At 36.6% G+C, this 211059-nt stretch overlaps 49 protein-coding genes, 1 non-coding gene and 2 pseudogenes across 65 annotated transcripts in view; 25 read left to right on the top strand and 27 right to left on the bottom strand.

The window, feature by feature from the left end:
- Positions 1–1459: 1459 nt before the first annotated feature.
- LOC18012173 (protein EMBRYONIC FLOWER 1) lies at positions 1460–6411 on the bottom strand. Its single transcript, XM_006394767.2, has 6 exons — positions 6173–6411; positions 5205–5353; positions 4945–5129; positions 4722–4850; positions 3428–4641; positions 1460–3071 (listed from the first exon to the last, which is right to left on the bottom strand). The coding sequence occupies exons 2-6, from the start codon at positions 5288–5290 to the stop codon at positions 1530–1532; spliced, it is 3156 nt and encodes a 1051-aa protein (XP_006394829.1). The 5' UTR covers positions 5291–5353; positions 6173–6411; the 3' UTR covers positions 1460–1529.
- A 3138-nt stretch (positions 6412–9549) lies between these two features.
- LOC18012291 (small RNA degrading nuclease 5) lies at positions 9550–13143 on the top strand. The gene is made up of 14 exons (XM_006394766.2): positions 9550–9803; positions 9919–9969; positions 10056–10121; positions 10283–10416; positions 10522–10631; positions 10833–10952; positions 11041–11111; positions 11251–11310; positions 11384–11439; positions 11561–11621; positions 11704–11971; positions 12066–12247; positions 12336–12631; positions 12800–13143. Exons 1-14 carry the CDS (start codon positions 9675–9677, stop codon positions 12921–12923), a joined length of 1728 nt encoding a protein of 575 aa, XP_006394828.1. The 5' UTR covers positions 9550–9674; the 3' UTR covers positions 12924–13143.
- Positions 13144–13595: 452 nt separating this feature from the next.
- On the top strand, positions 13596–16466 carry LOC18012382 (protein tesmin/TSO1-like CXC 7). The gene is made up of 9 exons (XM_024151227.1): positions 13596–14075; positions 14168–14275; positions 14375–14552; positions 14828–15187; positions 15322–15410; positions 15497–15591; positions 15679–16014; positions 16103–16184; positions 16266–16466. The coding sequence occupies exons 1-9, from the start codon at positions 13684–13686 to the stop codon at positions 16276–16278; spliced, it is 1653 nt and encodes a 550-aa protein (XP_024006995.1). The 5' UTR covers positions 13596–13683; the 3' UTR covers positions 16279–16466.
- Positions 16467–17920: 1454 nt separating this feature from the next.
- On the top strand, positions 17921–20565 carry LOC18012180. The gene is made up of 13 exons (XM_006394764.2): positions 17921–18087; positions 18377–18447; positions 18543–18623; positions 18717–18845; positions 18934–19020; positions 19118–19171; positions 19256–19346; positions 19425–19495; positions 19660–19729; positions 19821–19873; positions 19947–20040; positions 20126–20223; positions 20329–20565. Exons 1-13 carry the CDS (start codon positions 18009–18011, stop codon positions 20410–20412), a joined length of 1062 nt encoding a protein of 353 aa, XP_006394826.1. The 5' UTR covers positions 17921–18008; the 3' UTR covers positions 20413–20565.
- LOC18011971 (protein PEROXIN-4) lies at positions 20457–22006 on the bottom strand. 3 transcript variants are annotated; one of them, XM_024151229.1, is made up of 7 exons: positions 21919–21967; positions 21695–21813; positions 21501–21555; positions 21245–21364; positions 21019–21147; positions 20818–20947; positions 20457–20708 (listed from the first exon to the last, which is right to left on the bottom strand). In XM_024151229.1, the coding sequence occupies exons 3-7, from the start codon at positions 21504–21506 to the stop codon at positions 20620–20622; spliced, it is 474 nt and encodes a 157-aa protein (XP_024006997.1). In that variant the 5' UTR covers positions 21507–21555; positions 21695–21813; positions 21919–21967; the 3' UTR covers positions 20457–20619. The 3 variants fall into 3 exon arrangements, with proteins under 3 accessions (XP_024006997.1, XP_006394825.1, XP_024006998.1); XM_006394763.2 differs by lacking the exon at positions 21695–21813 and having other exon boundaries at positions 21919–22006; XM_024151230.1 differs by lacking the exons at positions 21695–21813; positions 21919–21967 and adding an exon at positions 21814–21837.
- A 135-nt stretch (positions 22007–22141) lies between these two features.
- On the top strand, positions 22142–24774 carry LOC18012101 (eukaryotic translation initiation factor 3 subunit L). The gene is made up of 8 exons (XM_006394760.2): positions 22142–22588; positions 22812–22970; positions 23074–23405; positions 23496–23835; positions 23916–24064; positions 24149–24242; positions 24330–24401; positions 24486–24774. The coding sequence occupies exons 1-8, from the start codon at positions 22208–22210 to the stop codon at positions 24528–24530; spliced, it is 1572 nt and encodes a 523-aa protein (XP_006394822.1). The 5' UTR covers positions 22142–22207; the 3' UTR covers positions 24531–24774.
- Positions 24775–25193: 419 nt separating this feature from the next.
- Positions 25194–27777, bottom strand: LOC18011811 (eukaryotic translation initiation factor 3 subunit L). The gene is made up of 8 exons (XM_006394759.2): positions 27321–27777; positions 26950–27108; positions 26515–26846; positions 26075–26414; positions 25845–25993; positions 25667–25760; positions 25510–25581; positions 25194–25405 (listed from the first exon to the last, which is right to left on the bottom strand). Exons 1-8 carry the CDS (start codon positions 27678–27680, stop codon positions 25361–25363), a joined length of 1551 nt encoding a protein of 516 aa, XP_006394821.1. The 5' UTR covers positions 27681–27777; the 3' UTR covers positions 25194–25360.
- A 104-nt stretch (positions 27778–27881) lies between these two features.
- On the top strand, positions 27882–29897 carry LOC18011810 (rhomboid-like protein 11, chloroplastic). Of its 2 annotated transcripts, none has more exons than XM_006394758.2 (7): positions 27882–28194; positions 28405–28532; positions 28677–28762; positions 28865–28905; positions 28994–29160; positions 29259–29321; positions 29502–29897. In XM_006394758.2, the coding sequence occupies exons 1-7, from the start codon at positions 27897–27899 to the stop codon at positions 29679–29681; spliced, it is 963 nt and encodes a 320-aa protein (XP_006394820.2). In that variant the 5' UTR covers positions 27882–27896; the 3' UTR covers positions 29682–29897. The 2 variants fall into 2 exon arrangements, with proteins under 2 accessions (XP_006394820.2, XP_006394819.2); XM_006394757.2 differs by having other exon boundaries at positions 27887–28194; positions 28408–28532.
- LOC18011930 (pentatricopeptide repeat-containing protein At5g25630) lies at positions 29876–32238 on the bottom strand. Its single transcript, XM_024151226.1, has 3 exons — positions 32027–32238; positions 30867–31748; positions 29876–30791 (listed from the first exon to the last, which is right to left on the bottom strand). Exons 1-3 carry the CDS (start codon positions 32090–32092, stop codon positions 30021–30023), a joined length of 1719 nt encoding a protein of 572 aa, XP_024006994.1. The 5' UTR covers positions 32093–32238; the 3' UTR covers positions 29876–30020.
- A 704-nt stretch (positions 32239–32942) lies between these two features.
- Positions 32943–33015, top strand: TRNAF-GAA. Its single transcript has one exon. It is a non-coding gene; the product is annotated as a tRNA-Phe (tRNA).
- An 8964-nt stretch (positions 33016–41979) lies between these two features.
- Positions 41980–45398, top strand: LOC18011929 (indole-3-pyruvate monooxygenase YUCCA6). The gene is made up of 4 exons (XM_006394755.2): positions 41980–43088; positions 44082–44330; positions 44414–44536; positions 44730–45398. The coding sequence occupies exons 1-4, from the start codon at positions 42384–42386 to the stop codon at positions 44925–44927; spliced, it is 1275 nt and encodes a 424-aa protein (XP_006394817.1). The 5' UTR covers positions 41980–42383; the 3' UTR covers positions 44928–45398.
- Positions 45399–54218: 8820 nt separating this feature from the next.
- Positions 54219–56480, top strand: LOC18011635 (BURP domain protein RD22). Its single transcript, XM_006394754.2, has 3 exons — positions 54219–54430; positions 54781–55478; positions 56010–56480. The coding sequence occupies exons 1-3, from the start codon at positions 54292–54294 to the stop codon at positions 56334–56336; spliced, it is 1164 nt and encodes a 387-aa protein (XP_006394816.2). The 5' UTR covers positions 54219–54291; the 3' UTR covers positions 56337–56480.
- Positions 56481–59092: 2612 nt separating this feature from the next.
- Positions 59093–64053, top strand: LOC18011917 (annotated as a pseudogene).
- A 558-nt stretch (positions 64054–64611) lies between these two features.
- On the top strand, positions 64612–68113 carry LOC18011980 (nitrate regulatory gene2 protein). The gene is made up of 4 exons (XM_006394751.2): positions 64612–65800; positions 66556–66731; positions 66825–67048; positions 67135–68113. The coding sequence occupies exons 1-4, from the start codon at positions 64684–64686 to the stop codon at positions 67928–67930; spliced, it is 2313 nt and encodes a 770-aa protein (XP_006394813.1). The 5' UTR covers positions 64612–64683; the 3' UTR covers positions 67931–68113.
- A 7-nt stretch (positions 68114–68120) lies between these two features.
- On the bottom strand, positions 68121–71081 carry LOC18011979 (DDT domain-containing protein DDR4). Its single transcript, XM_006394750.2, has 11 exons — positions 70802–71081; positions 70427–70537; positions 70174–70260; positions 70037–70074; positions 69855–69936; positions 69612–69718; positions 69377–69530; positions 69194–69286; positions 68970–69090; positions 68835–68877; positions 68121–68538 (listed from the first exon to the last, which is right to left on the bottom strand). The coding sequence occupies exons 1-11, from the start codon at positions 70976–70978 to the stop codon at positions 68304–68306; spliced, it is 1248 nt and encodes a 415-aa protein (XP_006394812.1). The 5' UTR covers positions 70979–71081; the 3' UTR covers positions 68121–68303.
- Positions 71082–71376: 295 nt separating this feature from the next.
- Positions 71377–73152, bottom strand: LOC18011927. Of its 2 annotated transcripts, none has more exons than XM_024151107.1 (5): positions 73100–73152; positions 72790–73011; positions 72013–72064; positions 71762–71918; positions 71377–71663 (listed from the first exon to the last, which is right to left on the bottom strand). In XM_024151107.1, the coding sequence occupies exons 2-4, from the start codon at positions 72881–72883 to the stop codon at positions 71768–71770; spliced, it is 297 nt and encodes a 98-aa protein (XP_024006875.1). In that variant the 5' UTR covers positions 72884–73011; positions 73100–73152; the 3' UTR covers positions 71377–71663; positions 71762–71767. The 2 variants fall into 2 exon arrangements, with proteins under 2 accessions (XP_024006875.1, XP_006394811.1); XM_006394749.2 differs by having other exon boundaries at positions 71421–71660; positions 73100–73150.
- Positions 73153–73416: 264 nt separating this feature from the next.
- On the bottom strand, positions 73417–77474 carry LOC18011926 (probable E3 ubiquitin-protein ligase RZFP34). Of its 2 annotated transcripts, none has more exons than XM_024151687.1 (12): positions 76139–77474; positions 75444–76030; positions 75279–75366; positions 75111–75170; positions 74989–75021; positions 74745–74822; positions 74555–74598; positions 74418–74458; positions 74226–74308; positions 74042–74133; positions 73838–73949; positions 73417–73744 (listed from the first exon to the last, which is right to left on the bottom strand). In XM_024151687.1, exons 2-12 carry the CDS (start codon positions 75626–75628, stop codon positions 73634–73636), a joined length of 927 nt encoding a protein of 308 aa, XP_024007455.1. In that variant the 5' UTR covers positions 75629–76030; positions 76139–77474; the 3' UTR covers positions 73417–73633. The 2 variants fall into 2 exon arrangements, with proteins under 2 accessions (XP_024007455.1, XP_024007456.1); XM_024151688.1 differs by having other exon boundaries at positions 75444–75689; positions 77301–77469.
- A 1097-nt stretch (positions 77475–78571) lies between these two features.
- On the bottom strand, positions 78572–80293 carry LOC18011939 (leucine-rich repeat extensin-like protein 7). Its single transcript, XM_006394745.2, has one exon. The coding sequence runs from the start codon at positions 80114–80116 to the stop codon at positions 78767–78769; it is 1350 nt and encodes a 449-aa protein (XP_006394807.1). The 5' UTR covers positions 80117–80293; the 3' UTR covers positions 78572–78766.
- A 1462-nt stretch (positions 80294–81755) lies between these two features.
- Positions 81756–83507, top strand: LOC18011938 (polyadenylate-binding protein-interacting protein 6). Its single transcript, XM_006394744.2, has 3 exons — positions 81756–81890; positions 82520–82896; positions 83099–83507. Exons 2-3 carry the CDS (start codon positions 82522–82524, stop codon positions 83261–83263), a joined length of 540 nt encoding a protein of 179 aa, XP_006394806.1. The 5' UTR covers positions 81756–81890; positions 82520–82521; the 3' UTR covers positions 83264–83507.
- An 819-nt stretch (positions 83508–84326) lies between these two features.
- LOC18011937 (dnaJ homolog subfamily B member 4) lies at positions 84327–85706 on the top strand. Of its 3 annotated transcripts, none has more exons than XM_024151645.1 (3): positions 84327–84491; positions 84782–85040; positions 85288–85706. In XM_024151645.1, exons 1-3 carry the CDS (start codon positions 84327–84329, stop codon positions 85704–85706), a joined length of 843 nt encoding a protein of 280 aa, XP_024007413.1. The 3 variants fall into 3 exon arrangements, with proteins under 3 accessions (XP_024007413.1, XP_006394805.1, XP_024007412.1); XM_006394743.1 differs by having other exon boundaries at positions 84782–85191; positions 85268–85706; XM_024151644.1 differs by having other exon boundaries at positions 84327–84501; positions 84768–85191; positions 85268–85706.
- Positions 85707–86765: 1059 nt separating this feature from the next.
- LOC18011657 (serine/threonine protein phosphatase 2A 57 kDa regulatory subunit B' kappa isoform) lies at positions 86766–89285 on the top strand. 2 transcript variants are annotated; one of them, XM_024151137.1, is made up of 3 exons: positions 86766–87110; positions 87229–88509; positions 88657–89285. In XM_024151137.1, the coding sequence occupies exons 2-3, from the start codon at positions 87364–87366 to the stop codon at positions 89011–89013; spliced, it is 1503 nt and encodes a 500-aa protein (XP_024006905.1). In that variant the 5' UTR covers positions 86766–87110; positions 87229–87363; the 3' UTR covers positions 89014–89285. The 2 variants fall into 2 exon arrangements, with proteins under 2 accessions (XP_024006905.1, XP_006394804.1); XM_006394742.2 differs by having other exon boundaries at positions 86766–88509.
- Positions 89286–89334: 49 nt separating this feature from the next.
- LOC18011656 lies at positions 89335–90970 on the bottom strand. Its single transcript, XM_006394741.2, has one exon. It carries the CDS (start codon positions 90648–90650, stop codon positions 89391–89393), a length of 1260 nt encoding a protein of 419 aa, XP_006394803.1. The 5' UTR covers positions 90651–90970; the 3' UTR covers positions 89335–89390.
- A 3544-nt stretch (positions 90971–94514) lies between these two features.
- LOC18011589 (uncharacterized RNA-binding protein C17H9.04c) lies at positions 94515–95647 on the bottom strand. The gene is made up of 4 exons (XM_006394740.2): positions 95570–95647; positions 95043–95467; positions 94741–94856; positions 94515–94578 (listed from the first exon to the last, which is right to left on the bottom strand). Exons 2-3 carry the CDS (start codon positions 95459–95461, stop codon positions 94766–94768), a joined length of 510 nt encoding a protein of 169 aa, XP_006394802.1. The 5' UTR covers positions 95462–95467; positions 95570–95647; the 3' UTR covers positions 94515–94578; positions 94741–94765.
- A 2830-nt stretch (positions 95648–98477) lies between these two features.
- Positions 98478–101271, top strand: LOC18011859 (tRNA (cytosine(38)-C(5))-methyltransferase). Its single transcript, XM_006394739.2, has 10 exons — positions 98478–98588; positions 98671–98781; positions 99101–99194; positions 99282–99400; positions 99519–99641; positions 99968–100292; positions 100409–100503; positions 100590–100655; positions 100730–100794; positions 100914–101271. Exons 1-10 carry the CDS (start codon positions 98523–98525, stop codon positions 100993–100995), a joined length of 1146 nt encoding a protein of 381 aa, XP_006394801.1. The 5' UTR covers positions 98478–98522; the 3' UTR covers positions 100996–101271.
- On the top strand, positions 101266–103528 carry LOC18011858 (B3 domain-containing protein At5g25470). 2 transcript variants are annotated; one of them, XM_006394738.2, is made up of 5 exons: positions 101266–101677; positions 101767–101904; positions 102463–102832; positions 102923–103032; positions 103181–103528. In XM_006394738.2, the coding sequence occupies exons 2-5, from the start codon at positions 101803–101805 to the stop codon at positions 103433–103435; spliced, it is 837 nt and encodes a 278-aa protein (XP_006394800.1). In that variant the 5' UTR covers positions 101266–101677; positions 101767–101802; the 3' UTR covers positions 103436–103528. The 2 variants fall into 2 exon arrangements, with proteins under 2 accessions (XP_006394800.1, XP_024007651.1); XM_024151883.1 differs by having other exon boundaries at positions 101762–101904.
- A 130-nt stretch (positions 103529–103658) lies between these two features.
- Positions 103659–105940, bottom strand: LOC18011877. Its single transcript, XM_006394737.2, has 3 exons — positions 105815–105940; positions 104624–105121; positions 103659–104461 (listed from the first exon to the last, which is right to left on the bottom strand). Exons 1-3 carry the CDS (start codon positions 105891–105893, stop codon positions 103935–103937), a joined length of 1104 nt encoding a protein of 367 aa, XP_006394799.1. The 5' UTR covers positions 105894–105940; the 3' UTR covers positions 103659–103934.
- Positions 105941–108640: 2700 nt separating this feature from the next.
- On the bottom strand, positions 108641–110305 carry LOC18011772 (cytochrome b-c1 complex subunit 7-2). The gene is made up of 4 exons (XM_006394736.2): positions 110101–110305; positions 109850–110007; positions 109181–109228; positions 108641–108975 (listed from the first exon to the last, which is right to left on the bottom strand). The coding sequence occupies exons 1-4, from the start codon at positions 110192–110194 to the stop codon at positions 108907–108909; spliced, it is 369 nt and encodes a 122-aa protein (XP_006394798.1). The 5' UTR covers positions 110195–110305; the 3' UTR covers positions 108641–108906.
- Positions 110306–110507: 202 nt separating this feature from the next.
- On the bottom strand, positions 110508–114037 carry LOC18011771 (probable boron transporter 6). Its single transcript, XM_024151351.1, has 14 exons — positions 113949–114037; positions 113630–113735; positions 113430–113512; positions 113142–113334; positions 112902–113040; positions 112659–112824; positions 112413–112579; positions 112145–112318; positions 111948–112043; positions 111733–111852; positions 111310–111629; positions 110930–111209; positions 110703–110822; positions 110508–110604 (listed from the first exon to the last, which is right to left on the bottom strand). Exons 2-14 carry the CDS (start codon positions 113731–113733, stop codon positions 110557–110559), a joined length of 2010 nt encoding a protein of 669 aa, XP_024007119.1. The 5' UTR covers positions 113734–113735; positions 113949–114037; the 3' UTR covers positions 110508–110556.
- A 5953-nt stretch (positions 114038–119990) lies between these two features.
- On the bottom strand, positions 119991–120404 carry LOC18011770. The gene has a single exon (XM_024151058.1). It carries the CDS (start codon positions 120402–120404, stop codon positions 119991–119993), a length of 414 nt encoding a protein of 137 aa, XP_024006826.1.
- Positions 120405–121073: 669 nt separating this feature from the next.
- Positions 121074–121442, bottom strand: LOC18011758. The gene has a single exon (XM_006394733.1). It carries the CDS (start codon positions 121440–121442, stop codon positions 121074–121076), a length of 369 nt encoding a protein of 122 aa, XP_006394795.1.
- Positions 121443–122331: 889 nt separating this feature from the next.
- Positions 122332–125611, top strand: LOC18011610 (putative nucleobase-ascorbate transporter 10). Its single transcript, XM_006394732.1, has 14 exons — positions 122332–122467; positions 122545–122642; positions 123057–123233; positions 123319–123419; positions 123505–123580; positions 123691–123750; positions 123909–124111; positions 124216–124312; positions 124431–124517; positions 124610–124668; positions 124778–124869; positions 124971–125048; positions 125130–125284; positions 125393–125611. The coding sequence occupies exons 1-14, from the start codon at positions 122332–122334 to the stop codon at positions 125609–125611; spliced, it is 1638 nt and encodes a 545-aa protein (XP_006394794.1).
- A 257-nt stretch (positions 125612–125868) lies between these two features.
- LOC18011682 (transcription factor HY5) lies at positions 125869–127266 on the bottom strand. Its single transcript, XM_006394731.2, has 4 exons — positions 126802–127266; positions 126434–126617; positions 126175–126331; positions 125869–126025 (listed from the first exon to the last, which is right to left on the bottom strand). The coding sequence occupies exons 1-4, from the start codon at positions 127082–127084 to the stop codon at positions 125954–125956; spliced, it is 696 nt and encodes a 231-aa protein (XP_006394793.1). The 5' UTR covers positions 127085–127266; the 3' UTR covers positions 125869–125953.
- A 745-nt stretch (positions 127267–128011) lies between these two features.
- On the bottom strand, positions 128012–129933 carry LOC18011681. The gene is made up of 7 exons (XM_024151815.1): positions 129823–129933; positions 129575–129661; positions 129280–129468; positions 129000–129161; positions 128864–128917; positions 128639–128770; positions 128012–128398 (listed from the first exon to the last, which is right to left on the bottom strand). The coding sequence occupies exons 1-7, from the start codon at positions 129931–129933 to the stop codon at positions 128012–128014; spliced, it is 1122 nt and encodes a 373-aa protein (XP_024007583.1).
- Positions 129934–134540: 4607 nt separating this feature from the next.
- Positions 134541–135915, bottom strand: LOC112083411 (annotated as a pseudogene).
- Positions 135916–139889: 3974 nt separating this feature from the next.
- LOC18011571 lies at positions 139890–141676 on the top strand. The gene is made up of 8 exons (XM_024151057.1): positions 139890–139952; positions 140046–140132; positions 140251–140439; positions 140526–140675; positions 140804–140857; positions 140950–141078; positions 141284–141602; positions 141654–141676. Exons 3-8 carry the CDS (start codon positions 140251–140253, stop codon positions 141674–141676), a joined length of 864 nt encoding a protein of 287 aa, XP_024006825.1. The 5' UTR covers positions 139890–139952; positions 140046–140132.
- Positions 141677–142638: 962 nt separating this feature from the next.
- Positions 142639–143783, bottom strand: LOC18011570 (probable sugar phosphate/phosphate translocator At5g25400). Its single transcript, XM_006394728.2, has one exon. The coding sequence runs from the start codon at positions 143781–143783 to the stop codon at positions 142731–142733; it is 1053 nt and encodes a 350-aa protein (XP_006394790.1). The 3' UTR covers positions 142639–142730.
- An 859-nt stretch (positions 143784–144642) lies between these two features.
- LOC18011790 (ethylene-responsive transcription factor SHINE 3) lies at positions 144643–146704 on the bottom strand. The gene is made up of 2 exons (XM_006394727.2): positions 146464–146704; positions 144643–145454 (listed from the first exon to the last, which is right to left on the bottom strand). Exons 1-2 carry the CDS (start codon positions 146541–146543, stop codon positions 144947–144949), a joined length of 588 nt encoding a protein of 195 aa, XP_006394789.1. The 5' UTR covers positions 146544–146704; the 3' UTR covers positions 144643–144946.
- A 2181-nt stretch (positions 146705–148885) lies between these two features.
- LOC18011789 (phospholipase D alpha 3) lies at positions 148886–152160 on the top strand. Its single transcript, XM_006394726.2, has 4 exons — positions 148886–148994; positions 149107–150316; positions 150739–151440; positions 151582–152160. Exons 1-4 carry the CDS (start codon positions 148899–148901, stop codon positions 152028–152030), a joined length of 2457 nt encoding a protein of 818 aa, XP_006394788.1. The 5' UTR covers positions 148886–148898; the 3' UTR covers positions 152031–152160.
- A 1709-nt stretch (positions 152161–153869) lies between these two features.
- Positions 153870–157431, top strand: LOC18012957 (phospholipase D alpha 3). Its single transcript, XM_024151643.1, is given in 6 exon segments — positions 153870–153965; positions 154372–155584; positions 156002–156108; positions 156110–156160; positions 156162–156711; positions 156853–157431. Coding segments are annotated over 6 exon segments (2466 nt in total). The 3' UTR covers positions 157302–157431.
- Positions 157432–158340: 909 nt separating this feature from the next.
- On the top strand, positions 158341–161597 carry LOC18012956. The gene is made up of 6 exons (XM_006394724.2): positions 158341–158612; positions 158712–158834; positions 159582–159826; positions 160336–160423; positions 161107–161173; positions 161254–161597. Exons 2-6 carry the CDS (start codon positions 158779–158781, stop codon positions 161305–161307), a joined length of 510 nt encoding a protein of 169 aa, XP_006394786.1. The 5' UTR covers positions 158341–158612; positions 158712–158778; the 3' UTR covers positions 161308–161597.
- A 1974-nt stretch (positions 161598–163571) lies between these two features.
- On the top strand, positions 163572–166557 carry LOC18012729 (EIN3-binding F-box protein 2). Its single transcript, XM_006394723.2, has 2 exons — positions 163572–163797; positions 164157–166557. The coding sequence occupies exons 1-2, from the start codon at positions 163773–163775 to the stop codon at positions 165995–165997; spliced, it is 1866 nt and encodes a 621-aa protein (XP_006394785.1). The 5' UTR covers positions 163572–163772; the 3' UTR covers positions 165998–166557.
- LOC18012728 lies at positions 166379–167988 on the bottom strand. Its single transcript, XM_006394722.2, has 5 exons — positions 167666–167988; positions 167467–167566; positions 167274–167373; positions 167080–167156; positions 166379–166897 (listed from the first exon to the last, which is right to left on the bottom strand). Exons 1-5 carry the CDS (start codon positions 167757–167759, stop codon positions 166636–166638), a joined length of 633 nt encoding a protein of 210 aa, XP_006394784.1. The 5' UTR covers positions 167760–167988; the 3' UTR covers positions 166379–166635.
- Positions 167989–168215: 227 nt separating this feature from the next.
- Positions 168216–169549, bottom strand: LOC18013047. The gene has a single exon (XM_006394720.2). The coding sequence runs from the start codon at positions 169490–169492 to the stop codon at positions 168398–168400; it is 1095 nt and encodes a 364-aa protein (XP_006394782.1). The 5' UTR covers positions 169493–169549; the 3' UTR covers positions 168216–168397.
- Positions 169550–170302: 753 nt separating this feature from the next.
- On the top strand, positions 170303–174680 carry LOC18013046 (ACT domain-containing protein ACR2). 4 transcript variants are annotated; one of them, XM_006394719.2, is made up of 9 exons: positions 170303–170528; positions 170964–171043; positions 172276–172363; positions 172496–172547; positions 172703–172817; positions 172906–172973; positions 173058–173777; positions 173856–173960; positions 174143–174680. In XM_006394719.2, exons 2-9 carry the CDS (start codon positions 171004–171006, stop codon positions 174521–174523), a joined length of 1569 nt encoding a protein of 522 aa, XP_006394781.2. In that variant the 5' UTR covers positions 170303–170528; positions 170964–171003; the 3' UTR covers positions 174524–174680. The 4 variants fall into 4 exon arrangements, with proteins under 4 accessions (XP_006394781.2, XP_024006958.1, XP_024006960.1 ...); XM_024151190.1 differs by having other exon boundaries at positions 172256–172363; XM_024151192.1 differs by having other exon boundaries at positions 172256–172363; positions 174049–174505.
- LOC18013092 (probable glycosyltransferase At5g25310) lies at positions 174673–177346 on the bottom strand. The gene is made up of 4 exons (XM_006394717.2): positions 177095–177346; positions 176650–176813; positions 175510–175858; positions 174673–175423 (listed from the first exon to the last, which is right to left on the bottom strand). Exons 1-4 carry the CDS (start codon positions 177344–177346, stop codon positions 174755–174757), a joined length of 1434 nt encoding a protein of 477 aa, XP_006394779.1. The 3' UTR covers positions 174673–174754.
- A 7634-nt stretch (positions 177347–184980) lies between these two features.
- LOC18013162 (putative protein TPRXL) lies at positions 184981–186053 on the bottom strand. Its single transcript, XM_024150987.1, has one exon. It carries the CDS (start codon positions 185940–185942, stop codon positions 185310–185312), a length of 633 nt encoding a protein of 210 aa, XP_024006755.1. The 5' UTR covers positions 185943–186053; the 3' UTR covers positions 184981–185309.
- Positions 186054–192842: 6789 nt separating this feature from the next.
- Positions 192843–197826, top strand: LOC18013161 (large proline-rich protein bag6). 3 transcript variants are annotated; one of them, XM_006394713.2, is made up of 16 exons: positions 192843–193006; positions 193595–193744; positions 194012–194129; positions 194300–194380; positions 194522–194637; positions 194729–194800; positions 194874–195002; positions 195105–195174; positions 195254–195417; positions 195570–195734; positions 195867–195932; positions 196017–196140; positions 196264–196551; positions 196774–197108; positions 197410–197484; positions 197579–197826. In XM_006394713.2, the coding sequence occupies exons 2-16, from the start codon at positions 193616–193618 to the stop codon at positions 197585–197587; spliced, it is 1941 nt and encodes a 646-aa protein (XP_006394775.1). In that variant the 5' UTR covers positions 192843–193006; positions 193595–193615; the 3' UTR covers positions 197588–197826. The 3 variants fall into 3 exon arrangements, with proteins under 3 accessions (XP_006394775.1, XP_024007206.1, XP_024007207.1); XM_024151438.1 differs by having other exon boundaries at positions 197404–197484; XM_024151439.1 differs by lacking the exon at positions 192843–193006 and adding an exon at positions 193078–193163 and having other exon boundaries at positions 197404–197484.
- Positions 197827–198323: 497 nt separating this feature from the next.
- LOC18012887 (protein TIC 20-II, chloroplastic) lies at positions 198324–199134 on the bottom strand. The gene has a single exon (XM_006394712.2). The coding sequence runs from the start codon at positions 199096–199098 to the stop codon at positions 198478–198480; it is 621 nt and encodes a 206-aa protein (XP_006394774.1). The 5' UTR covers positions 199099–199134; the 3' UTR covers positions 198324–198477.
- Positions 199135–199258: 124 nt separating this feature from the next.
- On the top strand, positions 199259–201647 carry LOC18012886 (hydroxyproline O-arabinosyltransferase 1). Its single transcript, XM_006394711.2, has 8 exons — positions 199259–199785; positions 199873–199940; positions 200034–200235; positions 200328–200425; positions 200522–200591; positions 200951–201022; positions 201206–201319; positions 201441–201647. The coding sequence occupies exons 1-8, from the start codon at positions 199354–199356 to the stop codon at positions 201498–201500; spliced, it is 1116 nt and encodes a 371-aa protein (XP_006394773.1). The 5' UTR covers positions 199259–199353; the 3' UTR covers positions 201501–201647.
- A 214-nt stretch (positions 201648–201861) lies between these two features.
- LOC18012832 (flotillin-like protein 2) lies at positions 201862–203852 on the bottom strand. Its single transcript, XM_006394710.2, has 3 exons — positions 203391–203852; positions 202635–203200; positions 201862–202549 (listed from the first exon to the last, which is right to left on the bottom strand). The coding sequence occupies exons 1-3, from the start codon at positions 203749–203751 to the stop codon at positions 202082–202084; spliced, it is 1395 nt and encodes a 464-aa protein (XP_006394772.1). The 5' UTR covers positions 203752–203852; the 3' UTR covers positions 201862–202081.
- A 3514-nt stretch (positions 203853–207366) lies between these two features.
- LOC18012755 lies at positions 207367–207981 on the top strand. The gene has a single exon (XM_006394709.2). The coding sequence runs from the start codon at positions 207431–207433 to the stop codon at positions 207806–207808; it is 378 nt and encodes a 125-aa protein (XP_006394771.1). The 5' UTR covers positions 207367–207430; the 3' UTR covers positions 207809–207981.
- A 429-nt stretch (positions 207982–208410) lies between these two features.
- LOC18012754 (homeobox protein knotted-1-like 3) overlaps positions 208411–211059 on the bottom strand; it is a 2881-nt gene continuing 232 nt past the window's right edge. Inside the window, exons 1-6 of one of the 2 annotated variants that reach the window (XM_006394708.2) lie at positions 210385–211059; positions 209716–209836; positions 209397–209581; positions 209121–209252; positions 208891–209027; positions 208411–208809 (exon numbers count right to left, since the gene is read on the bottom strand). The exon at positions 210385–211059 is cut by the window's right edge and continues 232 nt beyond it. In XM_006394708.2, coding sequence (XP_006394770.1) covers positions 208770–208809; positions 208891–209027; positions 209121–209252; positions 209397–209581; positions 209716–209836; positions 210385–211059 — 1290 coding nt within the window. In that variant the 3' untranslated portion in view covers positions 208411–208769. The remainder of the gene's footprint in view (positions 208810–208890; positions 209028–209120; positions 209253–209396; positions 209582–209715; positions 209837–210384) is intronic. The other variant, XM_006394707.2, reaches the window with a different exon arrangement.

Here is a 211059-nt window from a genome sequence, read left to right as displayed (position 1 = left end):
CATGTAGCAAACTGTGGCAAACCCAACTTTTGCATATGAAACAACTCGACATAAAATACTCTCTATTACAGAATTCAACATGTCTTAGGTAGTATTTTTGGTTTCAGTTTTCATTTTTCACACAGACCATTTGTCAAACAATCAGGCCAACTCTAAGACAGTTATACATGAAAAATCCCATATATGGGTATGTCATAAAGTCCAATTCTAAAGAAAATTAAAAAGGTAGAAAAGATCGAAATGAGTCATGGATTTTAATACATTTAACAGTCCCACGAGGAGTAGAAGTTGTCAATGACTGTTGGAAATTTTTTTGTTCAATACCAAGAAACAATTCATGCATCTTTGTTTTACATGTATTATTGCAGGGTTGGCAAACATATTATGAGAATATATAAATACGAAATGACATTGCAACGGTCGTTGGAATGTATATTGATATCATCACATCGAATAACATAAACAGATTTTTGGACTAATTCTATTGGAAATTTCCTCTAGTATGCGTCTTCCAAAATTTTGTCCAATTCGTCGACATTTCCAGTATTATGATAAAATATATATCCGGTGTAGCATATTGATGAAATCTCTAAAAGCATTCTTATGATATGTTCGTGATGAAGCTGTGAAAAATCAATTAGATCACGATACTTTTTATAAACTTTTATTATAATGTCCTTTCCAAGATCACTTTAGGCTTTCATCGTGTTAAAAAACTTTTATTTTAAAGTTCTTTCCAAGATCACTTTAATCTTTAGGCTTTCATGGTGACAACAAGCGGTTGTGAAAAAATAAAATGTATCGTTAATGCCAAAAAATAAAAGTGCGGCGAAATAAAAATTGAAACTGTGATACATAGAGAATAATAAAGATATCGTGATTACTTTTTTTTCTTTTTCTGAGATTACTTCTCTTCATTATTATCTCTCTTTAATTTTTATTCATGTTATATATTCACGTTATGTACATCGTTAATATTTATAGCTTCTAACAAGTAATAAAATAACAACGGTTTCTTAGAACCCTTTTCTGAACATGATAAGCGGATTCAAAAGTCAAAAAGCCAAAATTTTTGTCTTTTGACAAACAAAATTAACTGGATGAGTAACAATACAATAAGTGGGGCATGTAGCTGGACTGTCTAGTGAATTAAGTACAAAACTTAATGCGAACGCCCATTTTATAATGTGTCGTCGACAGCATTATATTTATACCTGTAGTGGTATAAGAAAAAGACATATATGACCCGATGCTAGCAATAAGGCGTATCAACCAAATAAACAGAAATTTTGTTTTCAAATCATAGTTATCGAAGATAAATATATCTTTTATTTTTACTTATATATGAAAAAATTAAAAACGTTATCAGTTTTTTTTGTTTTCAAAAATCTCAACATTATAAATGTGATGACCTTCCAATTACAGTATAATACATTTTTGTAAAAAAATAAGCTTTTAAGAGTTTTTTTTATTAAAATTAGGCCCTAGGCCAATGTTTGTCAATTCATAACATAAACACGGCCCAAGTTTCAGGCATTCTCTATGTTAGGAGCAATAGAGTTGTTTTGCTTTAATACATCCTGCTTATACAAGCTTGATTTTTTCTTGAAGCCCGGGTGTTTTTTCACCTTAAGATCTTCACCCTTAATCATATAAACGTTCCCAGGTGCATCAGGAATGGTGAAATCAGCTGGGTTTCTATTGACGCTGCACACGTAAGGTCCAGAGATGCTCCTTGGAGGACAAGCAGAGACGTCGTTGTTGCACTGAGCTTTCTTCGTCTTCTGTTTCTTGGCGTTATCTGTCATGTGAAACTTCAGTGGTAGCATCATGGAATCTGATGCTCCAAGAAGCTGGAATTTCCCAGGCTCGCTGCTGCTGCTGCTTGTGAAGATCGGCTTACTGTTGTTGTAAACCGGCGCAAAGTTTTTGTCTTTCCTCTTGGGTTTCTTCTCCTGGTGATGGTTCCATGAAGCTTGGGGTGTGAAGACAGCGTTACCTGCAGAAATCTTTTCACTTTGAAACGAAATTGAAGATGTCCCAACTGGTGGAATGATTGAGAAATTCTCACGACATGGCTCAGGAGTTGCTGATGTTTTGCTATAGAGATCGAAAGGCCACTGCTTTGTGGAGTAGGCTGTCTGATTACAGTCCTCTGGTCGAGGTGCTGCAAATTCCTTGGACTGGTTACAAAAAGGCCTTTTCACAAAGTTAGTGTTCCGGCTCTGATCAACGGGAACGTTAGACCTTAGCCTCGGATCCATGAGGCTCAGTAGATGCATCGCTGGTATACTGCTTTCATTAGAATAAGTGTCCAATGGTCTGCTACTGACACCTTCAAAGCCAAGTTTTTGCTTCCCGTTATCACTAAAATTCAGGCTTAGAGTATTTGGATTACCAAGCTTTATTGGCTGATCCATGAACTTCTGCATACTGAGAGAAACTGGTTTATGAGCTGGTGATGATGTTAAGGAGGATGGCCAAACAGGATGGGAAGCTTCTCTAAACTGCTGCTGTTGAACACTCTGGCAAGTGTTACACGCACGTAATACCCGATATGAAGATGGAGATGGGTTCTGTTGATTAGCCATAGTTGTTGGCACATGACCAAGCCACTGAGAATTAGGCCCTAGTACACCAGAAAACTGGACGGAGCTTGGTTGTTTATCTCGAGTAAGAGGAGGATTCCCAACTCCGAAAGACACATTATAACTTGTCGGGAAACATTCCAAAGAGCTCTGCTTTCCGGTCATAAAATGTGCAGCATCGCTGTTCCTAGCGTTCTGACCAAGTGGTTTTGGCTGCCTTACTGTGTTGTCCATGCTGTTATCGTAGGTTTCATTGAGATCAATCAACAGAGCGTTCTTGGATACGCTTGTCGTTGCTTGCGATGGCTGTTTGTCCTCTTCTCTGTCAGGAAGACACCTTTCGTATTGGTTTTTAGCCATAAGCTCGACTATTTCCATGGGAATATCATCTATATGCTCAGATGTCTTGCATTGGCTTCTGTGTGCTACGGAAAGTTCCTGAACCGCAACTTCTTTGCCCTTTCCGTGTGCCAAGGAAAAATCCTGCCAAGTAAAAGCAAAACACTTTTTTAGCCTGACCCGTTAAGCAATCACAGCTGTTTGGAACAGTCACCAAATAGGAACAAACCAACAAGTATGCATATGACATGCAGTATGTGCTTTTGTTGCATATCTCAAGCATGTTCTTTTGACAACAGGATTCTAATATGGGAAAATTAATTCCATCACCAAATACTAGAAAACAAATAGTGAGTAAAGCATAAACAAGAATGGAAGAAAACAGAGGAGAAAACAACATGATGGCAAATTAAAATAGAACGATTGATCTAAATGCAATGTGAAGAACAATTTTCAACGGATGGTCCTTCAAAAAATTAACAAATATGATAACGTTGTACCTTTTGCAGAGCACAAGAAGTATCCGCAACTTCTGTAGAAGAGGTGTGTCTTATCTTATCATTCAGCGAAGATGATATAATGGTATCTCTGTTGCTGCTAAAGTTAACATTTACGCCAGTTCTTAAGCACCCATCAGCGTTGGTGGACTTAAAGGATGAACCAAAATTTTGAAAATGGTTTGTCCCAATACCTTTCAGCATTTCACGACCACCTTCCTTGTAATGCATTTCTTCTTGTAAAGGCAGCCTATCATTAAGCTGAGGAGTATACTTATTGAAATGCCCATCTGACGCCAAAAATTTGTCAAGTGAACTGTCGAGCCATTTCGAATTAAGAAAATCTCGAGTAGATTGGGGCATTGTATTTCTTGGAAAATTATCTGGCTTTCTCAGTTTAACCACATCATCCATGTCGTTACTAAAAGTAATAACAGTACTCGTCTTGTTATCTTTCATAGCTTTCCTCTTTCTTTTTTTGGCTAAACTGAGCTCTTTCTCTGTTCTCTCTGTATGCAGAGGACAAGGAACCAGCTCTTTCCCTGCAAATGAGGATTGAACATTACTGGCATAGTGATATGGATCCTTTTGTGAAGTTTCTGGAAAACAATCTTCGACAACTTGAAACTTTCTGTTTCTCTTCTTTCCCTTAATGATCTCTCTGTCAAATCCGCTGTCAGTAGATTCGTTCTCAACAATTGGTCTTGAATCTGCGCCAGAAACAGTATTATCTTCAGAGTCACAACTCTTGGAAGCGTTTTCAGATGTTTTGCCAATTGTGCTTAGTATCCTACTAGCGTAATTACTCATCTCAGCAGCATCTCCAGAATACTTTCTTTTTCTACCTCTAACCGATTCCCTTTTAGACAGAGCTTCTTTGTTTCCATTACTCAACAACTCACTGAGGAGACGAACCTTCCGAGTTTTCCTACGATGCAACCCAAGAAGGTTTCTACTTTCTGGTGACACGTTGTCACATTCACCCCGTTCTGTTGAAACATGAGTATACCTCTTGATTGTCTTATCAGGTGTATCATCAACCACACCAGCAATCTCAGATGACCCAAAAGCTGTCACTGTTTCCATAATTTCCCTTGAAAGGTTTGTTTTTTCTCTAGATCTCTTGCTGATTTGCTCTGGACTGGCAAGTTTGCGATTCTTGCTCTTAAGGGTTGAAGCATCCTTAGCTCCGCGCCGAACTTTCTTGAGCAATGTAGCTGCAAAGCTTACGAATGTTATACATCTGAGAACAAAAATCGCAGCTTTAAACTCAGAGTTGTATTATAGCCAAAATTACCTGTCCGAACATTATTTTTCTTCTCTTTCTTGTCGGTGACAATCAGCGAGTTTGGTTTTCTTTTACTCGGGATGGCTGAAGAGAGCACATCGAGCTTTGTCTCCCTAGAGTGTGATTGCAATCGACAATCTGAGAAAGAAAGCTCCAGTTTTTAAGTTTGAGATTAGCTAATACACATAAGAACATGAAACAATACTAGCAAGTCATGTGCTTTAGATGTTACCACTATCATTGTTTATCTCTTTGGCGTGGATATCTCTGATGCAGCTCGCACAACGCCACCATCTGGACTTATGAACTGGCAAAGAGGGAAGAGAATAGCTTTGGTCGTTCACTAACTCAACAGTATCTTCTGCAAATGGCCAGCATTTTCTATGGTCTCTCTCGCGGACCTCAGCTACAAATCCACTGCATAATTAAGAATATAAAACTCACTTCACTGAATTAAAGATCAAACAGTGACACAATAGAATCGTTGCTTACCGTATGGAGAAATGTTCGCATTTCCCCGCATTAACTTCATCGGCTAGATCTATGGATATTGAATTTATCTTGATGGAGGATCCCATAATGATTTTGTCTTCAAGGAGATTTACGCCACCTGGCTTCTCTCTTTCATCAGTACCATTGTACTAAAACAACAGCAGAAAGAACAAAAGAGTTACATTATAAGAAAACTGATCAATGTCATGTATAAATGTGATCAATGATCACTCCATTTCGCTCTCCACAAAACATCAAGCTCAAATAAAGGGATTAAAAGTGATGAAAGCCATGATCTTGAAGCATACATTATATTTCATGGATAAACACATTAGATAAGATCCCTTTGTCAAAACTTGAGTCCCAATGGCAATAAGGAACCCTAGCTAACTAGGTCTCTACATAAAATAATCAAGAGCAAAACCTTCACGAGAGCCGGATTCCATGTCAATTCCTCACCGAATTTAATTGTGTGGATCATATCCACGCAACATTGATCCATTGCAGATAAACAATAGATATAACTCCGACCTAAAATTAGGGTTTTCAGAGACACGGGGACCTCCTAAAGCTGCGACCTTAATTGAATGTCACCAGCAAATATCATCTATGGACCGATTTCAATAACCTCTTCTTCCAAAATTCCCACACCACAAAAAAAAAACCCCGAAAAATAATAATTTTATATGTTTAAAGTCATTTAGGGCTAGTAATCGAAATTAGCAAGTAATAGGACCAATTAATCGCATTCGCTAAATAAAGACAACCCGTCATTAATAAAGGATAGATTTTTACCACGGCTCGCGAGACGGACAATGAACAGTAAAGCATTAGCGAAAATGCCCTCAAAATTCAAAGTCAAGTCACAAGTCAAACTAAAACCCCTTTCCGATACGATTAGCTCATTTCTTAACCTCAAACACCATGAAACGACAGTAAGATTAGAGATTCAGGTCGGAAGCACGCACCTTGACAATCGGAGACGAAGAAAACAGACCCTCGTATGAAATCCAGCTCGATTCTCCACGGCGAGGGAAGAAAACTGTATCAGCAGATAGATAAGCTCGTGGAGAAGAAGATTATCGAAGGTGTCAGGATCGATTCCCTCGGAAATGAGTATAATTTGAGTGCGAATCTTAGAGAAACCCTAAGGCTTCACGCAAGATGAGAGAGAAGAGGGCTTTTTTATATTTTATTTTGCTGGTAGAGAGAGAGAGAGTGTGTGTGTGTCTCTTCGAGGGAAAAGAGAGAGAAAATAAGCTTTTGCCTTTTTATCCTTGAAATGAGGGTTTGGTATATATAAACAGAGGAATTTTATAAATCTATTCATTTAATAAGAAGCTCATCTGTGTAAGCAGTATAAAGCCATGTATCTGTAGATGCACACGGCAAAACGCGAAATAATATTATTTTGAAAAAACGAACAAATAAAAAAATTCATCTCTCATCAATTTTGTGTTGAAAGCAACTCCAAAAAAAAATAGGAAACTCATTTTGTTTGTTATAAATAAGATTCATATTTACGACTTGTGATCTACTGTTCTGTCTGATGCGACCGGTGAACGCACACAAAACCAATTATAATTTGACACGTGACAGTAATGCGCGGATCTTATTACAACAACGAAACCATACTGTTTATGGTTGTGTCCTAAAGAGTAAAACCCTAAGGCGCGTGTAGTTCAGGCAGCTCCCTTCCGTGTGTGTACCGCCGTGTAATATAGAGTTTGCCTCACACTTCGGATCCGAGAGGCTTCTAGGCACATAGGTGGAAAGACATTGGAGCGTGTATTGCACGCGATACGAAGAAGAGTGTGAGGAAGATAAAAATAAAATAAACCCTAAGATAAATTGTAATGTCGCCCTAGGAAAGCCCATTTTGGTAAATTAATGTTTATATAACCCTAATAACCTTTTCATCTTCACAAAGAGATGATTCACATAAAAAAATAATGTTGTTTATTCGTATTTTGCAATATTTGTTTCTTTATTTCAAGTGTATTTTTTGGGGTTGTAGTGGAATCATCACATTATGCCCCACCCATTGGGGATACGGGATACCCAGTGACATATAATGCATTTAAACACTTTTTTAGCAATATTTTTATCTCTACTCTCACTTATTTTATAAAACAATTTACTACTTTCTAGATATTGGCTCTACTTAGTACTTCTACTGTATTGAAGCATCAGTTTATACTATATCCATTAAAAGCTATGAGTACAAGTTTTCTCGGATTCTATATATAGCTGGCATTGTTTTTATGGAGGGGTATATATACCCCATTGTTTCATCCATCTATCTCTCATGTATTTATTTGTCCGGATCCTTTTGCTGATATAAGATCAATTTTGTTTGTTTGATGCCATTCATGGTGAGTTTCGAAGATTGTGACAGAATGATCCATTTCACACAATATTTTGAAACCTGGATATCGTAGCTTTCATCATTTTTTCCTAAGTTGAAAACTCATAATCAAATAGTGGGCACTTATACAGTCATGACCCTATCTTCGACCAATTATAATTTTTGATACGTGACTTTAAAAGCCCAGAATTTCTACTGGTCGAGTAACAGAGTAAAGTAAATATAAAAATCACTAAAAAGAAAGAAAAAAGATTGCATATTAATAAATATTTTTGTCGATATATATATTAACAAAAATTCATGCTCCATTATGCTCTCTTTTTTGTTCACACGTGCATATTATTGAGTTATCCATATATAGATAGGGAGAGATAGGTGTTGTGAACTGGTTGTGAGAGATAATGTGAGGGGAATGGCCACCACTAATGCATCATTAAAGACTTGCATGTGACACCCATATTCTCTTCACTCTTTGATTATTTGTTCTTCCGCACATCATACCAACATACATGCATAGATAATGTATATGCATATATACAGATATATATGCCTCTAGCATGTATGTTCGTATACGTGCTAAACCTAAACGCACCAGCACACAGACCTATACAGAATTTAGCCACTCGATCTGGATCTCTGTTTAGCTCGGCATGAGCTTGACCTCTTTCACCACAACTTCTGCGGCACAGCTTCTAGTTACGACGTCTAGTTATTCATACTACCGTACGTGTACCTCATCTTGAAAAAGAGGAACAATAGACTCCATAACTAGTTGTCTTCTCCGACAGGATATCATGTTTTAAGGCATTGATCATTTGATCGACAGGTACAAAATTCTTTCCAAAAGTACCAGGAAGCTCTTCGGTAACCTATTGTCGCTTTGGCTCTACAGATATTGATTTTTCACTCCAAAAAAGATTGTTTTCACCTTTTTAATCTGTTTTTGTTTGGCAAAGAGACGAAACATCATATGGAAAGTATACACTAATTAATTACACCAATAGAATTATTATATGTGGTTACTATCCGGGAAAAATATTTAAATAGATAACTTTGTCCTTCTCTACAGCCTTTCTCAAGTGCCTTTCATCTGAGCTCCACGTGTACTACTCTACAAGACCCGTAGGCCATAATCAGTGCCTTAATTGGTCCGTATTTATTGCTTAAACAAAAATTTAGGCCATGATTCTGTTAACACTAGTAAAAAATCTTGCTCGAGGAAGAGACGAGTGAGAATTTTAACGAGAATCAAAGGTTGATGAGTGCTGGTTGGTGGACATTTTTGTGATTGATCAGTTCTAGTGGGAACAAGGAAAGGGTTATAAGAGGTGCCATTGTCATACTTTAAATTCGGTTCAAGTCAATACCAGATACATTCATACATATCTAATTACATACGAATGAGCAACATCATTACATATTTACATGTTTAGTGTCGTTTTTTGTGTGTAATTTATAGTTTTGTTTGTAATGTTTAATTCTATATAGTATTGTATTTTTTCTTGATGATCGATTGAAAATTTTCAAGATTCTAAAACAAATGATGTCATTTGAAAGATATGATCATGAGTAGTAAATTTGTAAGGATAAGACATAATGTAAAACTAATTATTATTAATTAAGATATTGGAGCATGAGGAAGAAGCCATGTAGTATAAGTTGACATACGGTCGATCCGGATAAGTTCTATGATCGAGCAAGCGAGAAAACTCTAGTTTTGATGTTTAACTGAGTTAATCTTTTTTTTTTTTTTTTGGTTAGCATAACACAGATTATGCAGCTTTGAATCAATGTAATGATATATCGATGATACTAAACAAATCAGAAAGCTACATTACATCCTACATGTTCATGTCCTGCTTGTCGGAGTCGGGTTAAAAATAATATATTTTTTTAATAATATACGAATTAAGAAAATACTGTAAATATTTTAAAAAAGAAGTTTGAGCAAAAAAAAAAAAAACATTTATTGGGATTATTGGGACGCCTAAGGTTAAAACCCCTCAAATTTGTCCGACGGCGAATAAAAAGGGCGACCACCGTGGAAGTGGTTTGTGTCAATATCTCCGTTTGCTGTCGGAAAACTTTTCTCTGTCTCAAGAATGTCGTCCTCGAAGCGGAAGCGCGACGCCGAAACCGCCGGGGAAGAGATCCTGGACGGTGGAGAAAGTGCCGACGGTAGTGACAAGAGCAATACTGAGAACAGTTTCTTCGATATATATGGACCGGAGGTAAACACCTCCTCTGAAGCTTGCTTTATGATTTGATTTGATTGTGTTATGTTCAAGCTTATGCGCTTTATTGCTCAAAATTGTGCATCTGATTTTAGATTCCTCTTCTTGGCAGGCGAAAGCAGAGCTCGTTTTCAACAGCCCGGAAACAACACTTAACTTACAAGTAGGTTTCAAATGTCGTGACTTTTCTGAATTTGAGTTTTAGGTGGTGTAAGATTTGAGGAGTAATGTTTATATGGGTTTGAACAGGATATTCAGGGACTTGTGACATGGGTTCTTGCAGAAGGCTATATGCCCTCGTGGGTATTTATCAAGGTTTGACCAATTTTTGTTTGGGAACTTGTTGGATATGTGTTTATAATTGAGCTTGGAGCTGTCTTTTCTTCATATATGTAATTACAAATAGGTTGTCTTAAGTTCTGAAATTTAGATTTTTTTTGGGAAGTCTAAACAACATTCAAGGATATGGTTTTCAGAACACGCCTCTGATTCCAAAGGTTGTCATGCTCTACCTTCCTGGATTGGATGCTGCTTTATATTTATCACAGTCTAAAACACTTGCTAGTTTGAAATCATGTTGTGGCAATCCTATGGCGCTTTTAGCTTTGAGGTTGGTGTTAATTTTGGTGCTTCTCTTTACTTATGGCTTATTGAATACGATTATTTTTGGTAGCTGTGGGTAAAACATCTTTTGCTTTTCTTCTCATTGTGTTAGCTGTGTAGTTGATGAGATGAAGACAATCGATACGATCCTTACTTGCAAGAGTAAAAGAAAGAAAACTGTTACTAGTTCAGTGGAACCACCTCTCCTTGTATCTAAGCCAGGTAGTGGGCTTCTTATAACTGGATCTGATCAGTCTGTTTAGATTTCCAAATTTGGCATGTATTGTTTTGGGGGATTTCAGCCAATGATTCTTGATCGTTTTTAATTGTGAGTTCAATATCAAAAGTCATAACAGCTATGCATGGAAAAAAATCCGTTTTAGATTTTACAGTCCCTAACTAGATAACATCTTTTGCTTGTAGAAGCATGCAATCTGTTGGGGAAATCGTTCATTGAGCTCACAAAAGATATACCGTTCCCTGTTACATACTATACTCTAAGTCGAAAGGAAATGGAACAAAATGGATACATTTTTGAGACAGGTACGTGCTTCATCTATCTAATATTGATAGCTTAATCCTGTTTAAGATTGTTATCACATCGTTTGATAAATTTGTTTTCGTTATGCAGAGTTTACCTCTACACTTCCTGCACCATCAGGATCATGTCCCCATGAAATTTTGGCTCTTGATTGTGAGATGGTAAACAACTGTGTTCTTTAGCCTTCTATGATGTGTGATTTTGTGTCAAAACATGTAAAACAGTTTATCAAATCATCTTGTAAGCTTTTTTTTTTTCTTTGTAGAGCGACATATTAATTTTCTTTATGTTTCACCCTAGTGTATTACAAAGGATGGTTTGGAGTTGACTAGAGTGACGCTGGTGGATATCGAAGGACAGGTATATTCTTCCTTACTTCCTTAAGTTCGTTAGATCTCTTCTTTTCTGTTACTAAGTTTCCATGATCCTGCAGGTTCTATTAGATAAATTAGTCATGCCAACAAATCAAATTACTGATTACAATACAAGGTAAGCTATCCTGATATGCTTGGTTTGATTTGTATCACATACAAAGTTATAATAGTTTATGTTTCTTGTTCATTTCAAAAGGCATGCCTTAAAAAAACATGGTATCGGTATCGGATTGTAGGTATAGCGGAATAACAGCTCAGATGATGGAGGGAGTTACAACAACTATTAAAGATATTCAGGTTTCACGAGATACTTTAACTTTTATTACATACGGGTTAGGATGAATGGTCTAGCATAATTAGAGCCATTTGCTATGTTCAGGAAGAGTTCTTAAAGCTGGTTTTCAAAGAGACGGTATTAGTCGGACACTCCTTGGAAAATGACCTGTTTTCTCTGAAGATCTCTCACAATCTGGTGATTGACACTGCAGTACTATACAAGCATCCACGGGGTGGATCTTATAAAACTAAACTTCGAATTCTAGCAAAAAAGTTTCTTGCTAGAGAGATACAGATGTCTGAATCCGGACATGACAGCGTTGAGGATGCAAAAGCAGCCATGGATTTAGCACTATTGAAGATAAAATATGGCAAGAGATTCCTACTCTTATCCTCACTGTTTTAAATCTTGATTTTTTCTTCTGTACCTTTTTGAAGTGATTTTCTTTTTCTGGCTTCCTCTAGGACCTGACTTTGGTTCACCACCGGAAATGATAACAAAGAAGCTCCTCGCCATTTTGAATGAGAGCGGAAAAACCACTTCTATCGTCGACAATATTAACATCGTGAAGCGATATGCTTCTGAGTCATCAAATTCCATTCCAGTATCTTCTGACGACGAAGCACTTTCAAAGGCCATGAAGGAGGTAAAAACCTCTGAATCCATCCATGCCTTTATATTTTCTTTCCATCTTCCAACAATTTTAATTACATGTGTGTTTTATATGCTTCTAGGTAAAGAACAAACGGTCACAATTCGTTTGGACACAGTTCTCAGAACTGAATAAACATTTCCAGAGCAGAGCGGATGATCCACAGAAACTAAATTCAAGACTAGCAGAGATGATCTCATTGCTTACTTGTAGCAAGGACTCAGGCCTCAAGAAACGCCGCAAAAGCAAGGTTTCACTAGAAACGAAGGAAATCTTAAAGAAAATGGATGATAGAGTACACACTCTCTACGCTGCATTACCTACAAATGCAATGTTTATAGTTTGCACCGGACACGGAGACACATCCATTGTACACAGGTATGTAGCTCTCATATGTTACCATATGATATCTGGTGAGTGGTGACTCCATAGAAACAGTGTGACCTTGAATTGTTTGTTTATGATAATTTTTGGAAAACGAATCTCCTGTGAATTTGCGATCTGATTGGAATTGTTACTGTCTGTTTCTTGCTGGTGGGTATGAAGAGTACGGAAAATGCTTAGAGATGAGAAAGAAATAGAGTTTTCCCGTGAGAAAGTGGTGAAGGTTCTTGAAGAGCTTCAAGCACAAGCAGAAGTAGCTCTCTGTTTTGTAGGTATCAAGCAATAAGCTTACACACAGCAGCCAAATTTTCCTTGTATACCTTATGAGCACACAACAGACACTCATTCGCTTCAGCTCAGTATTTTTTTATATTTTTTGAGTGATTGATTTGTAACTTCTTAGGTATTTCTATTTATGGCAATTTTCATGTAGCGATTTTCATGTATTTACATGTAGCAATCTGCAGTTCTAAAGCAATTATGTGATTATTTTTTTTTTTCGGTCGAATCAATTAATGTGATTTAAATACGCTTTATTTACTAATTACCTTGTACACAAGATAAGTTGAGATTTTAGCTGATGTTTTAAGGTGGGATTTTTAGATTTTAATGATTTGAAAATTTAAACAAAATCACGTGATAATTAAAATCCTATATAATTTTTACTTCTCGTTAATTCTCGTTAATTGGAAATCCTATATAAATTTTACAATCCAAAATACACAAACAAATGAATATCCCTTACACGTGTGAAACAACCTGCCTATATCACTCAGAGTCTTCCTTTAGCGCCAAATTCCGCTCGTATCCTCAAGGAAACCTAGATGCCTAGATGGATCTTGATCGAACGATCCAAACCGTTGATAATCCCTTTTCATCTCAGCCGTTAGATTTAGTGATCATAAATCCTCAAAATTCAATTTTTTTCTCTTCTAATTTTTCAAAAGATCCCCAAGAGACGAAGGAACAAAAAGGAGAGCTCTTCAGCTGAAGCAAGCCTAATCTCTGTGCCTCCCTTTGAATTTTCCTCTTTGTAAATTTTTTCCATGGAGAAATCCGATCAGGATTTGGGTTCTAACGGGAACCTTTTGCCGCGTCAATTGGATTTCTCCGTCCCGGCGGCGGCTGTGGTGGAGACGAAGATTGATTCTTCTTCTCATGAAAGCGAGAAGAATCAGTCGCATTCTCTTCTCGATTTACAGTCTTCACGGGAAGATCAGAGAGAAGAAGACTTGCCTTCGCAGCCTCAGCCTCCGCCGTATGGTGCCGAGGAGCAGCAGCAGCGATTTGGGGTAAAGCCACTGAACCCGCCGCCGTCGTTTCCGGTTAAATCTTCGACGGAAGTCGGTACGCATGATGTCACGCCGCCACAGAAACCGCCGCTTCATCGGTTTGGTCATCAGTTGCAGAAGAATTCATTGGGGAAGTGTCGAGTGAGGTAAAGTTTTCAAATCTGATTCGATGTTCTTGATCGAGTTTCGGTTTTTTGGGATTGTGATTTTAGCGTTTTGTTTTTGATTGTTTAAGCAGCAAGCAAGAACCTTTGACCCCACGAGGGCATCCGGAAGTTGAGTCCAAGGATGCTACTCCAATTAAACAGAGGCATTGCAACTGTAAAAACTCAAGATGCTTGAAGCTGTAAGTAATCCTTCTCTAACTTGTGGTCAGTGTCAAAGTCCGTTATAATAGAGTAAATGAATAGTGACTTGGGCCATACTTTTGTGGTAATCTGTACAGATATTGTGAATGCTTTGCGTCGGGATCTTATTGCAATGGTTGCAACTGCTTAAATTGTCACAACAATTTGGAGAAGGAGACCTCAAGACAAGAAGCCATCACGGGTATCTTAGAGCGGAATCCGGATGCGTTCAAGCCCAAGATCGCTGGTAGTCCTCATGGAATGGGAGATTTGCAGGTGTGATGCTTGTTACTTAAAAAAGACTTAATTTTTTCCTCGAAATGCTGTGACTTTATACTTGACGACAATTAGTTATGAGACGGACCCAAACAGAACGTTTATGCATTTGAAAGGGATTGAATAATGCTTTTGTGTTCCTGTCTCTGAAAAGTTGTTTCCCCTGTTACAAATGTTATTCATTGGTCTAGCGCCTTTGAGCCAGAGAAAAAAACGTATCAAGTGACGATTTTGATAAATTCATTTGCTGATAGTTTTATAACTTATCCTTGTAGGAGGATGTGCGCCAAATCCTGATTCTGGGAAAGCACAGCAAAGGATGCCACTGCAAGAAATCAGGATGCCTCAAGAAGTACTGCGAGTGTTTCCAGGCGAATGTGCTATGTTCCGAAAATTGTAGATGTCAAGATTGCAAGAACTTCGATGGAAGCGAGGAAAGGAATGCCCTTCTTCATGGACCTCAGGTCTCAGAAACCTACATACAACAGACGACCAATGCGGCTGTGAACCGTGCCATCGACATGTCTGGTTATCTGAACCCTCTTGAATCAAGAAAGAGAAAGAGCAAGGAGGGTTCGCATTCTGTAGGAGCTAGAGGTTCATCTGCCTTTCCACACGTTGTTCAAAACCAGGCGGTAATTTCCCTAATAATTCAATCCTTTGTGTTTGATGTCATTGTGATGGTTACTTGTTGATCTCATGCTCTTTAGCTTCACTTCTTGCATTGAAAGCATAATTCTTTGGTGTTTTTTGTTGTTGTTCCAACTAGGTAAATCACGTTATAAGGAATGGTGACACTTCTCTGTTTTCACTACCTAACAACAAACCGGTTTCCGGATCTACCACATGTACTTACAGGTTGGCGATATCAAATCCTTCCTTTGTATGCTATGCTCGTTCGAAACTACCATCTTGAGGATTCATCTGACTGTTTACTTCTATAGGTCTTCTCTAGCAAATACTATCCAGCCGCATCATGTTAAAGAGCTGTGTTCGCTTTTGGTCTCAAAATCGGTGGACGTAGCAAATAAATTGTCAGGTACATATCATGCAGTTAGATATATAGAGGAAGTGTTCCTCATATAATAAGATCTCTGTTAAGAGAATGCCTAATATGGGGTTTCAGGCGCCAAATGTGAAACAAACAAAAGGAAGAAATACGACACAGACCCTTCACTCGATCCAGCCCAGAGAGATGCTAATGAGATCAATGACTCTCCAGATTCTGTCCTTGATGCTGGTAGAATGGATGAGAAACCTTTATCTCCAGCGACACGTGCATTGATGTGTGATGATGAACATGTGATCAGTGCAGAGAAAGAAACATCGGCCCGAGTGAAAACAAGCCAAGAGAAAGAAGACGCAGACACAAGCTCGGAGATTTACGTAGAACAAGAAAGACAGATCTTGTCAAGCTTCAGGGACTATCTCATTCAGCTCTCGAACCGTGGGAGCATAAATGGTAAGGTGATTTTAGGTTGAGAGACCGTATCCTAGTTTCAGAAATTTAAAGCTCGCAGATGTGCTAATTTAAGACATTGATTAAGCAGGAACAAATATCAAAACCAACAGGAATCCAAATAGAAGGAAACCAGAAGATGAAGAGCTAAGCCATCGAGACTCAAGTTTGGGGTAAGGCTTAGGGAACTTCTCTGACCAAACTTTAGCATCTAACTCTTTTTTAACATATGACCATGTTACAATTTCTTATAGGAAGATGAGATAGTTTAACTATTTTTCGCGTTCGTCACTATAAGTCTTCTTTTAACTGCTACATTAGTGCTAACTTCCAGCAACTGGATTGCATAAATTGGTGTGAAGATTTTGAGTATCTATGAATAAATATTGTCACCTCATTTGCAAGTTGCAAGTTCAACCTGTAACGTCAAAAGAACAAACATATCCCAACGAGATTGGAAAATCCATGATGATGATTTGGACTGCGCACATTCTTGAAGATTTGAAGTAACCTATGTATGTTGTTTGTGCAGTTTTGTATTGTGTCAATACAAAAAAACAAATGTTCAAAAAAAAATATATACAATAAAACATCAAAATCTTTCAAATAGCCAGCAAGAAACACGTTAACATTTGGGGTGTGAAATGGTAAGATAATTCAAAGTAAATTAGAGGAAATGGAAGAAAGATATATGGAGCCAATTAAAGTAAATCAGGATAAGTTAATGTTTATTTTGTTACTTCCATTTACTCTTCATTTTTGAAAAGGTAGAGAAAAAAAGTAACCAAACTTCTCCAGCGTAAAAATGAGTAAAACTTTTTTACTTGATTGAAGGGATTCAGCGTAATTTCTTTTACTCTATTATTTGTTACTCTAAACTATACCAAATCATTTACACATTTACACCTTTAATTTTTATGTGGTTTGTGAAGGTTTTACGAAAACTCTTTTATGTTCGATCGTCTGACACTGTAGCAGAAAAACACTATAATAGCGTTGGATTTGCCGTTCGATTGGAGATGGAGTTGCACCAATTAGTTTGATATTACCACCTACAATAGTCGCAAAAATTTGATTTGTCATTTCAAAAAAGTAACAAAGGACATGTAACACTAACGACTCTTACCAATATTTTCATCCTTTAAAAAGCAGACAAAAATGATTTAGTATATATATATACAAAAGAATTAGATGTGATAGAAAACAAACATGTATAGAAAATCCTCATATCGACAATTTTAATACCAACTACATCATAGTTTACAAAATAATATAAAATTTTATCGGCAAAAAAATACGGACTATAATTTTAATTAATTTTATTTAGGTACTATCTAGTATCTACCTTATGCTACGACAAAACAAAGTGGCCTTTTATCCAAAAAGGTATTTTAAGTTAACCAAAAATACGTCATTAAGAGATAGATAACCACAACCAGCTACAAGTGAAGCAGGTGGCGAAAGTGTGCTGCACGTGCGTGCATGCCATTGTCATAAATTCCGTATAGAAAACGTAAACAAATGACTCTGTTTCTATTAGAATATATTAAAAATTTATGGACTTTCAACTATAAAGTATAAACTAATTGACTGATTAATTTTTGACTAGACCGGCCAAACTGATTTTGGATGGATCAGATCGATTTCTATTCAAATTGATAGCACACGTTCGGACTTTGATACTATATTAAATTTTTTTTTTCTGAATTTCCAATCTAAAACTAATTAACAATGAGTAGTGGATTAACTTAAATCCCTCAAATACATTGTTCTTACCAACTTTCAATATGAGATATTAGATAATTAGAACCGGTTTCACTAACCATGTTGTTAGTCTTGGTTAGATTGATGTAAACCGGATTCAACTCCCTCCCTATATATCACGATAGTAAATTTGATTGTTCTCATTAAGATAACAGAATCTTTCTCAATTTCTTCTTCTTCTTGTCGTTCGATCTAGCTCGAATCCTACTAGTTTCTCAGCGATCACCGGAGTGATGGAAACGCCGACTCACGAAGCCGATGAGTTTAGATCGGAGTTTCTCCTTCTTCTTCGTAGTCGACGATCAGCCCAAGGTTTTTAATTAAATTTTATTAATTTCTGCTTTTTGATCTAACAGTACTTCTGTCTAATTACTTCTCTCTGTTTCGCCAAAAAATAAACTAAAACAAATAAAATAAAGTTATAATACATGTGGTTCTTCTAATATCCAAGTCTCGTAAGAATCACACATTTTAACTGATTATCCACCTTAACTGTTAATTTATCTTGAATTAAATCGGGTACGGTTTGCTTTTAAAGTAGTCGCTTTTATTTATCTTAATTATATGAGTTTGCATATGTAATGTTTGGGAACATTTCCAGTTCCATTGGTAGTGGATAGTTCGAAGCCAGTGGAAAATCCTATATTTCAATCTCCTGTTCCATCTTCAGAAGTGAGATATTACTGAAACTTTTTTCTTTCTACGTTATTTCCTTTTTTCTTTCTTTCTTTCTTTCTGATTTGATATGTTTTTCATTACCAAACCAGGCTTTAGAGTCTTGTCCAAGGGAACACATTGATAACTTAAATGACAAGCTTAAAGAGGAAAACCTTCATTTGCACACTGAGGTGATTAATTACTACACTTCTCTTTTTAAACAAAATTTAGTGATCTTTTTTTTTTTTTATGTCTTAAAATGTTGTTCTATGTAATGGAACAAGGCTGCAGAGCAAGGTAGATTGCCACTGCTTATTTTAAGCTTGAAGGAGAGCAGTAACCAAAGAAGGCCAGCGATTGTGTTTATGCATGGCACAAACGCAAACAAAGAATGGTTAAGGCCATGGCTTGAAGTAAAAACTTATTATACTTCTGATTTCTCCTAAATGCAATAAATCATCCACTATCTTCTCTGTTAATTATACCTTCATTCTTCTTAAGGCATATGCTTCACGGGGATATGTAGCCATCGGTTTAGACTCTCGCTACCACGGCGAACGTGCTGACTCCAAAACTGCCTATCAAGATGTAAAATCATTGTTACAAATCAGTGAATATATAACCTGTTGATTTTTCTGGTCTTCTTAGTTCTGATATGTTTGTTTTGGTGAAAATCTCAATGCAGGCTCTTATATCATCTTGGAGAAATGGAGACACATTGCCTTTTATCTTTGATACTGTAAAAACATTGCCTCCATTTGTCTGGATTCACTTTAGAGTGTAAGAATTTGTAATCACATCAATCTGATGTTTCTGGTTTCAGGTCTGGGACTTGATCAAACTAGCTGATTATCTTACTCAGAGGGAAGATATAGACCCAAAAAGGATAGGAATCACCGGTATTTCACTAGGAGGTCAGTCATAGAACAAATCAACTGGGATTTGTAGCTTTTGGTAGTACTATATACTAACTTGGTTCATTGTGAATACAGGGATGCATGCTTGGTTTGCTGCTGCAGCTGACACTCGCTATTCCGTGGCTGTCCCTTTAATCGGTGTTCAGGTGCAAAACCATCCTTAGCTGATCTTTTGTTTTTGTTCCTTAACCAAATAGCATTAAGCAACTTAGCAACTACAAGACCTACAACTGATTTGTGTGAGGATGGTCTCTTACTTAGAAGACTCTTCAAGTTTTTTTATCAAGTTTTAAATGTGTATGTTGGGCAGGGATTTAGATGGGCAATAGACAATGATGCGTGGCAGGCAAGAGTCGACAGTCTAAAGCCTGTATTTGAAGGTCACATATTGAATAAACACAAATATGAATTAAGACTATAGTTTATGAGGATTCTAATTTCTTTGCTTCTTATTTTTTTTTATGGTTCCAGAAGCAAGGATTGATATGGGAAAGAACGAAATCGACAAAGAAGTGGTCGATAAGGTAAGAAGCATAACGACTATGAGTTCAGATTACGACTCAAACGATTGGTTTGTAATTGTATTTATGGAAACAGGTGTGGAACAGAATAGCTCCTGGCTTAGCATCTATGTTTGATTCGCCATACTCATTACCAGTGATTGCACCACGGCCTCTTTACGTCCTTAATGGTGAGCACAATCTAATCTATGTTTGGCTCGTTATTTACTGATCAAAAGGAATTTTCTTACAGTTGTTTCCGGATTTCTTGTGCAGGTGCGGAGGATCCTCGCTGTCCTCTTGGAGGACTAGTTGTTCCTTTAAAGAGAGCTGAGAAGGCGTATAGTATAACTGCTTCTCCTGAAAATTTCAAGGTAAATCACTGTTCTAAACTTCTAATATATAGTTTTATTGCAAACCAGATACATAGATTTTATAAGGCTTTTGGTGACTGTTGGGTTTTTGGTTTGAGAGAGCAGTTCAGAGCAGAAGATGGAGTTGGACACGAAGTGACGAGGTTTATGATCAAAGAATCATCCGATTGGTTTGACAAATTCCTCTAACAAGGAGACACCACTTCTGATAAAAACTGATGAACATGTTCATATGTTGTAACATCAATAAAATTGTAAACCAATAAATTCATGTTTATAAGAAAGAAACATCTCCTTGTAACATTACATGTATCTTTTTAAACAATGTATTTCATTTTCATTACATATTCAAAGAAAAACAGTTAATCGATGATAGAAACAAAAGCAAAGAGAATCTCATCCTTTCTTAGGCATAGCTGCGAGGCGTGTGTACATGCGTGCCATTGAATTGAAGCCTCTCACATCCCCAGATCTTAGAAGGTTTCCTTTATTAGCAAACCCCAAACAAAAGAGAGAAGGTTCACAAGTGTATCAAATCAGATTTCTTTGTTGAACACAATTTTGCATAGTATAACAGTTTAATAGAGCTTGTACCTGAGTCGCAGTTAAGAGGACTGTCCGGCTCAGGATGAGCCATCAGTGCTATGATCGCTCTACACACTGACTGAAGCGTCCAAGCGGGGCTCCACGCATTCTTCAATATGTCCAGGCATATTTCCCCTGTCTACATATACCAAAAAATGGGTCTTTTGTTGCCGAAGTTTTCAAAACACAACATTTGCATCGTTTTATTACCTTGAAATGCACATTTGGGTGGAATATTTTGGTCAAGAACCGAACTTGAGGAGGTTGCAGAGGATATGGTTCAGGAACAGCAAATGCAAGCTGAAACACTCCGCCTTCATAAGGAGTTTCCGATGGTCCCTGCGTCACAAAAAAAAAAAAAAAAAGTTACATTGATATGCGCAGTCCATTTTCTTCTGTTTTCAACAAAAAAACGAAGTTGCTTCTGTGACAAAACCTTGATAAGCGCAGTCCATTTGAATATGTTGGTATCATCACACACCAGTTGAATATCCGGATCAGCTACTTTCTCTCGCTGAACCTCTTTGTATTCCTTGAATAGTCTCGCTCGTGATGCCTATAATACATTTAAGCCGAGTTCAGATCATACTTCTTGTAACAAAAACATCGAAATTCTAGAGACCCAGTACCGTGGATTCGATATCAACATATTCTACACACATAAACTGGCAACAGTAGATAAAAGGTGAAACCTGCATATCTGATTGGTGCTAGTGAGATACAATTGTGCAAGAACACGATCGCCAACTGCAAAGTTAAACAAGGATTTCGATTGATCTTAAAAACAATGAAACAGCAAGCAGATAACTAAAAATGAGCTCAAACTAATTTTTTCAGCAAGACCAAATTTTTTCAGTAAAAACCCAGCAGAAAATCAAGTTTGTACTTCACAGCAATTAGATCGGGAAAGATTTCGATTGAATTCCGCCTAATCTAGGTAAAGTATCAACAAGAAACGGAGATCATCAGGCTTATCAATCTCGGTACTTTGAGATCGACACAAACCTGGGAAAGAAAGTAAAATGATGCCTTGAAACGAAATCATAGAAAGGATGCGAAATCAAATTTTGCCTAAAAAGGAAGAAAAACAAAAAAAAAAAGCTTTTTTACCTGGAAGTATAAGAGAGAGAGGCAGAGAACGAACAACAAACTACGATGAAGCTTCTAAGCTTTTGTTTTTCTTTTTTTTTTTTCTCTCAAATTTTCTGGTTTAAAGACGGAGTCATATAACCGGAACGTCCAAACAAAAACCAAAAATAATTACAACAAACCAACCCGGTTCTGGATCTTGTGTTAACCCTAGCTATTGTTCCTTGTCCTTCCGTCTCACTTCTCCTCTTCCCATTATCGTTCTTCTCAAATCACAGTTCATCAGCAATTCACCAGTTTTTTTCCAAAGATGGCGAGCAACTACGACTTCGAAGATGCTCCGGCGAACTACGACGATTCTCAGCGGCAGAGCGGCCAGGACACTGCTTACGACCCAAACTTTGTACCAGATTCCGTGAAATCGTTCGTGGTTCACATGTATAGACACATTAGGGAGAAGAACGTCTACGAGATCCATCAGATGTGTGAGACATCGTTCCAGACTTTGTCTGAACGGCTTTTCAAGGACACGCCTTGGCCTTGTGTGGAAGCCATTGCTCCTTATGTAGACAATGATCATGTTTTCTGCCTTCTCTACCGCGAGATGTGGTTCCGACACTTGTACGCGAGGTTGTCGCCTACGCTCAAGCAGAGGATTGATTCTTATGATAACTATTGCAGCTTGTTTCAGGTGCGTTTCCACTCAAATTTATCTGTTTTTCAATGGGATTGATTTGCTTCAGTTAGTCACATATACTGTTCTGGTCATGGATTGAGGTGGAATTAAGATGCTTTAGATAGAATAAGCTTTTGTTCTAGTTTTATGGGAAGTTATCGCTGGGTTCAGGGTCGAAAGTTAATCTCTTTTTGCTCCGATTGCGATGCATTTTGAGTGAGTTTCTGGTTTGTTCTAGGTGGTGTTGCACGGTGTAGTCAATATGCAGTTACCGAACCAGTGGTTGTGGGATATGGTGGATGAGTTTGTCTATCAGTTCCAAAGTTTCTGTCAATACAGAGCCAAGATGAAGAACAAAACTGAGCAGGAGATAGCATTGCTGAAACAGAATGATAAGGTATATTCTTTCGTTGTATGTTCTCGCTAGCTACGGTCATCTGATTCTTCTGTTTGTCATAATGATTAGCGTCATCTGACTGATATCCACATAACTGTCTCAGGCGTGGAATGTGTATGGGGTGCTCAACTTCTTGCAAGCACTAGTGGAAAAGTCTACCATCATCCAAATTCTGGAGCAAGAGAAGGAAGGACTTGAGCAATTCACTGCCACCGACGGGTACGATTACAGTGGTGGAAGCAACGTGTTGAAGGTCCTAGGTTACTTCAGTATGGTCGGTCTGTTGCGTGTTCACTGCCTCCTGGGTGATTACCATACTGGTCTGAAATGGTTGCAGCCCATTGACATCAGCCAGCAAGGTGTTTACACCAGTGTCATAGGATGCCATATCGCAACTATATATCACTATGGATTTGCCAACCTTATGTTGCGAAGGTACAACCTCACTTTTATCTTAGCCATTTAGGGGACTGGGAATCTTTCCTTCAGAGAGGAAGTTTCTCACGCTGTGATAACTTTTGATAGGTATGTAGATGCCGTTCGTGAGTTCAACAAGATTCTCCTCTACATTTACAAGACAAAGCAGTACCACCAAAAATCATCGCAGTATGAGCAAATACTGAAGAAGAATGAGCAGATGTATGCATTACTTGCCGTTTGCCTCTCGCTCTGCCCTCAAGCAAAGCTTGTTGATGAGTCTGTCAACTCTCAATTGCGAGAGAAGTATGGTGAAAAGATGATGAGGATGCAGAGATACGACGATGAAGCATTTGGTATTTATGATGAGCTCTTCTCTTATGCATGCCCCAAGTTTATCACCCCTTCGGCTCCGAGTTTTGAGGAACCTCTGGTCAACTACAACCAGGTACTACGGTTTATCAGTTACACAATTATGAGGACTTGCGTGTTTCAACAGTTTTAACATTCCCGGCTCTGGCATCTCAGGATGCATACAGGCTTCAGTTGAAGATGTTCCTCTATGAATTAAAACAGCAGCAGCTTTTGTCGGGAGTGCGGACATTCCTGAAAGTCTACTCTTCCATTTCTCTTGCTAAGCTCGCAAACTACATGGAAGTTGATGAACCCACTCTAAGGTGAGGAACCATTTGCAGATAGCTTTTACCTAAAAGTCTCTTAGCACTGTACTTTATCTTTGACTTGTACTAATTCAATGGCAGGACCATATTGCTGACATACAAGCACAAGACACATTCAGTTGATTCTGATGGAAAGATCACTTCCAATGCAGACATTGATTTCTACATTAACAATGTATGCCTTTCCGACTTTTCGTTTTCTCCTTTTCCATAGATATTCTCTGATGCTTTAGAAGTAACTTCAAAGCTGGTGAAACTGCAGGACATGATCTACGTTGTGGAATCAAAGCCTGCAAAACGTTATGGCGATTTCTTCTTGAGGCAGATTGCCAAGGTATGCAAACTGAATCTAAGATGTTTGCACAGGCTCGCATACTTGCAGAGATGATAATCCAACTGTTTTTGTCTCATTGTGTAGCTTGAAGGTGTGATAAACGACGTGGACCGCATCAAGCTGGAATGAGGAATTGAGTGTACCTTTAGTCAAGTGGTGTAGAATTTTTCTCATCTTTTCAGTTCGGGAAATAGATCCACTCGTTTGTGGTGTAATCGTCGATTTTAAGAGAGATGTTCAGTTTTTTCCATATAGTGGTAACTGTAGAATATCCAAAAGATTATTAAAAAAAATTCCTCGCTTACTAGGATCTCGAGCCTCCTTTCGAATTGTGTCCAAATTTTCTATGCCAAAGATAATTTAAACTTTCTTTGCCTTTTGATATAATGGCTTCAGCGATTACAACTTATTCTTTTTTTTTTTTTTCCTGCTTGGAGTACAGAGTACCAACTTTTTGATAACTTTGATGATTCTGATTTGAACTATATAAAGATTAAATTCTTTCATATTTCAAGAACACATGTCATCTATGTTTAGTAAGACTATGAATCCATCTTTAAAAATCACATATTGTCTACATCTCATGAGTGCCCATTTGCCATCTTTACATTCTTTGCTCTAGTTGTATAGTGAACAATGAGATTATGCTTGGGCACAAAGTATCCAAGAAATGAATTGAAGTTGGAAGAGCAGAGATGGAGGCAATACATAAAATCGAGCCTTCAACCACACTAAAGGGATACTACAGGTTATGAAAAAATTTCATAACATAGATGATTACACCAAAAAGAGTAGGATTTATTTCCTGAATTGAAAAGATGAAAACACAATGTTACAGCATTTGACTTGATGAAGCGAGTTTCTCAAAAAGTGGTTCCAATAAATTTATGGTTAAACAAAAGCAAAAAAAAAAACATATCAACTGAGCAGAGAGTTGAAGATAACACAGACAAAAATCTTCATTCCAGCTTGATGCGATCCATGTCGTTTATCACACCTTCAAGCTGCACAACACCAAAAAACAAAAAAAAACAAAAAAAGGTGGGACTCTTATCATGTCTGAAAAGCATGCGTTTGTGTTAACCCATCTTAGATTCAGTTAGCAAACCTTGGCAATCTGCCGCAAGAAAAAATCACCATAACGTTTTGCAGGTTTTGATTCCACAACGTAGATCATATCCTGCGATTTCACCAGCTTTAAAGTTACTTCCAAAGCATGAGAGCACCAATGGAATTAAGATATGGAAAAAGTAGGAAAATCATACATTGTTGATGTAGAAGTCAATGTCTGCATTGGAGATGATCTTTCCATCAGAATCAACTGAATGAGTCTTGTGCTTGTATGTCAGCAATATGGTCCTGCCATTGAATTAGTACAAGTCAAAGATAAATTACACTGCTGAGAGACTTTTAGGTAAAAGCTATCTGCAAATGGTTCCTCACCTTAGAGTGGGTTCATCAACTTCCATGAAGTTTGCGAGTTTAGCAAGAGAAATGGAAGAGTAGACTTTCAGGAATGTCCGCACTCCCGACAAAAGCTGCTGCTGTTTTAATTCATAGAGGAACATCTTCAACTGAAGCCTGTATGCATCCTGAGGTGCCAGAGCCGAGAATGTTAAGAAGTGTTGAAACACGCAAGTCCTCATAATTGTGTAACTGATAAACCGTAGTACCTGGTTGTAGTTGACTAGAGGTTCCTCAAAACTCGGAGCCGAAGGGGTGATAAACTTGGGGCATGCATAAGAGAAGAGCTCATCATAAATACCAAATGCCTCATCATCGTATCTCTGCATCCTCATCATCTTTTCACCATACTTCTCTCGCAATTGAGAGTTGACAGACTCATCAACAAGTTTTGTTTGAGGGCAGAGCGAGAGGCAGACCGCGAGTAATGCATACATCTGCTCATTCTTCTTCAGTATTTGCTCATACTGCGCTGATTTTTGGTGGTACTGCTTTGTCTTGTAAATGTAGAGGAGAATCTTGTTGAACTCACGAACGGCATCTACATACCTATAAAAAGTTATCACAGCGTGAGAAACTTCCTCTCTGAAGAAAAGATTCCCAGTCCCCTAAATGGCTAAGACGTTGTCAGATAAAAGTGAGGGTATACCTTCGCAACATAAGGCTGGCAAATCCATAGTGATATATAGTTGCGATATGGCATCCTATGACACTGGTGTAAACACCTTGCTGGCTGATGTCAATGGGCTGCAACCATTTCAGACCAGTATGGTAATCACCCAGGAGGCAGTGAACACGCAACAGACCGACCATACTGAAGTAACCTAGGACCTTCAACACGTTGCTTCCACCACTGTAATCGTACCCGTCGGTGGCAGTGAATTGCTCAAGTCCTTCCTTCTCTTGCTCCAGAATTTGGATGATGGTAGACTTTTCCACTAGTGCTTGCAAGAAGTTGAGCACCCCATACACATTCCACGCCTGAGATAGTTATGTGGATATCAGTCAGATGACGCTAATCATTATGACAAACAGAAGAATCAGATGACCGTAGCTAACGAGAACATACAACGAAAGAATATACCTTATCATTCTGTTTCAGCAATGCTATCTCCTGCTCAGTTTTGTTCTTCATCTTGGCTCTGTATTGACAGAAACTTTGGAACTGATAGACAAACTCATCCACCATATCCCACAACCACTGGTTCGGTAACTGCATATTTACTACACCGTGCAACACCACCTAGAACAAACCAGAAACTCACTCAAAATGCATCGCAATCGGAGCAAAAAGAGATCAACATTCAACATTGAACCCAACGATAACTTCCATACAAAAGCTTATTCTATCTAAAGCATCTTAATTTGACCTCAATCCATGACCCGAACAGTATATGTGATAACTGAAGCAAATCAATCCCATTGAAAAACAGATAAATTCGAGTGGAAACACACCTGAAATAAGCTGCAATAGTTATCATAAGAATCAATCCTCTGCTTGAGCGTAGGCGACAACCTCGCATACAAGTGTCGGAACCACATCTCGCGGTAGAGGAGGCAGAAAACATGATCATTGTCTACATAAGGAGCAATGGCTTCCACACAAGGCCAAGGCGTGTCCTTGAAAAGCCGTTCAGACAAGGTCTGGAACGATGTCTCACACATCTGGTGGATCTCGTAGACGTTCTTCTCCCTAATGTGTCTGTACATGTGAACCACAAACGATTTCACGGAATCCGGTACAAAGTTCGGGTCGTAAGCAGTGTCCTGGCTGTCCTGCCGCTGAGCATCGTCGAACTCGTAGTTGCTCGCCATGGTTGCAGAATCTTCCTCGCTCCCTGAAGAACTGTGCGGTTTCAGAAGAAGGAAAAGGGGAAGAAGATGAGAAGAGAGAGAGAGAGAAGGGTAACAAGCTAAGCTAGGGTTTACTGATGAATAACCGGAATCATTTCCGGGTCGGATTGTTGACTTGACCCAACTTTAGCTTAATTGGGTTTCCGGTTCGGAGTGTATTCGGCCTTGTTAATTAAAATGAAGAAGTTGAAAAAGGTCAACGACTGTAAATTAGCTGAGCAGCAAACTCCATCAACGCCATTTTTCCAAATGTCCCAACTTCACCTTCACCGTCTCTCTCTCCCACAATTTTCTATTCGTTTCGGATTCCCGCCTTTAACTTCCTCACATCGCCGCCGTGCAGCTTCGTCGCCGAAACCACCTACCAACAACTTTCCCCTCTCCTCAGCTTTAGAGCTCAATTCAACAAAAGCCACCCTTTTTCGTCCTCCCACCGTCGTAAAATCTCGTATTGCTTGCAGGTTCAGCCAATCAGGTGAGATCGGTTAATAGTTCTGAAATTTCAAAGCTTGGATTTTTGATATCTCGAGATGAATATTGTGCTAATTGTGCTAATAGTGCTAATGTTCAATGAAATCATATACTGATGCTAGAATTGTGATATTTTTCCAATAATGGTTCGACTTTATCCATACAATCCTCTCGTCTATTAAGTAACTAAAGTTACTGTTGACGTCTTGTTCAGAAGACATTACGCCACAGTTTGAGCTGGGTAAACCACAAGACAAACGGAAACCACAAAAGCGAGCCAATGGCATCTTTTGGATCATACTTATCAATATTGGCATTTTTGTGGCAGATCACTTCTTTCAGGTATTGAACATGTGGTTTACAATACCGTAGCAGTTTCTGGATTTGATCTCTTAAAAATCTCCTCTTTGGATTGACCCGGTTATTAGAACGAGTTAAAAATGATGTTTTGAAAAGAAGCGTAGGTTTACATTCTTTATTCAATAGGTTCGAAGCATCAAGTCTCTGTATTTGTATCACAATTTTCCGGTGTGGTACCAGTTTGTGACTGCAACATTCTGTCATGCTAACTGGTGAGAGCTCTATGCGTTCTTTGTTTTCTTTCATCTGATGTTTTTTCTCTTGCGGTTGCTGACCTTCCTGGTTGTTCTTTTTTTTTTGTATATATATTCTAGGAACCATCTCTCGAGCAATCTTTTTTTCCTGTACATCTTTGGTGAGGGTTGAAGATTTTCGCATAGTTGAACTAAATAGTTTATCAATTCAGAGCTAATGGGCAATGGGACTCGTTCTGTGGTTAACAGGAAAGCTCGTTGAAGAAGAAGAAGGAAATTTTGGTTTGTGGCTGTCCTACTTGTTCACTGGTGTTGGAGCTAACCTGGTGTCTTGGTTAGTTTTACCGAGAAATGTAGTTTCTGTTGGAGCCTCAGGGGCTGTTTTTGGGTTATTTGCTATCAGTGTCCTTGTCAAGGTACTAAAAGTTTCTCTTCTCAACTTGTTCCAGGTCCTTGTAAATCAACCAGCTACATTTTGTATTTATTTCAACTTCTTTCAAAACTGATATTGTAGATGTCTTGGGATTGGAGGAAAATCCTTGAAGTTCTAATATTGGGTCAGTTCGTTGTTGAGAGGGTAAGAATCGTTCAAATTTTAGTATGGTTATAACTGTTATTCCTGCTTGCATTCCCAGTTTCTTATGGTTATTATATGTCTTTAATATCATACAATATATGGAAGAAAATGTCTTAGAATTTGACAAGTGGTGATAGAATTCAGGGGACGGTAATATTATTAGCTCATTGATTATTATAGGTTTTGGAAGCAGCTCAGGCTTCAGCTGGATTATCAGGAACTATATATGGTGGCCATTCTTTGCAGACTGTTAATCACATTGCCCATCTCTCGGGTGCTCTTGTTGGTGCTGTCTTAGTTTGGCTTCTCAGCAGATTTCCCTCGGAACCTGTGGATCAAGAAGATAAAAAATCCCCCTAAAAGTGAGGACACAATCGGTATAATCGGCTCTTGTAAGGTACATAATAGTTTTCCAGTGAACGCACTGATGTAACGATTGATAAGAGTGACAAATCCTTGTAAAACTGAAGAACAGGCTCTAAACCGAGTTTCTTCGAGTACTACTAATTCTTTTGAAACAGAAGTCTACCGCTAGTTTTTTTTATGTTACGCTCTGAAACAGAATCTGTACAATAGATTTATACGACCATTCTGTTGTAATGTACATATAAGTGAGTTCACACTGTTTTGACACTGAAATTTGAACAGAAGAGTAGGAAAATAAGATTTCTGGCTTCAGCCAAAGCCAGTTCTGTCCTTTCAGTTCAAGAACACTGTACAAGAATGCACAAACTGTCCTCTGATCCCAAACTGGGCTTGGGACTGCTTCTGGCATATAATTGGCACTCGAGCTCCAAGTTTGCAAGCAGAAAGATTCATGGCCTTTGCAGTTGGAAGCTCCCGTTTCCCGACTGGAATCTGCAACAGACTAAAACTCCCGGAGGACTGTTTCTGGTAAAGCTTCTCTAACCTCTCGATATCTATGTCTTTACACTTCAATACGTTGATTGCTTTGTTCGACTCGTCAGTAAGTCCCGCGACACGCCAAGCTTCTGCTAACAGCCTGAAGGTGGAATTCTCAGGCTTCACACCGAATCCTCTCATCATCTGCAAAACCTCTTCTGCTTTCCATGGCTGCTTCACTTCCAGGTAGCCCCACATCAACGTCTCAAACGTCTTTATATTTGGTGAGACCCCGAACTCGCACATCTTGGTTAAAACCCTCATCGCATCCTCCATATTTCCAGTGCTACACCACCCACTGATCACCGTGGTGAAGATCACAACATTGGGCCTGCATTCAACCATCGTCTCAAGAAGCTCCTCAGCTTTCTTTGGCTCTTTAGCCCTAACGTACCCTTTGGCCAAAATGCTGTAAGCGTGAGCGTCTGGTTTGACTCCTGCTTTGACCATTTCTTCAAACACTTGTGCAGCTTTCTCCATGTATCCAGCAGAGCTCCAAGCGTTCATCACAGTGCTGTACGTGATTACATCTGCTTTCACCTTACACTCCTTCATCAAGGCAAGAACCTGCATTTTCATTTTTTTATAACCAATTCAAGCTAAACCCCAAACTACAATAACGAGAATAGAGTGTTGGTTTACCTCATGGATGCCATCGCGGTCCATGATCTCAACAAAGCCTTTGATCAAGGAATTGAAAACCACAAGATTTGCTTCAACTCTCATTTCCTTCATCCTCCTCACAAACCTCAAACCATCTCTCACTCTCCCTTCTCTGCAATACCCTCCCACCACTATCCCACAGGTTCTTCCGTTCGGTTTAGCCTTCTCCTTCATAACCATCTTCTCGACCACCTCTCTCTCAGCTCTCTCGGTCTCCCCTTTCTGCACATAACAAGTTGCGATTGTGTTATACGTCACTGTGTCCGGCTCGACTCCACACTCTTCCATCTTACGCACCACTTTCCACGCCTCCTCCACCTTCTTCTTCTTGCACCACGCTTGCACCAGCACATTGAACGTCCTTATATTCGGTCTAACATAGTTGTTGTTCTCCTCCAACATAAGATCCATCAGCTCGGATGATCTCTCGGGCCGGCCTGCAATCCCGTACCCTTTGATCAAAGTGTTGTATGTGCTCGTGGTGGGATTTAGACCAAGTTCTTTCATTCTCAACAGAGCTTGAACCGCGTCTTCTATGTTACCGGACTCAGAGAAAGCGTTGATGACCGCGTTGAAGAAGATGGAGTCAGGTTTCGTCCCGCTCTGTTCCGCCTCAGAGACTATATTGCTTATGGAACCGTACTGCCTCTGGACCGTCAAGGCAGCTAGGAGAGTTGTGTAAGTAATCAAGGAGGGCCTGTGTCCTGTCTCTGCAAATGTTTTGAAAACGGTTTGGGCCTCGTGAGGCCGTCCTCGCTCGATCAGAATGTTCATCAGCTTCGTTTTTGACCTCACTGTCCTGCAACTGCTTCCTTCACCGCATGACTTGCAGCGATACTCTCCTCCTTTGTTAACTGTAGTCTGCAAGAAGAGTTTAAAGCAAGCCTTTTTGCTCACCAAAAGGTGGGACTTTAGGGACATAGCTCTAACAACTCGAAACAGTAACTTGCATTTCGAAAAATCATTAACAGTAAAGTCGTCCAAAAGTTTAGCCGGAGAGACAATCAAGAGTTCAAAAATTAGACAAAAACTCAGATTAACCTGACGATGGCATATCCAGATTTCATCAAACTCGATATAGTGAGTGAGTCATTGTTTAAAAATGGAGCGATAGCAGATTTTCTTGAGATAGTTGTTACCTTAGTCTGCGTGGATCTTTCTGCATCAGACATAATAAGAGCTTTCTTCTCCTCGAAATCTCCCATGTTTTGTCGGGAAAGAAACGAATACTTTGTAATTTAAGGTTTCAAGAAAAAAAAAGCTCTGCGAGAGAGAACCAGTGAAACTAAGAAACGCCACCTGTCTTTCACTTCTTCTCATGGGAGAGAGAGAGAGGTCTTAATGCGCAGATAAAGGGGAAAAAAAAAAAATATATATATATATATATATATTATATTTATTAATTCTGATAAGGAAGACAACGAAACTAGATAAGGAAACTCAAGACATGAGAATTTTTGTTTGCTGTCCACATATTATTTCATTATTTTGGTTCAAGTTTAAATCTGGAGTGCCTTATCATTTTATTTTTTTTGCTGATTTGGGTCTACAAAGGCCCAGCCCAATAAACTTATACGGCGAAAGACGTCCGATTGGCTGGATAACACGTCGTTCAAAGGAAGATAATAACGTCACGATGTCGGTCACTACAAGCGTTAAACGGCAAATTATAATCCATTTCAAAGCAGTAAGATACTGTATTAATTTACCTTCAAAACCATATATGATGGGTGATCTTGTAAGGCAGGTGCAGCATTGTCTCCTAATGCAACTCGAGCAACAAGTTTCACTTTCTCAGCTTCTAACTGAAGAATATTCAAGATCATGTAGTAAGGCAGCATTGAATATTCAATACCATCACACATATTATTATTATGTCTGTTTCGGTCAAATTGCCATCAAATAAATAATAAAAAAATGTTTCATCACCTACTCCACTCATTCTTTTGGATAGCTAAATACGTTCTTGGAATTAATACCAAAACTCATCTTCACGCAAGATGCACCCAGAATCAATCTTTCTATATATTTAACACATGAATATAGTTTCAACATGCGGGGATAGCTCAGTTGGGAGAGCGTCAGACTGAAGATCTGAAGGTCGCGTGTTCGATCCACGCTCACCGCATCCTTGTTTTTTTTTTTTTTTTTTCTTTTGACAGACAAATTGACATTTGATATCGACATTGTTGAGTTCATCGTGCTTGTATGCTAAATGTTGAAACGAAACCACTTTGTCTATTAAAAACAAAGTTTAAACTTCAACCTTCAATTATTAAATTTTATTCATTTAAATCCATTAATCGAGGATTATTCTTCTCAATGTTTAGGCATTTAAAACGTTTTAAGACTTTTAGAAAAAGATGCATACAAATAAAGTTTTAAGAACATATATGCGATATAGTTACGTTTTAAATTTTAATTAAATTCATTAAAGGCTATGTTAGAAATGCAACATCAGTGATGGATACCTAATCTGGTATATAAATTCATTCCTAATTGATATTGAGATATAAACTTATTAATATTGAATCATTGATTGATATGGTATCAAATCCAAAGAGTTTGTTTGTTTTAATATTGATTTTATGATGAAATTCGGTATCGAATGGGTTTTAGAAATCTCACACCACATATATGATAGGATTAAAAGTAAAGTGTATATGGAATATAGTATAACCTCTATAAATTAATACTCGATAAATTAATACTTCGATAAATTAATACATTTCTTAAGTATCAAATTAGTTTTTTGAGTTGATTTTTATATCGATAAATTAATAACTCGATAAATTAAGAAAATATTACAGTCCCAACAATATTAATTTATAGAGGTTTAACTATATATAGATCAACACACTAATTATCAATTCATTTAGAGTAGAAGCGTAGAACCATGACCATCAAATCTTTAACGAGCATGTTACAGTATTTCTTTTCAGTGTTTAAACATTTAAAACATTTAGAGAAGGATGCAAATACAGGGTTAAGAACTTGCAATATTTGCATTCTATTTAATTGATTCCATTTCCATCAAAGTAGAGCTAATGCTTATCACCGTTTAAAGATTCAAATATATTAAAAACAATTAGGAAAATGCAGAAAAACGTTTAGAAAAAGTTTCCAAATGGAGGATGAGTGTGATCTAGTAGTCACCCACTTAACGATACATAATTGGTTTTGATTAAAACAAAAATAATAATAAGACATAATAGTAATCCGTCTAATCATAAGGGGACTACTGACTACATTTGGCAAGGAGTAGGATAGGTGAGCTCTTAAACCCCCAATACGACGCTCCAATATTTCATATAATGCAAAAATACCAATATGTAACATTCATCTATTAAAGTTCTTTTTTTCCAATATTATTATAACCATTTGACATCACTCTTCACTATATACTATTTTCCATTTGACAAGACGCTGACTATGTTTAAGGACGTGGATGTATATATAGTCGTACATGCAGACGAAGGACTTTTGACACATCATCTTCTACTATGAACTATTTATGCTAATGGTTCCAATCAAATTATAGTCCAATTAATGTTTGATTTGATAATTTACGTAACGTCGTGCTTGTATATTCTTGATCTTAGGTCAATGACCATTTTGTAAACAAAATATGTCATGTTCTTTTATTTTACACCGTATAACAACATATCATATCTTGCCATTTTTTGTTCCAGATGTAATTATTCAAAACCATACCTAAAAATTGCATAGAGATTGTGTGATTTTTTTATGTTCTAACTAAAGAAAATATTTAAAAAATGGTTTCTATGAACAAAGAGTTTCTCAAAAGAAGAACTCAAATTTAGGGCTTCTGATATTCTTGTAGAATTGTAAAATAAAATTGAAAAAAAATCCTTAAAAAACTCAAAACTAGGAGACCAGAAAAAAGACATCCTGTAGCCATAAACTACTAAACAGTGCATATAACCTTGCGAAGCGCACTTAGAGGACGATCGAGGAGTTGACCAAGAAAGAGACTATTGTCAGGTTTGTCACTTCTTTCTGAACAAAAGACGATGATACGCACGTGAAACCTAAATATTTATTCAAGGTAGTTTTAGCCAATCTGATTTGCTAGTTTGATGATCCTACAATTGACTCGGTTATAAGGTAAACTTTTGTATTAGCAGGGGTGGTATTACAACCCCCTTTTTCACAAATGTTAAGTTCCGGATAATCATGATCAAACTCTTGTGACCCCTTCGAGAACTTCAAGGCCCGATATAGTTGCAGTGTATATAGTTGTAGATACTTTAGTTTAGATTTATAGTGTTGGTGGCTATAACACACACACACACAAAACAAAAAACAAAAAATGACTTAAATATATGCCAACATATATTATAGTTAAAATGTTTTTTTTACCTAGTTTTTTTTTTTAAAAAAAATTAAGTTTGTTTTGTTTTCCTAAAAAGGCATGTCTTTATATAATAGATTCAGCATTATGTGCTTGCATGATACCTGATGGAACATAAAGCCTAAAAGTGATTGTCTTTGCTCATATATCTAGAATTTTTTACCAAATTAATCTGTCTTTGTTTTTATTTTTTAAATATGTAGAACTAGATCCTTTTATTTGTTTTTATTTTTTAAATGTTCAAAAATTTCTATAAATACAAAAGTTGGGAGGATTAAAAATTCTAATTGGTTAAGATTTTGGTTTGTCATCGTAGATTTTTACTGGTGCATTTCCTGTTAATTTGTCGTTTGCTAATGAGCTTTGATTTTCTTGTAAATGCATAAATATATCATTTATAAAATAATAATATTATGTATTTGCCCTTTCAAAGATTCTGAGCATCTTTCGACTAAACTTGTCATTAACTTCAGGCTGGAAGTAATAAAGGAAACCCCACCGCAGTAATTGTACAAGCACTGTTCGAATTGGCGGCTTAGATGCCATGGTCGCTTACACGCTCGGCTGAGAGAGGCCGATTCAATTGGATTTGTCTTTCGTCCTTTTTTGCAACCAAATGAAATAAAATACTTCCGTTTATCGCAAAAGGGACTATTGCGAAAATTTTATTGTTTTTTTTTCTCTTAATTGCCAAGGTAACAAGATTATAGGCTGTTCTACTTAATTGTAACACCCCCAACTTTCACTCCTAATGATATTTACAAGTTTATTTTAAAAAAAAATGAATCTAATACGAAATCATGTATTCTGATGGCTGTATGTTTGTGTGTATTTGATTAAAAGATCGTACACACATATTTATACAAACTTACCCTGATTAAGATTAAGTTTTTAGTTAACAACCTTTGCTTTCTCACAACCCCACTTAAACTTATAATCATTACGCAGATTGGGTAATTATTAGCTACCCCATTGCTATTAAAAAACTTAGCACGATTAATTATTCATCACTTTGTTTTCCTTTCCTTTATCATATTTTTATGTAAAGCAAATGAACCGGCCAGTGTGAAATTCCCTTTGAATATTGTTTTAAAAAACCAGAAGTCATTCTTCCCCACGAATGTCTCGTGAGCGGAAAAGAAGAATAAAAGGGAAAAAAAGGGAAATTATTAGATAAGTGGATCTGAGTGGGTTTCGGATTACGGATGGATATCTCTTAATTGTATTTGTATTTTTATTAACATTTTTTTGTTTAGCTTATAATAAGGGCATGCAGACTATTTGTTTGTGAAAATGTTGTCTTTATCCAAATTTAAATCTCTACAATGCATGTTATTGACAAACAAACAAAAAACTTTAATTCACTTAACTAGAGATTATTGGTTATTAAGAAGCGTGTTGCATTTACAATAAATGGCATGACTCCGATTTCCATATTTATATTATCCCCAACGACGATGACAACATATTCGAATGGGTTGCAACAAATGTCAAGTTTTTTTGCTATGAACAAATGTCAAGTTCTCTAATGAATATGTTTCAAAGCTCTCTACATGTGTTGAGTAAGGAGATAAACTTTCAGCGATGAAAAGTCTTGTCAATTGTTTATGTAGTGATCGCTGCCATTAGCGTTTTCGAGTTTCTACCACATATTGTACATAAATAAAATGCAGATAGTTAAGAACAATTAAAATGTTTAATTTTTTGTTTGTGTTTGTGTTAGAATGAAGGTTCGATCTCAGATCAACACAAAGGCTCGTTCACCGGCCTCCATCGTTATAACACTTTATCTTGCAAACCATCATTTATCTAGTGTGGAAGAAACGAAATGCTCGTATTTTCACTTCCTCCTCTATAACCTTAATTCGTCTCTAAACTGCCATCAACGGCATGATCAAAGATCGTCTTTTTTTCATTTGCGGACATGGATCCTCATATTCCTTCTTTCCTTGAGTTTTATTTGGTTAAACAGAGATTTTGATTGGTAATATACATGAATGGTCCGCTTTGCTCGATTACCCATATAAATACACTAGTCATACGAACATGGTAGAAGAAGTTTTGGTAACGTGACAACCAATTCCGTAGAATATCGATCATGTGAAAAAGAAAAGAATTCTGCATGTGTTTGTCAAATTTGACGGAACGATTCTCGTTTTACCAATTCATTGTTTTATTCCACATTTCCACTATCTTAGAACCAATTGCGAGACCCTCTTAAAAGTGTTAGATTATTGTTTGTTTCCTATTTTCTAGGGCTAATAAAGTTATACAATAGCGTCACTTTAGTATATAGTTTTATGACAATCTGTTTGGATGAGTAAATTTTAAAAGAAGACGGTTTAAACTAACGCGTAAAGACAATCCTAACGCCTAGGCTACATTATAGGCACTACAAAGCCTACTAACGAGTCGCCTTTATACTTTTTATTGATCTCACACTTAAAGTCAGTTCCCATAGCCTTTTCAGATATCAGCTTGTTAAATTATTTATTGTTCTTCTGTTAGCTTATATTGCACTACTTTATATCAAATTCCTTTCTAATATTTTTTTTTCAACATGTAATATGCAAACTTGAATCCACATAATCATACAATGACGGCAGTATCACGAACCACTAGAATTTTTGCTTAATAAAAACATTTTAGGATATGCCATTTTTTTCGTAAGAACTTAAATACTCTAGAACTTAAATATAAATACTAGTTCATTTTATTAACTAGTTCACTAAATTTATTCAAAAAGTACTGCATATATAGGACTGAGCAAACAAGAAAGTATTATAGATTTAATCTCGCCCATTATGTAAATATTAGCGTAGTATATTTATAGTAATTAAACACATGTACAAGGTACATGGTAGGGTAGGTTACTACTTATTATATTCAACTAGGTGATGTTATTTAATTACGTTTACGCCCGAAGTGGTCAATTAAACAAAATGGGTTAGGTGTATGTATTTTTGTCTGGTTTAGGATCTTTACTCCACTCGTATCCCCCATCCAATCAAATCTCTCTATCTCACATTGTGACGTCCGAAATGACGAAACTTTTGCAAAATATATACTCTCTATTTTATAATAGTTGATTTTATGAGTTTTATTTCTTGTTTTACAATATTTGATTTCCTGTATATAATTAATGCCATGTTTGTTTGTAATTAATGCATGTTTCCATTCTTTATCGGTGGAAAAGAGAAAGTAATATTAATAAAAATAATAAATTAGTTGTAAAAGTAAACTAATCAAAAAAATAAAACAGAAAATAATTGAGTATTTATTACTTCTTAATCTATGTTCAGTATTATGAAACCGAGGGAGTATATCGTAAAGCCAAAAAGAGAAAAAAAAAATCCATTTATGTTGCAAAAGGGCATACCAAAAAAGGTTAGAACTGTGATGAGAATTTAGTTTGGATTTTTTTTAACTAACAATTTAGTTTTTTTTAAGAATATTAACCATTTAGTTGGTATGCAATATAAGAATTTGGTTTACCTTATTTAATTATGCAATGAAACACAATCTCATGATTGATGGATGTGTTGTTATTTAGCTCTACAAAATTTTCACTTGAATTCTTTGTTGATAAAAACGGGAAACGTTTGTATCTGTAGATATCTCATTTCTAATTTGGTGTTTCCATGTCAAAAAAGTTTGGGGTTTCTTTAATTTATATTTTTTCTTTTGTAAAGCTTCACAAGTTCTCAATTCTTTCTATTTCATTTTTTTTTTTTGGATTATCAAGAAGATTTTTGGCCGAAACTCGTAATCCTCACAGGACCGAAACTCGTAATCCTCACAAGCCCGAAACCACAACATGTAATATTATTTTTGTCTCAAAAGCAATTTGAACCAACGACTTCTAAGCTGCCTGAGATATTTACCAGTTAAACTATTGGTTTTTGGTCCATTTTATTTTTCAGTTGTGTTGGTTACCCTTTTTCAATCTTTTTGTGTTCGTTCTAGACCTTTCCCGATGACCCCTTTTTCTAGATGCAGAAGATCAATCGTGGATTGCGACTAAAGTTCTGAAGTAGTAAGAGGAAAATGTTTTCTTAGTTGGTTTGATCGAACTTGGTTTCTTGCTCAGTTTAAGCTGTGAGATTTGGGTTGTCGACAGAGTCGTGCTTATAAGTATAAAAAAAGGCATTTGCCTTAGGCCACCAAATTTATTTTTAGTTTTAAAAGCCACATTTTTTATAACTTTATCAAAATATGTAAAATACTTGATTTTATTTGTTATGTATAATAGAAAGATATATATATATATATATAGACAACTTGAAAAAATGTGTTATGATATTTAAAATTACATTTTGTTTGATAAAAATTATAATTATATTAACAATATATCAACTATAAATAAAGTTTCAAAATAAACAAAATAAAATAATGATAAATTTTATAATTTGCCTTAGGTCTCTAAGGCTAGGCATGGCACTGGTTGTCGATGTATAACGGGTGTCGGCTCGTCTCTCCTTTCGTCAATAAATTGGACGAATAATTTTCTTCTCTAAGCAATATATCTAATATTTGGTGTTCACTTGGTGGTAATTATGTGTTTTTTTTCTTGGTTTTGAATGAGCGTTCACTTGGTTTATGTTTGGACGTAATTTGTTGTTTAATTATGTTTTATCACCTACTCACGCTCGCCTGTGTGTTTTCTTTTGTTAGAGCGTTTGATACTGGAATATATTTTCTTTTGTCCGCAGAATTAATTTCCTGACATATCAAGATTTTCCGTTGGTTTTGCATTTTGGGAATAATTACAATTTCCACTGATTATTATAAGGATCTTCAAGTTATTTTAATAATAAAATTATAGATAAGTCAGATAACAAAAAATAACCATTTATTCATTTTAGTGGAGATTTTAATTATTCCAAAAATAAAAATAGAGCATTCATCTGAAAAACAAAATTAGTCATATATACACAAAATGTCGTTATTTACTTTGGATATAAATCCTTTTCATCTAGTTTTTGTAAATCCTTTAAAATATGATAAACTATTAGATTACTTTCTACAATTCATGGGTAAACTATTTAAAAGATGCCTCTATTTAATTATTTATATTTTGAATTGATATTTTTACATTATAAATCACATACGTCGTGCTATATATAGTGTTTCTAATCAAAGCCAAAGTTTCTAATACTGTTACTCATGATTAATCACTCATCAACCACCTTAAATTGATAATTATTTCTATAATAGCTTTAAAAAAGAAAGCGAAAAACTCCCTTGGCATATAATCTAAAATAAAATGTTATAATATTGTCCATACACACCCAATAAAAGCTTGGCAATGACATGATTAGTGGGAGCGGGAAAAAGAATTGTATAAAATGGCACCATTTAAGGGGAAAAAAACAATACGAAGTACAAAGTTACGAAATCTACGATATGTATAGCTGACGAGGTACGACACTTCCTCAATACTAAGTAACCACCAGTTTATCTACCACTATATAGTTTATACATAGAGAAATTGCATTATGAGTTTATGATACTTTAGAAGATGATCATTAATCATGGAAATAGTAATAAAATTTAAAAAAATTATGCATAATAAACTAAGTAATGATGGTATATTGGTAAAAAGCTTGTAAATTTTGCTTTTCTCTAGTCTCAATTTGTATTAGAAATATTTTCGATTAGATGAAATGATGATGACACGATTTATTAAAATTTAATGAGTGAATTATTTCGATGGTTACACTCGCCTTATAAGAATTAATCAGAAAATCAACGTGGAACTTCTTAATTATTAATGAATATATTTTGACATAATAAACAAAAGAGGTTAAAACATAATTCTAATATTACCTATATGATTTAAATATTGTAAGTTGCTTGATTTTCTTCAATAACATTTTATTTTTCTCTTTAGAGATTTTATTTATCAAATAGTCTTTGATTTCTGTGATAAGTGTGCGATTTATTAAAAAAAAAAATCTGCTTTTGAAGACATTATATTTTTTTAATGCAATAGTTGGTAGATATTTAACAAAGTTTAATTTGTTATCGTCTTTGTATTCATGGGAGTGCATGTTCATATAACTATTTCAGTTTTTTTTTTTTTTTTACGTGAACACATCTCTTCATATATATATATATATATATTTCAGTTATTATGCTCCCTTAATCTTCAAAGTTAACTTTAAGATATATGAGTCCGTTTATTTTATATGTTGTGGTTGTGGACTATATTTTCTTAAAAAATTTAAACTTAGAGCCATAGGGTTAACCGACGTTGTTTATGGCATCTATAATGAAATGATGTAATAGACAAAAAAATAGATCAAACTCATATTATTTGTGGAGACACTGAGTGATCATAAGACAATCAAAAGATTACTTACATCAACCTTTGAGATTTACATGAGGTGAGTCAAAAAGTGTAGTGGAAAAACAAAAATCTCACAGGTGGGCAATCCAAAAAAAGGGGAAAAAAAAGAAGAAGAAGAGAACTCCATTATTAAATATATAATCTCCTTCTATTTAAACATATTTAAGCACGTATATATACACACATATGAGAGATAGTCACATCACAACTAACAAATTATATATCTCTCTCTCTCTCTCCCACCCTATAAGTTTGAATGGCGATTTAAGAGACCCGTAGTTTTCTGATCAGCCTCCGGTTTCCACTCTCATCAAAACACAAATCAACGATTAACTCTCACTCTCTTTACTCATTCTTCTCATTTGGATAAGATCTCTCTCTATCTCTATCTATATCTCTATCTCTATCTCTATCTCTCTCCCTCTTTTTCAGCAAGTTTCAATCCAAACCCTAACATCTTTGATTCCGATATATCGGAGAATATTAGTTAAAATATATTTTAACAGAATATTCTTTTTTTTTTACCATCCCTCTATTTCTTTCCCCTACATACTCCTCCACACCATAAATGTCAAATTGTCCTTTGCTCTTAATTACTGTCACCACCACCACTACACCTATTCTACAAACCCTTCTCGTATTTGCATAAGAATACGTACTTATAATTAGTTATACACATTACAAATACACACCAAAGGCAGGCCAGGCCCTATATCTATAAAAGCAAGAGAAAAGAGAGAGAGAAGCGATTCTTGGTTTAGCTTTCTTGATGGATTTCTGTTGGATGAGAGAGATTGAAGGTAAACTAGCACATGACTACTTGTCGTCCTCCGCTAAGATGATGACGTCACCACGTCGCATCTGCGTCGTCACCGGACCGGTGATTGTTGGCGCCGGACCGTCGGGACTAGCGACGGCGGCTTGTCTGAAGGAGAGAGGTATAACTTCTGTGCTACTCGAGAGATCAAACTGCATAGCTTCACTATGGCAGCTCAAGACTTACGACCGACTCCATCTCCACCTTCCTAAGCAGTTCTGTGAACTTCCACTTATACCCTTCCCCGCCGATTTCCCTACTTATCCGACAAAACAGCAGTTCATCGAGTACCTCGAGGACTATGCTCGGAGGTTCGACATAAGGCCGGAGTTTGGTCAGACGGTTGAGTCGGCTGAGTTTGACGAGAACCTCGGGATGTGGCGCGTGACGAGCGTCGGAGAGGAAGGCACGACGGAGTATGTTTGCCGGTGGTTGGTGGCCGCGACGGGGGAGAATGCGGAGCCGGTGGTCCCTAGGTTTGAGGGGATGGACAAGTTTGAGGCCACAGGGATAGTTAAGCACACGAGTCATTATAAGACCGGCGGAGATTTCGCCGGAAAAAGGGTTTTGGTCGTCGGATGTGGAAACTCCGGCATGGAGGTTTGTTTGGATCTCTGCAATTTCGGTGCTCAGCCTTCTCTCGTTGTCAGAGACGCTGTGAGTCTCTCTCTCTTTTTTTTTTGGTTCTCTTCTTTATTTCTTTGTTTTATGAGAAAAGTAAGTGTGGAGATTAAATTAACTTTTTCTCATGCGTTTTCGATATTTTGGCTCTTTCATGTTTTGGAGAGTTTTTCTTTGCTAATAACAAAATCACATTAACATTTTTTTGGTTATTCACGATGATCTTAGGGTATTACTTAACCTTTCAATAAACTGAAGATATTACCTACTTTATTTATTGAAAAGATATTACCTACTTCGTAACAAACTTTTAGTTTTAAAACCCTTTTCAAAAAAAAAAAAATTATACAATTTGTAGGATTATATGCGTTTTCATGTAAATTTTATTATTACTAATACTAAGTGCAAATATATCTATTTCATTGTACTCTTTTCATTAAGATGGCAATTATACAAACTAGCTGATTATTGTGTCCTCGATTTATTAGCTGATGATTTCAGAAAACGAATTTTTGCAACCTTTTTTCCTATTTAATTTGTTTGTTTCTTACAATAAAACTTTGAAAAATAATATACGTCCTTTCCTTTTCAGTTTGATAATATTCATTTTTGCTTTCGATTAATCTGATAGAAAATTTAAAATATACGGGAAAATACAAAGGCTGGTATCATCCTAGTTTAAGATTTATTCTGTCTTTTAGGCTAGTGGTGACTTCAAGTTCCAACAATTTGTTAAATACTGTATGTTTTTTTTAATGAATAAAGAGGTTTACCTAATTTCTTTGATATGAATATACTATTCTTTTAAAAAAAAATACTATTTTTATAATATTTTTACAGAATAAAAACTATCAGAACATAACTTTATTGGGATTATCACGAGCACGCGCAAACATTCTCACAAAAAAAGTCCCTCAATAATTTTTTTATTAAAGAAAATTTTAAAAGTATGATTTTCTACTTTTCTCATTCGAATTATATAAATGTAGTATTTGCTAATTATGTTTTATTTATCTTTTGAACGTGAAGGTGCACGTCCTACCACGAGAGATGTTGGGTACTTCGACTTTTGGGCTGTCCATGTTGTTACTCAAATGGCTGCCCATCCGGCTTGTTGACCGTTTCCTCTTGGTTGTTTCCCGGTTCATCCTCGGTGATACCACCCTGCTAGGTCTTAACCGGCCCCGGTTAGGCCCATTAGAGCTCAAAAATCTCACAGGAAAAACTCCTGTTCTCGACGTGGGGACACTTGCCAAGATCAAAACCGGAGACATCAAGGTACCGTATATATATCTTAATCAAATATGATATGTGCCATATAAACAGTTTACTGATTGTGATATATTTATTAATCGTAAAAGGTGTGTTCCGGGATACGAAGGTTAAAACGGCATGAAGTTGAGTTCGATGACGGAAAAACGGAGAGATTTGACGCCATGATATTGGCAACTGGCTACAAAAGCAACGTACCCTCTTGGCTAAAGGTTAGTCAATAATGATAATATAGTTATATTTATCTTTGTTCACGTTCTTTTTACAAAAAATATTAGAATCTTATAAAATTTCCTCTTTCCTAAGAAAATAAATATGTAAGGTTTAAAAAAAAAGATATATAATTATATATATATATATGTATATATTAGGAGTTATATTAAACTGGAACGCTTAATTTTGCAGGAGAATAAAATGTTTAGTAAGAAAGATGGATTTCCAGTGCAAGAGTTCCCGGAGGGATGGAGAGGGGAATGTGGGCTATATGCGGTCGGATTCACAAAACGTGGAATATTTGGAGCATCGATGGATGCAAAGAGAATAGCTCAAGACATATACAAGTGTTCATGTCAAGAAAATATGATCAAGCCTAATAGCCTATAGACATATAGAAGTGTTCTACGTGAAGAAAATCTGATCAAACCTACTAGTAGACTAGACGGTTGAAAAAGAAAAACATAACTTGAAGGCGGGTAGCGATCGAAAAAAAAAGGATGGTTTTGGTGTCAAAGGAGAATTAGGGAGTGATGTAAATTAAGACTTATCTCCAGCTGCAATGCAAATTGGGGAAAAGAAAGAATGAAAAGGAAACTTAGTGAGAGTGATTGTGGTGGGAATTGATGATCATCTGCCCAAAGGAGAGGAGGGGACCCTCTCTCTTTGCATGCTTATAACCCACTTTGTAAATCTTTCTATACCTTCTTTCTATGTTTCTAATTTTCTTTTCTTTTTTCCTTTTCTTTTTTCTTTAGTTTTCCTTAGTTTTTTTTGCTCTTTGTTTCTGGTTCAATTTTTTGGCAGAGTATTGTGGTGATTTTTTTTTTTTGTTATATACATAATGGAGTATTTGTTTAACTAAAACTCTTGCTTTTTTTTAACGGACATAATTAAGAGTAATTAAATTGTTACCCAAAAAAATCAAAATAAAATAATACCTTAGAAATTGTGTCCAATGAGTGTGTCAATGATATTTCGTTGTCGAAATGATTTCATTCCCTAGTAGAAGTATTATATAAATCTGGACCACTGCTTGTACATTCGTCAGAAATTAAGACCTGCACATTTATAATTCTGCTGACCCCTTTTTTTCCCAATTATTGCTAGATGTACGGCCTCCACATGATTTCTTGTCATATTTTTGAATTAAACAAGCTAAGATATGAATCTATCCTAGATCCCATGTCAGATAGATCGTTCGGTTCAGTTTCCATCATGGATTTGTTATCTTGGCTGTATTAATAGGATCTCTGAAATTCCTTGAAAAATGGTAAAAAAATTGTTGCATGTAAACGAAATTGTATATTGGTCGAAAGGAACTAACTAGGCGTATCATCTTTATTTTAATATCAGCTTTTTCTTTTGTTATTTTTTCAAGTATATTTCAACTGCTTTTACATAGAGCACCAGTATAGAATCTGAATTGGTACCAACAATCTCGTAGTAACTCAACCACAATATTATAAGCTTTTGGCCACATAAGAATTAGACATAAAATGAAAGTCGTATTTAACAAGAAAATTAAACGTTCTGTTTCTTCGAACCCTTTGGACCAGTAGCCATGTGACTGACCTTTTAAGTCATGTGATTAGAGAATGTTCACTAACCTTAACACCATGTGGGTTCATTATTTTAAATTGTCATGTCAAATGACCGGTAACTTGTTCAAATGTAAACAAAATTGTGATTCATTCAGAACCCATTAAACAAAACAAAAAAGGTTTTAATCCATCAGAAGATATTATTAATACGTAAAATTAAACACAGGCAAACATAAGGAAAAAGGGAAAAAGGAAAGAAGGATCTTACAGAAAATTTACTTTTGTAAAAGGCACATAAGTAACAAGCTGGAGCCCTACACTTTTGCCAAGCTGTTGGGGAAATTTTAGGAAACAATATCAGATACTCAGATCCCAAATCAAATCTTTCAATTTTATTTTTTGTCAACATCAAATCTTTAATTCGAAACTCTACTTTTTCTTTTAATTAAAATTTTGGTGAAGTAATTAGTAGTGTGGCTGACTCCAAGTAGGCAAACAGATTTGATATATCCTACAGTTCCTAGTCCCACATTTTTAACATAAGAAGCACTTGCTTTTTTCAAATCATGTTTCTGCTTTATTTTTCTGAAGCTCTTTTTCTTTAATTTTGCCTTTTTTAGTTTTGCCCTTTTTCTTGGCTCTGAATTATATAGTTGGCTTGTCAACCAAATTGTGTTGGAAATTGGTGCTCTTCGACAGTAAACGGTATAGATGATTGTGTCCATATATTTTATACATATGATGATATGACTGGGAAAAATCATTATTTTGTTTGACGATATTTCATGCACTATACAAATTAGTTCGTTGTAAAATATATATGTGTTACGAGATACGACCACCAACCAACAAAAAGTGTATGTGCGCTCGGGAAAAATGTTCTGAAATATTCATATCAATTGTCACGTGATGAGGACTGCTAATAGTGGAAGCATCTTTGGGAGTTTACCAATTAATGAGTTCACAACAATTTAAATTACTCAAATTATTAGAGTATTTTATGAAATGTTAGAGGAGGGAAAATTTCGAAAAAAATAATAATAAGGGTTGATAGTTTCACTGAAACATTACCGTACAAAAAATTGATGTCTTTTTAAATCTAACATATTTTAACGATACAAATCAAAATCTCTAGAAGATACAAGAGTTTCATTTCAACAATTTCCTACACGACTACATTTTGTATTTCTAGATTAATAATAATAATTTAGTAAATATACATGTATCATAAATTCATAACATTTTACATTCTATACGTATTTTGATTTTAGAGACGACGATTTTCTTTTGTGATGTGCTACCGTTTTAAGCGTTTGTTGAATTACAACGTCCCGAGACATGACAGATTCGTTCCGGAATAGTGTGTCCGATAATTCTTAAGTTAAGATCCGTTGAATGCTGCAAATTAAGTTTAAAAGTTGGGTTCAGAAGACGAAAGCGGCAATGATGTGCATTGGTAGAATAGATTAGGTTTTAGATTAAAAAACATCAATTTTTTTTAAAGAAAATTTTCGTTTTTAGTTCTCTCGTTAGAGGGAGTTGCCACTTGCCATGAATGACCCTTTACCTGCACTTTCATGGTCTAACACTAACCATTTTCTCATTCATTTCTAGTTTGCTTCACGCATTAAGTTTCATTGGAAGAATCAACCCACTAAAGAGTGCAATGCATGAATAATAGTATATCGTTCGTATCAACCCTCTTAGTATATCCAACGTTTGAAGATAATATATGTCATCGTCCCTGCGTAAATCCGATGGATTCAAACCTCAGCAATATCTTTTCTTCTAGCTAGTTCCAACGTAAGAAAATAAATAAAGTCAATAGTATATTCCTAAATGAAAAAAATATAAGAAGAAAAAAAGTATATTCCTAAATTATTAACTAACAAAAGAGTCGGCATTTTTGTCTCGCATTAATGAATTTGGGGTCAAACCACGGTGGCTCGAAAAATTGGAGGAGCCATTGGGTTATTTGGCTTATAATATATTGAAAGACAAATCACTTTCAGTAAAAATAAAAATTAAAGGAAGAAAATAACTACAAATAAGATGTCTCACTATTGTACCGCTTTTTCATTTTTTATTACCTTATATTTTGAGTAAGATTTCATTTATTTGGCCGTTCAAAAAAAAAAGATTTCATTTATTTTATTTGTTATTCAATTGCTATTTCATTGATGAATAGTCTAAGAATAGAAATATTGAGAAAACAAAAAGAAGAGAAAAAATCTAATAATAAAAATTTCCGCGGGAGATAATAATAACTACAATTAACAAAAGAAAAAAAAACCCACAAAAACCAAACAAAAAAAAAATCATGAAGTTCAAATAGAAGAGGGAAGTATTAGTGAAAATTTGGGAAATGTGGTCCATATGAGTGGTCAGTGCATATTCTCCTCCACAAGGGAAGTGATCTCGCTGGACGATCCAGCCACGGTCGTACATTTGGCGTTGATGGGTCCAGCTTCTTTCTCAACCATCCGATTCCAAAGGCTTTAAACTCTCACTGGTCCTTCGCATTCATTATCTTAACGGTCTCAAATGGACCATTTCAGTTTTGGTCCGTTAATTTTTGTTTTTAATATATATATAAATTTAATATATAATTAGAATGGGAAAAGACGATCCGACGGTGAGACTAGCAGCCAAATGTGACCGGTATTATCATCCCACGGTTATGTATCACTGAAGCTTTGATTGAGCAATGATTAGAAAGAGTAATCTCGGATTTGAAATATCATCTGTCACCAGCGTTGACGTGACGATGCAATCTCTCCATAATTACTCACGAGGATTTTTACTAATAAAAGCCACACCAAACTTTAACCAATTTTTTTTTTTGTTTTCCTTTCTTTTTAATTAATTAGAACTGATTTCTTCTAATGAAACTGATACCACTAATATCAATAATTGTGTTTGCACCAAATTTCAGTGTTTACAGATATGGTTATACCAATTAGGTTGGTATTTAGGCTAGGTTCTCAAGCTCATCAATCGTTGGCCAACAAAATCACCAGTGGTGTGTTGAATTATCTTTGTTCTAAAACATGTGTCTCTTACGCAACTCAATAGATGAATATAATTAACATTTAAAATTCAATCGGAAGTTACTCAAAACAAATCGAGTATACGTATTTTACACACATAACAATGGCTTGAACAAATCGGCAACAATTACGTGATGTCCATTCGATGATATGGCTCTTCTTTTATAACCGATTATTCATGTTAGAAAGAACACTCATTCAAGTGGACTATCATGAATTGGTTGATTTGAGAATATTGTTCTTTTTCAGATGTAGTATTTGACAAAATTTAAATAGTTTTTGTATAGCTGGAAAGGCGTAGAGGTGAATATGAAAAACCGCGTCAAGTGATGTGATGAAATGAAATCGTTAAGAAAACATGCTAAAAAAACCAGTGTGGGTTTTTTCCTTGCAAATTTTCATTCATCTATTCATGATCTTAAAAGCCACCATAACTAATAAAATATGTAAATTATTATTAGGGAGAGTAGCCCAACACAAAAAGTTTGAAGGTCATTGGGAACCAAAAATACATTGAGAGAGTGTATTAAAATTAAGGTTACAAAATGAAACAAAATACTAGGGTTAAAATATTTAAAAGAAAAGCAAAATAGGGATACGTAATTGCATCATGGAAATATAACATAGTTCCTATTATATGGCAATTTGAATCAAACAATTCTACGTTGGGTTCAATTGAAGATTGATAAACATTTATCAAACAAAAAAAGATTGATAAACATTTCATAGTGAAAGAAAAATGTATCTATATACGGATGCATGTGTGAAAAATCAGATGAGTACTCATAAACATCTCTTTTACACATGCGGAGAGATGAGACAAAGATTCTATAGTGCCATAGTGGAAGTAAGTGTGGGAATGAATTGCAAAGGGTGGTCCTAACTAAATGGCCTCAGAAGATACTAATGCCTTCCCAGTGAAATGCAAGCGATTAAGATTACAAAAGTGATGTCTCTTCACTTTTGGGTCCACTCTTCTTCTCTCTTTTTTTCCTTTAATAGGTCAATCGAAGAAGACGGATCGTGATCGTGCATGCTCATTATTGGATACTTGTTTCTCTCTTCTATATTTTTCTTTTCGTAGCTTATATTACAAGAGAAATAATAAAGTGCCGTTAGATTCTTAGATTCCAATATACACACATATACACATATATATATATATGTATATATATTTAAGTCATTCATGCACTTAAATATTATATAACCCAAAAATGAATGTTTGCATAGGTAATCGAAGTTTTGAAATTCAATCTACATTGGTTCTCAATTTGTCTCAAAATTCATACCATTTTTTTTTTGTTGATAGCGGATATTCCATTTTATTCATTCGTGGTATGATATTTGTGTTGCTGTTGTTCTGTGTCTCTGAGCCTTGTAAACTAGACAGCGTCTTGTGATTTTGTGAAAAGAGAATGTACACTCTGGTCAAAATCCAAAATCCACATTTATTTCCGTAATATATTGTCTCACTAAAATATATTGTCTCACGTTTTATTTATAATTTTATGAAAACGAATTCTCCTATCGTAATCTAGCGATAGCTGACCACTACGTAAGTACGAGTACTTATGAGTTATGACGTTAACTAAGATGGGTCGATTTATAGTATTTGTCAACAATTTACTTATCATATGATTTCGTAGCATGCGTTCGCTGGATATATATATATATATATATATATATACATTCTATCAGTAACACACGCTACTGGTTATAAGATTATATCCACTGTTACTCGTTTCTCTACTTCTTCTAGTGGTTTATTTAGTCATGAATAATTAAAAACATTTAACCGTCAACCCTGTATCAGTCAAATTGTTATTGTGTAAATTAAAATTAACATATCCAGACAATTAAAATTGGAGCATATCAGAAGTTGTTGGGGGCTAATGGTTGGTGAAAGCGTGATTGGTAACATTCACTCACTCTCCCCACGTCCCAAATTTTATCCTAAATTGTCCCTTCTTTATGCTTTTCAATTTTCAATTTTATTTCTTTTACTAGTAAGAAAGCAAATAATACTCTCAACGTGTGTGTCAGTGTGTATGAAGCCTCGTTTTCTGTTGAATGTGTAAGTTCCCAATTTGATGATAACAAAACGTATACAAAAGTATTGACATGGGTTGGTTTATTCCTAGATCCAACTTACTTGGGGAACGTAACTTTTACGTTTGGAAGCATGGATGTTTTTAAATAAAAAATTAATTTGATTTGAATAGTCAAAATGGGGGTATAAGGTTTAGTCCACGATTAATTTCGGGCCTTTTGAATAAGGCCCATCGTTTTTTGAGTATATAAGCCCATGGTTTCTTCATATCTACTATGTTTTTTGTTTTGATTTTTTTTTTTCTTATCGCCAGTTTTATTTTTTTTTAAAAGCATCTACGAGTTTATTGCCACAAATGAAATGATACAATAAGAGGAGAAGAAAAAAAAATCTGACGATGTATATAAAAAGTAAAAACTAGTTATTAAGGAATTTTTAAATTGAGGTTCGTTGAATTTCTTTCTAATTTCGTCAAGAAATGCTTACATGGCAAACATATATTTGGCAATGTAAGAAAGGTTTCTTAGGTTTTTTTTTTTTTTTAAATCAAAATCTATCCTCTTTACAAAGAACTTCAGAGGGTTTCTATAATAAAACCTAACGGAAACTTAAGTAGACGACAAATAGAACTTTAAAAGAGAGTCAAAATCAAACTAGAAGAACAGAAAAAAAAATATAGAAATTGAATTTAGAGTACAAATTAAATAAAAAGCATTACCATAATTTACCTGAAAATGGTTTCAATATTTGATTTGAATCAAAGTGACGAGAGAATCCTGCTTGGAAGATTTAAGAATCCCATGATGTGATCTTGTTCCAAGAGTACAATTTGTTACTTCTTTTTGTTAATCGATTTGAAAATGATATGCAAAGCTTATGTACCAATTCAAGTGGATTTTCAGATGTGATCAGAAAACGTGTAAAAGTATGTGATTACGAAACGACATTTTTCTTTTTTAAGCCATTTTTTTTCTTTTTAAGATAATTTTTGCCATCGTCACTCTGCGTATAAATCAAAATTCTCTCATGGCCGTCGACTAGCACTTTCTTTTTCGTTATTCTGTATCTCTCTCCAAAGGAAATATAAAAAGAAAAAAATATAAAACGCAATTGTAAACATAAAATATTAGCTTACGTTTGTTTGTTTTTGTACTTGTATTATTCTAATTACTGTAAATGTAAATGTAAATGTAAATGTAAATGGAAAAACAACAATCATGGCCTCCTTTGCTGGGGTAGCTAGAGAATGAACTAAAATCAACAACATTAAATACATATTGGTGTACACTCAGATTCTTCAACAATGGATAAAAATAATAAAGTCGAAAATGAGTGTATTGATTAGCCATAAATGAGTTAGTTGTTCGTTTTAGTTTTTCTCTTTGTCTGAAAAGTCCACACAAATGGTAAGATCACCATACCCCCACAGTCTCATTTGGTTTGCTTTTGAAACTTTTCTCGAACGAAGTGAAATATCATCGCCATGTGACACCGAAGAGCCGTCCAAACATGCCGGAGACCGTCCTTCATTAATGGTATTTCGATTAGGATGTGAATTTAAGAAAACTGAAAGATTTTTCAAAAAAAAAAATATATATATATATATATATGTGTATATATACTTAAAAGAATTTTTGGTCTATCGCATTACAGATATGTTTTTGGGAATCGCCAGAGTCAATTGCTAGATAGTAAATGGGCATATGAGCCAAGGGAGAAAATATTAAGGTTTCGAGGAGCACCAAAAGGAATGCTTTCGGTAGATTCTTTAACACGCAAGTCAAGGATGAGCCGGAAAAAGAGCTAAAAATATAACACAAACACATAAAAGGTTATGTGCTTGCAAACGAGTGTGTACGTGTGTCGTGTGAGAGATTTTGTGAATGTTTTCCGTATATAGTTATGTATTTTTTCTGGGAAGAAGGTGAAGATCCATTGTTGAATCATATTCATAAGAGACTTCACATGGGTTCGGATACCGAATACTTAAATCATGTGTCCAAAAAAACTCTACGATCCCGTCTAATTCATTAATTCTGTAATTCTGTTAAAATAGTTTACAGTTCTTAATTACCATATACTTCGGTGATATTATTTTCGGTTTGAGGTTAAATAATGTTTATTTTTTAGTGTAAAGGGGCTAAAGTTGGGGTGTAGCTTTCTAAAATTCAGAAGGGGCTCTGTGTACTAGTCTTCACTGAGTGTTTATTATGTGATATTCAAATGTCATGTGTCAAGATATGATTAGTTGACTCATAATAGCTAAAATTGATCTCCCTTTTTCTATTTCAAAACTTAAATAATACACCTAGTTTATATGTATATTAAAAGAAGGAATGGAGGAGTTAGGATATCAAAATTATACGAACCATAGGGTCATTGTCTTACTATTAAAGAGCCTGTCGGTCCATTAATATAACAAACTATAGGAGAGAGCATGCATGAGATTTTTTTTTGTACCTTTAACTAAACTATCACACCTCCAAACATAAATGTGCTTGTATATAATAATATAACTAAGCGAATCACATAGTCTTCCTTTGAAGTTAAGAATGTTAAGAGACTTCAAAGTGAAACGTCAAAATTTTGCTATGTGAATCAAAACTACCAACTAAGTCCGTATAAGTATACAGATTTGATCTATTACAAAATTTATCTGTTGATGGAAACTCCCAACTCAATCTAGATTTTGACCTGAGGAAAACTGAATCACCAAAAAAAAAAACATGTGTGAATGATTCATCGCTTTTCCATGGAATTGTTCTACGACATCAGCGCCTCAAATAAGAACTCTATGAAAGAAAGACAGAAAATGACGCCGTACGTAACGTAACACATCCAAACAAAAATAAAAACAGGTGAAATTAAAAAATAAACACATGTCCACACATGGACACAAAGAGCATTTAAGGAGTAGAAGGCAAGTGGTGGTTAGGGAGTATGTGATATAATTAAATCGGCCCAAATAGACTGGTAAGTGTTAGCCGTCTATATCCCGACTAATAACTTCAACCTCAGATCTTACTACTAAAACCCTTTTATTATAAATTCTACGTACACTTTCACTCATTTCCTCAAATTCATCAGAACTTTTTTAACTCCTAAAAAAAATGGCGATTCGTCTTCCTTTGATCTGTCTTCTTATTTCAGTCACTGCGATTGCAGCTGATTTAACACCGGAGCGTTATTGGAACACTGCCTTACCAAACACTCCCATGCCAAACTCTCTCCGCCATCTCTTTAAGCCCGGTTAATTTTTTTTCTTTACTTTACCGACTTTATATTTGTTTCCTCCTAGTCTTGCACCACTATTCCTAATGTTATATAGCTTGTTAGATTCTAATTTCTTTAACATCTTGTTCTGTATAGTTCTAAAGATTTTTCCAATTTAAAATTTACGGCAGATACACAAGAGAAAGAATTATAGACCTAAACGCAGATTTTTACAATTTTTAGAATCAATTTTTTTAACATATATTTGAAGATATGCGTCTCGAGCTAATAGGTTAGACAAATCTATATAATAATTTATGAGAATCTGTACGTTCTTACAAAATTACATGTCTCCTGCTCCTTACCAAATTATTTCGTTGTTTCAGATTTTCTCGACGACAAAAGCACAAGCGTCCAAGTAGGGAAAAAAGGCGTGAACGTTAACGCCGGAAAAGGTAAACCCGGCGGAGGAACCGCCGTGAACGTTGGAAAAGGAGGTGTGCACGTGGACACCGGAAAGGGTAAAGGAACACACGTGAGCGTTAGCGGCGGAAAAGGTCACGGCGGCGGCGTTGACGTTCACACCGGAAAACCGGGAAAAAGAACCGACGTAGGAGTTGGTAAAGGCGGAGTTATAGTTCACACGCGCCACAAGGGCAAGCCGGTTTACGTCGGTGTTAAACCAGGACCAAACCCTTTCGTGTATAACTATGCAGCGAGCAAGACTCAGCTCCACGACGATCCCAAAGCGGCTCTCTTCTTCTTGGAGAAGGACATGGTTCCCGGAAAAGTTATGAGCCTCCGGTTTAATGCGGAGGACGGTTACAACGGCAAAACGGCGTTCTTGCCTCGTGGGGAGGCAGAAACGGTGCCGTTTGGTTCGGAGAAGTTTTCGGAGATCTTGAAGACTTTTTCGGTTAAACCCGGTTCGGGAGAAGCGGAGATGATGAAGAAGACGATCGAGGAGTGTGAAGCGAAAAGAGTCGGTGGAGAGGAGAAGTATTGTGCGACGTCTTTGGAGTCGATGGTCGATTTTAGCGTTTCTAAGCTTGGCAAAGATCGTGTCCGTGCTGTTTCCACTGAGGTAATCAACTAAATCTCCGTTTTTATGGTTTGGTTTAGGTTTAGGTTTAGTAGATCATCTCCAAAGAGTTTCTCGAAAATTTAATATTGATATTTTAATACTTATTAAAGATACTTAAATTTTAATTTGTTAGAAAGAACTGAACCACTCATCAAGAGACAAATGTCCTACAGATTTCTCAAAGTTCTCACTCTCTCTCCTAATATATATTTTTTTTTAAATTGTTGAGATATCCATTGGAATTAATTAGAATGCTCCATAGACATTTCTTACATGAGTCAACTTGGGAAAAAAATGTACATATTTAATTAGATGGGTTTCTTGGAGAAACCACCCAAAGTTCAGTTTGGTATATTCAAAATTGGTTTGACTTTTTTTTTTTTTTAAATTAACTTAGGTTTTAAATCGTATATAAAAAGCAAGTCAACTATATAGAAACACATTCCAGTTTGGTTCGGGTTTAGTTCCATTTTATTTGTATGTCCACTAATGAATACTAATACTCTGGATGTAACCGTGATTTATCTACAGGTGGCTGAGAAGAATGCACCGATGCAGAAGTACAATATCGCGGCGGCTGGAGTAAAGAAGTTATCGGATGACAAGTCAGTGGTATGTCACAAACAGAAGTACCCATTCGCGGTGTTCTACTGCCACAAGGCGATGATGACGAGCGTCTACGCGGTTCCGCTCGAAGGAGAGAACGGGCTTAGAGCTAAAGCTGTTGCGGTATGCCACAAGAACACCTCAGCTTGGAATCCAAACCACTTGGCCTTCAAAGTCCTTAAAGTGAAGCCTGGCACTGTTCCTATCTGCCATTTCCTCCCTCAGACCCATGTTGTTTGGTTCAACTACTAGATAGATAACATATGCTTTTTAATATAGTGTGGGTTATGTAATAATGTTTGAGACAATCTATCTTTTGTAATGTTTTGATTATGAATATACAGACATATACATATATTAATGCGTGGTTTCTCTATAATCAAAGAATGAATGCATCTTTATGTTTTCACTTTTTTTTTTTTGCTAAATGAATTGTGTTTACACTTTACGTAGCTGTCTTTTGGCCTGCTTGCCTCTTGTAGTTTTTGCCAAAAAAAAAATATGGATATGATAAAACTAGAGTCGAAATGTTAATATAGGCACAGTACAATATATGTAACTAATTTAAGTTGATGTCTTTTCGCCTGCTTGCCTCAGGTAACGCATCTCAGCTTCGCTGATGATGTTCTCATCTTCTTTGATGGAAAAGAAAGATCTCTGGCTGGGATTTTAAATATTTTGGAGTCGTTTCAACTGGTCTCCGGTTTGGCTTTAAGTTTAGGGAAAACTTGTCTTTTCATTGATAGGAATAATCTGGATTTCATCTCAGACTTGGCCTCTAGATTCGGTTTGCTTCAAGGTTCCCTTCCAGTCAAATATTTAGGTCTTCCTCTTTTGCCTCATAAGATGCGACCTCAGGATTATCAGCCCCTCATTGATAAGATTCTAGCAAGAATCTCTTCATGGACGGTTAGACATTTCTCCTTCGCCGGAAGATTGCAGCTAATCCAATCAGTCTTATATAGTATCATCAATTTTTGGGCTGCTGTTTTTCCTCTCCCGAAGAAGTGCATCCAGGCCTTGGAAAAGATATGTAATGCTTTTCTCTGGAGTGGTGCTCCAAACTCTGCTCGTGGAGCAAAAGTTGCATGGGACTCTGTCTGCACGCCTAGAGAATCTGGTGGCTTAGGTCTAAGAAAACTTGAAGATGCGAATCAGGTTTTTGGACTTAAGTTGATATGGCTTTTGTTTGCGGGCAATGGGTCCCTGTGGGTAGCTTGGACTAAGAAAAGGGTGATCCGCGGAAGGCTTTTTTGGACTTCAGACTTCACCCAAGCTGGTAGTTGGATTTGGCGTCATCTAATGAAGCTTCCGAGTATTGCGAAGCCTTTTCTCTCATGTCAAATTCAGTCTGGTGATTCGGCTTTTTTTTGGCATGACGATTGGACAGAATTGGGCCCCCTAATTGACATCACTGGCCCGCTTGGTCCGCGTGTTTCAGGTATTCCTATCTCGTCCAAAGTCTCTCAAGCGTGTCTTAATGGTTCTTGGTCGATTTCGCACGGGAGGCATCCAATTCTATCTCTCCTCCGAGCAGTCCTTCCTTCTCATCTTCCAGCATCTCTATCTCAACATCCGGATGTTTTCTTATGGAGGAATTCTTCAAACGCCTCTCCTGGGGTTTTTTCAAATGCAAAAACTTGGCTGACCTTGCATCCTCCTCCTCCAAGAGTTACCTGGTACAAATCTGTTTGGGGCAAAGTTAGGATTCCTAAGCATGCTTTCCTTTTATGGGTTGTTGTTCGAGACAGATTACCAACCAGGGATCGCTTGCGAAGTTGGGGTTTGAATGTTCCTGCTCCATGTCTTCTTTGCGGATCATCGGCAGAAAATAAGCACCATTTATTCTTCAATTGCCTTTATTCCCAAGAGGTTTGGACCTCTTTCTTCTCTCATCAGGATATCTCCCCCCCCCCCCCCCCCACAGGCTTTTGAGGACATTATTGAATGGGTTAAAACTTCTTCGAGAAATGGGAAACTCAAAGCAATTTGCAGGCTGATTTTTCAAGCGGTGATTTATTTTCTTTGGAAAGAACGTAACGACCGGCTACATACCTCTATCTCCAAGCCATCTCAAGTTATAATCAAAGAAATCCAGCTTCTTCTTCGTGCAAAACTAGCCGGGTTAGACAGATCAGTTGTTCATCTTCATTACTCCCCATCTCAAGGCATGGACTCCTACATATATACCTGGTTCAGATTCATCCAACGATGACCGCGCATCCGGCATCTTTGGCCTCGCTTATTGTTTTTCTGAAATTGCTTCACTCTTGCTTCACTTCTGCTTTACTTTTGTTTCTCCCCTGTATTACCTGCTTTTATTCATCTTGTGCTAAACTTGCATTGTGGTTCCAAATGATGTCCCTTAAGAGGATGAAATGATGAATAAAAAAGATTAAAAAAAAAAAAAAAAACGTATCAACTCTAAAATAGACTCTAGTCAAAATATCAAATGTCAAACTTACTTTGAATGTTTGACCAACAAACGACTTCAAGAAAGACTATTTGGTAGTTCACGGTCAAGGGGCTCTATAGACAATTCGATCAACTATAATGATGGCGAAAAAAAAAAATCATAATCCTAATTTCGTATGAATTTCAATTTTCGAGTTTATGCGCTAATAAAGGTTAATTATTACTCCCTCTGTTCAGAATTATTTGATGTTTAAGGTTTTTGCACATAGTTTAAGGATTCATTTAATTTTTATTTTTCCTATACTAAAAATATTATTTATAATTCATTTAAATATCATTCAGCCAATAAGAAAACAATTTACAGAATATAAAAGGTCAAAAACTATAAAAATTCATTAAATTTTACATTGAAAAGTGAAAACATCAAATAATTCTGAACAAAAAAACCTTCTAAAATATCAAATAATTCTGAACAGAGGGAGTAGTAAGTTAATTAGTGAGTTATTCGAAAAGCAACATGCAGAAGTTTGCACATTGAACAAATGAGTGAAAGAGGGAAAATCCCACTTCCCATACATTCGGCTACACTCGCTCTTGTGTCTCCTTGGGAACTGCGACGACAAGTAAAATAGCAAAGCGAAGCGATCGATTTCTCTTCTCTGCAATTTTCTTTTTATTTGTTTCTCTTGGAATTGTGTGTAATCGGAGAGCGAGCGAGTAAGAACGGAGAAAAGATTGTGGTGTGATTAAACGAGGAATTAGGGTTTTTCTCCTTCCGATCGCCGGGAAAGTGGAAGCTTCTCGGTGAAGACCTTCTCTTTTCTACTACATTGCCCTGCTTTTTGAACTCGCATTGTTTACTTTCCCGAGGAAACTGGACTTGTTTCTCTCCTCGCTGCACCATTTTTTGGGACATTTCGTCTCCGAGAGACGGAAACTGCTCCTGATCGTTTGCTCAGTTGATGGATGTTAAACATTATTTGCGGAAAAATCGAAATTTTTTAGCATCAATTGTTGTTTCGTTGTCATGAACTTGATTATCGACTATCTTACTCTGTGTTTGTTTACTGCCTCGGGTTTCGCGACTTTCTAAAATTGCATATGTTCCTGTTCTTCGTGAAGGCACGCTGTTGATTATTATGCATTCTTTCTTGAATTTTGATATCATCATCCTCTGAATTTTTCAACTGTTTCATCTTTTTTGACCAACTGTTTCATCTTTCTTTTAAAAGAAGTTAGCTTTTTCATTAGCGTAGCAATGTATTGGCTGGTCTACACTCTGTATCTAGTTCTGTTGAAGATGAATCAAGCATTTTACATTCTTCACCAGTGGATCTTAGTTTCAGTTTTGCTCAACAAAACTACTATTTATGTGAACTTATCAAAAGCTAATTGTGGGGGCTCTTTTCTACTGCATTTCACAGGAGAGAATGGAACCATCTGCAAAAGCTGAAGGCTTACAATTTAAGTGGGGTAAAAAGAGAAGAATCGGCGTTGTAGAAAAGAAGGATGTTCAATTCTATGAATCTTTCACCTATGGTGGTTCTCAATACTGTCTTTATGACTGTGTCTCATTTGGCGATGCCACTAAACTGGATCCCCCGGAGTTCTTTGTTGGCAAGATCATAAATATGTGGGAACTTAATGATCAGCGGCGAGTCGAGCTACTCTGGTTCTTTACACCTTTTGAGATTTCGTCGTATCTTGAAGGAGTTCAAGATGTACTTGCCAACGAACTGTTTCTAGCTTCGGGAACAGGTGTTGGCCTCACCAATGTAAACCAATTGGTAACTGGATTCTCTCTTTTTCTTTTTGTCATTTAAAATTTTTGATCCCGCTTATTCCTTTTCAAACATATGGTGTTTTTTTGGTTGATGATGGCATCCCATTTCATTCTGACTCTTAGTCTAGCCATAGTCGATAACTGATCATCTGATTCTGCTATTTCTCTTCAGTTATTATCCTGGTACCTTTTCTTTTCCTTCCTGGTATTGAATTTAAAAATGGCTTAGTAGTTTACTGATATAACATTTCTTACACCAGGAAGCAATTTCTGGAAAATGTAATGTCTATGCATCTCGAAGGACGTAAGAAATCCACAACCCTCAGATGAAGAAATCAAGTTGGCTGACTTCCTTTTTCACCGAACATTTGATGTTGGAACTTTCAAAATCTTAGACAAGATAGATGATAAAATTGCTGGAGTTGATGGTACATATTGTTTTCTTTCATTTATTTCCCTTTTTATTCAATTATGTGGTTGATTTTGATTCTTTATACCTCATAAGTTCATTTCTCTCTAATTGTTGCAGTTAAATTTATCTTTAACAGAACCAGCTGTGAGAAAAAAGCTAGCGATGTGCAGAAACTGGCAACCAACGTACAAGGGAATGCAGATAGTTTGAAACCAAATCGTCGTTCAACTAGTGGTTCATTTAGGCAGAATGAAAGTATTGTCAGTGATCTTTCTGGTCATAGGAAGAGCGATTATGGTTACAAGAATGAAAAATCAAGGCTTGCAGAGGAAAGATGTAGTAAAGATTCTTACTTTTTGGATGACATTATTCAAAAGAAACGGAGGCTTGATGGCTCTGTTGCAGTACCAGATAATAGGACGCAAGAGTTGCAGAAACTAAGTCAGGATGGTAGAAAAGATATAAGACTTATTAGAAAAGATGTGATGGAAGAAAAATCAAGGCTTGCAGGGGAAAGATGCAGTAAAGATTCTTACTGTTTAAATGATATGCCTCCAAAGAAACGGAGGCTAGATGATTCTGTTGCAGTATCAGATGGAAGGACGAAAGAGTCGCAGAAAATAAGTCATGATGGTAGAAAAGACACAAGACCTATTAGAAAAGATGCGACAGTAGAAAAATCAAGGCTTTCTGGTGAAAAATACAGGAAAGATTCTTACTGTTTGGTTGACACGCCTTATAAGGAACGGAGGCTAGATGGTTCTGTTGCAGTATCAGATAGAAGGACGAAAGAGTTGCAGAAAATAAGTCATGATGGTAGAAAAGACATAAGACCTATTAGAAGTCCTAAAGACAAAGTCAACAGAGGAGAATTATATTCCCATAAGCCAAGCTTCACTGACAAGAAGCAAGATCTGCGGATACCACGACTTGCTGAAGGAAAAGAGATCAAACCTGCAACTGAGAAAGCATTCAAGAAACCCAGCTCTGATTGTAAAATATCAAAACACACTGAAGAGAGGATGGTGACCGATGCCAATTTCCGAAGACATTATCGAATCTTCGAAGTGACACAAAAGCCGAATGTTGTAAGTTTTATATTACATATGAAACCAATTTTGTATGTGAACCATGCCATATAGTTTGAATGACGTTGGTCTAGAATTGGCTGCTGACAAAATTTCACTCGGAGTATGTTGTTAAACTTCCTTTGATAAGGGTGGGGTTGTGCAACAACTTAAACTTCAAACATATGGTATTTTTGTTAGGCAGTCCTGTGTATGTTTTGGCGATGTTTTGTTATATTATATCTTCTTTTTGTGGTCATATTATATCTGTCAAAATACTTGTTACCAAAGTGAATGTAGACATGGATGTTCCTTTAACAATTTTTTGGTAACCTTTTTCTTGTTCGCAGGAAGAAAGCAAATGGTACCGAAATCTTGTAAGTATTCCTCCCTTATCGGATTCTGTAAATCATATCAGGAATTGCCATCTACATCGCACTGACTGTTATACTGTTTAAATGATTACCAGCCTTGGGAAGAAAATTTGAGGTGTGCAGAAGGGCAAGGGACTTTGGTTTTTCTTCGAAACTTGGATCCTACTTATACATCTAATGAAGTTGAGGTATTATTCAATTTGGAGATTTTTTTCTTAGGATATTTAAGATTTTATATAGTAACTGATAGAACCGTCATCACTCAAGCTGTGCAGTTCAGCTTTTTCCTGGTGCACCTTTCATGTAAAAACTATCTCTAACAAACTTATGAATTATTCTTCAGGATATAGTCTACTCTGCTTTGAATGAGCAATGTACGGCGAGGATGATAGAGCGGACGTCAGTTACTATTCCTCATATCGGTAAGTCCACAAGGGTTACTTTGGTTTTACAGCGATGGTCGCCATACATTGACAATAAAATGTCTCTGCCTTTTGATTTTATCTCATCTATATCTACAACTGGAATAAGGAGCCTTACTATGGCATCTCATGTTGTCCGTTGTCCAGGTGAAGCTTTGGCGATATTCAACACAATGGATGCTGCGAAAAGGGTAATTAGAAGATTAGATGAGGGATGCTTGTTGCTATCAAATGGAAGGTAAGGCTTCACATGCGATATTCCTCTTTTTCTCTTAGCATCCAATTATTCACATGAAATCTTTGTGCTGGGCCGTCTATCACGTCCATTCATGAATATGTGTTATCAACGGATTTGCTTTATGTAAAACTTTGTAAGCTGATAATGCGAAAGAGAAACAAAAGTGAATTGGACTCATTTGCATATATTTACCAAAAGACATACTACTTTCAAAAGTATAATCTTTATATGCTTATTTCATATAGCTTTATAGCTCATATATTTGTTCGGAGCGATTATTAAAGCTTAGTTGCATTTATGATGTTTTGAATAACGAACTCTTTTGTTTTCTTCTATTGGACAGAACACTTGTTGCTTCTAATGCTAAGGTGAATCCTCCAGCGATGCCTCTATTGGGGTTCACTGGCCATATTAACACCAGAACTCAAATGCGACGAGGGAAGGTATTATTAATCACTACTCCCCCTAAATCACGTACAAGTAAAAAGGCAACGCTCCTTTTGCAATGGTCCTATGTTTTGTCTTTATATATTTTCCAGAGAAACGCCGTGGTTACATCACATTCTTCTCAGTCCAACACCATTGAATTTGATATGGCCATGGATTGGTGCTTGCACCGAGACAGATACGAGCTTACTTGGAAAATGTTGTTGGAGGTAAACATCTATCACCATTGCTTCCTATGAAATGAACTCTTCTAATTTTCTTTTGCCGGGTAAGTGTCCAGACTATGGCAGTGTATACTAAAGAAACCGAAATCTTATAAAAGCTTATTCTGTGGCCATCAGGCAATGGTTAGCGTACAATTATCTTTCTTGAGTGGGGTTTAATTATTTATGTTAAGTTTGTTTGGAGCTACTAATAAGATATAGCACGAAAAGTAGGATACAGAACGTAGTTCCGTCTTGGTTTGATTTTCTTCTACCTTCTTTTGTCTTTATGTTATCTGTTGCATAGCAATTCAATGTACTTTCTTTGACTTGTTTAGTTTGAACGCAACTCTTTTTATGTTTTTTGTAGCGACAAATGGAGGAAATTAGGAAGTTGCAGATGGATTTTAAGCCAAAAACTTGCTTAGTTTGAGCATCATCTTGTTGTGTTCGTGTGAGTACAAAGCCTCTCGAGAAGCTATGCCTATCATCTAAGAAAGCAAGTGTGAAGAGTTTATCCTTTTTTTGTGTTAGACGCATCAAGAATTGTACATGTTTAGGAGAACACACAGAACAATCACAAGTTTTTCATAGTTTCTTTGATGAAATCATACCAAGAACATGATGCTGCTGTGTCTAACCCCAACCAACTTTCAACGGTCACCTCATTTTTTCCAGATATAAAAATTCCCATAAATAAATCTGCAAGAAATTAGTCTAATTCTAGTTTCTTGTCTCTCATTGCTGTTTAGGCTTGTCTGATGATTTCAACTGTAGTCTTGGAACAAAAAATATCTCTTTTTTTTTTTGGAAAGTTGGGATGTAATTGTAAACCAAACTCTTGAAGCTCTTTGTAGAAATATCAAAGTGTTAATGATTTTAAAAAAGGAAATCAAAAGATTTGATCAAAAATTAAAAAAGGAAAACCTTTTCATTAGTTGATTTGATTGGATACAAAACAGTACGTGTAGAAAAGGTGTACAAAACGACGCCGTGGTGCGTTGAGATATGTGACCGTTAGCTCATCCTTTTAAAAAGAAAAAAATATGAATATAGACATGACACCACGATAACATGAGAGAGCGAGTACATAAAATATCTCCACTCGTGGCGCGTGGGAAATATCAGTTTACCTCTCTCTCTTCTCACTGTGCATCTTTGTCCCTCGATTGTCAGGACTCTCTTTTTATCATTTCTCTCTAATTTTCTCTCCAAAGAAATCTCATTTTTCTGGGGAAATGGGGTGTGCGCAATCTAGGGTTGATAACGAAGAGGCGGTGGCGAGATGCAAGGAGCGACGAAACGTCATCAAGGAGGCGGTTGCGGCGAGCAAAGCTTTCGCCGCCGGTCATTTCGCCTACGCCATTGCTTTGAAGAACACTGGTGCTGCTCTCAGTGACTATGGCCATGGCGAATCTGATCAAACACTTGATGTCTTGGATCAAAGCCATTATCAGCAACAAAGTGACCGCACTGTGGATCCTGCTCCTCAACCTCCTCCGCCTCCGCCTATTGAGAATCTCCCTCCTCCGCCTCCTCCTCTCCCTAAATTCTCTCCTTCTCCGATTAAACGCGCCATTAGCTTGCCTACCATGGCGGTTAGAGGTAGGAAGCTTCGGACTGTGGATTCAATGGCGATTGAGGAGGAAGATGAAGAGGATGAGGAAGAAGATGAGGAAGAGGAGGGAGTTAAGGACGGTGCTAGAGTTACTACTCGTAAGGAGGAGGAGGAACAGTCTTCTCCCCGAACGCCGGAGAATGTTGGGAATGGTAGAAAGCGACCGGAGACGCCGGAGATTGCGAGTGCCTCGCCGGCGAATAGCATGGCTTGGGATTACTTTTTCATGGTGGAGAATATGCCTGGACCTAACTTAGACAATAGGGAAATGGGAAACGGGTATCAGAGTCAGAGTAATCATCATTTCGAGTTCAATGAAGAGGAAGAAGAAGTAGAGGAGAGATCTGGGATATTCCGTAAGAACTCCGGTCACAAGGCTGTTGAGGAAATGGAGCCGAAAACGCCGGAGAAAGTGGAGGAAGTTGAAGAAGAAGAAGAGGAAGAGGATGAGGAAGAAGAAGATGAAGAAGAAGAAGAGGAGGAAGAAGAAGAGGATGCAATGGTGGCGGAGGCAAAGAAGAAAAAGAAAGGAAAAGCTAAGATTGAGCATGCCAGCACTGCTCCGACGGAGTTCCGGCGTGCGGTCGCCAAGACCACCGCTTCAAGCGTGAATTTGATGAAGATACTGGATGAGATTGATGATCGATTCCTCAAAGCGTCAGAGTGTGCCCAGGAGGTCTCCAAAATGCTGGAAGCAACAAGATTACATTACCACTCGAATTTTGCAGATAATCGAGGTACTGAAGTCGTTTTTTCACTCTCTGATTCGGTGATTGAAGCAATTATATATTTTTCGTGCAGTTTGTTGAATCTATTGAGTTTCCAACCCTAAATTCTAACTGATTAAGTGCGGTCTAGCCAACGATTTTGGTTAAGGTCTTTCAAGATCAGTTCATATGAGTAGTTTTCTTTCCTTTTCTACCAAATTGCTCCAATTTTTTGAGACATTCAGATGAGTAATTTATTTCCTTTGCTTTAGCCAAAACTTTGGTTGCTGCTTTCTTAGGTGATTCATGATGTGTGGATGATTGGATTGGTTAGAAAGATTGATTCTTTGTTTCTCTAACTGAAACAATGAAAAAGAAAACCAAAAGTCTGAAAAAGTTATAGTTTTTTTTTAGATCGGATCATGGTTTAGTGTCTGCAATATTCTTAAAGTATGAGTCTGATGCACTTTTTGGTCTGTCTACTTTGACATTTGGGTCTGTGGTTTAACATTTGTGAGAATCCAAGATAAACCTTAAATTAATAGTTCTGGTGGCCTTCTTAATTGTTTTTTTCCGTTTAAAGCCTTCAAACAAAGTTCTGGATTTGACTAATCAACACTTTAACTCCCTTTTTCTTGCTATCCCTACCATTATCTTACCAGATCTATCCCTATCGGAGAGCGTTTCTGGGGCCAAAGTCTGATGGAAATTGATTACGTTTGCCTGTTTCTTGGACAGTTGTTGCTTTCTTGCTGATGAATTATTGATCTTTCCTTCCTTTTCAGGATATGTTGATCATTCTGCTAGGGTAATGCGGGTTATAACTTGGAATAAATCGCTAAGAGGCATTTCCAATGGTGAAGGTGGAAGAGATGACCAAGAATCAGATGAGCATGAAACTCATGCGACGGTGTTGGACAAATTGTTGGCATGGGAGAAGAAACTCTATGATGAAGTGAAGGTAGTTAACTTAAAGCTGATCATTTCTACTTAAAGTGTAAAGGATGTCTAGTTTAATGCATTTTTTCTTTGGTGGTGGTGTTTCTTTCTCTAGCAAGGTGAGCTTATGAAGATAGAGTACCAGAAAAAGGTATCTTTACTTAATAGGTATAAAAAAAAAGGTTCGAGTGCAGAAACCGTGGAGAAAACAAAGGCGGCCGTGAGTCATCTACACACGAGATATATCGTTGACATGCAATCAATGGATTCGACGGTCTCAGAAGTAAACCGTTTAAGGGATGACCAATTGTATCCAAGACTTGTCTCCCTAGTTGAAGGGTAGGTTCTCTCCTTCAAATGATTCTCTGTGATTCGTTAGCATTAGCCAATTCTAACCAGCTTTCTCGACGTGTGAGATTCTGCAGGATGGCAAAGATGTGGACAAATATGTGCATACAACATGACACACAACTAAAGATCGTTGGAGAGCTAAAATCCCTTGAAATCTCAACTTGTCACAAAGAAACCACAAAGCAACATCACCAACAGACACGGCAGTTCTGCACGGTCTTGGAAGAATGGCATGCTCAGTTCGATAGACTCGTGACTCACCAGAAGCAGTACATTAACTCTCTCAACAGCTGGTTGAAGCTAAACCTTATCCCCATTGAGAGCAGCCTTAAAGAGAAGGTTTCCTCTCCTCCACGGCCTCAGCGCCCGCCAATCCAAGCACTTCTCCACTCGTGGCATGACTGTCTTGAGAAACTTCCCGATGAGGTCGCCAAATCAGCTATTTCGTCTTTCGCTGCAGTCATCAAAACAATATTGCTTCATCAGGAGGAAGAGATAAAACTGAAGGAGAAATGTGAAGAGACGCGAAGAGAGTTTATAAGGAAGAAGCAAGGTTTTGAGGAATGGTATCAGAAACACTTGCAGAAAAGAGGACCAATGGAGGAAGGTGAAGGTGGGGAAGACGCAAGCAGTAGAGATCATGTCACAGAGAGGAGAATCGTTGTGGAGACACTGAAGAAAAGGCTTGAAGACGAAGAAGAAGCTCACCAAAGACATTGTGTTCAGGTGAGGGAGAAGTCTCTCAACAGTTTGAAGATCAGATTGCCTGAGATCTTCAGGGCACTGTCTGATTATGCCCACGCTTGTGCTGACTCATACGAAAAGCTCAGAATCATATCGCAGACTCAGAAAGCCACTGTATCTTCTTGAACCAGTTTTTACTTCTTTTCGAAACAAGAAAGGGCTCTCTCTCTCGCTGCTTATGTTTTAAATAAACTCTTGTTTGAATAGTTTTTAGAAGTAAGTTAACTATTTTTGCCACCCTGACATTTTACAAGTGGTTATGTACTATGAAACATTTATAATTAAAACATATATTCAAATAATTTCACCTTAAGATCTACACTGTTGAGAATGTAGTACATCATCATATAATTTAAAAAAGAAAAAAAAAGCATTTCCAAGTCCTAACCCCTCTGACTAATCAATAGCATGGTCTCTCCACCAACATCCAAAATAGACAAAACGATGTCGTGTCACCCAAAAGCTTTTACCATTTTTCCAACAACCTTGACGATTAAACTCAGAGAGCTGAGTTCCTCGTTAGTCTCTGTCTCAGCCTGTTTTTGACACTGAACTCTCTCTTTCCCTCTGAGTCTTCCTTGCATTTCTCCATCTCTTTTACATCATCATTGTCGCTTTCAGGTGCTACTTCCTCTGTTGACTTCATCTTGTTGTTGCCTTCAGAATTATCGTTTGTAACCACCAATGACGCACTTTGTTGCTCCTTTCCTTCCTCATCTTCTCGATCCATTTCCCTGATCAAGAAAAGAAGTTAATGATGAGTTTCCTCAAGCATAGTATGACAGAAATTTGGGTTTAATTCCAAACTGATGGTTCATTGGAAAACGAATTACACATCTCCGCTATAGAGGTTTCCAAAGACCAATAATATTTGATGATTTCTAAGTGATACAACAGGACAGGTGAGATCAGCAGCGTTTACATTCTAGTTCATCATTTTATTTGAGAGTTGATTAAGCAAAATGGAAATACTCTCTGATATGTTATGATGGATAGATAAGTTCGCTTAACAAAATAGTCAAGCTCTTACTCTGCATCCTTCACAGCCTCACTGATCATTTTTTCATACTCGTCTGCACAATAAAATATACAAAAGAACAAGCCATACTAACGGGTAAGTAGTATATCAAATAAGAGGAAGTAACACAAGTATATATGACTTTACCAAAGGTGTAAGTAGCGGGCATGCGGTTACGACAAGAACGGGTAATGCGCATAGGACGTGAGAAATTGACACTAATGGCCATCTCTTGCTTCATTTTCTTTTTGATGGCCCTTTCTTTCTTCTGTTATTGCGAAAGGAATAGATACACCGTTAAACAAAAAACATGATATAGCAGATGTGCATTAGCATAAAGAACGAATTTGAGGGATGTAGCTAAAATGTACTTTATGGTATTTCTCAACAACGGGTATAGCATCTGTCTCGATCATCTGGCCGATAGCAGCCAAAGAAGAAGCTTTGCATGATGATAACTCTCTCTGCCATTATAGCATATTATTGATGAATGAAAAAAAAAAACAGTTACACACATCTGAAAGAGTAGAAGAACAAACAAAAAAGAAGCTTACAGCGACTCGTTGAAATTCATCTAGATTGGTTGCATCAGTTTCCCAGCAGAAACTAGATATATCTGAGCATGCATTCTTCCTTGCTTTAGCGCTCTTCGAGAAGTCATTGACTTCCCTATATAATCTGTACCCCTGGATGTCATTACCATCAAACCTAGAACGGAAAAACCAATGAAAAGTTAAGCACACCGAATGTAAAATACAAAAAGAAGTAATAAGATATGTAATTAATTACCAGTAAGAAATCTTCTTTCCATCTCCTCCAAACTTCCTTTTCTGGAAACCTGAATCCAAAGCTCCTTGCTTGGCATTCTCTTGAATAAACGTACGAGCATCATCTTGCTATACCATCCAAAACAAAAAGGATAAACTAAGAAAAAGTAACAAATCCAACTAGCAATGCTCTTGTTTAGATATGTAAACAAAGCGGCATGCATTGATAATATAGTTCAAGAACTAAATGATAAGAAGAAATTACTTGGACTCGAAGCTCACAAAGTGCTTTAAGAAGCTGCAGGCGATTAGTAGGGTCAAGTCCTTTGTATTCAACTATTTCCTCCCTAGCCATACAACAGGAGAGAAGAAAGTTGTTAGGCAATACCATTTCAACGTGAATCAAATAACATAATGCACAAATATTGACACCATTTCACCAAATACCCTTTGTTAGCGGTTACAGGAATTTCACCCTCAGCAATCTGCAAATAATGGCATTACAGGAGTCAATAAAGAAACAAAAATTTAACCTGTTTCAAAAGAGGATATAAGCTACTAGAAAAGGTTCAGTGTGGCCTTACCAATGGCCACCATGGAGTTAGTTTCTTACACAACACCGTGATCCATGCATCTCCCTGGTCAAGCGATTTACCTATCGGTAGTATCCCCTGTGGAAATTTCAGTTCCAGTAAAGGTTTCGTATAGGTAATGAACACACTTGTGCTTGTATGCATGATGAAAAAGAGGAGAAATCATAGAGATTCAGAAGAGTTTTTGTTAGAATCCATTGACAGCAGATAATATGTTAAGCTCAATAAATGATAAAATCGAAACCTTCAAAAGTGCGATGTGAAGCTGAGCATTTGTGGCGTTGGAATCGATAAGACCCGTCTCAATTTCTTCAGCTGTTAACTTCAATTTTTCCGAGACGAGTGGTCCAAAGACCTGCCACAACAACAAAATCTTTTTTAGGGAAACATCCCAACGCTAATCACATGATCGATGTCAGAAATGTTTAGTTTCCCGTTGAATTAGTGCACCAAGCAACAAAATCTCCAACAAATTCCTAGAATATAAAGCCGTAGATGCAAAACATGGAAGAAAATGTTCCGTTTGGAAAAAAAAAAAGGAAAACGAAGATTCGCCTGTAAAAGAGAAATCGAGAAATTTGGTATTTAAGACAAAGAGAGAAGCGAAAGAGTTTCATACATTCAAGAAATTTAGAACAGAAGCAAGTTCCCAGCGTCCACGCAGGTGCTTCACTGCTGAGTCGGTGGATGAATCGTCCACCAGAATCGTCAAGTCGTCGCCGCAGAGTCCTTCTTTTTCCAACGCCGGCTCGGGTTCTCCGGTCGCGACCATTGTCCTTTGGCGGAGCATTACCATTTCCGTAGAGAGAGAGAGAAAAAAAAAAGAGAGAGAGTGGAAGACGAGAAGATGAATGGGTTTTTGTGGGAGTGGGAGTGTAAAATGGAGAAATTTTGGGGGAGCTCTCCCGCCAAAGGAGGGATGCTTTTACTATTTACTATTTACTCTACCACACCCTAGAGTTATTAATATTTTACTTTTTTATCTTTTCTTTTATTCTATATTTCTATTTTAGTCCCTGAAAATATCTGTATTTCGGCTTTAATTTCTTTCTGCTGATATAAAAGATTGTACTTGAACAGTAGTACATTTTTTCATTTTGACTAGACTGTACATTTTGATTCCTTATTAGATAATTAATATCCATAGAAATTCATATGACGTATGGTCAAATATGAAATTCACAATCTCTGGTCCGCTTACCTCAAAACAAAATTTAAAGTTATATCCTACATGTTGAGCAAATCCTTGTTCCTTTCTTATCTATTTTATGAATTTTTCACTTGAATCCGAATATACGGATGTGTCATGTGTGTGTGAAAAAAGCCATCCTAATGAATTTTATCCACTTGTATTTTCTGTTAAAAAAGTGTCGGTAATAGCAACGTCAAGCTAATACAAAACCAAACCAGTGAGTCTTTCTGACATTTAGAATATTTCTTCTACCTGATAAGTTTTTTTCTCCAGAGTAAGCATTCCCCTGCTACATTAGAAATGAGGAACCGATCAAGTAATGATGAATTTAGCAGTTTCATGCCAAAACAAAGACTATCGAACCCGAGAGAGGTTAAAATCGAGTACCTCATTTTAGCCTCGGTTGCTTAGCATGTCTAGAATAGTGTAAGCAGCTTTCTGAAACTGTTCTTTCTCTTCCTCGAGAACCCTTTTCTTCTCCATTGCAAAATCCTTTGATTTCTCAATCTCTTCCTTGATTCCAACAGAGTTTTGATCGATCTCACTGCAGGATTTGTCAACCCAAGAGAGAGAGAGAGGCACTGGATAAGCACTCAGCAGTAGCCATTACGCTTGTTGTAGACACAACATATACTTACTTGACCAACTTGAGCATATTCTCCATTCCCATCTGAACCTGCTGTGACATTTCTGCAAATTGCAACATATCAGGACCATGGCTAATAGAAGGTTCAACAACAAACCTATACACATTGTTCAAAAACTAATGGAGAAAACATTGACTTGTGATCTCAAACCATCCACTGATCTAATCCATTAAACATTTAATGATAAACCTTCAAATCGACATATATAAGGTCTCAGCTCATGAAATTGCATAAGCCAAAGAGACAAGGATAGTGTATCCAGAACAAACATAATCAGAATAACAAAATAGAACAACTCCAAACTGATCTAAGCAACGATAATATACATTTTTCATTCTAATCATTTGTTTTTAGCTACTCTGGCAAATAACATTGACCCAAGCGACAATCAGTCTCTATTGAGAAACTATAGTAACATCACCTACAGCTTTTTTTGGCGAGAGAAGAACCTAACAATGGCGAATAAATTTCGATTCTACAGGTGTACTAGCACAAGAAGAGATGCGAATAAGTATGCACAAACTCGTTAATACCAAATCATAGAGCATTTTATTTCATGATGCGAATAAAGTATGCACAAGCTCGTTAAAACCATATAATAGAGCATTTCATTTTTATGATTTTCACAAAGAACCAGTACGTTTATGAATTTCACTAAGATGATGAGCTAGTCCGACATCGGAACACGCGCTGATTCATGATTCCTAGGTCAGTAGAAATTCGGTTTTGAATGAAAAGGATCACAGGAAAGGGGAAAAAACAACAAACCGAAGATGAGAGACGCCAGATCTGATTCAGCTTGCTGACCAGGAGGTTGATGAGCAACAAGCTGCGCACCATTCTGCGACGGTGATTCCGCCATTATCGCAGAGAGAGAGAGAGAGAGAGAGAGAGATTTCGAAGCTAAGCAAGAGAAGAGGTGTTGTATTTGCGAGTAAACAGATTTGTTTCGAGCCGTGTGTGTGTGAGACTGTGAGTGTTGGCCTTGGCCTGTTAAGAGTCTCCAAAACTAATCAATTTTAATCGAAGTTTCGCGTTTCAATTTTCGTCTTTGACGGTATAATGGTAATCGGTGTACCAGATCAAACCGGGCAATGCAAAATGCTGTGTTGGTCCGTTCATTGTGGAAGGCAAGTCAAAACACTCTGATCTGGAAAAGTGTTAAACTGGTTTATCTTTCAAGCGTTTAGAGCCGTATTAATAATGGGAGTATCGAAACTTTATTAATGTAATAATCTTATTACCCTCTCTTTCCGTAAGTTTTTCGGGAAGACACAAATATCAAAAATCCTTGAATGGTAGATGTGTTGTTTCATGCATAATAGTTTTTCCTATAGACTTATGCTTGGTTTTGCCTTATGTGTTATACTTTTTTGGGTGTTTGAACATCCTTGATTCCGGATTGAAAGAAACTATTATGATTAATAGCTCAGAGTCGGACAAAAGGAAACATTTCCTAAGGAAAGCAACTTACAAGAGACCAGACGGAGAGAGTGAAGAGATAGACTCGAGAGGTTAAGGAGCCAACACACGTAATTGGCTCAAGTGAATTGCTCTTAAATGCATTTGATAGCAAACAAACTTGGAAACGCCAAGTATACAAAAGACAGCTTCAGCTTCGGGTTTGGCGAGTGTTGTACGATTTGCAGTTTGGGCATTTCTGAGCCACCACATGGTACTGTACCTCCGATTTTTTCCCACAGTCGTTGCAGAGAATTCGAACCTGTTTTGACCCCATCAAAAGGTTATATAATCTGCTGATTTTAATTTCATTTCTTGGTTATAGGATGAGGTGTGAGAATAAGCTCAGACTAACCATTCTGTTCTGGTATGGTTCTGGCATTGGTGTAGCAGCAATCTCCATGTCGAATTTCTCCCACACCTTAGACATGTCGCATACAGATTTTGAGCAAAGTGGGCACGCGTATCTGCAGGCATTAGTTTACACCTGTCAGTTCAAAGATATCTACGATAACAAATTTTTAAAACAGGACACAAGCCCTGAGTTATGTATACTCACTGGTAATGTTCTCTCATTTCCTCCAAGCACTTCTGATGGATTGTGTGTCCACATGGCAAAACCGTCACATCGTTACGTGATTCAAACAGGAACTGGAAGAAAAAAACAGCCAGAACGATTTTGGTATAAAGGGACGTCAATGTTTACGATGGATCAGTAGAACCAAAACGACAATATGTTTTACCTCGAAACAAATGGGGCAATCGTGATGCATTGCTCCTTCAACACAAGGGTGACTGTTCTTGAGGAGGATTGAATAACAACAGCCTGTTTGAGAGTCAGAGAGCTGGTTAGATTGTACAGGTCAACAGAATCAACAGATATACTAGTGTCCAGCATGAAAACTTGAGGTTCTCTGATGCCGAAGATGGCTTACCACACTTGTAACAGTGAAAGAAATTCTCACGTCCACCGATTCTGGAATGAAAGAAGCAAGATTTTAGTTATGAACATATTTATAGCGTGTGGGCTAAATCAAACGTGTTGTATGTTAAAGAGGAGTTCAAGATGAACCTGCAAATTCCACACCCGTCGCAGTGATACTGTTTTTTAGATGTCTGGAAACAAGAAAGCAACATAATGGTTAACCAGCAAAAATAAAGAAGCCTGGAAATTCTAAGGCCTAGTCTGTAGCATAAATTAATATAAAAAATATGGATACAACAAAACAAGCTAAGGAATAAATTATCCTCAGAAATCTTACATCATCATCATAGAGCTTGCAAACTTCACAGAAGTACTTCCCCATGCACACTCCGCAGTTAATACAAGTTTGACGAACCTGGTGAAGGCCAGGGAAAACAGAGAGTTAATTCTTCAACAAATTTCTGAAAATGTTTGTTAGCATCTTTTCTGTTAATGGGCCACTCAGCTCCTTCACTGGTCGCACTAAATCTCTCTTTACTAAAAGTAGCAAAATTTAGAGAAAGTATTGAGTTAGAAAACACCTCTTGTTCAGTGCCACAGAGTAAGCAAATAACCTGTGATGAAGAAGATAGAGATCTTGTCAACTGGGAGTCGAGCATAGAATAATGAACATAGAGCGACCAAGATATACAGACTACTATACCAGTTCAACTTTCTGGCGAGGAATATCATGCCTCTGTTTCTGATCTACATTTATGCTGTTCTGCTTCCAAGACATGATTACAAAAGACAGTACAGATCTTGAGAAAAATAGGAGTTGCAAAAAACAGGCAGTTTCCTGAAATCTATAACTTCAAATAAAGAACTCTACCTTCGCCTCATTATGACAGTGATGGCAACCAAATATCTCATTACAGCAAGGAGCTCTAATGCAACACCTTCTTCTGTAATGTGGACATCTGCAAGAACATTGGGAGAAATTAATCCAAGAAACATGCTCCACTCTCAGAAAGTTCAAACAGGAAGCAAAAATTACCCAAACTCCATTAGTCCTCTGTTACGGACTTCTTTTAATAATGACTCCGCTGCCTCCAATTCGAGAACTGACAACTCAGAATCCTCACTGGATGAACGAGGGGACAAATTTCTTGACATCTCACTGTCCTCTCGATCAGTCTTCTGGGCTTGCTGAACTATATGGTTGAAATGTATGTGCCCCATTACGAATTATCTGTGAGTGATATTGGCAGACAATGCCAGCTGATGGAAAAGCTTATGAGACCTGCAAGTAGGAAAAGATTTTAGAATATATGTTCATCATTTCCAGAACTCTGTCACCTGAAAATCAGGAAAAAAACTCGATGAACTGTTGCTTCCATCTACATTGCACCAGACCAATCCAATCAGCACCAAGACAATCCAGCTTCGAAACGGCGCCAATCAGCTTTCTCCAAGAGGAATGAATTAAAAAAAAAAAATTACAAATATCCTGTTAAACAACTAAACACAGCTCTCTTGGTTGATGGATCCTTCATAGACAAACAAAAGCCTAGCACACTGAATGCTCACTTCAGTCCTTGAAATCTGGGGAAATCTATCCAGTTTAAACCGGATATGCCCAACCTATCGTAAAAGCAAGGCAAACACGATCAAACAAGGTTTGGGACTGACATAGAAAAGGGAATAACCGGGTTAAAGAGATGGGTTAGGGTCCAAAGAGGATAGACCTACCTCCGACTGCCACTTTGCACCAATTTTCTTCAGTCAACATACGAATCAGAAAATTCTTAAAGGAAACAGAAACCTGAAGAGTACTCTTAGTTTATACAACTCCATCTTTAAAGCTGGCTTCTTTTCTCTTGAGCTAAAGTGTATCCAGTAACCAAAGGAATTAAAAAGCTACGGGAAAGTTCTACTACTAAGTTCACAACCTCCGGATTCTCGAGGGAGCAGAAAGCTCGTCATGAACAACCAGGTGATATGCTCCTAGGAAACTCAATTATATAGCTGAGATAGACAGGCTACCAACAAAGTGAGCAACCAGGCCACCTTCTTCAAGTATAACTACGAGGAACCTCTGTTCATCCACCTTAGATGAGATGACAAAACAACGAGCACTCATGGCCAAATCAGATATAATAAACAGATAATTGAAGAGTGCATGATCAAGGGAAATACTTAGGTAGAATGAAGTTTTCACAGGTCTGGGTTAACGAAGAAAAATATCCATGAAGGGTAACAACTAAGCTGAAAAAGGAGATGGCTATTACACTAGATCAACACGAAGAAAGATGTTTCTCACTGAGCTCTGGATCCTTTCATCGCTAAACCAGAAGAACTAAAACCAGGCTCTGAGACTCACCTTAAATCTAGCTTTTTACTCCTGAAACAGCGCCGATATGCCTTCCAACGATACCAAGTATTCCCCAAGAAGACCCAGCACAAACACTGCCTCATGGTCATGGGTATGGTTCAAATTCAAAGAAGTGTCAGATGTATTCTGTCTATGGAAGTCTGGATTAACATCTTCTATGAAGCACCAAACTAAATCTGCTGGATGGATTATAAGAGGCCTATGATTCTACTTGCTCCCCGTACAACAGAGAACATAATCTATTTGCAGTTGAATTCAGAATTTGCGACATGCCCAAACCAAATTCTTCAGTCTAAGCTACGGCTTCTTCTGAAATCTTCCAAGTCTTTTCGAAAACTATACGGAACCCAATCGATCAAAACTAAAGTGTATGAGAAAAATCAACCACACACTTAGAGAGAGGGACACATTACCAAAACAAATCCAAGGAATGAAAAGATCAAATCCAAGGAATGAAAAGATCAAATCACGAAAACGTAGAAAAAGAGGATAAATCAAATCACACACTACGAATCATACTATAGATGACGAACTTCCGATCCGGCGATCTCCTCCGATTAGAGAATTTCGGAGAGACAAGCTAAGCTCTCCGGCGATAATTCCGAGCTCTCCAAGCAAGAAACCTTCGATTGAAAGTGACGACGTCTCACGAAAGAAAATCGAGTTTTTCAGGTGATGAAAACTTTGAGGATACCCGCGTGTGGTTTATAAAGGTGGGAAGATGAGGCTTGACTTTCCAGATACTTCGAATTTTGCCGTTCTTAAAGCGAAAGAGACGTCAACCAAAATTATGTCCTTAATTATTATGATTTTTTCTTTTTTGTTGACAGCGGAATATCTTTTTTTTTTCGTTTTTGTCGTCATTGCGAAATATCTAAAAAATCATTAATTTTCAGGATTTCTACGTTTAATATCTCACCCAAAAGGAAAAAAAAAAAACATATATATACACATGTCGCCATACAATTTCCAAATGTCTACGATCATATTTCGATGCTACAGCTGGAGTATGTCTTCAAAATCCAATTTAGTTTTTAAGCAAAAGAAATGAGACGTTACTTAAAATGAAATATATGTTAAGTTCTTAATCGCAAAATTACGACTAAATTGTCCAAGTGTTAATTGGCGCAAACAGACGAAACACATCTTTTTAACAATTTATGAAAGGATTGCATTTTTCATTTTTAGACGAAAACCCCACCTAATTTTGTTGTAGTGAATGAACATTTTAATATAGTATCGAAACTGATAACATTATTGCGGAGAAAGGTTACGTGTTCAACTTAATTAACTTATCTTATTGCGGGGACGCGGATGATGACGTGGCTTACTAAATGATTGGATATCTTTAGGAGTTTGAATTTCCCGGGAATCTTTAATCAGTTTATTTACAAAAGAATTCCCACAAGCATCAATTGATTATCTCTCTATGAGACTATGATGTAGACACGTATCAACTCTTGTTGTCAATCCATTCAAAGAATACAAATTCATACATATCTCATAAATGTTCACAATACAAACGAGTCAATTTTTTTTTAATCGCAATGAGATTTACATGTTGTTTTCTCGATTAAAATTCAACTCTTGAAATAGTAATTTTGAAAGCTTCGAACTTTACAGCATTCATTGGTATGCTTAGAGATAGTATCTAATGATAGACTTAATCTGTCGTCAGATTGTTGCTAACCATGTTCTTATTGATGAATATGGAAAAAGGCTGAACAAACAAGATTCGGAGACTAAAAAAATTATGTCAAAGTAAAAGATAAAAAAAAATAACACACACACACATGTAAATCCAGAAAAGAGACAAGTCCTCTTACACTTTGTGTTCTAAAGATTTTCCAGCTTGCTGTCTCCACTTGTAGCCTTCTCGGTTCCAACTACAAAACCCTGATATATATATATATATATATATCATCACGCTATAAAAAAAATCTCATTTCAACACATGCGCTTTCTAGTTTCTACACAATGATTGATCAGTTCATCGGCGACTGCGAGGGAGAATTTCGAGGAATCTCAACCGCCGGTTGTTGAGCATATGGAGAAGATTCCGGTGGCGGTGGAGGCGGTGGGTATATCGGCGGACATGGTCTGGCCGGAGGCGACGGTGATGGTGAAATTGGAGACGCCACTGGAGATGGCGAAGATGGTGATATTTGCGGCGGAGGAGTAGATGGAGAAACACACGCTGTGACGGGATTACACTTGAAGGAGTCACAATCTACAGGTTTCGACAAAAACAGTTTACATTCCATCGTCGATCTCTGGTCCTTCTCATCCTTGAGACAATTCATCGTACTGTTATAACTCTCCAGATTACAACACGTCGATGGCTCTCCAGTGAAATAGTTAGACCCAAATCTGAATTCTTTAAGATTCTTGAGCGAGCAAAGCTCTTCCGGAATTACACCGGAAAGCATGTTACGCTCTACGTTTAACACCTCCAGCTTCTCCATCTGCCCCATCGACTCCGGCAACTCTCCGACCAGCCAGTTGTAACTAACGTCCAAAACGGTGACGTTTCGAAGCAAACCCATGTCGTTTGGTAGACACGATTGTAAACCGTTATCCATCAGGATGATCTCGTTCAGAGTCTTACCCATTTTACCGAAACTCGTCGGTATACATCCTTCGAACCGGTTTGACGCCAGAACTAAAACGGATACCGGGGAATTCCCCATGTTAACCGGGATTTTACTAACGAACCGGTTACTGTTCAGGAACAAAGCGTCTAGATCTTTGTCGAACAGAGATTCTGGCAATTCCCCTTCTAACTCGTTGTACCGGAGATCGAGATACTTTAGTTTCGGTAAACCAATAACCAATTCGGGGAATTTACCAGCGAACCGGTTATTGCTGAGATCGAGTTCGAAAAGGAGACTCAGCTGCGAAAACCCGAGTGGGAGGGTCCCACAGAACCGGTTCGAGTTGACGTGAAACAGAGCAATGTCAGTGAGGAGGCCAAGCTCTTCGGGGAGGTGACCGGCGATATCTCCATGGTTTAGATCGACGCCGGAGACGGTTTTGATCGAAGGGTCATCGAGGGATGAGGAGCATACTACTCCGTTGTAGTCGCACACACGGGATCCGAACCAGTTCGCCGTTAGATTCCACGGGTCGGAGATGATTGCCCGTTTCCACGCTTGTAACGCCACGTAAGCTCTCTCGAGCCGTGCGTTTTCGAAGACCAAGTACGGAGGTATGGTTATAGGGTCGTCTCGGGAATAAAGAAGTTGCCGGGACCCACCAGGAGCGGCGGTTGCGGAGATGCAGAGTAAGATCACGGTGGTGGCGAACGTTAATAGGGTCGGTTGATAAATCCTCATCACACTATTATGGAGTTTAGTTATGTTATTCACTCTTCTTGTTCTTTATTGTTTTTTGTTTTTGTTTTAGTATCTGTAAAAGAGAGAGATTAGCAGTGAAAGCTACTGATTCTTATTATTAGATGTGAGGAGGAAGTATGACATATATGTATCGCTATTTGTAGATCTTTCGTTAGTAGATTTTGTCAAATTATTGTTTCGTTTACAGCATTGGCTTTGACCCAGAATGTCTAAAAATTCTTTATCATTACAATTTTATTACAGTGCACAGTGGAAATAAAACGATTAGTTTCTTGGGGAAGAAAAAAACAAACTAATTTTGTAAATTAAGATTATTCTATTTTATTTGGATTTGACTTAGCAAAACTGAATTGAAAATTGTCCCACTAGTTTAGCGTCTGAGGAAACAAAGATAAAACAAAAGCAAAGTTAAAAATATACTGAGAGAACAGGATGTGATGATGCAAGTTTTTAGGGATGAAACGTGGGGATTTGTTTGTTACTATTTACTAAGCTACCAACTACCATTTACTTTCTATTTTGTCAACCTTGATAGTATAAAATTAACTGGAATTTCTAAACCAAACCGAGATAGACAAAGCTAGAAAATAGAAAGTCGCAAAGGTGTAATTTGTATTGCGGATCAAATAGCCAACCTTAAAATTTAAAGATTGCACATCATGGGAACTTAATTAAACGACAAATTAAAAGAGCTTTAACAAACTCTAGGATGCACATCATCGTCACTAATCTAAATGCCTTTAAGCCTTTTTGAAAAGCAGTTGAGAAATTTTGCTGGGCTAACTATGTCCTACTAATTCACGTTTTCAAAAAACTTATACAAGGACTTTAGTTCAAGGTATTTGAGCAGTACAGTGAGAATGAGCCTTGTTTTTATAAGAAAACAATGAGGTTATATATAAGATGATTGGCACATGTCAAAGAATTTGTAAACGTCTTTACGAAAATACCAAAACTGCAAAATCGTTTCCAATTCAGGACCAATTTAGTCGAGTCTCCTGACTGAATCCTTAACAATTTCATATTGTATATTTTAATTCAAAAATGTTGAATAAAAGTATATATTTCTAAAAATATTTCTTTGTAATATACTATTGCCCAACACGTAACAGTAAGTAGTTACCTATTCGTAAACATTTTAATCTCTTAATTATATAATTTTGAGTCATTGGACAAATAATTTTTTCAATTCTGTTGTCTTTTCATCTCGTTTTTCAAGTGAGATAAAAAAGTTGCCTAATTGTAAGTGCATTCTAGAGATTTTGTGAGAACTTACTTTTTGTTAAATAATTATAAGTTCACATCAACAGTTTTAAGTTAAAACTATTAATTATAGAAAATTTATCAATTTTTTTTTATTATAGAGTTTGATGACAGCAAAAAATGAGAAATGTTATTTTTGTATATTTTACATAAAATTCATTTAAGGGTTTTCCCTATTTTATTTGACAACAGATACGAAGAGGAAGCCAATTATTAATGGACACGTCACCATACCGGAGAAAATATCTAAGATCATTGACGAGATGAACATCGGACCAATAACCGGGTCAAGGATAAGATAATAACGTTTCCAAACAGACCCCACCGTGATGCGACCTTCAAGTAAACGCCCGTTCTTTGTTCTTCGCTGACGATTTAAGTCCATTATTGAGCAGTTTTCTTTCCTCTCCCACCTTTTTAGCATTTTTAGATCTCTGAAATTGCGATTGTCTCTCCTCTCGAACGATCTTCTTCAACGCTTTGTTTCCTGGTAAGCTCATTTTCTCTCTCGTTTCTGCTTCTCCGTTGGCGTGATCGCAACGATGGAGCCTGTTCGTGTTCTCTTTTGTCTTGTATTTGAATCAGTTTCTCTAGGTCATATTTCTTCCGAAGAAATTTTCGATTTCTGTTTCTGTAGTCTCTTGATTACTGCGATCTAGGATAGCAAGAATCGCGTTTGATCGACGTAGAGGCTAGATAGTATCTCTTCTTTCGTATGTTCATGTTATCTATCTCCGTTAGGTTTACTTTTTCCTCTTGATTTGCTTCTGGGAAACCATGTGTATTATCGATTTCTTTGGTTTTCGGAGTCCCTGTCGAATCCTAGTCGATTTGAAGGTGCGTAGATTAATTTGATCGAGACCTAAGGCGTCACGAAGAACAAGAGAAGCTGATCTTATTATTATATCTGTAACGATTATCTTTTTGTCTCATCGATTTTGATTCTCTGGTTGGGTCTCGCCATCTGTTAATTGATTGATTTGGATTCTGGTTGGAATCATTGTGACAAACTTGTTTGGTTAAGAATGTGGTTGATAGCGTAGATTTTTCTGCCAAGTCCTTGACTGATTTTGTTTTACTGCATGATTCAAGTAATCAATTTTCTCTCTTCTTGCTTAGCAATGAAGCCAGGAGGATCTGCATTGAACCCGTACGCAGCAGCTTACGTACCACTCTCCAAAAGAGAGGGTTATTTGGGTGGCGAAGAGTTGCGATCTGCAAAGCCTGTCACACATCAGGTGCAGCACCAACCCTACGTACCTCATGGTTTTGGATTCCAAGGAATGGGAAGTTTTCCAGGCTCTCAAATGTCGATGCCAAAGACATCTTCTGACATGGCATACAAGCAGATGAGGGATGAGGATATGGAGATGGACATGGACATTGAGTACCTTTTAGTCACATTCCCTGGTCTGTCACATGAGTCCATCAATGATGTATACTTGGCCAACAGTGGTGATCTGGATGCAACTATCGAAATGTTGAATCAGCTCGAGGTAATCATTCAATAGCCATCTCACACATGCGATTACACCATTGTAGATTGTAAGCTTTTGTGTTTGGATTCAGGGGTTTATGAAAACCCGCTCTAATAATGTATCATCAGAGTCTGCCTGCAATAGCTTTGCTAATTTTTTAAGTTTATGAATTCTAACAAAACTTAAGCTTGATAATGGCTATTGTTGTTACATCCTACAGATTTACAGTACTGAAGCACAGGAATACCTCCCAGACACACTTGACATTGGCGACGTACCTGAAACCACCGAGCCTTCTACCTCGACAGCACCAAAACAAAAGAATGCAAGTGGATCATCATCATCATCCTCGGGTACCCCCAACGCTCCTGCATCCTCCTCCTGATTTGATGAGTCCTTAAATGTGAAGTTTTCTTCTCTTATTTTCATGCAATGGATGATATGAAAAGTTGATGGTTTATCTTAGGATATCTCTTTCTATATAATTTCCCGCCTTTGTATCTGGGAAAAGAGAGTACAATGTATAGATTTTTAATTTTCAGTTTGGATTTCTCTTTCTCTGTTGAGAATTGGGATTGTCTTCTGGTGGAGAAAGCTATGAATCATAAGCCTCTCTGCTCTTTTGACCATTTTAGTCCTCATCTCATTTGCCCATTTTGCTGCTCAATATTAATATGAATATCTTCTCTTTTACACCGTGTGCCAATGTTATGAGCTTACTTATGAATTGATATGTTGCTTTGGTAACCGAAATATATCCATTATTTATGTCAGACAACCGAAATATTTGTTAATAATGTTTATGTTATAACCTATTTTTCCCAGAAATTTGAAATTCGAATCCCAAACAAGGCTTTAGGCGATGCATTTCTCATATAATAACTTGTCTACTTGATGGGTTTAAAGGGAAGTCAAAAGATTATAAAAACGGGGTTGAAGTTGAACAATGAAGTCTACACAATATTCGAACTACTGGCCTGTGGCTATGGCCTATGGGTCTGTAATAAAACTATGTGCAGCTTCTTTTGCGGCCCTCTGTCTTTCTCTCTCTGGTACTATTATTAGATCATCTAATTATGTCATTGTTTGAAAAAAAATTTAAAAAGTATTAGGAGAAAAATGAGGAAAATAGATTCCGTGAATTTCTGTGTTTTAGACCTGCAAAAGCTGTCATAATATGATTTTGAGCAATTAAGATCGTCTGTTCCAATAGAAAATAAGGAAAAAAAAAAACTGAAGTCGGTGATATTTTTGTTCTTCCTCTTTCTATACAGAACAACGTATCTCCGCAAATTGCCTTCTTCTTCTTCTTCAATTTTTTTTTTTTTTAAATACATTTGTTACAGATTTTTTTTCATCATCCATTGGTGATACTGAATATCTTTTTTTTTCTTCTGGATTTGTTTTAGAGGGAAGATTGAATAAAAAACTAAAAGAAAAAAAGAGAGATGGGTTTGGATTATTACAACGTATTGAAAGTGGACAAGAACGCAACGGAGGATGATCTGAAGAAATCTTACCGGAAATTGGCTATGAAATGGCATCCTGACAAAAACCCTAACACCAAAAAAGAAGCTGAAGCCAAATTCAAGCAGATCTCTGAGGCTTATGAGGCAAGTCATCTTCACTCTCTTGATTGATCCAGCCAAATCCAAAACTGTGTGTTTACATGTCTTACTGAGATCCATTCCCTTGGCTTATAATGAGTTTCTTGGGATACAAGCAAATATGTTACCACCACAAGCATGTCTTCTGAGGCATATAAGGCAATGTTGCTGCATTGCTACCCAAAACATCCCACGTTTTTCATTCGTTTGATCCCAAAAGTTCCATTTTTTATCTGAATATAATGTGAATCCGTCCTAAAAATGAGTTTTTTTTTGGGGATGGGAAACTGTTTCAGGTTCTGAGTGATCCACAGAAGCGAGCGGTATATGATCAATACGGGGAAGAGGGATTGAGCGATATGCCGCCTCCAGGGAGCACGGGAAACACCGGAAGAGCAGGAGGCTTTAACCCGAGAAACGCAGAAGATATATTTGCAGAGTTCTTTGGAAGTAGTCCATTTGGTTTTGGATCAGCTGGTGGTCAAGGAAGGTCCACGAGGTTTCAATCCGATGGAGGAGGAATGTTTGGCGGATTTGGTGGCGGAAACAACAACGGCGGAGAAAACATATTCAGAACTTACAGTGATGGGACTGCGCCTAAAAAACCTCCACCTGTTGAGAGCAAGTTGCCTTGTAGCCTTGAAGAGTTGTACTCTGGATCAACTAGGAAAATGAAGATCTCTAGATCCATTGTTGACGCTAACGGGTAAACTTTGTTTCGTTTTTTTAGAATCCTAAACCATAAGATCAGTATCAATGTATCATTGTTTCGTTTTGTGCAGGAGACAGTCGCAAGAGACAGAGATTCTGACCATTGTTGTGAAACCGGGATGGAAGAAAGGGACCAAGATTAAGTTTCCGGATAAAGGAAACGAGCAAGTGAATCAGTTACCAGCTGATTTGGTGTTTGTGATTGACGAGAAACCACACGATTTTTTCAAGAGAGATGGGAATGATCTCATCACAAGCCGAAGAGTGACGCTTGCAGAAGCTATAGGAGGAACAACTGTGAGTATCAACACGCTCGATGGGCGGGATTTACCCGTTGGTGTCACGGATATCGTTAGTCCCGGATTTGAGCTTGTGGTTCCAGGAGAAGGGATGCCAATAGCTAAAGAGCCAAGAAACAAAGGTGATCTAAAGATCAAATTCGATGTTCAGTTTCCTACAAGATTGACAATGGACCAGAAATCTGCACTCAAGCGGGTCTTAGTTGGTTGAAGAATCTTGAGGATGATACCTTTCGTTGTTGTTGTGCATTAGTTCTTCTTCCTGGTATATACAGTTTGTAGCATATTCTTGATATGTCTGTAAAAAATCTGTACAAATCTTTACTGTGTTGCTTACTGTTGAATTCAAACTTTTATTCTTAAAAAGAGTAAATTATTCAAAGATGATATGGGTGAGAAGAAGGATGATGTCAAGAACCAAGATGCAACTACACTCGATATGGTGAATTGTTTTGAATATATCATAATATGAAAAAACAACATATCAAGCGTGATAGGTCCCTCCTCAGAACTAAGAGATTGTGAACACTAAGAACACAATATCAACACAGTTTCTTTGGCAAATTTTCAGTCTGTTCATTATCTTAACCATGAGGCCTTTAAATACACCAAGGAAAACAATTGATCAATCCTACAAATATGGAGATAAGAAAGTGGAAAGTGGGAAGTAGGAAAGTGGAGATTAAGTCCTATGATTAAGCAGAAATTAAAAGAACTAATTAATAATAAATTGTATCTCATCAAAGTGGAGTTTCATTATGGTTCTTGACAAGATTCACTTCAACAGCTGCGAGACAAGCGAAACTAAGATATGGGTTCACATGGATTGAAAAAGACAAAATAAAGTTATTTCATTATTATTTCCTGAAGAACTCACACCTCAACTTTCAAAACAGATCTGCCATATCAAGTACACGAAAATCAAAATGATGAGAAAAAAACTTATACAAGACTAGCAACAAGTGAACAACCAAACCAAACTGTAAGCTCACAAAAAGAAGAGCACCTGCGTATCTATATATATAAGGCCCAATCTGAAAATAATAATAGGCCCATTTTATGTCAGAACAAATTGGATCTCGAGAATAATTGGGCTTTGGCGCACCGGGTTACTTAGGATTCCTCTCAGTGAATCCAACGGTTGTAGTTACGTGTCAGCGTCTTATCAAGCGGACGCTATAATTTGCATGCGAGATGTTAATTTATTGTATATTATCGGAAAAACGGAACATTGCCGCTGTTTTTTCGATAAAAGGAAAATCCTTGTCTAAAATTAAATTTTGGAAGTAATTTTTTTTTATTTTTTTTTTCTGCAATTGCCGAGAAAATGCCATCATTTTTCTCAGCAATCGAGAAAGGAAAAACAATCAAGACACCCCAAAGATCATAATAAGTTTCTCGATCCGAACTCTGTCTTTAATACTCACCGTTTTTGTTCTTTCACCACCCAGATTTGCTTCTCTTTTTTCTTTTCCTTTTTAATTTGCTCTCTCTAGATTCAGGTTTTTTTTTATAAAAAAAATCAATCCTCTCTCTCTTCCTCTTTCTCTCTCTATATCTCCAGGAATGTCCGTGGATACTGGAATCATGAGATTAAGATTTGAGGAGAAAGCAGGTAATGATTAGGGTTTCCAAGTATTGGGGATATAAAAGTGGCAACCTTTTGTTTCGGATCTAAACCACATTCCCCGGGGATCTCATAATATATTCCTCTCTTTGCCTTCTTCTCTCAGATCCGTCTTCGATTCGGCGAATTTTAGGGCTCATCATTTGATAATGTGGATTTGAGCTTCCTCACACCCTCTCCGATTCCCAATTTTCATCACTGCTTTTTTCTATATTGGGGTGTGAATTTGAATTTGGGAAGAATGTTTAAGCAGTTTCTGAGTAAACTTCCTCGGAAGTCTTCAAAAGCCGACTCAGGAGAGCTGACTCGTTCGAGCTCGGGTCCGGTTCCGTCCCCGGCTCAGAGATCCGGAACCGGTGGTGGCTCAGCTCCGGTTCGATCCAACTCAGGGAAGCGTATGTCATCTGCTGTTTTCCCAGCGAGCGTGGTTGCTGGAATAGAGCCATTAGTGCCATTCAAGGATGTACCAAACTCGGAGAAATTAAACCTCTTTGTGAGTAAAGTTAGCCTCTGCTGCGTAACATTTGATTTCTCCGACCCGAGTAAAAACTCGATCGAGAAAGATGTGAAAAGGCAGACATTGCTCGAGCTTTTGGATTTTGTAGCTTCAGGGTCTGTTAGATTCACTGAACCAGCTATTCTTGCAATGTGTAGAATGTGTGCTGTTAATCTGTTTAGGGTTTTCCCTCCGAATTACCGGTCTAGTGGTGTTGGTGGTGAAAACGATGACGACGAGCCTATGTTCGATCCTGCCTGGCCGCATTTACAAATCGTCTATGATTTGCTGCTCAAGTTTATCACCTCTCCGTGTCTTGATGCTAAAATGGCAAAGAAGTATCTGGATCATGCTTTCATTGTGAGGTTACTCGACTTGTTTGATTCAGAGGACCCTAGAGAACGAGAGTGTTTGAAGACGATTCTGCATCGGGTTTATGGGAAATTCATGGTTCACAGGCCGTTTGTCCGCAAGTCCATGAGCAATATATTCTACCGGTTTGTGTTTGAGACAGAGAAGCATAGCGGAATCGCAGAGCTTCTGGAGATTTTCGGGAGCATAGTGAGTGGATTCGCGTTGCCTTTGAAAGAGGAGCACAAGATCTTCTTGTGGAGAGTATTGATTCCACTGCACAAGCCTAAATCTGTTGGGAACTACTTCCAGCAGCTATCTTACTGCATCACTCAGTTCGTAGACAAGGAGCCAAAACTTGGCAGTGTTGTGATAAAGGGTTTGTTGAAGTTCTGGCCTATCACCAACAGCCAGAAGGAAGTGATGTTTCTTGGGGAGGTCGAAGAGATTTTAGAAGCAATGAGCTTGATGGAATTCCAAAAGGTCATGGTCCCATTGTTCTTGCGGATTGCTTGCTGTGTCAACAGCTCTCACTTTCAGGTATATTCGTACTTTTTAAGAGACATTCTTAACCATAAAAGACTTTTACAGATTGTATCGTTGACCTTGATTTTGAGTTCTGCGGTTAGATATACACTCATAGTTCTCATATATGATTGATTTGAAAAAATGCTTCTTGTGTTTCAGGTTTCTGAAAGAGCACTGTTTTTGTGGAACAACGATCAAATTGTGAACTTGATTGCACACAACCGGCAAGCCATCCTACCGATCATGTTCACTGCCTTAGAAAAGAATGCTGAAAACCACTGGAACCAATCCGTGCTAAACTTAACCCTAAACGTGAGAAAAATGTTCTGTGAAATGGACGAGGCTCTGTTCATGTCTTGCCATGCTCGCTTTCAGGAGGACGAAGCAAAGCAATGTTCTGCAGCAGAAAAGAGGAAAGAAATCTGGGCTAAGCTAGAGAACGCAGCAAGTATGAAGCCGATAACTGGAAAGACGGCTGTTCTGGTAACTCCTTTAGCAACCTCCATTGCTTGCTAACAGTGCTCAAACCAATTCTCAGACAGTTTATCAAGCAATGAAGCAGCAATATCAGAAGAAGAAAGATGATGGAGGGCTTAAGCTATGGTCTTGGAACTTTTCATCTGGATTGATATTTGTAATATTATATAACTTTGATGTTGTTAGCTGTGTGGGTTTTATGCTATATCTCTTGCTTCCTTTAAAAGCGAGGAAGCAAAGAAACCATGCCGCAGATTTCTATATCAAACTCTGTAATTCAATTAAGTTTATATATATCCTTTTTCCTTTCAGCAATGACTTTATGTATATGACGAAATTGATATTGAACTGAGAAAAGATTTCGAAGCCTAGAGAAACAAACAAATGTACAACTATTGTATTTTCCTCACAAAACTTCATAGGCTAAGGTCATGCAGGAAGAATGTTTTCCCGCGGTATATGATGGACCTTTCTTCGGCTCCAAGGCACCACAAATGTCCTTGCAGGTTGAGAGTCTCTTTCATTCCTGCTGTTTCCCACACAAACTCAAAGAGCCCTAAGGCTCTATCTAATTGCTTCATCCCTCTCGCCAACGTTTTCTCATCAGTTGACGTCAAGATCCTCCCCATGCTTAAGCACAGGAACTCGCTCTTCTCCTTGTAAAACGCTCCACAGAGATCAACTTCGATGTCACGCACACGGCCGTAGAGGAAATACATGACGAGATTGAACAAACATGGCGAAGGACTGCCCAACATCTTTGAAAGCTTTCTGTGCACAAGGTGCTCTTGATGTCTAACTTCTCTGAAACCGATATTGTTGTCCAAAAACACATCTTTGATCTGTAGAAGCCCTTCTTTCATCGATACAAGCTTTTCCAGATGGTAGAGTACTTTAGTTCCTTCATCATCTTGGAGATACCTTCTCAGATCATTGACCATGTCAAGAACGTCTTCCCATTTTGCAGAGGCATTTGCTTTTGCGTATCTAGCTGGGACAGGTCGCATCCATGAAGTTGAGCTCTCAGCCTCATATGAAACTGATGATTCAGATAAGAATTTGAGGCAAGACAATATCACTTGCTGGCCCAACTTTGTGCCTTGCCTCGTCTCGCTATGTTCAACCAACCAATCAACTTCTTCCTTGAGACCATTCAGTATATCTTCAAGAGCACCTCTCCATATACGATACTGAGTAACCTGTGAACACACGGTGCATCTCACTAGCTTCCGCTGTTGCGCCGAGATGTTAAGAAAGTTGCAAACTTTTGTCAACGAATTCACCAACAATGGCTCTCTTTCGCTATCAGTCCCAAAAATTGGAAACTTGAAGCGTCCCTGTGCTCTGAGCTTCTGCTGAATTGAAGGAGACCCAATGAATATTCTAGCCAGAGACTTAAAGGCCTGCATTTTCTGTTTGATACAATCATCATAGATGATGACACCATTGACGTCCTCGAGCTTCCCGTCGACTAAATCGAAGTCTCTCAATGCACGGGTTAGTTTTGTCAGAACTGGGAGTTTCCTCTCGTACCATTCATAAGGCAATGCTTCTCTGTCGGAACCAACCGAAGAATGATACAAAACCTGGATTGAACGGAAGAAGCGACCTTGATTTGCCCTGAAACAGATTTGAGAGTTTAAATGCCTTCTTATGTGATGCACATTACCCCACATTTCAAGAAGCTCAGTGAAACAGCAACGTGATATTATTATTCAGACATCAAGTAATCGAATCGAACAGAGACAAGGGGAGGAAAAATGTCAAAACTCTCTTTTAGGAATTTCTACAAACAGCTTGCATGCAACTCTTATGAACGAAAATACCCACAAGTATTAGGCTCTTAAATGATCCGCACGTAACATTCTCTCGAAGAAATCAAACTCGGGTGCAATAGAATATGTATATTCAGAGGAAGTAAAGCAAATTTTAAGAGAAGAAAAGGAAAACATCAGATGAGAAGCGAGGCTGGGAGAGAGGAGATGGAGTTGGGAAGGGAAGAGATGTTACTGCGTTTGGATCATAATAAATGGGCCGAACAAGTTGAGATTTAGAAGGCCTCATTTTCTTATATTCTCGGGTAGACAATCTATTTCCACACAAAAACTATCATATAACACTAAATCCCCATCAAACTATAACCTCGTCCTAGATCCCCACAAAAGCAAACTTGAAGATCTATATCTCTCCAACACAAAAATTCTAATCCTCTATCTCCCCGAATTGAAAGTTTAAAACCTGGAAACCCACAAATCCGAATTGATTCGGTTTACTGCTTATTAATCAACTATTAACCACTTAATTTTGATACCAAACCGAAATTAAACTGATCAATCAAACCCGACTCCAAAAAATTACCCGGCTCAAAAATCAACTCGACCCGACACTTCTTCTTTTTCCTTCCCCCTTTTTTTTTAATTCGTGAATTTGCTTGATCGATTTTTGTCATGGTTTTTAGTCCTCTTTCTCCTGATGATTCTGGGCCGAGGATTACTAAATTCTATGTTTATTTAGGGGTTCGATCCCGGTTAAGGTTTTGGATTTTATTTGTTCTGCGTTTTATGATCCTTGATCTGGGTTTAGTCTCGTGTTTTCCTCGATTGACAATTTTGTTTTACTGATCTTCTTTTTGGGATTTGTGGGAATTATAAGTAGAGAATGAGACTTCACTCTCCATCTTCCAATTTTCTAGGGAAAACCCAAACAGAAGAGTATTTCTGATCCGATGGAATTTTAATTTCTCAGTTCCAATCTGAAACGAACGTTCTGTGTCACCTCCGCTTTCGTTTTGTTATATTAAGATCAAGGCGGCAAAATCGCTGGCGAGATTGCTGTGTTCTCGCTGTTGCTATCAGGCGAACTCAGACGGCTTAGCGGCAAGAGGGAGAGAGAACCAGGACGGGAATAGGTCGAAGTTGAGAGAGAATATGAGTGAATTTCATTGATTGAAAGAAAGAACCTTTACTGATTACTTAGACAATATGAATTTGGAAAGGAAGGAGAGGGAAAAAGTTAAGAGAGTGGCGAAAGAAACAACGAAGGATGAAAATATTTTTTTTTGCTCCTGATTTTTTGTTTTATTTTATTATTATAATAAAGAAAAAAATAAATAATATTATTTGGGGAAATTGGATATTTTGGGTAGACATGCGGGTCAAGTTTTAGGAAATCGGGTTTTTTTCTGGTTTAGTTTCATGGTTTACTGGTTTGATATTCGGTTTAGGTCAAAAACCATTAAAACCGATATTGGTGGGTATATACGTTTAGAACGGAGAGATATAAAATGAGGTTATAGTTTGATGGGGATCTGGTGCTATATGGTAGTTTTCGTGGGGAAATAGATGGTTTACCCTATATTCTCAAATCAAACTTTTTAAGTTAATTTAAACTATTGACTAAAAAAAGCTAAATTAGCTAATTAACTAGCTTTAGAAACCAAATGAGCTATCACCAGTTGGACCATTCATATAAGTATGACATCCATTCTTGCTTTTCATAAAGGAAGAAATTATTAGAAGGAATGTGACAAAAATCAAAGAAAGAAGGGCTAAGAAAAAAGGGCTTATAGAAAGATGAACATGCTTACTTTCTTTTATGTGGATTAAAGAGAAATTTTATAACTTTTTGAAAAGTTACCGCATTTTTTTCTCAAATTTATACAAATTTATAATGGTTGTACGTCTTTAATTTTTTTGTAACAATAAGTTTGTCCCTTTTATTATTGTTTTGAAAGGGTGTATTTTGAAATGGATAAAAAGTTATCTTTGCTATTGCTTTTGTAACAAAAATTGACTTTAACAGTATGAGTTTTTGTTTATGTAACAAGTGATGTACACTTCACTTAGAATGGTCATTGACGGGTCTCTCTCATATGATCATTAAAAGAAACACCAAGTCTATACCTAATAGGATTTTGATTTATATTACTTATTTACTCCCCCTGATATGTGTTTGGTTAGCATGGATTATGAAACTACATAGGATTAAAGCTCTATAAAACGATGCGCACACATCACTCACACATATATCCTGAGTCTTGTAAATAGATGTCTCATATATATTATCCGCCAACACTTAAGCAGTGACTTAATTTTGACAACAATTCGCAATTAATTGCTTAGGGATGGATCTCAGGATCTGTTAGGAATTACAGTATGAAATTATCTATAAGCTAATTAGACATGACTATGCTAGTTATGATGAAGATGTGTAATAGCTTCATATATCAATGATCTAAGAGTTAATTATATATGAAATACTATATTGATATGAACGGATTTGCTAAACTATTTGTTTTCTCTCGTTCACAATTCACATGTGCTATCGAATCTAAATCATGTGTGATATAAACTTGGTCGGGCTTGCCTTTCAGAATGTATCTATTCACTACAAATCAAAGGGTTCAAATATCAATGCAGGACATTAATGCAATGCATCTGAACCGAAACTAATTGATGGTTTTGGAACTTAAAGTGGGAAGACGTTCACAATGATGCATGACAATATACTACGTACTTTCACTTCACTAAAACCAAAGAAGAATAAAATGATGAAATTAACTTAAAAGTGGGGGGAAAAACGAAAGATTCTTTAGTAAAAAAGCCAATTAGTGCAACCCTTTAATGAAAACAATAAAAGCCAAGCAATGGATTATAGTAGCAGACATTAAAGACGGGTTGTCTTCTTTTTGACCAGTTGATGATATTCTTAAGTACACCTCCACGAGCAGGTAAATGAATGAGGAATCCTATGCAAAATGCAACGTGTATGTGGACACGTACAAACGTTTATGCTATCTTAGAAATTAACTCGAATGGTGTATATAGTAGAAGGAATGGTGCATATAACAAACCGATCGAGGCATAAACGGAATAATAACTCTGAATCCTTACTTAATTAGTATCACAAATGAATGCGTCTTCTAAAATAGATATGCTGGATGAACGATTTTGACAAATATGATATCAGAATTCATTGCTATTTGTTGCTAATATGCATCGAATGATCAAAACATCCATTTAATTAAATAAGGTAATCATATTGCAAAAATATTGTTAACGATTCATGACCAGAATGCTTAATTTTCATCCAGCCTTGAAAATTTTAAATTTCCATAATTATTCACGCCTTTTATTGAGGTATATATTGGATTGAACAAAAGGTTTTGCTGTGGTCCATGCATCTACCTATTTGAATCACTTAATAGAGCATGTTGTTTGGTTTATAAATATTTCTATAATAAAAACTAATTGCATATTAAGATCTGCATGCAATTTGGACTTGCGTCTCGTACGATCAACAAATCAAGTGCTTCAAAACTAGATAGAATCCCAGATCATCTCTGCGGAATAAGAAATGTAACACATCTATCAAAAATAAGAATACATTAAAGCAAACGTACATGGTACCTATAGGAGACCGATATCAAAACAAAGCACTTCCGATAATTTCCGAAGTGCTTACATTCTAACATAACCAAACAAAAGTCCTACGAGATATGAAACGAGTCAAGTTCAAAAAAAAAAAAAAAGAAACAAATCACGACATTAAGAGTTGGTATTAACTGCTTCGGTTCTTCACTTATTTTATGGCTTCTATTGTAACCTGAAAAAAAATGTTAAAATTAGTCTTTTCCAATTATGAGGTCTCACGATTTATATTCAATAAAAATTATGTGTTGTTTTTCATACGTTTTGTTTATGTAAGAAAAAAATTATCTTGATATAATGTTCCACGCAAAATTTGTTAAAAGTTAAAAAAAATTACTTGAAGAAGATGAAGAAAGTTAGGACTAGTAGGGTGGATTGGTGGCAGGTTCCTTTGGGGCGTTGCACCTGAAACACTCTGACCTGCTTGCGAAGTTATGTTCATTGCACCCTGACCTATATATACAAACCCAATCAGTTTCTACAGTACCTTATATACATGCGTCTAATGTAATTTTCGTTTTAGCTTACGTTAGCCACTTAGCCCGCATGCATGCTTGAGATTATAGATATTACGTGATGTAGCACCCCATGTACATTTCATGAACCAATGAACCATGTAAATGAAACAAAAAAAGGTACCTTGAGCAAATCCAATCTCCAGATTTCCAAGAAGAACGGCCCGTGCCGCTGCCACCACCACTGCTGCTACCAAAACCAAAAAGGCTGCGTCTTGGACCATCACTCATGTCTATAAACCCGGTGGCTACAGCGGCAGCCAAAGGTGAAGACTCATCTTTGGAGACACCACACTTAAAACAGCTGGACCTGCTGGCAAAATTGTGTGTTCCACAATTTCCAAGGTTGCAATACCAGTCGCCGGGTCTCACATCAGGACCGGTGTTGAAAGTGAAAGAGCTACTAACTGGACGGCTAGCAAAACCGCTGGCTAAGTTGGTAATGCCGCCTAGTCTTGGCTCTCTGCATCGTTGACAAGAATCCCTCCTCTGAAAGTTGAGGTGGCTGCAATATTGGCAGTTCCAATCTCCCGGCCTATTCATCTTCTTCTACGGCCCCATAGAAAAAAGAATTAATTAGTACACAAAATTATAGGCATACATATCTATATACACACATTATGTAACTTATAGTAAATTTATTATGATTACCTGGGGATGTTAGTTGGAAATGATTAAGGAGAGTAAATGTGAGAATAGAAGAGACGAGATTTTGGTGTTAGAGCATATAAATGTTATGTTGGACTCTCCTCATATATATACTATTGGCAAAGCAAATGGCACTTCCTTTAACAACCGGGAACATTTTTTGAAGTGAAACTAGGGTTTCAATTGGTTTTTTACTTTCTTTTTTTGTTCCAGCTTTAATGCATATCCTTTAACGTTGGGGTTTTCCGTAAACTACATTTTCCCAAAAGAAACAAATTATCTACATTTTCCTTTGAGTTTATCATTTTTAGACCCCACTATTTTAAACAAAGGAAAGAAAACACAAGTTAAAGCCTCCAATATGAGCCGTTTTCGCTATGCGTCTGCTTCACAAAAGCTACTACATGTCAAATTTCAGTAACTTTTTTTTTACGTGCAAGACAGATGCATTTGCACATTTAACTGTTTTAAATTAAATTTGGGCGGAGCACGTAGCCTAGTAGTTTTGTACTATAGCCGCCGTGACATATATGATTTATGAATTTAAATTCCGTAGGAGATATGTAGCCATAAACGCCCAAATTATGTTTAAATTTCAATTTCAGAATCAAATTCTCCAATGGTACGCTTGGTGAGAAAGTAGTTTTTCCAAACTAGTCCCATACTTCATGGAGAAACTGATGTGTTTATAACCTATTCGACATTGTACAAAATCGATGTGTTCCACCAATTCAACTAAAGATAGATCACCATTTTTAACCATAAAACACATATATAGCCGTTCATGGGGTACATGCTCTCGTGCGTGTTAGGAGTAAAAAAGGATGCAGCAAGGAAAAACAATCTGCGACTGCTAAAGCAAAAGTTGCATGGCAACAGTTTCAAGGAACGTATTGGTTTACTGCGGAAACTAAACATTAAAAGAATAACTTCTCACCTCTTTAGTTTTAGTCTTTTAAGTTTTTAATGTTTCTTCCAATATCATACATCATCGAAATTTTTCGTGTCTATCCATCAAACCTGTTCGTGATTCTCAAACAAAACCCAAGAAAACATATTAAAAAGTAGTTTAAAAACCTAAAAATACCAAACGAATCATTGAATGTGAAGGTAAAAGTCTTCCAAGTTTGAATCTTGACCATCTTTGTGTCATTTTTTATTTGCCTACTAGAGTTTCATTTACTTTATTATTTTGTTTAAAACTTTATTTACAAGTTTAAACCATTTTACAAATCATACATTGTCGCTTATGATAGACTGCAAACGCTTTTTTTTTACCGTCATTTCACCTTTTCCTCTGTGCATGATAAATTGTAATTCTCGCCATCATTCAAATATGTATATTAAAGTACATCTTATTATTAAGAAGTAAATATGTCTATCTAAAGTAGAGTCAGCTCTAAGATAATAAGACAAAAAAAACACAGTAGGACATATGTGGAAGGCCACAAATGATTAATAACTTTTTAATATAAATTCTCAAGATACAGTGTTACCGAAACTAAAACTAACTATGGATACTAGGTGAAAAAAAAATTGCCGATATATTGGTCTATAACTCAAGGTTACACTTTGACATCGTAAGTTTAAAAAGTTTTTTGACACAATACGATTTGATTTTGCTAATAAAAATACAAGTACAGTACCATAAATAAAATAAAATTGCTTAATATTTTCTTATTTGATGGAAATTGATTTTATTTTCATATATTGAGATATGCTTCAAACAAATAAAGCAAAAGTAGAAAAATATTTTTTGACAATTTTTTGAGGATATCTTCATTTGTATCAATCATCTTTTCCCATTAACATTAGTTTTATAGACAATGAAATAGGTGGTAAATTAACATCAAAAAGTTATTATCCTAACTCTAAACATATGATACTGTTTAAACTTGTAATTGATTCATCCCAAACAAGTCTTTCGTAATATTCAAAGTGTTTATTAGTGTCGTGGATTAAAGCTACAAAATAGTTATTCGTAGAATTGCATATGAGGCTAATGCCTTATCCATAAGTCGCCGTAAAAGCTAACTCGAAATTGTAGAAAAATAGTGGGTGATTTAAAGTATATATGTAAAAGAATCATGATAATAAAAAAGAGAAAATGGGAAGGAGAGTATATAAGAATCATAATAATTAGCAAAACCCACCATATTGTCTCGGGGAATGGTAAAGAAAAGAAGACTGGCGAACACAAAAGAATTAGAGAGAATCTATTCGATTCACTTTTGGAAATGCTTCCATGCATCAATTATCTCCCCTTCTCCAGAGTTTTCGTTTATCTATGATGATCCCACGTATACTTAAGATATAATCCTTGTGAGTTGTGATTGATCGAAGTGAAATGGAATTGTAATATATTAACCGATTATAATGGAAGTAGTTTTCTTATTTATATCAACATGACGAATTATATCCAACAGCGTAAAATCATTTGTCTACTGTTATTTGACTCCAAACATATGTTTTAGAGTGATAAATTGCTTATTCAACAATATACAAGTTGCGATATGCGTATAGTTTACATAGCAACGGCTTAGGTCTAAGATGATTGATACTCTGCCGATTCTTGAGTTATGACTATATATCAATTGATAAAATTTATTTTATACATTCGCAATTAAAAAATTCATAGCTTTAAAAAATAAACTCAACGTGTAAGTTTTACGCGGAGACAGAATATCTATGTATAATTTGGTTAAGCTTTTAATTACACCTTTGAAACACAACTTTGATTATGTGATTGTTAATGGGATAAAGGAAATTTTCAAAACTGTAGTGGAAAAGTCCATGGTATTATTTTATTAGTAGACCGAATTGATCAAAAAAAAGATTTATTAGTAAACCGAACAAGGTTGGTATCGTTTGATTATTAAACCGGACAATAAATTTAAGTTACCCAGCGAAAAAAGAAAAAGAAAAGAAGCAGGGAAAGAAGCAGCCAACAAAAGCCATGGCGGACAAAATCGATGAGAAGCCATGGCGAGTTCTCGAGTTCTACAGTGGAATCGGTGGAATGGTAACACTCTTCTTCACTAGAAATTTTGGGGGGAGTCTACTCTACTAAAACCCTAATTCCTGTTTTGTTCGTTTGCTTTTAGAGATACTCTTTAATGGCGTCCGGCGTCGTCGCAGAAGTTGTGGAAGCGTTTGAGATCAATGATGTTGCCAATGATGTTTATCAGCATAACTTCGGACATCGTCCCTATCAGGTTTCTTCTTGCTCTCAGTTCCTGTTAATTTCAATCTCCGCGTAGTGAAGCAGTAAAGATACACTGTTTGCAATTTCGATTTAGAACCCTTTGAAACTCTGAACTTATTTGCTTAATGCTGCTTATATATGATTAATCAATCACAATCACTGTTACATTGGCAAATTGTAGAATTAGGCCATGACTTGTTCTAGTTTGCTGAATTAGCTCTGTTTGTTAATTGAGATTGTTCCATTGTGTTTCTCTTACACATTTTCCAGTATGATCCTCAATTTGATTTCTTTCTGTTAATTTTGTTTATTGGTTTGTTTGTTCGTAGGGAAATATTCAGAGCCTTACTGCTGCTGACCTAGATAGGTATAATGCAGATGCTTGGCTTCTTTCTCCTCCTTGTCAGCCTTATACTCGACAAGGTGATTCACCTTTTTCCTTGACTATCACATGACTCGCTTTTCTTTCTGTAGCGGATGTGTTGGATATTAACAACTTTTTGGTGTTAGGCCTTCAGAAACACTCTGGTGATGCTCGGGCATATTCTTTTCTGAAGATTCTCGAGCTTATACCGCATACATCTAAGCCTCCACAAATGTTATTTGTAGAGAATGTTGTTGGATTTGAGGTTTGTCTTTGCCTCTGCTTCCCCAGCTAGACTTATAATCAAGTTTTTTAAGAATCACTTGTACTTGTTCTCGATCATCTATATCTTTTTTACTTATTGGTGGTGTTTGTTGGTGCAGACTTCGGATACCCATATGGAAATGATTGATACATTAACAAAACTAGATTTTGTCACTCAAGAATTTATTTTGAGTCCGTTGCAGTTTGGTGTGCCGTATTCAAGACCACGTTACTTTTGTCTGGTACTCTCTCTTTACCTCGTCATTATGTAATGCATTTGATGCATCTCTGTGTTCCTTTGTTTTTTGCATGGCTCCTACTTTATAATAGTTATATATCTTATAAACCAAAAACTGCTATTTCTAGTACTCCGAAAATGCATAAGCATATATGCTGCAAGCTGCATTATTCGGCTATATGAACTTTCTCCTCTACTGTGGTCTTTCTCTCCTTACTCATATATGGTTTTCCGTTTTCTCTCTCTTTTTTTCAGCTTTTATCTTTCTGTTTTTGGTTAAAGCATCTCACAAACTTTGAAATCATTTGTATGTATCTCGCTTCTTTGTAGGCCAAAAGAAAGCCTCTATCATTTCAATCTCAACACAATAATAACAAGCTGCTCTGGTCTCCAGGCCCGTTATATGGGCGTGATGATCAGGTGGAGTTTGGAAAATGTCAAGTAGAAGAGGGATCGGAAAATTTATTTCAGTCTTGCGAACCAGTAGAGAAGTTTCTTGACTCAACAGCACAAGTAGATGGCGAGCCAAGCGGTTTTGATGACTCTGAGAATGGATCCAAAGATTGTTATGGACAGGAAGAAGATTCGGTCCCAGACTCTGCACATCAGTATCTGGTACCATTAAGTTTGGTAGAGAGATGGGGAAACGCAATGGGTATCCTTTTATGATTTCATCTTCTTTCTTTTGTTCAACTATACCGTTTATGGGACACTTGCTCAGCTCATATGAAATCGATCATCCATCTATCTATATTCCTGAGCTGATACTAGACATTGTTTACCCCGATTCAAAGAGATGTTGTTGTTTCACAAAGAGTTATTACCGATACGTGAAGGGCACTGGTTCCCTCTTGGCAACTGTCCAGGTATGTCTTTACACGGAGTATACAGTATTATGTTCCTCTATTTGCTAGTGAAAAGAAATGCTTATCGTGAATCTGTGATCACGCAGCCAAAAATCAAGGGGAAGGAATCTTGTTTGAAAGAGCAACGGCTTAGATACTTCACCCCGAGAGAGGTTAAAGCACAGTCCTCTATTTTTACCATCCTTATATTTCAGTGAAAGATGATGTTCAGTTTCTATTTGATTAGGTAGCTAACTTTCACTCGTTCCCTGAAGATTTTGAGTTCCCCAAGCAGATAAGTCTTCGACAGAGGTACACTCAGTTTCAGACTAGTTGAAAATCATCTTGAAAATGTGAATATGAAAAGAAAAAAAAGCACAAGAATAATAGAAGCTAGACTGTAAAGCTCATGAACTCCTCGTTTTGTGCAGATATGCAATGCTTGGAAACAGTTTAAGTGTAGCAGTCGTGGCTCCTCTTCTTCGGTATCTATTCGGTTCTTCTCCGTCTTGACTCCAGAATAGGAAGCAAGAAGCAAGTGACGCAACCGATTACGGTCTGGTCTTTGCCCCATTCCGGTTTTTCCGACATAGCATGGCATAGTCACGATCTGTTTTGTATCATTAGTTTGTTTGCTGAATCGAATTTGAATTGAATGGTACAATTATACCGGTGAGCTAAGTTTTTGTTGATCACGTTAGTGTGTGCCTTTTCACAATTAGTGAATTACCCTATAGATTTAATACTATTATTATTGGCCCACTTTTTTATGATGGGCCTTATCTAGACCCAGTAACAATGTTTGAACAACGTTTTCCGTACGAGTCAAAGTGACGGTACTACTGGCAAAGTTTGCTTGATGCTTTTCACTCTCTCTCTCTCTCTCCCTATCCTTTAGGCAGAGAGAGACTTGAGCGGACTTCTAGAGAGAAGAGCAAGCCGCCGTGAGGGTTAGCTGTGACGGTGGTCGTGCATTTCACGCTCCGGCGACTTACCTTCTAGGTCTTCGGCGACGTTACTTTTAAAAATAAATACTTGCATTTTACGCATTTCTTTGACGTTACTTTTTTGTTTCTTTTTAATCTGAAAATGTGTACGGAGTTTTCCCAATTGTCTGTACACTCTTTGTTTTTTTCTCTCTAACGCTTAGGATTTAGCAATAGAAAGACACAATCGGCGAGGTGAAGCGTGAAAGGTGAAATAAAGCATTACTGTACATTTTTGATTTATATAACGTATGCAAGTCATCTTCGTCTTCACTTACAAACCTTAATTTCAGGACAGATCCCGCTTTGAAGCTCGAGGAAATACTGAAAAATAATGCCGTTCAAGAGTTTTATGGATACGCTCCTAGAAAATACGAGCAAGCCTAGCTTCTGCAAGTCTCTGACTTTGGGAGAAAGTTGGAAGTCTAAATCCATGGTAACTCTAATATTAGCCTCTCCTCTTTTCTATTCTCAGTTTCCTTAACTAGAGAGCTGCTCTGGTTTTTTTACTCACTGTTCTTCGACTATTTCCATTTGAGTTAGTTTAGCTGTTCTCTGCTGAATTGCTTTTTCTCTTTGCTTTCAATGTTGTTGCTACAACAGTAAGACGTAATTATTCGCTTCTTGTTGTTCGAAAGAGCTCAGATCTTTCTATTTTTTAAGAGACCTTGAGGAGATTTTGCTATCTCCCTAAGGAGGGTTGGATATTGGTACAATGCCTCCTGCTTCCTGTTCTGTTTTTTGCCTTTATTTTGTTAAATATTGACCTGTTTTAGATAATGTTATGGCTACCTTTACATCACAGCTTTCATTCGCTTTTAGCTCATGTTTCTGCTAGTGTTAGTTTTAGTCTTTATCATACCTTTTCTCTGCATTGCTTGATCTACAAACCAAGATTTTGAACTGTGTTTTGCTTTGGAAAGTTGTTGCTTTTGCTCTCATGTTTCCTCTTTTAATGCCAGTATTGTTTGTTCTGATTTCTGGGTTTATGAAGAGGATTATCCCGGAAGAGTTTGTGACAAGCACGCCTGGGGCTTTTGAGCACAGAGTGGTGTTTAGTGTTCGTTGGGGTAATTCCTGGCAACTCTGGCTCAAGCGAGACAAGAAAGGTCTGTTTATGGAAGAAGAAGATTGGAATGAGTTTGTCGATGACAACTTTTTAGGTCCACATGATGTCTTATTCGTCACCCACGAAGACACAATGAATCTTGAAGTGCGAATCTATAAAAACTATATACACCTCATGAAAGAGATCATCTCACCGCCTGTTGAAGCTGATCCCGAAGCTGAACTGCTTAACCCTATTCCCCAGAATTCTCACCAGGAAACTCCTGCCTCTACCTCTGCCTCTGCATCTGCCTCTGGTAAGACCATTCCTCTTGTATCTCAAAATCAAAAGAATTATTTTTCTAAGTTTGGTTCTTTTTGTTTCTGTTTTGGTGAATATATTTCAGCAAGTGGAGCGAGACAAGGTTGTGTTCCTGTCATAAACCCTGAGCAATACCTCGTAAATCCCAAAAGCCCTTACTTTGTGAAGACGCTGACGAAAAAAATCGATGTTCTGGTAATAATAGAAGTGTTTTTCAGCTTCTTTGCAGACTCGGCTTTATAATAATATATGATCTTAGTCACAAAATTTTCAGTTTATGTTTGTTGCCTTTCACGCTAAGACTTGTCTTTTTTCCCCAAATTTTCCATGTCTATGAAAGTAGTATGTGAAGCAGCCGGTGATTGACAAGTATGGCTTGAAGTTTGGTCCTCATAAATCTACCATGTATTACCTTATTGGCAAAGAGAAACACGAGGCTTTAACTAAGATCTACTGCAACGGCCGCAACTTCTGTTTCAGTGGCTGGGCGGCTATATGTCGAAAATACAAGTTGGGAGAAGGAGACACTGTGGTTTGTGAACTTGAACGCTCAGGAGGTGTGGTTACTGCTGTTAGAGTGCATTTCGTCAATGAATGAAAAGAGACAGAGTCCTCTCTTGTCTCTTTCCTATGAGTTAGCTTTCTCAACTTAGTGTTCACCAACTTACACCATTGTATTGGGCTATTAATGTGACCCTCTTTATAATAGTTTAACGAATTTGCATGATATATTTTGGCTTCTACTGATCTTAGAAGTAAAACTTTTATCACTCGATTACTTGTATTTACTTATATATATTTATATATATATCAGATGTATCAGATATGAACACACTTTTATTCTTGCAAGTTTGTAAAAAAGGCTCCATAAAACGTAAACGGCCTACATACATAAGAAAACGGCACGTTTTTTTTGCCTTCTCGTACAAGAAAATACAATATAAGCAAGATCCCTAGTAAATAAGCTTCTCCTCTGTCTTTCACCCATCTCTTTTAAATTAAAATCAAAAACACACCAAGAAGACAATTTTTTTTTAAAAAAAAAAAGAAAAAGCAGACACTTCCTTTCTTGTAATATAAGAGATTCATTCATTCTTCTAATGCTTACGAACGCTTAAAAGCTTGACGTCGTCAATCACAGGCCCACACAAAGAAGAGAAATCATCGCTCCTCATAGCATAAAAAGTGCTGTAAAACATAACTCTAGTTCTTGTCGAAACCGCAACAAACCGGATCGAAGCACGTTTAAACCCTCCCGTGCCACGCGACTCGTAAGGTACCTTAAGCGTATCTTTTCCCGCAAAAGCCTCGACTACCATTGAACCTTTGCAAGCATTGTTAGCGTCTCCAACCGCAAAAGACAGCACGTAAGTCTTACCAACGACGGTCCTAGCCACTTGAGCAATGGCACTCTCTTTGCCTGCCACAAGCTCAATAGCTCGGCGACCTTGTGGGACTGAGAAATGTTCGGTGTCTACGTATTTGACGGCTTTGAGAGACTCGACCATCCAACCAGGTAAAGGAGAGTGGTCGTCTTCTATAAACGGTGGGATCAAAACTCCTGTGGTCGCTCCTGGTAATACTAGTGGCCCTTCTTCAAACCCTCCGTTTTTCAATATGTTCTCTGTCAAAATCAATCAATTTCGGATTTGGCTTAGGCTAAAAACAAATTTGGTTCAATTTAGTTACAGTGTGGAGAAATTCTTGTAATAATTTCATATAACCTGACATGTTCAAGAACAAGAAACATGACATGTTCAAGAACAAGAAACTAAGAGTTACTTACTGTTGGTTGGTCGAGGAGGGTAAAGAGCTCTCATAGCAACACCGTCAATGAGTGGACCACAAGCTGGATCCTCTTCAACGCCTGGATTATGAATCACTATATCTGCGATCTCACTCTCTGCTTGAAACGCCCAAGCGTATAGATCCCACCCGCTGCTACTGTACACCGTCTGTACCGGAATAACGCCGGAATCTGGTGACACCGAGATGTTGAGACGCTCGTCCTGAGCGCAAGTTCTCGCGGCGCTGAAAGTGAGAGAGTAATACATTCCTTTGACAACTTTGAGTCTTTGCTTGATCGATGCTTCGTTTCCTAGCCTTACTGCGAATTTGCCGGCGGGAACAACGAGAAGCATGTCTCCTTGTTTATGTCCTGAGCTTATGTACTCGACGAACCCTGTTACTTCCCATTTTGGTATCGCCATTTTGTTCAACACCTCTGTTCCTTTCATGTCCGATGGTTTTGGTCCTAGCTCGAAGTCCCCGTTCGGTAACATCCCTGTTTAAAAGCAAATTCCCAATTTGTCCTTTACGATATTAGCGATTTAAACTATTTTTAATATTACAAAAAAAGGAAATAAAAAGAAGATATAATAAACACGTGAGGTGTGTCCGAGAGACAGCCTAACTGGGCCTATCTAATTACACGAATTAGCTTTCGTGATGGACCCACTCAGCTTCATTGATTGGAAATGTCCAAAAACTTTTATCGCGCGGTGTGTTTGTGTCAGTAACGGGGTTAAAATTGTAAATTCAGCATCAGTTTTTATGAAAATTGAAAAAACTACAACAATTGTAGTTTACAGTACTAAAATTGTAAAAGAATAACTTCGTTTCAGTACACTATTGTAGCAGAAGCAAGTACTAATATCATAACCATTCCGACGACAATAATGACATATTTTCATTACCAGCATTATACTGATTCCTTTGACTTCAACTCCTTTTTTTAAGAATTCTGAATGAAATCGTTTTTCTATCCCACTTTCTTTTCATAAAATTTGTGAAAATGAATTTATGAAGCATAACTAATGGGATGGTTTATTTACTGCACTCAACGGTTCAAAAGATAGGAAAAGCAATAACTAGAGAAAGAATTGGAGTTTGTTCTTCAAAAATTATTAACTTAATCTACAGTGGTTAATCTGAATTGGTATAATTGTGTATATGTATAGGTGTAGAAGAATCTTACCGTCACGGAAGTAGACGGCGGCGGAATTGGCGGTGGCGATGATAAGAAGGAAGATAGACACGACGGTGATGCCTCCCATTGTATCGGAACGCCGAGAGAGAAAAGAGATAAATGTTGTTTAGTGTCAATTATAGAGTGTCGAGGCAATTGCTTATAAGGAGCTGGAGCTATTAAAGTGCCCTTAGAGGTTGCTGTATATTACGAGTGTGTGCCACTGATGTAGTTCGCGTATCCCACGTGGGGTTGTGGCCTCACTCCTTTCCAGAGATTTGGTACCTTTATTGACATATTGGGGGCACTTCCGGGATTAAAATTAAGTTTAATCATTTTTGGTATAATTAATCTTAGTTCTGCTTATATACTTAGTCTTATCTCGGCGAGGCGGTGACTAGGGAAGACCGAATACCACAATCAAAGAAAAACATACTAAACGTAATTATGCAATGATAATCTCTTATCCACATGACCACATCACATGCTATAAACACATGTAAACACCTATGTCTAAGATTGTGAAAATAATTGAGGTGTTTTTTACTAATCTTACATCTGAAACTACGTGACATATCTGATTATTTATGATAACAGTGGTCAATTTTGTCGTTTTGATAGAATATCGGTGGAGATACTACGAGGAGAATCGTTTATCGTGGCGTGGCATGTGTTTCAACACCAAAGTAAAAAGAAAAAAAAGCTCAAAGAGTTTTGTTTCCTTTTGTCTTCATTGATATGTTGTCTCTTTGTGCCTTTTTTGGTCTTTTGGTTTATATCTTTTGGATTTCTTGGCTGTTGTTGGTGTCGGATTTAGCCCAAATCCAGCCCATAAAGCACTTTGAGTGAACAAGCCATTATAAGGGAAGTTTTAGGCCCTATAGGTCCGTAAATAAGGCAAGGAAAGCATCTCCAAGGAATATATTCAAGTACAAGTCAATCTATGCGGAAAGCTGGATAAAAAGAGATCGCGGAGATTTCGGAGAAGAAGAGGTCGTAGATAAGAGGAGATCGCGGAGATCTCGGAGAAGGAGAGAACGTATCAACCCGCGGATCTCGGAACAGTTCGTCTCGTTCTATTTAGTATGTTTCGTTCTATTTAGTATAAATAGGAGTTGAATCTCTTGTAAAGGGCATTCAATCTTGAGCACAAAAACACTTTGTAAACATTCATCTTTCATCAATACAATCCAAATTCGTCGGTTTTTGTTTTTATTTTTACATCGTTCTTACCAGAATTCTTGCCTAAATTCTTTTACCACAAAATCAACACACTAAATCCTTGAGTGTGGATTTTAGGATCCACAGCTGTATAATAAAAATGATAAATGTGTAAGCTATGGAAAGGCACCGTTCACTGGCTAAGAATGCGGTTTCCAAAGTCGGCTAGAAAAGATGGTCTCAGAAATTCAGAATTGTGTCTTCTTCTCAATTTTTATCAGCCCAAGAAAGGAGAACTAATGGGCGTTGCCGCGTTGCAATTGTATTTATCTCATTTTCATGAATTATACAAATTCAATCAACATCGAGCACATCATACTAAAAATTTTGTTGCACAACTCTTATCTTTGGAACTCATAGATAAAAATAAAATGGTCTATTACAACACGTATTACTGTATATTAAGATTGAATAGACTCCTAACAATATAATTTTTTGACAGAACTTTTTTCGGTGGCTGCATAAAGTTAAATGAATCATCTCTAAACTACACATATTTTATGATTTCAAATCAATTGGAAGATTAAGGTGTTATGAGATAATTAGTATGTGAGAGTTTTGGGATTAAGATCGTGATTTCGATTCTAGAAAAAAATTGTATGTAATATGTGTTTTGATTTGAAGAATAACGATTTCTGATTCCCTTTTGTTTTGTTTTGTTGGAAGCATTTGATAATATCATACAGAAACCATTTGGGGCAGTATTGTATTATAGAACAGCAGAAAATATTGATTAGGACTATAAGAGCAAATTCAACCAAACTACCAAAAATTTAAAAATGTTGAATCTGAAGAATAAGACAATGGAGCCAAAAAAAGACCAAAAACCGTCGGAAACGTGGGTGGGCCAGTAGGTAACGAGGAGTGGGGTCGATGTAAGAAAAAAAAAAAAAAAAGAAGAGGGCGAGAAGAGAGTGCAAAAGGCAGGATCATGGCTTTGTCTCCTCCTCCTTGTACACTTCTTTTAACTCTTTTACGGGCCCATAGCCTCGTCACTCCACCATCTCTGCCTAGATAGTACACACAAAAAACTATCCATAGCCTTACAATATTATTAGGTTTACTCATATAGTAAAGACAAAATGTTTAAGGCCCGTTATATTCATTTAGTTATTCATGTTATATCAGATCATGCATTTCCATTTTTGTTGTTCAAAGGCAAATTTTTTCCTCATTAAGATCGAGTAGTAGTAACTAGTAACGAGTAACGACTTCAACTAGTATTTCAGAATCAACCAGAACGCAAAAAAAAAAAAAAAATTTGAAGAGATTTTTAAAGCCTCTTTAGTCTCCACAAAACAACGACAACAAAACTAATCTAAGTACTCAACATTTAACAATAATAGTTGGTAAGTGAGAGAAAAGACTAGGAGGAAGTTACTCACATATAACAATTCAATTAAACGTTGTCTTTTTCCTCTTCTTTTTCATTAAGTAATTCATTAATGATTTTAGGCCCCTCCTGTGCTTAATGTGACTCACATGGAATTGTCTTCAAATAGAACACCATATCGTTTTCTACTGACCAATCTATTTAATATAATACCTTATCCTATTCTTATCTACCTCAGTACCGTGCAAAGCATCGCTGTACATGATTCATGTAAAAAATGTTTAAAATGGCATCTTTGAGGAACTTTGTAGACATAAACACTTAACCTCCTTTTTATTTTTGTTACACCAAGAGTTTTGGTCCAAGACTCTCTCCCCTTCTGCACTCCATTGCTCAACCAAAACTTACATTAAACATCAATATCATACAACCTTATACATAAGTACAGTGTTTACATGAACTGTGGATAACCATACATAGCAAACTAAGAATAGGATCTGTTTGGTTAACTAGGCTTTTAAGTATTGCACAAGAGAGACTAACATGCTTAAGGAATGGTTCTCTGGTAAAGAGGTAGAGCTCCCAATGCCTCTCGCTCAGCTCTCTCTCTCTTCACCTGCAAACAAAGCCCCCACGTAAGAACATTGCTATAAGACAGAGAAAACCAAAACATCTTCACTTTCTTGGTCATGGATCTAGCAGCAGGAGATATGAATATGGATATTTGTGTAAATCAAACCAACATTGGGTAGTTTGAGCTGGCAAAAGAAAGTTAGGCGTCATCCTATTTTTGTTCTTACAAGAAATTGCATGGGACTTACAAGAGCCAGCATTTCTTGGAGGTAGCTCCTGAATGGTGTCTGCATTGCCTGTGAAATTATAGAGACAAAGAAAGAAAAAGGTTTAAATAAGCTTCTATAGTCCTATTTCACAATTAGAAGAACCATATCAGAAACATTTCTTTCATGAAAAGAGGCAAAAGAAGCTGTAGTAGATTCAAGCCTTCCTCAGTCATGAGGAATGTCATATGTTGCAGCCTGCAGTATGATGGTACATAAAAGAAAAACGTGATACAATATCTTACAGCTTATCGGGCTATGCTATAAAGACTATACTAAGGAACTAAAAAGCTTAACATGTATGGTTGTTCACAAAAGAGCATTTTAATCCATGTCTTACTTAGACCTTAAATTAGAAAACATTCATAGCTTACGACAAAAAAGTAAGCATGGAACATTGGGAAGAGAATAAAATTATAAAATAGCCTAAGCAAAGCAATTGAAAAATGCAGCTTGTAGACACAATCTCTGCAAACACTAATGCATTACACATAATCAATCCAGAGAAAGCGACAATATGATCTAATTTCTCTCTGCAAAGCTTAAACGTCGGTACAATCAATCACACATTACAATGCAAACCAGAGAAGTTCAAACTATCATAGCTATCTCCCCCTGTATATAACTTCGTTTGGAGACACACAGACATACCTGAAGATTATCAGGGAGGTACTCGTGTTTCATGGAGAGATCCAATGCACGCTTTAGACGCTGGTTCCGAGCATCAACAATCTCTCTGGGCAATCGATTAAGCGCCTCCTTAATGTCCAAATCATACAAAGGGTCGTAGAGATCGTCGTATCTGAGACCTGAAATTCGAAAAATCAAAAATCAGGGCGAAAACGAACAGAGAGGAACCAGTGCTCGTTCCACAGTGAGAGAGAGAGAGGAAAAATGAGTACCGTATCTACGGAGGCGGTTAGAGATGGACTTCATGTGCAGACGAGCTAAGAAATTCTTCCTCGGATCGACTAGATATTGGAGAAACGACGCCATATCTTCTCCTGCTGTACATCGAAATGCGATTGCAACCTATGCTAAGTTGCTAACCTTATATTATTTATTCTATTTTACACAGGAAGGAAGAAGAAGAATCAAGAGACATCTGATAAAACGGCGTCGTATTTTGCGAGATTATAAAACAATGCCTTGAGGTAAGACTCGAAGAAACGATCATCCATGCAACAAGTGCTGGATTATTTGAATGCGATAGTCCAGATTCGAGGACAAGTTAACCACTAAGAGTCATGAATTGCTGAAAACATGTATTTTCCACTATAAGACAGTTATAACTTAGTCGATGTAATATGCACAGATACATTTGTATACAACAACAACAACTGCAAATCATGGTGTTTTCAATGTGGTTCAAATGTTATGCGTCTCTCTTCAGGCTCCGGGTACACCTGGAACAAGATTCTTGTTTATGCATTTTTTTTTCTTGGATTGTGGGTTAACCAAACCGAATAAATAGTTGGAATATGTATGAAAGCTATTTGATTACCTCCTTGAAACTTATAGTTCGGATCCTGATTTCACCTCTACTAGTAGTCATCTCGTCCAATATCTCTGCGTCGTGGAATTCATCTTCACATTCTGATAAATGACGAGAAGATCCCAGTTTCTGCTCACGAAAATTGTTTATAAGTTCTATCATTCACAGTAAGCTTCTGACTAAAATCAAGAATCATTAAGACAAAAAAAAAATACATAAGAAAAAAAGAGCATTACCCGGTATGCAAAACTCGAGTGTTGCATAGGTGCTGCTACTATTTCTTCATAGTCAGCAGCATCTAACACTTGAAGGTATTGTGGATCGAACCACTTGGGGAGCAAGTGTTCTCTGATACTTATGAGTAGGAAGAATAGCGCCGGGAAAAATATTCCAGCCATAGGAATCCATGTCATCCCATAACACAAGAGAAAATATACAAACTGGAATAGTGTAAAGGCCACAATCACTCTATATGGTACCAACTCCACAAACGAAGCGTGTACTCCTTCTAGGACTCTGCATTTTATGAAACCAGTCATTCAGAAACCAACTCTTTCTCTGCAAATAAACTAAAGAAAAAGAAAAGGCTTTTTTTTTTTTTTTTTTTTTAACTAACTTGAAAAGTCGGCTTGGAGGAATGAAGAGAAGCAACAGTCTCTCAAAGAACTGGTTTCCGGGGAGACTGTCTATTGCCATATAAGCAAAGTAACCCCAAAGAACTGAACTTGGGATCATTTTGATGACTGGCACAGCTAGGAGTGTTAAACCCACTAGGATTGATTGCAACAGATTGCTCACTCTTTGCTCGTTTACTCTAACCGGTAAGTTAGCCTCTATATGCACATCAGGATCGAATTTGCCTTTTGTATCCTCTCCTTCCTCGGCTCTCATTACCACTTCTTTCAAGTCTTTCAAATCCGTGGCTACTGAACAAAGCTACACAAAATGTTTGGTTCTTTTTATTTTCCAGTTCTTTTCTTGCAGTAGATTTGTCAGATTATTCTATAGATATATAGATATAGGAGAAGCCATTACTAACTTGAGGTGTACATGTCTCCATCTCTATAAACACTCTTTGCATTTTCCCATATATTTCTGATTTGCTGGCTTTCATCTTCATACACTCTTTCGCACTCTTCACCATTTTCTTGCGTGTCAGCTGCGAAAAAAAAAAACAAAAGACAGGCTTTTAAGTTGTAAGAATATATCCTCTCTGTTTTAACTCTCTCTTCTTCTCGTATATTTTGATCTTACCTGTCGATTGAGAATCGCAAGACTCTTTGTGTGCATTGGAGCCTGAGGAATAACACCATTTGAAGGAGGAAGTCCAAGTAGTCCACATATTAAAGTCTACAAATCACCATAACAACAAGATCTCAAACTTTTCACTACACCATGAAAATTGAACAGTATCTTTGAAAACAGCTTTTAGAACGTAAAAGAAAACACACCATAATTCCCAGCAAGAAGATGTCGTAGTGGTAAGCAGAAGGGTTCTTTAGATTAAACTCTTTCTGCTGTGCCATTTGTGAAGCTACACTATGGTCGAAGAAGTAAAGTCCTGCTATCATCAAAGCAGGTATAAACGCAGCAAAGATATACATTACTGGTACCTTCCCCATGTCCTGTATACAACAAGTTTTGCATATCTCTATAAGTAGATAGTTTATTTTGAAATTTGATTGATCATAGTAGCATGTTTTCCATCTAAGATCTTACCTTGATTACAGTCCAATGGTACAATGAAGCTGGCTCCCATGGAAGAGGACAAAAGAGTCTTCGAGGAACACTTGGAGGGACTTTACTAGGAATCGTGTAAGACAATGCTGTCCATAACAAGACCATTAAGGGAACACCATAATCTCCGATGAAACTCCGAAGCCACCCTATAGTTTTTAGTGGTCTAAGTCAACATCTATGTACACCTTATATAAGGAAGTATAAGTAAATAGAAAAATGACACACCAAACCCGTATTTCCAAGATTTCGCTCTCCTGCTCTTCAGCGCAGTGATTACAAGGCCTAGAGAGAAAATTATTGCAAGCAACCCATTTGTATAAAGCCAGAGGAAATGTGACTCTCCTGATTCATGGCTTTCACTCTCGGGGGCATGAAACTCGCTAATCAATCCCTGCATGTATGTATAAAACACGCATGTTTCACTATAACATATATATGGCTAACCTGAAAAATGAACTGGTGCTGTACCTTGATAGCTTCTTGTAAAAAGAGAACAGCAATCAACATGCCAAAGAGTTCCCCAGCGATTCTAGTGAATTTCGTGATGATTTTGCAGGCATTAAATATCGATAGAAGCATAAGCAAAACTGCAGTCCATACACAAACCCTGCATAAAATTAGCAAAAGAAAAAAACTCTCAGAGAAAACAGTTACATTCACACATTCCTAACTAAGTAAGAGGGTAAATTATTTTGTTGGTGTCATTACCATGCAACCCAAGCTAGGTAAAGCTCCCCACCAAGATCCGGTCTACTAACGCAGAAACTATAAAGATAAGTATACATAATGATGGTTGGCTCTGCAACCCCAAGTATCAACAATGGCTGTCCACCAAAAACCGCGTGGATGATTCCGCAGATTGATGTAGAAGCTAATGTTTCCACTGCACTCAGAGCTCCGCCTAGAGTTGAATAGAAATCATCAGAGGTAGGAGAAAATGCACTGGCGAGTTCATAAATAGCAATAATGGGAAGATACAATATGTGTATATGGTACCTGTATGTTTACTTAGTTGCTCACCAAAGGCAACAACTGGAAGAGAAGAGGCAAAGAAAATATAGCAAGTCGGAGCCAAAATCCTAGTGAAACATTGAAATCAAATAGTCAAAAAAGTGAATTTGATCTCAATGTTTAGCATCAATATACTTACCAACCGAAAGATTTAAAATTTGAAATTTGTGTCAATTAAACCTTACCTTATACCATTTTTTATACCAAGAATCCAATCTTGTTTGTAGCATTTGCGTCTACCTTCAATATCTCTGAGTATTCCCTGAAATGGACCTCTTTCACTCTCCATTGCTGTAGAAATTCACACACACATTCACAGTTATGATGACAATTCCAGAGTAACCTAAAGAGAAGAAATTGAAGAGGCGAAAATAATACTAGGACCATTAAACCTCTTCCAGATTTCGGACAATACTAGGAATAGAATCAGACAAAACCTAAAACAGCTATAATATCTGCAAGAAGTGGGCACATGGCTTCTAATCATGCATTGAATCGACATACCTGGAGAGCTCAAGAATCCGGCGAAGGTACCTTGCTTCTCTCTCTCGAAAATCGAGGAATTTTGTTAGGAAAGTCTAGAGAGTGAGGGAAGAAATCGGCGGAAATTCAAAAAAAAAGAAAAGCAAGACAGACGATCGTTGGGAGAAAAGAAAAAGAAGGGACTTGTATTGCTGAGGTGGCAGAATATCATTGGCAGAACAAAGGAGGAAACTAGAGAGCCAAAATTCGTTTGCGATGCGTGTTTTTTAGACATAAGTCACATAACTAATAGTAAACCGCGTAATTCTCCACCCATGATTCTAACTGTTTTACCAATAATCCAGTTATAACATCTAATTAAATAGTTGACCAAAACAAAACAGCTAATTAAACTCCATGACACGTCATCCTGTTCAGTTTTAGGTTAAATGGTTTTCATTCACCTTTAATTTATGAATTAGCGTTTCTTTGGTCCAAATGTTTACTCAATAGTCAATATATTTATATTTCCGTAAATGGCTATAAAAAAACGGGATCAAAATCACAAGTGGCCAACAAATTTGGCGAATGTAAATAGCTTATTTCGTTGCTGTTTTTTTGTTTTTGTTTTTTTTAAGTTTCGTTGCTATATCAGTAGGCCACCTCATTATCTATCCCCCATTCATAGTAGAGACTAGAGAGTGGTGTAGCGATGGTACAGTCTTAAAATAGTAGTTAATTTATATTCCTTAAAAGCATAAACGTACACCGAACTCGATACATAACCATTATATTTTATGTAGATTTTTCAGAACTTTGTGGAAAGCCATACGTAATTGCTGTAGATATTAATCTTTGAAAGCGTCTTTTGTGTTGGATAAGCTTGAAATAACTTGGAGATCAAGTTAGAGTATATTTTAGAGATATCTAATATACTTATCTAATATTTAGGAGTTATCTAAATATGTAACTATTCTTAAAAAGATTAAGAAAGATCTCCACTATATAAGAGATACCAAAGCTGTGGTAATCCTTATGAGTTTTGAGAGATTAAACACTTAAGGTTTTGAGTTAGTTTCCTTAAGCTAATAAGAGAGTTTTTCTTATTAAATCTCAAAGTTCTATTCACTTACATTCGATATTTGGTATCAGAGCTTACGATCTTAGCACAGAGATTCGATCAAAGGAACTATGGGAGATCTTGTTCCTGCTATACGACCTAAAGAGGCGAGTGGTTCCTCCATTCAATGCCCTATGCTTACTACTACAAACTATACGGTATGGTGCATCAGAATGAGGAGCTTACTCAAAGTTCACAAGGTTTGGGAGATTGTGGAAACAGAATCCACTGATGCCGAGAAGAATGATATAGCATCAGCACTGATTTTCCAATCAATACCCGAAACCCTAGTTCTTCAAGTTGGAGAACTCAACACTGCGAAGAAAGTGTGGGATGCGATCAAGACAAGACATGTTAGAGCTGAACGAGTTAAGGAAGCACGCTTACAAACACTAATGTCAGAGTTTGACAAACTCAAGATGAAAGACGAGGACACAATCGATACTTTCTCTGGCAAACTTTCAGAAATTTCTTCAAAATCAGCAGCACTCGGAGAAACCATTGATGAATCAAAGCTTGTGAAGAAATTCTTGAAAAGTTTACCAAGAAAAAGATTTATTCATATCGTCGCAGCTCTTGAACAGGTCCTTGATCTAAAAACAACTACGTTTGAAGACATTGTTGGTCGTTTAAAGGCATACGAGGAGCGAATAAACGACGAAGAGGAGGAACAGAGTGATGATCAGAGTAAACTCATGTATGCAAACTCTGATTCATCAAACTCTCAAGCGAACTATAATGGAAACCGGGGAAGAGGACGAGGAGGTCGTTCTAACTGGAGAGGAAGAGGTCGCGGACGAGGACGAGATAAGGAAAGAGAATATCGTGTGACATGTTATCGTTGTGATAAACAGGGCCATTATGCGTCAGATTGTCCCGACAGACTTCTAAAGCTCCAAGCTACTGAAGAAGAGAACGAAGAAGATACCACTGAAGCCGACAAGCTCATGATGCACGAAGTAATATTTCTCAATGAGGAGAAAATCAAGCCCAAAGTTTTTGATGCTGACCTAAACACGAGTAATGTGTGGTATCTAGATAATGGTGCCAATAATCATATGAGTGGAAACCGGTTGTTCTTCGTGGATCTTGATGAGACAGTTACTGGAATGGTAAGATTTGGTGACGACTCGCGCATACATATCAGAGGAAAAGGTTTGGTACGATTCATGTTCGACAATGGAGACAATAAAATATTAGACAATGTCTATTATATTCCTGATCTCATAAGCAATATCATCAGCTTAGGCCAAGCAACAGAAGCAGGATGTGAGATACGAATGAAAAACGACCGTCTCAACCTTCTTGACCGAAACGGACAGCTTCTTGTGCAGACTACAAGGTCGAAGAATCGTCTGTACAAAGTAATCCTGGAGGTGGACTACCTGAAGTGTCTGCAGCTAAAAGAAATAAGTGATTCAAGTAAGTGGCATGCACGTTTGGGGCATGTGTAGTTCAATACCATGAAGCTAATGATTAACAAAGAACTCGTAAGTGGCTTACCAAGGATCTCGGTGGAGAAAGAAACTTGTGTGTCTTGTTTACTTGGAAAACAAACACGACAAGCGTTCCCACAGTCAACATCATACAGAGCTTCTCAAGTCCTTGAGCTTATACATGGGGACCTTTGTGGTCCCATTACACCAACAACATCAACACTTAAACGATATGTATTCGTCATTATTGATGATCATACTCGTTATATGTGGACAATGTTGCTGCAAGAGAAAAGCGAAGCACTTGACAAGTTTAAGAGTTTCAAGAAGATAGTGGAACAAGAAACAAAAGCCACGATCAAGACGTTCCGTACAGATAGAGGTGGAGAGTTCACATCACACGAGTTCCGAGATTTCTGTGAGGAACATGGTATACATCGACACTTAACAGCACCATACTCTCCACAGCAAAATGGAGTAGTATAGAGGAGAAACAGGACTCTGTTCGATATGACAAGAAGCATCCTTAAACATATGTATTTGCCAAATTATCTATGGGGAGAAGCTGTAAGGCACACCACTTACTTGATCAACAGAATGGCAACAAGATCATTTCAGGATCACAAGACACCATATGAAGCACTGAAAGGAAGAAAGCCAAATCTCAATCACCTACGAGTCTTCGGGTGTATCAGCTATGCGAGAACAGAGGCTGCAGGTCGAAGAAAATTGGATGAAAGATCACAGGTATTGGTCCATCTTGGAACAGAACCAGGCTCAAAGGCCTATAGATTGTTTGATCCTGCAAACTGAAGAATTGTGGTAAGTAGAGATGTAGTTTTCGACGAAACTAAGAGCTGGAAGTGGGCTGGTCTAGGAGAAGAAAGTAATAGAGAATCGGGCATGTTCAAACTACAGTTTAGCGAGTTTGGCAACAGAGGAATCAGAAGGGATGAAGATTCCATCGAAACACCTGAAGAATCGAGCAATGATTCAACAGAAGAAAACAGAGGAGGAACTGCAGGAGATGATGCAGATCAACTCGATGACACTGTTTCAGGCGACGAAGAACAAGAGAATGCTGAGGTTCCATTAAGAAGATCAAACAGAACACATCGAAGACCTGAATACCTAGCTGACTTCGTATGTCTCGCTGAAGTTGAAGGAGAGCGACTCCTACTGGTCCTGAACGAAGAACCGTGGAATTTTAATGAGGCAAATGATTCAAAAAATTGGATATCTGTTTGTGAAGATGAGATTTCATCGATAAACAAGAACAAAACATGGAACCTCTCTGACTTACCAATGGGAGCTAAAGCAATAGGACTAAAGTGGGTTTTCAAGGTTAAGCGTAATCCTGATGGAAGTATCAACAAGTACAAAGCAAGGCTTGTTGCAAAAGGATATGTTCAAAAACATGGAGTCGATTATGAGGAAGTGTTTGCTCCTGTTGCACGCATTGAGACCATTCGCTTCATTATTGCTATAGCTGCCTCAGAAAATTGGGAAGTACATCATCTAGATGTCAAGATGGCGTTTTTGCATGGAGAGCTAAAGGAGGAGGTTTATGTCACACAACCTGAAGGATTTGAGATCAAAGGGAGTGAAGACAAAGTTTATAAACTAAACAAAGCACTCTATGGATTAAAACAGGCACCTAGAGCATGGAATGAGAAGCTAAATAAGGTTCTAAAGGAGCTAAGCTTTGTGAGATGCACAAAGGAACCATCGCTTTATCGAAAGGAAGAGAAAGGAAGCCTCATAGTGGTTGCAGTTTATGTGGATGATCTTCTGATCACAGGATCAAGTATGCGAATGATAGATAAGTTCAAGGAGGAGATGGCAACCAGATTTGAGATGAGTGACCTCGGAAAACTTTCTTACTATCTAGGAATTGAAGTACTGCAGCACAAAGATGGCATAAATCTGAGTCAAGAGAGATATGCATCTAAAATTCTGGAAGAAGCTGGAATGAAAGAATGCAATGCATCTCAAGTGCCGATGGATCAGGGTGTGAAACTTTCAAAGGATGCTAAAGAGGATCGGATTGATGAACAAAGATACAGAAGGAGCATTGGGTGTCTTCGATATCTTATTCATACAAGACCAGATCTTGCGTTCAGTGTTGGCGTTCTAAGTCGTTATATGCAAGAGCCTAAGGAGTCGCATGAAGCAGTTTTAAAACAAGTGCTGAGGTATCTACAAGGAACTCTATCCTATGGTCTTATGTTCAAACGCAGGAATGGCACAGGCTTAGTAGAATACAGTGATAGCAGTCACAATGTTGATGAAGATGATGGAAAGAGTACCACTGGTCACATATTCTACTTCGATGATTGCCCTGTTACCTGGTGCTCACAAAAGCAAGAAACTGTGGCCTTATCATCATGTGAAGCCGAATTTATGGCTGCAACAGAGGCAGCAAAGCAGGCGATATGGCTTCAAGAGCTCTTTGCCGAGATAACTGATAAGGAATGCAAAAAGGTAACAATTCGAGTCGACAACAAGTCAGCCATTGCACTTACCAAAAATCCGGTGTTTCATGGTCGTAGCAAACATATTCACCGGAGGTATCACTTCATACGTGAGTGCACTGAGAATGACCAAGTGGAGGTCGAGCATGTACCAGGGAATGAACAGAAGGCTGACATTTTGACAAAGCCACTTGGAAGGATCAAGTTTAAAGAAATGAGAAGCCTTATGGGAGTTCAAGATGTGAAGGAAGTTAATTTCAAGCTTAAGGGAGACATTGTTGGATAAGCTTGAAATAACTTGGAGATCAAGTTAGAGTATATTTAGGAGATATCTAATATACTTATCTAATATTTAGGAGTTATCTAAATATGTAACTATTCCTAAAAGGATTAGGAAAGATCTCCATTATATAAGAGATACCAAAGCTGTGGTAATCCTTATGAGTTTTGAGAGATTAAACACTTAAGGTTTTGAGTTAGTTTCCTTAAGCTAATAAGAGAGTTTTTCTTATTAAATCTCAAAGTTCTATTCAGTTACATTCGATATTTTGTATAACAAAAACCCAATTATGAGTCTGAGTGACTATGACTATAACTTATAACTATAACATTGGCTAGAAAGATATTTACATGTGTATTGGTTAAGGGTTTAACAGAAATTTAAAGATTTAAAAAAAAATATATATATATATATATATGAAAAAACGTTAAAACAACATTTATAATGAAATAAATGTAGTATTTCAATTAATAAATATTAACGTTTCCGCTTCAACGTTATTAATAGCTATTTTCAAAACTCATAATGATCGATAATTTTATTCTAAAATGTCTAATTAATTTTAGACACATGTCTCCATGTGTTTTTCAAAACATCTATATTTTTGACAATGTCGTATGCATGCTTGTAAATTCATAACCAACAATCCATTGTTTTGACAAAAAAATCGGTGGTTTCAAACTTTCAATAGTACTCGACTATTTGAATTGTAAAACTAGCTAAATGTTCAATCTAAGAAACATTCCTAAACTCTTACAAATACTTTAACCTTTATTAAGAAAACAAAACTAATCCGGCCAAGACTGATAAGCCCAACGAACCGAAACCTGTCCATCCAAGAATATTCATACTACCGTTTGAACCATTAACGTGGTGGTGTGACCCAGCCACGTAAAACGGATACCCGCCTAGCCCGCCGCGAGACTTTCTTAGACGACCGCGTCCCGTGCGGGCCATACCGCCACCACGTCCACCTCCTCCCTTACCACCACCGCCTTTTCTGATAAAGACTACTAATTCCGGTGTCTTTCCACCGTAGGCAATACCTTCTGGCTTGGATATAGAGGAAACATGACTCGTATCAATGGAGGCTAAACGTAACGATCGTGAATCTACGGGAAGAAGGTTTTGTTGAACATGTAATAAGAAAAGAAAATACAAAAGCAGCGATGTTTTTGTCAAACCCATGTTTTGTTCTGTTCCTATACAGCCTCTTCTTTTTATTTTTATTATTGACGTCTCCCTTTATATAGCAAAAAAAAGGGCGAATTATGACGCGGTATTTATTTTCTGCAAATTAACACGGTTTAAGTTGCCAATTTTATTTGTATTTTTTTGTTAATTGACTCATTTCTACAATTTAAATCGACTTTACCAAATTTTATGTATCCCTTTAGTTAGTGTTTATTTTCTTATAGTCATCTATAACTATTTAATCTTTCTTTTACCTAAGAGGTAAATACCAAAAAGTATGGTGAAAAAAAAACGATAACTAGATTACATCTTTTGTAAGATAATTTTATTCATATTTTCTACCTGGATTGGTGAATAAATTCTAACCAGATAGACTAAAGTTTTTTCGCGATTTGAGAGAATGCATAGAAACATTTTTTGATAAAGAGAATGCATAGAAACATTTTATTTCAACTATTTGAAAACCAAAAACGTTTATTTATTTGATATATAACTTTCTATTCCATCAAAAATAAAAAATCATGTTATCTTAGGTGACCAAACCTTGGTTTTCTATTGTAGTATCTATAATATTTGCATGAACCCAATAATTAAATCCGTGATGGAAAAATCAACTTAATAGTAGAAATACTATTTTAATTTCTTAAACCCATAACAAAATTGTTAATGAGAAACACAAGTTAAACCATACGCGAGCTTCGAAAATCCTAACCATCTTTTTAAAATGTAGTCCATGACCCTTTTTTCATCGTTTTCATATATATTGCACAACATTTTGACGTAATGAGACGGGAACTTTCTGTTCACCCTCACATAGAACATGATGGCACGCCCTGTATCTCTGCAATATTGGTCCACAAAAATGTCAAACTTTGATATCTTGGGCTCGGCTGAAGAGCTTGGTGGTTGCGACCGGGCAATATTTCTTCTTATGCAAATTTCCTCAGGGTTTATTTTCTCGGCCATAACGGCAACAAAGACTACAGAGAAGGTCATGAAGAAGATGATGATCGTGCTCATGGAGGTATTCATTGTTGCTCGCTTCTTGATCCAAGTGTTTTTTGGGAGGAAAGAAGTTCAGATAATTATATACTAATGTTTTGAGAACTTAAGCTAAGACTGTTATTTGAGACAGAGACTTGTAACCTATTTGACATTTATCGCTTCAGTTTTATTATGTTTCAAAATTTGGGTTTTACTATTTTCACTTGGTATTAGTTTTGGCGTTTAGTTTTACCAAATATCAATTAAGATTGTCAAAGTGTAGTGCTGGTCACACAAAGACTCTGACCGTAGGATTTGAGCTTCCAAGAGATCAAATGACATTGTTATTTAATAACAATCAGAGAAAGTGTCTTGAATTCTGATTAGTAAAAATTTCGTTTTGATTTCAAAACTTATATTTAAATAATAATAAATCATTTATTTTTCAGATCAAATCAAAGGAATTTTCAAAGGATTTGTATTTCAAATTTCAGATATCAAAACTGACGTACTAGACTTTTATTACCACATTAATTGTATATAATGCACTCATTTAATCATTCAAATTATGTTTCTAAAATAAATAAAAAGTTCGAGAAAAGATTAAGAGTTTGAACCCAAACCTTTTTGACTTCTTCTCCTTCACTCCACACCTTCTCCTTCTCTTTCAAATTCTCTCAACCCTTCGACTAGATCCTCCCAAACAAAGCTTCTTCGATCTTCCTCCCGTGTGGGTTCCTTCTTAAGAGTAAGTCTTCTCCATTTGTTTTATTTCACGATTTATTTTCTTTTTAAAGTTGTGGGTGATCATTTTAACCTCTTAAGGGAATGTAATGATATAGATTGATAAACATGTTCTATTAATGTAGATACAAAAATTGACGGATACCTTTTTTATTGATCTACTTGAAATAACAAGAAGACAAAAAAAGTTACCATGTCCACGGCCAATGGTGGCGGCAACGGCGGTGGTGGAAACACTAACAACAATAGGACAGTGGAGTTACAGCCCCACCCGGTGAAAGAACAGCTCCCCGGGATTGAGTATTGTGTCAATAGTCCTCCTCCTTGGCGTATGTCCTTAAAAAGAAAATTATTTGTTTATGTTTAAGTAACTTTGTCTGTAAATAATATTATTTTGGTGTTGCAGTTAAAGCGGTAGTGTTGGGTTTCCAGCATTATTTGTTGAGTCTTGGCATCACGGTTCTTATTCCAAGTCTCTTAGTTCCACTAATGGGAGGTGGTGATGTAAGTTTTGATCTAACTTCATTGTCTCATGTGGTGTTATTTGTTATACTCTCTTAAAATAATTTTCTTGTTTTTTAAGATATGAAGTTTTGGAAAGTTTTAAACTTCTAAACATATTTTTTCAAAAATATTAACAAATCGTAATGCATACATAATGTATGCTTCTATATTTTTATTAATGAATTATGATTTTGAAATTTTTTTTTTTCACTATTGTTGTTTAAACGTATAAACGCATTATTTTTGATGAAGTTGTTAATTAAACTCACGTTTCTATATGGATCACAACTTTATTTTTATTGTTTTAAAAGGTATTTTAAGGAAAGGCTTTCAAAAAATGATATATGGAATCAGATTTTGAAGATTATATTTCATGAAGAAATAAATATTGGATTATATTGTGACATTTCTCAGGCAGAGAAGGGTAGAGTTATACAAACATTGCTATTTGTGTCTGGATTAACAACATTGTTCCAGTCTTTCTTTGGAACTCGATTGCCTGTGATAGCTGCTGCTTCTTATGCCTATATCATACCTGTCACTACCATCATTTCCTCAACCCGCTTCACTTACTACACTGATCCTTTTGAAGTAAGTGTTAACCCTTACTTTCATCATTAATTTTATAAATTAAATTTTTACTAATAAAAAATTGTTTGATCACATAACTAACCAGAGGTTTGTGAGAACAATGAGAAGCATACAAGGGGCTCTGATTATTGCCGGTTGTTTCCAAGTTCTTGTATGTTTCTTAGGCGTGTGGAGAAATATCATCAGGTACATAATTAATATTATATTACTGTACCGGAATTGGGGACTAAACCTTTAAATAAAAGTATATTTTTGGTTGTGTGATCATTAGATTTCTAAGCCCACTCTCCATTGCTCCTTTGGCAACATTTACCGGACTAGGACTTTACCATATCGGCTTCCCTTTGGTATGATTATATATATATATATATATATTGAACATTTACAATCTAACTATTTGTGTTAATTATTGAATACTTTACTATTCTTCATAATATAAGTTTTTTTGGTTTTCTAGTTGGCGAGATGCGTTGAGGTGGGACTTCCCGGATTGATTCTTCTTGTTGTTATCACTCAGGTAAAGCTCTAACCTACACAAAATTAAGGTTGCGTTTGGTAAAGGTAAAGCAATCACATAAATTAATTCTGTAAAGAATTTACATCTACATTTGTATTATAATATCTATCAAGACCTACACGTTTAATAACGTCTATTTATTTCTCTGTGGGTTGTAGTACTTACCGCGATGTCTGAAGATGAGGCAAGGAATGAATTGGGACGGATCAATATGCAACCGTTATGGCATAATGGTATACATTCCATTGGTATGGTTGTTCGCTCTGTTACTCACAACGAGTGGTCTTTATGACCATAAGCCTCGAACTACTCAAACTAGTTGCCGTACAGATCGTGCTGGTCTCATCACCAACACTCCTTGGTCAGTTCATCTATACATTTGAACGTTATTTATAAGGCGAATTCACTATTTCAATATTCACTTTTTTTTCTTTTTTTCTATTCTCTTTATATGGATAACAATAGGGTTTACATACCATATCCTTTCCAATGGGGAGGCCCAACCTTTGACATAACTGATTCTTTTGCGATGATGGCTGCCTCTTTCGTCACTCTCTTTGAGGTTAATCTTTCATTTTTTTTTTAATATGAAACTGATAATTAGATATAATGAGTATCACATATTAGAACTCAAGAAAACAAAAATTAGGTTTTATGCAAAGTCTTATATATTATTGTAGTCAACGGGTTTGTTCTACGCATCCGCAAGATATGGAAGCGCGACGCCGATTCCACCATCAGTTGTTAGCCGTGGTACTGGCTGGCTGGTTAGTCTAATTAGTCACTTTTTGATTTAACATTTTTTTAACCGTTTATTAACTATATTTTATCTTCTTATATTTGAATGAATGTTTTGTAGGGAGTTGGTGTATTACTCAGTGGCATGCTGGGAGGCATCTCAGGGATCACAACATCAGCGTAAGGAAATATATCTTTAAATTAGATTTTTATTTTCTGAGAATTTATCGATAACTACAAATTCTAATATACAAATCATAATAAAAGCTTATGATACGTTGATGTTTAGAGAAAATGTTGGACTTTTGGCCATGACTAAGATTGGGAGTCGAAGAGTGATACAAATATCAGCTGCCTTCATGATTTTTTTCTCCATTTTTGGTATATATATACTTATAACCTATCTTCATATATATATATATATATATGAGTTTTCTAAATATTTTCACGATTAGTATTTATTTATTTTGATTAACTTGCAGGAAAGTTTGGAGCCTTTTTTGCGTCCATACCGTTACCAATCATGGCATCTATATACTGCATTGTATTATGTTATGTGTGTAAGTCTCTTCATCACATCATACATACAATTTCTATTAAGTTTAAAATTACTTTGTACAATAAATATCAATGCAATGCAGCTTCTGCGGGACTTAGCTTTCTACAGTTTTGCAACCTCAACAACTTCAACATTAAATTCGTTTTGGGATTTTCCATTTTCATGGCTATTTCAATCCCTCAATACTTCACAGAATACTATAACGGAGGTTGGCGGTCTGATCATCGTTCAAACTGGGTCAGTACATCTTCTTGTATACTTTAAGACGCATTTTTAACACTCTTTCACTAATTGACTAATCAAATTGGTTTTTGTTTCTTTGATTACTGTGTGAATTTAAAACAGATGGAAGATGTGCTAAGAGTGATATTCATGTCACACGCAACGATTGCGGGAATGATAGCATTAGTGCTTGATTGCACATTGTGTCGTAAGAGCGATGAAAGCAAGAGAGATTGTGGGCTGATATGGTGGGAAAAGTTTCGACTATACAATCTCGACGTCCGAAATGATGAGTTTTATAGTCTACCTTGTTGTCTCAACAATTTCTTCCCTTCTCATTGATGCTTTCACATATATAGTTCCTTCTATTCTTTTACCCTTTTGAATGTTTTTATTCTTCTTTTAACGTCTACCTAGAAGCTTATGGCGCTTGCTACATTCTTAAAGTTTTATTTAACTGGCTACATAATTATCTTTAATATTTCATTTGCCTTAATAGTTTGTTCGTTTATTACTAAACAATGTTCCAAAGTTTTGGGATGATCAACTAGATACATATAGCTAGGTGATCCACAGACCAATTTTTTTTTTTTTTTTTGTCAGAGACGGATTATCTAAAAACACATTATCCACAACAAACAAAAAACAAAACAAAAAACATAAGAAGAAGGTCAAACACTTGCGTCAAGACTCAGGATTAGAACCATCACCATTATCTCCCCTCTTATTCTTATTAGCCGTAGTATTCTTTAGAATCTGTAGAAAAGAAGACAGTAAAAAAACCATGAAAAAACATTGTGATCATAGTCAATGAAAACACAAGGATCTCAATCTCAAACTTGAAAAGATTAACAATGATGCTAGTGAAAGAATGGTGAGAGAGAGAGAGAGAGAGAGTAATATACATGTCTAAGCATTTGGTTCTCGTTCTGTAAAGTTGAGAGCCTTTCTTCAAGCTCAGAGTTTTTGTTCTCCAAGTCTTTCACTTTCTTCTCCAAATCAGTCAAGTAAGCCTTTTTTCTCTCTCTTGCTTGCTGAGCTGAAACTCTGTTCCTCAACAACCTAAAAGGGACAAAAATAAAAATAAAGAAGACTAAACAAGCCCCGTCAGAACCAAATCTACTGTTAAGCTCTGAAGGGTAAATCGGTCATAAAATACACAACCTCTTTAACCGTTTGTTCTCTTTATCAGCTGAGCTTCTCCCGCGTTTCCTCTGTCTTTCTCCCCCCGTCGTCTGAACCTGCTCCTGACCAGCCGCCGACGCCGAATTCCGGCCGGCGTTTTCTGTTCCGGTGATCTCTCCTCCGAATTCCGGCACTCTCCGTATCTCCTCGTCGCTTTCCATTCCTGCCGCAAAAGTGAGATTGTAAAAGACAAATTCGCAAGGGATTTGATATTTTCGATCTCGAGAATCAGATTTTCGATGGACCCAGAAAACCAAGATGGGAATTTTGTTCACCCAAATTCAAAAGGATCGAGCTTGAGGAAACACAAATTAAAGATCGAGAATCTGAGAGAAAAAAAAAAAGACCTTCTTTGGTCTCTAATGGTGGAGCAGAGCTTGATGATCTTTCACTACTTGATGGTAGAGAGTTTGCAGCTAAAGAGCTAGTCGTTTGTTCCTGCATTTTCCTTACTTCCGTAGAGATTCTATCTTCGAAGGAAGGAAAAAGAGCGGGACTTGCGAGAGGAGGGAGAAGAATCCAACAGCTGCGAGTAGAATTCCTAAGGAAAGAGATGAGTAAAGTAGAGCCATCAGATCTTTTACAGAATCGACGGTTAGAAATTGTGAATCGTGGAGGAAGATGAGCCATGAGTGGAATGTGATGATGAAAGGCACATGTGACTGGAACGTGGAGGAATCTCAGCCGTGGAAACTGCTATGAGGGAATACGTGGACCCCATTATTGAGCCATGAGGGAATACGTGGACCCCATTATTGTCCTCCAACTAGAAAGAGGTTTGGCCCATACCTTTTAAGATGACCAAGACAACTTGCAAAAATTTGATCCGAAGTTTCAAGGCTGATGAACAAAAACCCTTGTTCCCAAAAACATAAACGATTTTTAGTTTTAATATTAGTATATTACACGAATATTTATTCATTTTTTTTTTAAGCAACTCTCGCATCTGATAACTGATAAGCCTAATAAACGCACATGTGATCTGGTTTCATGCCTATGGAGATAGAGTGAGTGTTTGGTGCCTTGGTCTTTAAGCTATTTGCTCTCTGTAGCCTTAGTGAATACGCTGATCACACCTTTTAATAGCCTTTACCATCTATATATCTAATCAAGAAGATGTAAATCAAAACCGTAGCTTGATAATGATTTGAAATTGAAGCACACATTTCCCTTTTTCTCTTCAAAACATGTTTTTTTTATCTAGAAAGTTTAATTATATATGGCTCCTCTTTCCATTTTATTTCATACACAAACGAAACACTGATATATTCTAGAAACTTGTCCAATAGATGTCTTTTTTATTTATGGGTCACAAGTTTAGTTTTAGGTTGATATTTTTAAAGGCACCTAATTTGAATTTTACGTTTTTATTCAAAATATTATTTTCTTGAATAATTACTCAAATTTAAATAAATGTTTCTCGCAGTCAAATAAACATTAACCACTCACAAATTAAAAGACGTGCGTTAGCCTTGAGGAAAAAAAGGAATTTAAAGTTTAATTTATAATAAATTTATTAAATACCATGTTTAAAGATTACACTTGCAAATATTAAACTTAGCAAGAGTATCCTCCTGGACCACCATAATTGAAAAAGAATCCACGGTGATTACGATGGAATAGTTTTTCCTTACCAATTTTTAGCCCATAACATTTGGGACTATCTACCAACTCCTCTATAGGAAAAAAATCGAGGCTACGATGCTCATAGTTAGAACTCAAAACCCCTATATTTGAAAACATTGCTGATTCTTTATTCGGGAAATTACCATTACCCATAGGAGGACTAGAACCAGAAGGTGAACCTTGAACCATACCTCCAACCCCAGCCACATTTCCACCAACACTTAAAAGGTTAAATAACTCTTTTGGCAAATATCCAATATCTACGTTGTTCTCATTTGGTCCCAGTTGTGTGATCCACCAATTTCCTGTATTTTGGTCCTTTTTGCGTATAAAAATAAAGAAAAAAAAAATAAATAGTTTGTTAATATAAGAATTGCAGTGAAAAAAATGTAATAATTAAATTACTTGAAGGGCAAAGTATGCGAACTAGTTAAAGAGTTTTATGGTCAATACACATATCGATCACTAATTTGATTCTATAAGATTCAGAAATCCTTCATTATTGAGTAGGACTGACATATGTGAAATAATTATACATGCACAACATTAGGAAAATACCTGATGAATGAATCGATGCGACCAGACAGGTTTCCCTGGCGGAACATCAAAGGGTTGGGCTATGGGAATCACTGATGATACTTGAACAAACCCTGGACATGCCGTATTGTAACATCCTTTTCCATCTTTGCCCTATCAAAATCATATCCAATATTTACATGTTGTTTAATTTAAGGATTTATGCATTTAGGAAACAAAAGTAAATTGTCACATGCATGCGCACACCTGCCAAAATCCATATTTCCAAACACGTCCGTCGCCAAAAAGGCCTGGATTTGTCTGTCAAAAAAGACTTGCAATGACTATCCAAAAATTAAAAATGAATTAAGGGAAAAGAAAAGCAATTAAATGTAAAACTCACCATCAGTCCCGCTGCGATAATATTCCCTTCTTTATTCGGTCCAGTACTGCCTATATATATTGCACTAGATGAGGCTTGATCTTGTGCAACGTTTAGGTTATAACCATTAAACCACGCTTCTACACCATGAAATTGACCACTAAATGATCTTACTACAGCATGCTGCCAAAAGCCGGCCGGTTATAATAACATACATATAAATGTACATTAATACGTCAGATATACGTGGGAAAAAAATTGTTAGATTGAAAGGTGTTAGGAGAAAAGTGAATGCTTTTACATGTGTTCCAGGACTACCGCCTGATAGCGGATGGAAATGTTTTTCGGCAAAAAGTTGAGCATTTTTGACAAATTCTTTTGTAGTTCTCAACACAGGAACAGTTCCATCTGGACATTCTATTTTCTTCGTATATGTTTTATTGTCGCCAATCTGACTCTTTAATCTAGTTCTTGAAATTGATGGTTTCATCTTTTTGGAAAAAAAAGAAAAGAATATATAGTCAAATTGATCAATATCACATTTCATAAATAGAGAATGTACGTTGGAGACGAATTTCATTTCTTAAACCATGCACCTGGATCGTGTGGTTTTTGAGCAAGGGATGATCAAGTCCTGGTTGCTTATAAATATCTATGCAATCGTATGTCACATTTTTATCTATCTGCCAATAACAAAAAGAAGAAGAAAAAAAGATATTGATTTTTTTATAACAAAAATATAGGCAAAATGATGTTGAACTCAGCCCATGATATCAAAAAGATGATGTTGAATTTATCAAGTAGAAGGGAAACACGTGTCTAAAGTTTTCGTTTTGAGGCTAACCTTAATGGATTTGAGAGGCACCGCACCTTGATGATTGGAACGAACTGGAGCAACTGAGAATATAAGAGGTAAAAGATTCATAACAAGAGCCACCCTAATTCTATTTGACATTGTTTTTTCGTCTTCTTTTTTTTTTTTTTGATGAAAGGCTTACTGTTTTTGTGTATTCAAGACTGAAAATGCTCGTTATTTATGTACACAACACATCACCATGTCAAGGAGCGTATAGCAATATACTCCATATAAGGTAACATAGATATTCTGACAAAAGAAAGTAGAAATATTTGACCGAAGTTATTACAAAAACGTTATATCCATTTCTTTTGGGCTCGTATTATTAACGTTAAGAAATATTAGTTAATGTGTTGACCAAAATAAATTGTAGTCAATGAGAAAATATTTGGTGTCCCGCTATAAATTGTAGTTAATGTGATAAGCGGATAATGGTTGAGCAAAACATCCAGATTCCGAAATCCGGCCCGTTCGACCATATTTGCAAAAGGTCCACTTCGATTCAATCTTTTTTTCCAGATTTTACGTCTGTATTTACTCACCAACTTAATAAGTTTAATAGTATTAATTAAGATTATCGATACCGTTAGATCTTCCCACTCCCAGTCCTTAAATAAATAATGGAAAAATAAAACATTATAGTGCAAACAAAAATGTGATGCTAAGAGCCAGCAGACGAATCAGAGGAATGAGATATAAGAACGGGACCGGACGTCAAAGTGTCAGTGGCAACTCTGACACTCAGATTAATCCAACAAATCACATTTGTCCAAATCCAAGTTTCTTTTCTTCTATTTTTAACTTATAATTTTTTTTTTTAATATCTGAAATTCGAACGTCACCAAGCACGCTCTTATACTTCCTCGTATATCAACAAACACACTCTCACACTTTGCCATTGGAGGTCGTCTCAAGCTCTCAATTCAATTTTCTCAGCTAAGGTATCATTACATCTCTCGCGTGTAACGTGTTCTTCGTTTGGATCGATGATATTTTTTTTTCCTAGGTCGAGGTTTTCAGTTTCTAGATCTGTTTTGAGACTGTTTTATCTATAATTGAGCTCGTTTTTCTCTGTTTTTTCTATGTAATATATGTTTTCTTTTTGTAATAACTAACAAGGGATTTATTTACACATATGTTAGTGTTGCATTTTATATTTTAAGTGATTATATAACTACTTCTTGTTAAGATTATTTTAATTAAGAATAATATTAGAGACTTGAAACTTTATAGTCTCTCGTCTCTCCTACAGTAAAAAGAGAGAGAGTAAACAGTACTGCACAACCAAACACTAGTTGTTTTCATCCGCTACTTTGTTTTGTTTTTATATGGTAGATATTTAAACATTTCACTAGTTAGACACTTAGAGTATGTAAATCGCTGTATGCCCTAATAGATATCTTATGTTATATTTAAATAATAAATTGGGTTTAAAAATCTAAATTAAAGACCATCTTATTTTGCATGTGCATTACTATATAATTTGGGAAGAGAGATGACGGAAGATCCTAGTTTTTTTCCCCTTTCTCCAATATTCAATGACATCGTGACACATAGAGCCTGAAACCATCTCTAATTTGTTTTCAAATAAGAGACGTGTACAATATTTCAAATAAGAGACGTATACAATATATTTAATCAGTTTTAATGATAAGAAACTCAATGAAAACTAGTGGTAATCATGGTTTTAGAGTGTGCTGTTGAAAAAAAAGAGACTTAGAGTGTACAGTCAATTGATTTATTTAATCATAAAAAGATTAGATTGTAAGAATTTTTTTCTTTCAAATTTAATATATATTTTATTATGTTTATGAAGAGTGTTTTTTTATGAAAGTGAAAAAACTACAATTGTAACTTGTTTCAGTACACTGTTGTACTATTGTAGCTCACGCAAGTACTAATATCATCACAACCATTCAAACAATAATGACATATTTTGGTTACAAGCATTATACTGATTAATTTCAATTCAACTCTTTTTTTTTTAATAATTCGCTTCTTTCAAGAATTCTGAATGAAATTCCCACTTTCCTTTCATAAAATTTGTGAAAAAAAATTTGAATACTAATTTATGTTTATTTATATTTTGCTCATGTTTTGCTTATGTTTTTCTTATATTTTGCTTAATTTTGTATTTTTCAAAATATTATTAAATATTTCCTTAAAAATTTGTACATGTACTCTTTCTCCTAGATCTCTCAATACATCTCAATATATGTATGCTTATCTGATGATATGCCACAGACTATTAATTTGATTATTTGTTTGTTTTATTTTTATTTTCAACTGCAATGTATATAAATGCGAGTATATACAAGCAATTCTTCACTCAGTTTCTTAAAATATTCCTCATTTTAACGTTTCCAATTCTAAACTTTTTTTTATAGGCAACTTTATGACAGAGAGTAAGCCTCTTCTCTGAATGGAAAAGCGCGGAAAAAGGCAAGTTCCCCGAATATGGAAAAAAAGCTTAATAAAAGAGTGAGCTCAATATGGAAAAAAACTCAATATCTAAATTTTAAGGTTTATTAACATTCTCATCAGATTACTGGGAACAAACATTCGCATTTTTAAAACAAAAAAACATTCACACATTTTCTCATTCTTGGTTTTGAGAAATAGAGTGGAAGGTAAATGTCTCATCTTCACTCTATCGATTCTTCTGATTTCTGAATAAGGCTTTTAACCCAAAAAAAAGAAAGAAACAAATTTCAATTTCTCGTTTCTGCTGAACTTACAAAAAAAAAAACTTGGAAATTCTGTTTTCCTTTCACAGTTTTTGATTTCTGTTTTAAGGTATGCAATGAAAACTGTGTTCGGAATTTTTGTTCTTTTTCCAGGTTTCTCTTGCTCTAAACTTCTCGCGAAGCAACATGATAGAAATGTGTCTTTCTTCTTAATCGCAATGGAAAAAATGGTTGAAAAAAAGCTGAAACCTTTTTTCATTTTTTAGCACTTGCCCCAAAAAAAAAAACCGAACATTTTTGGTAAAGCAGGGAAAACAAAGAGTAAATAACTACCAAGTTATCGAAATCTGTTAAGAATTGAATCCCTCAATTCACTTTTCAATTCACTTCTTGTTCATTCGTTCACTACTCAAGAGACACCGAAATATTGACCCGGTTCACTAAAGCTACATCCGGGGGAGTCTACCGTGCTGCCTCACGTTCAATCGACATTACAAGAAAGAAGAATCTCTCACCGCCGTTTTTTTTTTAAAAAGAAAGAAGAACCTGAAGAAGAAGAACAAGAGAAGGAGGAGAAGAAGAACCCTAGAACCCAAGAAGATCTCTCTTACACTATCTAGCTGTCTCTTTCTCGCTATCTCTCTCAAGTCTCTGTCGAGAACTCTCGGAAGGAGAAAACGATGACTTAGAGAAACCATTTGTGTTTCTTAGGGATTATTTAAATTATATAGTTAAGTTAAGAAACCTACTAAGACCAGGTCCAGTAGTGGTCCGTTGGACGGATTTGGCTCGAGTTCATAGGCGAAATGGACTTAAAAAAAAAAAAAATGCCCAAAATCGACGGATCGGTCCGTCCGGAAGAGGTTGATGAACCCGTATCCCAGACACGTGGCGAAGCGTGAGAGAAGGAATTTTCGTGTCATGATAAGTAACTGTGTTTTAAAGTGAGTCATACATACCTCTCATCACTAAAATTGAATCAAAAATCGAAAATCTGTGTAACAAATGTTTAAGTATTTCTATATTTTAAAAATTGTGTGTTTGTATTTTTTTCTTAATAAATTGTATTTTTCTATAGTTTGCAATATATTGTATTCTTTTTTTAATAAGTGATTTTTATTTTAATTATAAAAAAATTTCAAAAAAAAAAATTAATATAAAATTCCGGATAAACCCCATTAACGGATTCACTACTAGAACCTCAAATTTAACCAGAGTTCATCACAAACGAAAAAAAAAATGATTTATTTAATCTGATGAACCCATAAGGGGGTTCACTACTGCACATGCTCTAAGAAATCTATGTTTTTTTTAAGTACATCAGAGAAACTTACATGAGTTTTTTTTTTTTTTTTTAAATTATATAGGAGAAGATTTTTATTTGAAATAACAATGCCATTAACGAAAGCTAGATTCGAGGAACTAAACATGGATTTTTTAAAAGGACGATCGAGCCAGTGAAGAAGGCTCTTAAAGATGCTGATTTGAAGAAATCTGAAATAGACGAGATTGTTCTTGTTGGAGGAAGCACTCGAATCCCAAAAATCCAGCAATTGTTGAAGGATTTCTTCGATGGCAAGGAATTAAACAAAGGGACTAACCCTGATCAAACTGGTTAGGTTTGGTTTTGGATTTCTCAGATTTAAATTCAATCTTTGGTTTATGATCATATAGGTTTGGTTCTTGGTCACTTATGACGCAAGAAAGAAAACAAAATTCAGGGGAGTGCCACAGGTAGAGGTGACGTTCGAAGTAGACGCAAGTGGGATTCTACAGGTGAAGGCCGAAGACAAAGTTGCAAAGACGTCACAGTCCATTACTATTACGAACAATAAAGGCCGTTTGACAGAAGAAGAGATCGGAGAAATGATTAGAGAAGCAGAGGAGTTTACAGAGGAAGATACGATTGTAAAGGAGAAGATTGATGCGAGTAACAAGCTTGAAACGTATGTGTACAGCATGAAGAGCACATTGACCGATAAGGAGAAGCTTGCGGAGAAAATAAGTGAGAAGAACCTCGTTTATTCATTTATATATAACAGACATGTACATTACACACACTACATTCAGCCAAAGCTCATATCACAAAGTCACTCATCATCAAAGGAGAGATAACTACATTCAGCCCTTTTATTCACTGTCTCTCTCACACTTCATTCTTTAAATTTCACACAAGTGTTGCCTTGGCGAGCTGAAGCGCTTTCTCCCGCCCGTAAAACTTCTCAACAATCGCAAGTGAAAACTCCATTGCAGTCCCTGGACCTCTGCTCGTTATGACGTTTCCGTCCACCACGACTCTGTGCTCAATGTGACTGGTCTGAGAGTTTGACTCTCACCACTGGGTGGGTAGTTGCCTTCTTACCCTATTACAAAATATGTACCTTATGTCTCAGTTTAATGACAACAAGAGTGATATAATAACGTTTTCACAACTCAAGTCACTGATTTGAATTTTGCACCTTGAGTAAACCATTAGGCTCCAAGACATAAGCAGGGGATGCGCAGATTCCTCCATATGGTTTGTTTTGTCTCTGCCTGTTTCTTTAAGCCCAGCCTGTAATCTTCAAGAGTTGAGCACAATGAAGCTATAATAGTGTATGCATAGCTGCTATAGGAGCTGCATCTAAAGGCTGTTCAATCTCTCTCACAAGATTCTAAATCAAACCTTTCACATATATCTTTCCTTGAGGGTCTTCCCACAAAACCTTGAGAATCTCATGAGGTATAATTGTTGTTGCTGGTCGACCCACCCACTTCATACCATCGATCTCCATACCATTTATGCTGTCAAAAAGAACAAAGACAGAAAAAAACAAAAACAAAAGTCAAAGACTTTCCCTTGTTATTTTCAGAAAAACGGATGTGTGTGTTCTAACCTGTTGAGAATAGTGTGCATGTTTGGCCGCTCAGAGACATCGAAATGCACATCTAATACATCGGAAACGGAAATAATACATCGAAATGTCTATCTAATGGATTTAGACAGAAGGAATTTCGATTTTGATTTCAATCGACTCAAACCACAAGCATCCGAGATGTAGATTAAAGAACAAATCGACGAGAGAGGAATCATAGATGAAATTGCTTACCTCCAATATAGCTCCGGCGGACATCTTTTTATCCAAAACGGCGAGAATCGGTGAAGATGCGACGGTGAGGCGATTTGGAGAAGGAAGAGTCGAAATGCTTTAGTCGGGAAGAAGGAAAGACAGGTTTCCCTGGCGGAACCCATTTTTTATTTAATCTTTTTGGCCCAAAATTGTTAAGAAACCCACTAAAATGCACCAATAAACATGCTCTTAATTCTTCTAAAACCCAGAAACATATATTTGATGAAGATGAAAACTCACGTGTATGACACGTGACCAATGAAGCCCATTGAGCTAGAAACCTTTTGTTTCCACCAGAAGCTTTCAGTACTTGTAATAATAATAAGTAGCTTCCTTCTTTTTCCATAGACCATCATTATCGCTAACACCCCATTAAGGGTTTTTATATTTTTTTTATTATTAATTTTGGAATAAGAGTTTAGATTAAAAACCTTCTTATTTATAATGGTCCATTGGTAAAACCGAGATAAGGTTTCTTAAGCAAATTTTTTTTAAAAAAAAATAATTTAAAACAAAGATAATAATTTGATTATAACATAAACACATTCTTAACATAAAATAGAAATTAGCATTCTTAACATAAACACACTCAGACATAAAAGGAGTATGAGAACAATACTCCATTTGGAAAGAGATAGAAGAAGCAAATAGATGAGAGCTTATGAAACAAATAAGGAGAAAGAGAATGAGAATAACAGAAAAGAGTCTTAGAAGAAATAACCAAAATGAGAAGAAGAACATAGAGTTAAGGAGAATGAGAATAACAGAGTCTTCTGCATTAATAAAAAACAAAGAAGGAAGACAAGCATTGAAGATGCATTGAAGAGAAGTAGATGAAGCATTGAAGCAAATAGCACTCAAGCAACCTATTTTTTCTATCTATCTACGTGAACCAAAAGAGCATTGAAGCTCATTGAGAAGACATTTATCTAACTCTAAACCATGCTTTACATCCAACTTCACACCAACTAAAATCATTCCATCATTTATTACCCTAAACACCATCTCTAACCAACTATTTTCTAAAATTAACTAGGTATTAATGAGAGAAGATGTGAGTTGAATACATACCTTTGTCACTAGGCATCATTTGAACATTTATGGTGAGAAGTGTGTGAACAGACTAGCCTGCGGTTCACCTTCCTCAATAGCTAGTTCTGCATAAGAAAAAAATACAAAGTTTTATCAACCTTTGCATTTCAAAACTTTAACACCGTCAAACAAAAAACCATCGAACAGGTTAAGACCATCGAACATGTTCAAAATTCTATCGAATATATTCAAAACTTATAACAATTCTAGTTCAATTACTGAATCATTCAAATAACATCAACACATCTTTCATAACATCAACACATCATCAAGCCTATTTCAGATATATAAACCGATATAGAACATAAAACAGATTGAAACCGATGACAAACTAAATCTTCCAACCATAACCTATTTCAGATGCTCTGATTGAGCAAATCAAGGGAAGAAACCGACATGCAGAAACCAGTGAACGGAGTAGGTGAGAACTTATCTGGGAATTTGGTGAACATGCAAAAACCATCGTTTCGTCGATTTGGCAAAAAAGGAGCGGAGGATACGACCAGCACCAACGATTCACCGCCGTCACGGAGCGGAGAAGACGACCATCGCCAACGAAATCGGGACGAAAGACACGTTGGAAAGGATTTTTCTGGGCAGATTTCTCGGTTTCGATATGGGAAAGGTCGAAGAAACACCGAGCAAACCGAAAGATGAAGCCCACGTTTTTTTAACCAATCAGCAGGACACACCTGTCCAAGAAGAATCGTTTCTCCAGGCCCCAAATAAGAATCGATTTTTTTGATTTTGGGCCATAAAACATTTTTTTTAATTCAAAAAGGCTAAAGAAACCCAAATAAGCCACCCCGATAATGATGCTCTTATATTCAGCTCCAACTTCTTCTTCGAACTTTTCTTCAAAAAAGGCTTTCAAGTTGGATCAACTCCAACAAAATCGTTGAGTTTAGTGAGCCTTTGCTGGATCTCCAAGTCAGTAGCTGAACCTAAGGTACTGTTCTCACTCTTTTCCTCTCTCTGGCGTCACTGGATTTATCGGTCTTTAGTATTAGCGAGATTTTGGGTGTAACTTTTTGGAAATCGAAGCTTGAAATTGATTGAGAGAGCCAAACCCTAAGAATTGGTTTTGGGGTGTCTTAGGTTGGATGATATTCTAATAAATTATCCCAGGTATAATTGCAAATACCCAACTACTTCTATATCCCTGAATGGTAGCGTCAATGTGTACTCATTACACTGCAGTGTATATTATATAAATCCGAGTAGTTTGTTAATTATCTCTGAGAATTTTTTTTTTTATGATTCAGGCAAGAATGGGACACGAACAGCTTGACGTACCAGAATACCCAGATCTCGGTGCAAGTCCAAAACTGATTCTTTTATCAGTTTTTGGGTTTTTCCTGTTTGTTCTTCTATCCTTCTTCTGTATTTGTGTAATACGACGCAAATGCAGTGCGTCTGAAAACGCACAGATCCACGGGATCGAACTCCAACCCTGAAAAAGGCGGGAAAAAGTTGTTACTTTATTAGATATTAAATATTTGTTTATGTCAGTTATTCGTTTGAATAATGAAAGCTACATGTTGTATACATTAATATGTATGAAGTGAAAGACGCACTCGTAAATTTATACTTTAATTTATCTTTTTTTTGGTCTTTATTAAGCGAAATTAGAAAATTCAGAAATTCTAAATTTCTTCCTATCTAATATCTCTAACTTCAGATTCTAATTATAGAAAATGTAATAACAATCTTAAAAAAAAAACTAGGAATGATTCTAATTATAGAATTTTTTGATGATGTATAAACAATCCTAAAAAGACAAAAAAACAAGCTAGAATTGAATATTTGAATCAAACTCTAATCAGACCACACATATTCCTATTTATTTTTGTTTAGAGTTCGATCAGAGTTTTTGTAGTTGTGGATGGTTGTGGTTGGTAAAATTATCACACTAGAAAAAATAGAAAATCTTGTTTAAATAACTTTACAAATCATTTCCTATAGATATGAAATTATATATATATATGTATAAATATGTATTTTATTAATTGCAAAATTAGTTTGTTACAATTTTTTTTTTTAGAAAGTTACATAGTCAAACAAGATGACAGGTATGTTATTTCAGCGGAGTTTATAGAGAAACAAACTGAAGCTAAAGTACCTATAGTTTAGAGTGAACTCCATAAAGAAAGTACTCTGAAGAATATTAATATTCTGAAGAATACTAAAGAACAATTTGGAATTTATTTGAGTCGGGGTTGTGCAAAAAGAAATAATTAAATTAATTGAAAATTTTTTAAAATTTTACATCATACATTAGACAAATCCAGCCGATTTATGTATTGGAGCAATTTTTTTTTCTGTTTATTACATTACTAGACACAATTTTGAGTGATGTTCTTGACAATTGAAATAAAACATGTCATTATGAAATTTATTAGTTTTTTAAATAATTATTTAGTATTTATTTATAATTTTTTATTATTAATTATTTTTAACTAATAATTTTGATATTTAGCATAATAATATAATTTTATATTTTTTATAATTATATATTATGTTTATTTTGGTAATTTATATTTAATCGCTAAAATATATGTTAGTTCTCAGTAAAAAATGTTCCATTTTCAACTGTTAAATCAATTATATTTGTATTAATAACGCTCAAAACTACAATTATCCATAAACTCCTGTATTAATAACCGCAACTGTTACATTTAAACCAGTAAAGCCTATAATCATGGAAGTAGGATATATAATAGTATCATCTAGTACTATTTATTACAAAATACATGTTCTTTCTTTTTTTTTTGAGTCAACACAATAATTACATTATAAATTTATGGACTATCTATTGATTACAAACCAATGAACCAAATAAGTAAATTCCTTTTTTTTCTGGTCAAAATACTATCATTAATGTTAGAAAATCTCAAAATATACGTTTGAACCGTAAGGACCAATTTCGTTTATAATATAAGGAAGCCTCATCATTGTCGTATCACCTTTCCATAGTAATTAATCTCAGTCAAATAATTCTATTGTCTCCATAAAGAAAGTAACGTTAATTAACAATTCGTTTAAGATTCTTTCCTTGACTATATAAGTATATTTGCATCATTCAGAAAACGGAACTAGTAAAATGTCTTCCGGAATTAGGATAGTAAACCATATGGCTCTTCTTCTTAAGCTTGCAGCTCTTTTCTTCTTCTTCTCAGCAGCGTTTGCTCGTTCCAATCAAACTGTCGGCTCTCTCAGATCCTTCAAGGTTATTCCATTATTTTTACCTACTCAATTGGTTTCACATACTCTCACTTTAAATTTTGTTAATATAATCTCCTTCTTTCTTGTTGTATTGCAGCTAAGCGAAAACGTAACCTACGATTGCATAGATATCTATAAGCAACCATCACTTGATCATCCTTTGCTCAAAAACCACAAAATTCAGGTGCTTTCTCTTTAGGACTACTGTTTTCTTCTTGTCTCAAATTATTTAAAAGAGCACTTTTAAACTAATTAAATAGAGAAAAATAATGTACTTCAAATCTTAATTATTCTTTTGGAAGATGAAACCATCAGTTCCAAGACCTGGATTTAAGAACCAAACTGATGACAACGAAACATACAAGAATAAAATAGATTGTCCAGATGGAACCGTTCCTATACTGAGAACTACAAAAGAATATGTATCCAACGCTCAGCGTTTCTCGGAGTTGCATTTCAATCCTTTAACGGCCGATAGCCCTGGAACACATGTAAGCATTCATCACTTGTCTAGTTCTCTTCAATACAAAATTAAAAAAAAAAACAGTAAACAAATTGTTATGTTTGCTTATTATAGATATCTGGAGTGAGAGCAACAAGGGGAGCCCCTTATCATGGTGTTGAAGCCTGGTTTACTGTATTTGAACTGAACATCGCCAAAGACCAAGCTTCTTATGCTTCTATCTATCTTGGAACCGAGACCAATTTCATCTCAGCAGGGTGGATGGTACTTTTACAAACTTATCAACATAAATATTCTTTAAAGTATTACAAGCTTTTTATCATAAATGTTCTTTATCATAAACTTTTATCATAAATATTCTTTAAAGTATTACAAGTGCTCATGATTTGCAGATAAATCCAGGTCTATTTGGTGATCAACGTGTGTGGTCTTACGGATTTTGGAGGGTGGATCATCTCAAATAATTAATGTATATATATATTATGGTTTACATAATCAACATCTTTTTGAATTCCAGTTCCTTCGACTGTCTTAATAGGGCAAAGGTGGAAAAGGGTGTTATAATTTGATCTGTCCAGGATTTATTCAAGTATCCCAAGATGATCTGATTGGTTTCCCAAATCCACCTTCTTCATATGTTGGGTCGTACCGTTTTTCTATTCATCAGGTACTCTTATGTTCTTAATCAGGGTATATTTTATACTGTATTTGGTTATTTCTAATATTCGAGTCAGAAATTTATGACACTTGGTGAACATCTTCTTGGTTCGATAAATTAACCCATTGATTTATTTGCATTATATACTTTGTACTACAAAAAAATATTTTCCTTATTAACTAATGTTTTTTGTTTATTATTCTATTTGCAACAGGATAAACAAACAGGGAATTGGTGGCTTACTGAACTTATAAAAAACAAGCCTAATGTTGACATCGGATATTGGCCGAAAGAGCTATTCGATAGTTTAAGTGATGGTGCAAAAATGGTTGGAGCTGGAGGTACCGTTCAAGCTTCTCCTTCAGGTTCAAGCCCTCCTATGGGTAACGGTCAACGACCATCTAGACATTTTAAGGACTCAGGAGTTTTCACAAATGTTGAAGTTTTGAATTCCAAGTATGAGCGACGTAATATCATTTCTGGTCCGGTTGATGCGTTACTAGATAGTGAAAAATGTTATGGGTTACGATTTGGTAATAATTTGTTTTCTTATCTTGGTTTCTATTTTAATTATGGTGGTCCAGGAGGAAACTCGTGTGGAGTTTGACATTTGTTATTTGAATCACATTTGATATGTAAGATTTTTTTTTTCGGAATAAAAAGGCAATTGATTACTATTGTATACTTTTCCATTCTCTTAAGAATGTGCTCTTTCCATGAGTTATATATAACTAAAATAATATCTGTTTGTTTTGGCATTATATTTACTAGTACTTTATGAAATTACTACCTTGTCCTATTTGGGGATGAACGGATGTCTAAGTTCTCGCTTTGACTTTAAAATAGAAAGTTGCAAAGCCTTTTTCAACACATACAAAAATGTACAGATTTTATTAATTTTTTAAATTAACATTTTATTAAATTATTTTGCTTTTAATATTTGTTTAATATGTATCTTCTAGTTAGTTATTAAAGTTTTATCATTTTAATTATTCATGATCAATATTAGGACTACATACAAAATATAAATGTATAAATAATTTTGAGGTTTATTATTAGAAAATAACATTCTTAAACTTCAAATATGAGGTTTTCCTATATACCTCATAAATTGTGTATCTCTTGGAAATGCTGTTGGGCTAAATTCTACATGTCGGCCTAATGCAAAATTTTAAAATGAACTAGATGTGCAAAACAAACCCTGAGCCATGAGTTCGTCATGCCAAACTGATGAAAACCCAAAACAAAAAAAAAACTTCACGTTAACCTGCAAATTTATTAACAAATGATCATGGCAAGGAAAGGAATAATTAACCAGAAAGTATCATAAAACTCAAACTCCATTGACAAATGTTGGTAAAATAACACCAGTCATGTTCATAAATAATTAAAAAAAAAACAAAAACAGAAGATTAAGGAAAAGGTCCCGGGTGATACTTCCCTCACTTGGGTATAGATATATCAAACCTAACTCAGATTCACCAATAAAGCAAATTGTAAGAGACCAATAGACCATTGCCAAATCCTAGGCCTCATTACCATAACTAACAAAATTTCTTCCATCTGACTAATAATCCTTGAAGCTCTTATTCCAAACAAATGTTAACTTAAATCAAAAATCATAAAGTTTAATTTACCAATCAAAAATTCTTCAACTTTTATTAATCCTCTGGCTCGTTCTTCCTCCCACCACCTTCATTTCCTTCCCTATCTTCCAAAAGCCGACCACTCTCTTCATCAATCTGCTGAGCAGTCTTCTGTGCCTCTTTGGCCTTCAACGCTTGCAGTTTCGCGTGATTGTAATACGCAACGCCCAAAAACGCGATCCCATAACCGAAAAGATTAACCGGAGTCACAGTGTCCTTAATAACCGACCAAGAAAAAGCGATCAAGAGCCAGTCCTTAACCACACCAGCAACATTCATGGTCAGAGCAGAGGTCTTCCCAACCAAAAGAAACACAGCAAGATTCAGAGCAAACGCACAGAACGAGTTCGTCCCAAAAATCAAGAAATCGAAATGGAAGGTGGACGTATCTCTCAGAACCGGAAACTCCACAACAATCCATGGAACAAACAAGAAAGCCAAGCAGCAAGGAGCAACGTAATACAAAGAAGTGATCGGATTCAAAGTAATTCCTTTAGAAGTAAGCAAGATCTGAATCATTACCAACCGCGTCGCCTCAAACGCAACCGCACCTAGCTGAAGAACCACACCCCAAACGTCGAACCTAGCTTCTCCATAAGCAGCGATCGCAACGCCGAAAGAGATGGATAACATGTTAACCATCGTCTCCGATTTGAAACCTTCCTTCTTGAACAAAACGCCGATGGAGTAAACAGCGACTGGCATCAAGGCCTTGAGCATCTGGATAAAGGAGACGGAGAGGTAAATGTAAGCGGAGTTAGAGAGCCAGAGAGAGAGTGAGTACAAGGCTCCAATGGGGACGACGGATCTGAGGTAAGTGTCGCGTGACATGGAGACTGGCTCGACGAATTTGAAGACCTTGATGAGGAGGAAAGCTAACGCTGAGCAAAAGGACATGTGGATCATGGTGAGAGAGACCGGGAAAGGCCAAGCGTACATCTTCTTGTCGAGGATGTATTTGTTGTAGACGATCACGGTGAAGCTTAGGAAGATCCATATCGCTACGTATGTGTAGGAGAGGACGATGTTCTTTATCACTCCTTCGCTCAGTGATTTTCCTTTCCCCATATTTTGTAGATTTTTGTGTGTTTCTCTCCGGGACGGTGGTTCTGCGGCGGAGACGGTGGTTGTGGTGGAAGTTTTGTGTGAATTTTGGTGAGATCCTGAAAATACGTTTTCGGAGTTTACCTAAAGACAAGAGACTACCACGTAACCGAAGTGCTTCACCAATTTATAACTCTTTTTTTTTTAATGACTGAGTATCATTAATATTTAATAATTATTCATATTCCTGTAGATAATGATACAATTATAGGATATATCCATCAATTCTAATTTTAGAGTAGATACTTTGCACAATATAACACTTTTTAAGACTTTGGAAAATTTTTTTCTTTCTCAAACACCAATCTGTTTGATATATACACTGTCGCATAAACAATTAACATACGCAATTTAAATAACTAAATCACAAAACAGAATAAATATCTTTCCCATTTTAAATATGTATCCGAGAAAATTAAATGATATTGATTAGATCGAAAATATAAAAAAATATCATAATAAACACTTTATGTAAAGGGTTTGCGATTTTTAAACTCTTTATTTTTTTGTGTGCAGATACTCCATTAATTTGTAAACGTCGCTTGCTGTTTTGAGTAATTGAGTTGGTTCCCCCTCTTATTTTCCCATTCCGTCCCATTTTATTTCTAAAAAGGGAATTCAATTTTTTGACCGATATGAAAACGCATTCTCGTATATGAATATGATTTAGAAAGTCTAAAACAGAGATGTATACCTTTCTAAAGAAGAAAAAACAAGATAATAAAGAACGGGAGGAGGATTTTACACACACCATATATATGTGGTAACTGGTAACCATGTTAAAACAATAAAAGCTTGCTTGGTCGAGGAGGTAGGACTAACATTCGAATCACAAGAATCTGATTCGCAGATGTGTTTAAAAAGAGTGACAAGTCTCTTTCACATTTAGTGTTTACGTACTCTTCTTTTAAACTAATTTATTATCTTCCCTACCATTTTGTACCTTCTTATCATGTCTGGTCTACTCCATAATCTCCTCTATGTAATTATATCAATGCCGACAAAGTCAGCAGATATTACTAATTAGCACTCTTTAGAAATAAAATATGTTGGGAAAGTATTAATGAAAGCTCTGGATTATACCCTTGATTATTATTCTCCCTCTTTTTTGTGGTTTTCTTGGTCATCTAATTCAAACGATTCTCCTTTAGACCATCAGTGGAAGCAGAAGCAGGACAAGTCCAGTTGAGCAACTCCTCGATCATCTGCATTGCCATGTGATCTTCTTCCTCCACGTCTTCGTTTCTTTTCTTTATATTACTAATCCCAATTCCACCGCCGGCACTTGCGTTGACGCCGTCACCGAGTTCAACAAGCTTGACCCAGTTTTGACTCGTTTTCGACCCGGCGCGTTTCTGCCACACGCCGATGTGTGAGCTGTCGTTGTCGAGGCGGAGACACGTCAGATACGGTGTCTGGTCTTTACAGTTCTTCCTTAGCTTGGCGTTTAGGAGTTCTGATAACGATTTCGGCGACCTTAACGGAGAGTTAGCGTCCGGAGAATCTAAGCCGTTGGATTTGATGACAGGAAAGTTGGTCTTTGCGTTCTGACCGTTCATTAGAACCGCAGCTTGGTCGTAGGCTCTAGCCGCTTCTTCCGCTGTGTTGAATGTTCCTAGCCACACCCTTCTCTTCCTGATCACATGCATATAAATTGAATTAAAAGTGTTTAAAAATCATAATACATTTTTTTTTATAAACCCTATCGGCTGATCCGGTCGACCCCGGTAGGAACGCACCGAAGTGCTATAATGTGGACTTTTCCCTGGTTCAACGGTTCAACGGACACCATGAGCTTCGAGCGAACTCGAGTCAATGGGTCATGAGATCCATGAGATCCAAATGGGTCACCATACTACCTGTTCCGAGTTTGAAATGCCTTCCGACTAATGCCAAGGATAGTCAGATCGCCTGTTATTGGACTACCAGTTTACCCACACAACCCTTCCCTACCAATGGACCACAACGATGCGGGCAAAATAATAATACATATAGCCTAATAATATATACCAGTGCGTTGAATTAAGTGTTTTATAAAATTTGACATATAGCCTAGTAATATATACCAAATTCTTTGCTAGACAGGTTGTTTCAGTTATTAATAAAACCGTATACCGTATACATGCTTTATTAATTATTATATTTATAGTACAGTATATAGAAAGAGGATGATAGGGCACTAAAAAATGTGAATGCTAATAAAAAAACTAGGAAGAATTTATATGATGTATATATACGCATGGATGTATGAATATAGAGAAAGTCATACATTTCAATTGTATTACAATGCACGTATATACGTATAAAAAAGCCATCACAACAAAAACATAAAAAATGAAAAAGCCTTTGATCTCATGTACTGTACACATACTGACATATGTAATTATATCAATGAATGTGGTCTCCTTATATCTCGTAAGTGACCAATTGAAATTAATATTGGACAAAACTGAGGAAAACGATTTATATAAAATCAATTTATGAATCTTTGAAAGTTTAATAATTAGTGACAGTTACTTGAATGTATGATCGAATATATATGTATTATGTATACACTATATATAGATGCTGCATAAACACAATATATATTGTGTATGTGAATGTTTGTGTTAAAGAGAAGGAGAGAGAGAGAGAGAGAGCTGACATGAGAGGATGACGAATCTCAGAGACCCAAGAACCCCACTGACGCTGGCGGACACCTCGGAACTTCTTCGAATGTCCCATTTTGATGTTAGAAATTAAGGTTCTTAATTTTCTCTGTGTTTTTCTGACATGAACTCAGAAAAGCAGTGAGAGAGAGAGAGAGAGATTCCTCTTTTCTGATCTCTCTACCTTCAACTACTTTGCTTTTTGCACGTCCTCTCTACTTATTTATTGTCCTCTATTTCTAGCTCCCGTGCCATGGGGGTAATATATATGCTCCATCTGTAATTTTGTAATTTCCAATTTACTCTCTTCTAAATTCTCATGTCTTTTTATTCGTTAAATTATGTTATCACTCATGCTTTCTTTTTTTTTCAAATACGACGTTGTATTTTTTGTTAGTTTTAAAAAGGTCTATTGCATATAGGATGTTGGTGTCATTTATTTGCATTCATGGGTAGAGTATTTGTGAATGATTTTCAACATGAAAGCGTTAATCTTATTATAGCAACTAATTTTTTCTTATAAGGAGTTTTCAATAGTTAAATAATAAATACGAGAAAATGATTAAGTATCGGTAAACATAATTTCTGAGTTAATTTATGACATTTTCACAGTCCACATATAAAATTAAATACCTGCCTATAATTAAATACACTTTTATGAACAATTTCTGAGTTGATTGTTCTACAACAGGTGTAAATAAACTTTTTTCGGTTTGATGTCTTCACGACAACGAATGGTACCAAGTGATGTTTCTTATTGCCTACGAAACGTAAGAATTTTCCAATTCGTCTATTTCCTCATTTAGGAGAATATCTATAAGAATTTTTTTGTGTTTTAATATAGAACGCGTTTTAAGGTGGTACAAGGCCTTAAGCAAAATATCGTTATAGGGCACTGTTTACAGCCAATCAGACTAGTGGAAGTTTGTAAACAAAATGCAAATCAGGTTATATAATTCGTCAATTTTCTCTAACATCCATTCCCGAGTTATTGATAATGATTTCTCATGTGTATTCAATAGTTCAAATATGTGTTTTTTTATTTATCAACTTAAATTAATCCTAAAATAAATGAATGTGATTTACAATTTTTAAGATTATGGAAATCACACACATCTTTCCCTCGAATTATCAGTATTAAATTTAATAGCAGTACCTAAAAAGATACCCTTGTATATCTAGTACATTAATCAAGATTCTTTTTGGAATTCATCTAGTTTTTGTTTTTAATCATAAGTAAAAAGAAGAAGAATAGCCTTGTTAGTTAATAACTAAATAATTAATTTAATGAAACTAAAGAATTGTCGGTGAGATGCGCGGTAAAAGTCCACGGATATTTATAGAAGTAGTTGTGCATTAAATTTAATGTTATAAAACCTAAAGGAGACACAGAACTATTTATTTAAACCTATGCCAAATGTACCACCCGCTATGGAGTAGTATCAAACAAAATAAATAAATTTGAAAATATTTAAGGATGTGACAAACATAGGAATGACAGATACCGGCACTTGACGTACTAGATGTAATTTTGTTCTCAATTCTGTAATTTTGAGAATAATTTGAGTTGTTTTGAGAAAAGTACTCAATGTTTTTGCATTTTATAAAATATCTTTCAAATCTTTAGAAAAGTAAATGAATATACTTTTTTAAGTGAAAATAATTCACTTCACTCTGTATACTGTAGGATTTGGTAAATTTTGAAAATGATAATTTTTATTTTTAAGAAGAAGTGGTGCATCAGTTATCTTTACTATTTCTCTCTATGATATTATATATGACGATGAGGACATTCAAGGTGCCTATGAAAAAAAAACGACGATTAAGTTTAAAAAAAAAAGTCGATGAAGAAGTTTTTCGTATACAATGAAAGGGATCGACGACTTGGAAGGTCAGATTTTAATTGGGCTTTATAAAAGCAAGGCCCGAAGAAAAATACGTATCATCACGTCATAGTGGAAAGATTCCAAGACTACTCATTGGACGTAAGACAAATTTGGTTCTGTAAATGAAGAATTTCTTGTTTAATGGTCTCTTCAGTAGACGAAATTTAGAATAATAATGGCATATGAAATGGAATAAACTGTGTACATTATAGATGAAGAAAAAACATTGTAAAAGTGAGTCGTCAGACTAATGTCCAAAAGAAGAATCTGTTTTGGCCTACAAGAAAAGGTTTACGTAAGAAGGCATATTGTCTCAAAATCCATTAACGGACTTCATCATTTTCTTCTTGTAATTCCATGCAGTTTCCTCAAGTAATCCACAATCCTAATCCAAACGTTTCATTTTCAAATTCGATTTTCTCCTTATATATACTTATAGACTAACTTTATGTCTACATACTTTAATTGATACAAGAAATAGTCATTCAAGAGAAAAAAATATAAATATAGTTTAAAAAGCGAATAGAATAGTTTTAAAGTTAAAAATGGAGGAACAGTTGCTGCTTCATGGAACTCTTGAAGTGAATATATATAGGATCGATAAATTGCATCAACGCACTAGATTTAATTTATGCGGCAAGGTAACCCTTCAATAATTTCCAACAAAAAAAAACAATTAAACCCTTAAGTTATCCATATTGTCGGAATTTTAAAAAGTTAGTTGTTGATAATTTAAATCCACATGATTAATAGGGGAACAAGGAGCCGAGGGGGAAGAATATCAAATCCAAAATAAAGAGACTAACGGGCTCATGCACAAGTTTGTTAGGAGGGCATCTCTACGCAACCATTGACCTAGACAGGTCAAGAGTAGCTCGAACCATGATGAGACGCCATCCAAAATGGTTCCAATCCTTCCACGTCTACACCGCACATTCAATCTCCAAAATCATATTCACAGTCAAAGAAGATGAACCAGTCGGTGCGAATTTGATCGGCCGAGCTTATTTACCTGTAACTGAAGTCATCACCGGACGGACTATAGACCGATGGCTCGATATCTTAGATGAACAAAAGAGACCGATCCAAGGTGGTTCGCAAATCCATGTCCGTGTGAAGTTCAATAACATAAAACAGGACGTGAACTGGAACAAAGGTATCATATTACCTTCTTTCAAAGGAGTTCCTAACGTATTTTTCAACCAAAGAGAAGGTTGCAAGGTTACGCTTTACCAAGACGCTCATATTCCCGACGATTTCCCGGACATTAATCTGGGAGGACAAGCGATTTACAAGCATCATCGGTGTTGGGAAGACATCTTCGATGCCATATGGAATGCAAAACATTTGATATACATCACGGGTTGGTCGGTTTACCCTGACATAACACTGATCAGGGATCCTAAACGGTCGAGACCAGGAGGGAACATGAAGTTAGGAGAGTTGCTGAAGAAGAAAGCCGAAGAAAACGTGACCGTGCTTATGCTTGTTTGGGACGATAGAACTTCTAACGAAGCATTTAAGAGAGACGGCTTGATGATGACTCATGATCAAGAAACTTACGATTACTTCAAGAACACGAAAGTGCGTTGCGTTCTCTGTCCGCGGAATCCGGATAACGGTGGGAGCATTGTTCAAGGGTTTGAGGTGGCTGCGATGTTCACTCACCATCAGAAAACCGTTGTGGTGGACGCTGAAGTGGACGGATCGAAAACGAAGAGAAGGATAGTTAGTTTTCTTGGAGGGATTGATCTTTGTGATGGGAGGTACGATACTGAGGAGCATCCTTTGTTCGGTACTTTGAACAATGTTCATTCCACTGACTTTCACCAGCCGAACTTTGATGGCGCATCGATTAAAAAAGGCGGTCCACGTGAGCCATGGCACGATATTCACTGCAAGCTCGATGGTCCTGCGGCGTGGGATGTTTTGTATAATTTTGAGCAGAGATGGATGAAACAAGGTATGAAAATAAACAACTAGCTAACACTAGGCTTCAACGGTTTGTTTTTTAGTTTTCATGTTATAAAGACTTTACCAAAAAAAATAAAAAATTATATGTGTTATAACGTTTAGGTTTACATTTTATAAAATGGTGATTTTCTCCTAATAAACCCACACCATTTTAAACCTTACACAGATTTTTTCTTTAATTGCAGATTTTTTTTTTTTTTGTTTGAAGGTTAACCAAAAAAAATTCTTTAAATTAAACGTGTGAAAATACATTTAAAGAAATATATTTTGCGACTGTTTTCTAATGTTGAAAAAGAATAACGGATGTAAATCAAACTCTTAAAATAATGTTTGAAATTATGGTAACTAACCCTAAACAAAAGTCATTCTAGAAACTCAAAGAAATCAATCATCTTGTGTGTTAAATTACAGGCAGTGGTATAAGGTATCTTATATCGATGGCACGGCTCTCAGAGATCACGGTTCCGCCATTGCCAATTGTGGAATCAGACAATGCAGAAGGTTGGACTGTTCAACTTTTCCGGTCGATAGATGATGGTGCGGCTGAAGGGTTCCCAGAGGATCCACGTGAAGCTTCAAGCGTTATCACTGGAAAAGACAACGTGATCGAAAGAAGCATACAAGACGCTTACATCAACGCCATAAGGAGAGCCAAACACTTTATCTACATTGAGAACCAATACTTCCTCGGAAGCTCCTTTGGATGGAGCTCTAGAGACGTTAATCTGAACGAGATCAACGCTTTGCACCTCATTCCCAAAGAGATTTCTCTCAAGATCGTGAGCAAGATCGAGGCAGGCGAGCGGTTTTCAGTGTATATTGTGATTCCATTGTGGCCTGAAGGAAAACCTGGATCTGCATCGGTTCAAGCAATACTAGACTGGCAAAGGAGAACAATGGAGATGATGTATACAGATATCATCATTGCTCTTCGCAGGAAAGGTTTAGATGCAAACCCTAGAGACTACCTATCGTTTTTTTGCCTCGGGAACCGGGAAGTTAACAAGGCGGGTGAGTACTGGCCTCCGGAAAAACCAGAGGCTAATTCTGATTACGCAAGAGCTCAAGAATCTCGTCGGTTCATGATCTATGTCCACTCTAAAATGATGATTGGTAAGTCAAATCTACCTTGCATGGCAAGAAAAATTAGTTTAGAACTTGTCTTTTTTAGTGTGCCATCAAGACCTAGTTAGCCCGTAAAAAACCTATATAACAATCACAAGCTCTCGTTACAAAGTTTCCATCTCTATGCAGTTGATGATGAGTACATAATAATAGGATCAGCTAATATTAACCAGAGGTCAATGGATGGAGGCCGAGACTCAGAGATCGCAATGGGGGCATACCAACCTAACCATTTGCTATCTACCAATCAATTAATGAGGCCGACAGGCCAAGTCTTTAGCTTTAGGATATCACTATGGCTTGAACATTTACGGATTATAACTAACGTATTCCAATTTCCTGAAAGCGAAGAGTGTATAAGAATGGTAAATGCAAAGGCAGACGAGCTATGGGGACTATACTCAGCACAAGAGTACCCTCGAGATGACGATCTACCAGGGCATTTGCTTAGTTATCCGATTAGCATCGGTAGCAACGGGGAAGTAACAAGTCTTGCTGGTGCTGAGCTCTTTCCTGATACTAACGCAAAAGTTTTAGGTGAAAAATCTAATTATCTCCCTCCCATCCTCACTACGTAGGTGATGTAATTTGCATCGCATACTATGATAATGTGTACGTAATTCCGGTTTACATGTGTTAGCATTGACTAACCAATCTTCTGCATTCTGTTATGTTATGTCCACGATATATGAATGTCGATGCAACGATACATGCATGCTTATATAAAAATGTTACAACAATAATACATATATCATTTAGAAAATTTCTTTCTCTGAATCGATTTAGTTGAAAGCTAGATTCGGCGGCGCCACCCCGAGCACCGACATGCCAATCCACTGGTGTTAGTCTTTAAAAAAAGTTTTAAGAAACACAAATTCGATACAAATATATTATACATAACAATTCAGAGCATCTTTATGACTCTATCTATAATGATTATATAATTTATATCCAAATTGGCTTTTGTTTGAAGCTAGTAGACTAGTAGTAGTATGTACATTAACCCTTTCTAATCATACATATGGATAACACTTAAACTTCTTCACACTTTTTCACATTATCAATAATTGAGATGGCGACGCAATTCAACTTATCCATGGACACTGCCGACACAAAACATCCATATACCATCTATTCATCAATGCTTTATTGTTCTTTATTTATTTATATTATTTATATATGTCTATTCTCAAATTGTTTTGCTATCCACTAATCAACCAAAAAGGAACCAAACAGTGTTCTCTCTGTTACTCGAGAGGATTACTTAGCTTGGAAATTCTCGAATTTATGAAATCGTGACAGTAACAAAAGGAAACAAATGTGCGTTGACAGAAACAGAAAAAAGCGTGCCTAATCACAATGGCTGGCACATGCACGAATATCTTTCTTTTGATCTTTTCTATACTTGACGTACTAGATGTAATTTTGTTCTGAAATCTGTAATTTTGAGAATAATATGAGTTATTTTGAGAAAAAACTCAATGTTTTTGCATTTTATAAAATATCTTTCAAATCTTTAGAAAACTAATTGTTTTTTTTTTTAAGTGAAAAGAATTCACTTCACTCTGCTTACTGTAGGATTTGGTAAATTTTGAAAATGATAACTTTTTTTAAAGAAGATGTGGTGCAGCAGTTATCTTTACTATTTCTCTCAATGATATTATATATGACGATGAGGACATTCAAGGTGCCTATGAAAAAACTTAAAACGATGAATAAGTTTTAAGAAAAAAGTCGATGAAGAAGTTTTTCGTATACAATGAAAGGATCGACGACTTGGAAGGTCAAATTTTAATTGGGCTTTATAAAAGCAAAGCCCGAAGAAAAATACGTTAATTAATTTTAAGTTGGAAGCCCATAAATTTGGACGTAAAACAAATTTGGTTCTGTAAATGAAGAATTTATTGTTTAATGGTCTCTTCAATAAATAAAATTTAGAATAATAATGGCATATGGAATGGATTAAACAGTGGACATCATAGATGAAGAAAAAACATTGTAGAAGTGAGTCGTCAGACTAATAGAAGAATATTCCGTTTTGGCCTACAAGAAAAGGTTTACGTAAGAAGACCTATTGTTTCAATCCCCTTTAATAGACTTCATATTTTTCTTCTTGTAATCCCATGCAGTTTCCTCAAGTAATCCACAATCCTAATCCAAACGTTTCAATTTCAAATTCGATTTTCTCCTTATATATACTTATAGTCTAACTTTATGTCTACATACTTTAATTGATAAGCGGTTTGGAGCCTTTTCAAAAAGATCCTCGATCAAAAGGGAAATTTTCTAGACCCATTGTGGTTTGTTATTTTGCTTATGAGTCATCCACACAAGAAATAGTCATCCACTTTTCAAGAAAAAAAAAATACAAATATAGTTAAAACTGCGAATAGAATAATTTCTAGGTGAAAAAAAAAATGGCGGAACAGTTGCTGCTTCATGGAACTCTTGAAGTGAAGATATATAGGATCGATAGGTTGCATCAACGCGCAAGATTTAGTTTATGCGGCAAGGTAACCCTTCAATAATTTTCAACAAAAAAACAATTAAACCCTTAAGTGATCCATATTGTCGGAATTTCAACATAATTATAAAAAGTTAGTTGTAGTTTTAACATTAATTAACATATAAGCATTTTCAAAGAAGTAATGAGTTTATTATTAATTTATTGTTTTATTCTGTGAACTATATATTTAAATATTATTTTGAAAAAAATTAAGCTTCTTATAGCTAAATAAGTAATAGGCGAAATATATATTAAGATAATATAAAATAGAAATAATCAAAAGTAGTAATTCTATAATTGATCTTGTCAAGAACGATATGGCTAAATACTTTAATTTAAAAGATACCACCGGTCACGTATTTAGATGAATAAGTAGACGAACTAATGTAAAATAAAACTCACATGATTAATAGGGGAACAAGGAGCCGAGGGGGAAGAATATTCAATCTCAGCTCAAGAGACTAACAGGCTCATGCACAGATTTATTAGGAGGGCATCTCTACGCAACCATTGACCTAGACAGGTCAAGAGTAGCTCGAACCATGATGAGACGCCATCCAAAATGGTTCCAATCCTTCCACGTCTACACCGCACACTCAATCTCCAAAATCATATTCACAGTCAAAGAAGATGAACCGGTCGGTGCGAATTTGATCGGCCGAGCTTATTTACCTGTCACTGAAGTCATCACCGGACAGCCTATAGACCGATGGCTCGATATCTTAGATGAACAAAAGAGACCGATCCAAGGTGGTTCGCAAATCCATGTCCGTGTGAAGTTCAATAACATAAAACAGGACGTGAACTGGAACAAAGGTATCATATTACCTTCTTTCCAAGGAGTTCCTAACGTATTTTTCAACCAAAGAGAAGGTTGCAAGGTCACGCTTTACCAAGACGCTCACGTTCTCGGCGATTTCCCGGACATTACTCTAGCTGGAGGACAAGCGATTTACAAACATCATCGGTGTTGGGAAGACATCTTCGATGCCATATGGAATGCAAAACATTTGATATACATCACGGGTTGGTCGGTTTACCCTGACATAACACTGATCAGGGATCCTAAACGGTCGAGACCAGGAGGGAACATGAAGTTAGGAGAGTTGCTGAAGAAGAAAGCCGAAGAAAACGTGACCGTGCTTATGCTTGTTTGGGACGATAGAACTTCTAACGAAGCATTTAAGAGAGACGGCTTGATGATGACTCATGATCAAGAAACTTACGATTACTTCAAGAACACGAAAGTGCGTTGCGTTCTCTGTCCGCGGAATCCGGATAACGGTGGGAGCATTGTTCAAGGGTTTGAGGTGGCTGCGATGTTCACTCACCATCAGAAAACCGTTGTGGTGGACGCTGAAGTGGACGGATCGAAAACGAAGAGAAGGATAGTTAGTTTTCTTGGAGGGATTGATCTTTGTGATGGGAGGTACGATACTGAGGAGCATCCTTTGTTCGGTACTTTGAACAATGTTCATTCCACTGACTTTCACCAGCCGAACTTTGATGGCGCATCGATTAAAAAAGGCGGTCCACGTGAGCCATGGCACGATATTCACTGCAAGCTCGATGGTCCTGCGGCGTGGGATGTTTTGTATAATTTTGAGCAGAGATGGATGAAACAAGGTATTGAAACAACTAACACTAGGCTTTAACGGTTTGTTTCCTCTGTGTTTTCATGTTAGTTATAATGTCTTTACCAAAAATAATACATGTTATGACGTTTAGGTTTACATGTTATAAGATGGTGATTTTCTCCAAATAAAATCACACACCCTTTTAAACCTTAAACATGTTTTTTAAAAGAAAATTGTAGATTTTTGCTTGAAAGCTAACAAAAAAAAATAGTTTAAATTAAGCGTGTGAATGTGAAAATACATTTAAGGAAATATATTTTGTGATTGTTTTTTTTTATGTGGAAAAAGAATCATGCATGTAAATCAAATTCTTAAATTAGTGTTTGAAACAATATGGTAACTAACCCTAAACAAAAGACATTCTAGAAACTTAAAGAAATCAATCATTTTGTGTGTTTAATTACAGGTAGTGGTACAAGGTATCTTATATCGATGGCACGGCTCTCAGAGATCACGGTTCCACCATTTCCAGTACTGGAATCAGACAATGTAGAAGGTTGGACTGTTCAAGTTTTTCCGGTCGATAGATGATGGTGCGGCCTGAGGGATCCCAGAGGATCCACGTTGAAGCTTCGAGCGTAGGACTTATCACCGGAAAAGACAATGTTATCGAAAGAAGCATACAAGACGCTTACATCAACGCCATAAGGAGAGCCAAACACTTTATCTACATTGAGAACCAATACTTCCTCGGAAGCTCCTTTGGATGGAGCTCTAGAGACGTTAATCTGAACGAGATCAACGCTTTGCACCTCATTCCCAAAGAGATTTCTCTCAAGATCGTGAGCAAGATCGAGGCGGGCGAGCGGTTTTCAGTGTATATTGTGATTCCATTGTGGCCTGAAGGAAAACCTGGATCTGCATCGGTTCAAGCAATACTAGACTGGCAAAGGAGAACAATGGAGATGATGTATACAGATATCATCATTGCTCTTCGCAGGAAAGGTTTAGATGCAAACCCTAGAGACTACCTATCGTTTTTTTGCCTCGGGAACCGGGAAGTTAACAAGGCGGGTGAGTACTGGCCTCCGGAAAAACCAGAGGCTAATTCTGATTACGCAAGAGCTCAAGAATCTCGTCGGTTCATGATCTATGTCCACTCTAAAATGATGATTGGTAAGTCAAATCTACCTTGCATGGCAAGAAAAATTAGTTTAGAACTTGTCTTTTTTAGTGTGCCATCAAGACCTAGTTAGCCCGTAAAAAACCTATATAACAATCACAAGCTCTCGTTACAAAGTTTCCATCTCTATGCAGTTGATGATGAGTACATAATAATAGGATCAGCTAATATTAACCAGAGGTCAATGGATGGAGGCCGAGACTCAGAGATCGCAATGGGGGCATACCAACCTAACCATTTGCTATCTACCAATCAATTAATGAGGCCGACAGGCCAAGTCTTTAGCTTTAGGATATCACTATGGCTTGAACATTTACGGATTATAACTAACGTATTCCAATTTCCTGAAAGCGAAGAGTGTATAAGAATGGTAAATGCAAAGGCAGACGAGCTATGGGGACTATACTCAGCACAAGAGTACCCTCGAGATGACGATCTACCAGGGCATTTGCTTAGTTATCCGATTAGCATCGGTAGCAACGGGGAAGTAACAAGTCTTGCTGGTGCTGAGCTCTTTCCTGATACTAACGCAAAAGTTTTAGGTGAAAAATCTAATTATCTCCCTCCCATCCTCACTACGTAGGTGATGTAATTTGCATCGCATACTATGATAATGTGTACGTAATTCCGGTTTACATGTGTTAGCATTGACTAACCAATCTTCTGCATTCTGTTATGTTATGTCCACGATATATGAATGTCGATGCAACGATACATGCATGCTTATATAAAAATGTTACAACAATAATACATATATCATTTAGAAAATTTCTTTCTCTGAATCGATTTAGTTGAAAGCTAGATTCGGCGGCGCCACCCCGAGCACCGACATGCCAATCCACTGGTGTTAGTCTTTAAAAAAAGTTTTAAGAAACACAAATTCGATACAAATATATTATACATAACAATTCAGAGCATCTTTATGACTCTATCTATAATGATTATATAATTTATATCCAAATTGGCTTTTGTTTGAAGCTAGTAGACTAGTAGTAGTATGTACATTAACCCTTTCTAATCATACATATGGATAACACTTAAACTTCTTCACACTTTTTCACATTATCAATAATTGAGATGGCGACGCAATTCAACTTATCCATGGACACTGCCGACACAAAACATCCATATACCATCTATTCATCAATGCTTTATTGTTCTTTATTTATTTATATTATTTATATATGTCTATTCTCAAATTGTTTTGCTATCCACTAATCAACCAAAAAGGAACCAAACAATGTTCTCTCTGTTACTCGAGAGGATTACTTAGCTTGGAAATTCTCGAATTTATGAAATCGTGACAGTAACAAAAGGAAACTAATGTGCGTTGACAGAAACAGAAAAAATGTGTGCCTAATCACAATGGCTGGCACATGCACGAATATCTTTCTTTTCTATATTTTATTAAAGTAAATATAAAAAGGAAAGCTTTTGTGAATTATTGCTTTTTAGATCATAATTCCAACAAACAAAATTTTAAATTTAGTAAAGAATCTAAAAAATATCTTTGATATAATCACTTCATTATTAAAAGGAAAATAAAAAAGTTCTGATTAAAAATCATATAAGAACAAGGTTGATAAATGGTTTATATTTTCCCTATCTCAAAACATTTATTTATTATTAAAGTACACAATTAATAGGAATAACGGACAATTTACTTTGTTAAAAAAACGGATTTTTTTGTATTCCTTCCTTTTGGGGAGTTGCAGAACCACCACACACGAATAACAAGGAGGAGGAAGAAAAAGAGAGTCGAATAAAGAAGAAGGAAGAAGAAGAAGAAGAAGACGCCTCTGTTCCGGAACCAAGCAGGCTTTAGATTTAGCTGCTGGGGAGGTGGCGGAACAAAACCCTAATCCCAATCTGCCCTGAATATGCCATTTTTGAGGTTATTTTTCTGTTCTCATCAGAAGAAATTACCAGAGTGGGTTTTTCGATTCAGTGATTGATTTGGCAAAATGGAAAATTTTGGGTTTTTGAATTGCAGGATAGTGAGACTTCTCCTACCTGGGATCAGGGTCTTGATTAGAAGATCGCTAATTTGGTTGCTGTAAATGCATATCCGTGAATATATTCCCTCTTGGATCTACCAGTTATTTGGTTGCATGGGGTGAGTGAGGATCTTTCTCCCAATTCTAAGTTTTTGGAATTGAAACTTTCAACAAAATTAAATTAATGATTTCGCCTTTTCCTTGTATGTGGTTGTGTTACCTGTATGACTGAGAAATTAAGGAAGATGAATCTTACGAGAATGGAGTAAAAATTTAAACTTTAAATCTAAATTTGACCCATCATCTTTTGAGAATTTGTGGCTATATTGTTTCCTTAAATTTGTAGGCTTGGTTGGCCACTATCTCCCTCTAGCATCTGTGGATGTATATGGGTTGTTGCTTGCATTTTAAGCAAAAAAAGTGGAATCAAAGCAACTCTCAATTGTTGGTTCTGCTCTAGGTCTTTTATCTCATGATTAAAATCGTTTGCTTTCTTTAGTTTTGTGAGTGTCTTTTAATTTGGATTGCTATATTGCTTTGGTTAAGATCATCAATGAAACTTCACTTCATAATTTTAACAGGATAAATACAGTATGTGACTTGAATCACATCTATACTTCTCCACTCTTATTCTTCTGTTTTTTCTAACAAAGCCTTTGTCCCTTTTTTCGTCAGAGTTGTTTGTTTGTAAAAAAACCGTCTTTTTCTCTTTCTGTCTCTGTGGAATCTATGGTTGTGGCTGCAAAGGGTCTTCCAAATCAGATTCCTTAGTTCTTGCAAATCTCCTAATTACAACAGATCTCCAGCAGCGCTAATAAAAGTCTTCTCACTGGCATTTTTTGTTTTGTGGTTTTGCAACAGTACAGAGGTTGTTTTGGATGCTGCAATAAACCACCGCTTATAGTTGCAGTGGATGAGCCTTCTAAAGGGTTAAGGATTCAAGGTCGTTTAGTGAAGAAACCAAGCGTATCAGACGACTTCTGGAGCACAAGCACCTGCGAAATGGATAACAGCACAATGCAGTCTCAGAGAAGCATGTCTTCTATCAGCTTCACCAACAATACCGCTACTTCTGCAAGTACAAGCAACCCCACAGAATTTGTAAACAACGGTGAGATGAGACTTCCACACATTGCTTTTTTCCTTTCTCGCTTTATATTTGCTTGGCTGTTTTTCTAATTCAAAGCTTTAATACGGTCTGATTTATTCAACTTTGAAACTACCTACTTATGGTATTAGCTTTCCCAATCAGCGGATATTCCCTACTTCATGATTTACTATGGAAAAGTGCATATAAAGGCACATTTCTCTAGAAAATATTTGTTGTTTTAACATGAAAACTTTTGTCTCATGATGCGTTGATGTTGGCTGTTGCTGAATTTTCTCTATCAAACCTACCAGCAATTCAACCTGACCTGTGCATAATAAGCTTCCAAACAGAAATATTATTTCATCCACTTCTCTTTTGTATTGCTGTGTTTTGACCTGCATCTCGACACATTATTTCTTCGACTTTCAGATTGCTTCCTGGTTCTCTGCTCTGTTTTTCTCTCATTCTTGTTCTTCAATGCTGTCATTTTCCCTAAGGAAATCTTGTGTCTGTTCTTTCTTCGTGGCTAGGATTGAACCTCTGGAACCAAACTAGACAACAGTGGCTTGCAAATGGAACTTCACAAACAAAGGCCAAACTTCGAGAACCTACAATAAGGTTGGTGAAAGTTAGCTTTCTTTTCCTCTTCTGCATATTCATTAATACTTGATGAGTGTAGTTCTTCACTTAATTCTACCAAGAACACGAATCAAATACTGAAAAGTATTTGGTTCGGGTATCCACTAATGTGCATTCAAAAATAAAACAAAAATTATAAGTTTGTGATAGTTGAGATTGTCATTCATCTTTTAAAAATCATTTGCCATTTACAAATATATTCAAAATCGATATCATGCATTTATATTTATATACCTTTTCTTGCTTAAGAAATATGCATAAGTAAGATTCCAGTTATTACATGAATTCAGTTGTTAGCTATATCAATGCTTCCATCAATATTTACTTTCTCATCCACCGAACATTGTAGTTGAACTTCTTAACTGGAGAATAGTAGGAATATATTCTTAATCTAAAGAACGGGGCTCGATGAGTAATAGAATATCAGTTGCGTGACGCCATTGATGTAGCATGTAAAGCTTGGCGTAGGAAAGGCTGTTACAAGAACGGTGTCTTGTGATAGATTCTTCTCTTTAGTCCTTAAGGCTCATTTTGGGTTATAGAAGATGAGGTTCTTACAGTTTTGAAGTCAGAAAGTTTATGGATAATTCTTTAACCATCAGATTTCTTGTCAATTCGAATAATTCATCAAACTTGCTGAGTTAATATGTCGTTTTCTGCAGCTGGAATGCAACGTATGAGAGCTTGTTGGGTATGAACAAGCGGTTCACTCGTCCAATACCTCTCCCTGTAAGCATTTTTCTGCTAATTTCTACATTTTATATATGTGATTTAGGGTTTGTTGAAGGTTGTAATGATTATTGTGGCAGGAAATGGTGGATTTTCTGGTGGATGTGTGGGAGCAAGAGGGCTTGTATGATTGATTTGCAACTCTTGTAACTTGATTTCTCTTCTTTTTATTTTATTTTATGTGTGTAATCAAAAGAAGAAAAACAAAATTCCAGAACTTGGATTGTCTTTAGTCTTGGCTTCCTGAAAGTGAACGAACTCTCAAGGAACTCAAATATTTCCCGTTGAAAGGAAATACCGATTTTTTTTCTTTTTTTTTTGGGTTCAATACTCGACTTCAGTTATACTCAGAATTGTATTATTGTGAATTTATGGCCCAAGTGGTTCTACTCTTTTCTGAGCATTATTACCTTTTTTTATGATAGGTATCCATCCAAGTTCCGGATTTTTTAAAAACACTCTAATACCAGTATACAATACCACTATTTTTATCTTTAGTATTTGAATGTTTTAATAAAACTAAAATCTGTATTATATCGTTTTGGAAGGACTAATGGTTTGCTAAATCTAACCCATTGTTAGCACAAATCCGACTAAAATCAATTATTGGCGAGAAAGTAAATTCTTGTTTAAATTGTAGATGTCTGTGATCAAAATGACGTTTTTCATGTCTTCTACGTCTTTCTCATCCTTGGTTTTCCTCGCTTGGATTTAAAACTTATAAACATTAATTAAACGTATTCATGTAGATTGTAGTATGTATGCTTTTTTATTATTATTGACTGGCAAAAACTCACTGATGCAATCTCTCTTTGGAATGATAAACTTGTAAACATTATACTTATTCATGTAGAATATAGTGTGCATGCTTTTTCTTAGAGATTTATTAAATAAACTATGCATGTAACTACTGACCAAAAAAAAAAAACTATGCATGTAACGACGACATATCTAACAGTTGGTTTAATTTTTTCAAACAAACAATAATTCATGTCGTCACGATCATGTTATTTTCCCTTCAATCGAAAGATCTATAACAATTCAAAGAATTCAACCTACATATGCTTTGTCAACAATTTTTATCATTCCAAAAAATGGTTTATCTACAATGCATGTACTCGAACAATCTCCTTCAATGTATTAAAATTTGCTGTCAACCTTAACCATCACTTTCGCTGCTTTCAAAAACAATAATATTGTTTACTTTTCTTCTTTTAAAAACACATCAACATGTTCTATTATTTTGTTCACATAGCTTGCCAATAATGATGATGCAACTACTGATAATATACATACATGACCACCATAACAAACAACAGTTAACTAATTGTTTAACTGTGACTATGTTGTCACTAGTATACATGATGGAGATCTGTTGGCTTTTCTCTTAGTGAAAATACTAGTTGGGATGAAAGTTCATATTAGATATTAATAGGTTGAGAAATCAAATTTTTTTTTCTCTAGTTAACCTGAAATTGGCCTAAGTGAACTTAACTTTTGCATTTAGAAATGAAATTAAACCATGATAATAGAAGGCTTTTTGAGATGGACAGTGCAGAATCGGTTATACCGTTTTGTAATTTTACAAATATATCATATCTACTATAGTATCAGATTCTCATGCGAAATTTGTAATCAATTATTAAATAACAAAAAAAACTCTTTCAAAAAAAATTATTAAATAACAATAAATAATGTATCAAACTATTTTTATAGTAAAATTTATAGATGAATAAACCCCTTAAAGGAATATTATATAAATCATTTTGTTAAAGAATATCATAATTACCTATTTATGTTTTCATATGATTCACAAATCGAAGCCAAGAACCTTTAAATATTTCTCAAATAGAAGATTAGCATGGATTTGGACTATGTTATCCCCATCATTAAAAAACATGTTACGAGATATCCAACATTTGGTATTATTTTTCAAATAAACAATAACTAATGTTGTTACAGTCATGTTTTTTTTTTTCCAAATTCCTCCAAGTTGAATAATATAAAATTCAACCTAGTCGACATCTCAATGTTTTCTTGTCAACTATGCATGTATTCGACATTTCTTTTCCAGTCCTTCAATGTATTCAGCCTTTTTTGTCAACCTTTAGCTCTCAACTTCAATGCATTCAAAACTTTATGAAATAAAATCATTTGTTCTTTCTTTATGCTTTTAAAATTTATTATAATAATGTTTCTGTTGTCAGGAAAAAAATTAAAATAATATGATTACAAATACAATTGGGTTTGGTGGGTCTTGGGAACAAAGAAGGTAGAGAAGAAATCCGACTTTCTCGCGTGTATACATTGAACTTTGGCTTTTATTCCCTACATTAAAGCGCACCGTACGCCCTCCATCATCTTCCACATCCTTAAAGACGTTTCTCAATTTTTCTGCTTCTGTTATATCTCATAATTTTATCTCTCTTCTGTAAATCTTCTTCTCTCTTCCTTTTTGCCCTATATTCTAGGGTTCTTCGCGTTTCATGAATCTCAGTCTTTGTCTTCTATTCAACACCGTCTCTGCTCTGTTAGTCTCCGTCTACGTTCTCGTCCTCTCACCTACCTTCCTGGAGTTTCTTCCTACGGTGTTGGAATTATGTCTGGAATCTTCAGATTTAGTGGTATGCTCTTGAATTCTTTACTTGATTAGCCGAATATTAGATTCGGAATGGTTTGATCATCATCATTATTTATATTACTCGGCATAGTTTAGAATCCCGATTTACTTTCCATTTTTGTCTCCTTGGCTTAATTAGGAAATCTACGATTTGATAAGGAACTTCTGGTTAGGTTCTAGGGTTTAATCCGCTTAATCTCTCCCTGGTTCCATTTCGTAGATGTGCTCTCTGTACATCAGGTCGCTTTTATTGTTCTCACGAATTCTGTTGCCTATGCTTAGTGCGAAAGATTTTCGACTTTGAAAGTTACCTTCTTTGAGATTTCGATTGACAATAATCGATCTTTACTTGTTCGATTATAGGTGATGAAGATTTTTTCCCTGGGGGATCAATGCATCTATCGCCAGGGAGTTGTCCCGGCGTATATTTCCCAGCACGCAAGAGATTGCGGATTGCTGCACCGTCAGTTCAAATCGGTTTTGAGCAAAAACAAACTTCAATCGAAGTATTGCCTGATGAGTGTCTATTTGAGATCCTAAGACGCTTGCCTTCCGGCCAAGAAAGGAGCGCCTGCGCTTGTGTCTCCAAGCACTGGCTTAATCTTTTGAGTAGTATCAGCAGGAGTGAAGTGAATGAGTCTGTTCAAGATGTGGAGGGTGAAGGATTTTTGTCAAGAAGTTTGGAAGGTAAGAAAGCCACAGATTTGAGGCTGTCAGCGATCTCAGTTGGGACATCTACGCGCGGAGGATTAGGGAAGCTTCAAATCCGTGGGAGTGGTTTTGACAGCAAAGTGACAGACGTTGGCCTTGGATCTATTGCCCATGGTTGTCCATCTCTTAGGGTTCTATCTCTGTGGAATCTGCCTGCAGTTAGTGATATTGGTCTGTCTGAGATCGCACGGTCATGCCCGATGATCGAGAAACTTGACCTTTCACGATGTCCAGGAATAACCGACAACGCTATGGTTGCAATCGCCGAGAACTGCCTGCATCTGAGTGATTTGACAATTGACTCGTGTTCTGGTATTGGAAACGAGGGTTTAAGGGCTATTGCACGACGCTGTACCAATCTGAGATCTATCTCTATCAGGAGCTGCCCACGCATTGGAGATCAAGGAGTTGCTTTCCTCTTGGCCCAAGCTGGTTCTTACTTGACAAAAGTGAAACTCCAGATGTTGAACATAACGGGTCTGTCTCTTGCCGTTCTTGGCCACTACGGAGCAGCAGTTACTGATCTCGTGCTTCATGGCCTTCAAGGTGTGAACGAGAAAGGCTTCTGGGTAATGGCAAATGCAAAAGGGATGAAGAAACTGAAGTCCCTCTCAGTAATGTCGTGCCGAGGCATGACGGATGTTGGGCTCGAAGCTGTTGGTAATGGTTGCCCTGATCTGAAGCATGTATCTCTGAACAAATGCTTGCTTGTTTCTGGCAAAGGACTTGTCGCTTTGGCCAAATCTGCATTGTCGCTGGAAAGTTTGAAACTTGAGGAATGCCACAGGATCAACCAGTTTGGTTTTTTGGGCTTTCTCACGAACTGCGGTTCAAAGTTGAAGGCTTTCTCTTTGGCAAACTGTATGGGCATCCAGGACTTGAACCCGGAATCACCTCTGCAGTTAACCGGTTGTAGCTCCATACGGTCTCTGTCAATCCGTTGCTGCCCTGGGTTTGGGGATGCAAGTCTCGCTTTCTTGGGGAAGTTTTGTCATCAGCTTCAGGATGTTGAACTCTCTGGATTGAATGGAGTGACGGATGCAGGTGTGCTCGAGTTGCTTCAGAGCAACAATGTTGGTCTAGTGAAGGTGAATCTGAGCGGATGTATCAATGTATCAGACAACACAGTCTCTGCAATATCCATGTGCCACGGACGCTTTATGGAGTCTCTTAACCTTGATGGCTGCAAGAACATCACTGATGCAAGCCTTGTCGCAGTGGCCAAGAACTGCTACTCAGTTAGTGACCTTGACATCTCAAATACTTTGGTCTCAGATCACGGGATCAAGGCTTTGGCATCTTCTCCCAACCACCTGAATCTTCAGGTGCTTTCTGTTGGCGGCTGCTCAGCGATTACAGACAAAAGCAAGGCATGCATACAAAAACTAGGCCGCACGCTTTTGGGGTTAAACATCCAACGATGTGGTAGAATCAGCAGCAGCACTGTGGATAACCTTCTGGAACATCTATGGAGGTGCGATATACTTTACTAAAAAAAATACCACGTTTTCTGCAAAACCTTAGTATCCAGTCAAGTCTTTTTCTAGGTTTTGGTCGCTAAACCCATAGATTTCACGTACAACTCAGTTTCTTTCCCAGAACGCAGCTGCTGTTTTTTTCAAATTTTTAGCAGGTTCCTTCTAAACAAAGGAGCCTGTATCTACAGCTGTTGTGTTTATGGGAATCCTGTGAGTGAGTGCTGGTAATCTAGTTAGGGTTTGGTCTTGACCGTCTTTTTGGAGTTGTTGTCTCTCTATGTCTTCGTCCTGTTCCGTCAAGTTCTTGTGGGAGTCCTTGTTCTCTGGTTTAGGTTTGTGAACGTGCCTTTATCTTCGCCCCTGTAGAGCTTTTGGCAATGGCGGTGTAACTTCGTAGCCGCCATTACAGCTCTTCGGAGTTGTTTTTTTAGGTTGTGTTTCTGCCAAAAGCTCTGTTTTTTTTTTTCCACTTTTTTTGTTAAAGGCACTATCTGTACTACTACTGATCATTGTATAAGCTTCCCTGAACATACTATCCTTTGTAATAGAACAAGATCCTTGGATCATTTTGTTGTGATTACAAATAATGTATAGTGTCCTGCGACCAAAAATCTTACAAATAGAAAAACAAAAATGGAGAAGCACAGAAAAAATCAATCGTCTCTCCAAGTATCCCTCAAAGAGTAATAGGCTCTGTCATTGGCAAACCCAAAAAGCTCCTTTAATCCCAAAGCAAAGCAGCAGCCTCGGACAGTGGATAGACAAGACCTGTTCTCCCCTGGAGAAGTCTTCAAGTCATGATCATCTCCGTACCTCACGAAGCTTCCTTTCTCGAGATCATCCCAAGAATCGTGATCATCAATCTTCTCCATTCTATTCACTTCATCATCTCCATCCTTTGCTTCTATCCTCTCTCTGTAATTTTTTTAGTTGGTTAGAGTCAAAAAGGCGTGGATTCGATTGTCACAGTCCGGATAAAAACTGTGTGGATCACGGATATCGCAAACGAATCAGGATATTAATTTGTTCCCTATCCACCTCTTGGATTGATTGATTATTCACCAAGAACAAAATCATTAAAGAAGAAAAACACTTACGAAATCTTTTGCTTGGATTTCCTAGAATATCCCTTGTTCAGTACTGCATTTCCCGACACATGGTTTTTAAACCTTACCTGAAACATATATGCAACAACGTCTTGAGTTATGTTTATGTTCGAATCTCACTCCTGCCTGAACCTCTTTTATATCACACTTATCACAAAAATGAGATGAAATTCAGCAACCAAAACCTCATCACCATCCTTCATCCCATAACTTCCAATGCACTCCGTATCGGTGACTAACTTCTGACCCCCAAAACACAAGCAGAAATGCCCCCACACGTGTGACCTTCATCATTATTAAAAAAAAAAAAACACTTTCTTAACATTTGCATTTACCGTAATGGAAGAGAAAATTTGTAATAAAAATTCAAGCATGTACCAAGATATCTTGGAGGGTCCCTTCTTGGGGACGTGACTGAAGGCAGTCTCTATGGCAAGCTTGAGATCCCCAACGGTTGCCGAGCTCATTACGTAAACATCTTCACACATTAAATATATAAAAAAATAAAGCTAACGAAACGAGTATTGACGAGTAGTGAGCGCACAACGTAAGAGATAATATATGATGATGCATTTACCGAAGGAAGAGCCATCTAGTTTGAGAACGGAAAGCCTAATGGGTTCGGTGGGAAGTTTATCGTAAGAAAATGTCCGGCGATGAAAGCTTCCCATTTCCTTAAAACAAGATCAATGAAAATCTAGAAACCCTATGTAACACGATATTAGCATCCTCTTTGATGGATCAGGGTTTCAAGATTTGAACTAGAAAGAGACACAAATGAATTTTTAGGGAAATTTTTAAAACCGGGATTCGAAAGTTTGGTAATATTCGAATGAGTGTGTTTCTATTTTGTCTGATTCGTTTGGGGTTCGAATCAGACGACGAAATTTTGGTGTAGTTGATGGAGGTTTTTACGCTTCCTTTGTTTTGTTTGTTATTGCCAAGATTCCTTGTTGAGAAAGTTAGGGTCAGCCGCGTTTCTTGTGATTTCTTCTCTCTTTCAATCATTCTTTTACTAATTTTACCATTTTGCTTTTTGCTAATTATATCAAATATTTGTAATATTTTTGGTCGCCACTACAAAAGCTTTGACGTCTCCGTCATAAAATAAGCTTTTGAACTTGTAACAAAACCCTTATTGGATTCTTTTTAAAACATAAAACTTTACATCGATGCATAAATGTTTATACATAAGAAAAAGCACTTAACCAAATCAACTCTTTCAAGGTTTCAACTCAAATAATGAGTTTGAATAAATATTACCCTAGTCTCAACTTCATTTTGAGAGTTTTGAGAAGATTCGAATACATCAGTCATTTAAGAAAACGTTTCGAGCTATGTCCATCAACGAACTGATCCCCGCCGGAGAGAATTTCCGGGCGAACAAAAACGGATCTTTTCTCGTCCGGCTTCTTCCGTCGCCGTACTTGGGCTTCGCACTTCTCAGCCTCCGTATAAGTCCGGCCCCAACTTCCGACGGTTTATACGTTCGGGGATGACCATGATCAATGACGCTCCAATCCACGTGCGTGAGCGTCGCCGACACACATCCTTGTGGGTCCTTCATGTGGAGGAGAGTAGGGAAGTAATGCTCCTCCGGGTAACACGTGTCGTTACTTACGCAAGCCTTGTCGAACTTGGACCATATCTCCACGTCACTCACGACCATCCGCGCGTGGGCTCGTGTCAATGTCCAGAACTGCGAGCCAATACGAAACTCCTCCGGTGGCACCTCCGCGAGCATCGCGTAAGGTCCACGCGCCGCCCACCTGTCGTACCACCCCGGCTCGTTGTTGAGGATCTCGATGAAGCTCTTTGTGGAAGAGACGAGTGTGTTGTATGTGAAGTTGAAGGAGTGAAGTGGGATGCAAGAAGGGGAGAGGAGGATAAACATGTAATTTGACGGGTCGTGGAGAAGCGCGTGAGCGAGTAAACGACGCGCGGCTGAGACGAGTGTTGGAGTGTGCCGGTAAGTGGGTTTTGAGGAAGGTATGATCCGGTTATGAAACGTGCCGAAGAAACCCGGTTCGTGTTTTTGAGTTGGGTCTACATGGACGTATACATTGTAGAGAGACTTGTGATGATCAGAGGTTTGGTTGAAGTAAAGCTCCCAAATCGGTGCTAGTGGAAGGGACGTTGTTGTTAAGAACATGAAAGCGAGTTTTTTGGGCAATTTAGGTTTAGGGTTTGGATTGACTTTTGAAGCTTGGCTAAGGAGCAAGTCGTCGTGATCTAGTGGCTGAGAAGTGGTTACTCGGCGAGGTGTAAGGGTATTATTGGAATTTTGTATTACTAAGAAGGCCGGCTGAGTAATGGCAACAGTGATGGCTAGTCGGGGGGCCGTGAAGGTCATCATGATAGCTAAAGGCACACAAACAAGTAGAACGAAATACAAGGCCAACATTTTATGTTAAAATGACTTTTTTTTCTTTACCACCACACAATGTAATCGTCGCATTAGATTTTTTTAACAGTGAGTACAAAATCTTTTCGTTTAAACGTTTAAATACAAGGCCAACACTTTACTTTTCTTTCGGACAGAAAAAAACAAAAAAAAAAGGAAGCGCTTCACATTGTTTGTACTTTGTAAGGTAAGAAGCTTTATTTGTTTTGATGTTTTTCATGGCCCGTTTGGTTAATAAAACGTGATCCTTGGTTCTTGTTACATACTCTTTTACGATGCTTTAATCACATTTTCTTTTCTTTTCATTTAATTTTCTAAAGTTACATAATCATTCACATCACACCTTATGTTACACATCCTGCTCAACTATTAAAAGATCTAAAAATTTATATAAATCATCAAAAAGAGAATCAAAAGTTAGAAATAATGGATTGTTGTGTTCTTCAACTTCATAATAAAAAAAAAAACTTCAAGTTAGTCAGACTTATTAAGTCAAAATATATATATCTGTTACTTAATCACTTTTCAGAAATCTGAATGAAAGTTGTACTGTATCTCCTCTTAATGCAGAAGGAAATTTATGGTGTTACGTTTATATATGTATGGAATCCAATCCACCAAAGTCACAACACATGCACGATAACACAAGGTAAAATTTTTTGTTTTTTGTTTACCCTGATGTGGTAGTAAATAATGTCTGCTACCTTATCACTAATGGGCCTAGCTTTGTGACAGGCCTAAAACATTTGAAGCCCAATAAACATAGAGTGGACCGAAGGAAATCTTATCAGTGGCAACTTAACATTTCTCAGAATTTACTTCCTTCACCGGAAAGAAGCTTTCTCCCGTGAAATCCTGCGAGTACTCAAAATTCAAAATCACAGTTCATGCAAGACGACTTGATAATATTCGGAAAGCATCGGAAGTTGATCTTTTGATTGATCGAATTAGGATTTTCTGGTGGCCGTACGAGTCGTTTTGGCGGAGTTTGATGCGAGCTCACTGGGTGAAGCAGATACGGAGTTTGATTCTACAGGTTTAAGTGATTGTTTTGGAGTTTGCACTGCTTTACTTTCTACTGTTTCGATTTTGATTCGAGTACTTGTTTTACCTTTTGTTCAGTTTCATTATTTAGTTTGGGAAAAAGATATTTTAGGCATTGGTATAATGGTTGTCTTTTAAGAATTATTCAGTTCAATTGATGAACAAGAAGAAATGATGTTTATATTTCTACCTCAAATGTTATGATTCTCACAGGACGCCATAAGTTTGCTTAAATGGGTTTTGGTTGCCAATATTGTTAAAAGATTTGCACGGAAAATAATTCCAATTAGGTTTCTGGAAATTTTCTGAGGAAATACATAAATAAGTGCAATTGATTCAGCTCAAGCTCAAACTGTAACCCTCTCCTATAGATCTTGAAAAAAAAAACTCAAGACTTATCTCCACTAGTAATTTTTTCGTCCTGCAGGATACTTGAATGCATACAAGCAGTGATCGTAAACGTCGCTATGGGCTTCACTTGCCTCAGACCAACACTTTATGCCTCAGGTAAGGATACGCTTGGCTCTCCCTTCAACTTAAGTTTCTGATATTATGCTTCAATTGTGTGAGCTGAGCTTTGTGTCATCGCTGTGTAATGTGCATGCCTTCTTTTCAACTTTATGTAATGGCTTTAAGTAGAGTGTATATTCTTAAATCGTTGATTTACGCCCCCAATGCTTGTTTGCAGTTTGCTCTGCTATACCGTGTTCATCGACGTTATTATTTGAAGGCATGTTCAGATTCTTATAAGTAATGGTTTTTCGTTTTTAATTGAAGAAGTTATTAGCGGTCGGTATGTATATTCGTTATCACAATTTAGATATGTAACCACTTGGATAGGTCCCATCTCTTAATTTCTTCATGGATGCCTTTTAATATGGTTTAAGTTACCTTTTTAATATATTATGTAGTGTTACTGCTAACTACACGTTTTTCGCCATATGGGTGTAAGTATTGAATAGTAAATTAGTTATGTAATTTATGGTATTTTGTAAATCTGGGGGAAATTTGCATTTTTAAAAGATTTTGTAGACCGTTTCAAAGCCAAATGATCTGGATAAAGAGATCACACGTTTTTGTGTATGTGGCTTCTAAATTATTCACATGGAGTTAATGCTCTCACTTCTACTTCATTTTGGAAAATGATTTTGGTATTATTAACAGAGATTTTGCAACTTTAATTGTCTCCTAAAACTTAGGAAAACATGTGGGGATTAACAAATCAGATGAGAGAGACAAGCAAGAAAACAAGGAACACCTTATTTTCACTAAGTCTCTTACCATTTCTTGTATTTGACTTTGACAAAGTTCTTGACCTATATTGCTACTCTACACACTATATAAATCAAATCAAGAATGATTTTTTCATCATCCTAGAATGTATCTATATTAGAATTTCTATCATTTTTTAATAAGTTTTATCTTCTCCTAACGAACTTCGTCCACACGTTATAACACACTAATTCCCCTAGCTAAACTTAGTAAATGACTATCTTGTCAAATCCTCTGGATTAGAAGGTGGAAATCTCTTCTTGATTCATCGCCTCCTCTGTCCAATACACCAAACTTCTTACCTATCTTTCTTCTTTCCTTTACACTATTTGCCTAAACGGTTTCGTATATATACAAAAACTCAAACCTGTGGAAACACGCTCTCTGCATACATTGCTTAGATAAGGAATCGGTTCCTCGCCCTTCCTCTTGCATCTCTTTTCCTAGTTCTAATACAGGAATCACAGATCGTGCGGTAGAGACAATGCAGAAAGTTTGCTGGCCTTACTTTGATCCTGATTTTGAGAATCTTGGTGAACGCATATACGGTCCACCGTAAGCTCTTTCCTCTCTTCCTCCGTTATAAATCCTTTGAACAAGAATGTGTATATATCAGTGAATTTGTATACATTTTCATCATCATCATCATCATCATCTTTTTTCTCTCTCTGTGTGTGTACTTGACAGATGCAGGGTCTACATTGACAATGACAGCATCCAGGATTGCACCGTTGTGAAGGTATGCACACAAAATTGCGTGAGCTTTTAACGTTTTAGGAGAATGAAATGGTGTTCATGGACGCAAACGGCTGTTGCAGACCAATTGTTCTTGTGTATTGTGTTTCCATTGTGCATATCTGATCTGGGTGCCCTCTAAAACGGTTAATAATGAAGGTGAATAGTGAGAACAAACAAGGGCTTCTTCTGGAAGTGGTGCAAATCTTGACAGACATGAATCTGATCATCACCAAGAGTTACATCTCTTCCGATGGTGGATGGTTCATGGATGGTACGTACGTATCCATATTTCTCGTTTACGCTTATTCTATATATCTCCATTCAATATAGCTTCACTTTGGAAATTCACTTGGATGCAGTTTTCCATGTTAAAGACGAGCATGGAAATAAACTCACTGACAAAACCGTCATCAACCACATCAAACATGTTTGTCCTAAACTTGGATCCTTGACTAAACCATGTTTATTTTTGATTTGAGTGTACTTACGACATGATAAATTCATAATGTAGACCATAGGTACGAGTAGGCGAGAATCCGAATCTGTAAAGGCCAGTAAAGCCAATAACAATGCAAACAACATATCCTTGGAACCTCCATTGATTGATCACGGCGAGCACACAGCGATAGAGATGACTGGAACAGACCGACCGGGCCTCTTCTCAGAGATATTCGCTGCTTTCGCGGACTTACATTGCAACGTTCTAGAAGCTCATGCTTGGAGCCACAACGCTCGCTTGGCTTGCATTGCTTATGTCTCTGACGACAATACTCACGCTCCCATCGATGACCCAAGCCGCTTGGCTTCCATTGAGGACCACCTCAGTACCGTGATCCGTGCCACAGCGGATCCTGCCTCCAACTCTACGCACGTGGGTCACAAGGAGAACGAGATGGATGGCTTTCTTGCGGGACAAGGCAAAGGGTGTATGAATACCAACGTGGAGAGACGCTTGCATCAGCTAATGCTCTCTGTTAGAGACTTTGACGTACCTTTTAACGGGCCTTCTTCATTGGCGTTACTGTCTTCCAAATTAGAGTACTGTGATCAGAAGGAGAGGAAGACAACAAGAGTTTCGATTGGGAATTGTGAAGAGAGAGGATACTCTATTGTGACAGTGAAGTCCAAGGATCGAAGAAGGCTCATGTTTGATACAATCTGCACGTTGATTGATATGCAATACGTCATCTTCCACGCCGCTCTCAGGTCCGATGGAGCTGATGCTTTTCAGGTAGGCCATGAATAAAGCTTCCTTCAAATTATTAGAATTTCAGGGTTTGATGTTTATGTATTGGTTTAAAACTTGTAGGAATACTTCATAAGACACGCAGATGGACGCGCATTGAACACAGAAGGCGAGAAAGAAAGGGTGATCAAATGCTTGGAAGCTGCTATAGAACGTCGGGTTTGCGAGGTAAAAAAAAAAAAGAAAACTTTGTTAACATTTATATGTGTTAACTAGGAGAGATCAATCCAGAATTACTAACTTTGGAATGCTTCAGACAGAAGAAATTTTAGAGGAAGATTCACCAAGTTGTTGGATTCTAGTTAAGAATGGTAAACAATTTGGGTGTGTGGTGTATGGCTAATATGCAGGGGGTGAAGTTGGAGTTATGCGCAGAGAACAGAGTAGGCTTACTCTCTGACATATCTCGTGTGCTCCGTGAGAACGGCTTGACTGTTGTCCGTGCAGACGTGGAGACGCAAGGCCAGAAATCGCTCAACGCTTTTTACGTCAGAGATATTTCCGGCAACAAAATCGATATGGAGTTTGTGGAATCAGTGAAGAAAGAGATGAGACCAATCCATCTTGAAGTCAAGAACGAAGACAATGCAAAAGACAGAGTTGCGACCCATGAACAGAAGCCAGCCTTGGCTGCACCGCAACCGCAACCGCAACCCCACCGTTTCTCGCTCGGTGAGATCCTACGGTCACAAATCGAACGCCTTTCTCACAACTTCGTCCCAACCAAATGATTTGATATAGTTAGTAATTCGGTATGGTATAAAGATTTAGGTCTTTTATAATTGCTTTGCTCTGTTGATTAGAAAGTTGGAATAATTCACCATTTATTTTAGTAATAACACCAAATATATGTTCTCCATGATATCTAAACATTAAGGTACTACACTTTCTGAGGCTATGAGTTAGATAAACCTAACTGGACAGTTTTTTTTTATATATATGACCTATATGATCCGTTCTCCTTACGTGAGCTTCAAGTTAAGCCTACGTAGCCAAATGGAGTGAAGTGTCATGTGAAACGCATCGAACCTCTTAGGTGGATCGTTAAGCTCGAAATGTCGCCTCACGTACCGCAAATTACGTTTAAGCCATTCGTATTTCTCGTCAGAGATGGACATGAGAATCTCCTTCAACCTAGGAATCTCTGAAACGTCAACTTGTACGGAGAAAGTGTCCCAACGAAGAACATCACTGAAGGGCAAAACGAAGTTAACAGAGAGAATAACAGGGATGCACTCGGAGAAGATGGCTTCGGTGACTCTAGGGCTTGCTACCTCGTAGCCACTGGGACAGAAACAGAACTTAGAGCTTCTCATGAAGTCGTAGTAGTTCAAGTGCTTAGGAAGGTATTCGAATACGGGCATGTCCGGGTCACGCTGTTTCCAATGCTTTAAAAGGATCGGTCGAACCGGTCCGTGGACTCCGCCTGCGAAGAACGCTAGGTGTGGCCGTGGGGAAGCCATTAGGGTTTTAGAGAACCTGAGTTGCGGATGGACTTCACCGCCGTGGAGTGAGACCTCAGGTAGAGTCACGTCTTTTGTAGGGTTAAACCCTTCTGACGAATTAGCATTGCACAACACTCGGATTGATTTGTTGAACAGATCTTTATTTGCTTTTGAAGTGAGAGGTCCCTGCATTAGGAAAAGGAAACCCATTTATACCAAACTCTGGATTAACACAGAGGAAAACAAAAGATAGAAAAACAATGTTGATTTACCCAATCGTGACAAGCAAGCATGAAGTGATCAGCTCCACTGGTTCGATTCCAGAAAGGGTGATTAATGGATATTAATCTGATGTAATCAGAAGCAAAAGTTCTCAAAGGCTTTGCGTCGTGGTTGCCTTCGTATAAGTATCTGACCAGCCAAGTAACACTGAAAGGCAGGAAGTAGACATGGGCTTGGTCCGGGTCGTATGTACGGAACTTGGTCTTCCTTTTCTCCATCTCCGTTATGAATCTGCCTTCGACCGCGTATACGCTCTTGCACGGTCCGTCGTGAGCTAACGGTCGCTCGCCTTCTTCGTATACATACACCTTAAACCTCTTCTCCATTTCCAAGTAACTCCTACAACACAAAAAAGGAATTTCGTTTAAAAAAAAAAAAATTGTTAATAACATTTTCTTGTACAAATCATTGTTTCGTGATCTCAACTAATCTATTGCTGCAGACTGCAGCTACCTGACACTTGGTGTGGCACATTTTAAGTAAAAAGTATTGTTGACTAAAGGTGGTTAAGGACCATCATACAATTAATAATCAGATCATGACAAAAATGTTGAAAACTGTAAGTGTAGGCTTTAGCAGTGAGCCGTAATTTGATAAAAGCCAATTTGTAAGAAAGTGACGTATAATTCTTGAAAGTGACACATAACAGACCTTAAATCGTAGCAGACTTTGGGTTAATTACACTGCCTAAGGTATATATAGACTGGTTAATTAATTACAATAGCATATCCTATAATCTTTATGAATCGATTGCTTGTAAAAGAGTTTCTCTCAAAATCCTAGTATAAAAAAAAAATAAAGCTGAGTTTCATCATGAATAATAAGTAAGTTGGAAGATGCTTTTTCAGAGAGTATGATACAAAACTAGTGGTGTGTGTGTGTGAATTTTCGATACAAACAATAACGAAATCAATTTTGGTTCGAAATCATCGACTCGTTAGCGTCAATTAGAAGATTACTTATAAAAAAAGATTAAAATCTACGCAAACCCGGAGATTTAGCCGTGCGCAATTACTTTAAAGCAGAGCAGTTCTAACTTCTAAGAAAAAGTTTAACTCAAACTTTTGGAGTGTGAGAATTTTGTTTTTCTAATTTAAAATTCATTCATGAACACATACATAATAACGTACCGATATAGAGCAGAGGGATTACGATAGACTTGTGGATTGGGAAGGTCGATGTTGAACAATGTAGCGTCACGATTCGAAGCTGCTTCGAGAATCGATGCCCTTGCTTTGCCCAATCCTTGTTCTACCATTTTTCTCCGACTTAGCTTCTTCGGCTTCCTCTGCGACTGATTCATAGAATGAACGAACATCGGATTTTGAAACCAAATCTCAAATTTCAAAATCGCCGAATTATAACATGGTTTTCGATAATTTGAATTTAAGCAAACGGATCAAGCTAACGATGAAGAGGAATTCTCAGTTTCGGATTTCGAGAACAGCGATGACTTAGATTTAAGAGCTAATTTTCTCTGCATAATTTACTCAAGGGAATTCGAATTTTGAAAATCGATTTTGAACAGAGTAAATTGCTCGAGAGAGTGAGAGAGAAAGACGAAGAAACGCTTACACTGGTGTTACTCGATCTGATGAAGAGGATCTGTTGTTGAGAGACGTCTCGAGAATCAACGACTCTGTTTTGTTCTCCTGATGTGTAAACGCTTCTCGGAAGCTCACTTTCTGGGAACGAGAATTCAAATTTCCGAAGAGAGTAGTCGAAGAAAGAAGTAGAACACCGAGAGATCACAAATACAAGTGCGATTGATCCAATGAAGATCGACATTAAACCGAATCTCGTGTATCTGCTCTGAAACTTGTCCATTTCCTTGTTCTGCATTTGATTTTTCCGAGAAAATGCTTTCCCGGGAAAATTGAGAGAGAGAGAGAGAGAGAAAATAAAAGAAGAGAAGTGAGCCTCTCTGCTCTGAGAGGGAAGTTTGTTCTAGTATTATGGTTTAATGGAGTTTTTGAAATAGCGAAGAATGTTTGGATTTAACAATTATAATTTGCACCGTTCCGTTCCACGGTTCATCTAACGTCTCCTTATTTTTATTTTTTGTTAAATTCTAACATACACTGTATACATATTAAAACAGGAAAATTAATGAGTAATACCTTTTCTAAATTTCCACCGATTTCTTACCATTTAACACCTATTTAGTATCTATTGAGAAATCTAAGCTTATAGAGGAAAAAAAATCCATAAAGTTCCCTATTAAAAAAGGTTTGAAATTTGGAAGAAAAAAAAAAGCGGTATATATTTGTAGTAAACCTATCGTAGGTTAAGCAGTGAGAATATTTTTGTAACTTATCTCTGAAAGACTGTAACCTTATCATCTTTTTGTTACTAAAAGTTAACCTAGCATTACTACTAGCATTGGTACTATCGATAGCATTATGATGAAAATTTTGATTATGACATCATTTTTGATCTAAGAATTTTCTACTTCAGCCTCGACAAAAAATTGCAGATGACGAGTTAAGCAAAAAAGAGTTACTAACCTTCTTCGTTCATAGCAACAGACTGCATTGAAGTTTTTTAAGAAATAATAAACAAACAATATGAAAATTTATATATTACATTAGTACATATGATATGATTTTCTAAATTAATAATGACACATGTTATGATTTGGTGAATAAAATTGTCTTTTACTTATTTGTTTGCTTAACTTGTCCTTATGTTTTGCTTATTTTTTGCTCTCTAGTTGTAAAGACTATACATTATCCCACTTGTATATCACTCTCAAATCACTCTCTTCTTTAACATTTCTGGCTCTGCATTTCTTGCAATTCAAGCTAATCTCCTTTGCTTATTACCACAAAAGGAAAGAAAAAAAAAAGAGCATCAAGCTAATCTCCTTTGTTCGCAACAACCTAGTTCGTTCCGATCAAAGTACAATACCTCTCAGATCCTTCACGATCTGCTTAAAACACAAATAACTTGAGACACACCTTTGACCTTTCCTGCTATTATTTTGATCTACTAAGTAATTAATTTAACATCACCTGTTCTTTTATAAATGGATGACTTGGTTCATTCCCATGTATTTGTGTCCTAATCGGATAAGTGAAAATGTAACATATGATTGCATAGATATTTATAAGCAACCAGGACTTGATCATCCCTTGCTCAAAACCCACAACATACAGGTGCATTGTCTAGGATTTTGCCTCCTACATTTTTACTTGTATTAATGTGATATATATTGACTATACAATTTATCATTTGAATAATATGAAACCATCAGTTTCAATACATGAAAAAAAAAAAAGAATCAAACCGGCAACATCAAAACATCTAATAAGAAGAAAATAGGTCCAGATGGAACTGGTCCTACATTGAGATATACAAAAGAATTCATCACAAACCCACAAATTTTCGCTGAGAAGTATTTTCATCCGCTATCAGATGTTAGTCCTGGAACACATGTAAGCAATCATCTCAACCTCCTAATATGGTAGATCTAATAATGCTTTGTATATGTATATGTATATTTCAAGTATTAAGCCATTAATTATGTAACCGGCTCTTGGTAGATTGCTGGAGTAAGGTCACGTAATGGTCCATTTCATGGTGTAGAAGCTTTCTTTAATGGATATACGCTGAACGTTGGAAAAGATCAAGCCTCATATATATAGTCGAATATACATAGGTAGTGGATTGAATAACCAGGTCAATATTATCTCAGCGGGTTGGATGGTAGGTTTTACATTTTATTGGTTTTTTAATTAATTCATTAAGTTAACCTCTGGATATAGCTAATCTTAAAGTAGTGCAAGGTCTTTTTGATAGATAAATCCAGGCTTTTTTCCCGACGGACTTGTTTGGACATATGGATTTTGAAAAGTGGCTACCTGCGAACAATTTTATTTTTGTCGAAATACCTTAGTCAAATATCATGTAAGATAAAGTTAGGCGAACCATTCAACGATTACAAGTGCAAATGTGGCCATATGATAATAAGTCGTAGCACAAACAATACGCTAAAACTAATGCTACAGCAAGCGAGTTAAAATACAAAGTTCAAATCTCAGTAGGTTGTTCACCTCGTAGAAAAAGAAAAACAATCAGCGGTTTAATTTATTTAGAACGATATTCTCTCAATGAATAAATAACCAAAGAACAAAATAAAAATTGAAACAAAACAACGTATCGGAAAAAAAAACAAAACCCTAATGAGAAACCTCAATAAAAAAATTACAAAAGTGAATTGTGGTCTCGCTCGTCTTCATATTGCAGTTGCAATCCCTTATGCCGACTACTATGCAAGTCAGAATATATATGGGATGAATGCGCAGAATTTCATCGCCATAATTATGGGGTTTAATTGATTAATGCTTTACTGATTTTTTCCCTCTAAGGCTATCTCATCAATCGAGTTCATTTATATTTATAATCACTGCGATGCTTATTTAAACTACACTAGGTTTAGGATTTATGATTTTCTTTTCCCTATAGGTTTAGGATTAATGATACAGTAATTTTGGTTATCTGATCTAACCAACTAACAAACATAATTAGAAACGTCGTTAACATTAGTTATTACAGCAGTTATTAGAGAGTGAAACATATATTTTCCGTTTCCTTGAATTGGAGACTTAGACAAAAGATCGGCTGGTTGATTTCCATTTCTTGCTAGCCAAACAAAGTTGATGTCTTCAAATTTCTTGCTCCATTCCTTGACTTCTTGAATTCAGTTGTAAGCTCCAAAGTTGAGTGTGAATCCATTGAGTAAATTCACTAGAGATTTTGAATCTCCCTCAAAAATAACTCGACGATACTCTCTGATCCAACTTGATTATAGAAAAAACGTACGTAACTCCTATGAGATTTTTTTTTTGGTAACTCCGAAATAAATGTGAAAAGCTCATCTGGGTTTCCCGAAAACCCAACGGATCAAGTGAAAAGCCCATATAAGTGAAAATGTAATTGGACAAAAATTGATGACATTGGGCTTTTTAGTTAATTAACACGTTTAAACTAGAGGGGAGATCTACGGTCGATGATTTGATGTACGCAAATCTTCTGAATTCGCAATAAGTTATTAGAGCCATCAAAACAGAGTATCATCATCGAGCGATATACGATATCCTAACATTAAGCAACTAGCAACATGTAATTTTGCTTATATCGCCTTTTTATTTTGTTCCAAGAAACGTTAATTAGTTGGAGGATTCCATCACAATATGGGCTTTTTGAGACAATAGCCCGATGTAATCGACTTTCTTCATAAATAAATTTGATGCTCAGAAAGGTATATACTGTATCTCTTAAGCTATTAATTAAGGATCAATAGTCAAGTCTAGTGTTGTATTACATATTCGAGAGAATATAGAAGGACGATGCTAAATTTGACTACATTGCATAATTTGCATTAAACATGTTTTTGATCGTGAACGATTTAAGAAGTCCAAAAACTTTAGTTAATATTAAACCAAAAAAAAGATGTGTATAGTTAAAGTTAGTTAACAGCATCTTAAATAACTTGATTACTGCGTGATAGAAATCTCAAAAGCGGATTACATATGTATGTGGGGGTCATGCATGCGAAAGAGGAAAGAGTTTCTAACTTCTGATTAGAAAACCTTAAAGTGATGCCTCCAAAAAAAATTGACAAAAAAAAAGGTTCATAAAGTTCAAAGGATTTGACATTTGGTGGTGAAAATGGCCAAACCCAAAACAATACAAAAACGAATAACCTTATCTCTTTGTGGCCTCATCAGACATCACATGTGGTGTCATAAAACTGTTGTGGATTGTGGGTCATGACTCCTTTCACATCTCAACGCCTATTTTCTTGGTTACTAAATGCCAAGCTAAATAAATTTGGTTTTTGCTTTGGTTTTATGTTTGGATAAAGTGAAAAAGTACATGAATGTATGTAAATACTCATTGCCTGACATTATAATCGAAAGACATTATCCGATCGTCTATTACTCTGTTGCTTTTATCTTTTGTTTTCCCTTCGGTGTGGATACCCATTACATATATCAATTTAAATTCGGATAATAGCATGCTGACCGAAGTTCTGAAAGCAACATGAACATAATTTAATAGGCTATTAACCTTAGTATTTTAGGTATTTTTGTTTCTTAATGTTTTTTTGTATATCTAGATCATGCATGTAAGAGTCTATTAGGCAGTTTTACCATGTTTGCTTGTTATTGTTATGTTTATTTTATTTTACAATAAGAGATAAATGATGATCAATAGATTTATAAAAAGCTGGACCTAATTACTATTCAAATATATCATCATATGGTCGGACAAGCCAGCCATCAGATCAAATATTTCCTAGCAAAGAGTCTTAGGCCGTTAGAACACCTCTAATGAGAGAGGTTGAAGGAGAAACTCTTAACTATAAATTAAATTAAAAAAATGAAAAAGTAAAAGAGAGATCATAAAAGAGGTTCTAAGAGCATGTCCATTAGACAAACCCACTTAGGAATCCTTAAAAATATTTTAATAGTTTTTTTTTGTTTTAAGGAAAATTATGAAACTCTGATCATTTTAATGGTCTATTAGTGAACCCGTAAAGGATGTCTTAAGAACTCCACTTTCAATTACAGAAAAAATCCTCAAATCAATAATAAAACCCTAATTTCTACAACTATATCAAACTACTTCGAAATTGATAAAAACAACTTACCCAGCTACGCATATGTATTAATCTTTCATAGAAGCCCCAATTTTGGTCGTCGTTTAGGAGATGATCGGTGATTTAGAGATTTCGCTGAGGGAACAAAAAATCGTATTCGAGAAGGAAAGGTTCTCGGCTTGGGATTTTTTTTCGGGGAGAGAGAAAAACAAATTGACCCAGAAAAGCATCTAAGTTTTTTTTTTCCCTCAGCCAGTAATAACTCACCACGTGAATTGTATTATGGATCGATCCCTAAAATCCTTGTGTAAGGATCGATCCATAACCTATGTCCATTTTTTTTAAAAAAAAAAACTCAAAAAAACTTAACAAACCCATCCAAACCCATTTAACAAACCTCAATGGACCTGGTCTAAAAACTCTTATATTAGAACTCCTCTCTCATAAAGCTTTACACATGTCAATTAATGATTGGTTTATTCTTTTAATTAACATAAAAATTAAATCAAATAATTAAATTATAGTAAAATATTAATTTTTTAATTTTAGTAACCTCTTTTTAAGATTTTACCATTGGAGGTGGTCTTAGGTACTGAAATAATTAGTTATCACCAAAGAAATGTTCGTATCAAAAATATACATGTATACTGTATTTCTATATATATATATATGTGTGTGCGCGTCATATAGTACATAACATCATTATAAGTAGTAAATTCTATTAGCGCCTTTAAGATAAAGATCGGACACATTAGTAGACAAATAGTGGTTGCTTAGTTTGTGCTGAGCTGGTATCGAGTGGATGAGAATCTGATAGCCTCCATTCAACATCATGTATTTATTTTCTTATCTGAAAACTCCATTTGAATAAGAGAACCTTTTGAAAGAGAATCAACCATCATTGGCAGTGCTCGGAATATATAAATAAAAATTGATATAGAGCTAAAACAAACACCTGAAAATAGGATATGATGTATAAGCGATAAAAGAACAAAGGTTGCAGAAAATTAAATTCGTTGCAAATAAGCCTAAAATTTTGAAAGATTGATATATTTCTCATAGAGAGAAAATCTTGGCAAAGTCGCAACTCAAGATAGGAAGAGGCCAAAGCAAAAGAGAGACCCATAGAGAGATGACGTAAACTTGTTTGAAGAAAATAATTGGCGTATCAAAATCATATTGGCATATAAGATAAGATATGGTCCAGCGGCCTACATGCTCATCCTCTTTCCGTTGCTTTGTTAGGAGGTCGGCTGAATCTTATCTTGCAAACAACTCTCACCATCCTGATAATGCTTACATCATTTTAATCCCACATTATTATCCTAATAAGGTTCTATTGATATATTAGATTAAAACTGATAGTGATAGTTTTGTACTTTTGTGTAAACATAATACGTTTACACAAATATGTTTTTCAAAAGCTCCAAATGTTCAAATCTGTTCCAAACACCCAAATATCAATATTTTTAATCGATTGATTAATTTCCTTATATTTATTTTTACTTAGATTTATAAAAAAAAATTAGCACAGCGCAAAAAAAAAAAGAGAAGAGATTATTTTTTTGAACACCAAACAGATAAAAAAAGTTTAACAGATAGTTCTTTAGCGAGAAATAATTTAGACCTAGATAAGTTAAAATGAAGTGTGAAACCAAAAATAACAATCAAAATGAAATGAAATAAGATAATTGCGAAAACTAAAAAAAAAAAAACTGAAAACTAGGAGTCACCCACCCGCGCGCGCGCACACACACATACACACAAAAACTCAAATCGTAGAAAAGTATATTCCAACATAAAAAATGAACTGATTCATCTACCGTCGGGAAAAGGTTACAACCTAGTACTTAGAGAGATCCTAAATTCGGTCAACAAATCAAAGCTAAGCCAAATTTATTAACTGATCAGGGACTCCCTATATAAATCAACCAAAGCATTATATTACTCGAACTTTACTCCCTCCAGATAAGGAAGACGTGTCTCTGCCAATACTCTCATTCTGACCACTACCTTTTTTTTAAGGGCCCTTTTTTAAATTAGTTGAATCTCCAACCGAATAGTATATTCTTTTTTCGATTTGTTTCTTAAAATTAAGTTCATGCTTTGCTGTTTTCCATTCATCAACCAGCTGTCACTTTCTCAAATGCTCCCCAAAGAGTCTTTTACGGGTTCCATAGTTACCCTCAAATAGTTTCACAAATTTCATTAACTACCATCTTCATCTCCTTCTTGAGATGTTTTGGAAATATCTGATTTTGTCTATTGATTATTTAGTATATTTTCTACCTTCAGTGGCTTCAAGAATCTCCTCAGGCAATCTAGATCTCTCTGATTCACAAATTCGTCCCAAAATTCGATACTTATTTTGTCCTCATTCCTTTGACTCTATTCTCTATCGAGATCTCCTTCTCTAAAGGTCAAAATGTTGATTTTTCTTACAGTCCAATTTCGTTTTTTTCAAGTCCACGAAAACCAAAACGAAGGTAACGGTTAGACTACGTAATGTTCTTGTACGAAACCTGAAAAAAAAAAAAAACAATCAAAAACGTTAAACAAAATATAAAATAAAAACGGAATTAGTCAAATAAATAAGAAATGGAAGAAAACGAAAAATACATACCTCTCACGACGAACAACGCATACCTGGAATAATAATGGATCACACAACGGGAGACACGACGACGGTTAACGGCAAACGGAACGGGTCAACGGGCGTGGAGAACGTTGACGGAACAATTAACGGTGAAGGCAACGATGCAAAACTCAACGGGGATTGACAATATTGGATCCAAAATATTTAACCAAGTCCCATTTGTTCTCCTTTTCCAGATTTTAATTACCACCAAATTTCACTACTGATCCGATTTTTAGATATTATTTCGACTTAGGGAAATATTGTGTCCTTGATTAGCAAACGAGTACTATGTACAATGCATCTCTCATCTTCACCCAACAAAACAAAACTTATGACGGTGTCGTTTCGGTCTCCGTTTTACAATACTCTGCTCCGGCATGACTCAGCTCGAATAGCTTCCTCTTTGATTCAGATCCGAGTATCAGCTCTCTTCAGATCCAGACTTTCTTCGCCGGATCTATCATCCTCCTCGGAACCAAAGCTCTACCAGAAACGATGATTTCCTGAGGCCGATTCAAAAACAAGAACAAACCTGAAAAACCAGATCAAAGATCATCTGCTTTCGACATGGACGATAGCCTGCTAGGTCGAGGCTGATACGCAGATCGTCTCTTGAGCTGGTGCGAAGACGGCCTTATCAACGCCGTCAACGCTCTTCTCACCCATTCACCCTCGACGCCACCAATTCTCACCAGAGAATTCGTCATCGCAGATCGACGCATGTTCAAACTGTTGGTCGGATACGTCACTGCGCCTTGGCCGTGTGGATTCGCGACGTTCTTGTGTAGACTGCATCGGAACGATCCAGGATGAGTCGTCGGCGAACACATACATCTCCTCCTCGAATCCGGAATCTTATTGCTGCTAGGCTTCGAAACAGCGATGGATCGATTCGGCGATATAGATCTGTTATCGATCGAATAACGAAACGACTGCGTCAACGGCGCCGATTTGAATAGGTTCACGCGCGTCGGAGATGCGGATCTGTGGTGCTGTTGATGGTGGTTGCTGAAAAAAGCTGAAGACGGCGACGAGAAGCTGGAGCTTGTGGACGAAGCGAAACCTGAAGACGACGGAGACGACACACCGTTCGAATACACACCACAGAAACGGCCTGATGGCGACACGGAGCGAAGCACCGGCCCGGTAGATCTGGTTCTAGAAGATGTAATCGCCATTTGTTTGTAGAGAAATTCAAAATCGAAAGAAGAGAGACTTGGAGAAGAAGAAGACAAAAGAGAGAGAGAGGAAGCTTTGTTTTCTGTTAGGAGTCCCCGGAGGGTGGTTGGTTCGGCAAACCTAGCGAGTCTCAGAATGCGAATTTATAGCTAGAAACGATGGATGGCATTTCTGTGATTATCTAGAAAGCTCGTGACCTTTTTCGTGCTTTTTGAAGAAAAAAATTGTATCGGGTTAATTGACTTAACCATTGTTAAGTATACATGGTTTTGGAATTATTTTTTCTTTTTGATTTGCTCTCCAACTTGCCGGTTTTTGCCGTCTCGAAAAGAATCGGATTCTGATCCAACGGCTGATTCAGCAGAGTGCTTTTGTGGGCACTAGCAATGCCTCCACGTAATCTGGTTCGAGAAACGGTCAGCTTGTAAATTACGAAATTACCCCGTGAAAGCTGTAGATAATTACGGAACTACCATTGTCCTCTATTCGCAAGGGCCAAATTTTCATTTTCAGTGACCCTAGCAGTCCTCCAGCTGGGACAACTTTTTCTCTTGAAGCTGATAGTTTTTTTCACTCACTGATGCTTTTTTCTATATTTAAAACTACCCGCGCAATTTATTAGCCGATGTATTTATTGATAAATCTATTAAAAAAACTATTTTATGATTCTGTGAGTTCTTCTTACCAATTATATAAATTTTGCATAAGTCTCATGTATGTTCTGTCATGTTGCATGCTTAACAAAATGAAGCAGAATGTTTTGTTTTATATTTCTTCAGATGAATTTGTTTATATTTCGACTTAATTTTTCACTGAAAATATTTTATTTCTCACCAGATAAATAAATATAAATTGATTATTTTTCGTAGAAAATTATATTTATAGCCTGTGGATCATATTAGTTAATCAGTTATTTTCAAATTTTAATGAAATTCGCCTGTGATTTTGTTTTGTGTATGTGTAATATTTTATGGATATAGTAAAGAAATTAACTATTGAGTTTTCAATCTATTTTACACGGAAAAACAAATCATGATTTCATAGTTTTCAGTGTTACCAAACAAAAGAAGTATTTTTTTATTCTTTTAAAACTTTAACTTATTATCGAACACTCTTTATTTGTTTTTGTGTTCATACTCTTCTCTGTTGTTTTGTAACAAATAAAATGTTTGTCAACAAAACAAATAAAATGGTTGTCAACAAAATAAATAAAATTGTTTCTTTACCAAAGAAAATGTTGCATATGGCTGAAAAAAAAAAAAAAACATTTGCATATATATGAGCGTTGGCAACAAAAATGTGGCATTTAATACGACCAAAACAAGTTCCAGCAACTGTCGTAAGTTATAAGTTTATACAACCCGTGTAAGATCATCAACTCATTTAGAGCCTATATCTCATTGCTTGTTTCCAAAATCCGCCCACGGTTTCTAGCAACTAACGGAAGATTGTCAAGAGTTATTTTTAGTGTTAAAAATCTCACCAAACTTTGAGAAGAAAATCAAGTTTAGCATGAGGAAACTAAAACCAGAACGTTATAAGTTGGAAGAACTAACAAGAATCTAAGTAGTTTTTGATTTTAAAAATAATGTTTATAAGCATGTTTAAATTTCAATAACTCATAATCTTTAAGATAATTTGGGGGCATATGTTTTAGCTTCCTAAATCATTCGTCCTTAGTTTACATAAAAGTTAACTTAGAAAATGATAATTCTGTCTGTATATCAAAAAGAATCTTATTGTTGCCAGGACATTTCCTTTTTTTTTATTATCTATGGTAACATGTAAGATTAATGCATCGTTTGAAAAATGGTGTCTCGATCGAAAAGTAAACCCTTAGAAATAGTAACAACTAGGCATCCCTTGTCCAACCCAACAACAAAAAGTCGTATTCAGAATAAAAATCGATGCGAATAAGTTGACAATTTGTGACCATGTTATTATACTCATTTAAAAAGGAGAAAGAGACACGGGCTGTTTATTTAGAATTCAAACTCGAATCAAACTTAGGAATCGGTCTTTAAAATAGTGCCGTGGTCCGTGGACTTCCTTTTCTTTAACAAACAGAACCATCTACGTGTTTACATATACGAGAATATTTTATTGTTAAAGGCGTATGAATACCCGATATAAATTTTTTCCCTAATCTACGTGTTGATGCAATAGATCAGTATTCAAATTTTCGGTTGTTATTGGTTTACAGATCCAGTTTGTCTTTAAAAGCAAAGAATCGAAATGTTAGCACAAATAAAGACAACTTTGTCTATCAAAAAAAAAAAAAAAGACAACTTTGTTTGACATAATAAATGGGTATGAATTAAATATACATATTTAGTATAGAGTTAAATTAAACGAGTAAATGAAACACGAAATTTAGTATGGAGTTCAGACCTAAAAGTACAATAATTTGAGTTCGAGTGAATTTAACTTTTTGTGTGTTTGAATTTCCCTTTCTCGTATTCCTTTTCCCCTCTTGTATATTTCGAGTCTTTTCTTCGCTAAAGATTGTGTTAGCTCATCCTCATTTAAGCTCTTTTGATTCGTCGTTTTTATTGTTGTTATGATTTTTTTTTTTATTGAATCTAACTTCTAGCATTATACATCAACTGACGACAAACAAGCATAAAAATTGGCAACAACTTTGATCTTTGATACTTTGTAGTTGCTTTTTCTACGGGATTAGTCATGTTTTCAAGAGAAAATTGTTAAAGGACTTTCAGTTATTTTTCATAATTAAATTACGTAATATTGTATTAGTGAATAAATATTGAAAATGTTATCCGTACATGGCATAAATAGTTGTTGAACCAAAACACAACAGTATGGGGTCTCTAATGAATTGATTACGACAAAGTTATAATGATCTCGAACTTGACAATCAATGTTGCCAGTTGCCACTAAATATAACAAAATCATTAGATTACTAATCAGTGTTTTATGTTCAGTTGGCCTTTTTTTTGTCTATGAGGTTAATTATGTTAAACACAAAATATACAGTTATTGCTATGTTTTGAGTTGGAAGGTGAACAGATCTATTGATATTGAGGCAGATTTATATAGGAAACATCTATAGGTTGGTAAAAGAAGATGACTAGTTGGCAAAGGCCATATATTGCTTGGAATTATTAATAAACTTAAATGTGTAAGTTAGACAAACAGTAAGAAACATTATTTCCCAAATATGTAATAGTCCAGTGAAAAATACAATCCTCCTTTCATTGCACTTTGAGGATTTACAATGGCCTAACATAAAGCGAGAATAAAATCACTTGAATATGGTAAATATGAAATTGATTTCAGTGTAAATTTATGGTGCATGATTACCTATAGACTAGTTAATGATTAGTGTATGGTGCATGATTAGTGTATCTACCGTAGGCGATAAGAAAAAAAGAATTTATTACGAAGAGGTTGAGTTTGTGCTTTCAACTGCTGGTCTTAAAGCAGTCTTCAAGGCCTTGGAGTCAAGTCATATGGTTTTAGAAATTTAGACTTCATTATACAATTATTTTATGTAAGATTTTTCTTCGAGTAATAAATTTTGGTATTGACTCAGATTGGCGATCGGAAAAGCAGCTCAACAAATATATTTTTAATAACTATCCTAAAAGCAGCAAAACAAATATCTTCGTTTTTTGGTTGATAAGAAATATCTTTTTTTTGTAAGAACAAATATCTTTTTAGTAGTAAAGACGAAGGTACTAAAACAATCGGAGAAAAAGCAGTACAACAAATATCTTTTTTTTTTTTGTTCGTCAATAAGACAATACAAAATACTCAGCAGCTTTATATATATAAAAAAATAGCGGTTTATGAAGGACTTTAATTGATGTAAGAAAAAAGATTTTAACGTTTGCACGTAATCTTTTGTTGATGTATGCTTTACCAGATTAATTGTGTCATCTTTCACTTGTAAAGTAAATTTTTTGGTAACTACAAATTTTCTACATAAACTAACATTCTTTTCACTGCCATAAATTCCTCATATCGATAAAATTTTGATATTTATATACCAGAATTTTTCCACGAATTATTTTTTCGAAGGCTTCTTTGTCAAAAAGAAACTTTAAGAATATTCTATCAGGTTGCTTGGTTGCAACTGTGAACCTGTGTGATTTAATCCTATCATTTTAAAACATGAGCTGTAATACATTTAAAAAAAACCTTAACTATCTTTTGATGACAAGGGACTGAATAGTTAAGGTGTTTAAGGTTCTAAAAGATACTTCCTCTGTTCATTTTTCAACTGTTCATTTCCCAAACGAATATTGTAAACATTTTTCAGTTAACAGACGGTTATCTTGTTTTAATTCTCATTCTATTGGGTAACTGATGCTTTTCTGACCGCGTCCACAAATGATTCCTATCAGAGCTAATTAATATGTCTAAAACGGAAGACGGATAATTTAAGGTGTCCACATTCTCATTTCATGTCGTTAAGAAGATAGTTGATGCAATCAAATTATAATGTATCAATTTATTATAAATAGAAATGTGGTTCACTGCACATTGCAACGGTTACGGTTAGTTCCGACTAATCTACAAAAATTAATTCAAAATATAAATTAGGCTAATTAATAATATTGATAGTGGTCACAACTCACAAAGCAGATCACAATGTTGTGTCATGTTTGGCAAGTACTTGAGGGACAACCAAATCTTTTAAGCATTGGCCTAACTATGACACGTTTGAAATCCATCAAACCCACACGGCATCCACTTTTCGTCAGCCTCACGACAAGTGAACAAAAATATTTTGTTTTCCCCTCAAAGGTGATCAAATTCCTACAATGGAGTCGAGTTATAACGTGGTTAATGTGATTATCATTGTTTAGTACAAGTAACAAAAAAAAAGACAAAAATTATCTTGTGCTTAGGAAGTGTTTGTAGGCCACATGATCGATGAAGAATCTATTTTGTTCAAAATTAAGATAAAAATATGTATACCATTCAGAAAAACATGTTAGAAAATCTAAAATTATTTGAATAGATATTTTGATAACATAGTGCTTGCTTAATTAAGAATAGAATAGTTAATGATATGGTAGAGAGTGGACAGTAGACTCCAGCTAAGCGGAAAAGGCCAATTAGGTGCGCCTAATTATTGATTAGTGAAACCCAAAGCCACCGCTCTCGGGAGTCTAATCATTACCACAGTAATATAAACACTGCCACCTATTTATATAATTCGTAAACTAATCACACCTTTTTCTTAAATAGTCGCAGTTTGATTTAGTCATATGTCGTATCCTAGATCTATATCATTTCTTTTTCCATCTTATTAAAAATCAATCAATTATTTCTGGGACTCGATTAGAGGCTAATCTAGTAAATATACAAGGGTGTGAGAAGCATCCCCTCGTGGGCCACACAACTTCCTTCGAACCAACCCAATAAACATCTTATACAGAATCCAGGCCCAGACTTTACTAACCCAGATATAATCTGATTTGGATCGGTCTGACCGGGTTGACTCGTTTGCAGTCCTTAATTATTTATTTTTTTTTGGGGGGGGGGAGGGGTTTGACTGGGTTGACTTTAATTAGTTATTTGGTTTAACCCCTCTCTCAGATTTAGAACTCTACGTAGGGGTTATTTTTTGTAAACATGATGTTTGTAGTTTTGGTAAGAGATAGTGGGTAATTTTATTCAATGAGAAAGGTAAAGTGTAACAATTGATCAATGTGTAATACACTATTTGTTCAACAATATATATATGATGATATATAGCTGCCGTCGGAAGAAAAACTATGGTCACTGTTATTAGAATGTCACTAACTCACTATCTTGAAATCTGAAGATTATTATATTCATGCAAAGAATTCTACAATTTCCCCCCTTTTTTTGTTTGTTTTTCTTTGACAAAGCCAATCGTTTGTTTGATTTCATATTTCTTTGAGTTTTCACAATTCATATGCGTGAACATATATATGTGTCATCATACGAGATCCAATATTGTAGATAGGAAAGTTGGATTTTGTAGATCGTTGCTAGATTTTGTTTTCTTTTGTGGAAATATAGCTTGGATTTGAAATTTGTCTTGCACGTAAAGAAGAAATTTGATTATAATACATCGACAGAGCTGTTCTTAAACCAAAAATAAGATGCATAATAAGAAAAATGGGTTCATGGCCACAACACATTCATGTGGATCCTTACCACAATTGAACCAAAAGTGTGACGATCCGAAAGAGACGTGGAAGGATATTAAAGAATGTGAAGACAAACTGCATTAGTTCCTTTGGGATTTACTGGCGTACGTTTATATATGTTGTGAACGTATATATATTCTTAACATATCCCATGACGTGTAATCTTAACAAAGTCTACTCCAAGGGTCAAATTCTTGGAGCAATGTGCTTAATAGTTATGAAGAACATGGTACCCAACCTGCGTTCGCAATTCATGCTCCAAGGGTCGGAGTCGGAGATATCTGTGGTAGAGATAAAAGTTAGAATGGCTTGTGTGAGTTGCAAACGCTAAGGACACTCTGAAGAAATGTGTGCCGTTTCTAAGATTTTGTTAAAGGAAGTGGAAGAAAAGGCCTTCTTCGTATAAAAAAAATACAAACAAAATTTTGTTTTTTTTTTTTTGTTTAGTCATATGCTATATACATATTTTGCCTTGACTCTATTTGCCAAAGATTGTTAGAACCAGTATTCTCCAAATATTCATAAATCTCTGTAAATGGATAGCCTCTTTAGTCTTTACTAATGTGCCAAATTAAGAATATTTCATTCTTTAAACTCCTTGTATTCTGGTTTAAATATAAACTAAATTAGCACTCATATTTGCTAATATAATGTGCCAAATCAAATTAATTCACCAAATTACTTTAGGTGCCATTTTTTTTCTTTCTAAAATGACATTTTAAAATGTACTGTCACGTGAAAATATAAAAGAGGAAGAAAGAAAGGCGGATTTGAGAGAAATCGGTAATTTTCAGGCTCACTCTCCTCGCCGCGGAATCGCCTTTCGAGCCTCGAAGGGACTCTAGGGTTCAAAGAATCTACCCCAAAAATTCCCCTTTTCTCTTCTCTTCAGCTCCGATCAAGTTTCTAAGGTTTTGATTTCTCTCCGTTGATAATTTCCTTTTCTTGGTTTTCTTATGATGCCCCTTCGCTTGCTCTTCGTTTTTCTAGGGTTTTAGATCGACTCTTCTGTTCTTGGTCACCGAAAATCATACAAATTTACTGGTGCTTGATTGAATTTCGCAGCTGGTACCATTTTCTTTTTTTTTTCTTTTGCTATTTTAATTTTATTAGTTCTCGAAGTTGAGTTTGCGCAGCTGGTTTATTGATGATCACATATCTTTATCTCTTTTCTTCTTCGTCTTCTTTATTTTTCGAGTTGGAGTTATTAAAGAATTGGTTTCGCACTGTCCAGCTTGACGAATTTTCGGAGATTTAGCCAAAAGATTTCGTCTTTGCCAAAGCTATTGCGGTTTCTTGTTTCTCCTGCAAGTTGTTCTTTTTTTAAGATTTCTATGTCCGTGAAGGTTGTTTCCTTGAGGAATTGGATGAATTTTCGTGGGAATGAAAAATTTCTTCAACAGATACAGTTTTTGTTGGAAAAGTTATCTGCTTTGTTTAGTCATACATTGCAGCTCACATAGCTAAATGTAAGTTGATGGATTTATTTTTGTTTTCAGGTGTTCAAGAGTTTTGAAAAGATGGGACAGAGTGGCAAAGATGAAATTATTGTCCGCGAGATGGAGGCATCTCAATGTGCCAGTGCCATGGTTGAGATAAATATAAAGACATTGGATTCTCAAACGCACACCTTACGTGTTGATAAATGTGTAAGATAAACTTCGTAATAGACATTTCTTTGATGTTTCCTGTTCTCTACTGTAATATTCGTTTTCATCTTATTTTCACTTTGAGCATACTACCTGAAACGTCTCTCTCTCCCCGCAATTATGTGTTGCATAGTGAAGTCTCTAATCTATAATAATTGATTAAATTGTGGAACTTATGCCCTTACTGTGGTTCTAACTTGTTTGTCTATGACCTATAACCTTTTTTTTTTTTTAATATTTGCTTTCTGTATCCTCGTTTCATTTCAGGTCCCTGTTCCCGCATTGAAGGAGCAAATTGCTTCCGTTACTGGCGTTGTTACAGAACAACAACGCTTAATATGTCGTGGACAAGTAATGAAGGATGACCAACTCCTATCAGCTTATCGTATCCTTCTTTTAGAGCTTTCATTTCAGTTGGGAACCCTTGTTTGCTGATGTAGTTTGTCAAACCCTTGGTTTTGTCTTCCTCGTTTGTTATTACAATTTTAGTGTCGTATGATAGCCTGAATTTTCTGCTTCCGGATTAAATTCTTTAACGGGTCCATTCCATCTTAGATGTTGAAGATGGCCACACTCTACATATGGTTGTCAGACAACCCATTCCACCATTATCAGAGAGTGCAGCTAGTAATGCAGGTTTGTTTCAAGTTCACTTGTCCCAAAAATTGTTCATTAACATCTTTGAAATTCTATTCTCATGATAGTTTTGCATTTGTCAATGCCTTTCGTGAGATTCTTTTTCGACATGCTAAGTGGAGAACTTGTTTTTTTTTTTAGCGGCTGATCCTGCTTTGAGTGCCGGTGACAGCCAGGGCAGTCAACGATCACGAGTTGTAGTAGGATCCTTCAACATTGCTGAGCAAGCAGATGGAGCTTATTCAGACCTTGGTCAGGTGGGCACTCTTTTATCTGTTTGATTCGTTTCTTTTTTGATGTCTTAGATAGATGAGATCCGTTTCATGAGCTATGTTTTATGTCTGGCAGATTGTTTCAGCTGTTCTGGGTTCACTTGGCATCTCTAATACAGAAGGTGCTTTTGAAGGGATTGAGGCTCTGGTAATTGCATATAAATTCCTGCGAGTTTTTATAAATCGGTTTTAGATGTAAACGACTTCCCTCTGTTTTCCAGGGTCCTCTTCATGAGAGGCTGTCTCGGAGTTCTGGTCCTGACGCTGCAAGAGATTCTTCTGGAGCAAGATCTGTCACACCAAATGCTATGGATCAGACGTCTACCCCCTTGACATCTTCACAACCAGCAGTACTTGCTCTCCTTTTCCACCATTTCTTATGTTAAACAATTTTTGCGAATTAGGTGCATCATATTTTTGCTCATGAGAACGTTATACTTCTGCCACTGCAGGCGGTTCCAGATTCGTTGACTACCTTATCTGAATATCTGAATCATCTGAGACAAGAATTTGCTACTAATGGTTAGACTTATTTCTATGTTTGGTTCTTTGTTGAGAATAAGTCTCGAGAGTCTGATAGTGGTACTGTGACTTTTTTCAGGCAGCAACGCTAATAACTTGCAAAATTCTGAAAATTCAATGGGCAATGTGCAAGCTTCTGGTTCTACTACTGAAGAGTGTCGGATCCCAAGACCATCACATTTAGCAGAAGTATTACAATCGACAAGGCAATTGCTGACCGGTGAAGTAGCAGATTGCATATCTGTATGCTCTTCTACTTTTGTCTCCTGCAATCTAATCAGAATGCCACTTATGTCCTTGCTTATTATGACCAGTCTTAACCAATGTTAGCAAAAACTATTGGTTACTCAGACAGGGAAACAAGAATAACCGTTTCGTATTTTTTCCTTCTGCAGCATGTCGCAAGGCAGCTCTTGGATCATAGAAATGTGACTGATCCGTCAACCCGAAGGTTGTGCCAGTCAAACATGCTTCATTCAGGGTCCCTCTTGGAGAATTTAGGCATTTTACTTCTGGAGCTTGGCCGTGCCACCATGATGCTCCGTTTGGGACAAACACCGGTGTGTATACTTTTGCTACATATTATGGATCCGAGTCTTCCAATTTTTACTCTATGTTATTATGCGTATAATCTTGTTCACAGAATATGATATACCGAGCATCTATAAGCCCCTTGTTATGTTAAATGTCAGGATGATGCAGTTGTTAATGCTGGGCCTGCAGTGTTCATATCCCCTACTGGAAGAAATCCCTTGCCGGTCGGTCTCTCTTTTTTTTTCTCTATTCTTTACCACTGTGCTCTTTGTCCTTTTCACCCTTACCTTTCTGTCTAATTCATGTAGTCCCAATCCTCTCGGCTGGGAGCAAGTATTGGAGGGTTACAAGCAGGAACTGCACATTCTAGCGCTTTTACTGGGCCATCGCTTGCCTCTGCCCCAAGAAATATTGAGATAAGAATACGCACAGGTGCTATTTTTACACTTAATTTCTAAGTATAACCATTCTTTCCTGCTATATTGCAAGTCTTCAGATTAAGTTCCGGTTTCTTAATCTTATGTCTGAATTCATCGTGGTGATATGTTATCTTAGGATCTTGGATGCCCTCTGGTGGAGCCAATCAGAGAGAAGAAACTACTACACAACAAACTCCTGGGCAGGCAATCCCTTCTGCAGCCAGCATCATCACTGATTCTGTCCCCTCAATGAGAGTGCCATCTGAAAATCCTCGAAATCCTGTGGCCTTAGTTATACCTGTTGTTGCAAGATATCCACAGGGATCTTCTGGTGAACGTAGCTCTACTGGTATTGATGGTGTACATCAGCCTGTTGCTGAATCCTCTAGGCAGCCACAGAGCACCAGTACTCCCGGAAGAGAAGGTAATTTTAACGTCACTTCCTTGCACTATCTGCTAATTTCTTAGTTGATATGTCGACAGGAGTAAAACTTTCCTTCAGTTTCCTTCTGATCCTTTTACTGGGTTCTCTCATTTTATGTTTTCCTTGCTGTTTTGGCTTTGATCTTCTTAGAATAGGTAGATGTTGCATTACCTAAAAGACAGTCTCATGTCAATCTTTGCTTTCCTGACTTTTAACGTGTAGGTGATAGCAATTCTTCTCCAGGCGGTCGAGGTTTGTCTGAGTTGAGGAATAGAATCCATCAATTTTTGAGGCCCTTATCTCGACGAGAACATGTTCAAGTGGGGACCCCCCAGTCCCAGGTTGCAGCAAATCCGTCTGCCACAGCGACCACAGAAACAAACGAAGCAGTTGCAAATGCACAAGTAGAGCCGGCAACGGGGACAGATGAAGGGAATTTCATATCAAGTGTTCTTCAACAGATCATGCCTTTTATATCTCAAAACGTGCCCTCCTCAAGCTCAGATGAAGCTGCAGGCAGAGGCAGCAACAGCGGTAGACAAGCGTCGTCAAGAGAGGTACTAGTTATACAAATTCTTTCACCTTTTAACATGTTGCATGTTTATTATCTCTTTCCTTAGAAGCCTATTGGCAACATGTCACTGACTTGTGGAATTCGTGTCGGAGGGTTTGGTTAGTGAAGGAAAGTATTCTTAAGCTATAGGTTGTGTATATACAACAGATGGGTAGGAGTAAACGTGTTACGTGATAAAACTTATGGAATCATTTGCTGTAGGGTTGAATAATATGATAGAATAGATGATTGGGAATAATCAAATGTGTAAATGAGTTTTGGCTGTGGATAAATTTGAGGTGCAGGAGGAGGAAGGTGCAGAGCGAGGAGATTCAAGTCGGAGATCTGAACTATCGCCTCCAGAGTCTAAACGTCAGAAGGTAAAGTTGAATTAGTCACTACCTATAGACTATAGTAAGTGGGTACGTTTGGTTTACGTTCTATACCTAATGATGTGGTACTATGTTTATGCAGAGAGAGTGAGAGATTGTTGGCGGGAAAATCAAAAGAGTGGAAGCACACTTTTTGAAGAATGATAGTTTTTTTTGTTGCTTCTTTGGTACTTTATTCTGAGCTCTGTGAGATTGTTGACGGTGTCAATGGTAGTGGTGGTGTTACCCAAAACATGTCCATTTTTTATTTTTAATGATGTTACTTCCGTCAGATTTTGTAGAGTCAATTATAATAAACTTAAGTGCATATACAAGACTTTCAAACAAGAACCGAAATGGAATAAACCTTAATTTACTCGAGATCTGAATTGTTGAAAGTTCTGGCACTAGCTAATTTATATAGGGAGGATGAGAGGTTTATAGATAAAGGAAAGTCAAAAGTCTAGATAAGTAGACACAAGTAGAGTTAGTTGTTGGGTTTAAGCTTTTAGGTTCTGAGGAAGACCACATGGTTTTTAATGAGCAGAAGAAGACAGCGAACCAGTCTAATTTATGAAATTGAGTTCTTTCTTTTTTAAACTGTGTAATTTCTTCGACGGGAACATAGTCAGTTTGAGCAAAGGCCTTGAGCACTCAAATGATGGATGCTGTAAAATCCTTGCCCGTCGAAATCTTGTTCATTAACTCCTGACAAGACACTTGGTTTGCACCACATTTGACTGTGAGTTAACAACATCTTCAAACGCAACAGCTTCCTGATTCTTTCAAAACTATATTCTTCTAATACACCATTACTAACAATTGCTGATGAAAAACACACACACAAATTAGCATCTCTGAACTCTGAAGCCATCTCATTTAATCTCATTTTTTTCTTCTTCATTTGGCGCTTGAGAGCATTACATTTTGGGTTTGAAAGGTGAAAGCTTTCAACATTAAAAACAAAGTTAAAAAAAAAAAAACTAGTAAAAGACGACGTTTTTATAGCTGTCTACCGGCGGCATCGGCGACGAAAGGGATGTAAGGCGTTTTTCCGACCAAGCAGCTAACGACACCATAGACAAAACACATGAAGCTGAACACAAACACTCCCGTGTGTCCCCACATCATCGCCTTCATCCCAAACCCACCTCCTTGACCCGGATCCAGTATCCGAGTCAGCAACACCGGAACCGCCAGCAACACATCCAGCGTCACCGCCTGCATCGCGTTGAACCTCACGTATCTGCTGAAACTCGTGTTCCTCACCACTCCCAGGTACAGCCCGAAGAACGCCACGAAGCTCGCGTACGGCACCGACCTGTACAGGTTCAGTATCGGGAATATCGGCTCCACGAGCAATCCCAGCCTCGGGTACTGCGCGAACAAGAACCGACCGTACTGCAGCGAATTGAAAAACGGCAGCGCGTACGACGCGATTGAGATCACGCGCTCCGTCGCCGGCGTTGGGGTGTAGGAGGCGCGTGTTGTCAAAGTGGCGGCGCGTCTTGTCGAGGGGCGGATAGAGACGGTGGATCCGGGGAAGGAGAGGGTGAGTGGTCTTGCTCTAGGAGCCGCCAAAGGGTTTAGGGTTTGGTGGAGAGATAAGCACAGAGACGCCATTTTCGATCAATCAATCTTCTTCTTTGTTTGCGAGTAAAAACATTTTAAATGAATCAAACCGACCAAACCAAAATTAAAATTTAGTTATGGTTTAACCAGGAGCTAAACCGAAATCTCCAATTCTAGTATTGTAACAAGATAAAGCAGCCATTTTTAATTTTTCTTCATCACCAACTACTAGAGAGAAGAAGAGGAAGAAGAAGACGACGACTTTGAAGAACTGATTTCATCTTCGTTCTCCAAATCTCTCTCTCGATGGGTTGCGGTGGAACTCTGTTCTACCCACTTCTGATAACACTCTCCGTTGCTCTCATCACTTACAACATCATCATCTCCGCTAATGCTCCTCTCAAGCAAGGTTTCCCCGGGCGATCTTCTTCTTCTTACTCCTACTCCGACGATATCTCCGGTGATCCAGTCATCGAATTGCCACGTGGAGGATCCAGAATCCGCGGGAACGAGAGGAAGAGGAGGCTGTTCCACACGGCCGTGACGGCTTCTGACTCCGTCTACAACACGTGGCAATGCAGAGTTATGTACTACTGGTTCAAAAAGGTTAAGGATTCCGCTGGACCCGGCTCTGAGATGGGTGGGTTTACCCGGATCTTGCATTCCGGTAAACCGGATAAGTATATGGATGAGATTCCTACTTTCGTTGCTCAACCTTTACCCTCTGGGATGGATCAGGTAATCAATCCTTCGAGTTCCAAGATTTGAATTTTGTTTATTTGACCAATCGAGCAATTGATTTGAGTGAGATTTTGGTGAATGCAGGGTTATGTAGTACTAAACAGGCCTTGGGCATTTGTACAGTGGCTTCAACAAACTGACATTAAAGAAGAGTAAGAAAGCTTTGAATTTTACCGGAAGGTTTTATAGATAACTAAAGGGAAAGTCTTGTCCTGAAATGTAGTTTTTGGTTGAATTGTATGCAGTTATATTCTGATGTCTGAGCCTGATCACATAATTGTCAAACCTATACCAAACTTAGCTAAAGATGGGCTTGGAGCTGCGTTTCCTTTCTTTTACATCGAACCGAAAAAGTATGAGAAAGTGTTGAGGAAGTATTATCCAGAAGAGAGAGGACCTGTGACCAACATCGACCCGATAGGAAACTCTCCTGTCATTGTGGGAAAGGTCTGTCTTTTTTTCTTTTTTGGTTCTGAACAATTTAGGATCAGGTTTTAATGGGCATATCTCTAAAGATTTAGATGTTGTGGTTTTTCCAGGAAGCTTTGAAGAAGATTGCTCCAACTTGGATGAATGTTTCTTTGGCTATGAAGAAGGATCCTGAAGCAGACAAGGCTTTTGGATGGGTTCTTGAAATGTACAAACCTTTGATAATAATGAGTTTTTTTTTCCTAATCTAGAATGTGTTAAGTAGATTTGACTACAACTTTTGTTACTTTTTGTGGAAGTGTAGGTATGCTTATGCTGTCTCGTCTGCACTTCACGGTGTTAGCAATATTCTACACAAAGACTTCATGATTCAGGTAACCGTATCCACGCATATTGTTTTGCATTTGGTAAAACTGTATATTGTTTTTAAGCATGATGCACTTATGAATAGAGAAGCCAAAATTTATATTCAGATACTAGTTGTATGAGCTAGTACAGTACAAAATGAATAATTAATTGCAGTGTTGCAAAATATTGTTAGTTAATCGAGAGTGAAATATCTTCCCTAACTTCTTTGAATTAACATGAGTTCGAGGACAGTGAAATAGTTATGGTCTGGACCTCATAAAGTCTATGTACTTTTGCTTGGTTACATGGATAAGATTTTTTTGTGATGCATTAACTAAAGAGATGGATGGACTTTGTTTTGGTTTTGTTTGTGGTAATGAATCAGCCTCCATGGGATACAGAGGTTGGTGACAAGTACATAATACACTACACTTATGGATGTGACTTTGATATGAAGGTAGGATTTCGAATCCTGGATTGTCATTTAAGGACATGATTATATTGAGATTAGCATGGTTTTAGCAATTATTTCTTCCGTTCCTACAGTCATAACGAATTTTTTTGTTGGAAAAACCTCTTCGTCAAGGTAGATTTGCAATTGTTAAGAGAGTGGGTGAAAGAATGATTGTTGTGATTTCAGGGTCACCTAACCTATGGGAAGAAAGGGGAATGGAGATTTGACAAAAGATCGTATGATAGCTCACCACCGCCTAGAAACCTTACAATGCCACCACCTGGTGTTCCACAGAGTGTGGTATGTTTACATGTCCTGCCTTCATTTTCTGAAAACACATATACCTATGATTACACTGTAATATCCCTATGTTATGATTATTACAAACACAGCTCAGTTTTCTTCATTGATGTATTTGCAGGTAACATTAGTGAAGATGGTGAACGAAGCCACGGCAAACATTCCAAACTGGGGATCATAGAGAGGGATCGAGAGAGAGAGAGGAACAGTTTATATTTAATAGATATCTATCTATATATGTTGCCCATTTCTCTTCAAACATACATTGTGGCTTCGTTTGTAAAAATATATAGCTTTTTTAAACAAACCTTCTCTGCTGTTTCTACTAGAATTCGAGCATCCCAAAAGATAAATTACAGCAAAGCCTAGACTAAAAACAAGGTTGATATTACCGACATACATTAGCCAGTCAATACATACATACTACAAAACAACCTTCATGGTGGTCTCTGCAAATTCCTGCAATGTTATTTTCACAACTTAATTTAAAAACAAATATACGATGAAAATAATTTTTTTTTTAAAAAAAGACGCACTTCAAATACTTGACAAAAATCTAAGCCTTTCAACGGGATTAAAAAAAGAATTACATTGTCACAAGAAAATGAAAAAGAAAAAAAAACCTTCGATCTTATTAAAAGGCACTGAACTTTAAATTCAAGATAAAATGGATGTATCTTCAATTCCAAGTAAACGGCCAAACCAATGCCACAATGCATTGTCACTATCCAAACCTCAACTTCTTAGCTTACTGAGACAGTATTACTTGCTTAGTGTACCGATCCAAGCCGGTGGCTGCATCCCAGTCTGCTCATAAACCGTATCGAGAACCGGAGGCAACATCTTGTAAAGTCCAGCTATATCCTTCATAGCATTCCCACTACCACCACCACCAATCCCCTGTTCTCCACCGTGGTTCCAAACGCTAATCTTAGGCTGCAAGTCTTTAACCGCAATCGCATTAATCTTAGCGATCTCCAGATAAGAGCCATTGTTAATCATCAAGAAGTCTCTAAGGGCAGAATAGTCATTCTGAAGAGCGTCTAGGAGGGTCCTGAGATAAGTCCCCTGAGCACTTGCTAAAGCCACAAGCCCCTCTGCTTCTTTCTGCTTTGAGTAAAACGCTGCATCTGCTTCAGCTCTCTGTGCCTCTGCTTCCTTTTGCTTCTCGTAGAGAACCGCCTCTGCTTGCTTCTGCTTGTTGTATAGTTCCCAATTCGCTTCTTGAACCTTGAAATTTGTAAACAGCGGTAATGTCAGGTGTCATATTTGTTAATGAGATACAAGAGAAAGAGAAGGAATATACTATACAAACCTTTGTTTCATACTCAACACTGGCTTTGCTAAGGAACTCGGCCTTGAGCTTCTCAGTCCGAGTCAATGCATTCATTTTCTCGACCTGAGTCTGAAGCTCAGCTTCTCTCAAAGCCACTGCCTTGGCTGCTTCAACCTCAGCAACCTGAGAATCCTTGGTCCAAGCAGCTTTCTTCATCGCAAGCTCAGCATTGGCCTTGGCCACATCAGCTTCCTTTTGATTCTCAAACACTTTGATCTCAGTCTTCACTCTAATCTCTTCCTTTGTCCCTTCTCCTTGCCTCTGCATCGTTATGATCCTTGACTCCGCGTCTATCTTCGCTGCGTTCTGAAGGGTAAGACCGTTCCGTTCCTTTGCACCGATCTCTCCTTTCATCTTGGCCTCAGAAACATCGATCCTGGCTTGATTTGCTGCTTCCATCTGAGTTTTCTGACCCAAGTAAGAGAAGTACTCATGTCCAGGGACATCAACAAGCTGCTTCACGTTTGCATTGTAGATTATGAGACCAAACTGGTCTAGTTCTAGTTGAACCTTATCGAACACCTCCTTCTTAAACTCCTTTGTCCCTTCAATTCCATAAAATCCAAAAAAAAAACCTCTTTTAACCCAAAAATGTTCAGTTTTTAAGAACATACAGCTCCAAAGATGATAACTTTAACCAACTTAAACCAATCAAGTTCTAAGGAGTTATATTAGCAATTGAAATTGTTTCTAGAACTTCAAAACCAATCAAGTTCTAAGGACTTGATTAGTTACCTTTGAAGATCTCTTCCATGGTCATGGAAGCAGCGAGAACACGAGTCTCTCCTTCGATGACACCTTCAACGAGCTCATTGACGTGATTAGACTGTTTGTCGTGAGGAGAAATGAGCCTAGCGTAGAGAATAAGAGCTTCAGGGTCGTCGACGCGAGGGCCGATGGTGAAGACGGCGGGGAGAACGAAAGGAAGCTTCTCTGCACTCATGGCCTGGACTTTGAAAGTGTAGTTCACCGGAGAAACGTCGAAGACGGTGCAAGATTGCCATGGAAACACCCATGATTTCTTCGAGAGCTTTATGTCTTCGATCCCTGCTCCTGTTATCGCTAAATACTCTGAAGCTCTTGCGACTTTGTACATCTCTCTATGGATATTGATGGGTTTTCTCCGATTTTCGAGAGGTTGTGAAATGATTCACGAGGAATCAGCAGCTTACTTTTTTTTTTTTTTAGGTTTCGTGAGGACTGCTTAGTACTTATATAGTTGTCGAAATGTTAAAAGACTTTCGGTCTTAGAGAAAAGTTCATGACACTTCACAAAACGAGTTATTTGTTGTCAACCTATTTCTTCATTTATCATATGAAATACTTTGACGACTAAAAAGAGAAAAACATAAAATTCAACCTATTTGGCTATTTCCAAGAAAGTACACATTTTATTATCATTACTATTTCGGAGGTTTTAAAATAATACGTCAACATTGAGCAAGAAACTAAAGCCATCATCGCCAAGGCGGCTAGACTTTGTTAGTTGAATACATTAGGGTCAATTTTGCTCTTTTTTATTGAATGTTTAAGTGGTTCAATTGGCTAATATTGTCGTTGTAAGTGACAAAAATGTTTATTTAGTTACAAATCTTGTTTATATGCTCTTTCTTCTTTTTTAAGAGAAGTTTTCTAAAACAGTACTCCCTCCGTTTCACAAAAAGTGTCGTTTTGACATTTTTCACACAAATTAAGAAATAAGATAAAAAGTCTCTTATATCCTTATTAATTTACAGAAATGACTTTTAGAATTACATTTATAACTAATTTTCTGAATTTATTTTTGAGGTTAAAAATTGTATTTTATGTCAAAATTTACATTAGAATTCTAAAACGACATTCTTTTTGAAACAAAAAAAGTGTCAGAACGACATTTTTTGTGAAATGGAGGGAATAATTTATTATTGTATGTTAAATTTAGGTAATACCATAATTAAATTATTTATAACAGAGATAAGAAATTCATTATATATGGATTATTTTATTTAAATCTTAATTTGCTATCAGAAAACATATAAAAATATAATGAATTCTCTGTAACTGAAATTGATTGAATTTATTGTATTATTATAATAGCTTAAAATATGATGTTTGTGAACGTGTGTAAGAATATGATTAGATCATGAATGCTGAATGCAAAAACAAACGTGTATCGGAACACGAACGTGATCATTTGATGCTAAACGTGATCCCATACTGCTCATTTTCGATCCAAAAAACTCGTGTAGCACAATTTTACATGTAGTATCTTACATCATAATTATGAATTTTGGAGATAGACAGCTAAACCGGAATATTTCGTATAACACAAACTTTTGGTAAATAAAAGCTAGATTTTCAATATTCTCAAACCGAACAACAAACCTTGGAAAACATATATACTCCATAAATAAAGATTGATGTACTGTTTGATATGTTTGGATTTTGGACGAACAGACAAATAATACTCTTAGAATTTTTGGTATGAACCTTTATCACTGGAGATCCAACCTGTATTTTTATTGGTTTACCTGAGTGATCGCCTCCGCATAATTTTTTTGTGTGTGTGTGGATAAAGCTCCGAATCATTCTTGATTCAAGTCATTAACATAAAGTTTGATTTTGTAGAGGTAAGAACCGGCTCTATAGATTCAACACTTTAAAATATTTAAAGTTCAATATCATATCATGTAGCATTCCCTCTTATAGTTGCTTTGGAAGTTTGAGAGTAAATGGGAACTGATGGAGGCTTCAGGCTTGTATCATAATATATGTTGTACGAAATACATATACTCGTAAACAATATGTTTGGTTTTAACAAAATAAAAGTCAAAACGGGAGGGTTTTGCACAATTTCATAAATACTATTAGTCAAACAATTTTGAATATATAAATCACTGGCCACAAAACGTATAGATATACGCCTTCAGATAAATAGCAAGAGGGGAGGTTTTGCTCGGAAATTGATCGATGCTCTGAATAGAGTAGAACAAAACCATATTTGATTCATAATCGTCTTCTTGAAACTTACCACTGCAGAGATAACTGAAAGAGATAGAGTATCACTCAAACTAATCACTTGATGTCTCAATTCCTATAATTTCTCTCTCAATCTATCGTGATTTCTCTTAACATTAATATTGTAAATTTCTCTCGTATTACTTAGGATTCTATCTATAACTTTTATATATACATTGAACAAGATATGAAAATGATACTAAATTCTTTCCATCAGAAACTCTCACCACCTCAATAATGCTAGTTTCTGTTTAGCAAATTGCTTGTGCAGCACATTTGTGGCTCTCGGTATCAGTATGGACTCGAGCGTACTTGTCAAGCATAGAAAGTGGCTGATGTTTCTACTAAAATGAATGATTATTTAGTATAAGGATATATTTATTTAATTCGTACGTCTAAATTTGTTATCTGTGTATACTTTCTACAGATAAGCAGCATATTCTCTGTTTATTTTGCCATTGTCCTGTGCTTTATCTTTCTGAACTGCGACTAATATTTCTCGTTTAGTAAAGTTTATCTCGCTTTTAAATTAATTTTTTTTTAGAAGACCACTATTTCTAGGAAAGTTTGGTCTAGTTTTGTATGAGTTTTTCTTTCGCTACATGTAAAATTAACAAAGATTCAATTACTCTAGATTGGGTTGAGCATTTGTTTAAACAAAAAGATGTCCAATTGTCCATAATGCAAATCTTTGTTATGACGTTACTAGGACAAAAAAAAAACATAATGATTAACAGGGGTGATTAGTGAGTCATCTTTATTGCTTAAGAGTTTTTTTTATTGCTAAGATTAACATGGACCCAACTGCAACAGCCTTTATTAAATAGTGACTTGTTTGGTTTTATTTAACAAATCTCCACACAACTTTTGCCTTTTAACCCAACGGAAAACCATCATTTGCCAGAACCTTTCATTTTGTCTTATCAAGTTTTTTTTCGTGTGTCTTACGTATTAGCACTCTTATGAGTTATTTAATATCGTTTTTATTAACTGCTCTCTCTATATATACCTATAAAAGATTTTTTCATAGATGAAGGGATTTTTTTCTACGTAATCGTCAATACAAGATTTTTTCTTAATGGGAGTTTATCTCAAATAGAGCAATCTATGTATAACTGTTTTAGTAGGTCTTCTTTTATAGAATTATGTTTTTTGGGATTTTCTTTTCATATCAAAGATATCTTTTACTATGTGTTTAGACTATACATATTATAAGATTTATCTCAAGAATTGTTATCTTTTACCATGTGTAATCCCTTTTGTAGTTTGTTGATATTTTTTGTAATTAACATCCCAACCTAACCAAATATACCCTATCTACCTTTAATACAAAATCGTCTTAGTTTACACTGTTTAAAGAAAAATCGCAGACACTTTTCAGATAACGGGAATCTGAGTGTATTTATATTTTATTATGCGCCAAACTTTATTATATAACTCAATATTATCATTTCGTAATTATCCTTAAAGACAAAAGAAGAAACAAAGAAAAAAAAGGAAAGCAACCGTTTCGCTCCCGCCTTCACAGCTGTCTTTCATGATTAGCCAGCGATATACCATCGCTCCTCTCACACCACTGTCACGCTGTTCGAAATAACAGTCCAATGAGAAACCCCAATCAATATATTGTCCAACGGTCGACACGCCACGTGGTGGAATCTCATTCAGCTGTGTATATATATCTCAGTCTAAATCTAATAATATTTTTGTTCGAGTGTCTTCTATAAACCCTTTTATTAACCAAAACTCTCTCAAAGAGAAACACTCTCTGTTCTATCATGGCCACCACAGATCAAGAAAATCTACTCGCAGATGATTATGAAGAAACGACGGCGTTTTGCGGGTGTGGGTATTTCCGTAAATTCAGTGTGATCCGGTGGCGAAGAGGAGGAGACAGTGTCTGGAGCGGTAATTTGCAAGAAGAGAGAGGAGAAAACTGGGGGAGCAGAAAACTGAAGGAGCTCAAGGAGATTTCAGAGAAAATCGCGGGACCAAAGTGGAAAAACTTTATAAGAAGTTTTAGCAATGGAAAGAAGAAGATGAAGAGGGATGTGGATTTCAATTACGATCTCAAAAATTACAGTCTTAACTTCGATGACGGCGGCGAAAATCCTTCACCGGAGAGGTTTGTAGCTCCGGTTGTTATTAAAGTTTGATACTTTTTTTTTTTCTTCTCATTTCTCCTTTTGTATTATTTTTTTACTGATCGTGTCATTTTATGTTAATACGAACATACACAAGGGGTTATTATAATTTCGTATCTAATTAAGGTTCAACTTGATGTTCGATCGGTACCCGAAGTTAGATATCTATAAATGTGATTGGTAAATGGCTATAAACTTATTAGTATTGCAAATAGAGCAATGCTTTAGAGAATAACATGTTTGTCCCTTTAACAAAAAGATAACAACTTGTTTGTATTTGTTTATTTACTGATACACTAACGTATCTGTGTATCCCAATTCCCAAATGCATACATGTTTCTCCCGAATATACTTTGTACTTATCTGCACTATACTGTTGAACCAAAACATACAAAATCTGCACTATACTATTCATGTACTTACCTAACAAATATACACATCATTTTTTTTTTTTAAGTAATATATACTCAATTACAAATGCCCAATTCGCACAACTGACTATAAAAGTTACTCCTTATACGTTTCAAGTACACAATTACAAACGCAGCAGACTAACACAGTGTCAATAATAAAAACTGTGCATACCATTATACCAATGCTCCCCCAGCTCACTATTTTAGTCAAAAGATATAATTATGATGATGATTATCTGATGGTTCGTTATAAACAACTCATGCAGACAAGCAAAATCCCCTTAAAATAAACAATAAATCTCCTTTTTTTCAATCTTTTTTTTTGTGTTTTTGGTTTTTGGTTTGTGTACTTGCTAATAAATATATGGGCATCACATAACCAAACTACGTACTATGTAATTGCACAAAAAGTTACTTTCTAATACTGCCCCTCTCAGTATAAGCCCAACTTCTTCTTCTTCTTCTTCTTCTTCATTTTCACAACTTTAAAATCCCCTAAACCCTGCTTTGAATCCCATCCAATCCAGCTCCCAAAACACTTCATCTATGTCTTCGTCTTTCTACGTGAAACGCTCTCTTCCGCTATTGTCACCTGCATTGCTTTCATCCAAACAAAGTTTTCAGACATGAGTCGAATCGATAGGTTTAGGTTATGTCTTTAAGATAATATAAGTAGTATACCTTTTGCGTTTGTTCTTCAAGACAGTGGAAGAAGATGGATTGCTGTGCCAGTTCCTCTTTCTCTGATTGATGAACCAGTTGTTTATCTGCTTTAGCTGCAAACCTGTCTCCTGCACCAACCTCGCCTTATCTTCCTCCTGAAAGTTCAATAATTTATATGTTCACATTGTTTATTACTTGGGAGTGTCAAGTTAGAAAGACATCTGGGATGAGTGAGAGAGTGAACTCACAGTAGGGTAAGGCCATTTCGAATGAGATTGCCACCATGCCTTGAGAACAGAGGTGGTGTCTCCTGGTAATTTCCCAGCTCTTCTCTTCCTCAGTATCTCCTCTCTTATGTCTACTATTTTCTCCTTGTAACCCTTTTTCACACCAAACAAAGCTTCTACATTTTTAACTTCATTCATGTAAAAACCGGAATCCATATACTTGCTACATGATAAGAATTGGTTCTTGTAGAAGATCAAATGCAGATAAAATAAGTTCTTGACTAGTTTGCTCATTACCTGTTTGAGTTCATGTTTAAGCTCTTGTCTAACTCGTTCCATCAAGGATCTCTCGCTCTCAGTAGGAATCAGAGGACCAAACCCCAACACATCTAAGCCTCCATCAAACATATTAGCATCGCTCTCTACTTGTTCATCTTCATCATCCGACATTGTCGCTCCCATGCCTTCACCTGGAGACACTCCTATCTCACCAACAAACACATCGTTTAATGAACAAAGCAAAAGAGATTGTCTTTGTCAATGTAATACTACGCTCCTAGATTCATGTAACACATCAAAAGATTTTGCGAACCAAATGCTAATTGAACATTCTCACCTGTTAAGCTTTGGAGAGACTGCTCGATCTCCCAACAGGCCATCACAGCTTCCATTGCATGAACACGCACGTGTTGTTGCAATTGCTCTTTGAAAGAGCACAGAAGCAGCACATAATGCGTCTGTGTTTATAACACAAAAACATGAATTGAACAGATCAAAACACGCAATAGTACATTGACAAAGAACAAAACTTGGAAAAAGCTCATTAAAAGAAAGAGAATATATTTGAAACCCCCTAAATGTACCGTCACAAAATTTAACACCCCTCTTACATAAATTCCAGATGACTTGTCTCTGCAACTACGATTCTTGTTTCAAATTTTATTTTTGTTAACCTTCACCATTAGTATATCGCAAGCTCTTTCTTTTATGGTCCCACCAATCTAGATAATGTAAGCTTTCGGATTTTGAGCTTCGCCATTGTTTTCCCCCAAAAACAAACAAGATTTTCATTCAAGAAAGCTAAATCTAAATCGTAAATTGAGTCGATGTAAAAGACAATCCTTTCTTTCTTTCTGCTATAAGTTATTGAAATTTCTGCTAAATAAATCTTCAAATCGTCAATCATGAACAAAAAGATTTTCTTAAAAAGAGATAAATGAATAGTTCAACGAAGAAAATCTGTTTCAACGAATAAGACGGAAAGAAAAAAAAAAGCGAGAGGTACCATGAACTGGTCAAGCTCTTTGTCGTCGGCGACGAGTCCTTGACCGGCGCCTAAGGCGGAGTATTTAGCGACGACGTGCTGCGACTGAGCAAGCTGAGCGTCGATCCTCGGCAATTGATCGACCGGCGTGGCGATTCTTAGACAGGCAACGTGCGCCGACAAAAGCTGCTCGTAGAGCGGATGCGAGAGGATCTCCGCCTTGTGTCTCGCATTCTGCCAGCTCACCACGCCTTCTGCCGCCGCTCCTCCGTCGTTCTTGCTGTCTCCGCTCTTCATCTCCCCACCACCGATCATCGGCTCCGCTCCTCCGGTGACGTCGTCGATGACGTCTCCGACAACGGCAGCACCGGAGGCGGCTGCGGCGTTGTTGTTGTTGTTGCTTCCGGTTCGTTGAAGGAAGGAAGATGAGGAGCGAGAGAGCCACTGATTAGCTGCGGCGGCAGCGGCGGAGGAAGGAGAATCGGAGCTGCTCGCGGCGGCGGTAGTGTTGGCGGTGGCTGTGTGGAGGTTGAGGAAGTTGTTGTCGGAGCGAAGAAGAGCCGTGTTGAGCCAATTAGGAGGCGCCGCTTCCTGGAAATGTTGTTGCTGCTGCTGTTGCGGAGGCGGAGGCGGCGGAGGAGGAGGTTGGTGTTGGTCGGTGAAATGATTGAAGGAGAGGTCTTGAGAGAGATGGTT

This window comes from Eutrema salsugineum, unplaced genomic scaffold, assembly GCF_000478725.1.
Source record: "Eutrema salsugineum unplaced genomic scaffold, Eutsalg1_0 scaffold_6, whole genome shotgun sequence".
NCBI lineage: Eukaryota > Viridiplantae > Streptophyta > Magnoliopsida > Brassicales > Brassicaceae > Eutrema > Eutrema salsugineum.
This window is presented reverse-complemented; position numbering and strand designations above follow the sequence as displayed.

Coding starts and splice junctions, on each gene's coding strand:
- LOC18012173 (XM_006394767.2), bottom strand. CDS start 5,290: ATGGGATCCTCCATCAAGATAAATTCAATATCCATAGATCTAGCCGAT. Junction 5,130..5,204: donor TGCGAACATTTCTCCATACG/GTAAGCAACGAT, acceptor TTAATTATGCAG/TGGATTTGTAGCTGAGGTCC. Junction 4,851..4,944: donor AGAGATAAACAATGATAGTG/GTAACATCTAAA, acceptor TTTCTTTCTCAG/ATTGTCGATTGCAATCACAC.
- LOC18012291 (XM_006394766.2), top strand. CDS start 9,675: ATGTCGTCCTCGAAGCGGAAGCGCGACGCCGAAACCGCCGGGGAAGAG. Junction 11,112..11,250: donor TGGCTCTTGATTGTGAGATG/GTAAACAACTGT, acceptor GTTTCACCCTAG/TGTATTACAAAGGATGGTTT. Junction 12,632..12,799: donor GACACATCCATTGTACACAG/GTATGTAGCTCT, acceptor GTGGGTATGAAG/AGTACGGAAAATGCTTAGAG.
- LOC18012382 (XM_024151227.1), top strand. CDS start 13,684: ATGGAGAAATCCGATCAGGATTTGGGTTCTAACGGGAACCTTTTGCCG. Junction 14,553..14,827: donor ATGGAATGGGAGATTTGCAG/GTGTGATGCTTG, acceptor TTATCCTTGTAG/GAGGATGTGCGCCAAATCCT. Junction 15,188..15,321: donor ACGTTGTTCAAAACCAGGCG/GTAATTTCCCTA, acceptor TGTTCCAACTAG/GTAAATCACGTTATAAGGAA.
- LOC18012180 (XM_006394764.2), top strand. CDS start 18,009: ATGGAAACGCCGACTCACGAAGCCGATGAGTTTAGATCGGAGTTTCTC. Junction 18,448..18,542: donor CTCCTGTTCCATCTTCAGAA/GTGAGATATTAC, acceptor TTACCAAACCAG/GCTTTAGAGTCTTGTCCAAG. Junction 19,172..19,255: donor TGCCTTTTATCTTTGATACT/GTAAAAACATTG, acceptor TTCTGGTTTCAG/GTCTGGGACTTGATCAAACT.
- LOC18011971 (XM_006394763.2), bottom strand. Junction 21,148..21,244: donor AATGGACTGCGCTTATCAAG/GTTTTGTCACAG, acceptor TTTGTGACGCAG/GGACCATCGGAAACTCCTTA. Junction 20,948..21,018: donor ACCCAAATGTGCATTTCAAG/GTAATAAAACGA, acceptor TGGTATATGTAG/ACAGGGGAAATATGCCTGGA.
- LOC18012101 (XM_006394760.2), top strand. CDS start 22,208: ATGGCGAGCAACTACGACTTCGAAGATGCTCCGGCGAACTACGACGAT. Junction 23,406..23,495: donor GCCAACCTTATGTTGCGAAG/GTACAACCTCAC, acceptor AACTTTTGATAG/GTATGTAGATGCCGTTCGTG. Junction 24,065..24,148: donor GTTGATGAACCCACTCTAAG/GTGAGGAACCAT, acceptor ATTCAATGGCAG/GACCATATTGCTGACATACA.
- LOC18011811 (XM_006394759.2), bottom strand. CDS start 27,680: ATGGCGAGCAACTACGAGTTCGACGATGCTCAGCGGCAGGACAGCCAG. Junction 27,109..27,320: donor ACTATTGCAGCTTATTTCAG/GTGTGTTTCCAC, acceptor GGTTTGTTCTAG/GTGGTGTTGCACGGTGTAGT. Junction 25,582..25,666: donor TTGACTTCTACATCAACAAT/GTATGATTTTCC, acceptor GTGAAATCGCAG/GATATGATCTACGTTGTGGA.
- LOC18011810 (XM_006394758.2), top strand. CDS start 27,897: ATGAAGAAGTTGAAAAAGGTCAACGACTGTAAATTAGCTGAGCAGCAA. Junction 28,763..28,864: donor ACATTCTGTCATGCTAACTG/GTGAGAGCTCTA, acceptor TATATATTCTAG/GAACCATCTCTCGAGCAATC. Junction 29,322..29,501: donor GTCAGTTCGTTGTTGAGAGG/GTAAGAATCGTT, acceptor TGATTATTATAG/GTTTTGGAAGCAGCTCAGGC.
- LOC18011930 (XM_024151226.1), bottom strand. CDS start 32,092: ATGGGAGATTTCGAGGAGAAGAAAGCTCTTATTATGTCTGATGCAGAA. Junction 31,749..32,026: donor AAAGATCCACGCAGACTAAG/GTAACAACTATC, acceptor CTCTTCTTGCAG/ACTACAGTTAACAAAGGAGG. Junction 30,792..30,866: donor ACCGCGATGGCATCCATGAG/GTAAACCAACAC, acceptor ATGAAAATGCAG/GTTCTTGCCTTGATGAAGGA.
- LOC18011929 (XM_006394755.2), top strand. CDS start 42,384: ATGGATTTCTGTTGGATGAGAGAGATTGAAGGTAAACTAGCACATGAC. Junction 44,331..44,413: donor TCAAAACCGGAGACATCAAG/GTACCGTATATA, acceptor TAATCGTAAAAG/GTGTGTTCCGGGATACGAAG. Junction 44,537..44,729: donor ACGTACCCTCTTGGCTAAAG/GTTAGTCAATAA, acceptor TTAATTTTGCAG/GAGAATAAAATGTTTAGTAA.
- LOC18011635 (XM_006394754.2), top strand. CDS start 54,292: ATGGCGATTCGTCTTCCTTTGATCTGTCTTCTTATTTCAGTCACTGCG. Junction 54,431..54,780: donor CCGCCATCTCTTTAAGCCCG/GTTAATTTTTTT, acceptor TCGTTGTTTCAG/ATTTTCTCGACGACAAAAGC. Junction 55,479..56,009: donor TCCGTGCTGTTTCCACTGAG/GTAATCAACTAA, acceptor ATTTATCTACAG/GTGGCTGAGAAGAATGCACC.
- LOC18011980 (XM_006394751.2), top strand. CDS start 64,684: ATGGGGTGTGCGCAATCTAGGGTTGATAACGAAGAGGCGGTGGCGAGA. Junction 66,732..66,824: donor AACTCTATGATGAAGTGAAG/GTAGTTAACTTA, acceptor TTCTTTCTCTAG/CAAGGTGAGCTTATGAAGAT. Junction 67,049..67,134: donor CTTGTCTCCCTAGTTGAAGG/GTAGGTTCTCTC, acceptor GAGATTCTGCAG/GATGGCAAAGATGTGGACAA.
- LOC18011979 (XM_006394750.2), bottom strand. CDS start 70,978: ATGGTAATGCTCCGCCAAAGGACAATGGTCGCGACCGGAGAACCCGAG. Junction 70,075..70,173: donor TAACTCCATGGTGGCCATTG/GTAAGGCCACAC, acceptor CATTATTTGCAG/ATTGCTGAGGGTGAAATTCC. Junction 69,091..69,193: donor TTGTTGAGAAATACCATAAA/GTACATTTTAGC, acceptor TCGCAATAACAG/AAGAAAGAAAGGGCCATCAA.
- LOC18011927 (XM_024151107.1), bottom strand. CDS start 72,883: ATGGCGGAATCACCGTCGCAGAATGGTGCGCAGCTTGTTGCTCATCAA. Junction 72,065..72,789: donor TCTGGCGTCTCTCATCTTCG/GTTTGTTGTTTT, acceptor TGCAATTTGCAG/AAATGTCACAGCAGGTTCAG. Junction 71,919..72,012: donor AATATGCTCAAGTTGGTCAA/GTAAGTATATGT, acceptor CAAATCCTGCAG/TGAGATCGATCAAAACTCTG.
- LOC18011926 (XM_024151687.1), bottom strand. CDS start 75,628: ATGGGGCACATACATTTCAACCATATAGTTCAGCAAGCCCAGAAGACT. Junction 75,022..75,110: donor CTCGCCAGAAAGTTGAACTG/GTATAGTAGTCT, acceptor TCTTCATCACAG/GTTATTTGCTTACTCTGTGG. Junction 73,950..74,041: donor GAAATGAGAGAACATTACCA/GTGAGTATACAT, acceptor TAATGCCTGCAG/ATACGCGTGCCCACTTTGCT.
- LOC18011939 (XM_006394745.2), bottom strand. CDS start 80,116: ATGAGGATTTATCAACCGACCCTATTAACGTTCGCCACCACCGTGATC.
- LOC18011938 (XM_006394744.2), top strand. CDS start 82,522: ATGAAGCCAGGAGGATCTGCATTGAACCCGTACGCAGCAGCTTACGTA. Junction 82,897..83,098: donor AAATGTTGAATCAGCTCGAG/GTAATCATTCAA, acceptor TACATCCTACAG/ATTTACAGTACTGAAGCACA.
- LOC18011937 (XM_024151644.1), top strand. CDS start 84,327: ATGGGTTTGGATTATTACAACGTATTGAAAGTGGACAAGAACGCAACG. Junction 84,502..84,767: donor GGCTTATGAGGCAAGTCATC/TTCACTCTCTTG, acceptor TTTTTGGGGATG/GGAAACTGTTTCAGGTTCTG. Junction 85,192..85,267: donor TCCATTGTTGACGCTAACGG/GTAAACTTTGTT, acceptor CGTTTTGTGCAG/GAGACAGTCGCAAGAGACAG.
- LOC18011657 (XM_024151137.1), top strand. CDS start 87,364: ATGTTTAAGCAGTTTCTGAGTAAACTTCCTCGGAAGTCTTCAAAAGCC. Junction 88,510..88,656: donor TCAACAGCTCTCACTTTCAG/GTATATTCGTAC, acceptor CTTGTGTTTCAG/GTTTCTGAAAGAGCACTGTT.
- LOC18011656 (XM_006394741.2), bottom strand. CDS start 90,650: ATGTGGGGTAATGTGCATCACATAAGAAGGCATTTAAACTCTCAAATC.
- LOC18011589 (XM_006394740.2), bottom strand. CDS start 95,461: ATGAATAGGCCGGGAGATTGGAACTGCCAATATTGCAGCCACCTCAAC. Junction 94,857..95,042: donor GGAGATTGGATTTGCTCAAG/GTACCTTTTTTT, acceptor TTGTATATATAG/GTCAGGGTGCAATGAACATA.
- LOC18011859 (XM_006394739.2), top strand. CDS start 98,523: ATGGCGGACAAAATCGATGAGAAGCCATGGCGAGTTCTCGAGTTCTAC. Junction 98,589..98,670: donor ACAGTGGAATCGGTGGAATG/GTAACACTCTTC, acceptor GTTTGCTTTTAG/AGATACTCTTTAATGGCGTC. Junction 100,656..100,729: donor GATACTTCACCCCGAGAGAG/GTTAAAGCACAG, acceptor CTATTTGATTAG/GTAGCTAACTTTCACTCGTT.
- LOC18011858 (XM_006394738.2), top strand. CDS start 101,803: ATGCCGTTCAAGAGTTTTATGGATACGCTCCTAGAAAATACGAGCAAG. Junction 101,905..102,462: donor GTTGGAAGTCTAAATCCATG/GTAACTCTAATA, acceptor GGGTTTATGAAG/AGGATTATCCCGGAAGAGTT. Junction 102,833..102,922: donor TGCCTCTGCATCTGCCTCTG/GTAAGACCATTC, acceptor AATATATTTCAG/CAAGTGGAGCGAGACAAGGT.
- LOC18011877 (XM_006394737.2), bottom strand. CDS start 105,893: ATGGGAGGCATCACCGTCGTGTCTATCTTCCTTCTTATCATCGCCACC. Junction 105,122..105,814: donor CGCCGTCTACTTCCGTGACG/GTAAGATTCTTC, acceptor GCTTTTAAACAG/GGATGTTACCGAACGGGGAC. Junction 104,462..104,623: donor CCCTCCTCGACCAACCAACA/GTAAGTAACTCT, acceptor TGATTTTGACAG/AGAACATATTGAAAAACGGA.
- LOC18011772 (XM_006394736.2), bottom strand. CDS start 110,194: ATGGCGTCGTTTCTCCAATATCTAGTCGATCCGAGGAAGAATTTCTTA. Junction 110,008..110,100: donor TAACCGCCTCCGTAGATACG/GTACTCATTTTT, acceptor TTCGAATTTCAG/GTCTCAGATACGACGATCTC. Junction 108,976..109,180: donor TCCAAGAAATGCTGGCTCTT/GTAAGTCCCATG, acceptor CTTTGTTTGCAG/GTGAAGAGAGAGAGAGCTGA.
- LOC18011771 (XM_024151351.1), bottom strand. CDS start 113,733: ATGGAGAGTGAAAGAGGTCCATTTCAGGGAATACTCAGAGATATTGAA. Junction 112,319..112,412: donor ACCATTGGACTGTAATCAAG/GTAAGATCTTAG, acceptor TGTTGTATACAG/GACATGGGGAAGGTACCAGT. Junction 110,823..110,929: donor ACTCGAGTTTTGCATACCGG/GTAATGCTCTTT, acceptor TTTCGTGAGCAG/AAACTGGGATCTTCTCGTCA.
- LOC18011770 (XM_024151058.1), bottom strand. CDS start 120,404: ATGGGTTTGACAAAAACATCGCTGCTTTTGTATTTTCTTTTCTTATTA.
- LOC18011758 (XM_006394733.1), bottom strand. CDS start 121,442: ATGAATACCTCCATGAGCACGATCATCATCTTCTTCATGACCTTCTCT.
- LOC18011610 (XM_006394732.1), top strand. CDS start 122,332: ATGTCCACGGCCAATGGTGGCGGCAACGGCGGTGGTGGAAACACTAAC. Junction 125,049..125,129: donor CATTGTATTATGTTATGTGT/GTAAGTCTCTTC, acceptor AATGCAATGCAG/CTTCTGCGGGACTTAGCTTT. Junction 125,285..125,392: donor CTGATCATCGTTCAAACTGG/GTCAGTACATCT, acceptor AATTTAAAACAG/ATGGAAGATGTGCTAAGAGT.
- LOC18011682 (XM_006394731.2), bottom strand. CDS start 127,084: ATGGCTCATCTTCCTCCACGATTCACAATTTCTAACCGTCGATTCTGT. Junction 126,618..126,801: donor ACCATTAGAGACCAAAGAAG/GTCTTTTTTTTT, acceptor CTTTTGCGGCAG/GAATGGAAAGCGACGAGGAG. Junction 126,332..126,433: donor GAGAACAAACGGTTAAAGAG/GTTGTGTATTTT, acceptor TGTCCCTTTTAG/GTTGTTGAGGAACAGAGTTT.
- LOC18011681 (XM_024151815.1), bottom strand. CDS start 129,933: ATGTCAAATAGAATTAGGGTGGCTCTTGTTATGAATCTTTTACCTCTT. Junction 129,662..129,822: donor TGCCTCTCAAATCCATTAAG/GTTAGCCTCAAA, acceptor TGTTATTGGCAG/ATAGATAAAAATGTGACATA. Junction 128,771..128,863: donor GGAAATATGGATTTTGGCAG/GTGTGCGCATGC, acceptor TGATTTTGATAG/GGCAAAGATGGAAAAGGATG.
- LOC18011571 (XM_024151057.1), top strand. CDS start 140,251: ATGAAACCATCAGTTCCAAGACCTGGATTTAAGAACCAAACTGATGAC. Junction 140,858..140,949: donor GGTCTTACGGATTTTGGAGG/GTGGATCATCTC, acceptor CTGTCTTAATAG/GGCAAAGGTGGAAAAGGGTG. Junction 141,603..141,653: donor ATGTTATGGGTTACGATTTG/GTAATAATTTGT, acceptor ATGGTGGTCCAG/GAGGAAACTCGTGTGGAGTT.
- LOC18011570 (XM_006394728.2), bottom strand. CDS start 143,783: ATGGGGAAAGGAAAATCACTGAGCGAAGGAGTGATAAAGAACATCGTC.
- LOC18011790 (XM_006394727.2), bottom strand. CDS start 146,543: ATGGGACATTCGAAGAAGTTCCGAGGTGTCCGCCAGCGTCAGTGGGGT. Junction 145,455..146,463: donor GAGATTCGTCATCCTCTCAT/GTCAGCTCTCTC, acceptor GCATGTGATCAG/GAAGAGAAGGGTGTGGCTAG.
- LOC18011789 (XM_006394726.2), top strand. CDS start 148,899: ATGGAGGAACAGTTGCTGCTTCATGGAACTCTTGAAGTGAATATATAT. Junction 148,995..149,106: donor GATTTAATTTATGCGGCAAG/GTAACCCTTCAA, acceptor CATGATTAATAG/GGGAACAAGGAGCCGAGGGG. Junction 150,317..150,738: donor GCAGAGATGGATGAAACAAG/GTATGAAAATAA, acceptor GTTAAATTACAG/GCAGTGGTATAAGGTATCTT.
- LOC18012956 (XM_006394724.2), top strand. CDS start 158,779: ATGCATATCCGTGAATATATTCCCTCTTGGATCTACCAGTTATTTGGT. Junction 158,835..159,581: donor CAGTTATTTGGTTGCATGGG/GTGAGTGAGGAT, acceptor GCAACAGTACAG/AGGTTGTTTTGGATGCTGCA. Junction 160,424..161,106: donor CTTCGAGAACCTACAATAAG/GTTGGTGAAAGT, acceptor CGTTTTCTGCAG/CTGGAATGCAACGTATGAGA.
- LOC18012729 (XM_006394723.2), top strand. CDS start 163,773: ATGTCTGGAATCTTCAGATTTAGTG. Junction 163,798..164,156: donor TGGAATCTTCAGATTTAGTG/GTATGCTCTTGA, acceptor GTTCGATTATAG/GTGATGAAGATTTTTTCCCT.
- LOC18012728 (XM_006394722.2), bottom strand. CDS start 167,759: ATGGGAAGCTTTCATCGCCGGACATTTTCTTACGATAAACTTCCCACC. Junction 167,567..167,665: donor ACTAGATGGCTCTTCCTTCG/GTAAATGCATCA, acceptor TAATGTGTGAAG/ATGTTTACGTAATGAGCTCG. Junction 167,157..167,273: donor GGATGAAGGATGGTGATGAG/GTTTTGGTTGCT, acceptor TATATGTTTCAG/GTAAGGTTTAAAAACCATGT.
- LOC18013047 (XM_006394720.2), bottom strand. CDS start 169,492: ATGTTGGCCTTGTATTTCGTTCTACTTGTTTGTGTGCCTTTAGCTATC.
- LOC18013046 (XM_024151190.1), top strand. CDS start 170,973: ATGCATACAAGCAGTGATCGTAAACGTCGCTATGGGCTTCACTTGCCT. Junction 172,548..172,702: donor AGGATTGCACCGTTGTGAAG/GTATGCACACAA, acceptor TTAATAATGAAG/GTGAATAGTGAGAACAAACA. Junction 172,818..172,905: donor TGGTGGATGGTTCATGGATG/GTACGTACGTAT, acceptor ACTTGGATGCAG/TTTTCCATGTTAAAGACGAG.
- LOC18013092 (XM_006394717.2), bottom strand. CDS start 177,346: ATGGACAAGTTTCAGAGCAGATACACGAGATTCGGTTTAATGTCGATC. Junction 175,859..176,649: donor AATCCCTCTGCTCTATATCG/GTACGTTATTAT, acceptor TTTGTGTTGTAG/GAGTTACTTGGAAATGGAGA. Junction 175,424..175,509: donor TGCTTGCTTGTCACGATTGG/GTAAATCAACAT, acceptor TTCCTAATGCAG/GGACCTCTCACTTCAAAAGC.
- LOC18013162 (XM_024150987.1), bottom strand. CDS start 185,942: ATGGCGATTACATCTTCTAGAACCAGATCTACCGGGCCGGTGCTTCGC.
- LOC18013161 (XM_024151438.1), top strand. CDS start 193,616: ATGGGACAGAGTGGCAAAGATGAAATTATTGTCCGCGAGATGGAGGCA. Junction 194,130..194,299: donor CCAACTCCTATCAGCTTATC/GTATCCTTCTTT, acceptor ATTCCATCTTAG/ATGTTGAAGATGGCCACACT. Junction 196,141..196,263: donor TGAGATAAGAATACGCACAG/GTGCTATTTTTA, acceptor ATGTTATCTTAG/GATCTTGGATGCCCTCTGGT.
- LOC18012887 (XM_006394712.2), bottom strand. CDS start 199,098: ATGGCGTCTCTGTGCTTATCTCTCCACCAAACCCTAAACCCTTTGGCG.
- LOC18012886 (XM_006394711.2), top strand. CDS start 199,354: ATGGGTTGCGGTGGAACTCTGTTCTACCCACTTCTGATAACACTCTCC. Junction 201,023..201,205: donor GATGTGACTTTGATATGAAG/GTAGGATTTCGA, acceptor TTGTGATTTCAG/GGTCACCTAACCTATGGGAA. Junction 201,320..201,440: donor CTGGTGTTCCACAGAGTGTG/GTATGTTTACAT, acceptor ATGTATTTGCAG/GTAACATTAGTGAAGATGGT.
- LOC18012832 (XM_006394710.2), bottom strand. CDS start 203,751: ATGTACAAAGTCGCAAGAGCTTCAGAGTATTTAGCGATAACAGGAGCA. Junction 203,201..203,390: donor CATGGAAGAGATCTTCAAAG/GTAACTAATCAA, acceptor ATGGAATTGAAG/GGACAAAGGAGTTTAAGAAG. Junction 202,550..202,634: donor GTGTTGAGTATGAAACAAAG/GTTTGTATAGTA, acceptor ACAAATTTCAAG/GTTCAAGAAGCGAATTGGGA.
- LOC18012755 (XM_006394709.2), top strand. CDS start 207,431: ATGGCCACCACAGATCAAGAAAATCTACTCGCAGATGATTATGAAGAA.